This window comes from Pan paniscus, chromosome 13, assembly GCF_029289425.2.
Source record: "Pan paniscus chromosome 13, NHGRI_mPanPan1-v2.0_pri, whole genome shotgun sequence".
In the NCBI taxonomy this organism is placed as follows: domain Eukaryota; kingdom Metazoa; phylum Chordata; class Mammalia; order Primates; family Hominidae; genus Pan; species Pan paniscus.
The window spans coordinates 25,372,190-25,656,421 of record NC_073262.2 but is presented as its reverse complement, the minus strand read 5'-3'; the positions used below and the strand labels follow the sequence as shown (position 1 = coordinate 25,656,421).

The following is a 284,232-nucleotide window of genomic DNA, read 5'->3' as shown; positions in this document are numbered from 1 at the left end:
GCTAAAAATCTTGGCGTCATTATGGATACTCTTTCTTGCATCCCACACCAATTCCATCAGCAAGTCTACTTTCAAAATACATCGAGAACGTAATCACTTCCCTGGCCACACCATCTCCCACCCAGATGACTATACTGATCTCTGTCCCCACCCTTTACCCCAGAGTCTGTTTTCAGCAGCTGGAGTTTCAAGACCTTTTGAAAACTTAAGTCAAATTATTCCTCCGCTCAAAACACTGGAGGGACTTTCCCTTGGTTCAGAGGAAAGGTCAAGGTCCTGAAAATAACCTTCATATCCTACAAACCTTTTCTGACCTCATTTCCTACCACTCCCTTCTGTCTTATTCATCACAATCCCCTTCCCTGCTGCTGTTCCTTGATGGCAGGTGAGGTTCTACCTACCTCAGGGCCTTTATGGTGCTGTTTCCTCTGCCTGGAATGGGCTTTCTCCATTATTCTATATTCCTTCTCCTGCATTCCTTCATATCTTTGATTGCTGTGATCTTTTCTAACTGGGTCTTGAGATCTCTCTCTTGAGAGTAGCCATAAGCCCAGATAGTCACTCTCCAGGACAGACTGTTGGGGAGGGGACTAGGTTCCCGTGTGTGTGTGTTGGGTGAAATGCAATGAGGTGGTGAAACAAAAGGCATGAAACAGAATAAATTTATTATGCACATCACTCAGAGAGGTTAGGGGTGCTGATGTGAGGAATCCAATGGTGGTAGGGAGTGCAGCTGGGGTGAGAGAGAGAGAGAACCTGTGGAACTATGCCTTTCTCAAGGTCCATGGTATTATCCCTTAGGCTTTCCTTCATGTGTTGTGGATTGGTTAGTTTAAGGAAAACATGCGCAAGGCGGGAACTTATTTACATGACTCTGGCGTTGGCCATTAGGTTTTTATCACGATCAGCAGCTTTGGGTAGTGTTGAGTTTTGGGTCAGTGAAATGATGAATAAGTGGGCTATCCAAAAACAACCACACGGGGAGGGGAAGTTTTAACCAGAGCAAGGGTGACAGGGTACACCTGGAATTCAACAACTTACATCAGGCCTAAAATTGGATACCCAGGCAACAACTATATTAAACAAATGTATGACATTAATCAAACATCACTTTACCAGCGAGGGTTTGCCTGACTACTTACTGAAAAGTATACCCCCCACCAAGCCACCCAGTACTTGTTACCTTTTACTATCTTACATAAAGCATTTTGTTTGTTTGTTTATCTGAATGTAAGCCTCTACTACAATATAAGCTTTATGAGAACAGGGATGTTTTCCCTGTTTTATGTCCTGCTATTTACTCAGCATCTAGAACAATTCCTGGCACAAAGTAGGCACCCATAGATATTTGTTAAATAAACAGGCTAATTCCTTCCCTTCAGGGCTTGAGAGGTGTTTTGGGAGGATGAAAATAAAGACTAAGATGGAAACAAATTTGTTATTAGTCTTGAAATTCTTAGCCCTTGTCAGCATCACTTTGGGGTCTAATTTTTTAAAAACATGCAACAACTGAAAATCCAGAAAGTACAATATCCTTCCACAAAGCCCCCTCTGCCCCTTTCCTGGAAGAAACCTTACTTATGTAATTAAGAAGAATACACATGTATGAAACACATTTTAGAAATCCTTTCAACTAAAAAAATTGACATCTTAAAGTTTTAATACAGAATTAGGCTTTAGTTACTTATGAAATACATTGTATTTCCAAACAATGAGCAAAAAAAGGGGCTATTGTATGCATTCAATAAATTTAGATAGCTTCTCATAATAAAACACTTGCCATGTCCCAGAAGATGTGCTCAGGTTTTTACATGCATGATCTCATTCAATTCCCACAACAATATTATTAGACCATAGTACTATAATTCTATGCATTTTATTGTTGAGGAATCTGGGACTTAAAGAGTTTAAGTAATTCGACAGAACTCACCAGCTATGCCTATACATTTCCTCAAGAGCATCACACTGAAAAATAAACCTTTTGCTTTATTCCCAATGCTGACTGCATAATTAAGAGCCTCTTTAAAACTCCTGTCCCAAGTTAGAATACAGCCAGTCCTAGACTGGTTAAGGCTATTGTTAGAGATTTTGTATTTGTTGACAAACTTCTGGACCCCACTTTCCCCTACCAGAGAAGATGTTGTGTAATAACACGAATAGCAACTTTAGGATTATTTTGTTACCATCCAAATACTCCAAAACGAAATTCCCCTTGGCACTCTGAAGCTCTAGAAAGATTAATTTCTACCCACAGATCTCCAGATTCATATACAGTTGAATAAAAAGATTCACGAGTTTCAAGAGGGAAAAAAATTTCAAAGACCTGGTTTTGGCCTAGCTCTGCAGCTTTAAGATTTGTATTAAAGACCATCCCCCTCCAATCACACACTTACATAAGCAAAAACATAAGTTTCACATAAGCCTAGAAACAGTCCTGGTGTTACAGGGAAGCTATTGGGCATTATGAGACTGAGCAAACGTGCCCTCTGTGAAAGCGGGAATTAGCCTCGTGTTGTGGTCCTCTTTAAAGCTGCTGAATCGCCCTTGGGAATTTCAATGCTGTAACCCTCTACTTGGTACCCTGATATTATCATTTTCTGATCTTTGCAGCCTTGAGTCACCTTGCCCACAGGTACGGGTAAGTCTCTCTTGAGAATCTAAACTCTCTGCTTCTACACAAGGAGAATAGAAACTTCTCCAGTTAGTTCATTGACATCTGATGATCTCCCGTTAGTTCCTAAAGTCCAGAAATTACTCATGCTTTACTTCTTCAAGACCCTTGTTCCAGTAAGGGTAACACTGGTTTAACCCCTTTTCCATAAGTTTCCTCCCTTCTTTCCCCTTCCTTCTACTCCTCATCCCTCTTAGGTCCATTACTGACACTCAGTTTCCCGGCAGGACAGCTTCCTCTTCCTTCTCCAGGCTACCTGGTGTCTTTGATCTTTAGGCTCTGACTGTCTATCAGCAGTTCATTCGATCATATGCACATCCAGTTATACAACAGGAGTAGGATGTGGAGAAGGCTTTAAATCAAGGCAGCCACATGGCATTGGCTCAGATCTGGGACTTAGGCTATATAGCAAAGACTCATATGGAACCCAAAGAGAGAACCAACCTAATCAGAGTGAAGGTTTTGTGCTGAGGAACAGTGAGAAAGGAGTGTGATGGGAGCGGGGCATGATTTCTGAGAGCTCAGCAGTTAGAGGAATTTCATATTTGATGAAACAGGTAGAAATTGGAAATGCTTGTTCAAGGGGGTAAAAGGATGAAAGCAAAGCTTTAAAAAGATTACAGTGGTTATTATGGTATGTCGGATGAATTAGACACAGAGAGAGGAAGGTTTTACAGCAATAAAAGAATAAAAATCCGTGGACCAAGTTTGTGGGAATGGACTGAAGGAGGCAAAACCAAAAAAAAAAAAAAAAAAATCTATAAAGGAAGAACAAATAAGAGATAATGACAGGCAGAATTTTTTTTTTTTTTTTTTTTTTTTGAGACGGAGTCTCACTCTGTCGCCCAGCCTGGAGTGCAGTGGTGTGATCTCGGCTCACTGCAAGCTCCGCCTCCCGAGTTCACGCCATTCTCCTGCCTCAGCCTCCCGAGTAGCTGGGACTACAGGCACCTGCCACCACGCCCGGCTAATATATATTTTTTTTTTTTTAGTAGAGATGGGGTTTCACCATGTTAGCCAGGATGGTCTCGATCTCCTGACCTCGTGATCTGCCCGCCTCGGCCTCCCAAAGTGCTGGGATTACAGGCATGAGCCACCACGCCCAGCCGACAGGCAGAATTTATGTGCTTAACAGCTGGGAGAAAATGAAGACATGTAGTCGAAAATCCAGATGCTTTCAAATATATATTCAATTATTTAATGTTAGATGAATCATAGAGATAAATTTTAAAAGTTTTTTTAAATTTTCTAATGGTTGATGCTTATTTTGTAGATACAAATATGCTATATATACTCAGAATCAACAATGTTTAAGAACAAGCTAATAGTTTTTGGCTTGGTTCAAGGAGCTAGGTGTTGGTGATACTAAGTTATAAGAATAGTATGAATAGAGATCTAAATAAACTTTAGGAACTAAAGGTAACAAATGATTTTATAAGAAGTTTTTCTAGCATGAACACTTACAGAATGACTTGCTTGCCCCAGCTCGCCTGGGAATAATATATGGTGAGCCATTACCAAAAAGTGTGAATTGTATTTATTATTCTGGCTTGGGGAGAAGGTTGGTTGGTAGGTCTTGTTCTTTTGTTTCTTGAAAGGTAGAATTGGTTTAGAGACAGAATAATATATTGTAGACAAAGCAGCTATTCTGAAGTCAGGCTGGCGTGGGCACTAATTCCATCTGCTATTTAGCAGCTATGTAATTTGTGCAAAGTCGCTTCACCTGTGAGGTGGTCGATTTCCTATTTGCAAAATAGGAATAATAATACATACTTCATGAGTCTGTTTGCAGTAATTAAATGAGTTAATGTGGTATAATGACAGATGCAGGGAAGGCACTCAGTAAATGCTAGTTCCCTTCACTGGAAAACATCAAGAAAGGTTCATTTGCTCAGCCAAGAACTAGAAAGTTATCTTGATTAAACCTTAGGGAACTCGTGTAGAATTTATTGGGTGTCAGAAAAATGTGTGTGTAACCAGTGCTACCTGACTTTTGTCAAATTACTGTGAGGTGTTGACTCTAGTAGACAAGCAAGGACAAAGAGATGACATGAAATATCCGTTACTCTTAAAGAAAAGTAGGAAACCAATCAAGGAAGTCAACTGAAAGAATAAATTATAATTCCATCCCAAGTTTGGGCAGATTTATTTCCATTTTTGAAGGAAAGTAGTTGTATCAGTGAATAGATGGAAGGGTCAACAATACAAAGATGAAGAAGGGACCAAATCATAGTAATGGGGCAATAAATCCAGAGCATCTGAGAAAGCCAGAAACAAAAATATAAAAATCAACAAAAGTCATATGTCTGACTTTGTTTTTGAAGCAGATGTTATTGTGGATAGATGGCAAATCCTCAGCACAACGTGAATAATTGTGTCTTTTGCTGCATAGGAAATGCTGATTTAGTATTTGGGAGATTTTTTTTAAGAAATTTAATCTAAGTTTGGTAGAAAACAAGGACAAGTGATTAATAATCAAACTGAAGGATGAAAAAAGGGACAAAGCAAGTTTAAATAAAGGAGTAAAAATAAGGCAGAAACTTATTTAAGGAATCCAGGCTAAATTATGACCTTCAAGCCTGCATAAGTAGCTCTAAACAAGAATAGCAATTAGTGAGGTAATGGCCTAATATTTAGAAAACCAATAACTTTTCTTCTGTATGTATTCTGGGGGTATACATACCAGCACAATGATATAAAATAATTAGTTGTTAAAACTGAATGAGTTTTACCTTAAAGTCAGGACAAAAATAAGCCAAACAGCTCATGCATATACGTATAGTTTGTGTCATTTAATTTGTACATGAATCCAGCTTGGAAAAAAAAAGGAGCAACACTAAATGACTACGGGAAGTCTGTAGGAAACTACTGAAGTAGAACATAATAGGAATGGTGAAGACAGTAAAGAAATTTAAGAAGGAACAATTCCTGGAAGACATTTTAAGTCTGAGATGTGATCCCTGATGTTGTATACATCAAGGGAGGAAGTCAATGTTACCCGCTGAGAAAGGCAGATGAGGGCCAAGAAATGGAAGATAATGATTTGTGAAGATTTTATGGAAAATAGTACAATTGAATGTTCTTTGAGAGCAGAGATCATGAACAGTATGTGCTTGGTGTCTCATTTGGTGCTTTTTGAATAATCCTAATTCTAGAAATTAAAACTGAAAGGAGATGGTATGGAGTAGAAAAAAAACTGTAGTTCTCTATTATTTAAATAATTTTTTTTTTTATGATGCCACCTACATGTTTAAACCAAGTCTTGGGAACTCAACTCTCTGATATTTCCAGATTCTTGCTTTATGCTATTTGTATGTTTCTTTTTCTACTTTTTGTCCACATGAGACTGAAAAATTGATTAAGAGAATCACTGTTTAGACAAATACTTGTGGAGTTGTTCACAAATGTGATGCCACGCCTGTGACAAGGTTTGCTTTTAGAATTTAAGCATGCAATTAGTAAGGGAAGAATATGGAAGGTGCTAAGGAGTTAATCATAAATGGGCTTAGTGAACACCAAATGAGTGGCTGTCAATATCTGCCTTCGTCATGCTATGTGAAGGACGTTGAGCTACAGGCACTTACACCAACCTCTGGTACCTTCACTTCTCATCCCCCCACCATCTAATCTTTTAACGTTTCATGCACTGACCCACAGGCAGGGTAGGAAGTCATGGGGAGCCACAGGTAAACCCCTCTCAGGTAAGAGAAAATTGACTTTAACAATCAGAGTCAACTTCTAGCTCACAAAGTTTATGGACATTAACCTAGTTCAAGACCAAACCCTCAAAAGAGTTTAGTTGAAACCACCTCATACAACTTTTAAGAGAAGTTGGGAAGCCAGGTCTGAAGAGATTTCATGATGGATGATAAAACAGTGCCTTACACAGCCCTAAGGAAAGCAAGTGAAATATCTGACATGAGAACCATCACTGTGTGCACTTAAAAGGGAGCAATGAAATCACCCCACAAACTCCAGGAGATGCGGTTGTGGTTTAATGGCTTGTTTATGATGTTACACCGTCAGTCACGTTGACTCTGCCCACAGTTATCGTCATTATACAGAGAAACTCAGCAAATGAATTCTTCTCAGTGGAGAAACAAACTCTTTTGCCAAATGGGGTAGTAGTTTATCTGTCATCGAGTTGCTGAAACCAATCATTATTTTTAGGACTGCTGAAATTATTTAGGAATTCCTTGTTCCTGGGTAGACAGACCTGAAACTTTCAGCTGACCTTCACCACTTCTACCATTAGGACCGTAAATCTCCCCTGAAGGCAGACAGCACTTGGGTAATTTCAGAGAGGGCAAAGGAACAGAATTATACGTTGTCTGGGAAGGGTTGAAAGATTAGACCTCTGGAGAAAAAAATAAAATGAATCACGTTGAAGAGTAACTATTTCTTAGGGTCAAAGTTTAAATGTCTGTAATCAGTGTTTTAGTTTGACTTGCTGCTAAGATAATTAATGCTCTCAGGTCTTGGATTAATTGAAAATAAAGCATTACATTTAGAACAGATAATATTTATTTCAAAAAACAAAGAGAACACTCATTAAAAAAAACCCTGCGTATGAGTCATTAAAAACATGAAGACACAAATGATCTAACTTTACTTTTCTGAAACGAGTAATTCTCCTTTTCTTTAATTAATTATAAAATCACACAATAGATTTCTTTAAAACAAGAATGGTAAACTAATATTAGGGTAGCTCCTCAACTTCTTTTTTTTAAATGCCTCTTTCTGCATGTAGCTTAATTTGTATTCTGTCTAAAGCTTTCATTTAAAGAGCCACAGAAGATTTTGGAAGAAATTATAGGCTTCTGATCCTACTGTCTAGGAAGGTAGTTGTAGTCCCTGTGCTTAAGGCAACCTTGAAGGAATGTATGTCATGTGTGATCTTGTGTACACATGACTTAATCAACTGAGTGGTGTGTTAAAATTGCTTTTGTACTCAGCAGCAAGTATGCCAGCATTGCATGTTAAACAATTCACTTAAATATTAAATATTTTTGATTTAAAAAAAATTAACACAATGTGCAATAATTGGGGAGAAAGCATATAAAATATTTTGTTATATCAGAAATTCTTGTTATAGACAAATGTTTCTGTAGTCTGCCTACAATATGGGTATTTGAATCCTAGTTTTCTCTATTCATCTGATTCAGTTATACTGGGAAGAAGATAGCGTGAACGTTAGGGCTTGGGAATGGGAAAATTTTTAAATTCAAATCTTCCAGATATCACATCAAGAATTCTGTAAGTACTTGAAAGCAGTTTGATATTGCACATAAAAAAAGTATAAAGTGGAAATGAAGTAGAAATCCATGACAAAGGAAGACACTGGTGAATCAGAGAGAGATGCAAAAACATGATTATTTTCAGGCGCTTGCTGAGAGTCAGTTTCACTGAAGAACAGTGGGCGTCTTCGTGGCTGGCTCATCCCAATCACTTCTATTGACAAGCAAGCTCTATTGCACCTGGGAGAGGTGGCTCTATCTGTTTCTCTGATAGAGAAATAGTTCTTCAACTGGCAAGTAATTCTTTAACTTTGACTCAGTTTCCTCATTATTCAACTTCTCAGAGCAATTGTGCCTTCAAATGTCATGTGGGAAAGTGCAGTGAAAATAAAATCTCTCGTTCTTACTATTGGTCTCTAAAGTGCTGTTAATCACTCCTTCTAAGCCAGGAAAGCTTAGGGAATGGTGGCCTTGATCAGAATCAAGTTAGCTGCTCCTGTAACAACCCTGGTTTTTTGTTGTTGTTGTTGTTGTTTGTTTGTTTGTTTTTTGAGATGGAATCTCACGCTATCATCCAGACAGGAATACAGTGGCATGATCTTGGCTTACTGCAACCTCCGCCTCCCGGGTTCAAGAGATTCTCCTACCTCAGCCTCCAGAATAGCTGGGATTACAGGCACGTGCCACCACGCCTGGCTAATTTTTGATATTTTTAGTAGAGACGGGGTTTCACTATGTTGGCCAGGCTGGTCTTGAACTCCTGACCTCAGGTAATCAGCCCGCCTCGGCCTCCCAAAAGTGCTGGGATTATAGGCGTGAGCCACCGCACGCAGCCCAACCTTGGGTTCTAACGAGATCTTTCAGGACCCTAAGAAGGGCCCTGACATCTAGTGTATCACCACCAAGACCAGGCAGATCAGAAGCAATTATGTGGATAAAGCTAAAACCCAACCCAAAACAACAAACCAAAACAAAAACACACTACATTCCAAACAAAAAACAAAAACAAAAACCTTAATTTCTGCTAATTTTATCAGCTATCTTGAAAGAAACAATCTTTTTTCCATTATTGTTATATCACTTGGGTTCTTTGCCTTGCTTATGTTCACATTTTTCTTAAAAATGAGCTCTCTGGCATCTTAATTTTAAGGACTAGTGGCCAAAGTAGAAGTTTTGGGAGGCCCCAGAGCAGAGCTATTTCCTTGTGTGAAGACCCACCTCCTGGGAAAGACTGCCCACACAGTGACCCAAACCCAGCCATAATGAAATAGCCAGATGTCTGCAATGATCTCAGCCCATCCACAGGTTTAAATTGTTGCTTGAATGTGTTTGGGTTTGGTTGGCTGGGCTCGTCATGTGTTTCTTGTTCTACTCTAACTCTTACTTCATCTTATTATTATAATAATCTTCCAAAGAGCATTGTACTTCCAAGAATCTAGGTTAGATCTCTGGCTCTGAGTGACTTGATCAACACGCAAGTTATGTTTGTTTGAAAATTGCAGAGTTAAGCTCTCTATGCTTGTTAGAGCTAATTGTACGTGGATACTTTTTTTTTTCTTTTTTTTTTTTTTGAGACAGAGTCTTGCTCTGTCGCCCAGGCTGGAGTGCAGTGGCACGATCTCGGCTCACTGCAACCTCTGCCTCCTGGGTTCAAGCTCCCGCCTCAGCCTCCCGATGGCTGGGACTACAGGTGCCGCACCAGCGCGCCCAGCTAATTTTTGCATTTTTTAGTAGAGACAGGGTTTCACCATGTTGGCCAGACTGGTCTCGAACTCCTGACCTCAGGTGATCCGCCCACCTCGGCCTCCAAAGTGCTGGGATTACAGGCATGAGCCGCTGTGCCCGGCCCATGGATACTTTTTGTGTGTGGTGCCTGAAGCCCCATGCTAGGCATGGGATGATATTTAAATCCTTTGATAGCATGATTACTGAAGATTTAAAAGTGATTAGAAAGACTGCCCATGACCATCAGTTCATCGAGAACACTGAAGGAAGCTTGCTTTCTTAAAGGCATAGAACCACGTGGCAAGAACTCACAACTACTGATGTTTAGAGATCTGCTGGAATGGGTAAACTGTCTCCCTTCCCAGAGCGGTGGATAATGTCATTTGTCTGCCTGTGGGTCTTTAATTAGGGAGAGCCTGCTCAGTGCACCCCCATGGCCTTACTGCCTGCTCTTTCCCATTAATTTTGAAGTTATAACCCAAGTCAAGGGCTATTTCAGTGTGACCCTGAGGTTACTTTAGTTTCCCATTTGTATTTAAGTAAATAACTGTGATCAGTAATTTCCCTCTGGAACTGTTAGAGTATGGCAATTACATGAAATTTGCTTGGCTGTTTCATGCATGCCTAGAGTTAGAAGTAAGTGCATAAGGCACTTGGAATGATAATTTTTAAGATACGCATGAGCCCCTCAATAGTTCTGTGTTCTCTCTCTGGCTCATCAACAGTCCCATTGTCACTTTTAACTGCATAGACTCAAGAAGATACTGTACATGGAGTGTATATTATTTTAACCCACAGAGAAGAAATGGTTTCTATTTTCTCCTACTTAGTTGAAACCATGTATTTTCTCTGTGTACAAAAGCTAACAGTTGGGCAATATTTTCTTGCTTGACTTTCTTTTTTTTTTGCTGAAACAATATATTGATATTTCTAAAGTAAACTGTGTTGTAGTTGGCTAGGAGACAGGCTGAATTTTGGAAATGAATTAAATAAAGTGTTATGTCTGAGTAACCATTTAGAAAAGTATTCACATTCTCAACAGCTCTTAAGGAAAGGCAATACATAATCAATAATGATGTACTGTTTGGTTCTTCTGAAAACCAAACCCTCTGTGTAGGGAATGCACTGTTTTCTGAGAAATCAAAGGACATTAATTTTATAGAACCACAAGTCAAATTTATAACAAGTGGAGAGAAATAAAAATCTTGACACATCAACTTCCTAGAAATAGGATAAATATTTGATTATGCAGTCTGTTTTGTTACACCATAGAAATTCTAGAAGGTCCTGTGTTCTAGAATACAAATAGTGCTACAGAGTTTCATGACGACTAAATGATACACTGATGTTATAAGGTCTAACAATTTAAGAAATGATAAAATATGACAAAGTAGATAAAATAGGCAATAAAGTAGAAAGGTTCAAAATTTGCTAATAAAAAAACTGTCAAATTTTCACTATGCAACTTAATCACTATTAGACATTGACCAAGTCCCTTAATATTCCTGAACTTCAGTTTCTTCATTTATAAAATAGAGATCCCAATACTTTACTCCAGTCACAAGGTTACTGGGAGGATGAATAAAATATTCATGATAGTGTATTATAAATCATAATATGCAATGCAAATGCTTATATATTCTAACAACATTTAATATGTGGCAAAGGTTCTTTAAGGATTGTAACCTTTGCTATCACTTTAAAGAGTTTACTGGAGTGCTGGCCTGGAAGCTCACATTTTAAATTTTCTTCGTAGATATTTATGTCTATAATTTGCATCAATGGTCAACAGAAGAATTGTGACAAATGATCTAAATAGCTCAGCTTCTCATAAATGTGGATAACAGATGTGGATAATAGCTTCTCATAGATGTGGAGAACAGCTAGTTCAATAAGCTTTTCTGCACATATATTCTTTTTGAAGAGAAATCAAAATAGAAAGCTATTAAATGAGCAAATGTGCTAGATCTCCGTGGGGCAAATGGAAAGACCAGTGAGCACAGTATAAAGAGGCTGATGGTGTCTTTCATGTCCTGGCATTACCTTGCTGTGTGACTTTTTCCAAATCTCTTCTGATTCCAGTTTCCTGTGGAGCCTGATGAAAACAGGGGACCACAACTATGGAGATGCTATTTGGGAATAATTTACGAGGGAAGGAGTGAAGGGGAAAGAGTCAGCAAGGATATGGCCTAGGAAAAGTGGAGCCTTGGCCTGATTCACTGGCACCTCTGGCATAAAACACTCAAGAGCACTTTCCCCTTGGAAGAGGGGAGGGCAGAGGAGACTGGAGAAGGGGCAGCTGTGAGCTCTTAGGAGGCAATAGCAAGCGATACTCACAGCTGGGGTGGCGTGCACAGGCCCAGTAAAGAGAATGGAGGTGGGGCACCAAATCACATCTATGACAAACAGGCCATACATTTTTTTGTGAAGAGCTTTCTAACAAAAAGTCATGTAAATGTGCATTATGAACAAATGACTCCAGACAGTTGCTTTCTCCATCTTTGTTGAACCCCTGCGGACTTTACTTTGCACAGCAAAAGAAACTACCATCAGAGTGAACAGGCAACCTACAGAATGGGAGAAAATTTTCACAACCTACTCATCTGACAGAGGGCTAATATCCAGAATCTACAATGAACTCAAACAAATTTACAAGAAAAAAACGAACAACCCCATCAAAAAGTGGGTGAAGAATATGAACAGACACTTCTCCAAAGAAGACATTTATGCAGCCAAAAAAAAAAAAACACATGAAAAAATGCTCATCATCACTGGCCATCAGAGAAATGCAAATCAAAACCACAATGAGATACCATCTCACACCAGTTAGAATGGCGATCATTAAAAAGTCAGGAAACAACAGGTGCTGGAGAGGATGTGGAGAAATAGGAACACTTTAACACTGTTGGTGAGACTGTAAACTAGTTCAACCATTGTGGAAGACAGTGTGGCGATTCCTCAAGGATCTAGAACTAGAAATACCATTTGACCCATCCATCCTATTACTGGGTATATACACAAAGGATTATAAATCATCCTGCTATAAAGACACATGCACATGTATGTTTATTGCAGCACTATTCACAATAGCAAAGACTTGGAACCAACCCAAATGTCCAACAATGACAGACTGGATTAAGAAAATGTGGCACATATACACCATGGAATACTATGCAGCCATAAAAAAGGATGATTTCATGTCCTTTGTAGAGACATGGATGAAGCTGGAAACCATCATTCTCAGCAAACTATTGCAAGGACAAAGAACCAAACACTGCATGTTCTCACTCATAGGTGGGAATTGAACAATGAGAATACATGGACACAGGAAGGGGAACATCACGCTCTGGGGACTGTTGTGGGGTGGGGGAAGCGGGGAGGGATAGCTTTAGGAGATATACCTAATGCTGAATGACAAGTTAATGGGTGCAGCACACCAACATGGCACATGTATACATATGTAACAAACCTTCACATTGTGCACATGTACCCTAAAACTTAAAGTATAATAATAAGAAAATTTAAAAAAAGAAAATATGAAACAAAGAAATAAACACTGTAAACCCCACCCCCCCCCAAAAAAAATTGGGTGGTAGGTTTACCTTCTTCATGCACATCCACCCTAATGGTAACTTTAGTAACAATATCACCTTGCCTTACAGGATAGACTCAAGGAAAAGTCTACATTGCAAGAAAAATGCTAAGTTGATTTAAATGGCTTTCACAACTAAGATTCTCCTTTTTTTGTGTTCTCCCTTTTTTGCTTCTCCTTTTTGTGTTACCTTCCCATTCCCCATTTTCCATAAATATCAGGTTTGCTCTTCGACTGTCTAGGGCCAGCAGGATGAAAAGCTGTTATCAAAAACTAAGTATCGAGCATTTAATCATATAAATTCCAGACCAAAATATGTAACCAATAGTTGATAAAAACTTAGAGTGGCCTTTCTCAAAGAGAGTCTTTCACTCTCCAAAAGATTTCCAGAAACAAAGATTTATGAAACTAAATAATGTATGAGATATGCTGCACATTTCATTCCCATTGGGAGCTTCATCAGACGCTTTGTAATTATTTAGTTTTTGGTTTACTGCTTATTGTCTGCCCTCCACTTGTTTGTGAGTACTGCAAGTGTGGGTGTCTGTCCTATTCATCATATCACTAGCCAGGTCCAGAACCTGGCTCATCATGTAACTCTCAATAATTATTTGTTAAAAAAATTATGTACATACTACAGTTTTGAAAATTTCTTGAGTAAAGAGTTCTGTTTGGTGTGTTGATCCAGAGTTTAATATGTTAATCCAGTGTTTCCCAAATGAATGTATGCACAAGAAATTCTCCTCTCCCCAAACCCACCCCCCTGCAACACAGAGCACCCATCTGGAATATATTTGGGGAAATACTATCTTAGAACCAGAAAAGACAGTTCAATAGAGGGCGGCATTTTGTGTTAGTCTAGATGGTGATTGTGTTGGTCATTCACCTTTTGCCCTTCCTCAAATCCATTCTCTACCCTCCTCTATCCTGACCTCCACAGGCTCCATCATCTGGGTTCCATTGCCCTCTCGTTTCCGGTTGGACTTGGCCAATGGGAAGCAATGCAAGAGATGGAAGAGCAGGAAGACAGAGGTCAGAGTATGTCTTCCCTGCTCCCTTTGCTTGGAACTGCAGCCCTAGCGGTGGCTGCATCCCTCCCTGATGATCGTGCCTCCCCAGCAAACCCCCTTACTCTCTTTCAGCTCTCCCAGGATCCAATGACATGCATCTTCCCTCACTCTGTCAGGGCTCAGCTCTCAGGGTGGTAATGACTTGCTCTGGTACTATCCTTGGAATCCTCAGCTTTGCCTGTAGGTTTCCTTGATCACACCCAAGCCTCTGCAAAAATGTCTTTCATTACAGTCTCTTCAGAAACCCCATCAGAGCATGCCTTCTATTTTCTGTGGGTCCCAACTAACACAGGGATAGTTTCTTCAGTCTGAAATGAAATACCAAGAGGAAACTGAACATCTTCCTGGCAGAAACAGAGCTTCACATAGTGGTTTTGTTATTTTGATTAAAGTTTTATGAATTCTCAAACTCTCATCCACACCTCTACAAGTTAGTAAAGAAATAAACCCCAGAATCAGATATAATACTCTTATGAGTTATCCATCTTATTAGTTCACAGTTGGGAGGTAAACTATGTATGAGATAGTTTTAATCTATTCCTCACACAGATTTTGAGCTTCAAAGAAAATAGAAACTTATTCCACAGAGCCATCAATCATCATTTTTAATATAGTTCAGGACACTGTGGGCACTCACTGCACGTTAATTCAATTCTTATATTCATTTAGATGATGGTCACAGCTGCTGAGAGTAGACGAAGTGGAGGCACATCCATTAGCTTCAGACAAAAGGATAACATTTGGCAGCACTGTGAACAAAGGCAAAGAGGGACACATTTGTGAAAAGAAGTGACCAGTTCACAGGTGTAATGTTTAGCATTTTTTATGTGATATGAAGCCTGAAATAATGTACTTACATTTTATTATTGTATACTTGGCAATAATTAAGATCTATCCAGTGGTGGTGGAATAATACCTAATATTACCTAGTAACACCTAAGAGCATATGCCCTATAAATAGCGGTGGTTTTTGTAACTGCATGAAGTGTTGGTTTTCTAATGAGCTTTAGTAGGTTTATTTGCCTTGGAAATCAGTGGAGATGGGACACTGAAAATCAAATGATGTCATAAAACAAAATTCCCTAAGAGGCATGGGGAGAAAACTCCGCATTCTGATGATGGGAGTGTAGAAATCCATTGCCTTGCACAGGCCCCTAATGGATCCTATGAGCAGTAGGAGGGGGTTATGACTAGAGAAGACGCAGACATAGGCCTGTCCCTGCAAATTAGTTCCCTGAGCTGGTCAGTAATAACCTACTATAACCTCAAAGAGCCTCCAGCAGCATCAGTATAAATACTTGACTGTCCATGGAGAGTTGGTCGTTTCCATCAAACATTTTGAGAGGAGTAAAGCCAATATAACCACTGCTTTTTTTCCTGAGTTCTTTTGCTCATTCCTCTATCCTTGACCTTAGTCCATTTCTTCTTGGCATAGTTTCTATCATCTTGGAAATTATTTTGCAGGATGAAACAGTTGCTTTTTAGTTGTGTGGGTCTTTGATAAGGGTTGTGTGTTTCCCTTCTGTGGAACTGGTTCATAGGATTGCAGGCTAAACCTGCTTAGGCAGCTAAACTTGTGATGAAAATAATGATAACTCAGTTCTGTTTTTTTCTTATAATTATTTGTTTTAATAATCACTGCTCATATGCTTATCTTCTTCTCAAAGTATTATGTCCTTGAAAACCTGTCTATAATCTCTGTCTTGTCCTAGGAGCTGACTCTTCCCAGGATGACTGAGAGTGGAAACAACTAGTCCCCCAGGGAAGGCCCAACCCTGACTTTTTATCTCCACCAAAAAATGATATCAGAATACATAAGTGTGGCCAGGTGCTCATGTCTGTAATCCCAGCACTTTGGGAGGCTGAGGCGGGTGGATTGCTTTGAGCCCAGACAACATGCTGAAACCCCATCTCTGCAAAATATACAAAACTTAGCTGGGCGTGGTGGCCTGCACCTGTAGTCCTAGGTACGAGGTTGGGGTGGGGGTGGGAGGGTTGCTAAGGCAACGGGAGAATCATCTGAGCTTGGTGAAGTTGAGGCTGCAGTGAGCCCTGATCTCATAATGCTACTGCACTCCATCCTGGGTGACAAAGTGAGACCCTGTCTAAAAAACAAAAACAAAAACAAAAAAACACAACGGTATTTCTCTAAGTCTGAGTTATTCAGTCTAAATACCATGTGTAATATATACAGTCAAGGTTAAGTTTTATCCAGCCTGGTCCAGAAGTGACCACAGCTACTTCTCATGAATGAGTTTAGGACCTAGGCTTGCACCACCACTCTTGCTTCATACTTTGAAGTTCCAGCCCCTTACCTCACCAGTTTTTGCTGCTTCTCACGTAGGTAACTTTTGAACCACTTAACGTTGTATAGCCAGAACATTTCACAACCCTTATATTTCTAGTAATGGTATCTATCATTTATGTAAATCAGTGGTTGGTTCTTTTAGTTTTCCCAGATCAAACCATCTAAGTGGATCCAAGTCTCCAACTCTTCCGTGGTGAAAGCAGCTGTGTTTTTTCATTCCTAGTATCTCCATTAAGATGTCAAAGATTCTGTAGACAAGCTTCAGAGTATAAACCCAGGGTACTGCATTTAATATGCCAACCTAGCCCTTGAAAAAAATCCAGGTAGATCATGGCAAATTATGGTTGACCACTGTAAGCTTAATCAAGTAGTAGCCTAATCACAGCAGCTGTGCTGAATGCAGTGTCATATCAGTGTTGATATGTTCTAGAACATATCTACATAGCATCTCACACTTGGGAACTTGGTATGTGACTATTTATTTGGCACATATACCCTTCGGGTTGCACCAGGAATTAGGATCAAAAGCAGCTTCCAGTCACCTGGGATGAACAGTTGTACTCAATCAGAGCCTCACCCCAGGGTGATGTTTACTGCTCTTTGACAGAATATAATCCAAAGGATCTTGGTTATCTTGACATTCCACAGAACATCATACTAATCCACTGCTTCCTGGGCATTTTGGTGCCTCCTGCCAGAGGTCTAGCAGGCAGAGAAAGGAGTTCTTAAAGTCACTTGCTGACACTGACATTTTGAGGGGTTAGGGTGTCTGCTACAGCATGGGAGCTGGGAAGAGGCCATCTGACATAGAAGAGGTTCCCTGGGGAAACTCTTAGTACTTCCCTACAATAAGACACCATGGAAGGACGCCCCTCCCATGCTCCTGGGACCTCAATATGCCCTTACATTTCCACAGCTTTCTATTGCAAGACCTGCAAGACTTTCTTCTGACTGAGCATTTTTTTTTTTTTCTTGCCGGGGGTGGGGTGGGGTGGTGGAGGGCTGAAATCATTCTTGGTCAATGCATGGGTCAGGCCAATATGCCAGGGAGCCCATGCTCCCCGAAGCAGCTCTCAACCTGTGCTAGATTGGAGTTAGTGGGCAAATACCCCAACTTCTTCTCCCTTGGACTGGAACCAAATGGTGCTATGGAAAAGCAACTGCTACAGAAGGTTAGAAAGGGAATAATCACAATGACTAGATAGGAATGGCTTCACAGAAGAGGTGAAACTTTATCTTTTTTTAAAAAGACCAGATTTTGACAGGCAGCTAAGAGAAGGGAGTACATTAGATAAAAGGGAAGATACAGGCAAAGGTCTAGGACTATAATAGCTTTATTTTATCCCAAGCAGAATAAACTAATATTTCTTATTCTCCCCTCTATGTACCAAGTACTGTCTAGGTCATTAACCTACTTTTTTAGGGGGAAAGAAGAACAATTTTGAGTAGAGGAGCTTTCAAAATATATTAGAAATATGGCCAGCAAATTTGGATTCCAGCAACAAGAGTTTGAAGACTATTGGTGGGATTTGAATAGTGGAAGTGAAATATACAACCTCTTAGAGGTTAATTTGACAGCATGAGTAGCAAAGACTGTAGTAAAAAGATATTGGAGAGTGGAAAACTAATTGGGAGACCTTTGCAATAAACCAGATAAGGTATAACATGATGAGGGCCTCACTAGGACAAAGGCCATGTGAGATGGATAAGAATGTTCAGACATGAGACTGTCAAAAATATGCAAAGGGAAGAGGGAGAAATTAAGGATATCCTGCTTGGTGGTGGAGGGAGGGGTGGAGGGAGAGACATTAAATGACAGAGAAAGAATCAGTAGTCTGGAAGGTAGAAGAAATTATTAACTTACTTCACCACACCTCTCTTCCTTTTGCTGTAAACCTTTCCAGCTAGGAGCTTGTGAAACCTAATGCCAAAATCAGAGTTTGTGTACTGGATTCACCAGGGGAGAAAATGTTGAATCACATTCTCAGCCTGCCTGAGCCTCCTACCTTTTGTATTCTTCATGTATCATAATATTTAATAAAAGGGAAACTGTAGTCTTTAATTCTCATTCCAATTTGCTGTCCTCGTGGAGAATCTTATTTTCACAACAGCAGGGATTGTAGACATCCTAAATTTGGAATTTCCCGACTCTCATCAGGATAAGTCATATCTTTAATGGTTCTTAAGTATAGTGTTTGGGAATTTAATTATATTATGCAAAATTAGTAAACAGCTATTTCAAGACAGGGCTGATTAAAATGAATCTGCAAGGTATGGTATTTATTAGTATATTTTCAAAACTAAGTGATACAGTTTCCGAGCTCTTGAAGTTGAAAGATGAGTGGCGCCTACAAAACAATAAAGCGGGGATGATGGCTGGTGTTTAAGTTTCAGTGAAACAGTTGTTTTGACAATTTCCTATGGAACCAATTAGCTCCTTGAGGGGCTGGCTGAGATAGACGCCTGCACTCTACCTTTCCCCTGCGTCACTTACATAGCCCTGTGTGTGTTTCTCACCTATTCTGGACTTTTTGTTCCTTTTCACATCGTTAGATGTCTTGTCTGCTGAAAGAGATTCCCAGCACTATGAGGATGGCTATGGTCAAAGGACTGGGGCACTGTGGAAGAAAGATGATAACCACAAATGCTAAAAATAAGACGGATCTTTCATCAGCAGGCTGATGGCTCAACTTTCTGCTGGTCCTCTGGCTAAAGACATGGGGATCACCCCTCTGTGATGAGGTCACTATGTGCTAAAGGAGGCCCTTGGCTACTGTGTGCCTTACAGAATTCCATACATTCCTCTCTTAAGTTTCTTTGTTTGTGAAAATAAGGTGCCAGGTGCAATATATTCTAAAATCCTTTTCTCATTCTCCCTCTGTTTGTATGTTGTCCCTATCTTTATGTTCTTTCCTGTTTTTAAGGGATTCTGAAGCAAAGTCACTTATATGCTTAATACCAGATCATGTATAGCCTATGAAATCTGCCTTGATCTCCAAGATTGATTTTTAACAGGATTCCACAGTCAGGCTGCTGTTCCAGAGACCAACTGGCTGAGATATCAGCTGGACCTGATTACAAACTTTTGGAGTCAGATGATATCTCAAGATCATCCCAACACTACTTTGTTTCTGTCTTTGGCCACCCTGAATATTACACGCAAACACCCATGTCACTTTGATCGTATGTAGATCCCCTGGTATTCTGCTTTAGGGAAAGTAGTCGCTGTTAGCTCAGAACTCATTCATATTTAAAAATATGGATCCTCTGGGTAGAAATTTAATTTAGAAGAAATAATAGAGGACAAACCTAAAATCTGTGATTTTTTTTTTTTATGGACACCTTTTCCCCCTTGCATCTTAAATTCTAGTCTGTGACTAGCCTTTGTTTCTCCCTTGGTACTGAAGGGAATGACATCGTCTCAGGTTGTATCTCTCAGGGCCTCAGCTCTAGGAATTATTTCTGTATCTTCCAGAAACCATGGACACTTCTATTATTTGTGGTATATTTTCAATTGTGTGCCGGCTCCTCGGTTATTTTGGAATCAACACATTTTAACCTTATTTCTGCTTCTTGTCATCCCTTTTCTTCTTTTAATAAGGGACATACACTTCTTTTTTGGCAGTTCAACATGATTTTCCTTCAGGACCTACCTGCCTAGAGGGGCTGTCTAATTGCATTATCTCCCCTCCTCTGGTACCCAGCTCAGGTTGGCCAAAATACCCCATCTCGTTAGCCTGAACCCTGATTGGTTCAAGTGAGGGTATGTGACCTAAATCAAACCACTCCTAAAGCCTCTCTGGGATTTTTCTTGGAGGTTTTAGGAAAGTGGCCCTTTCTTATACTTCATCTGGAATTGCTAGCTGTAAAGAGAGTAAAACTTAGGACTTGCAAGGACCCATCTTTGCCACAACATGGGAGAATCTGCCTAAGAAAAAAGCCAGCACAAAGAATAACAAAGCCAGGAGAGAGGGGTGGGGGAGCTGCATGGAGTGCTTGAGATATTTGAGCCCCAGGCTTCTAGCTTTTCTAGGCCAATGGGCCAAAAAAATTCCCATTCCTGCATAAGCTAGTTAAGTTGGATTTCTGCCACAGCATCTTAAGGGTTTCTGACAAAAATACAAACACAAAATGCCAGTTATAGTAAAAAATAACTTTTTAAACGTGTTTCTTAAACAAGAATAGTTCTCACTAGCCTATAACCAGAAATATAATTCCACAGATATTAAGTAATGAATGAATGAGAGAGGCTAGATTCTTGTTATATCCAGAAGGTGGGGACATGAAACCAAAGTATCTCCAATTTCTAGTTTCTCCAGTCTAAGGCCCACCTCCCCAAACATTACTTCCTTTTCTAGAAGCAGCCTATTTCTGAGACAGTGAACGGTGGAAATGGCTTCTCCTGTGGAAGAAGCCCACCCCATCCACAAGAACAAGGTGTTGCTCACTGGTCCCAGCAGGCTGATGGCTCAGCACATACTGGTTAATAATGCATTCAGCCTTTAACAACATCTTGTGTAGGACAGTGCCCAACCAGTCCAGTCCAGTTGAGTTGCTTTTGTTAGTGTCTCTCTTCCAGCAAGAGATGAAGATCACTCCTTAACCTATGACATTCCTTAACTTATGGCACTTAATGCTGCCTAGTTAACACACCCCTTAACAGTGACTAGAATTCAGCTGAAAGTCTGGCTCTGCTGCTAAGCAGCTATTTGATTGGTGCAAAAGTAGCTATTGGGTTGATGCCATTACTTTTAATTTCAAAAACTGCAGTTACTTTTGTACCAACCTAATAAATCACATTTTAAGAGTAACTCAGCCACCAGAGTGAGACACTGTCTAAAAAAGAAGAAAAAAGAGTAGCTCAGCCACTCTGAGTTTTGTTTTATTCAAATATAAAATGGGGCAAACAGAGTACTTACCTCACAGACATGTCAAAAGATGAACTGAGACACTAACTATCAGATTCTTAGCCTAGTGCCTGACTTGTAGTAAGTTCTCTGCATAATAGAACTAGATAATGGTAGCCTCTGCTATTGACTTTCTACAGTCCTCATTGCCTCAGTGAGCTTCTATTTACAAAAGAATGTACCCAGGCCTTTTGAAGAACAAGAGACAATTGCAGGCAAAGTGCAATATACCACCTACCTGATAAAATACTTGTGCCCTAACCCATAAAAAAGAGTGAGGAAAATTGTTTGTGAAGACATCCCTCTGCTTTAATTATTCTTAATGGTTCAGATTACCTGGAGCACTTAGCATCCTGACTAAAGTATGTATATTTAGCTCAATGAGGACTTCAAAGTTTTCCCAAACAAAACTTGGTAAGAACCTGATTTACTTATGTGAGAGCAAAGGTCCTCTTCTAATAGTTCTCCCAAATTGAGAAAACTGCCTTCCCCAAGATTAAAACAATCTACTACCCTTTGAGAAACAGAACACTTTTTTTGAAATCATTAAGACATTTTCTTTAACTTCTATCCATCCCAGTTTCAAAAGTCTTTGCTAGGGCACTCTGTCCCATGACATTTAAATCATTATCAGTGTAAATCCCAATGATAAGCAATATGTTGTTGTTGTTGTTGTTGTTGGAAGGATGGAGATAGTTGGATGGGTGAGCTTGTTTATTATCCACTGGCACAGTGGGAGGTAACAGATTTACATTTTATTTGGGAATAAAGAAGGTGTCATCTCTGCACTCATGAAGCTTACAGTCTAGTGGGTGGGTAAGTAAGCAAATATGTACATATGAAGTGCTGGGAAGTAAACAGGGTACAGTGATAGAGAGTAAAGGGAATGGGGGACAGTATTTAAACATGGTGGTCAAGACACGGTTCCCTGAGGAGGAGACATTTAAGTTGGTCCCTGAAGCATTAGAAGGAGCGGGGAAGAGAAAACAGCATGTTTCTGGACATAGAAAAGACTCAGCATTTTCAAGGAAGTGAAGGGAAGCAAGGTATAGAGGGAGAAGGGGAGAGTAGCGAGAGGCAGGAGTCAAATATACAGACACTTGCAGATTCTTGAATTCTATTCTAAATACATTTAGAAGACATTGGAGTCTTCTTTTACACTGCCATTTACACAGTTCAGGTACTTTTAATCAGAGTTATGATTTTAGAAGACTATTTAGGATTCCATATGAGAGTAGATTTGAGGAGGCAAAATTATAAAGAAGGGAGAACAGAGGAGAGGCTTTTGTAGTGGTTCAAGTGAAAGATGGTGGTAACTTGGTCGAGTGGTAAAATGTAGAGACCAAGAGATGTAGACCATTTGAGACGTGTCTTGAAGGTAAAATAGCTCTTAGTGGTTGATATGTTGCAGGGTGTGAGGGACAGAGGGATGAAGAATAACTCCTAAGTCTCTGCCTTACGCCACTGGGGGCCTGGCATGCCTTCTATTGAGATAGAGAAGACTGGGGGAGGAAAAGTTTTTGAGAGGAGGGAGTGGGAAATAAAGTGAGTTCAGTTTTAAACTTGACAACTTTCAGATACTAACAAGATATTCACATAGAGGTTGTCATGTAGCAGGTTAATATTCCAGTAAGGAATTGAGGGCTTGGAGACAGACATTTGAGAAACATCATCAGATTGGTATTTAAAGTCCTGTAGCTGGATGAGATCACCTGGGGACAAGGTAGAGAAGGATCAAGGATCAAGCAGACCAAGGATCAAGCCTTGGAAACCCTCATAATTAATGGAGAGGTAAAGGAAGAGAAGTTGGCCAAAGAGACTGCAGAGGAGCCACCAAGGAGGAAGGAAGAAAACCTGGAAAATGCAGGCTTATAAAGGCCAAGGCAAGAATATATACAGAAGAAGAAGTACTCAACTGTGAGAGATCTGGAAGAAAAATCTCAAAGAAGGGATGGTTTGCTATGTGGGGGAGAATAAGTAATATCTTTTCTCCACCCATCACTAGGTTCGTGGTTAAGACCCCTGTAATAAAAGACAGATTAATAAGAGGAAAGCATACACATTTATTTAAGATAAGTGTTACATAATATGGGATCCTTCAGAAATGTAGACTCAACGAAACAGTGAAATTGCGTATTTTTAATGCTTCAGTTTGATGAAGAGTACAGTCACGTAGACATATGATTGAACCAAAAGGGTATGATCTAATGGTACTAAACTGGAAGAACTTGGCAAGGCCTGTTTCCTCAGATTCTTCTGTGTCCTCATGTCTTCCTTCATGGATAAGAATGTTAACAAAGGTCTTAAGACCTACTTTGTGGAGGAAGGGAGAGAGAAGGTCAGAGAGTGACCTTCCTGCTTCTGTGATTTTCTCAATATCCTTCAGCTTCAAATATTCAGTATACCCAGGCACCACAATTTGGGGTAGCATGTTCTGAGCCCTGTTAACTACATGAAGATGAGAAATGACCTGGACAAGATTGTTTTGGTGGAGTAGAAGGGACATATAGCATGCTGGGTTATAAGTGAGTGGGAGATGAGAAAGTGGAGACAGCACACTCAGAAAATATCTCAGGGACTTGGTAAAGGGAATTAGGAAGAGGGAGTAGTCATTGGAAATGAGTGTTTGGTTTTCTTAGATAGAAAGTATCAGACACTATTAGTTTACTGATAGGAATCAATTATTGTATTACTAGGGGAAAAGCAAATGATGACTTAGAAGAATGAGGATGACCAAAGGCATGATGTTCTTAAGAAGGAATAAGTCAAGAGTAGCGCTTTCAAGTGTTTGTGTACATAAACACAGAAAACACCTGGGGAGCTTGTTAAATGGCAGATTGTGAGGCTGTAGGTGTATGATGGGGCCTGAGAGTCTGCATTTCTTGCATTTTTCCCAGGTGATGGTGATGCTGGTGCTGCCAGTCCACAGACCACTTTGAGTAGCAAGGGTAGTGCATAAAGGGTTATGCCTTTAATTGAAGAAATGACATTTCTTCAGTTGCCAGAGGAGGGAAGTCAGAGAAGATGGGTAGCTGTGGAGGTGGCAGGGATGGGGGCAGTTACCTGATAGTTTCTAGTTGCTAAGTAAACTCTGAGAGTGAAGGAGGGGGAAGTTGAATAAGACATTTGAGAAGATAAAGGCATAAAAGCTCTCTTAGAGAATACAAATGTAAGCCCTAAAGAAACATAACTAGATTTGGGGGCAAAGTTCAGGACCCATTTGAGGTTTTCCACTATGACTTAACATGAAACCAATCTACAATATTTAGCAGCTTGGGTGCCTACAAGAAGAGGATGGTTGGATCTCTCACTATTATTGAGGTTTTACCAATTGATTGTGAAAGAGGGAGTGAGGGGTTAAAGAGGGGAAGGGGGTCTTTTCAAAAATTATTATAACAATGACCATGGAATCTAAACTTAACTAGAATGGAAGTGCCCTTATTGTTCTTGCCATATGTGTGTCAGTTGAGATAGGAACATTAATTTCTGTGTAGAGACATGTCAAAGTTATTCTGGAAAAAAATACTGGCTCATTATACAAGACATGCTATTATCTTAAAAACAAAAGCACTAATTCTAATCGAGAAATGAGAGGTATCAAATAGCTTTGGTTTTTCTGTTATTCCTGTGTATTTGTTAAGAATATATTTAGGTATAAGAGCAGATTTCTCAACAAATATTAGCCTCAGAGCATCTAACATAACAAAAAATCTAGAACCATTGCTGTTGTTCTTTTAAATAGTTAATAACACCATGCTGGATCCAATCTCTTTGTGTACTTTTTGTCCTCCTAGTCATTACCTCCTGCTTACAAGATGGCTGCTGCTGCTCCAGACAGCCCTCCTGTGTTCAAGTCAAATTAAAGGAGGAGAGGATGATGCTAACTGTGATTGTCTCTTTTTATCAGAGCTATAAAAGCTTTTCCAGAAACCCCCAGCAGATTTCCACTTACATTTCATTGGCTGGTCATCATTATGCAAGGGAGGTGGGTGAAATGAATATTTAACTTTTCTACTCCCTATGATAGAGGTTGACAGGGGGAAAAAGTGTTGCGAATGGGTGTGAATCAGACCACCTACAATATCTGTTTGATTCAGGGCTGGCTGGAGAGTTTAAGTATCTCTGTTTTAGAGCAATCACTCCACCAATAATATCCTATTATATTAAATATACTGTGCTTAATAATAAATAAAGAATTGCCTTCTCTTCCACTTGGCTTTTCTGCTCTCAGCTAGCAAGAAGGTCTGTGTTTGAGAAGGAATATGGAATATACTGAGAACTTTTATTCTCTGGGCTTGCAATGGCTCTCTCATCTGGCTTACCTTCCCAAGATAATTCAGTGCTTGTTTAGGAGAAAAATAAAAAGTGAAGAACAACTATGTTGAATTCTAGGGAAGCACTCAATTCTGGATCATCTACCAGAACATGATTTGTTTAAGGATTATACATATTGGAAGGGGAAAGGTACTAACTTCAACTAAATCCTGTGTTCTTATTCCTAAGAGTAATTCACAGGGGTTCTTGGCAGAAAATAGAGGAGTTCTATTACTTCTCAACCAGGTTATTTGAAAGCTGTGTTCTATAATTCACAGGCAGAGAAATGCCTTTAATTCAATGCCGTGATAATATAAGACTTTAAGGAATTTTGAGGAATTGTGAGGAAATCACCAGAAAAGCCAAATACATGAACACCAGTTATATTAGCAGAGTCTCTGGGACAAAGCCTCTTACACAAAGCACATGAGGCTCCATGCGACCTGGCCCCTGGCATCCTCTTCAGCTACATCTCTTGTTTGTGCTTCTTGAGCTCTGCCTACAGCCAGTGAACTAATAATAGCTCCCTAACTGAGCTGCGTCATTTCATATCTCCTTTGCATATACTATTATACTTAGAGTGCTGTATCATGCAGGGTCCCAACAGGGAACAGGTGGTGTACCCAGAAAGGTAATGGAAGGTGGTAAAGGGATTCTCTGTAGAGATGTGGGCAGGATTAATGAAGCCAGTAAGGGAAGGTGACTAACCTGGGGCCAGCAACAGCAGGCAGCTGCCAACCTTGGCCCCTTCTAGTAACTGTTTCCTTCTCTTGCTAGAACTTGGGAGGGAGTCCTTGTCAGATGGAAGAACAAAGCTACTATCAAACTGGACAGAGAGGGAGGTGGAGGAAAAAATATCTCTCTTTCCTCTTGCTGGCACCTCCCCTCAGAAATGCAAACCTGAAAGGCAGGGAACAAGAGGGAACGCAGTCCATAGAAGTCAAACTCGCAGGATACTGAGTAGGGAGAAGCCTGGAATTATGCTGGGCATTCTCCATTTTCCCTTACAGATCCAAATGCCCTGCCTCCCGTCTGTTGTCCTAGCAAATTTATTGTCAACTATTATACCCTGTGTGGCTCATCCACTATGCCACCTTCTGTAACTTCTCACCAGCCCCTTTGCTTCTCCCTACACATGGCCATACCTCTCTGTGACATTGACCACCTCACATCCCATCATTGCTTAATAGATTAGTGCCCTGCTAACCTGTGAGATTGTTGAGATCAGAGACTACACCATATGTATTTCTATATTCTCAACCCCTGGCCTACTGTCAGACATATAATAGATATTTGATAAATGTTTGATGAATTAAGAAACATGGAAGCATATGAACTAAAGAGGCCCCCAAAGACGTATCTACTGAAACATAACTCTGTCAGCACTCCTTTACAAACAACGAAGACTGCATTCATTGGGACTAAGATTGAAGTGTTATATATGGGCCAGGCAAGGTGGCTCATGCCTGTAGTCCCAGCACGTTGAGAGGCTGAGGTGGAGGTCAGGAGTTCAAGACTAGCCTAGCCAACATGGAGAAACCCTGTCTCTACTAAAAGTAGAAAAATTAGTCGGGCATGGTGCCAGGCGCCTGTAACCTCAGCTACTCAGTAGACTGAGGCAGGAAAATTGCTTGAACCTGGGAGGCGGAGGTTGCCGTGAGCCGAGATCTCACCACTGCATTCCAGCCTGGGTGTCAGAACAAGACTGCCTCAAACAAAACAAAAACAAACAAAAAACCCCAAATGTTATATATGTAACTTGTTAAGTCCCACACTTCATACAGTGAGAGGTGTCACATTTATAGAAATAGCTGGAATCTCAATGCTCCAAAGCCCCTGCCTGCCTAATTGTCAATAAGTCATCTCCTCTCCCCGAAGACAGTGGAGAATCCCTAAGCGTGCCTACAGGTGTATCCTGAATGATTCTAGCTTCCTCCTTACCCTTCCTCTAGGATTTAGGGGTTCAGCATGGAGTCAGTCCCCCTCCAGGAGTCCCAGGTTGGGGTATCATCTCCCAGTGGATGCAGTTTTGCAGAACTTTCATCTTTCTGCTGCCACTTGGCCACCCACTAGATACTGCCCTTGCTGCTACCCATATTACTGTCAGTTTTCCTCTAGACTGACTGTGTCTGCACCACCACAGGACACTGATCAAGCTTGAGCCTGCTGATTACACCGCTGATCATACCTGGCCTGCCCTAGAAACCACTGGCCTCCATGCTGTCAACAGGTTCCTGTTCCACAGCTCCTGACTTCCTCTAATTCACCAATTACTACTGCTGCTCTTCCCCAACATTTACTAGGGAAATACTTTCTCCTTGCCTGACCAGATTTTTCAGAAGGGCCTCCTATAGCAGAGCTGTAGGGCCTCTAAAGACAAAGTTCTCTATTCCCCATTCCTCTCTTTTGCAGAGCTCCCAGGCATTCTGGGGTTGGGGTTATATCTAGGTGGGTACGTGAGGGCCTTAATCCCCACTCAGAACTAAAGTGTCAATCCTTCTTGCTTAGTTAGCCTCCTTGAGAGGTTTCATCTTTCAAGATGACTTTTCTCCAGGGGTCCACGTTCTGTTTCTTATAGCTTGCTTCTCTTTGAAAATACTTAGTCCATCCAATGGGTCTATAATATCTGAAGCCACATTATACAGAGGATGCAAGTTCTTTGACATGTGTCTTCAAGTTTCCATAAAGTTCAAGTAAAATTAGTGGGGATCTCTTTTAAATATCTTCAAGTACTCTAGGTTAATTTAAAAATTCAGTAAATATCTACAGCAGGTGGCTTTCTGCTTAGAAAACCGAAGAGACTTATAGGAAGTTGTATTGTTTAACCTCACACTCTACACAAACAGTCTCACACCCAGTCCAGACAAGATACCCAATGGTATCTGGGAGGAACAGCACTTTTTGATTCTACACATAAAACATTAGTGATTTTATTTGTCAGTAGGCCATGGCCAGGCCTGCTACAAACCCAGTGATGCAGTAAGTGATAGAACTTAGAAGCAGAGTGGTGCTGCAAGAAATTCCTAATCATTTTTTTTAAAAATTAACCGATCATGATGGCATACACTAGTAGCTATACTCCTAGCTACACGGGAGGCTGATGCAGGAGGATTGCTTGAGCCCAGGAGTTTGAGGCTGCAATAAGATATGATTGTGCCATAATAGGATGGCACTTGTATGGGTATTTGACCCAGCCCAGGGCACTCCTGAATAATAAATCTATAAACCCATAGGTCTTGTCTTCTAACACAGCAGAGTCCTCACTCCAGTGGAACACTGAATTTTACAGAAGGAACTGGAGAATGACAAAATGGTACTCTTTATCTTGTTTTTTGTTTAATTTTTAGTTTGGAAACAGAGTCTTGCTCTGTCATCCAGGCTGGAGTGCAGTGAGCTATGATTATGTCACTTGAACTCCAGGGCTCAAGTGATCCTTCTGCCTCAGTGTCCCAAGTAGCTGGGACTACAGGCACATGCCATCATGGTGGCTAATTTTTAGAAATATTTGCAGAGACGGGGTCTTGCTATGTTGTCCAGGCTGGTCTCGAACTCCTGGCCTCAAGCAATCCTCCCACATTGGCCCCTCTAAACACTAGGATTACAGGCATGAGCCACCACACCCAGCTAATCTTGTATATGTTATGTGCACTGCTTGTTTGCTGGTTTGGTGGGCAAGAGAAGTGAAAGTCAACTTAAACTGAGGCAGATTCATCATTCGTGCCTTGATTTATTCATCTATAAACTGGAAATGACAATCATGTCTTTCCTAGAGTGTCATTTAGATGATTGAATGATTTAACATACATAAGGAACTTGGAACAGTGTTTGTAAGTTAATTAATACTATCTACATATTTGCTATTATTTTTACCATTATTACTATTACTACTACTACTATTATACTTATTTCTAACTTTCATCAAAATAGTGCCTTGGACCTAAAAGAGGGATTCAATAAACATCTGTTGAAATGTTTTATGAAGGAAGGAAGATGAGGGCAGTTAAATGGTAGGTGATAAGACTTCTGGTCTCTATCATAAAATGATACTAATTTTTAGCCCAAGAAACCAGAGTGAATGAGGAAACTGTACGTGAATACATTAGAGAGAAACAGAGACTATCTTCTTGTTCCCTAATTTAGATGACAGCCATTTGTATTCAGAGAAATTAAGTCCTGGTGCTGTCACTTGATGGATCACCAAAAATCCTCTAGAGTGGTGACTTTCGCACCTCCAATCCTGCAATTACTTGAAGGCTCATATGGGCTACTCCTGTGGGCAAGGGAAGCCCTGCTAGTGAGACCCCTAACTCAGCCGGTGTCACTCTGCTTTCAGCTGCTTTATATATAGTGGTTTCACTGCTTTAAAAATGTTCTCCAAAATCACTGTACTAGATGAATCAAGAAAAGAAAACATGCACCTACCTTTAAGGATTTCTAGTTCAGCCAACCCAGACCTGTCACATCATGATATTTTCTGGTAGGTCTGAGTGGGATGATGTGTGAATTGTCCCCTGAGTTGAAAGCCAAGAAAACAACATGCTTTTCTAAAGACCTTTCTTTCTGCCTTCTCCCCACTTTTTATTTCTTGTCATCCTTTCGTGCACCAGTTATGCTATGTATTTTCTTTTTATGCTTTTATGGCTGCTGGGGTTACTTTTGGAGGGATACCATAAGACAGTGAAGAAATTAATGCATCAGGGGACTTCAAGCAGAAAAATCCATCTGACCTGGTGACAGTTGGTAAGCATTAGAGAAAATCTCATTTACTTGAGAACCATAACTTTGGCAATTTCATTTTGGCTTACTTCACTGCCCTTCCCAAAGCTCTGGTTCAATCAAAGAGAGGAGGAAAACGTAACTTTGCTGAACTTGGTCACAGAGAGACTTTGAAGCCGACTGCAAGACGGTCCAGGAGAAAGGAACTGTAAGAAAAATATCTCATGGTTGTTGGTCTAAATCTGACTTCCTGATGCTCTGTTCCATTTTAACGAAAATTTTAAGCCGTGTCCCAGATTTTCCTTTTTAGCTGATGGATGGGGAGTATTGCTCCATAAGAAGGCACAAATTCTTTCCGCCTTTTTCTACTTTCAGTTGCTTTATTGGGTGCTTTATCTCAACCACTTACAATTGTTTTATGTTGAAGGCTATATTCCAGTTCATCTTGAAATGGAATGTGCTATTATAATGGGCTAGGCCGAGGAAGAATGTCTTTCTCAAGAGAGGAAAAGTGGAATTTGTCAGTGATGCAAACCAGACAGGAAGGGAAGGAAGGAAACTCTAGTTATTCACAAAAGGGTACCAGGATGATGAAAACTGAGCCCGACAGATTCCATCAGCGACTGGGGTCATCAGCCCGCAATTCAGTGATCTTGTCAACTAATCACAGGGCAGATACAACCCGGGGTCTGCTCTGGGCTGTGTACTGTTCTGTGCTTTGAAGATAGTGACAGGCAGTAAGGGTTTCATCAGGCAGAGTCATGAAGCCTCTCCCTGGGGAAGACCTTTGACCTGGTTCCTGTTTTTTGTATCCTTAGTTTTCCACCTACTCCAAATTTGACTCTTCCGAACATGCCTGAGGAATGGTTCCATCCTTCTTAATCTGATTAGTCTAATCAAAGACTCAAATTGGAAACTAAAAGAATTCCCTAAGAGAAAGTTCATTTTATCCTCACTCTCCTATGATGTCCCTATCTTTCTGGGGCATTGCATTTTTCTGACTAGTTTACTAAGAGCGACTTAAAAAAAAATGGATTTTATAACCAAAAAATCTAATATTTTGTAGTGCCTCTGAGCTAACATCTAATTTAGGAGGAAAGAAACTAAGAAATAATCCAATTTTGTTTTATTTTTGATGTGTGGTTTAAACCTGAGAGTCAACCAATTATTGATTATTTAATCAGGTATTTATGCCTATGTTAGTCATTATAGCATGCCAAATAGTTTCAATACTCTTTGTTCACAAGAAGTTTAAAATTTAGTTGGGGAGACAAAATAATCTGAAATAGCAATTAGTGAGAAGACAATGTGATAATTAACTATATTTTATATTGACAAAACAGAGTGCTAAAGAGTCAAGTCCAGAGAACAAAGTGGAGTAGAATGAGGTGTTAATTGCATAGTATAGATTAGAAACGAAGAAGCAGTTGCAGAGAGATGATTAGGGCACAGCTTTGTTAGGTAACTATGGAGGAGGCAGCTCTTAGGCAGCATTTTAAAAATCTTGTTCTTGGTTGTATTGCATTGTTCTGGGACTACTTCATGATTGTTGATATCAGATCCTATTAGTTACTCTAGTGTCAGGGAAGAAAAGGCATATACCAATAGAGCTGTGATGTGTTAGGCTGAATTTGAGGGTTATAGGGAAGAGTTACCATGGGGAAGGGAGTGCTAATTTAAGCTTTTACCTGGTAGCTTTTATCCCACTGACTAAATTCATTCTCTCCTAAAAGTGTTTTCTAGCTTTTCCTAAAATGTCTAACAATGTTCATGGAGGCTAATGACGGGGCTTTTAAATAGAGTAGATTCCATTACATGATTTCTTTTACCATCAATCCTGTTACTATTTTATGTGGCACAGTGGTGGGGTCTTCATGTCACGCACTCTAAACCCTGAGGTGTGTTAGCATTTTCTTGTTTGTTATGAAGATCCTGCTACAGCTGCTTTGCACTCTTTTTATTGAGGAAGCTGAAGGAGCTGACAAGATGAGTGACATTGTGTGAGGAGACCTCTCTTGCTCTTCTGCAGAGGTCACATCGGTTAATGCCTAATGCTACCTACAAAACACCAAGGGCTTATCTCTTATACTAGTCCTTTCTTACACTATCTCATCTTATTCCTGTGGGCATCTATTCCAGCAGAGGCTTCCTGGTAAGCTTGGGTTTATTACAAAGAATCCAATGGGTTTTCTGTAAAAGTCATAATTAATCTTACATTTCCAATTTGTGAACTGGTTGGAAACAAAGTTGCTTACATGCTTTTATTTATCTGAAACTGTTAAAACACATGCAGCTTATTTGATGAGCTGCCAGGGACCACCAGTGTTCTTTAGACCACACTATAAAAAACACTGCTTTAGGTCCATTGAGAGAATGGGCTGCATTGTCTGAAAAGAGAACAAGATGGGGACTTGGTGCTGTTTAGGTGGAAGAGGAAAGGGGCCTAAATAGGAAAAGCAAACTGTTTTTGTCACTTTCACAGCACTTCTGATACCAAATGTGGGGACAGGACATTCCCACACCAACCAGTACTCCAACTCTCCAGGCACCAATTTTGCCCTACAATTTAATTATGACACTAAACTACCTGGAGTTAGTGCAGACCTCACAGGTTAAGTGGTCAGTTCCACAAGACTGTCCCCCAGCTTGGATGCAAATTACAAGTAGTGAGTCCCAGGTTACCCACGCTTCTGTCCAACTTGACTACAAACCGGGGGTTTTCATGATGGCCTCTTCAGGTTTGATCATTTGCTGTAATGGCTTCAAATTCAGGGAAATATTTACTTGCATTTACTGATTTATTATAAAGAATATAACCAAGGATCCAAGTGAACAGCCAGATGAAGAGATATACAGAGTGAGATCTGGAAGGGTCCCAAGCCCAGGAGCTTCTGTCCTGTGAAATTGGGATGCATCACCCTTCCTGCACATGGCCGTGTTCACCAACCTGGAAGCTCTCTGAACGCCACACTTTAGGGAATTTTAGGGAGGTATAACTGACCATTACCTCAATCTGTAGCCCCTTTTCCCTTTCTGAAGAATGGGGAGTAGGACTGAAAGTTCCAAGCTCTAACCATGGCCATGGGGGCTACCAGCTCCCATTCTGAAGCTAGCCTAGCCAGAAGCCTATCCAAAGTTGCCTCATTAGAACACAAGATGATTTTATCCCCCTCAGGAAATTCTAAGGGATTTAGGCCATTCTGTGTCAGGAACCAGGATCAAAGACCACATTATATAAAAGATGTTTCTAACACTCCTAGCACTTAGGAAATTACAAGGGTGTTAGGAGCTCTATGGCAGGAACCAGGGGCAGAGACCAAATATATTTTATTTTATTACAGCATCTGACCCTGGAGTATGGTAGTTTTCTTGCAACTGGGCAAAGCGATGAGGTCACTGCACTACAATATTCTAGAGATGGTAGAATCTCAGATAGAAATGACTTTGTGAAACTGGGAACCAAGCAGCATAGCCTTGGAGGTCCCAGCAAAGATTCCCTTAGCTGAGCTTAGTGGGAGTGTGGAAGAGTGCTGGAGGGACTGTATGCAATGCTAGTTGTTTGTATACCCTTAAAGGCCTGAGGCATAAGAGAAAACAGCTCCACTTCAACTGAGTTACTTCCATTTTTCTTGGCAATGTAAGATTGAGGTTCTTGTAAGATCCAAGAGTGTCAACTAAGCCCTGATAGCCAACCTTCCCATCAACCTTGGTAAAGGGGTGTCAGAAGCAGATTTCTTTTATTTAGAAAAATTAAGACATGCAAATGTCATTGTATTCCAGAAGCTATGGGGCAATTCAGATCTGTTTAAAGTCTCCAACAGGGGGACTCCCGGAGGCTGTGGAGGCAGCGCAGTCCCAGAGCCAGGCAGGGACAGGCCCTGAGGAGGCTCCTTGGCCGTCAGCCCACCTCAGGCCCATTGGCTGCCCCTCTGCTCCCTGCTCCAAGTCCCCGGCCGCCGCAGCCCACTGGGAGTCCTGCTAAGGGAAGCTGAGAAAGGGGGTCCTGGGAAAGCGTTCCTAGTGCTCCTGAGGAAAGCTGCGACAAGATGGCAGCTCCCAGTGGGAGATGGAGGCCGAGTCTCTCTGCTCTCAGGAGGCCAGGCTGCTGCCTTTCTAACCCAACCATCTGGCTCTCAGCCTTCACCATCATGGCAGCTCTCACCAGGTCTGCTGCCTACACAGACTATGGTGTTCCAGGGAGTAGGATCCTGGCAGTCGCAGTGGCGGAGGACGGGAGCACCTTCTTAATGCTTCTGTGAGGGGCCAGGATTCTGCAGCAGGTGCTCATCCCAGCAGCTTCAGGCTTTCGGTTGTTGGTTTTACACCTCTGACAAATGACATGGCCAGACACAGGGTAATGTCTGAAAAAACCTCTGTAGAAGAGCAGGATGCATGGGGCATGCTGCAGCTCACATAGCAGCTGCCAAGCACATGGGAGCCTTCATCCACCCAATTTGGCCAAAGAAGCCCACATACTCTCCGTGAAAAAGATTTCCAGAAGCTGTTGTGTCAAAGTCTCAAAATACACACACTCACAGAAAAAGCAAACAAACAAACAAAAAACAAAAACACCACCAACACTAAAGGTCATTCTTGAGTCTGATTTGAAAACTAGGGTCAAATTCTGCAGAAATATTCAAGTGGCAAGCTAACATCCTAATAGCCACATCTGTAGGTCCTATCCATCATGCCAGGGAAAATGCCCCATTCACAAGTCCTCAGCTTCTGGTTCTAGTTTTAGGGTTTGCTCTATAGTTAAAGGTAGAAGGTACGTTACCCACTTACTCTTATTCACAGATCTGAATATGGAGGTCAGCAGGGGAAAGTGACATGTCCTAAGTTAGAGCAGAGTCAACAAGAAAACAAGACAAACAATAACTGAGCCCCTAGTGTATACTGGGCATTGGCGAGCTGCTGGAGAAAACATAGTTCCTTCTTCAAGGAGCTCCATCCTCTTTGCAGGCAGGACAGGCTTCCCTGCGGCTGAAGGAAGCTTGAAATTAGGATAATGAGGTTGAGCAGGGAGGGGCCACCACGCTGCCCTGAGAGGATCGTGTATGGACACAGAGCTGTGGCATGGCCCGGCTTTGACCCTCTAGCTGTGTTGTGGGGCGAGGTAGGGGCTGGAGTGGCCTCCTGCTTAAGATGGAATAACAAGGAGCAGATTTACCTTCCCACCAAAACAACTAAAAACTTGAACAAAATATATGAAGCAAACATTTTCAGGACATTGGACATCAGGCAATGAAGGCCAGTGATATCTGAGAGAGAGGAAACAAATGAGGTGAGCCCTGTAAGTGCCCCCAACTTATTGCCTAGATACAGTTTCCAAGTGTGGTCCAGGAAGGGTAATTTCCAAGTATTTGAAAAATAAGTGACACACCTATACATTATCTATGGATCAAAACAGAATTTGAAATGGGAATTAAAAAGTATTTTGAAGTGAAAGAAAATGAAAATGTAAGATATGAGTATTTGTGGGATTCCAATAAAGCAGTGCATAGGAGGAAGTTTACAGCACTAATCCCCTATATTAGAAGAAAGGTCTCAAATCAATGAGTTCAGTTTCCACCCAAGAAACCAGACAAACAGGAGAGAATTAAACCCAAAACAAGCAGAAAAAAAGGGTTGGGCTTTATTATAACAACAATTAGCTGTGTGACCTGGGCAAGTATTGTTCTCTCTGGTTCTGCCTGATTTTATCACTTGAAAAATGAGGATTGTAAACAATATTAGTGTTTTCCAAATTATGGGCCTGCTGCACAAGAATCATAAGGGAGTTTGTAAGAAATGCTAATTTCTAAGCCCTGCCCCAGATCTAGGGAATCAAAATTTCTGAGTAGGGCCTGAGAACCTTTCTCTCTCTCTCCCCTTCATACACACACACACACACAATTATATATATGTTATATATGGATATGGATATGTATCTGATATATATAACATATATATTGGAGACAGGGTCTCACTCTGAGGCCCAGGCTGGAGTGCAGTGGCACAAACACGGCTCACCACAGCCTCAACCTCCTGGGCTCAAGCAATCCTCCTGCCTCAGTCTCCCCAAGTAGCTGGGACCACAGGTACTGGCCACCTCCCTTGGTTAATTTTTTTTTTTTTTTGTAGAGATGGGATCTCTCCATGTTGCCCAAGTTAGTCTCAAATATCTTGGCTCAAGTAATCTTCCCACGCTGGTCTCACAAAGTGCTGAATTTACAGGCATTAAGCCACCAAGCCCAGCCTGAGAACCTGTATATTTAAACACAATAGTAATAGAATGTTCTAAGAGAGAAAGTGTCCTCCTTCTTGGTGGCATTCTGTTCAGTGACATGACTTCTGAGGAGATGCAAGGTAGGCAGTCTCAGCTCTGAACAGGAGGGGTCTCAGCTTCATATAACCTCTGTCCACCTGTAACTCAAGCAGTTCAGTCATCATGGAAGACTGTAAGAGCCTAGACATAAGGATAGTAACAATGGCCAGGATGGACTAACCATAGGGATCTTTCATTCATCTTATAATATTAGATAAGCCTCATAGTCTTATTATCCCTTCCAAGGTAGGGGAAGGAGTCTGATTATTACATAGGCTGGTTCCCATCTCTTCCAACAATGTAGGAACTGATGATGTGATTTAATTTGCTTCATTTCATTTCTGCCTATTTATGTTCCATAATTTATTTATTTAATGTATAAATGCTTTATTATGTCTTTGAACCACATCAACAAATTTATTCTGACCTATTTTCAGGCTATTCTCTAAAATAATTTTTATTTGGGTGAATTACTGTTTCTGAATTATACCACCAAGTCTTCTGTTCCTTGGCTGTCCTTTGAGAAATTAGACTTCTTCATGTGTTTTTGAACTTTGGTTTGCAGGCTCATTTTGAGCATCCCCTTCAAACTTTTCCCTCCCTAAGAATTTAGTGGTTTTCTTTACCTAGCCCAGTCCTTTTACTCCTAAACCAGAATCAGGTTTACAATCCAGCTTGGGATGTACTGCCCCTAGGGGACATTGTGGAGTATAGCAGATCCATTACCGAGTCTGCATGGTGCTGGCTCAGTTCCTGGGAGTCACACTTCGTCTTCGCCCTTTGTCTCTTCAGGTTTGCAGCTTCACCTGAAGCCATAGTCATAATAGAGCAGCGAGCCTTGTTCGCCTCTGGCATCACATAGGAAGCCTGGCTCTGCTCCAGGTCTCACTCACATTTAAAACTCCTTTTCCCATAGGGACCAAACTCTCAGTCACCAGTGTCTACTTCCAGAGCTCAGACAACCCACGATTTATGGTTTTCTTTTGTTTCTGGTCCACGGAGATGTTTATCTTGTACCAGAGCCTAGTTAGATCTTCCTGCTTTTTTTTTCTTTTTAAAAAATATTTCATCTGTCATTGCTTTTTGTTCACAGAAGGTGAATTCACTGCGTTTTGATCATTATAAAAGTCTGAATTAATTCATTTGAAAATGGTAAATAAATGACATTTCTTTCAAGCACAAGTCTCTGGAGTGAGATCCACATCCTCTACAACAACATAAGAAATCCTTGTGGAAGACAGCTCTGATTAACTCCTATTTATTCCTCCACTTGACAGAGCCTGAGCATCGATATCTTCTATTAATATTTGTGGTATGTTGTACAAGTTGGTACTTGTTGATTTGCTAGAAATGTTATGTGTGTGCATGCACCATTCTCCAAATAATCTGCCAACCGCTTAAAATCAGGGACCATGACTTATCATTAAAGTATTCCCTAAATGACATATTTTCTGGTAGCCACACACAGTAAGCTTCAATATAAATATCAATTATCTGATTGATTTACTCCAGGTATCCCAAATTTTCTTAATCAAGTGCACTATGACACTTAATAAAAATATTTATATATCCAAAGGTAATGTTGAAATAAAAAAATGGACAACTACATACAACATACAAATGTGTACACATATTTGACACTTTCGGGGGGGATTTCCTTGCTACATGCTTTGAGAGTTAGTGCCTATTGACCTTCAACTTGGAAAACATTGTACAGTTATTTACAATCCATTTTGCATTTATATGGAGAGAGAAAAATTCCCCATGAAAGGGGCCTCCAGCCTTGCCTATCAGGAAGTCAGCTACCTGTGACCAGAGAGCCTGAGTACATTTTTTCTGGGAGCAGGTGTTAACCCACCCCCACTAGTTAAGAGCCTGCAGGGCCCCTACCTTTGGGAGATAAAGAGGCAGTCTGTGTGGGGTCCCTTCTCCTCCACAGAGCCATTTGTTACTGGGGTTACACCCCCTGCAGGAATCTTTCAATGCTCTTTAACGCACAATGCACCTGACCTTGTTCAAAGCCAGGGGTTGCACTGCCCCAGGCAAAGACTGAAGAAATCCGACAAAATACATCTTACCAGGCTTTTTCTACTCTGTTGCATGGAAAGGCTCCTGTGTCTGACAACCAAAATACTTGTTAGTTTTCCCTTTTTTTCTTTTCACTCCAATAACTTAATTAATGCACACCATCAGTTGTTCATAATTCAGCAATAAGAATCTTTCCTTTGATAAGATGCAGCCAGTGGGAAAAACACAAAACTTTGTATCCTCTGCATTTTAGATCACTTATTTACTTCTGAGAAGAATTTTTTTTTGGCATGTGCGCCCCTCATGGAATCAGGAATGGACTTCGTGCAAAGAAAGCATGTTTTATCCTGTAGAAAGAATAAAACCCTTTGGAGGGTGGCATTTACTCAAGGGAACAGATGCCTGCAGGGTGTTCTCCTCACGGTGGGGGTGGCTGGTGACAAGGTGTGACATCTGCAGAAGAAATACAGGCAAGCACTTTAGCCCCCAAGTACTTCCCAGTAGAGAGTAGGCTTACTCACAACACAATAGTCGAAATCTGGCTCATGCTTGTTAAGCAATTCACTCAGAACTTTACCCACCCAATGGTATCTGTATTTTAATTACAGGAAAAAGGACTTGAAATTTGTGGGAGGCTACCACTTCTGCCACATACTCATGCACACACGTGCAATTCCTTGATGAGAGTGGCAAAGACAATAAAGGAATTCACTGTAAGAGGTGTGTTCATGTATCTGTATGAGATTATGAGGGATACTTAACAAAAGTGGAATTTGCTAAGTGATTGAAAGATTATCCTAATACTCCAGGTTTCTTTTCCAGTTTCAGCTTAGGCTTACAAAGACAAACTAGATAGTTCCTGCATTCTGAAAACCCTGTGAAATGGACTGGTTGGAACGGGCAGTTTATAACATGATACTTTTAGATTGGAAGGCCCAGTGAGGTGAGGATCTTGAAGTACTCACTCCCTGAGAAGTTATTCTCAAAATGAAAACAGTTTAAATAGGTGGACAGGAGCAGGTATTTATGAAGCAAAGAGTTAGGCTAATTTTTGCTTGGTCTCAATCATATTTAACATAGGGAGAGAAAAGTATGCCTGGTCCCAGAATTGGTTAGCACAAGACATGGGAATTCTATTGGTTTCAATTCTTGGGATTGGGAGGGACCTCAGGAAGATGGCATAATAGCATTCTCCAGGTCCATCTCCCTGCAGGAACATCAATTTGAAAAAGTATCTATGCATGAAAATACACTCACAAGAGCTAAGGAAACCAGGTGAGAAAATACAGTACCTGGGCATAGTGATTCTTGTGACTCATGAGGAAAAAATTATTTTAAAGTATATTCCTGTTTTTTTCTTTTTTTAATCCAACTTAGATAACATGGTCAGTCACTTGAATAATGATCTTACTATCACAAACACTTCCTTGACTACTATCCTGTTGTACTAGCCCACAGAGTGCTAAACATGGAGTAATTCTAAACTGCAGTTACTTTTGCACCAACCTAATACAACTTGTAATGAAGATTGTTTTTCATATCTGGTTCCAACTCTCTGTTGGTGGTGGCTTTGAGCAGCAGTGTACAAAGAAACAAGCTGAGCTCAGAAGAAACAAATGCATGAGTGGCTCACCCTGTCTATTATGGACACAAGTGGAGAGTAGTGAGAGGTTCAACTTTATACTTAAGTCTCAAAATGTCTATCTCTATTGTCTCTATTGGACTTCGGACCTGCACATTCAACTACCCACTGGGTAATCTTATCTGGATGTCCCAACTACCTCAATCTGTACATGCCTAAAATTAAAATAAAAGTGGGTTAACTGATCCATCAAATTGGCATCATGATCCCTATGAACATTGTGTTCCAGGCAGCCATTACCACATTTCAGATTAGTACTCAATTCAAAATAAACCCTCTTTGCCATCTGACTAAGGAAACTTGCTCTGATGGTGGAATTATAGGCATCAGCAATGGGGGTAAGGGAAAAAGTTGATGGGATGGTGGAAACCCAGTGTCTTAAAATCTTACCTATTTCACCTTTCCTGGCCCTGAGTACAGAAATAAGATTACAGGGAAAAATTCAAACTATGCTTGCTCTCAAGTGGAGTGATAGAAACTAGAAAAAATGAAGGTAATAAAACTTTTAGACTTTCTTTACAATATCCTATTTAGCTTATATATATCTGCCCATCTCCCTTAACTTCCTCTCCTTAACCCCCAATATTTTTATTGTCAGATGGTCATTAGGACAAAAGCTTATTTATCTGAAGAATTATAGTGTCAGTCCCATGTAGGATGGTCTATGTGTTTACGCAAAAGTGCTCCATGACACAAACAAGGTATAAAACTGATTGATGTCTCAAAGCAACTAAGGGGTCTCTACTGGTAGCCAGGATTACTGTTTCCTAGTAGAAAAACTGGTAGAGAAAATTGAGTTCTTATAATAAATTCCATAACAGCAGCTTAGCTGTAAATGACTTTTTAAAAGTCACTTGACTGTGCAAACTGGTTAGAGCATAAATATTTTAATGATATTTCAAGAGCTTAATGTCAACCATCAGTGTCCAATAAATGAAAATTACTTTTAGTGATACATCTGGAAATATGATGGTTTTTTGAGCCAAAGTCTCTCAAGCTTTGCACAGAATCTGAATTTTTATTTTTACTCTGTGCCTGTTATATAAACTTCTTATATTTGTTAGAGGAAAAGAAGATAAATTGGACACTACTTGGGATATTGAAAAATGAATAAAATGTTAAGACATGTTAAACTTAGTGTTGGCTCATTGAGGGAAAGAAAGTCAATAATTTATTTAAGAAAAACAATTTTACTTAAAGGGCAATATTTTAATAAGCAGAAATAGGAGAGGGAATATATTTTCAAATGAAAGCAGCATCACTGGAATGAAAAATGTAACGTGCCAAAGTCGCTACTTTGAAGGGGAGCATGCTCATCTGAATGTAAAATCTTGTTATATTCCTGTAAAACCCTAACTTTATTTTCATTCTTATCTGTTTAATCATTTAACTAATATTTATCAAATACCCACTCTGTGTAATGGTGTTGTGGGAGGAAATTGTGGGGCCACAAAGACCCCGGTGAAGGAACGCCAGAGCATGTGAAAGCAGAAGATGCATCATCAAAGGATACCCGAAGATGTCTAAAAGAAGCTCGGTGGGAAAGCTGAGTGCTTGGAAGAACCAGGGTAACAATGTGACAAAGTGAAAGCAGACATTCTGCTTAAGTTCTTTAAAGCATTTGTTATGAAGTGGGGCAGTAAAAGTTAGGACTCAGAGTTTGTTATCACTTTTTAGTACAGTAAGGCAGTTTTGCCCATGGTTCCTGGAACAGGGACTATGGAGTTGGATGAATGGGAGAGAATTGGAAGAGATTTTTTTTTAAAATTATACTTTAAGTTTTAGGGTACATGTGCACAATGTGCAGGTTTGTTACATATGTATACATGTGCCATGTTGGTGTGCTGCACCCATTAACTTGTCATTTAACATTAGGTGTATCTCCTAACGCTATCCCTCCCCCCTCCCCCCACCCCACAACAGGCCCCGGTGTGTGATGTTCCTCTTCCAGTGTCCATGTGTTCTCATTGTTCAATTCCCACTTATGAGTGAGAACATGCGGTGTTTGGTTTTTTGTCCTTGTGATAGTTTGCCGAGAATGATGGTTTCCAGCTTCATCCATGTCCCTACAAAGGACATGAACTCATCCTTTTTTATGGCGGCATAGTATTCCACGGTGTATATGTGCCACATTTTCTTAATCCAGTCTATCATTGTTGGACATTTGGCTTGGTTCCAAGTCTTTGCTATTGTGAATAGTGCTGCAATAAACATACCTGTGCATGTGTCTTTATAGCAGCATGATTTGTAATCCTTTGGGTATATACCCAGTAATGGGATGGCTAGGTCAAATGGTATTTCTAGTTCTAGATCCCTGAGGAATCACCACACTGACTTCCACAATGGTTGAACTAGTTTACAGTCCCATCAACAGTGTAAAAGTGTTCCTATTTCTCCACGTCCTCTCCAGCATCTGTTGTTTCCTGACTTTTTAATGATCGCCATTCTAACTGGTGTGAGATGGTATCTCGTTGTGGTTTTGATTTGCATTTCTCTGATGGCCAGTGATGATGAGCATTTTCTCATGTGTCTTTTGGCTGCATAAATGTCTTCTTTTGAGAAGTGTCTGTTCATATCCTTTCACCCAATTGTTGATGGGGTTTTTTTTTTCTTGTAAATTTGTTTGAGTTCATTGTAGATTGTGGATATTAGCCCTTTGTCAGATGAGTAGATTGCAAAAATTTTCTCCCATTCTGTAGGTTGCCTGTTCACTCTGATGGTAGTTTTTTTGCTGTGCAGAAGCTCTTTAGTTTAATTAGATCCCATTTGTCAATTTTGGCTTTTGTTGCCATTGCTTTTGGTGTTTTAGACATGAAGTCCTTGCCCATGCCTATGTCCTGAATGGTATTGCCTAGGTTTTCTTCTAGGGTTTTGATGGTTTCAGGTCTAACATTTAAGTCTTTAATCCATCTTGAATTAATTTTTGTATAAAGTGTAAGGAAGGGATCCAGTTTCAGCTTTCTACACATGGCTAACCAGTTTTCCCAGCACCATTTATTAAATAGGGAATCCTTTCCCCATTTCTTGTTTTTGTCAGGTTAGTCAAAGATCAGATGGTTGTAGATATGCGGCATTATTTCTGAGGGCTCTGTTCTGTTCCCTTGGTCTATATCTCTGTTTTGGTACCAGTACCATGCTGTTTTGGTTACTGTAGCCTTGTAGTATAGTTTGAAGTCAGGTAGTGTGATGCCTCCAGCTTTGTTCTTTTGGCTTAGGATTGATTTGGCAATGCGGGCTCTTTTTTGGTTCCATATGAACTTTAAAGTAGTTTTTTCCAATTCTGTGAAGAAAGTCATTGGTAGCTTGATGGGGATGGCATTGAATCTATAAATTACCTTGGGCAGTATGGCCATTTTCATGATATTGATTCTTCCTACTCATGAGCATGGAATGTTCTTCCATTTGTTTGTATCCTCTTTCATTTCCTTGAGCAGTGGTTTGTAGTTCTCCTTGAAGAGGTCCTTCACGTCCCTTGTAAGTTGGATTCCTAAGTATTTTATTCTCTTTGAAGCAATTGTGAATTGGAAGAGATTTTTTTAAAAAAAGGTGTATAAAGACAGAGCAGTGACGGGTACCACGGAGGGTGCTGCTGAGGCGATGATGGCAGAGGGGCCCAAGGAAGTCCGAGGCTGTCCTCTGGGGCATGACGAGGGCGGAGGGGACCAGGAGCCCGTCCCTTCCCTGAGGGGCCCTCCTGCCGCCATCCCATGCCCCCGCGCCGGCCCCCAGGGCCACCGCCGCTGTTGGGTCGGAGCCACCCCGTGGGCTCAGGAGGAGCCGGGAGGCGACCTCGGGCTCCCTTGCGGGGCTGCAGGAGCAGGTAGGCTGCTTGAAGTGTCGGAAGCTGCGGCGCCGTGGGAGAGGCCGGCGCGGCTGAGCGCCCTTGGGTGCTCCTGGCGAGTGCACGAGTGACTGTGGCAGTCCTGCTGCGGCTACCTCACCTGGCGCAGTGGCCCGGCTACGCTCCCCGACTGCTGTAGCCCCCAACCGTCCCAGCAGAGCTTCTCTTTGGAGGCACTGCCGTCCCCCAGGCCGCGGCGCCGCCATCCCCGCGGCTGGGCTATTACAACCCCTTCTACTTCCTGAGCCCCAGGGCCGCGGGGGCCTGACCCGGGGGCAGCTGCTGGCATCAGCACCCCTGCTACAGTCACGGGCCTGGGACCCTGGGTTCCTCATGTGCAGGCGTCAATCCGGGCCACTCCAGTGACAAAGGCAGGATCTGCAGCCCCTTCCCGAAGCCCGAGTGAGACCGGGCAACCGGCAGGCAAAGAATATGTTATTCCATCCTTGGGCCACGGGTGGCAAGGATGGTGGATTTCTTTATTATCTTCTTTGTAAAAGCAACCATTGTCTTAAGCATTATGCACCTCAGTGGGATAAAGGATATCTCTAAGTTTGCTATGCATTATATAATGGAAGAAATAGATGAGGACACATCAATGGAAGACTTGCTGAAAATGATGGTTGTGGCTCTTATATACAGATTATTAGTTTGTTTTTATGAGATAATTTTCATTTGGGGAGCAGGTGGAGCTACCCCAGGGAAGCTCCTGGTGGGGCTTCGAGTTGTGACACGTGATACATCAGTGCTTATTGCACTAAGTCGTGTTTTAGTGATTCCTTTTTCAAATGTTAGCATTACAACGTCCACTATACGAGCTTTGATCAAGAATTTTTTGATTGCTTCTTTTTTCCCTGCTTTTATCACACTGCTGTTTTTTCAACATAATCGAACAGCCTATGACATTGTAGCAGGAACCATTGTGGTAAAAAGAAATGGGGTCAGAGATGCCCCCCCAAAGACCTGATTTCCACACGCTATAATGACAAGACTAAATTATGTAACAAGGCCATCAGTATCCCTGGGTTACCCTAACTGATGATTTAGAAATTAAAGCAATCACTCCAGTGTGATGCAGCTGACTACTCTGAAAGTTTTGATTTTACTTGAATGCCAAAAACTTTTCCAGAAGAAAAACCTATTAAATTCAAGTATTAAAATTTTTAGATCAAAAAGGCAAATGATTTTATAAACAATGAACAATATATACTTTCTTAAGATCTAAGGTACTTTCATAAGATCTAAGAATTTGCTGAAAGCATTTTCAGCTTTGAAATCTCCAAATGAAACTTTGAAATTGATTTTGGTTTATCCCAAAACAATGGAAAATGTCCAGTTGTGTTTTGTAAACATGTATGTAACTCATCTTTTAGTTCACACTTCCCGGGGAGCCGCCAAAGAAGGTCCCCATGGGAGTTAGGGGACCCTTACCCTCAGGAACAGTCGGTCTATTACTTGGAAGGTCTAAATTTAAAAGATGTTACTGTACATACAGGAATAATTGACTCTGATTATACTGGAGAGATTCAATTAGTTATTAGTTCCTCGACTCCTTGATCTGCCTCCCCAGGAAAAAGAATTGCTCAGTTGTTGCTGTTACCTTACATAAAACTAGGAAGCAGCACAGTGAAAAGAACAGGAGGCTTTGGTAATACTAATCCAGCATGAAGGGCCGTGTATTGGGTTAATCAAGTGTCTGACAAAAGACCTATTTGCACAGTAACTATTCAGGGAAAAGATTTTGAAGGAGTAGAAGATACTGGAGCTGATGTCTCTATTATTGCTGTAAATCAATGGCCCTGGCACTGGCCTAAGTAAGCAAAAGGCATCCATTGGTATTGTTGGAGTAGGAGCTGCCTTCAGAGTTCTTTGATTTTACCATGTCAAGGGCTGGATGGTCAGGAAGGGACAATTCAGCCTATCATTACACCTATTCCTGTCCATTTATGGGGTAGAGACTCATTGTAACAATGGGATGCTGAAATACCTATTCCTACGGATCAATATAGTAATCATAGTAGACAAATGATGAAAAATATGGGATATCACCTGGGAAAAGGACTAGGAAAAGATAAAAATGGCCAATCAGAACCTTTAGAATTAAAAGGGCAAATAGATCGGACCAGATTGGGGTGTCATTTTTAGAAGCGGCCATCGTTGAGCCTCTGGCTCCCATTTCTCTTGTCTGGCTAACTGCCAAACCAGTTTGGGTGGAGCAATGGCTGCTGAAACAGGAAAAACTGGAGGCTTTAAAAGAACTGGTACAGGAACAATTGCAAAAGGGACATATAGAGCCTACTTTCTCCCCTTGGAATTCTCCTGTATTTGTCATTAAGAAAAAATCAGGGAAATGGAAAACGTTAACAGATTTAAGGGCTGTTAATGCTGTGATTCAACCCATGGGCGCACTACAACCAGGGCTGCCCTCCCCAACAATGATCCCCAAATACTGGCCTCTCATAGTGATAGATCTAAAGGATTGCTTTTTTACCATTCCTTTAGCTGCCCAAGATTATGAGAAATTTGCTTTTACTGTTCCCGCCATAAATAATAAAGAACCAGCAGACAGATACTATTGGAAAGTACTACCACAAGGCATGCTAAATAGTCCGACTATTTGTCAAACTTATGTCGGGAAAGCTATTAAGCCAGTTAGAGAACAGTTTAAAAAATGTTGTATCATCCATTCCATGGATGATATTCTGTGTGCAGCTGAAACTAGGGAAGAACTGATGTTGTGCTACAAACTGTTAGAAAAGGCTGTAAATGCAGCAGGGTTAATTATAGCCCTCGATAAAATCCAAACTTCTACTCCCTTTCAATAAAGCCATGGCTACATTTTTTCAACAATGGAATATTGCCCATACTACGGGTATTCCACATAACTCACAAGGACAAGCAATAGTGGAAAGAGCTAATCGTACTTTAAAAACTCAAATACAAAAAGCAAAAGGGAGGGGACCAGGAATATAAGACACCACATATACAATTGCATTTAACTTTATTAACATTAAATTTTTTTAACTTACAAAAAGATCAACCCATGACTGCAGCTGAACAACATTTGACAGGGCAAAAGGAAAATAAAAAGGCTGGACAAGATATATGGTGGAGGGATGCACATACAAAGAGCTAGGAAAAAGGAAAATAATCTTATGGGGAAGAGGATTTGCTTGTGTCTCTCCAGGTGACAATCAGGTACCTGTGTGGGTGCCCACCAAACATCTAAAGATCTATCATGAGCCACAGCATCTAGTGGACCCACCTGTACAGTGCAAATTGAAGGCTGAAGGATTGCTTTTAAGCCTCGATTTGCTTTCTCTGTGCCTTCTGTTAGAAGGGGCCTGCTTCTTGTTATCAATGGTAAGTTTTACCCCGCGGTAATTAACCAAAGAGGCAGAAGCTGAGTTACAAATGCTTCAGCAATGGCATGCCTCCTGGCTGCAGCCACAAAAGTTTTTGCTTCTGTTTCAGTAGATTTACTAATGTGGCGGTGAGGGTAGGCTTGTGGTTTTGCAGGAGATAAGCAAACCATGTAGGTGCCCTCAAGATGTGTACGACCATGGAACAGGAGACTGGAAGGACCCATGGATCCCAACCATGGACTGGGTTCCCCCAGTATGAGCCATGCTGAGAAACTGCTGGAGTGCCAAGGTTTTACCTATAGTTGCTTAACGGACCAGTGCTTTCTGACTGAACTCCTCTCTACCCTGAATACAAGAGACCCTAATAGGTAGGATCGCCCCTATTCAGCATGAAGAAGTTACAGAAGATGGACCTTCATCCTTCTGCAACCCCTAGGATTAAGGGTCCTCTTGTAAAAGGGAAAGGGGACATATGTGGGAAGCATTCAAACCAGAGCAACTCCATTTTGAATAAGGGCTAAGAAAAATAAAGCTGGATCACCAACCGGCAAATAAGGGCTGTACAGCCTGCAATTGCGTTGCTCAATTAATTTAAAAAAGAGGCCACCTTATGCTAATAATAATGATAGCTGTGGTGGTTGTTACAAAAAAGAGATGGGGGCCATGTTGGGAGAAAAGCTGAGTGTTGGGAGAGAAGCTGAGGCAGGGCTTGCATGTCTGCTAGACGTGTTGGCTCCTTGCTTCTAGCACTCCCATTATCTCAAGCAGCCATGTTTTTCATTCACTTGATACACTGTTTCCTTTCAACCCCCACATCCTCACCACCTGTTTGAGCATCAATAAATAGCGTGGGCTCCCAGAGCTCGAGGGCCTTTGCAGCCTCCACACTCGCGATGGCCCCCTGGTCTTACTTTCTCTCTCATACTTTTTCTCATTCTTTTGACTCTGCTGGACTTCATTGCCCTCAAGACCTGGTGTTAGGTCTTATCACCCCAACAATGACTCCCTGCTCTATGAGCTGCAGAATTGATGTTGTGTTATCAGGCAAGGAAACACATGAATCTCCTTGTACATTTTCATCAGAGCTCTGAGATGACTAGATGAATTGGCAATGAGTAGTAGTATTCTTGAAATAAATCTTTTTTTTTTTTTTCTAAGCAGTAGGTCTCAACAGTGGGCTTACAATATTCAGCAAACTATTCTGTAAACAGATGTGCTGTCATATAGACTTTGTTGTTCTATTTAAAGAGCATATACAGAGTAGATTTAGTATAATTCTGAAGGGCCCTAGGATTTTTGGAATGGTAAGTGGGGTAGCTTCACTAGCTGCGTCAGCCCCTAACAAGAGAGTTGGCCTGTTTTGTGAAGCTTTAAAGTCAGGCATTGACTTCTCTCTAGCTATGAAATTACTAGATGGCATCTTCTTCCCATGGAAGGCTGCTTTGTCTATATTGAAAATCTGTTGTTTAGTGTAGCCACTTTCATCAATGATCTTAGCTAGATATTCTGGATAACTTGCCGCAGCTTCTCCATCAGCACCTGCTGTTTCACCTTATGCTTTCACGTTAGGGGCATGGCTTCTTTCCTTCAACTGCATAAACCAACCTCTATTAGCTTCCAATTTTTTTTTCTCCTGCAGCTTCTTCACCTCTCTCGGCCTTCATAGAAGTGAAGAGAGTTAGGGTCTTGCTCTGGATTAGGCTTCTGCTCGGGGGAATGTTTTAGCTATCTTTAATCTGAACCACTGAAACTTTCTCCATATCAGCAACAAGACTGTTTTGCTTTCTTATCATTCTTGTATTCACTGGAGTAGCATTTTTAATTTCCTTCAAGGACTTTTCCTTTACATTTACACTCTGGCTAACTGGTACAAGAGGCCTAGCTTTGGCCTATTTTAGCTTTTGACACCTTCACCTTCTTCACTAAGCTTAATCATTTTTAGCTTTTGATTTAAAGTGGGAAACATACAACTTTCACTTAGAGGGACTTGTAGGGTTATTAATGGTCTATTTTCAATACTGTTGCACCTCAGGGAATGGGGAGGCTGGAGGAAAGAGAGATGGAGAATGGCTTGTTGGTGTAACAGCCAGAACACACACATTTATCAATTAAGTTTGCTGTCTTATCTGGACACGGTCCATGGCCCCCCAAAACAATTACAATAGTAACAACAAAGATCACTGATCACAGGTCACCATAATGAATATAATAATAATGAAAAAGCTTGAAATATTGTGAGAATTACTAAAATGTGACACAGAGACACAAAGTGAGCACATGTTTTTGGGAAAATGGCACTGATAGATTTGTTCAATGCAGAGTTACTTCAAACCTTCAATTTGTAAAAAAAAAAAAAAAAGCAGTATCTTTGAAATGCAATGAAGTGAAGTGAAATAAAACAATGTATGTCTGTATGTAGGAGTAGGATTATTGGGCTATATGGTTAGGTGTATATTGAACTTTATTAAAGTGGCCAAACTATTTTTAGTGCGGACATACCATTTTGCACCCTCACCAGTGTGGTATGAGAGTTTCAGTTGCTCTGCAGCCTCATCAACACTTGGTATTGTCAGGTTTTTTTTTTTTTTGCCATTCTAATAAGTGTCTAGAAGTTATCATTGCAGTTTTAATTAGCATTTCACTAAAGACTAATGATATGAGTATCATTTCATGTGCTATTTGTCACCCATATATCTTCTTTGGTAAAGTGTTTGTTCAAATCTTTTGGCCATTTAAAAAATTTTGGTTGTTTTCTTATTGCTGAGTTTTGAGAGTTCTTTGTATGTATTAACTACAATTCCTGTGTCAGGTGTATGATTTGCAACTATTTTCTCCCTGTCTATTCTTGTCTTTTCATTCTCATAACCGTGTTGTTTGCAGAGAAAATGTTTTAACTTTTAGAAAGTCCAATTGATTTACTTTTTGTTATGTATTGTGCTTTTGGCTTTGCATTTTCAACCTTCAATTTTTATATATTAAAAGTAAAATTTCTAAAAAAAGATTTCCTCCTAGCAATAGCAGATTATCTACATGTATGTAAATAATAATTACCTATATCTCCTAAATGTGAAATTAAATAAGACATTAGACAATTTGTGCAGAAAAAACAAATTAGAGTTAAGAAAGATGAGACAAGGATCTAATAATTTTTAAAACACGGAACTAATGTCTTTTCGATTTTGGATAATAGTTGCATGTAGACACATGAAATAAAATGCCTCATGGGGTTTCAAATACCCATTCATTTATTTACCCATTCATTTTAGAATATTTACTGAGCACCCACTATAAACCAGGCACTGTGTTCTACGTGGGGGCATATAGATTCATATGATGGGACAAAGAACTTGCAATAAATAGATCAATGGATAACACAATGTGGTAAGAACTGTGATTGACATATATTCAAAATGAACCAGGTTTCTTTTTTTACATGTGGTAGTGTCATCATGCCTATCTCAGTATGAAATTGTTCATGTGACTATTTGATCTAAAGTCTTTCTCTCCTACTCAGGTGATGGGTGCACTACAATCTGACTTCACCACTATACAATTCACCCATGCCAAAAACCACTTGTACTTCCAGAGCTATTGAAATAAAAATATACATTAATTAAAAAAATCAGAAAGGGCTGCTTTTAAAATAATCCATAAACAAGGCTGGGCATGGTGGCTCATGCCTGTAATCCTAGCACTTTGGGAGGCCAGGATGGGCAGATTACCCGAGGTCAGGAGTTCAAGACCAGCCTGGCCAAAATGGTGAAACCCCATCTCTACTAAAAATAAAAAAATTAGCTGGGCATCAACAACTCAGGAGGCTGAGACATGAGAATCACTGGAACCTGGAAGGCAGAGGTTGCAGTGAGCCAAGATTGTGCCACTGCACTCCAGCCTGGGTGACAGAGCGAGACTGTCTCAAAAACAAAAACATGAAACAATAACAACAAAAAATAATCAATAAACAGATCTGTAGTGAGAGCTGGGCAGGTTGGGAAGGTGCAGGGTGAGACCAACTATGGTAAATGTGAGCTGGCAGACTCAGCAGGGGTGAAACAGAGGATGGCACTCAGCCGTGCTGGGCAGGGGTGAGAAGGAGAGGGCTTAAAATAAATCAATAAAGTGCGTCTCTCTCTTCGTGCACTCCAGGAGTGTAAATACAATATATGTTTTCTTCATCGCGTCACTTTGCTCCAGCCTGGGCAGCAGAGTGAGACTCCGTCAAAAAAAAAAAAAAAAAAAAAGCTTGCTGCTGATGTACAGAAAGAAGGCGTTGCTTAATTCTGCCCCTGGCAGTTTCGAAGACTTGATTTTTAAAAAGGTGGTATTCGAAGTGAATCTTGAAGCAAAGATAGGAACTTGCTGTTGGGGCAGGAGAGAGTTGAGAAGGAAGAGAAGCACAGCATTCTAGCACTATGAAATCTTAGACACGGGTGTGTGAAGGTCCACGGACAGGCAGTTGTATGTGGAGCAGAACCATCCTGCCTGCGGAACTGTGAGGACAGAAGATGAGACCAACGTGGAAGGCTGGGAACGGACTGGGAAGGAAATGCCTTGCCAACCAGGCTCCATTTGAACTTCCTCACAGTGGGGTTGGAACGGAAGAATCTTAAGCTTGAAAGTGACATGATTACATTAGTGATTCTGAAATAGAGAGGGCAGCATGTGGTCGACTGGAGAGCAGAGCAGTGAAAGCCTGTTGCTGAAGCGCCGGTAAGGCATGATGAGGTCTGGCAGTGAAATAGAGATGCTGGGAGGGATGGATCTAGAAGTCATCCTAGGAGACAGAAACACAGGACTGGGCGATTGATAAGATGTGAAGGGAAAAGCAGAAGGAAGATTTAACATTTTCGCTCTTCTGATGCCTGAGGAGTGTTGTATGTTGGTAGTCAACATTTTTTTAAAATTTTTAAATTAATATTAATGTTCTTTAGAAAATACCGTAAAGTATAAAGAACAAGAAAACCATCCATTATGCCAACACGCAGAGATAACCACTGCAGACATTTCATATGCATATCTTTCCAGCCTTCTTTGAAAATATATTTCTGAAAAGAGATCCTAAGGGTTCCATCTCTACCAGGAACTCGGCTCTCATAAACTGCATTAATACGTTGAACTTCACTTTGAACCCAAATATGAATATTTTCACTAAACTATGCACCGATTTTTTAAAAAATAAAGTGAATAAGTACATGGACCGGAACTGCCAACTGGAAACTAAATGAGTGTCAGCAGTGACACCCGGGACATGCCCTCATTAGTAGATGCTAACCCGCAGAGGTAACCTGCCTAGAGACGGAGAGACATTTCCAAGTTCAGGTTGATTAATTCATATTCAATTCATTCACCCTGCTGAGCCCTGCAGGAAGACAGCGCGGCAGCGATCTCCACCTTGAGGGGGCGCTAATTATTTTTTGCCTACTTGAACCCTGAGCTTGGGCAAGCCTGTGCACATACACTAAGAGAAAAACTTTCTGAGGTCTAGCAGCTGTCGATCAAAAATAGGTTATCCTAGGCCCTTCCAAATAGAGGGACTGGGGAAGGAAGTTTAATTAAAAAAACAGTAAGAATGTTTTGATGTTGGGATGGATAGATTATTGGGAAGGCAGGGTGATTCAGGAGAGGCCTGAAAAAATGCTCCAGGGGTAGAAAATCCAGGAAGGTGGAGGGGTCTCAAAGATGGACAAATAGCCACAGGGCGGGCGGCCCTTACGAAGGTAGCCTTGCAGGCCAAGTTCGGGGGGAGGTGGGGAGGCTGGTTCCGAGTTTCCGGGCATATCCGTGGAATCCTTCCAGACCTTCCTGGGGACCTTCCCCGGTCACCCCGGCTCCCCGCCGGCCCCCCGCGCTGCTCAGGGGAGAGTAGGACTATGACCCACTTCCACTCTAAGGCTCTAGATCGAACCGTCCAGGGGGGTCAAACACGATTTACAACAAGGAAGAGAAAAACCAATACGTCCCAAGAGGGCTGCAGGGGCTTTACCTGGAGGAAGGGTTGGGCAGAGGGTGGCAGTATTATGCCCTGGACTTTTTTGCACCAAACCCATAACCGGATTCCCACTTCCTAAGACCTGTCTTCCTGGCTCTTCCCACCGCCTCCACGCTCCGCCCCGCAGCTTAGGTCTTTTACTGCAAACGTCAAGTGGTCTCCGCCTTCCCTGGGTTCGGAGCTTCACTTGTTCTTGAGCTCTGCGGTCCGGCGGATTTCGCGTGGCCCAGGGGATGGCGGGGAGTGAGATTTGGCCAGGGTCATTTCACACTGCCGGGCCTGCAGCCACGCACGCAGCTGCTGGCCCGGCTGAGGCTGGCGGCGAGGGAGAGGCGCAGGGGGTCGCGCACAGGAAGGTATCGGTGCACCCTGAGCAAACACTGCTCGCTTCCAACGCTCACTGGGAACAGGCTTCCCGGGAAGGTTCCAAATCTCTCCAGTTCCGCTCACCCTGCGGGCTGGAGCGCGGCGCCCGGGTGCCCCACCTGCGCCGGGCGGTCGGCTCCCGCTGGCCGGAGTTTGCAGACTTGGCGCTCAGGCCGATTCTCCCTGAGTTGGGTCGCGCGCGCCGGGCCAATGAGCGCGCCCCGCGGAGGGCTCCGCTCCCCCCGCGCGCGCTGATTGGTCCCGCGGCCCTCGAGGCCGGGCCGGCCGCGGCTGCAGGCGGCGGCCAGTGCCCGGCGCGAGTGGGAGTGGCGCGAGTGGGAGTGGCGCGCGCGCGCCCCCAGCTGTCCCCCGTCTCTCCCCGCCGCGCTCCCTCGCTCTCTCCCTCTCTCCCTGAGCTCCCGGGCTCCGGCAGCGCGCTGGCGGGGCGCCGCATTGCACAGTCTGGGGGCGCCGCAGTGTTCGTGGGATGGGGCAGCGGGCTGCAGCTGGCGGCCGGAATCCGCTCGCAGCCCGGGTGAGTAGAGGCGGGCTTCCCGGGAGAGCACAAAAGAACAGGGGGTTGGTGCCAGCGGCCCCGGCTTAGGCGGGGCCTGGCCAAGCCAGGGAGTGCGCTGAGTCGCTGGAACTACCCGATGCTAGGGCAGCCCCCTAGGGCCAGAGGAACTGGGGTCCCGGCCTCCGGCGTTTTGCCCCGAGTGGGCAGAGAGCCCCGCGCGCAGCCTGGACGGGTCCAGAGGGGCGTGTGTACTCGTGTGTGTTGGGTTGGCGCGTGGAGGGTGGGATGGAAAGGTCAGGAGCTGCCAAGTTCAAGGCTGGAGGAACCTTTCCCAGGAGTAATTCAGCATCTTCTCACGGCCCAGCATGCGTCCACCAGGAACTCCAGCCGGAGGGAGTTCCTGGGCGGCGGACTGGCAGCACCCCACATGTTGCTGCGGGGCGGGGGGCAGTGGCGGTGGCCCGGCTGCGGCCACCCGGAGCCTCTAAGGGAGGTGCAGTGTGCTGGAGGTACCTCCCCGCCGCTGCAAGACCACGCTAGGCCTTTCAGCCATCCACCCCGACAACCCAGGGAAGGGACCATCCACCCACAGAGTTGGAATTTGGCCTGGGCTTGACTTGGCGACCTGTTTTTCTCTCCGGTAACAGCAGTTCCGTTGATTCACATTTGGCTAAGCGTTCAGTTACAACCTAAAGCTCACTATCTGACGGTCTGACTCGCTCTGACCCCCCCCATATCCTCACTATCTCTACCGCTGCCCTCCTCCAGTCCCCTCTCCCGCCCCAGTATCTGCCCTGCTCCTCACTGCGGGGCTCAAAACTTGGTGTTTGAGCATGATTGCCTTCGGTGTGGTCCTTGGCATTTTCAAGTGTCACAATCACATCCCGTTTCCTAGAGGACTCCAAAGACTTGTTATAATGGGATGGGGGGAGAGAATTGGGTGGGGGGGAATGGAAGAGGGTCTTTGGTAGTCACTTGTTGGAAGAACAGCATTGACCTCCCAGAGCATATGACAAAAAGAATGTTAAGCTTCTTTCTATGGTAACCTCCCCAAGGTGTGACCTACAAAATTCAATTTTCTTTGTGGGAGACAAGGGAGTTTAGATTCTCCAGGGGGAAGCTTATTTCTTGTTAAATTGACTTGCGGTGACATACACACTGTTCTGCTCTGCTCTGGCCAGCCATTGCAGATGCCATGATATTATTAGAGCAATTCCCTTAAAGCCATTACATTTTCTTTCGAGTGAGAGGAACTCGAGCTAGCTGTTTAAAATTTTGGATCTGCACCTTATTTCTCTAGAAGACATTAATGGTTACTGTATATGCGCTCACGTGTACCAAGTTTGCAAAAGGTATTTGTGCAATCGCCCATGAAATGGCTTAATGCACATTTATGTTAAACCCATTTAAATGTAAAACATCTATCTGTTTTCAATTTTAGTTTCCACCTCGACCAAAGGCACCAGACTGAAACAAGACTTAAAAGAGGCTTCCTTGTTTAAATAGAGGTTTATAGAACTCTAGTCCTGAGAGCACACAGTAAGCTTTCTGAGCTTGTAGGCACACAAAGCTTGTTAAAAATTGTGAAATGGTTCCTTGAGTTGGAAATAATGGAAATGCTTCCAGACCAATTAAGACAGACAGTTGATGAAGCTACACTCTGAAGCTGTTGACAATTTTTGTAAGGTGAATGTTTATAGTACATAATGCATAAATGGGGCTGATTCTAGGCAAATAATATCAAGTAAAAAACCATACCATGTGTTGTATCATACTGGATAGTTTATATGGCATATTGAAATCTACTATTAAAGTGTCCGAGGAAATCATATCTTTATCATCCCCATTTCACAGATGAAACAACTGAGGCTTTCAAAGATTGACTTTTCCAAGATCAATAGCAGAGTTCAGTCAAGTGTTTTTCAAATTCTTTCCTCCCTCACCCCTTCCCTTCCTTCCTTCCTTTTTGGTGTTTACCTACTTCTTTGTTGTTTACCTACTTCTGATTTCTGCACCTCTTTTTACTGTTTAACCCATAGCTTGAGGGACCATTGTGAATCATCCCCAAAAGGCTTTGCTGTCTGCTAAATATCATTTAGCTCCCACTAAGGTGAGGGCTGATAAAGATTCAAGGTGAAAACTAGGAATAGTTTTAAAGAGCTACCCTTTTCAAAGAGATACGTTATTTTTGCCAATGAGTTGTTAAAGGTACATATAATCAAACCCCTAAAGGATGATGTCCTAATTGTAATGTTTCAGAAAGACAAGTAACAGTAGGAGAGATGTGTGAGAAATATGTAAGTCTCCTATTTTATAAACACACTCCTTATAAGCTCTGTAGACGATTAACAATAGAAATAATAAATGAATATCTCATTAGTGCTATTCTTATTTTAAAAAGAATTGACAAAATAGATGACTTAAATAAAATCAGAACTACTCTGGAAACACAAAAAGCACCCACTTATCAGAAGTCCTGAAATCCTCAATGACTAGTGTACAAATGTAGCAGAAGACATTGGTTAGAGGGAAATCATATTTTTACTTGCAAAGCTAGCAATAAGAAGCGTACAGATATCTGCCTATCTGATTATTTTTAAGGGCTCTTCATTTGCAAATCTTTTCTTGGAAAATGATTGCTTACAATATTTACTTGTGTCATTGCATACTATTTATTAATGAGATTAATTTCATTTGCAATAACGTGGTTAAGTGTTGAGCTTACTAGTAGTAAGTCTTGGTTAAGTATGTGGGCTTTGGATTCCAGTCTTGTCTTCACATACACTAACTGTGGGACTTCAAAAAATGATAGAACTTCTCTGTGCTTTAGTTTTCTTATGTGTAAAGCATGAATAATGCACCTACCTCATGCAGTTTTTAAAATTTATTCATGCAGCAAATATTTAGCGATTGCCTATTAGGTACCAGCTCTGCTCTAGATGCTAGGGATACATGTGCAAACTCCTTGCCAATGAAGTTTACCGTCTGGTGCCTGAAATCTAATGACACAATGCATTTAAAATGCTTGGGATGGGACCTGACACCTACCAAATGCCCCGTTATTGTTAGCTGTTGGTATCGTACATTCTTTCAGGAACTGTTCAGAGTGCCTACCACAGATTGCAGCATGTAATGATGAATGATATGTGTTTCAATTCAATTAAGTCTTCTAATGGAAGAGGGGACTCCAAAGAAGGACATCAAGAGTATAATCAGTCTCTAAAAGGGAATTCAATGCTGATATGTTAGGGAAGAAATGAAAAGAAATACTTAATTTACCCATAAGAAAGTGGGAAGCATATGAATTACCTTATAGAAACCCAAAAGTGATAAGAAAAACAAGTCTTGTATCCAAGCTCTGTAAAACACTAAACTCATAGTGAAAACACATAGGGAAAGTAAAGAAAAGAAAAAGAAAGCTTACCTGGATACATGTAATGAAAAAGGAAAATTTGAAGGGTCAGTTTATTAAATTGACCTTATGAAGGGCAACAGATCCCAGGCATACTAGAAATGGGGTAACCGAAAGTGAATTTGTTAAAGAAAAATCCTTGCAATGGATTTCCAAAACAATAATGAAAGTCCCTTAAATACTGTGAAATAAGGATTGTGGAACTACTCATCTTTCATCATACCAAACATGTACTGGGAGATAAAAAGAGATAAAACAGAGTGTAAATGAATTCTTTGCTTCTGTTTTTGCTGAGTAATATTCCTACACCCAGGCTTTCTCAAGCAATACACACATTGGAGGTAATAGATCAAGAAGTGGCAAGTGCTGAGGATATTCCAGACCTAATCAGCAGACTAATTACAGATAAATCACCAAGACTAGATGGCCTTCACCTAAGTATATTGAAGAAGCCTGGTGTGTACGTGACAGCAATCTGGGGTATTGCTGGGGGATTGACTGGTGTCCTTGGGGGCTCCAGTCAGGGGAGGGGTTTCCAGAAGGGCTGGGGGCCAAGAAACCAGACCCGTGTCCCTGTGGATGATTGGGAGATGGATATTCAAAGTAAACACAGATTACAGCAAGTAACGATTTTTTTTTTTTTCTGAAGAAGGGGGATTGACATATTAGAGTTAAAGAAGGAAAATACAGTCATGCACCTCATAACAATGTTTGGGTCAAGAATGCACTGCTTATATGATGGTGGTCCCATACGAGTATAGTGGAGCTGAAAAATTCCTATCACCTAGTGACATCTTAGCCGTGGTGATGTCGTGGCACAACACATTACTCACCTGTGGTAATGCTTGTGTAAACACACTTACTGTGTTACCAGTCTTAGAAGAGTATAGCACGTACAATTATGTACAGTACATACTACTTGAGAATGATATTAAACACCTATGTTACTGATTTATGTATTTACTGTTAATGCAATTTATCATTATCTTAGAGAGAACTCCTACTTATTTTTTTTTTTAAAGTGAACTGTAAACAGCCTCAGGCAGGTCCTTCAGGAGGTATTCCAGAAGAAAGCATTGTTATCATAGGAGATGTCAGCTCCATGCGTGTTATTGCCCCTGAAGACCTTCCAGTGGGACAAGATGTGGTGGTGGAAGACAGTGATATTGATGATCCTGATCCTGTATAGGCCCAGGCTAATGTGTGTGTTTATGTCTTAGTTTTTAACAAAAAAGTTTAAAACATGTTTTCATTTAATAGAAAAAAAGCTTACAGAATAAGGATTTGAAGAAAATATGTTTGTACCATGTGTTTGTGTTTTAAGCTAAGTGTTATTACAAAGGAATCAAAAAGTTAAAACATATAAAAGTTTGTAAAATAAAAAAATTACAGTAAACTAAGGTTAATTTATCATTGAAGAAAGAAAAAATGTTAAAATAAATTTAGGGTAGCCTAAGTGTAGTATTTATAAAACCTACAGTAGTCTACAGTAACGTCCTCAGCCTTCACTTCTACTTCCCACTCACTCACTTGCCACTCACTCACTCACCCAGAGCAACTTACAGTCCTGCAAGCTCCATTCATGGTAAGTGCCCTATATAGGTGTATCTTTTTTCTTTTATACCGTATTTTTATGGTACCTTTTCTATGTTTAGATACACACATACTTACTATTGTGTTACAGTTGCCTGTAGTATTTAGTGCAGTAACATACTGCACAGGTTTGTAGCCTAGGAACAAAAGGCTATACCATATAACTTAGGTGTGTAGTAGGCTATACATCTAGGCTTGTGTAAATATACTCTGTGATGTTCACACAGTGACAAAATCACCTAATGATGGCTCTCTCAGAACATATCTCCATTGTTCAGTGATACATGACTATATGTTTGTTGCCAAGTGTTGCAGGAAATATATTTTAATGTTTCAGAAAGCCTAACCAGGTTTCCGATTCCAGTTCCCTCCTCATTCATGACCTTTTCTTATGAATGGGAAATTGGCTAAGGAAACAAAAAACAAAAAATGGAGATCAATAGGTATATCTCTGAGTGGACAAATAGCCTCTTCCAGGAAGTAGTTTGGGGATGGTCTAATTTAACACTTTTGTAAATGCTTATGGGTGATATGCAGTTCTTATGGTAAGTAAAAACCAAGCTGCTAAAGTTGAACTATAGAAATAACTTAAAAGATCATCTAAATAGGAAGAAAAATAATAGAAGATTAAAGTCAAAATGGAAGATTGAAGATAAGTGTACTTGGAAAAAGCAATCCCAAGAACATTTATAGGAGATAGTTTTAAATTCTGTTCCCATCAGCAGACAGCATAGCTGGCTAGTAGTCTCTCAGCTCTCTAAAACACATGTGTCCACCAAGTTAAAGTCAATGTTAGAAAAAGTGTAGGGTATAAAACTCTGTATTAATGTGATGCTATTTTAAAAATATATATGGCTGAATAAGTTTATATAAATAAACCCTCTCTATTTGTTCATCTGTGTGGAAAGAAATACATCAAAATATTAACAGTGACTCTCTCTAAGTAATATGGGATTGGAAGTGATTTTTATTATCCTCTTTTACCTGTGTTCTCCAAATTTTCTACATTAAACACATATTCTTATAAGACAAAACATTATGAAAATAAGATTTAGTATTATAACCTCAGGTTTCATGTAGTGTTAATAGAAAGAAAGCTCATTTGATTATTATTTCTATGTCTTCTGAAAATCTGTAGTTGAAAATTTTTTTGCCTTTTTCTCCCCTCTAAATTCCCCATGTAAAAAGGGCAGCATGTTGAAATAACTTTGTGTGTGTGTGTGTGTGTGTGTGTGTGTGTGTGTGTGTGTTTGGTGTTAGGAAAAAATGTGGTTGATGTGCTTTTTAAAATAGAACTAGGAAATGTAAAAAGATTTCGTTTTTGCCATAACTCAGGATTTGAAGAACAAAGTTATAGAAGCACTGCTGATTTCTTTCTAGACTGTAAGCGCTACGAGGACAGGCACCGAATCTGTTTCTTTCCTTTCTGACTGTGTAGTGCTTGCCTTGGTGTCTAGCACAGAAGACTCTCCCAGTAAATACATTGGAATGTTTTGAATTGAATGATAGGATTAAAAACTCTGATAAGCATGTAGAAATTTGAAATAAGAGTTTCTAGGGCCCATTGTATCCTCTGAGGTCATATGATTCACTCACGTTTTAGTTTGTTTCTCTGTAAGTTATCCTGGCAGTCTTTGTATTATATGACCCCTGGGCCACAAAAGTGGTTTGTGCTGGTCATCTGGGATCCTCTGGCTTATTCTCAAGTTTTGATCCAGCTCCTGCCACTTGCATCCATCTCTCATTTCAGTTTGTTTTGTGGTTTGGAGCTGGTGTTTTGTTTCTTTCCTTGGCTCTGGATTTTGTCTCTCTTTCAGCCTTTGGCTTGGGTTCATCATCTTTTTCTCCCACTGTGGACACCAGTGTATATAATCCCAGTTAGCTCTGGCCCCCTTTAAAAAAAAACTTATATTTTAGGTTCAGGGGTACATACACAGGTTTGTTAGATAGGTAAATTGCATGTCACAGGGATTTGGTGTACAGATTATTTCCTCACCCAGGAAATAAGCATAGTTCTCAATAGGTAATTTTTAATTCCTCACTCTCTTCCCACCCTTTACCCTCAAGCAGACCCCAGTGTTTGTTGTTCTCTTCTTTGTGTCCACGTGTTCTCAATGTTTAGCTCTCACTTATAAGAGCATGTGGTATTAGGTTTTCTGTTCTTGGCTTAGTTCACTTAGGATAATGGCCTCCAGCTTCATCCATGTTGCTGCAAAGTATGTGATCTCATTTTTATGGCTGCATAGTATTCCGTGGTGTATATGTACCACATTTTTTTAATCCAGTTTACTGTTGATGAGCATTCAGGTTGATTCCATGTATTTGCATTTAGGTTGATTCCATGTATTTGCTATTATGGATAGTGTTGCAATGAACATACACATTCATGTGTTTTTATGTAGAACAATTTGTATTCCTTTGGGTATATACCCAATAATGGGATTGCTGGGTCAAGTGGTAATTCTGTTTTAAGTTCTTTGAGAAATGGCCAAACTGCTTTCCACAGTGGCTGATCTAATTTACAACTCCACCAGCAGTGTATAAGAGTTCCCTTTTCTCTGCAACCATGTCAGCATCTTTTATTTTTTGGCTGACCCTTCTTGATAAGCTAGAATCTTTTAAAGAGTGGTTTATACCACAAACTATTAAATATTAACAATTGAATATTACCGTGGTCTAAATAGTGGCATACCTCCAAAATTATGTGTTGGAACATAATCCCCAATGTAATAGTATCAAAAGGTGGGGCCTTTTGGACAGAGCCCTCATGAGTGGGATTAGTGCCTTTATAAAAGAGGTTGAAAGGAGCTCCCTTGTTTCTTCTGCCATGTGAGGACACAGCAACAAGGTGCCATCCATGAGGCAGAGAATGAGCCCTCACCAGACACCAGATCTGCTGGTATTGTCATCTTGGACTTCTCAGCCTTCAGGACTGTGAGCAATAAAATTCTGTTATTTATAAATTACCCCGGCTAAGGCATTTTATTATAGCAGCCTGATGGACTAAGACAAATATTAACACCTGATCCCCAGAAGGGATCTAGGAGTCATTGTAGATTGTTCTCCAATATTAGCTTAATAAGGCACTGTAGTCAGATTATTCAGTAATATCCCTGGTATTGTCAGAAGGAGTCTTGGCAGAAGAACAGAAAATTTTATGTTGTTTTAACGTAAAATCTGGTATATATGTTACAACATGCAACCCTTATTGTCATTTTCAAGAAAGACAGATAGGGAGGAATTGGATAAGAGCAATAACATGGTCAAGCCAGTGCCCAGGACTTTGAGTGAGGACTTAGGGGAAGTAGCTATTTTCTGATGACAGAATGTAAATAGAACTCTGGCTTGGAAGATAAAGGCTGAAGGGATAGGAGCCTAGTGTATACATTATGAAGGCCACTGCCTGCTAGAGAGTCTTCTTTAACTAATCCGACTCCAAGACTAACATAGACCAACCCAAAGACTACGTATAACCAGAAGGCCATAGGGCAGGAACTCCTGCTTGCCATCAGGTGCTTCTCTTTGAGGGAGTTCTTGAAATGGTCCATGGCTCAGGTGTGAAGAGATGAGATCTATATTGGACAGGTTCTGGAGCCATCGTGGCTTAGAAGCCTCATTCCCCTAGGAGTTGATATCTCTTGTAACTCCATAGACAAAGCTTCCAAGGTCTCATAGGGATGTGCCCAGTTTCCAGAATCATGGCCCTCAGGGAAGCCCCAAGCATGGTGTCCTATCAGGTAATTTTAGTTTTCAACCAGCCTACCAATTACAGTCATAGCTGTAACTTGTTACTATGACGTTTTTACTCTTATCAGGTTGCTACAATAAAACAGCTAGACAGATACCCGAAGTCAAATTCTCATGCACAGTTACAAGTAGAGTGAATTTGCATTATTTTTCACAAAAGTTAAAAACTAGAACTAGAATACATCTGTTGATATCTGAAAACAAGGGATTTTAGACAGAAAGCAATGAGGTCAGACTGTGTAATACCCCTACCTCCTGTCCTGCGTTCCCACCTGCTCATCCTTATTCTCTGGACAAGAGGATGCAAAGTAAAATTAAAAATAGGTTCAAAAGTGTTTAGGTGTATGTGTGAGTAATTACCACATAATGGATTGTTAGGCAAAACGAAAGTATTGGGTGTAAAATCTTCATCTTTTGCTAGAATTTTTATTGAATTCTTTTAATTCAGATTCCTGATCCCCTAACCGAATGAATTCACAACAACTTTTGCAGCAGTTATGACTTGTTCTCAGCCATAGATAAAGGAATTCGTAAACCCAGGATTGTCCTACGATTTCTGCCTTTTCTTTTGGAAATCATTATTGCTACTTGAACTACCAAAAAAGTATATTTAAGCATTCCAGGTGATTAAATAACAATGCAGTTAGTGTGTTTTTGTAGTAGGATTTTGGGTAAACATTTTCAAAAAATATTTAATATTTTTATGACCCAAAAAAGCAGGAGAAATAAAGGCTATTTTAAGCACAATTTTTAGTGCCTTGTAGTATAACATATTAGCCCAGATGTACATATTACTTAAATTTCTATCAAGATATCTAGAAATACTAGTTCTTTTATGCTGTTACAGAACTTTAGATAATATAATCATTTACTTGCACTTATAATAACAGCATTTATTACCCTCTACTTTTACTTGCATGGTTTTTCATCCACAGGACTCTACCTGCTTGTGAGAGATTATGTTAATTTTCCATTGGCAGAGAGGCAATGTAGAGGGAAGGTTGGAGGTCTGGGCTCTCCTGTGGTGTAATTCTGCCTCCACCAGTTGCTACCTGTGTGACCTTGGGCAAGTTATTTAGTTTCCTCCAGTTTTACCGGCTACACCATTAACTAGCTGGCTGACCTTTAGCCAGTAGGTCACCCACTGGGTATCATTTGCTTCAACTGTACAAATCAAAAGGCTTCACTAAATTCCCAGATGAGTAGGAACCAACGTATAGTTTTTGATATTTAAAATTACCCATTAATGCTGATCTAATAAAATTGCTTTGATTAACTGAAAGTGTGGCATAGTGTTGGTATATAGACTAAAATAAATAAACATTCAAGAATTCTTGTCTTTTAAGAACATGAGACCTCTAATAAATAATTTAAAAGGTGTAGCACATCCCCCCAGAATATATTTTCTTGCTATGTAGATCTTCACTGTTCTTTGACTCGCCATGTGGAATACATTTAATTTCTTAGAAAATTTTCAATCTTGGAGAAAAAAATTCACTTTTAAGTGTTCTAAAAATATTGCCACTTAAAAATACTGACTTTAATAGAAGTAATATCCTGCGTTTATATAGTGGCTTTTCATGGAAGATCAAAGGAATGGTATTAGAAGTACATGGTTTTTCTTTTATGTATAACTTCATAGGAGAATTTTCTTTTGTTGAGTTCTTTTAATTCAGATTCCCGATCTGAATTAAAAGAACTACCCGAGTGAATTCACAAAAAGTTTGCAGCAGTTGTGCCTTGTTCTCAGTCAGGTGTGTCCTTGGTCGGGGTGTCCTTCCATCCATTATTCCACAATTTACAATGCTTCTCATCCTTCAAAGCCTAGTTCAATGCAGCCTCCCCAAAGACGCCTTTTCTACTGATTCCCTCATCAGTGTAAATTTTGCTCTTTTACGTATACCTGTATTTTGTAGTAACATATTCTTTGTTACATTCTCTACATTCTCTTGTTACCTGTATTTTTAGTCTTATTTCTCATGGATGCCAGCATGAACATGTTTTGCATAGAGTAAGCCCTCAGTCGATATGCTTAATAGAATAATGTCTTTCATAGAGAAAAGCTGTGAAGATCTGGGGGGAATCACAAAGGATTGCATCTTAGACTCGTTGTGCTACTATAACAAAATACCTGAGACTGGGAAATTTATATCAAACAAAAATTTATTTCTCACACATCTGAGGCTGAGAAGTCCAAGATCAAGGCATCGGCTGGTGAGGGCACAGTCTCTCTGCTTCAAAGATGGCACTTTGTTGCTGTGTCCTCACATAGGGAAAGACAGAAGAGCAAGTGAGTTAAGGCCATGTGAAGAGGTCTCTTCTATAAGGCCCTAATCCCATTTGCGAGGGAGGAGCCTTCATGCATAATCACCTCTTGAAAGTTCCATCTCTTAATACTATCACATGACCACACCTGAATTTTGAGGGATCACAGGGAAACCATAGCAGATTGGTTTAGATGGAAGGGATAGGTTTTGCATTATATGACAAACTGTTACCTAATTTTGGTCCCTGGATGTCCAGGAAGAACAAATGTGAATACCACAAGCTATACACATTCTTCTTAGAGACTCTACTCTGCCGCTGTGTCCTTATAATGAATACCTTTTAGGTATTGAGGGTTTTCACAAAACAGACTCTAAGCCCTGAGTTGCCCATGACCTAGGACTTTGGAAAGTTAGGTATGATATTTTTACCCTTACCCTGGGGAAGGCACAAAACTATTAATGAAGGATATGCCCCCATGACCCAAATACTAGGCCCCACCTTCAACACTTGGGATCACATTTCAACATGAGATTTGGATGGGATACAACACCCAAACCATATCAGTGGGTAATTTATATTTTTAAAATATACAAAAGTTTAAGGAAGAAAATAATCATTCCCCATTTTATCACACAGATTTAATTATTCGTGTGTATTTTCTTTATTATTTTAATGGTATTCTTTTTCTCTGTGTCACATGGTGGCTACCTAGTTATGGATACAGCATATGTTGAATGTATTTGATCCTTATCTTCCTAGAGTAAACCAGAGGCCAATATAGCAAATTTACTACGTATAAAGATGTACACTGTTCTTCTATGCTACTGAAAAACTCTTTCATCAGTAGTCTCCCATATGGCCTCCCGTTTGTGGGAGGGAATAATGTGCATAGTTAGGGCTGGTATTTTTTAAACAAAGAAATAGACAAGGCCAGATCTGTTTAATCTCTAACGGCCAGTGTTCTTTCTGTTCATTCCCATAGATTAGAATCACAGCCAACTGGCTTAAAATGTTGTTTTAAGGAGCACCAGGTGAGAGGTGGCCAGATCAGCATCAGCTCCCCACAGTCCTGATAAATGACTCAAGGTTCAACTCCTCCTGTTGCCAATGTTGTTATTCTCTGGTAAGGTGAACCAGGCAAGCAAAAATCAACATGGTACAAAAAAATTTTTCTCACCAAAGCTATTTGGTGGCTCAACTTTCTAAATGAAGGGCACTGCATTTCATAGATAGAATAGCATTTTAAAGACATGTACTGTCCTATAATGGTACTTTCTTCTCAGTTGGGAACTATCTAGGAGAGATCTGTGCTAGAGGAGACAGTTTTCAGCTAGGACATGCAAATTCAAGAAAGGTCCAGTGCCATAGCGTCTACAAGACGTCTTGTAGAGAAGCAAGCAAACTCATTTCCTATAGCTTCTGGGCAGTTCTGGCATTGCACATGGGTTTCAGATCTCTTCCGGAGAAGCAGTGTACTGAATAAGATCGAACATGGAAAATGGAAAGGAAGAGTGGGCAGAGAAGAAGGAGCTAAAGAACTTTTAATAAAGAAAGTATCATCTACTTTATAATAGATTAAAAAAAAACTTTTTGATCCTATCTGATTCCTGTCCTATCAGAGAAATCCCTAAAATGAACAAATTTGAGGAGAATGACAAACATCCATCTGCCTTAAATTATCTTCCAAATTTCTGCCACTCCCAGCTTCAAAGCCACTCCTTTGGCAAGTCATTGATTCAGCCTTAGAAGATCACTGTTAAAAGCCTTCCCTGAAGGGAAAATCATGCTCGTTAATGAATGAGTCTAAGCTGGGTAACATACTCTTCCAGTAGGCAAGTGAAAGCTGGGGGAATATGAGTCCAAGCAAGGGGACTGAGATGGGGAAATAGAGGAGGTAACTTTTTCCTTGTAAGATGTGGGTGGAAAGGAAAGATGTTGAGATCTTTGCTTGTTTCCCACTTTCATCTAAACTCTCATCATGCTGTTTGCTGAATTATCAACCACCAATTAGTGGTAGGTTTTAGGCCAAGCCAGGTAACTTCTTTGAACTTCAGTTTCCTCAAAATGATTGCATAAGATCAGCACTTCCAAAGGAGGACCTGTAAGGAAAAACACTGGTTCTGTGGGATATTACAGGAAAAAAAAACAGTGGATTAAAAATGTTTTTGTTTTTTGAGTTGCAGGACTTTTAGAACATTTAGTAACTGAATGTTCACTCTATATATCTGAAAGAAGGTGCAATATATAATATTCAGTGATTCCCAGACCTATTTGACAGTGATACTCATTTTGAGGGTTCATCTTGAGGGTCAGTGTTTTCTGAACACAAAATATTGGACTATCTGGTGTCTGACGTCCTTCTATGTTTTAAATTCTGTGAATGTACAATTAGTTTGTCTCTCCTCCTATTTCTTTCCTAGCCAGCCCCCTTGCTTCTTATCTAGAACTGTTTTTGTGTTGTGTGTAAACCATTTGATCAACAATGTACTCTGTTAGAAAATCTCTGCATCTACTTTAAGAGAAGTGCATGTTGAGATAGTGCAAATCTGCAAGCTATGCACTTTTCCCTTTTATTTTTATATTTTAGACTACATTAAGTCAAAGGCAGTCAAAAAGCAAACAATAAATTCCCCAAGTGCTGTACACCCTGCCCAATATCCTAATAAAAATATTGAAACATTTATACTAATAGAGGGGATAATATTTCAGAAAAGAATCATTTACAAAAGACCCAGATTTTATTCTGACAGAGGCATTTCTAAGCAAAGCAGGGCAATTAATCATAGAGCTGTAACATAAAGATGAAAAGATGAATACTGAATATGTAGAAAATGTGCGCTATTCTTCCCTTCATCTTTAGAATTACAAAAGATGTTTATCACCCCTTGCCTTACCAACACCGATCTTGGATTTTTTATTTGGCTTCTGCACCAGATTCACCCTTGACTTGATGAGGAGCAGGTAAAAGCTGAAGTGCTTTGTGGGAGTGGGTGCGGGAGTGGAGGAAGGTATAGACATCCAGGATGTAGGATGGCTGTGTCTGAATTAGACCTCCTCCTACAAAAATAGCTCCTCTTCCAGATGTTTTTTAAAGTGAGGGAATACAAGGTGGTCATCTGTAATCTCTTAAGTCAGAAAGAGAAAGAGGCAGACATAGTGTCTCGTGCCTATAGTCCACCTACTTGGCAGGCTGAGGCAGGAGTATGGATTGAGTCCAGGAGTTTGGGGCTGCAGTGTGCTGTGACTGCACCTGTAAATAGTCATTGCATTCTAGCCTGAGCAACACAGTGAGACTCCATCTTTTAAAAAAATAAAAAGAGAGTAAGGATTCTCACTGAGACACCCCCTGACCCCATCTCTGAAAAAAGAATGAATAAAGAGTAAGGATTCACACTGACTATTTTTCATATACTTATTGTTGCATGTTATGAATTCTCTGAAAGTAAAATGATCTGAATATCTACAGGTAACCTACAGGTAATCTATAGCAGACATCTTACTGTAGGCTATGTGTTTGGTTTGATTGTCTATGGTCCACCCTTAATTTAATTTTTTTTTTTTTTTTTTGAGACGGAGTCTTGCTTTGTTGCCCAGGCTGGAGTGCAGTGGCGCGATCTCGGGTCACTGCAAGCTCTGCCTCCTGGGTTCATGCCATTCCCTGGCCTCAGCCTCCCGAGTAGCTGGGACTACAGACACCTGCCACCACTCCTGGCTATTTTTTTTTTTTTGTATTTTTTAGTAGAGACAGGGTTTCACCATGTTAGCCAGGACAGTTTTGATCTCCTGACATTGTGATCCACCCACCTCGGCCTCCCAAAGTGCTGGGATTACAGGTGGGAGCCAACGCACCCGGCCTTAATTTAAATTTTTAAGAATATTTGTCAAATTTTCTGTTATTTGAATTCAAGCTTACCTCTGATGAAACATTAATATTTCTATTTAGTTTTCCTTGTCTTGTTTAAAAAATTGGAATTTGTTGTGTACATTTGATTATGTATATTTTAAAACTCCGAATTGCATTTTGAAATTTGGCAGACAACTGATAACTGTATTTTTCTCAAATATATAAAAGATATATTAATAATATTAGCTTTGCTCTGAGGTCTCGTAGGTCTGTAGCCTCCTTGAGTTGCCTTAGTGAGGCTTCCAAACTGCACCGTGCTCCAGTTTTTGAATTAAACTCTTCCATTTTTAGAGGCCACCTTTACTATTCTCCTAAACATATAAATGATGCCTTAGTTTACTAGTCTCAAGCCCTGGCAGAGAATAGATGCCAAGTAGATATTTGATGAGCAGACTCTCCCTACTTGATCAGTGTTTCTTGAATAAATGAATAAATTGTTAATGAAAAGTGCTTATTATAATTGTCACCACTTTTATTCCAGTAATGTAGCCACTGCCTGGCATCTAATACTATTTTTAAAAACAGTTTAAAAATATTTTTTTTTGTAACTCACAAACTTGATGTTAATTAGTATTTAATGTTTGTTTTTCTATTTAAAAAATGCATAAAGTTAAAATTATTGTACATAAAAGTTTTTATACAGATTTCACAAAGCTGAACACATGTGTCTGTGCAATTGGTTCTGTACTGCAGCAGCTCAATGAACTTGGGAGAGACCTGAGTCCTCTCACGTAGGACTGAGTTGCTCTTTATGGGACTGAACATAAGTGCCATAAAACCACTTGGTAGGGTTTGTTTTGGCATGTTACAGCATTTCCCCTCGGGAATGCTCAAACATTTTATGGATGGAGGATTTCCATAAAGTCTTCTACATAACCTTCAAGTCATCTTGTGTGAAAAAGAACTTAGTTTGCATTTGTTCTGTAGATAATTGTTGATGTTTTATAGGTAACACTCTAGATGTGTAGAAAGATTGAGGCTTTCCAGGCACTTCTCAGACTTACTGACTAGTAAGTCTCTGTTATTAAAAACTAGTTTTGTTTCTTGTTTTTTGAGACGGAGTCTCGCTCTGTCACCCAGGCTGGAGTGCAGTGGTGTGATCTCGGCTCACTGCAACCTCCGCCTCCCGGGTTCTAGCGGTTCTCCTGCCTCAGCCTCCCAAGTAGCTGGGACTACAGGCAAGTGCCACCACGCCCAGCTAATTTTTGTATTTTTAGTAGAGATGGGGTTTCACCATGTTGGCCAGGATGGTCTTGATCTCTTCACCTTATGATCCGCCCGCCTCGGCCTCCCAAAGTTCTGGAATTACAGGCATGAGCCACCGTGCCCTGCCTAAAAACTAGTTGTTTTTCTCACAATTCTGGAAGCTTGGCAGTCAGAGGTCAAGGTGCTGGCAGGTCTGGTGTCTGGTAACTTGCAGATGGCTGCCTTCTTACTGTATTCTTACATGGGGTGGGGTTGGAGGGGAAGGTGAGAGAAAGAAGAGAGGGCGAGAGAGAGAAGAAGAAGAGAAAGAGGAGGAGGAGGTGGAGGAAGAAGAGAGAAGAGAGAGAAGCAAGTTCTTCTATGTCTCATTAAGAGCACTAATGCTATTCAAGAGAGCCCCACCATCATGACCTCCCAAAGGTCCCATCTCCAAATACTGTCGCATCACATTGGGGTTTAGGGTTTCAGTGTATGAATTTTGGGGGACACAAACATTCATTTTATAGTACGTATCATTCTTTTTTAGGATGGGCAGGGAACAGGCTCCTCATGTCTCTGTGGCATTCCCCCTATTTTCCCCAATTCCCTAACAATTTGACCAAAGCCATGACCAACATCATCACTTGACAAAATGGAATTGATTTGTTAAAGCGCTTGTTCATTTTAAGAATCAACCTAAAGGAAGAAGAATTCAAGTTACTTATTTTGGGGTCTGGATTGAAATTTTATTTGCTGTAATTTTATCCCCAAAATGACAGATTCCTTTTTCATATTTTTTGAGTGGGTATTTGTGTCATTTTTTTGGCAGCACTTAAGAGACTCTCTCTTATTGGTGATTTTGAGAATTGTTCATACTTGAACAGAGATTATGAGCTTAAGTTTAAATAGCTTTGAAATCTTTAAAAAATAGTTACATCTTTTAATTGCATCAACACTGTCTATATTTAACATGTCCAACTATTTAAATGACCTAATATTTTATATTTGCCAATGCAAACATAGCAACTGTCAGGCAACAAGTACTTTTTTTCTGGGCCCTACCCAGGGATATAAAAAAATAGAGTGGAGCTGGGCGTGGTGGCTCAAGCCTGTAATCCCAGCATTTTGGGAGGCCGAGGCAGGTGGATCACCTGAGGTCAGGAGTTCAAGACCAGTCTGGCCAACATTGCGAAACCCTGACTCTACTAAAACTACAAAAAAAAAAAAAAAAAAAAAAAGAGTGGAAGACACAGCAACTGTTCTCATGGAACTTGGCTTCTCTCCCTGTCTCTCTCTTTAAATACCCAAGGGCCAACTTGTGCCAATCATAGTTCTGGGTGGAAATACAATAATAAATGAAATGGATAAAAGTCTCTAGGGATAAAGCAGTGAACAAAAACCACAAAAAATTCCTGTCCTGGTAGAGCTTACATTCTACAGGAATAGAGGCAGAAAATAAGGAAATAAATAAGAAATGTGCAGTATGTTAGGCGGTGGTAAGTGCTATGGAGAAACTAAAGCGAGGAAGGGGAGAGGAAGTACAGGGGTGGGTGGGAGGCAGCTGGTACCTTTAACTGTGGTTGTCATGGATGACTCCACTGTGAAGGTATCACATGAGCACCTGGACCAGCTAAGGGAGAGAGCCCTGAGGACCTCTGTGGGAAGAGCCCTCCAGGCAGAAATGCAAAAGTGCTGTGATGGCCTCATGCCTGGCTTGCCCTCCAAGAAGGCGGGTAGAGCAAGCCAGGGGGAGTGTAGTAAAAAGTCAAAGATGTACAGGGCAGGCTGTCCAACATGCAAAGCCTTAGAGGTTATCACACTATGTTGACTCTTCCCCCACTCTCTTCCTTCCTTCTTTGTGAGTTGGGGAGCCATTAGAAAATTCTGCACTGAGGAACGACCTGATTAAATGATTTTAAAGATCACTGGTTACTGTGAGAATAAATATAGGAAGGCAAGGTTGGAAAGAGGGAGACTAAATAAGAGGCTGTTGTAGCAGTCCAGATGTTGGCTTAGATCTGGGTGGTTGCAGTGGAGATGCTGAAAAAGGGCATTCTTTGTCTATTTGGAAAGAGTGGAGGAGAGGATCTCTGAAGGATAGGATGTGGAGTATAAGTGAGAAAGCAGTGTCAAGCATGCTTCTAAGGTTTGGGACCTGATAACTGGAAGGATGGGGCTGTCATTTACTGAGATACAAAGACTGAAGAGGAACAGATTTGGAAGAGGATCATATCAGGTGTGCACACCTTAGATTTGAGACACCTATTAGGCTTCTAAATGGAGAAATGGAGTAGGAGGTTGGGAATATGAATATTAATTCAGGGGAGACATCTGGGCTGAAGATATAATGTTGGGAGCTTCATGATCTCAGTAAAAGCCATAAAAGGGGAGCAAATCCTCGAGAGTGAGGAGATGAGATCAGTCTGTCAGAGACAGAGTGAAGACAATGAAGTTGCAGTTGTGTGCTCCATTATTATTTGCTGTAGGTACAGAGAGAAGTAGGAATTTGTGGGCTAGAAAACTGAAGCAACTTTCATGAAAAGTGTGGGACTTGGACTGGTCCTTGCAAATGGTTAGGATTTGGAGGGGTAGAGAAAATGAGGAGAGGGCATTTTGGTTAAAAGTTACCAGAATTAAACACAGTGCAATATGAGGTAGTAAGGGAAAACACACCAAAGTCATGATGGGATTTTCTCATGTGTGGAAGGGGTAATACTTGAAGATTTTGTTCAGTCTGTTTCCAAGGATCATGATATGCAAATGATAAAGAGACTTGGGTCCCATTAAATTTTTTAACATTTCCCAATACTTTGCTAACAGCTTTTCCTCCTTACCCTTGCAGCTGGTGCTGCCTTATATTTTGTAGTAAGTTGAAACTGACATGTGGGGAATTTTAAGTACATATGTTATCAAAACAGATGTTTCACAGACTTTATAGACTATCAGGAGGTCATCTTGTCTTTCAAAAAGCAGCCTGGAATTTGAATTTAGTTCCTCTTATAATTTCATGCTCCGAAGTAACTATATGAGAAATTTAAAATTTATTAGCAACTTTCTCTTGTTCTTAGATTTTAGAGAGATGGCAATTTCATTAAACCTGAAAAAATATATATATATGCTATGTTACCTAGAGGCAGATTATTGAATAACTTTACTTGCCTGGTGATAAATCTAAGGTGCATGAGTATTTTAACGCTTTCCCAGCAACTTTGGGGTTACATTTTTAAAAAGGAAAAAAATCAACAACCCTGCATTCCTTTTTGATACAAAGTAACAAAGCAAAAATGAACCTCATAAAAGAATACAAAGGATGCCAGCTTCAGAACAAATGGTTAGAGACATTTTGCCTCTTGTCCCCTCTCCCCACTTTTTCCTAGAATCTATGTAAGAATCAAGTATTGTTTTTATTCTGTCAAAGGTTTTCATGGAGTTGCAAAAGCTAAGGACTTTGGCAGAACTCTCTGAAGTAAGAGCAAATTATACATTTCGTTGTTCATTTTCCTTAAAGAATGCCTTTAAAATAATGTGGTGTTAATTGTTTGGCATAACCAGGTGTGACATTCCATATCCCCATTTGTTCTTTGGGTTTCAAGGAGGTTCAGAGTACAACTCCTGCAGGACTTGACAGTTTATCTGTGTCCCTTGAATCCTGCAGGTGTTGGCTGGAGAGTAGTAAGCAGTTAGTGGCAAAGGGGTTTATAAAGAAACCCTGTGGACTCTCTAGTGCTGTCCAGTAGAATTTTCTATCCTATTATTGGTGACAGGAATATTCTATGTATGTACTTTCCAATACATGGGTAGATGCTACCCATACTGGCTACTGAGTACTTGAAGTGTGGTTAGTACAGTTGAGGAACGAATTTTAAGTTGATTTCATTTTAATTAAATGCAAGTAGCCACATGTAGTTAGTGTCTCCTGTGCACTTGTTTTTATTCTGTAAATAAAATAGTGACTGCACAGCCAAAGCTAACAGTTCATCTTGGGCTTTCTGGAGCACAGAGTGGACAGATTTGCCCACACTACCCTTGCCGGGGCCTTTTTGCCATCCTGGTGAGTGTCCACAGGCAGATCTTTCACACAGGGACATGGCACCCCTGCTTATTTCCAGGAACTGGACAGTATACAGGACTTTTTGAAATGCCTCCCTCTTGTCCTTCCCAGAAGTGGGGAGAAGGAATAAGGAAAAGCAGAATGACATTAGGTGAGGTGAGGTCATTTTTATGGTCTTAAAGACCTTTTTCTCACAGAGATATTTTAAAAATAGCCTAGGCTGGGTATGGTGGCTCACGCCTGTAATCCCAGCACTTTGGGAGACCGTACAGGTGGATCACTTGAAGCCAGAAGTTCGAGACCAACTTGGCCAACATGGTGAAACCCTGCGTCTAATAAAAATACAAAAATTAAATGGGTGTGGTGGTGCACACCTGCAATCCCAGCTACTCGGGAGGCTGAGGCATGAGAATCCCTTGAACCTGGGAGGTGGAGGTTGCATTGAGCTGAGATCATGCCACTGCACTCCAGCCTGGGTGACAGAGTGAGACTCCATCTAAAAAAAAAAAAAAAAGAAAGAAAACAAGCCTATTTGAGTATTTTATTACTGACTAAGAATTATCCTGGGCCGTAGATGTTAGAGGCAGCATTAGTACATACTCATCTTGCTGTTGTCTTGAAAGTGAGAATTCTGTGAAGAACCAAATTTCATACCTGGAGGAAGATTGCATGTTCATAAGGAATATTCTCTAGATTATTATTTTAAAAATTTAAAAGTGGATTATTGAAGGTCTACCATGCACCTTCACGTAAATACAAAATGTGTATGTATTGTTCCAGGAAGAGGGTTATTAAAGAAAGGCATAGATAGCACAGGACATAAAAATGATGAAGATTGGGTCACTGTAAGCCAAGGAAGGGCTGAGTGTGTGACAAAGACAGGCTCTGGGCCTCACCCCAGGATTCTCCAGAAGGGCGTTGCTGTTATGGAAGTCCTGGTTAAAATCACACTCCAGGAGCATGGTAGGTGGTGCAGGATAAAGGAGGTCTTTTGTCTCTCGGTGGTCAGTTTTTACACTGAAGAAGTTGGCCTCAGTCTTACTGCTGCTGTGGTGAGCTGCCCCTGCCCTGCCCCAGTATCAGAAGCTGTCCCAGTTGAATTTGCTGAGAAAGGTGTTTAAAAAGATTTGTCGGTTGATATTTCTGTGGACATTCTGCCACTCTCACTCGTAAAACTAAATGGAGCTTATGTGCCAGGGACCATGCTTCACTTGCCATCTAAATGAGGAGGAAAAAAATGTGTACATGGAGGAAGAAAACTAATGATAAAAAATGCTATAAGGTAGATCCCCAATGAGTGGTGCAGACAGTAACTGCCATATCCGATAGTTGTCTTCAAATGCATAAAGGGCTGGCAGCTGGAAGAGGTATTAGACTTACTCTCTGGGGCTCCGGAAGGCAAAACTGGTGGTATTTCTTTTTAATTAAAAAAATGATTTTTGAAGGCCTATTTATGTAGAGTACTCTGGGGAGAGAGGATGATTTAGGAGAGGACAGCATGTGCAGGATATGGAGATGTGACAGTGGCTGCAAGTTACAGGGAAGTTCATTCCAGTGAATAGAAGGGAGAGCTTCAGAAAACACAACAGGCTGCTGTGAGGAGGTTATCCCCCTTCCTCGGAGGTGTTCACAAAGAGACCTTGCCTACTGGCTGGGAAAGGGGATTCATACTGGTAGAGCAGGGGTCAGTCAAATCTGGGTGGCTACCTCCTTTTGTAAATGAAGTTTTGTTAGAACTCAGCCATTGCCCATTTGTGTACGTATCCTGCATGGTTGGTTTTGCACTACAATGGTAAAAGTGTGTAATTGGGACAGAGATCACTTGTCCCTCAAAGCCTAAAATATTTGTTATCTGGCCCTTTATAGAAAAAGTTTGCTGGGCCCTACATAGGATTGGATTTAGAGATATGTAAAATCCTTTTTAATTTTCTGGTTGTAAGGGATTCAGAAAAGAAGACAAAAGCCTTGTGGGAAGTCTGAAGAAGGTTTCTTGCAAGATGTGAACTTTCGGTTGGGCCTTAAAAGAAAACACTTGCTGGTCCTGACAGAGGAGGCCTGTCCACATGGAACACTTGAGCAGATCTCAAGAGGACTGCATCTCTGGTCCTTGAATGCAGTGTACAGACTCATTCCAACATCCATGCATTCATTCATGCATTGTGACTCCAGCATATTGCAGGCCAATGTAGTCATCTACAAACACTTCTTGGCCTGCTCTTGGTAAAGTAAGCACAAATTCTGGCATGAGCTGTTGGCATTTTGTTACTAACTTTGCCAGAGTGAAAATGCTCGTAAAGTTCAATGTTTATCATTGAGTTTTACAGAGTTATTTTATTTTAAGTATAATTGTCTCACCTAGACACAACTTAGAATTTATTTATATATTCTGCTTAATTGTAGGATGTAAGAAATGATGGTTCCAAAACGAAAACCTCACTGTATTTGTAGGAGACGCAACTCGGAGTGTTAAGGATAGGATGATGCACATTACTATTCATGCCTTTTTAATTGATTAGCCTTTAAGGCTTCTGCAAGCCTTTAAAAGTTGTTTTGTCAACATTAGACCAGCTGCTGTGTAATTATGGTAGCTCTTCTTGCAGTTAAATTCCTTTAATAACGTGTTCAATCTGCCGATGCCAAAGTGCTTTGAACCTGTGATATATACTATGGAGAGCTTTTGTTTTTACTTACAGATGGTCGGTGCCATTTTCTGGGCAATTCTAGAATTTTCACAGAAATTTTAAAGATGAATTACTTGAAAATGGGAGGCAAATGAATTTGAACATCAGGTTACTCCTCCCGCTATAAAATTTGTTCATATGTGACTTGAATTTTGAACTTGGCTCATAACAACATAAATGTGCTCATTAAAAAAAAAAATTCCACCTTGAAACCTTTTTAAGGCTCTTTTCTCTGACTCTCCAGCTTGTAAATTAAATCAAATCTTTCTGGCACCAGAGATATGATGGTGGAAACAGTGGGCCTGTAACAAAGATCACTTGTTAATGAGGAGCCACAAAACGGTGGTTCTGCCTTCCATTCAGGGTCTGAAACTTCACTCAGAAAACTGAATGTGAATTTAGCAGTGTGTGAAGTCTGGCATGAGAACATATAACTAGTGATAGGGTCTGGTGTCAGAAAGATACAAACAGAAGATCCTGTGTTTGTCTCCTCCCAGATTCACCTGTCCTTCCTCCCGCATTGGGTTGTACTGGTGGATAAGGCATGAGAGGTGGGAGCAGTGATGATGGTGGCTGTAGAGGCTGCCCCTGTTAGTTCAGGCCATTTTGGTGGCTTCTTTCCTATAGCCATTTTTTTCCCTCCAAGATGGAGTCTTGCTCTGTGACCCAGGCTGGAGTGCAGTGGCACGATCTCAGCTCACTGCAACTTCCGTCTCCTGGGTTCAAGCAATTCTCCTGCCTCAGCCTCCTGAGTAGCTGGGATTACAGGTGCACGCCACCACACCCGGCTAATTTTTGTATTTTTAGTAGAGATGGGGTTTTACCATGTTGGCCAGGCTGGTCTCAAACTCCTGACCTCGTGATCTGCCCACCTCAGCCTCCCAAAGTGCTGGCATTACAGGCATGAACCACTGCACGTGGCCTCCTATAGCATTTTAAAAGGCAAACCATTCAAAACAGAGGCACAGAGCATCAACACATGAAGGAATAAGAGATTAGACCAAGCTACAGCAGCTTTCTATGGCCTCATTATTTAATTTGTATTAAGGAATGCACCTGTGTTGTTGGAAAACCATGAGACGAGTCCATCAACCACCTGCTCACCTTTTCTTTTCACTGTACAGCATAAGGGGGCTTGGAATGCAATTAACCTTATACATTGTGAAAAAGCCGACATGCTTCAAGCTTGAATAGAAGTTCAAGAATATTAATGACCTGCAAAATTTGAAGAAGCAGCTAACCTTGGCGATATTGGCTTACGTAATGGTAGGGCTAGCCAAAAATTGTGCCTCCTGTACTCACTCACAATGTGCAGATTTGTTTGCCTTGAAAGCTCGTCAGCCCTGAGAATTGGGGCATTTAAGAGTTTGAGGAACCATAGACTTATGAGCATAGAGCACTTGTGGTGTTATGAAGTAGCCGCTAGACACTCAAATAGAGAAAACTAGAATTTATTAGAAGTTGTTTAATTAATTATATTTTTTCCTATGGGATAAAACTGTTCCTGGTAAATGGCTTAATCTTTTCAAAGTTACATTAAATGTTAGTCTGGAGTGTTTTTAATATTGCAGGCTCATAGAGTTGTGTATCAAGATGTGCCCAAGAGAACTACCATCAGTCTCAGCATTATATTTCTAAATATCAAAACTTGCTAGTGTCAGTAGAAGAATACATCTTTTTGGTAACATCACCTTTTGCTAAAATGCATAGTTTACGTAGATATGATAGGAATTAAATCAGCCTCAGTTGTCAGTTCTAATCAGCTGCATGAGACATGGTCTTCAATTAATCTTATCTCATAAACATTAGCATTTTAAATACTTTGTCAGAGTCTTGCATACACTTTTCAAAAATTAGAAACTTTCAGAACTTTTTTGAGGACTTCAAAATCGCTTTTGTTACCCTTCCAAAATAATCTTATGTTATCTTGAGATTGCATTGAATCAGAGAGGAGATGTTGGCTTTAAGACCCGATAGTCATAAACCTACATACATATATATGCACATATATCCACATATATGAGTAATCAGTTCCCAAGGAACCTAGTGGTCAGCAAGACAAGGGACTTGTGTATATACTCAGATGGCCAAATGTCATGGAGGTCTTTATTTCTGAAACTAGTCATCCCCTTAACTCTCCTATTATGTTCAAAGGCACCCAGGAATAAAATCTTTTTATTTTTCTTATCAAGTATGTAGAATCTTGTTTGTAAGCAGCAAATACCTGGCTCATATTAACTTAGGAACATTAATCTCATGTGTGGGCCAGAATGTGTCTTTCTCTTTCACTTGACTTACTCTCTGTGGACTCTGTGAGGATTGAGGATTGGCCTTTGCACTCTGGGTCTGTGTGCTTGCCTAACAATAAATTTTTATGGTGATGAACTGTGCCACCCCTCTGTTATGTTATTAAGTGTAAAATAAATTGAAAGAAGAGTTAAATAGTCAAAATGCTGGAAGAACAGGGCAATAGCAGGGACTTGAGAGCATTTAATACTCTTTCCCCACCTTTTTTTTTCCTATTACCTTACTGGTTTCATTCTTTCTTAATGCAAAACAAGTATGCAAACAAGGTGGGAGTGATGTCCTCAGATGCTGCTGAAATGTACACATCTCATAGTTTATGCCAGCGTTTAGGACTGACTCATGCTTTCTCCAGTACCAGACTCAACAATCCTAGGGAAGAAAGCTCATTGGCCTATCTTGGGACAGATATCAACATGGACCAATAAGTTATGGCAGGAGGTAGGACCACATTGTACAAAGTTGTCATTGGTGACCCCTTTTCTATGTATTAGTAAAAGAAAAATCACTGTGGGCTGGAGTAGCTTCAAACACATGAGATGTTTTCCTTCCCTACGTGGACACATCACCTCAGTCTTCCCAAGTATGACTACTGGCCTCTTCTGGATGTCTTCTTTTTCCCCATTACCTCTAGCTTGAGTGCCATTTCTTTTCATGATTTGGTAAAGAACTTGGGGCAAGACATATTGTAGACAGGAGGAGAATTTCTGGGTTGGTGATTTAGAGCAGATCTCTTCTGATCCTTTCCCCTGAGCCCAGTACCCCTCATTTACTTTTTGTCATGCAGGAGGAAGTGGCAACTCAGGAGAAGGCAGATGGAAAGGTTAAATGGTGAAGCTCACAATCCACAATCTGCTTGGCCAAGGAAATAATGCCCTTTTCTTAAAGGCTAAATGTTTTTTCAGGATGAGTGGATCAGTGGAGTCCAAATATTCTTGTCTACTGTAGGAGATACTTGATTCTTTATGTATGTATAACATATGTGTAATAGTTGTAGATAAAGCAATTTTGATTTTTCTTTGTTTACTGATTTGTTTTCATTATCCAAATTCACTTGTATGTACTTTTAGGCTGAGAAAGTTTTCCAAACCATTTTAACATGCAACTCTTCAAAAATTTACTGGGATTCTTTGTATTTGCTTAAATAGGAGCCATTCTGTCTTTTTTCCCCAAGTTAATGGTGCTAACTCACTTAATGTTCTAATTCTGACAGCCATTCGGTAATAATGCATTTCCAAAGGAGTTGCAGTAGAATTTTAAGCCTTGTATTTTTGGCTCCTACTTAGTTATCTACCCTGATTGGCATTTAACCATTGAATTAGATTTTTCTTCTACTGAAGAGAGCTTTATGAGCTTTAACTTCAAGTGTCTGTGTCACAGTGTGATTTGTTTGCATTATGATTGACACTGAGTAAGCACTTTTTGCAGGAAAAGGCATTGTCTTTTAGGATTGAGGGAGGATTTGGACACATAGTCTCCTGACACTTTTTTCCAGGGTTCCATTTAATAGTTGTGCACATCAATAACAATCTCACCTGGCACATGTTAACATGGTTACTTTATTTTTGCAATCAGTAACGATCATATTCCCTGAGAGCTGTTTCTCTGGGCCTGTTGACTTATATGGCCATAAATATATCCCCAAAGGCTAAAACTGTACCTGTTTCAGCACAGATGAAACAAAAATAAATGTCCCACTGTTTTAGTATTACAAATTATAATCTCACTACAGCATGAACTTTAAGGTGGTGATAGTTCAATTTCTGCTCTTTGTTTTTGACATGATGATAGAATAAATACAATTTGAAAACATTTTATTCAATTAATTTTCAGTGACCATTTTGTGTGCCTGGTTCATTCTGTGCTCTCTAAATCATGAAATACATTTCTTTCTTTCTTTTCTTTTCTTTTCTTTTTTTTTTTTTTTTTAAGACGGAGCCTCACTCTGTTGCCCAGGCTGGAGTGCAGTGGCACGATCTCGGCTCATTTCAACCTCCACCTTCCAGGTTCAAGCGATTCTCCTGCCTCAGCCTCCTGAGTATCTGGGATTACAAGCGTGTACCACCATGCCTGGCTAATTCTTGGATTTTTAGTAGAGATAGGGTTTTACCATGTTGTCCAGGCTGGTCTTGAACTCCTGACCTCAGGTGATCCGCCCGCTTCGGCCTCCCAAAGTGCTGGGATTACAGGCATGAGCCACTGCGCCCGGCTGAAATACATTATATTTCAAAAATAGTACTACCTTTAGAAGTTCTTACCTTTAATTGTTAATAGTGAATAAACAAAATAATGTTTTCTGGACCTATAAATGGATTTTGAAGATATCCTTGCCTTAAAGAGACCAAATAATATACTTGCTGTTTCTTCCTATTATATTATCATATTCATTCACTCAGTCAGCAAACATCGATTACTCTACCTCTGGGAACCTAAAACATACTAGGGATATATAGACAAGTAACAAGTCTTTAATAAAGAGTTAGAGAAATCATGACATAAAGTACAATGGGGACACAAAGATAGGGACTGGCTGGTTGCATTCAGGGATTGCTTTAACTAGAAGATAACACTTGAAGTAAGCCACTTATGCTAACTGGGTGTGCCCAGAGAGGGCCAGAAAGAAGGCCAAAAGAATGTGAATCAAGTCCTAGAGCATAAAGCGGCATGGGCAATTGGGGGAAGTTGTTTGTTTAAATTTAGAGTCAAATGTGTAAGGGAGTGAGTATCTAGAAGTGGGACACAAAAAAGGTGGGATAGACCCTAATCAGAGATGAATATGCAAATATATATATTTTCTAAATATATATATATTTGACTAGAATTTGAATTTTATTCTAGATATTAGTAGTTTTCTAACGTTTTTGGTTTACAGTATTAAATTTAAGAGGAGGATGAATATTCCTGTGATTGTCAACTTGGGGAAGTACCAGAATCTTGTTGGGTGGAGGACAGGGGCACATTAATAATTTTAAAAACCCGCAAGGTGATTGTGATAAGTCCTTGCGTCCTCTCTGTTGAGAATTATTGCTATGGGCAGTGGAAACCACTGAGTTTTAAGTGGAGTCCTTAATATCAGTGACCCCATTAAAGTACTATCTCAATTTATTATTCTTTAAATAAAACAATTGAAAAATATACTTACGTCCTCCATCTCTATGCTCCCATGATCCTCTATGTAATTTTTCAGTATCAAATTTTAAAAAAACTCATTTGTTGTGCTGTTGGCACAAACATATTTTAAAGGAGTGTTTGGGAATGGAACATAAAACAGAAATGGAAAAAAATATTAACATTATATATGTCTGTCTTTGATTTCCATGACTGCACATCTTTGATTTCCATGCATGTCTTTGATTTTCATGACTCAGAGCTTTTCTGAGATTCCTATGGGGGTGTCCAGGCTAATGGGAGAAGCAGCTGGAGGAGAGTATGGCAGGCCGAGTGCCTGGCACACAGTAGGCACACAATGATTGCTAGTGTCTTTAGCTTCTCCTTTTAAACTTTAGCTCTTTAGTTGAAAATTTGGAGCCACTGGATTTTCTGTTAGTGGCTAATGTCAAGAGTGGCTGAGAAAAATGTTTGAAACTGAGGAGAAAATAGTGTCTCAGATATTAGACACATATAAACATTAGAAGGGAATTTAATGATTGTCTCGTATCCCAACCTTCTGCTTCACAGTTGGTGAAACCAAGGCCCTGAAAGAGGTTGAGTGACTTGACATCACAAGGCTATTAAATTACAGAAAAGGACCAGAAGCCAGGTCCTTTAACTCCTTCATGTCTCTCAGACATGTAGATACCATTTCTTCCTGTTTTTTCTTTTTCTTAGAGTTAACTCCATGAAAGGTTCTAATCAGCATATCTAAAACATAGCCCTTCATGAACTTCTTCCTCTTTCTCTGCTTTTTGTATCCCTCTATTACTAGAAAGGGATCCCAATCCAGACCCCAAGAGAGGGTTCCTGGACCTCGTGCAGGAAAGAATTTGTGGCAAGTTCATATTGTAAAGTGAAAGTAAGTTTATTAAGAAAGAAAATAAAAGAATCGCTGTTCCATAGGCAGAGCAGCGGCATGGGCTGCTCACCTGAGTATACTTACAGTTACTTCTTCATTATATGCTAAACAAGAGGTGGATTATTCATGAGTTTTCTGGGAAAGAGGTAGGCAATTCCTGGAACTGAGAGTTCTTCCCTGTTTTAGACCATATAAAGTAACTTCCTGACGTTGCTATGGCATTTGTAAACTGTCATGGTGCTGTTGGAAGTGTCTTTTAGCATGCTAATACATTATAATTAGTGTATAATGAGCAGTGAGGACGACTGGAGGTCACTTTTGTCACCATCTTGGCTTTGGTGGGTTTTGGCTAACTTCTTTACCACAACTTGTTTATCAGCAGGGGCTTTGTGACCTGTATTTTGTACCAGCCTCCTATCTCATCCTGTGACTAAGAATGCCTTAATCTCCTGGGAATGCAGCTCAGTAGGTCTCAGCCTTATTTTTCCCAGCCCCTATTCAAGATGGAGTTGCTGTGGTTCAAATGCCTCTGACACCTCAGTGGCATCAACATCTACCATGCACTTGAGCTAGTCATTTCAGCATCAATTTTGTCTCCATCTTATACAGTATTCAGCTAGTCATCGAGTCCTGTTGGTATCACTTTGGAAATGTCTCTCACATCTATCTTTGCTTCTATTTCCTATATTACTTCCTTAATTTAGTCTTTACTTGTTTTTTTTTTTTTTTTCCCTCTGGACTATTGAAGTAGCTTTTAAATTGGGTTCTGCCTTCTGCAGTCCACTGTCTCCACTGCCTCTGGAGTTTTCTTTTTGAAATATAAATCTGAATGATGGGTAGCCTTCAGTGGCCTTTCATTCTATTGAAAAGTCCCTTTCTCTAGCTGTAGCCTTTCACAATATAGCTTTGATGTCCCTTTTCAACATTTTCTTCTGATCATTTTTCTACTCCCTTTATCTGCCAGACTCTGATCACACCAGCCCATTCAATGTTCCTAATTTTTCAGTGTACTTTCCTGGGACACCCTTCATCACCTCAGTTTGAGCACACATCAGTGCTCAATTCTATGCATGCGTAGGAAAAGAAAAGTTGTTTTCCTCTGTTCTTTATAGTTCTTAGTTGGGGTGGACCCCTGTAACAAAAGACAGATTAAGATGAGAAAAACAAGTTTATTAACATGTATATTTCAAATATACATGGGAGATACCCAGATAAATGAGTAAATCTCGAAAGGGTAGATTTGAATTCAGGCTTAAATATCATCTTTAGCTAGAACAAAGAAAGCTGTTGGGGGATACAGTTATGGGAGGTAACCAGGAAAAGCATGAGACACAAGGGTAAGATTCCTTATATAGATTTAAGTCAGTGCCTTCTCCATTAATACGAGTCTCTAGTGATTTAGAGTCATCTTTCCTGATGCAGAGAGGGTGACACAGTTACAAATAGATATTTCCTTTATAGATGTAAATTTTCCTACAAAAGGGTAACTTCTACTCTGCTTTTAGAGCTTCTCCTGTATTTTCAGTGTTCAAAATAATCAGCTTGAAATAATCTTTATGCCAAAGAGGCATTCTTTGGGATGGCATATTCTGGTCTCTTAAACACACATCACTTTCTTTGAGTCCTCCTTTCCTTTCTTGGTCGAGATAAACAGATGGATCCTTTGTTACCCACAGAGCACTTTGTTTCTTCTCTAACCATACTGAGTGCTGTAGTCTGATGTGCATGAGAATTAATTTTCTTTTTGAATATGTCTGTTTTATTCAATAGTTTATGAAGTCCTTGAGCTCAGCAGTTGTATCAAATTCATTTTTATATCCTTGGTACCTGTGGTAAATTGAATAATGGTCCCCTGTAGATTTGCATCTTCTAATCCCTGGAACCTGTCAGTATGTTACCTTACATGGTAAAAGGGATTTCTTAGATGTGGTTAATTAGGGATCCTGAGATGGGGCTATTATCTTATTATCATGGTGGAGAAAGGCAGGAGGGTTGGGGCAGAGAAGATGATGTGATGAGAGAAGCAGGGGTAGAGAGGGGATAGTCAGAAGAAGCAGAGGTTGCAATGATGTGCTTTGAAGATAAAGGAAGGCACCATGAGCCAAGGAGTGCACGTAGCCTCTGGAAGTTAGAAAAGGCAAGGAAGCTCATTCTCCCTTAGAGCCTCCATAAGGAATGAAACTGTGCAGATGCTTGATTTTAGCCCAGTAAGACCCATATTGGACTTCTGACCTTCAGAACTTTGAGATAACACATTTGTGTAAGTTTCGAGCTACTAATTTTGTGGTAATTTGTTACAGCAGCAATAGGAAACTAATACAGTGGAGGAGAGGAAAAATTTTTTTTTCTCTACCCATTGTAGGTTTATGGATGAGGCCTCTATGACAAAAAACAGATTCACAAGAGAAAAGCATACAAGTTTATTTAATAAATTTTTATGTGACATGGGAGCCTTCATAAGGAAATTGAGACCCACAGAAATGGGTAAACCTGAGTATTTTTAGGCTAGGTTTGATAACGAGTGGATAGTTGTGGAGAAATATGATGGGATAAAAAGGGTATAATGTAATAGGAATAAATTGAGGGGAACTTAGAAAGGTCTGTTTGTTCAGATTCTGCCCATGACTGTCTTAATCCATTTTGTGCTGCTACAACAGAATGGCTGAGACTAGGCAACTTATAAACAATATAAGTTTACTTGTTTCATGGTTCCAGAGTCTGAGAAGTTAAATATCAAGGATCTGGCATCTGCTGGGGGCCTTTTTGCTACATCATCCCATGGCGGAAGGTAGAAGGGAAGGAGAGTGCATGTGAGAGAGTGAGAAGTGAAGGGGGCTAGAACTCATTATTTTCTTAGGAACGTACTCTTATGATAAATAACCCACTCCCAAAATAATGACATTAATCCATTCTGAGTCACCTCTTAAAGATCCCATCTCTCAACACTGTTGCATGGGAGATTAAGTTTTCAACACATGCAATTTGGGGGACACATTCAACTCAAAACAGTGGTGCTTCATCTTCAGCGACAAGGATGTTCCTTTTCTCCTGGTATAGGGAAGCACCTCTTAGATGAGGGTCAATGATCTGCTTCAAGGGAAGTTAAAAGTCGTTCTTAGGTTTTTTGACCAGCTTCAGGGGAGAAGTATGGGGGCAGGTCAGAGAGACCGTCCTGCTACTGAAGGAATTTTTCTCACATTCCTTTAGCCTTAAAGTTTCACTGTGCCAAGGTGCCATATTTTGGGTTAGTATGTTCTGAACCCCATCAACAGCACTTACATGTAACATGCAGTTGGGCTTAGTGTATTTGCATCTGACCTTGACTAATCAAGAGAATTGTTCTCGATGCCCATGATGATCAAAGCTAACATTTATTGAACCTTTTGCTGTGTGCCAGTCACTGTGGTCAACATTTATACTTGATCTTCATAATCACTGTATGGCACCATTATTATCCCTATTTGGCAGATGAGAAAACTGATGCACAAAGTGTTTTAATAATTTTCCCCCAATCACACTACCCAATATGTGATGGCACTGGGACTTGGAAGTGAGCAGTCTGGCTCCCAGGTCTGTGGCCACAGCGCTGTATCCTGCTTAGTCATGTTCTCATGTCACATATATGCAATTTATGTGTGCTGTCCTAGTGTGATATGTCGTGAAGAAAATTGGAAGAGCTAGATTTGAATATTGATGCCTTCAGTAATCAGTTGACTCTGCAAATGTGGGCAAGTCAGCTAACCTAGATCTGTGTGCCTGTCTTTGTTAAATCATTCCTTTTCTGCTTACCTTATGGGGTTAATATGAAGACTGAATGATAAATCACATGGGAAAGTGCTTTGAGAAACAGCAGGCACTACACATATGCTATTTATAAGTATATATTTGGTTGATGTAGATCTTTTGCAGATTTCCTCATACCAGGATTACCTGGCTGGTCTGATTCATTTGGTGAGTAGGGGCTTAATAATATTTGGTAAATGCAGTTGATAAAAATGCTCTTTTGCCCTCCTAGTTCTCATTCTTATATTTTGGGTTGTTGACACTAAAAATCTGAAAGCTCAGAATTTAGTCTCCTTCATAGAACTTTATTTTCTTTCCTACTTTTAAAAAAATGAGCCTTTCTTATCTCATTCCTGAGCTAATATTTTTATCCTGTAGCCCATAGGAAGGTACGACTTATAGAAGATTTGCAATGATTTCAGCAGCTTTTCAGAAGGGCTTTGAGTGAACAGTTAATCTCTTGAGAATGCAAAGTCATTTGTGGTGGAGAATCTTAGGCCAGTGTTGAGTTGCAAATCCTGGGGAGTCCTGACTCAAGAAGATAGGGAATTTAAAAAGAAAGCCAGTGAAATACATTTGATTCTCTTTTTCCCTGTCCTGCCTTAGCCTGCAATGCTACTTATTCCTTTAAGATGCTTTAATTGCTAATTGTCTGCTGTTTGATTTTGAGGTTAGTTGAAATCACCAGGATGATGGAAGGCCTGACCTGACCAGACCTGAATTCATTGGCAAATTCTCAACTTTTTGAAAAATTAATGAGTTTTGGCTGAGATGACACCTGACTTTTTACAGCATCTTGTTTTGATTTATTGTTTCTTTTGTTTACTTGTCAGATATTCCCGCCCATGACATGGATTTACAGAGTACAATTTTTTTTTTTTGCATGTTCAAAGTCAAGCTATCCTGATTGGTGCAACATACAGACATAAAATGATACTTTGAGGGGCATCCTTTTGGATACATTTTTGTTCCTCTCTCATTGTTTCCCTGGGATGAATTCTTAGACATAGAATTACTCCAGGAAGGGTACCAACTTAAAACATTAAAATCAAACCAAACGAGAAAAAGATACATATTCATAGATTATATTCCCTAAAGGCTGTACTAATTAACACTCCCACCAGTAGTGTATGAGAATGCATATCTCACGGCAACTTTGTCATTGTTCACTTACTCCGTAGCATCTCTGGAGTACTCACAATCTTCCAGGTTCAGACATTTTTCAGAAGTTTTCAAAATCACCCCAGGTGATTTGAAGCTGAAACCACTGGTTTAGTTAACAGGAGAAAAGCATTCTCTCACTATCTCTTAGTGGTTTGAATCTCTCTCACTATCCCCTTAAAATAGATCAGTCACTTTAGGTCATTGGTGTGTTTTGCTACACAGGACATACTATTCCTAATGAACAGCCCCTTCATCAGTCTAACACTCTTGAACCACTAATTCACAGTAATGTCACTTCTAGGCTTATTAATATAATCTTTTGCCCATGCAAAGCTCTCCAATGTTCAGATAATTCTGCTGGATGATGTTACCTTTCAACTGAACCACATCATCTTGTTGGCAAAGCACCTCATGAATACTATCTCATTTAACTATTGCAGGGACCTTGGAATTAGACATTTTCATTCTATTTTTACAGAGAAAGGAAAAGGAACTCAAATAAGTAGCTTTTCTCTAAGGTTGTGCAACTTATAATCACATGTTAGGAACTGACTCAATGTAGGTCTTCTGATTTCAAGTTCAGAGTTTCCAGTGCTGTGTCAGAACCTGTCTTTGGCTTTCGCTAGTTCTGCTGCTTTTTAAATACACAAATGGATCTGGTTATTGGATTGTTATTAAGGTTTTTTTTTTTCAGTGTCTGCATTTCTTACGCTTATTCTCTGTATGCTCATTTAGAATTCTACATATTTACAGCTGTGTTTCTCAACTTTTATTTTTATTATTGCTCCTCCTTCCCTAGGAAAAAAATTTAATTTAATTCACATTCTTCCTAATGAGAAAAATTAAATATTAAACTGATAAGAACAGCTACTACACTTGATCTTAGCCAAAAGGCTGAGAAGTGAAGAGAAATTAAATATTAAGGAATAAAATTTTGACAGGTAGGGTTGAGCCTTGGAGGACCACAAACTATGATGTCTGATGTTTTTGTTCCTCAACAACCAATTTTAATCTTGGGAGTTCAAAAATGCTGTTAATGGACACACCAATTTAGATGACTAACCCTGGCTGTCAGGGCAGAGAGGAGAGCTGTTGAACATTCTGACGGATCATATAACCGTATGTGTGCAACTAGTGGGACACATGACACCGACGTTACTCTCAGCTCACATCAACTAATGACTTACAAGGAAGCTGTGCTTCAGTGTGGGTGGCTAATTTTTCAAACTTGCATTTTGTATGATTAAACCACATGGAATTTCACATTTGCTTTTGTTTTCCGTATATTTTATGGGTCATATAGATTATATCTCCACCTTTCACCCACTGCCTGCCTTTTTTATTAAATATGAGCTTTGTATAAGGCTTTTGTCTACTTTTGGTCACAGCTCTGGGCTGAACTTTTAGATTCATTAGTCTCTGATTTGTGGCAGTTACCTACATTTTTACTTATAATTTTAGATAAATAAATGCCGGCATGTTCACAGGCAGGAAAACACTGCATTGGTAGATAAGGGCCATTCCATGCTGAGCTTGACTGGTTGCCACCAACTCTGACATCCCTGACCCCTTGGCAGGGAAAGAATGTAAATGAGCGAGAATAAAGAGCCCCAGGTAGCTTCTGTTTGTTTTTACAAGAGAGCCAGAGCTAGGTGATTTGGGAGAATGCCAGATATTATAAACACAGAGCCAGAGAAAAAGAACAAGGATGGCAAGAAGAGTCCAGGGACTGGGGGAGGTGCACTTGCAGGGGGTGGAGGTTGGCCCAGAGGAAGGTTTTCATTCATTTCTATGTGTAGAATTTTTAAGATTAACTTGCTAATTTTTTTGTTGAAGTCAAGCAAGATTTTAAGTCATTTATCAGGGCTCATAGAGTACCTATTTATAGAAGTCAGAATAAAAGTAAATGAACCATGAATGCTAACACACGTCTAGCAAATTTAGTAAGATTTAGAAGTTAAATAAACCAATGGAGCCTGCAGATTTTCTCCAGGGCCCCTTTACAAGTTTTAACTTTGTTTCCATTCCCCCCCACTTCATTTTACACACTGTCATGTGTGATTCTTTTGGCCTTAGCTTTTAGAATACGAAAATGATTTACAAGCCTGTTTTTAGAGGCTATTTCATTTTTAGTTAAACGTTTACATGATGCTGGCTTCCTATGTAACCTGCTGAAAAACAAAAGTTTTATGTTTTCTGTTTTTCAGGTGCTAGACTGTCAATCAGGATAAAGGAGATTGTATGAATTATTTGTTGTTGCGTAACAAATTGCCACAAGTAAAACAACAAACATTTATTATCTCAAATTTTGAATGGCTTAGGTGGGTCCTGTGCTTCAGGGTCTATTACAGGGCTGCAGTCGGTTGTTAGCCAGGACAGGGATCTTATCTGAAAGCTCAACCGGGAAAGATCCACTTCCATGCTTCCATGGTTGCCACATAATCCAGTTTGTTGAGGGCTTTTGGACTGAGGGCCTCAGTTCCTAACTGCTTTGGAGGCCACCTTCAGTTCCTGGTTATATGGGCCTTCTCAACATTGGAACTTGCCTCCTCAAAGCCAGCAAGAGATAGTCTGCTGGAAAGACATCCACCATCTTTGCTATATTCTGTTGGTTAGAGAGTCACTAGACCAGCTGACACTAAAGGGCAGGAGATTACACAAGCGCATTAACACCAGATCGAGGGGCACCTTAGGATCCTAGGCCAAGGAGATATGTGACTCCATCCCAACAAGCCTTCAGGATCTTAGATTCTTTGAGGGAAGAGACCTTTTTTTCGTAGTTAAAATATTTACAAAACCTTTGTGAGGTCATAGCTAGCACTATGTGCTGAACTGGATTGTGGAGCCCTGGGCTAGCACTGTGCAGGGCGTGAAAGACCAACCACTCTGTAAATACACATAAAGAACAACCTCCTTGAGCAATCTCAAGCAAGAGAAAGAAGAGGCCTCTGAGCTCCAGCAAAACAATGGGAGAAAACATACCCTTATCTTTTCCTTCTCATTTTCAAAGCTGTGTTAGAGGGAAAGGAATATATTCTGGTTCTGGAGATTTTCAGTTTTCTTTTTATCTCATTAATTCCTGGCTGGGTGTTCCAGGACAAGATATCCAAAAAGCCTTTTTTGAATCGCAGGTACCGTGAATATAAGTAGAAGAAAGACACCGTCTCTTCGTTTAAGGAACTTACAGTCTTATGGAAGAGACACAGATGGAAGTGCACAATTACCAAATATCAAAAAGCCTGAGAAAAAGTTATGCAAAAGCTACTGTGTGAGCACAGAGGCTGTAAACCTATTCCTAAGTTGCAGGTGGGTGAGTATTAGACATCACTCAAGGAAGGCTTCCTGGAAGAGGTGACACAGAGTTGAATTAGTTGGACTTAACCTTTGAAGAAATGAAGGCAGGCTTTGCTGGGAGGCATTGGAGTATTAGGTATAAAGGTTTAGAAGCAGGAGAGCATTTGGGACCTCACAAAACTGCAAGTTGTTCAGTATGGATGGAGTTTAGGGGCCTTGTTGGAAAGTAGTAAAAATTGAGGCTGGAGCTGGGTGTGGTGATGCCTGAAATCCCAGCTATTCAGGAGGCTGAGGCATGAGGATCACTTGAGCCCAGGAGTCAGAGGCTTCAGTGATCTATGATTGCACCACTGCACTCCAGCCTGGGTGACAGAGTGAGACCCTGTCTCTACAAATAAAAAATAAAAAGATGAGGCTGGCAAGTTAGGCAGGAATAAAATGATCATCAGAGTTCTTGGATGTTGTTCCAGGGATTTTGGACTTTACCTTAAAGGAATCGGGATAATCCAATCAGATTGTGTTTTAGAAGTAGAGAAGGATTGGAGGGGTGTTAGGCGACAAGAAGACCAAATAGTATGTAGGTGAAGGGAGAGGGGGTCTAAAATACAGTGAAGTCAGAGGGAGAGGAGACAGTGAATTTGAGATCCTAAAGATGCAGAATCATCAAGACAGGGTGATGGCACTGGTTGTGGAGGGGGAAACAGAGGAAGAAGGGAAGCTTGACTTAGATTTCTGACTTTAGTGACTGGGTAGATGGTGGGGTGACTCGCCAGTCTACAAAATATTGGGAAAGTAATACGTTTGAGTTTAGTTTTGGAATTATTAATTATAGGAGTTTGTAGGAATCTGAGCAGAGATGAGCAGTGTTTCAGGGTGTCCAGATCTGGAGCTCAGGTGAATGTGGAGGAGACCACCAGGGGAGAGTATGCGGACCCAGAGGAGAAATAGGGTGAAGGGTGAGTGCCTGTGACATCTGCAGTTAGAGGGGAGAGGACACTGTAAGAGAGGAGGAGAAATGAGTGGTATGATAATCAAGGTTCCCGGGGTTACAGGCCACAGGAGCCAACACAAGCTAGCTCAAGCAAAAACACACTTTTTAGAATTTAGGATATCAAAGGCACTCAAGGTTCTGGAACTAGGACCCAAAAAGTCTCCAGGAGCACAGCAGGCACTCTGTCACACTAAGGTCCTCATATTGCAGCAAGGCTGTTCCCTTTTTCTGTCTAAACACCATCTTCCTCCACTGCTCTGTGCGGGCGACATACCCACAGCTCCGGAGTTGAAGCCTCCGCAGATAATGAGATCACCCATCCAATTGACTGCCTTTCGACCTCAACTCCAGTTTTCTGGGAGACTTAGTCTAGTGTTTCATCTTGGAAAGGTGCCCATGGTGTCATGCAATACAAATGTGGCTAATGAGGGCCCACCCTGCCTGGCTGTAGTCAGCCCTTAGAGAAAGAAGGATGTAGTTAGAATCGTATCTACCATGGGCAGCTGAAATGATAGGAAGACAGTGGCAGGAAGAGGGGTCAAAAAAGCCAGACAAAGGGAGAGATTCAAAGAGGAGAGAGGAAGTGGTCCACTGTGCTAGATGCCGCTGACCCAACAGAAGGATTGAATTCAGGAAGAAAAGGACTGTGAGTCCATGACTTTGAGTAGCTAAGTTTGTGAAAAGAAGTGGGAAATTGTTGGTTTTCATTTAGACAGGTAAGGCATAAGTATGCTTCTCTGTGGGGGAAGAGGAGAAACAGGCATTAAAGTGGGAGGGTAGACAATACAGCTGAAGGAGGGCATAACTGATGGATGAGATTCCCGAGAAATCAAGAGGGAACAGAAGTGGAGCGATTAGCAGCAGACGGGAATGGGCCTCGGCTCTCACCAAGGCTGGCAGGAAAGTGGGGTGCAGATGTAGATAATTTGGAGGGTGAGCTGCTAAGAAATTAAGTCCAGATTCTGGTGACAGGAATTATTTACTCTTTACAAAACCCTAAGTTCTTCTTTTGCTCCTTAAATGTACTGAATAAATGCTGAGAAGAGCAATTTAAAGGTCTTTGACAACTGAAGAATCTGGTATTCCATATGCCAGGGGATTGACACAGAGAGCTTATGCCAGGCCAGGACTCCTTATAGGAGCCCCAAGTTGGGCCCAGTGTCCCTGTCTGAAGTAAATGCTCCTGTGTTCCTGCTGTGGTCTGTGTTTCTCCAGAATCCATATGTTGGAACTCAATTTCCAGTGTGATAGTATTAAGAGGTGGAGCCTTTAGGAGGTGATTTAGTCATGAGGGTGGAGCCCTCATGAGTGGGATTAATGACCTTATATAAGAGGCGTGAGGGTGCTGTTCATCCCTGTTTCCCTCCCATCTCTTTTACCTTGTGAGGGTGAGCAACAAGGCACTATTTTGGAAGCAAACCTAAAAATATGAATGTGTCACTCCAGCCTGGGCAACAGTGAGACCCTGTCCCTACAAAAAATAAAAAAATGTTAGCTGGGCATGGTGGTGTGCACCTGTAGTCCTTGCTACTCAGGAGGGTGAAGCAGGATAATTGCTTGAGCCTGGGACTTCGAAGTTATGTAAGTGAGCTATGATTGCTCCACTGTACTCCTGCCTAGACAACAGAGTAAGACCCTGTCTCTTAAAAATAATGAACGTAGCTAATGACAACTGTACAAGAATTAGAAAGCTTTGAGGTTGTCTTTCTCCTGTCTCCTTGCTATGGCTTTCCTCTCCTCACTGAGGCTGACTCTTTTTATAAGTGAGAGGATCCCACTCTGCTGCCCAGGCTGAAGAGCAGGGGGTGAGACCATGGCTCACTGCAGCCTTGACCTCTCAGTCTCAGGTGATTCTTGGTTGCATGAACAGTATAGGGCTGGGATTCTGTGCAAGATGGCCTTGCTCCCAAGTTTGTCAGCTGTCATTGGCAAAGCACGTATCTAAGGATGTCTGGCCCTAAATGGACTCATCCTCTCACCCACCACTCTATTTACCAGAAGACCTGGAAGGCTTTCTTCCATGCATCTTTAGCAAGGCTAAATGAGAATTACTAGCATGGGATTCAAGAGAAACTTAGGTTTAGTAAAAAAAAAAAAAAAGTGGACTTATATATCATTAAATATTCTAAAGCAGTATTTTTTCCTCTAAGAAATCTGCTGGTTTAGTTTACCAAAAAGAGGATGGGATGATGGTGATGTTACCCAAGTTAATTTATGTTTCAAATGGAAGAAGCAAGCAGGTTTTGTGTGTGTGTGTATTTAGGAAGCAGAAACCATGATTCGTGGGAATTCTTTCATGGTAATAGTCACCAGCATTTTTTGAGTGCCTCACACGTGCCTGGAATCGTGTTGTCAGAACCCGTGCCTGGCACTTAGCAGGCGTCAGGAGGCACAGGTCTGCTGATGCACTTAACTAGTGTTTGTGCTACCAGAGGATGCAGAGGGCAGACTTTCTAGTAAGAAATGGGATGAGCTGTGAGAGTAGCTTCGTCAAATCTGCCATACTTTGCTGGAGTGTCCATAGTACTCCTATTTAATCCTGATTTTAGGCCTAGAAATTCTCTGCTTGATCTGAGGGAGGGGTATTGGACCGTCGAGGGAGCAAAAACAAGTCCTTAAGCCCTTCCACCTGCCCCTCCACAGAGGCTTCCGAAATTCCAAACCCAGGGGAGATGGCTCTTTGACCTTCAGGTGGCAGAATAACTTATAGGAGAGCGGAGGCATTCCAGGGATTTGCTTCCCTGGGATATTTATTTGAATAGGTCCTTATTCTGGACAGAAAGACAAAATTAAGGACTATGCCTTGAAAATAGAGATTTGTCAGCCTTCTTCCTGGGTGAATAGAATGTTCAGTGGGTGCAGGTGAGGCTTTATCAGACTTCAAGCTGCCGCACCACAGCCCATCCTCATTAATTCCTAATACCTGCAATACAACTCTATCAGTAAGACCTTACGCCTGATAAAGTCCCGTTCCTCTCTTAAGACTATAACTGTATACTTTGCTTATGCTATTGTACTTTTGTCACTTTGAAGTCCCTGTTTGAATTTAAAGACTGGTCTCTTTGACTAAATTTCCCTAGCAGAATATCCAGATTGGTTCAAAGCCCATGAGTAGAGGCAGTAGTTCCTCTTAAATACTGTTGTCTTAAATACTGAGGGACAATTCACAAGGACACCTTCATCTGGGGCGTTGGGTGCATTTCATTCTCACTTTTAAATTAACAAACTATTTTGGGAATTGAGACATTTGACATTAGATGACTCCAGGATTTCACTGTCCTAAAGCTGGTCTAAACTTGTAGAGCATTCAAAGAATTTGGTTTAGTTTAAAAAATTATTGATTTCTATGAGCCAATGTATATAATGGTCAAGAAAAGACAATATTAATTCATTGTAATAAAGGCTAGGATAGTAGATTCCTGTGAAGAGGGTGGGGATGGGACAGGGGCATAAGCTTTCTAGAATGCTGAAAGTGTTTATAAGTTGTTTCAGGTGTTGAGTTACACAGGAGCATACAAATGTAAAAATTCACAGAGCTTTATTTACAGCAGTGAAAAAGAATACAAAAATTTTCATCTAGGGGTTGATCCCATCATTCCCTAAGATTGCAGGCTTCATTATAGGTCCTCAGTGTAAACCTTTCTGGGGTTTTAAGATCCTTTAGGGAGTTACAGGATCAGATTTGTGCTTTGAGTAGCTCTCTCTGGTTGTTGCTAGAGAAAGGGTTGGAGGGGACTAAGTGAGAGCAGTGGCCATGGCTGGGAGGCTGATGCTGTGGTCAGCAAGAGAGAGCAGGCCCTTGATTAGAGGGCAGGCAAGGGGCTTTGTGGGGTGCAGGAGAAGGTGTTGAGGGTGATTCCCAGGAGTCCTACAGGAGCAGTTGTGTGGAGGGAAGGGCCAGTGCCTGGAGATCAAGAATTCAGCTGCAGGCAAGTTTAGTTTCTAATGCCAGTGAGCCACCGTTGAAGATGACAAGTAGGTAATTAAGTAGATGAGTCTGGAGTCAGAAAATCAGTCTGAGCTGAAGTTATAAATTTGGGAGTTGCTGGCATGGTATTTAAAGCAATGAGAATGCATGAGATCACTTTGGGAGAGAGCATAGAATAGGAAGGAAAGGGGTTCCAGGACTGTGTCCTGAGAAATTGCCACATTTAGAGGTCAGGTAGGGGAGGAGTCAGAATAGGAGGCTGAAAAGGGATGAAAGGGGAGTACAAGGACAGCAAGGAGACCGAGCTGTCCTAGTGTCCAAGGGAAGAATGTTACAAGAAGTGGAGAGTGGTGAACTGTGGTGAGTGGTGTTGAGGAGTCAGGTAAGTGGAGGACTGAAATCCTCACTTGAATTTCATAGCATGGAGGCCATTGGTCATCTCAGCAAGAATGGCTTATTTGGAGGTGTGTTGGTAGAAGCCACACGGTAGTGAAACAAAGCTGTATGTGTTTTTCTTGCAGGTTATTTGTTGCTTTAGTCATGTATTCAAAATATCAATCCTTCATGTAACATTTAATTGTATAAGCTTAATTCTATTATGTAATGTAAAGAGATTAATTGGAATCTAGTTTCTTTAGCTGTTTTAGTGAAAGACATTGAAGATAGAAAGTTGCTGTGGGAAACTATTTTTGTGGCTTTATATTTACTCAGTTGGGTTTTTAAAGAGGTCATTTTATGGTCGATTCCTGCCCCCATGCAGGAATGAACTGCATGATAATTGATTCATATTGCTTTAAAGGGCAAAGTATTGAGGGAACTTCTTGGGAAATTTAGATTTTGTCTAGCTGATCCTGAGGCTAAGTATCCTTGGAGGCTAAATGGCCAGCATCTTTTCTTAAATTTATGGAAATCCCAATAATGGAAAGAAACCAGGGCAGGGAAGGCTCACATCACTTTATTTCGAAGTCAAGCATATGGTTTTGTTGACTAAAATACATAGACTGAGAAAAAAGAAAAACAAAGGAAAAAAGTCTCAATTATGTTCAGGTCTGGAGTTTAGGAAGTGTTTTGTGAATACGATGCATCTTATGGCTTTGTATTTGATGTCAACTCAATGTTTAGTCAAGGTTGAAAAGTAGAGTAGACGTGTGACTTTCCTACTTCCTGTGACACAGTGACATCTAGCCCTGGATCCTGGTGCTCCATGATATTGGGAACGAAGGCAACAATTTGAGTATTATCTAGATAGAGCCCAGCAAGTAGTAGGTGCCCGAGTGATATTGTGTTGAATAAAGTTACACTGAAGGGAAGTCTGTCCCTGACAATCTCCCTTCTCTTGTTTGCTGAGTCTTAGGCTCTTAAGAGAAATGATCTATATTAATTTTCTCCTTATTCTTGCATTTAGGAGGTTCTCCTGAGAATCGGAAAGTCCAGTCTATAGTAAGTTTCCCTATGCTGGTGTCAACAGGGAGGGTTAACATCCTGCTTCACAGGAAGGTGGCACATGTTAGGCTTTTACTATACATGGTTAATATTTTCAGGATGAAATTTGATTTTACAGCATAGTCATATTTATGCAATATGAATATTATAATACAATTATGAGGAAAAATAGTGGTTTTGTTTTGTTTTGCATGCAAGGAAATGTGCTGGGATGACCAGGAAAGAAAGCAGTGAAGGAAACAACTTCACTCCCACTATTTGTGGAGCTTGTTTGGTTCTGGCAGGAAGTCAGGGTTTCAGAGGAGATGGGATGTTCAGTTTGGTCCAGGTGATCTTCAGTCTTCAAGGATCTAGAGAGACTTGGGGGTTGTCCATGATTCATCAGAAGAGCTGTTTCACAGACCTCAGGGTTTGTTAAGGGTTAGAATCACAGTGCCTTCGTAAATTTTTCTTAAATGGAGGTGAAGGTATGAGTAGATTTCTTCTGAAGGTAGACAAACCAGGATTTACCTTGATTTCTTGAGTATTTTTCATCAGCGTAAATGAACCCAATAAGTAAGTGCCCGTGAGTGGCACTGTGATTTTTGATATACAGTTGGTATCAAACTAATTGTAATGGGTCTTGGTGAGATGAAGTCATGGACTGTGGGAGGTAGGTGGGGTGTGAGTGGGGAACACTTGAGTGAGAGGTTTCTTTTCCTCTGAAGGAATGATGATGATGATAATCATGCCTACTGTTTATTGAATGGGCACTGATGTGGTCCTGCCCTCTGTCTTGGCATGATGAAAATAAAGCTCAGCAAGTTCTTATGTGTTCTTTGACCCTGAAATCCCAGTGGTCTAAAAATAGATTTAGAAAATACCTTTCCTAAAGAGAATCAGAAAAATGTTTGGGGTTCTCCCAACATTTTCTCTTTGTATATTCTTGTTTCTCTGTTTATTCTACCATGCTTTTTTGTGGGCCCATTGCTATAACTGTTACCATGACATTTGAAATTCCCAAGTGCTATAAAAAGACAGTGTTGTTATTATTGCTGTTTGTTATTTTTATTATTGCTGTGATTGCAGGGAGGCAAGGAACTGGGTTTGACAGGTGGAAGGGGGAATTCCAACAAGAGTACGTCTGGGATGATGGGAAGCTGAGGACTGGGATACTGAGAGAGTTAGACAGGATGTGACTAACGAGAACAATGCCATCAATATGCAAAGCATACAGAATTGCGAATCTGGTTCCAAAAATGCTACCACTGCAAAATTACAATAGCAGCGTTTTCTTAGTGCATAAGCCAAGTGTTATTTTAGCCTGAGAGGAGGCAGCTGAACTGGAGATAGTGAACGCACCTAAACAAATGTGGCCTGGGATGAAGCTGCAAAAACACAAAAGGGCTGCATGCTGGCATGGAAACCGCCTCAGAGCTGAAACAACAGAAGCTGAAGTTGAGCAGTGTCAGCCCGGGATGTGTGGTTTGCCCTGGGTCTGTTTTGGAGGCCTTGGGAAAACAGCCCTACAGATAAATTCTCCAGATTTGCGGTCTAAAACTGGTACAAAAGAAACAGCTCTGTCTAACTTGGCAAGATTGAAGAGCTTTCTGGTGGTTAAGTTGCACTGTGCATATCTATTTGTATGCCCTGCATTTCATCTGAATACTGTTAAAATAAATGGAATTAGAAGTCCCTCACTCACGCCATTCTGAGCCCAGAACATTTTTTTTTTCCATTGCCTTCTTAACTCTGCTCAGTAGGGGGGTCTTCCTAGTTTGGAAAAACCACTGCTTGGGTGTTCTAGAGGAGGGGATAAAGAACAAAGTCAGATAAACCTAATCTCCTAATCTCCCATCTGTAAAATACTACTAATAATAACTACTTCATAGGGTTGTTGTGAGAATTAAATGCAATTAATAATATTGCAATTTAATATAAAATTCATTATCATTAGATGCCATACATGTGTAGAAGATCTAATAAAAATATATTACTGGGTACTCATCGTGTCTTACCCACTGTTTCACTGTCTTTATATACAATTTCTTATTTGATATAAGCAACTTAATCCAGGGACGCATGTAAAGCTTATAAAGTGTAGAAAGATTTGAAATCCTCAGAACTGCTGGTAAAGCTCACATGTAATCATTGCTACTGTTCCCTAATTTGGAATCTGGCATTTTGTAGGTGCAGTACTGACTAAATTCATTTAATTAAATATGGAGCAATCCAAAGCTCCCATGTTCTTTTCTCCTGGTTTTATATAAACTGTCTACAGTGCAGTCACCAAACCTTTGCATCTCCTTTGTCACTGGGATCAGGAGATAGCATAAAATCAGACTTCTGCTGTATATGGTTATACATATATGAGCCATCTCACTATAGGGCTCCACTGTCTTAACCAGGGTCTGGACTATTGCTGCTAAGAAAACTGATGACCCCTGGTTTAGAACTTTGTCTAACAACAAATGACTTTGAATAGGCAAGTGGTTTTTTGTGGTGAAGTAGATGACTCTTTTCTTTCTTTTTTCCTTTTTTTTTTCTTGGAAACATGCGGAGTGATGTTGTCTCTCAGGTCTGCTGGCAGGTTTTGTTGCAAGGAGACTATGCAGGAATCTGCCTGCTTGGCTTAATCACTGGAAAAAAAACCACAATTGCCGAGCAAGTCCCAGGTTGAAGTGGGCACTGCGCACAGGAGCTGCTTTATCAGACTTAAAGGGATGCTGCGAGAGGCAGGAGCACTTCTCCCAGATGTAGGCTCTAACCTTGAAGGAACAGTGGCTCTCACAGGCCCGGTAATAATGTGAGCATAAAAAAGCAAAGTGGCTGGGTGCGGTGGCTCATATCTGTAATCCCAGCATTTGGGAGGCCAAGGTGGGTGAATCACCTGAGGTCAGGAGTTTGAGACCAGCCTGGGCAACATGGTGAAACCCCGTCTCTACTACAAATACAAAAGTTAGCCCGGTGTGGTGGCACACGCCTATAGTTCCAGCTACTCGGGAGGCTGAGACAGGAGAATTGCTTGATTCTGGGAGGCGGAGGTTGCAGTGAGCTGAGATCACACCACTGCACTCCAGCCTGGACAACAGAGCGAGACTTTGTCCCCACCCCCCCACCCCCCAAAAAAAGCAAGGGAAACTGTTAGGGTGCCTCTGATCCTTCCAGTGTCTGTATCTGTGTTTGCTGGCTTTATCATTACTCTTGCCCTGGAGCCTCCTGCAGGCCTCATGTGTATTCATCGCAAATATACCATCTCCAATGTGCCTGGCATGAGGTCAGGCCCTGGGGATCCAGTAATGAGACATAGTTCCTATCTATATATTGTCTCTTCCTTTTTCTATGTACCCCCTAAAGCTGGAGATGCCATTTTACCTATTCTTTGAAAGACTTTCCTAGCTATGTGTAACTCATAGTAATAATCAAGGGAGTATCTATGATTAATAATATATATATTTTGAGACAGGGTTTCACTGTGTCACCCAGGCTGGAATGTAGTAGCACAATCATAGCTCCTTGCAGCCTCAACCTTCCCTGGCTTAGGTGATCCTCCCACCTCAGCCTCCTGAGTAGCTAGGATTACAGGTGCCTGCCACCACGCCCAGCTAATTTTTGTATTTTTTATAGAGACAGAGTTTTGCCATGTTGCCCAGGCAGGTCTCGAACTCCTTGGCTCAAGCTGTCCACCTGCCCTGGCCTCCCAAAGTGCTAGGATTACAGGCATGAGACACTGGGCTTGGCCCGATTAAACTTTTTAAGAGGACTTGTCCCATCATTTCATGTTAATTCTCCTGTTTTTAAGTAGTCAGTTTAGCAGCAATATTTTAACTTATTCTAATACTCATTAATTTATTAACAAATATTTTTGGATGTCTCTTATCTGTAAGGTGCTATGTGGTTCATGTTTTTGATGAGTGATTATTTTCGTTTGTACAGATCGTTTAAATGAGAGTTTGCAGAAGATGAAAGGGGGGGAGTCTTGCATTCAGCAATTTGCCCTGTATTTAATGGGCCAGCCACCTTGTGTCTTCCCCTCCTATGACATAGCCCTTCAGCTCACCCTGCAATTGCCACATGAAAACTTCTCTCATGAAACCCACAGGGTCAGTATCTCTCAAATACTCTTTTTCCTCCACTTCTGGGGCATGATCTTGCAATGTACTCCTTACTGCCCCATCCTGGAAACTTGTGCCTATATCCTTGTTTTCTATACAGTGTTTAGCCAAGGTCCTTGACCGGAATATAGATCACAAAAAGTACTGGTTGTCAAATGTCAAAGTAACTGACATTTAACAGAGAGATTATATTTGAGGATGCCAAGAATTAGCAAACATTTTTTTCTGATCATCTCAGGCTATTTGAAGAAGTTATGAATTCACCGAATTGACTGAAACCTGCCCTCTGAATAATTCTTCAGCACTATATAAGCCAAAGTTTGTGTTGGTTCAAGCAGGCAGGAGGGCTGTGCATCTGTGGTATGGGAGCCCCCTCAACTAGAGGCTAGAAAAAAACAGCATTTATGCTGCAGCTGGTTTTGGTATCAGATGAGCAGCTTTAAATTGGGAGTTAGGAGAACTGGAAGACTTGAGTCCAAGAGGAAGGTAGTTGAAGCAGAGATGGCTCAGAAACCACTAGGATCCGTGCATCAACACCTGCCTCAGGTCTTTATGGACATAACTGCTAAACCTTTGGAAGCCTGAGGTTTACAAACCACTTACCTTAAATGTTTAACGCTTAAATTTTAAGAAAAAAAATTTAAAAGTTTACCAAAGGATGCTCAATTCCTGGAATAGAATAGACCTTCATTTTACAATTGATATTTGGAAAAAAATCTGGGTTAGTTCCTATTAGATTCAATGAAAATCAGCAGTGGAAGAATTTATTCTCATGATCGTGATTGAACTTACCTTGGGTGGGTGCTTCAGTTCTGTGTCTTTGTGTCAGGAAAGGCTGTGGGCTGGAAAGAGCCCTGAGCTCAGCTGTGTCTCATGTCAGCCATGCTCCTTCAGAACCACAGAATAAGGCAAGGACTAGACATCTGAAATCATTCACAGCTAATAGCTGTAATTCCATCATTTAGTTCATTAATTCAACAAATGTTTATCAAGCATCACCTACTAAGTGCCAGGCATCTTCCTAAGTGCTAGTTTACAGCAGTGAACAAACAGAATCCCTACCCTTGAGAAGCTTCAATCTGCAGCATGGGTGAAACTGACAGTGAGCAAGATAAATCAGTAAACAACAGTAGATATCAGAAGGTGAGAAAGAAGTACTGTAGAGAACTCCCTCGAAACAGAGCAGAGGAACGGGAAGGATTTGCAGTTTTCGATAAGGAAGGCTTCCCTGAGAAGGTGACCTTGAATAAAAACTAGATGGAGGTAAGGAGGCAAATGCCACAGGTCTCTGGGGAATCTTCCTGACAGAGGAAAGAGCACATGCAGATGCCCTGAGGCAGGAGCTAGTTGGCAAGTGTGAGAAATAGCAAGCGGTGGAATGATCCTGAATAGGAGATAAGGTCAGAAACGGGGAGCGGGGGCAGCTCTTGATTATATAGTGTCTTGAAGGACTTTGTTATACCTCTGGATTTTACTGAGTGAGGAAGAAAGCCACAGGGGCGTTCTAAGCAGAGCGAAGATATAACATAACTTATCTTTTAAAAGAATCACTCTACATGACATGCTAAGAAGAGGCTATAGAGGCAAAGCAGGGAGCCCAGGTGGGAGGCTAATGTGATATTCCAGACAACAATTGATGGAGGTGGTAAAGGGGCAATCCATTTGAAAGATTTGCGTATGGTAAGTTGTGAGTGTGGGACAAAGTGTAGAGTCAAGGATAGTCCAAGCATTTTGGCCTGAACAGCTAGAAATATGGGAGTGGCCATTAACTCAGGCAGGGTACTCTGTGACCATAGCAGATGTTTGGAGACTGACCAGTTATTCTGTTTTGGACATTGAAAATTTTATAAGGGCATGAGACCTCCAGGAGGAAATGTTGGGTAGACAGTTGGATACAGAAGTATGCAACTCAATGAAGACATCTGGGATAAAAATATATAGTTGAGAGACATGAGCATACGGATGGTATTTAAAGCCATCAGCCTGGATGAGCACACCAAGGTATGAGTGAGAAAGAAGTTATTGAATGAAGGGTTTAAGGACTGACCTTTGGGGTACTCAATTTTGAGTCTGGGACACAGGGAAATAGCAAAGGAAGGTGAGAAAAAGCAACCATTAAAAGAGGAGGAAAGCCAACCCAGAGAAGAGTCCCAGAAGCCAACTGAAGAAGAGGATATGAAGAAGATGTGATCTGGGTCAAATGCTGTAAATAAGATGACAACTGAGAACTGAGCAGTATATTGAGCACCGTGGACATCATTGGTGGCCTTGAGGAGAATTGTTTGGGCGGTGTGGTGGGGCAGATGCTTTTTGGAGGGAGTTGACAACAAAATGGAAGAAGAGGAACTGGAGACAAGTGTAAAGACTCTTGAAGAGTTTTGCTGCAAAAGGAAGAGAAGAATAGTCTGGTACCTTATAGGGGAACTTCAGTCAGGAGGATTCTGTTTTGTTGTTTGGTTTGGTTTTTGCCTTTAGAGGGGCGAAACAACAGTATGAAGGTTTATTGCTTGTACTGATGTAGTAGAGAGCAAAAAGTTAAGATACAGAGGGGAGAATTGCTATTGGGTTGCTGAGTAGGGAGGAAGAGATGGGGTCTGTTGACGAGGTGGCCCTGTTTTAGCAATATAGTTCATCCTCTGTAACAGGAGGTAGGCAGAGTGTATGGGCAAGATTCTCACAGGTAGATAGAGGTGGTGGTGAGACCACGTGCCAGTTCTTTTCTGATTGCTTCAGATTTTTTAGTGAAGTCAGAAAACAGGTCACCAACAAAGAGTGATGCTTGGGTAGAAAATGATAGAAATTTGAAGATAGAGAAGGAAGATAGAACATTGTCATCAAAGAGAGTGAGAGCACGAGTGGACTAATGTCTAATACTGCAGACTAAATTTTAATGGTAACAGTAGATTTTTATTAACCTACATTTGTCAATGCTTTTCCATTTACCAAGTGCTTTCTCATATGTTGGTTGCCCCAACAACCCTGTGAAGTTGGCAGAGAGTTGGGTGTTCTAAAATCACACAGCTTGAAGTCAAAGTGTGGATCTCAAATCCAGGTCATCTGAATTGCAGTATAGAATTCTTTCCTTCTGTTAATATTCTCTTTTTAAATGACTGTTAATTCGTGATGATTTCCAGGTCTGAATGTACTCATAGGATCTCTTTTTTCCCCTTATGTGTTTTATTGCTCTGAATAGTCCTAGAGAGAAAAGATCAGATTAAGTATTTTTTGTTCATTACTATTAAATGTTGAGTTTCACCATTTTTCAGTTATAGTCCAGTGTATAGCAAGTTTTAATGGGGACAAAGTCCTTGCAGAGCTTAAAAATGAAACCTTCTTAATAGGAAAAACATAACCTTGTTAATGGAAGTTTTGGTTGCTTTCCAGCCCAAAAATACATTTTTAGAAATATATTAATTAACACTAGAAGTTATAATTTCCTTAAGTGCAACGTATTATCATAAATAAGGTTGAGGTATATGGAATTGCTCTTCTTACCTTGCAGTCACATCTCATACAATGCTAATTGTGCCATACGCATAAGTAATATTGGGTTAAAATATCTCTCATGTTCCCTTAGAGATGATTAGAATTTTTAGGTGGAAATATTTTCCTATTGTATTAGAAGTCATTTAATCAGTTTTAATTCATACATCTCCTCAAAATGCCTACTCTTAAAATGAACTCTTTGGCATACTCCGCCATCTGAATATTTGCTCATTTCTTTCCACCTTTTTTCAGACTTGATTCTGTGGCCCTATTTCATGTTTGTGAACCTCATGTTGACGTCAGTAAGCATTTCAGTTCAGTATTACTCTCTATACCATAAATCACTGGAGTTTCTAAGTCTCTCATTAGCTTGATTCAAATCTTACATAAGATTTAGTTAGTGTCAGAACAATTCAACTGTGCACAAATTCTGGTCAAACAAAAACTATAAGAATTGAGATCATTTTAGAACATCTGTAGAAAAGTAGTAGATTTGATAGCCTGTTTGCTATCAAATTGATAGCCTATTATAATTCTGTTAGCTCATTAATGTAACAAATTTATGAAAATATTGTGGACTCTTTTCTAGAATTCTTTAAGATAGATTAAGTTTTCTTATAGTACTTCACATATGGTTTTGCCTGGATAAAAGGCAATATATCTAGAATCTTTGATCTCTTACAATACTCTCCAAGGAAAATGGTCAGAATAAAAATTTCAAATGTCAATATCTGGTCTATAAAAAATTCTAATAAGTGCTTTTTAAATAAAACATTTCAATAGGGTATTTTTATTGTGGTGAAATACATATTGCATAAAATTTACAATTTTAACTAAAGTATGTAATTCAGTGGCATTAATTAATTCAGTGTTTTGCAGCTATCACCACTATTTCCAAAACCTTTTCATTACCTAAACTTAATAAGTGCTTTTGAAATTACAGGAAAATATTAAAACTTTTCTATGCCGGTTGACTAACCCTGAATAATGCCTTGAGTTTTAATAGGTCAGTAAAAATGTTTTGGGTCAAAAACTGAGTGTTCATTTTGTAATATTTTTGTTTCTTACTAGGATAAACTTAACCACATCTTTTGGCTCATTGATTATTGTTAAAATTCAGTTTTTTTGGGGGGTAGGGTGATTGCTTTTGTGAGCCTTCTTTTAATCCTTTTTATCAGAGTATCACAAAATTAAACTCAACATCTGTTTAACATCAAAGAGATTTGATGATCATGTGCGTTGCCACATGTACAGTCCAAAGATGAAACTCAGTTCAGTTTAAAGAGACTCCAAAAACAGATGACTAAAGGAAACAGTACTTGGAAATGGGAGTGAGAGAAACATTCATCTTACTGACTCATTATGGGTCAAAGCCTTCCATGTACTGTGTAAAAACCATAGAAAGAACCAGTTTGGTAAATTCCAATGAAGTGATCATACATTGAGCACATTTATAACTTTTCAATTTAAAGCATTGGTCCATTTGCTTTTGGATAATAGTGGGGATGATTTCCTAGTAACTGATGATATGTACTAGTAAGTAATAAAACTGAGTTTCCCTACATATGGTGTGTTTGTTATAACCTACACGTCTTTCTTCACCTATAAAACACATATTTGTCCCTAAGGATCTAAATTAAATACTTTGTTTTGTGAAGTCTTCCTTAACTCCCATAGACAGTCAATCAATCTTCCTTTGGTGTTAATAATATGCTATAAGAAATACATATTATAGCAAACATCACATTAAATTCCTGTTTTTTCTACACTGTAAGCTGCTCAAGGGTAGAGGCTATCTTTTATTCCTGCTTATATTCTCAGTATAGTTCATGTCCCATAGTAGAATCCCATTAAATATTTGTTGACTCACTATTTGAATGGATGAACTGATCAATGTAAGCATCCATACTGGAGTCTTCATTTTTTAACAGCATCTCAATTATAAGATGTTCATATTTTATTTACTAAGGCAATTAGCAAAATATATATAGGGTTCAGTCGTATGCATTGAGGCAGCAGACATTTCCATTTATGACATAAGCTGAAGGCAAAGTATTCTTATCACAAACTCCTGGGCATTTGTCAGTGCCTGTAGAAAACTCAAATGACATCTGCAATAGAAATACCTGGATGTCTGTGTTTGTTGGTTGTGGGGTTTGAGAAGGCATTACAGGGGGATGTGTCTCCTCCAAGTTGCCTATGCTAGACTGTGATATCTCCATCATCTGCTTTGTTCCTGGGCAAAGGCTCAGCACTGGCCCCAGTCATGAGCACTGGTTGGGGGAACATTCCATTTGACATGGCGCCTACCACAGAGGTGTGCTCGTGTTGGCACTATAGCTGTTAACAGTACCACAGAGGTAATAGCACAGAGGGAATAGCCTGACCCAAGGTGTCACCATGCATCTCTGTGACTAGACAGTGGGACTTCCCTTACTCCTCTCCAGGCTCTGTTTTTTAATTTTTTAATTATTTTATTTTATTATTATTATACTTTTAAGTTTTAGGGTACATGTGCACAGTGTGCAGGTTAGTTACATATGTATACATGTGCCATGCTGGTGTGCTGCACCCATTAACTCGTCATTTAGCATTAGGTATATCTCCTAAAACTATCCCTTCCCCCTCCCCCCACCCCACAACAGTCCCCAGAGTGTGATGTTCCCCTTCCTGTGTCCATGTGTTCTCACTGTTCAATTCCCACCTGTGAGTGAGAACATGTGGTGTCTGGTTTTTTGTCCTTGCGATAGTTTACTGAGAATGATGGTTTCCAATTTCATCTGTTTATGGATGTAGATGGCATTTCTCTACCTTCAGTAGCTTCGTGGGACCATCCTTTCATTTCCTCTCCTTTCATTTTATCTCTCTTCCCTTTGTTTCCCTTCTGATTCCTCCTTTGCCCTGAAGGAAAGTTATGAAGCTCTAGGTGGCAGAGTGCAAATGGGTAAAGATGGGGTGTTCATTAGCGCCTGATGTATTCACTGTGTGTAAACCCAGCCTACCCATCTCAGAGACCACCTTTGCCTGAAATCCTCTATTTAACATGTGGCATTCAGAGCAGAAGCATCTGAAAGGCACATTTCTTCCACTAAACTTCCAAGAGGACAAACCCAGCAAGGACATAGTGGATTTATCTGAGTTTAATGGTATTAGCCTGAGAACAGCCATGATGTGCCAAAGACATTGGCAATTTGGAAAACTACCAACAGAGTCCTAATGTCAGTCATGTCTGTATAGGGCTACCTTGGTGACTTTTTTGCTAAAATTCAGGGACTTAGCTGGTCTCCTCAGCCAGGCAGTTGGAGTGATTTATTTTCGGGGACTGAAATGACCAGTGGATTCAGTGAAAGCAATTAGACTGACTTTGTATAGACACTGGAATTTTCCTTTCCCATGATTAACAAACAGAGTAATTAAGCCTTGTTTGTTTGTGCTCATTCTGGAACAGAACAGCTATGGCAAAGGGGGAGGGGAAAGGGGTTGACTTTTCTCTGGCACTGGAAATCAAAATGCACATTTGTCTTTGTGTATACAGAAAGAGAGGGAAAAAGAGAACAAGAGGGGCAGAGAAGGAGAGAGGCAGAGAAGAAGTGAGGCAGAGAACAGAAATTACCTGCTTTAGAGAGTGGAGTGGGGTTGGGACTCCCTTTCCAGGGGTTGGAAGATTAAAGCAGCACTTGGGTCTGGAACACTGCTACTGTTCCCCAGGTATGGTTAAATAGATACATCTTGGCAAAAGATTCAGAATTCCCCCCCAGACCTGTAATTAACTATTACAATTGCCTATGTTTTCCAAAATGAAAATTTCCTTAAAACTTAATCCACATATTTTAACCTTTTAAATCTTTTGTAAAGAGATAAATAGCATGTGGGGGAAGTTACCCCTTCTTGAAGAATGACGATTAACCTGAACTCAGCTATAATTATAAGGAAAGGAGAATCTTTAGAAAAGCAATGGCAGGGTACTAGGTTTTATATCCTGTTGTACCTAGATTTAGAGTATTTTGGTTTCCATTACAGCTGCCTGAGCATTTCTTCCTCTGTGTAAGATGATTTTTACATTTCTCATTCACCACATGCTTTAAATTTTAATAACGTTATAGACATGGAAGGTCCTGATTTTCTGCCTCTTACCAGTCTCATCCTCTTACCTCAGCTGCTAGAAACTGTTCTCTCCACAGTAAGCCTGTTTGCATCCTAAAGCCTTCAGCAGTGAGGGTGGAAATGGGTTCTTGAATATCAGGCTCAGAGTGGGGACCTGTGACCTGCTTTCCAGATGGAAACCATGAGAGCCGTGCCTGTAGACATATTCCCAATTGCTGAAAACAAAGAGGTGGTGAGCACAGGATGGTGCTGGTGGCGAAGAACCATGTCTTCTCATTTAACAAAGACTATTCAGAAAATAGACATTTTAGAACAAATCTGAATGCTAATAGAATTTCTGAAAAGGGAGAGAATGGATATAAAGTATACTGTAATCAACACTGGGAAGTTCTGGTAGACCAAAATGAATGTACAGTTTCTGTGTGGCATCCTGCAGCTAAGCCAGATGGCTGACAGTGGGCCTTACCTTCACTACCTCTTGAGTATAGACAATGAAAAAAATTGAGAACATGGAAAGAGTTTTATCAAGACTTGGAAGATCTTTAAATCACCCTTGCATGTAGTGCACAATCATGGCTCACACACCAGCTATCTTGCTTCCCAGTTACGAAAACAGAGCACTCTGTCCCCACCCCCAACATGACCCACAGGAATCTGTGTCTCCTGGAAAGGCTGGGGACTGCAGTGGCCATTGAGACCAAGTGGAAAAAAAATCTCAGTGCACCCAGCAGGCCACTTCTCTCTAGCAATATCAAAGTGTGCTGTTTAGGAAAGCCAGCCTCTTCCTTAGTTTGAGATCCTGTATTTTTGTATAATATTAACTCTCATTTCAGTGTGAACATCTGAACAAAAAGTTTTTTCCAAATGAATAGAGCCAAGGGGAGATATTGTATTGAGTGTGGATAGCAGAATGAGAAAGAAAATGTTTTAGTACTTCTAGTTCCATTTAGTCTTCTTGATACTTTTCTCTTAGGCCAAACCACTTTGAGTAACAGAGGTCCTTGGCTAAGTTCCAGGTGGAAAGAAGCAAACTGGCATTCAGTTCCATTCTCTTTCTCATCTTGCCCTTTTTTGAGGTAGCACTGACTGGTATGTTAATTTCACTGGTTCATTTTTCATTTAATAAATATGTACCTAAGATTTACTTCATGGGAAGCGCTGTGTTAGATGCTAGTGATGCAAAGATTAAAAAGACAGGTTGCAGCCTGGAGTGACTCCTTTGGGTGGAATTAAGGAAGCATCAAAGAATTTAGCAACTCAGTGGGAAAGGATTGGGGTGGAGTTTTAGAGGGGGAATCTGCTTGAGCTGAGATAGGGCAGACAATGAGCACGAGGTGCTCCCAGCAAGGGGAATAGGTCAGACAGATGTGGGTGAGTGAGAGAATATAGAGGGAGCCATGAAGTAAATGATGAAATAAATGGAGAAGATGGGAACGTGTACTTTTATCAAGAGTTGGAGCATCTTCTCAATTGTCTTTGCATGTAGTGCATAAAACCAAGGCTCATCCATCAGTCACTCTTGGCCTATGGAAGGTGGGGTCTACATGAAATATGACCTTGGTGTTATACTAAGCAGTTTTGACTTCTAAGTATTTGGTAGGGAGCACTGAAGGATTTGCAATTGGGACTTACATGTCCATATTTTCATTTTGGAAAATGTATTGTGACCCTCAGTTCTAAATGACCGAGCCTTACTTAAATCACCTTATGCCTAAAGGAAATTTTGAGTAAAGTTGAAATATTCTATGTCTTCTAAATAGTAACCTAAATTTCATTTAGATAATTAAATATGTGTAACTACCTTTCTTTCTCTCTCTCTCTCTTTTTTTTTTTTTTTGGTCTAAGTTGGTCTACAGTGTCTGAAAGAGTTGAATGGATTTCTTTAGAAGCAGAGGAAGTGTACTTTGATACTGTTGGTGTGCCATGGATATACAAGGGCACAGGGTTAGCCTGGGATGATTCATTCACATGAATTCAGAAACATTGCTATTAAATGAAAAAAATGTATTTATTATAGAGTAGAATGCAATTGGCATGTTTTAAAAACAAACATGAGGCATGAAGGAAGTTTCTACTTTGGGCTGAATCTCAAGCCCTTTTGGGTGGGTGCCTGCAGTGGGGTTGTCAAGAAGACTGAGAAGCACTGGGCTCTGTTGTTGAGCAAAGCCAAGCACAAGAAGGTCCTTATGCAAAGATGGTGTGTCAGGAGAACATGTCTGGGTGTCAGTTAATGCTTGTGGAACTCTCACAACTCCACTAGGGGGATGAGGAGCTGGGAAGGTGGGGGGTGTGGTGGGAGGGAGAGTCGTAATTCTTGTTTCAAGGCCTGGCTTCTTTTTTACAAGATGATTAGCTACATTTAGAAACCTATTCTTTACACATTCTTGATTTTGCTGGAGTTGGAATATCTTTTCCTCTTCTCTGTGTTGGTATTTTATGAGCAGATCAACTCAATCTGTTTTCAATAACATTCAAGTTAATAGTACTATGACTTAGATGAAAAGAAAATTAAAAGTTACCAACAGCTTGGTATACTTAACCCTTCCTAATGCTGGGCACATTAGCTCTCCTTTCCTGGATGGACTGAGAAAATTCTGGAAAGTAGTTGCCCAACAAAATAGGTTAGTACTGTACTGCACACTTTGTTCAGCTTTACTGTGGGCATTGCCAGATCAGGTTACAGCATAGGATTTAAAGGTCAATTATGCCATGACTTTAGGGGAAAGAAAGAGTGACTAGAGGTTAAAAAAAACTGCTAAGTTTTGGCTTTTAAAGACTTATGAAATTGTATTCCCTTTGTGACATTTGATGAATCACTTTTCTTAATTTCCATTCTGATAACAATCTCCCTAACCTTTTCCTAGGAAGCTCTTTCATGGCAAAAATACTGTCCTGTAGATGCCCGAGAGAGTTGGGGCCAGTTATACAGGGTGGGGGAGAGTTTGGGGAGCTACTCCTGTCTCTCCGAGTTGATTTGATACTGCTTCCTTGAATTTATTGAAATCAAGACACCTGAAGAGATTAAAATTTTGTGGCATAAAAACAGTCACAGCTAGGCATGGAACTGGTTTCAGGGAGAATGACCAAATTAGGCATTTAGAGGATGAGAACCAAATTACAGATATACGAAAATTAGAGAAGCCAAAATGACCCCATGCATTAATGAATGGCCTGAGGGAACATCTGTGGTTGTCTGCGTCTTAGCTTACAAACTGAATCCAGGGACGTTTTCATCACAATGCCTGCATCTGAATAGCATGGAAGGTCACCAGGATTAAGAGTTTTGACCTGTCAGCGCAATGGGGTTTAGGTTTGGTATCTTTATTTTTGGTCTGTAAGCTCTTTTGTTCAAGGCAAAGTTGATCTCTCCCTGAGCCAGGCCTTGAGTGGAGGTGGACTGGCTTCATGTTTCTAATTAGTCAGACACTCCCCCTGCTCCTGACTACTGATGGATGTCATGTTAGTTCAGGACCCCCAAGCCCTCTCTCTCTTTGAGCTGCAGTGCAGGGATCCACTTTAGTACTGAACTGTCATTTGTATGGTTAGCATGGTGGCCGGCTGTCTTGAGATTATGTTAGCAGACCCCCTCCCTATCCCTGGCTCTTGACCTTTTAGCATACAGCCTCTTGGCATTTTCCCAAATGGAATAATATATGTGTAAGCACATTATATGCTGTTTGCTAATCAGATGTGGTTGACTGTAATTATCTTGCATTCAGTTCCTTGTTGGTAGATATTCTGTACAGGTAGTTCATTCGTATTTTGGATCTTGATTAATTTTCACAGTGCCATATATTGACCTTGAAAGAAGTCTTGGTCAGTTTTGAAAATCTTTAACCATGCAATGGTTAGTCCTTCAGCCCCACCATTTAGTTTGGCTTTCTGGCCTCTTACCCGAAGCATCTTATTACTTGATCTCTACTTCGAATGATCTCTTTTGCATCCTTTGGGAAGGACAGTGGCCCTTGTCCCTCAGGGGAGACCCTCCTACATGCTGTAGCTGTGAAGCTAAATGCTCACTGGTTCTTACTGGTTTAGGGGATTTGGGGAGGCCTGGCTTGTCCTGGATCCCTATCTTCTACTCATGCAGTACTTCCTGTGGTTCCATTTAATTGTGCATTTGTATGTTGGTCATTTCAACCTTGCTTAGTGGCCCTTTGTCCTACTTAGAGACAGCTAACTTTTTTGGCTTTCTGGAAAATTCCTTGAGATTTGTTGCAGCATTGCCCACTCCTCAGTCATGTAGGCCCTGCCTGTACTGCTTATCCTAGCTTACATTTTAAATCTCAGTACCTCAATTCTTATGATAGCCAATTCTATCTTAGTATTATGACTTCTTGATGTCCAGCAGAAAATATTGCAATCCATTAACACACAGAGTAGTGTAGACAGTTAATTGAATGGAAATATTACTAGATGTACTTTATAGATGATGAACAGATTATGACATCGTGTAGATATAATTGGGTTCTTCCTTGGAGAGATTCATCAATAATAAAAACAACTTTTATTTATTGAGAACATATGCTGGATTGCATAATGCTCTAAGTATTTCCTCTAACACTTTCAACCTGTATGGTGAGCATTGGTATCCCCATTTTATAGAGGAAGGACATGAGGTGCTTGCCTGAGGTGGAATCAGTGTTATTGTGCCAGTATATCTGACTTCAAAGTCAGTTTTCCATTAGGCTATGTGGCTATATATTCACAAAGAAGAATCCTAGTGGTGATAATTAGTGACCTACTATTGGCAGGAGAAGACACTAGCATTCTCTTGAATGTACACCATATTTGCTTATCAACTGATTGATCCTTTTTTGTTATCTGCCAGACGCTGACATGGTCTTCAGTTTTAAAGGTAAGTAAGACTCGGCTCTTACCTCAAACATTTCATAGTTGAGTGGGGGAACCACTTGTTTAATGTCACTGATTTTTTGGTCTGTTGTAGAAAGGTCATGAAACTACTACCTTTGAGCTTTTTCTTATTCCAACTCTCTTTTTTCCCCCCGATAATGGAGAAAACTTCTTGCCCTAAAGAAACGCACCTTAAGGGGTGGCATAGACTATTGTGGATCTTCATATGCTTGTGGGTTTTTTTTTTTTTCTTTAAACTTATTTTGTTACTGGAGCTGTGTGATCTTTGCTTTGAGGTCAAATTCCACAAAAGGAGCTAAGATTGTATAATTATGTTTCACATCTATAGGGCCCCTCATGATCTATAAAATGCCTTCCATATACATTATTTGATTTGCTCCTAGAAGGGCAAATATTTGATCCCTGTTTCACAGTGGTACACTTAGGGGCCACTCAAGGGTATGTGATGAGCTGGACATGACCCTGAGTTCTCCCTGCCTGTGACATACCTCCCTTTCAATAAGAGGAAGAGGTGTTGCTGGCAGAAGCTTTCTGGAAGAATAGAAGGTATATTAGAAGGAAATGTGGCTATGTGCATCCCTATTGGTGGGGAAATAGAAACTAATTGATGTACCTCACCAGGACAAATGGTTTGGCCAACTGGGGCCCAGAAACAAAGCAGGGGGAAGCCATAGAAGTCGGTGCCTGAATCAGCTAGGGCTGCCATAACGAAATACCACAGACTGGGTGGCTCGTACAACAGACATTTATTTTCCCATAGTTCTGGAGGCCAAGAAGGCCAAGATCAAGGTGCCAGCCAATTTGGGTCTTGGTGAGGACCCACCTCCTGGCTTACAGACTTTTGCCTTCTAGTTGTGTCCTCCCATGGGGATGGGGTGGTTAGGGCAGACCAAGTTCCATGGTGCCCCTTCCTATAGGGCACTAATCTCACCATGAGAGTCCTACTCTCCTGAACTCATCTAACCCTAATCACCTCCCAAAGGCACATCTCCAAATACCGTCACACTGGAGGTTAGGGCTTCACCATGAATTTTGTGGGGATACCATTCAGTACATAGCATAATGGTGGAGAGGTTAAAACATGTGGAGGAAGATCGCACTCCAGGATGGTCAGGGCAAGTGTGTGGGTGTTTAATTGTGGGCATAAAAGGCACAATCAACAAGATTATAGAAAACAATGTCTCAGTGGTCTGTTTGGACTGCAAGTAAGAGGAAAGTGGGACTTGTGAATGCTTGGCATAACTCAGCTCTTCTCTCAACTCTTGGAAACTCACAGGGTAACCAGTCCCCCTGAGGACCAGGGAAGCTGTGACAGCATGGGAGAGAGTGTTGTCCCCATTGCCATAAGCAGAATGCAGACGTGTTATTTATTTATTTTTGAGGCTATACGAATATCTGTTCTTTTGAAATATATTAGGTCCAAATTTGACCCCCTGGGAAAGTTTTCTGTCACTTGAGAGGATACTGCTTTATGTATGACCCCACTAGAAAGACTAATCCTTGGCTGGGCACGGTGGCTAATGCCTGTGATCCCAGCACTTTGGGAGGCTGAGGCGGCCGGATCACAAGGTCAGGAGTTCAAGACCAGCCTGACCAATATGGTGAAACTCTGTCTCTTCTAAAAATACAAAAAAATTTAGCTGGGCCTGATGGTGAGTGCCTATAGTTCAGCTACTTGGGAGGCTGAGGCAGGAGAATCACTTGAACCGGGAAGCAGAGGATGCAGTGAGCCAAGATCGTGCCACTGTGCTCCAGCCTGGGCGACAGAGCGAGACTCCATCTCACAAAGAAAGACCAATCCTTGTACTTTGGCCCAGGTACATGGTGAAGTGTATGGTCTTGTGTTCTTTTGACATACTCACCTGATTGAGCAGAATCTCACTCAAGTCTTCCCTTGCTTCTGAAGTTACAATGACTCAGTGACAGCTATAAAAGCCTTTTTTTATGGTAATTATAATCAGACATCTGAATACATTTATGCATCTATAGCTTCTCAGTTTTACACGTAAATAGATGCCATCAGAAGTATTTTGAGGGCTGATTTAGCTCGAAGAGGGTCCATTTAAAACCTATTCTTGTGTTCCCATCATTTTCGGCAGCCAGGCAACTGAGGTCAGTGTGCTCATAAATGGCTTCGGGTGAGTGTGTGAATTAAAAGCTCCTCTCTGTGTGATGATAACAGGGTATTTTCTACTCACAATTACAGAAGCATACATTTTGAAAGTAAATAGCCTCATAGTTGTTCTTTCAGGTACTAAAGAGCCAATTTATCAAGAATTAAGGCCCACTGAGTTAGGGGGCATAAAAGCAGAGTGGACAGGGCAGCCTCACCAAGATGGAGCTTGAGCCAAGTGTGGTCCTCCTGGCCCCGTGCGGGCAGCCAGCAGGCTACTGACTGTGGTGCACTAAGGAGCTACCTTTTTGGACTGCATTACTTAAACATCAGAGGGTAAGTATTATGCACAAATCTGAGGAAGATTAAGGGATCTGGGTTGCTCTGTACCGTGAGAGATGAGATTAGCTTTCCCCAGCTGGCGAGACTGGAGACATTTTAAAAAGCATTTTAACCAGAGGGTTTTCTAAGTTCTCCTGGAATCCATTACCATCTATTAGCTTTGAAACACTGACTGCCAAAAAGATAGGGCAGTGACAGGGCGATTTCTTCTCCTTTATGGTGAGGTTTGAATCCCAAGGTGCCAGATGAGACTGGAAGGGCTCTCCAGACCTGCCGATAGAGGCAGGGAGATATTACACAAAGCCTGCTTACAAATCGGGCAGCTCGACAGTCTCAAATATAAAATTCGGTCATTAGCTTACACTGTCACGTTTCTAGCTGAATGGCAAGAGGACTTAAGACCTTCTGTTTGGAAAGTCAGAAACTAATGTTTTTGCTTCAACTCTTAACTCACAATGATGTCGTCTCCTGTTGCTGCACAGTCCTGTGGAGAAAATCAGTCAGTATTCTTGTTTTCCTCTGGATGGAGGTGATTTTAGAGCCATTAGTGCTTCTAGAAGCTTCCCTCCCCTCTGGGTCCCTGAGGGGATTCTTTTGGTACAAGTAGACAGAGTTGTCAACAGGTGATCACGGACCTCTGAAAATAGTAGTAAAAGTAGCAATCATTATTCTATGTGTCAGGCACTGTGCCATGGGCTTTTACTCTCCACCGTATTTAACTCCTCAAAATATAATAGGAAAGCCCACCAACTTGGCATCCATTTTGGATATATTTTAAAACTAAATTTACACCCATACATTTATATTTTATAATTTTGGTATTTTTGATAATAAAATTTGTTTTTTTGATCACATAAAGTAAAAACTATTTGACATTTCATCTGTCTGTAATGACCACAAATAGCATTTTGGTGCTCATTCTTTCATATATCTCTCTCTCTTTCTGTCTCTCTCTACACATGCACTGGCGCATGGCATGGGTATAAATAGATTTTCACAAATTATATTATACATTTTGTACTTATTGTACATAGCTTTTAAAAGTTATGTTTTGTTCCTTTCCTTCCCTTGATACTCACTCCCTGCTCACCACCATCAACCAGTGTTGAACAGCCTAGTTTGTAGATGTCCACATTTCTATCCATGTTTATGTATATATTTATGTTTTGTTTTCTACAAAAAGTCACCCTCCAAAGCGGTATTTGTCATGTGCCCAGGGTCCATTATTCACAATTCAAAATGGTGGACAAGATATTCCAAAAAATGAGATTATTGAAACATATATTCTCTGTATGTTACTTTTCTCAGTCAACAATACCTCATGGACTGCCCTTCCTGATGGTTTAGGGCTGACTCACTCTGTAATGGCCTTGGAATAGGATATGAGGTGGGAGAGCAACTATTTTTTTTTTCCATTTGAGTAGTCAGTTATGCATGTGCCATTTATCAATAAGCTGTTCTCTCCACCATGGATCACAAGACTCACCTTGTCACGTAGAAGCTTCTGTTGATACTGGAATTGATTTCTGAGTTCATCAGTCAGTTCTGTTGTTTGTTCCTATGCCATGTTTTCATTTTAGTGAATTTAAGTCTGGTATGATACTCCCCTCATAATTCTTTTTCAAAAGTTTTCTGCCAATTTTTGGATATTTGATATTACCTAAAAATGTATTATATCCACATTAAAAATTTTGGGATTCTAATTAAATGTATATATGAATTTTGAATTTATATGCTTTAATTTTTCTTTTCCTTTTTAATGACAGTATAATGCTATTGTAATTTTTTTCAATTTGCATTACAGGTATTTTAAAAAGCCCTAAACTTTTCCAGCCACCTGATTAAATTCCTTCATAGATTCGAGTACTTTTTTATTTTTAGAGTTGGTGTTCCTAGGAGTATGAATATATTATTAGCAAGAAGGGAAAATTTTGTCTTCTCATTTACTCTGTTTATAGTAACTATTTTTTCCCCTCAATTTGAATTATAATGATAACAGCAGGTATCCCATCTTATTCCTGGCATTTGATTGTTCGGAATGATGTTTGCAATTGATTTTTGATGAATCCATATTCAAGAGGTTTCTTTTATTCCTATTTTACTTGAAGTTTTATTAGAAATGGCTGTTGAATTTCACCAAATGCTTTTTTAGAACCTATTGATGTAACCAACCACTTTTACTCCGTGCATTTGTTGCTCTCATGAATGATGGTAATGGATTTGCTGATGTGAAAACTGCCTTTCTGGAGTTGTCCATGTTTGATCATTGACAATATTCATTTGATATAGTTTTGGGTTTTACTTCATAATGTTTTATTTAGAATTTTAACAAATATTTACAAATGAGATTGCTCTGTAGTTTTCTTTTATTGTACTGCCTTTACCAGTTTTGGTTTTAAGGCCAAACCAGTTTAATGATATGGACTTAGGTGATTTTCCCTATGTTTCTATTGTTTTGAATAATTTAAATAACATTTCTTTCCTTTAAGTTATATAGAACTCTCTGTGAAATCAACTGTTTTTGCTCTCTGCTTTTTTTTTCCTCTTAGAAAATCACTTCTCCTATCTCTCCTGTGGGAACTGGTCTATTCAGTTTTCTACTTGAGTCAGTTTTGTTCCTTTATATTTTGTGGAAAGTCACACCAAGAACTTCAGAATGCTCTTCTCTCTCCCCCTTCTGCCTGCAGCCCTGCTTCTTCCTAATGCCTATGTTTCCTTTTGTTCCTGAGTATTACTATACCCTTGAAGTTTGCCTCTTATTTCAGAAATCTTTAATATTTATTTACATGTTCTCAGTCATGGTATCATTATCCATTTAGATTTCATAGTGTATTTGCAAGATACCCTTCTCACCACTCTTTTCTCCTTTCCCCTCCCCTGTCCCTGGAGATCTCTGCTCTGATTTATTTTTGTTGCATTAGAGTCTTTCTTGATGTTTTCCTCAGATGAAGCATGGGGTTGATTTACTATTGAAACTGCATTATTCCAAAGATTTTCTTTCTAACTGTATAATCTTGAGAATGTTATTTAACTTATCTGGGTCTCAGTCTCCTTAACTGTAAAATGGGAATTCTAAGAACAGAGACCTTACAGGAACTTTATGAAGATGAAATGAGTTAATATATGCATTCTGGTTATCTGTTGCTACATTGTCCTTCAGTAGCTGTGGGGCACTGGTTCCAGGACACCCTCTGCCCTCCCATACCAAAATCCACAAGTGCTCAAGTCCCTTATATAAAATGGCTTATTATTTGCATATAACCTTTGCAGCTCTCATATATACTTTAAATCATTTCTATATTATAATACCTAATACAACGTAAATGCTATGCAAACAGTTGTTATACTGTATTTTTTATGTTTTAAAAAATATATTCTATCCGTGGTTGGTTCACTTCATTGGTGTCGAACCTGTGGATATGGAGGGCCAGCAGTATAAAATGAACTACCTTAAAACAGCAGTGTAACAACAATGTATTATTATCTCTCATGGGTCTATGAGTTGGCTGGGTTTAGCTGGGCAGTTCTTGCTTGGGGGCTGTCATGGTCGGAGTCAGATAGCAGCAGTGGCTGGAGTCATCTGAAGGTTCAGCTGGGCTGGGAGTCCCAGATGGCTTTTTTATTTATTGTCTCAGTGTTCCTCCATGAGGCCTCTGTCTCCATCAGAGTAGCCTGGATTTCTTACCTGCTAACTCAAGGTTCCCAGAGGCAGAAAACTGCTGGTCTTCATAATGTCTTGGCCCAGAACTGGTGTAGCAGTGCTTCAACCACATTCTATGAGGTGGAAGAATACACTCTACCTTGAGTTGGAGGAGTGGCACAAGTAGAGAGGGAGGGAAGGAATTAATGATAGCCGCATTTATAGACAAACTACCACAATAAGTGAAGTGCTTAGACTAGAATCTGGCACTGAATGAGTGCTATAGAATTATTAACTCAGTGATATTATTACAGTTGTTCAATTACCTTCAGAATTTGCTTTTACTCTGAGAGCTGAATGATGTCTTGTATGAGTATAGAAGTCTAGGACTGTGGTTCTTTTCTGTAAGTAATGTGCAGATGAAGTGTGATGCCAGTCTAATGACTTTTCCTTTGTAAGCAAGCTGTTATTTTTATCTAGGAGCTTTCAGGATTTTTCAGTAAAAGCAGAAATAAGATAGTTATCACCACTTATTAACAGACCTTTGGAGGTTCTAGAAAATATAAGACAAGAAAAGGAAGAAGTAGATGTTGAAAAAAATAAAATATCTTCTCTGTGCTGATGATTATTTTTAGCAAGCCCAGGAAACTCCATTAAGAAAAAAACAACTAACTAGAATTAAAGAGGGAACACGGTAAGATGAGACATTACAAGATAAACATGTAAACACAATAGCTTTTCTTTTTTTCTATTCTAGCAAGTACCATAGTTTGGATTGATAGAAGTCTTTTGTAATATATTCTTAACCTGGTACTGGACGAGCTCTTTCAGTTCAGTTGGATGAGACTTCTTATGCCAACTGAAGTCTTTTAAAAAAGCAGGGATTTTTTCTCTTTTATTTCTTCAGTTACTGTCTCTCTTCCATATACTCCTCTTTCTCTATTATTTGCTTGGCTGTGATATGACAATTGCCTTTTCATGGGAAGATTTGTTCTTTTGTTATAAAGTTCTGTTTTTCCTATTGTAGAAGATTATCCTTTATGATATGATGGGAATAGCAAAGATGGCTTTGTGTGTGTGTCTGTGTGTGTGTGTGTGTGTATGTGTACGTGCACACTTGTTTTGTTGTTTTTGTCTCCTGGCTGTCCTGAAAGTGTTTCCAGCAGATTTTCAGAGGGATGCTGCTTTCCTTACTTTCCTGTTACTGAGGAGGCTAGAGTGGGGAAGGGATGGGGGTAGCAGAGAAGCTTTCCTGGAGACCTCCACAAAGGACAGGCAGCTAGACCTGCTCCAGCCCTAGCCCTCTCATGGGGTTGTTGCTGTTCACAGTTCCCAAACAGCTCGACCTGAATTGAACTCTGAGGGTGAATAGAACAATGAGAAGCCTGGAAACCAACATAAGGGGACTCAGCCACCAGAAAATAATAAGCAGAAGGTAAGTGGTGCAGGTCAAACAGAATGGATAGAGGAGAAGGTTTAATCCTAACAAAAAGGTATAAAATAATTCCATTGCAAAAAATAAAGTTTTCTAGAATTTAAACAAGTAGTTTAAAAATGAGACATTCAATATATGGAAAAGATACCCAAGAAATTGCTAAGAGATTACCTCCAGAGAGGAGGCAAAGGGATGGCTGGGGACCAAGGTGAGAAGATGACTTCCTTTATTCATTGACATTTGCCACTATGCCAAAATGATATATCATGTATATATGCAGTTATGTAGTTGAATGGAGAATGAAGAGGAAGGTGTTAAAAAAAAATCAAGCAGTGGTGTTAGGCCAGGGTGGAAATTTCCTGTTTATGAATTATAGTAGAACACAACATTTAATTTGGAATTAAAACAATACATCTTTTTTTCATTTTCTTCTAATGAAACTGCAACAGTGTTATTAGTACCTGTAACTTTGTCAGCAATAGAAATCAAAAATATTTTCATATGATATTACAGTTGTTGCAGACATCTTGAATGTCATTTATGTTCATCAGAGCTTAAAGTTATAATTGTTCATAGTACCACCACTAGAGCTTGGTATTTAACGTCATAATAAAAGCACATGTCATTGAGTTTGTGTATTTTAGTATTTTGATACTTAAATAGGATTGGTTTCCTTAGTAATCCTATGGATTTCACTTTATACATTTAAACATATTATATTTGGGTTAGGTTCTCTAGCTTTCATTAGACTGCCAAAGGGATCATGCCCTCAAAAAGGTCAAGAAACCTATGGGATATAGGGACCATTGGAGTAAACTATTGGCCCAGAAGATCAAGTGGAAGAGCAAAAACATATAAAAATAAAAGTGGAAAAAAACCAAATAAAATATAATAAATTATAAAATAAAATATATAAATTATAAGTAAGTATATGGATAAATAAAAATAAGTACATAATGAAATAAATAAAATCATTAGAGGGACATAAAGAGACTTGGAGGACAGTCTAACACACCCAAAATGGGAAGAACAGAATCATTCATAATAAAAGGATAAATCTTCCCAACAAAGGATGGTGGTTGGGAACATTATGTCTAATAAGGCTTTTGTCCTTTGTTGTTGCTTTATTTGGATGCTCATTTTAAGAAAAACACAGCATTGGCAAAGCTTTGTTGGACCACACTTTTACTGGTCCACAAAACCCTCCAGCTGACAACCCACAGATGCAGGGTGGAAAAGCCTGTGTGACTGTCGGAGGGGAGCAGCTGGGTCCTTCCCAGCACACTGCAGCTGGAGAGAGTGTCCTGGCAGTGGGAAGTCTCAGCACAATGGCCTGGTGCTTTTCCACCTGTGAGAACAGCTAGTGAGTGATGCGTGCGCTGCGCGGGCAGCAGCTGCAGTAGTGTGTCCACTGTCTGAGCACTTCTTGCCACTTACTCTATCCTCCTGGGTTACCCAGCTCTTATCATTCTTATAGGGGGTAATGAAGACATGGATTTGAGAACGCTTGAATCGTTTCCTGCTGATCGATAGGTCGCACATGGCTGTTTACGTAGCAAACGGAAAGCAACATCAGTTCTTGAGACTGGTGACTGTATGTGAGAAAATGATAAAAGGATGGGGGCAGGGTGTGTGTGTGAGTGAATGCCGCATTGGTGTGTTTACAGTTCAGTGTCTTTCCGGAGCATGAGAGAGGAACAAGTATTGTTTAAACGAATGCTGTTTAAACCCTGGGATTATATAGTCATGTGAACTTTTTTGGAGGAAACTGCAAATGTTGCTAGCCGTTGTAATTGTGTTAGTTCTTGACTAAATGTCGTATATAAACTTCCTGGTAACACAATTTTAATAACGTTTGCTACTTAATTATAACAGCATTTTACAAAAGTGTCAGGGCATCCTTAATTTATGTTTTGATAAGAGTGAAAGATTCAGAAAGTTTGCTTTCAGTTATCTAAAACTTGGGGCCTTCTCCAGCATATGCAAACAAATAGTAATGCTTAAATGCACTGTGTGTATGAGATGGGTTTTTGTTTGTGTAAATCTAGATGGATCCTCACTCTGGGGGCTTAACTAAATTGGGATTTACTTTTCTCGGTAATATGAAGACTGGTAGTGGGTAGCTGAAAGCAGGTATGAAAGCTTTGGGATACCATTCTCATTTCATCTTTCCATACCTCGTGCTCCCCCAAATGACAGCCATGCCTTTGGGCTTCTTATCTGTATTTCAGGCAGCTAGAAGGCTGAAGGACAAAGAAGGAAAAGCAAAAGTCCAGTGCAAAGCTTTCTTGGAAGGCCTGCTAGTGGCTTCCACTTACATCTCATTGATCAGGAATGCACCATATGTCCATCAGTATGGATCCATCTAGTGGCTTCCACTTACATCTCATTGATCAGGAATGTACCACATGACCATCAGTATGGTTCCATCTAGTGGCTTCCACTTACATCTCATTGGTCAGGAATGCACCACATGACCACTTGTATGGAATTCTGGGAAGTGTATTTTGGGTCAGGCCGGTTGCCACCCTGAACAAAATTTTTCTATTCATAATGAAGAAGGAGTGATTGGATTTGGGATATGTAAGCAGAAGTGCCAGGCACAGGAGCCTTCACCATTCCCCTCTATCTTTGTTCCAGCTGATTTCTGCTCATCTGGAAGGCCTCTGTCTGTGCCATCTCTTCCAGGAAGCCCTCTGTGAGCCCCAGGTGGGGTTAAGTGTCCATTCTTCGAGCATTGATGGTACTCTGTATCCACACATCTCATATTCCCTGTCTTTTTCCACATACACATTTTCTATATCTGGTGGAAATCTCTACTTTAGGAATATTACCTCATTATGCTTGTAAGTGCCTTGAGAGTAGGATTTGTGTCCAATGTTTATTCCCAGATCTTTTATTTTTAGTATTATTTTAATTTAAAATTTTTAAATCTCAATAGGTTTTTGGGGAACAGGTGGTGTTTGGTTACATGAATAAGTTCTTCAGTGGTGATTTCTGAGATTTTGGTGCACCCAACACCCGAGTAGTGTACACTGTACCCACTGCATAGTCTTTTATCCCTTGCCACCCCCCACCCCTTCCCCCGAATCCCCAAAGTTCAATGTATCATTCTTATGTCTTTGCATCCTCATAACTTAGCTCCAACATATGAGTGAGAACATGTGATGTTTGGTTTTCCACTTCTGAGTTACTTCACTTAGAATAATAGTCTCCGGATACCTAATTCATGAGAGGCTTAAAACCTAGATGACGGGTTGACAGGTGCAGCAAACCACCATGGCACATGTATACCTATGTAACAAACCTGCACGTTCTGCACATGTATCCCAGAACTTAAAAAAAAAAAAAGAATAATAGTCTCCAATTCCATCCAGGTTGCTGCAAATGCCATTATTTCATTCCTTTTTATGGCTGAATAGTATTCCATGGTGTGTGTTTGCGTGTGTGTGTGTGTGTGTGTGTATTACATTTTCTTTATCCACATGTTAACTGATGGGCATTTGGGCTGGTTCCATATTTTTACAATTACAAATTGTGCTCCTGTAAACATGCATGTGCAAATATCTTTTTCATATAATGACTTATTTTCCTCTAGGTAGATACCTAGCAGTGGGATTGCTGGATCAAATGGTAGATCTATTTTTAGTTCTCTTAGGAATCTCCACACTGTTTTCCATAGTGGCTGCATTAGTTTACATTCCCACTAACAGTGTAGACGTTTTCCCTTTTCTCCTTGGCATCCATGCCAACATCTGTTATTTTTGATTATGGCCATTCTTGCAGGAGTGAGTTGGTATTATATTGTGGTTTTGATTTGCATTTCCCTGATGACTAGTGATGCTGAGCATTTTTCCGTATACTTGTTGGCCGTTTGTGTATCTTCTTTTGAAAATTGTCTATTCATGTCCTTAGCCCACTTTTTTAAATTTTTTTATTTTATTATTATTATACTTTAAGTTTTAGGGTACATGTGCACAACGTGCAGGTTTGTTACATATGTATACATGTGCCATGCTGGTGTGCTGCACCCATTAACTCGTCATTTAGCATTAGGTATATCTCCTAATGCTATCCCTCCCCCCTCCCCCGACCGCACAACAGTCCCCAGAGTGTGATGTTCCCCTTCCTGTGTCCATGTGTTCTCATTGTTCAATTCCCACCTATGAGTGAGAACATGCTGTGTTTGGTTTTTTGTCCTTATGATAGTTTACTGAGAATGATGATTTCCAATTTCATCCATGTCCCTACAAAGGACATGAACTCATCCTTTCTGATGGCTGCATAGTATTCCACGGTGTATATGTGCCACATTTTCTTAATCCAGTCTATCATTGTTGGACATTCGGGTTGGTTCCAAGTCTTTGCTATTGTGAATAGTGCCGCAATAAACATATGTGTGCATGTGTCTTTATAGCAGCATGATTTGTAGTCCTTTGTGTATATACCCAGTAATGGGATGGCTGGGTCAAATGGTATTTCTAGTTCTAGATCCCTGAGGAATCGCCACACTGACTTCCACAATGGTTGAACTAGTTTACAGTCCCACCAACAGTGTAAAAGTGTTCCTATTTCTCCACATCCTCTCCAGCACCTGTTGTTTCCTGACTTTTTAATGATTGCCATTCTAACTGGTGTGAAATGGTATCTCATTGTGGTTTTGATTTGCATTTCTCTGATGGCCAGTGATGGTGAGCATTTTTTCATGTGTTTTTTGGCTGCATAAATGTCTTCTTTTGAGAAGTGTCTGTTCATGTCCTTCGCCCACTTTTTGATGGGGTTGTTTGTTTTTTTCTTGTAAATTTGTTTGAGTTCATTGTAGATTCTGGATATTAGCCCTTTGTCAGATGAGTAGGTTGTGAAAATTTTCTCCCATTTTGTAGGTTGCCTGTTCACTCTGATGGTAGTTTCTCTTGCTGTGCAGAAGCTCTTTAGATTAATTAGATCCCATTTGTCAATTTTGGCTTTTGTTGCCATCGCTTTTGGTGTTTTAGACATGAAGTCCTTGCCCATGCCTATGTCCTGAATGGTAATGCCTAGGTTTTCTTCTAGGGTTTTTGTGGTTTTAGGTCTAACATTTAAGTCTCTAATCCATCTTGAATTAATTTTTGTATAAGGTGTAAGGAAGGGATCCAGTTTCAGCTTTCTACTTATGGCTAGCCAGTTTTCCCAGCACCATTTATTAAATAGGGAATCCTTTCCCTATTGCTTATTTTTCCCAGGTTTGTCAAAGATCAGATAGTTGTAGATATGCGGCATTATTTCTGAGGGCTCTGTTCTGTTCCATTGATCTATATCTCTGTTTTGGTACCAGTACCATGCTGTTTTTGTTACTGTAGCCTTGTAGTATAGTTTGAAGTCAGGTGGCGTGATGCCTCCAGCTTTGTTCTTTTGGCTTAGGATTGACTTGGCGATGCAGGCTCTTTTTTGGTTCCATATGAACTTTCAAGTAGTTTTTTCCAATTCTGTGAAGAAAATCGTTGGTAGCTTGATGGGGATGGCATTGAATCTATAAATTACCTTGGGCAGTATGGCCATTTTCACGATATTGATTCTTCCTACCCATGAGCATGGAATGTTCTTCCATTTGTTTGTATCCTCTTTTACTTCATTGAGCGGTGGTTTGTAGTTTTACTTGAAGAGGTCCTTCACATCCCTTGTAAGTTGGATTCCTAGGTATTGTATTCTCTTTGAAGCAATTGTGAATGGGAGTTCACTCATGATTTGGCTCTCTGTTTGTCTGTTATTGGTGTATAAGAATGCTTGTGATTTTTGCACATTGATTTTGTATCCTGAGACTTTGCTGAAGTTGCTTATCAGCTTAAGGAGATTTTGGGCTGAGACAATGGGGTTTTCTAGATATACAATCATGTCATCTGAAAACAGGGACAATTTGACTTCCTCTTTTCGTATTTGAATACCCTTTATTTCCTTCTCCTGCCTAATTGCCCTGGCCAGAACTTCCAACACTATGTTGAATAGGAGTGGTGAGAGAGGGCATCCCTGTCTTGTGCCGGTTTTCAAAGGGAATGCTTCCAGTTTTTGCCCATTCAGTATGATATTGGCTGTGGGTTTGTCATAGATAGCTCTTATTATTTTGAGATACATCCCATCAATACCTAATAGATTGAGAGTTTTTAGCATGAAGGGTTGTTGAATTTTGTCAAAGGCCTTTTCTGCACCTATTGAGATAATCATGTGGTTTCTGTCTTTGGTTCTGTTTATATGCTGGATTACATTTATTGATTTGCGTATATTGAACCAGCCTTGCATCCCAGGGATGAAGCCCACTTGATCATGGTGGATAAGCTTTTTGATGTGCTGCGGGATTCGGTTAGCCAGTATTTTGTTGAGGATTTTTGCATCAATGTTCATCAAGGCTATTGGTCTAAAATTCTCTTTTTTGGTTGTGTCTCTGCCCGGCTTTGGTATCAGGATGATGCTGGCCTCATAAAATGAGTTAGGGAGGATTCCCTCTTTTTCTATTGATTGGAATAGTTTCAGAAGGAATGGTACCAGTTCCTCCTTGTACCTCTGGTAGAATTCGGCTGTGAATCCATCTGGTCCTGGACTCTTTTTGGTTGGTAAGCTATTGATTATTGCCACAATTTCAGAGCCTGTTATTGGTCTATTCAGGGATTCAACTTCTTCCTGGTTTAGTCTTGGGAGGGTGTATGTGTCGAGGAATTTATCCATTTCTTCTAGATTTTCTAGTTTATTTGCATAGAGGTGTTTGTAGTATCCTCTGATGGTAGTTTGTATTTCTGTGGGATTGGTGGTGATATCTGCTTTATCATTTTTTATTGCGTCTATTGGATTCTTCTCTGTTTTCTTCTTTATTAGTCTTGCTAGCAGTCTATCAATTTTGTTGATCCTTTCACAAAACCAGCTCCTGGATTCATGAATTTTATGAAGGGTTTTTTGTGTCTCTATTTCCTTCAGTTCTGCTCTGATTTTAGTTATTTCTTGCCTTCTGCTAGCTTTTGAATGTGTTTGCTCTTGCTTTTCTAGTTCTTTTAATTGTGATGTTAGGGTGTCAATTTTGGATCTTTCCTGCTTTCTCTTGTGGGCATTTAGTGCTGTAAATTTCCCTCTACACACTGCTTTGAATGTGTCCCAGAGATTCTAGTATGTTGTGTCTTTGTTCTCGTTGGTTTCAAAGAACATCTTTATTTCTGCCTTCATTTTGTTATGTACCCAGTAGTCATTCAGGAGCAGGTTGTTCAGTTTCCATGCAGTTGAGCGGTTTTGAGTGAGTTTCTTAATCCTGAGTTCTAGTTTGATTGCACTGTGGTCTGAGAGACAGTTTGTTATAATCTCTATTCTTTTACATTTGCTGAGGAGAGCTTTACTTCCAACTATGTGGTCAATTTTGGAATAGGTGTGGTGTGGTGCTGAAAAAAATGTATATTCTGTTGATTTGGGGTGGAGAGTTCTGTAGATGTCTATTAGGTCTGCTTGGTGCAGAGCTGAGTTCAATTCCTGGGTATCTTGTTAACTTTCTGTCTCGTTGGTATGTCTAATGTTGACAGTGGGGTGTTAAAGTCTCCCATTATTATTGTGTGGGAGTCTAAGTCTCTTTGTAGGTCACTCAGGACTTGCTTTATGAAACTGGGTGCTCCTGTATTGGGTGCATATATATTTAGGATAGTTAGCTCTTCTTGTTGAATTGATCCCTTTACCATTATGTAATGACCTTCTTTGTCTCTTTTGATCTTTGTTGGTTTAAAGTCTGTTTTATCAGAGACTAGGATTGCAACCCCTGCCTTATTTGTTTTCCATTTGCTTGATAGATCTTCCTCCATCCTTTTATTTTGAGCCTATGTGTGTCTCTGCACGTGAGATGGGTTTCCTGAATACAGCACACTGATGTGTCTTGACTCTTTATCCAATTTGCCAGTCTGTGTCTTTTAATTGGAGCATTTAGTCCATTTACATTTAACGTTAATATTGTTATGTGTGAATTTGATCCTGTCATTATGATGTTAGCTGGTTATTTTGCTCGTTAGGTGATGCAGTTTCTTCCTAGCCTCAATGGTCTTTACAATTTGGCATGATTTTGCAGTGGCTGGTATCGGTTGTTGCTTTCCATGTTTAGTGCTTCCTTCAGGAGCTCTTTTAGGGCAGGCCTGGTGGTGACAAAATCTCTCAGCATTTGCTTGTCTGTAAAGTATTTTATTTCTCCTTCACTTATGAAGTTTAGTTTGGCTGGATATGAAATTCTGGGTTGAAAATTCTTTTCTTTAAGAATGTTGAATATTGGCCCCCACTCTCTTCTGGCTTGTAGAGTTTCTGCTGAGAAATCCGCTGTTAGTCTGATGGGCTTCCCTTTGTGGTTAACCCGACCGTTCTCTCTGGCTGCCCTTAACATTTTTTCCTTCATTTCAGCTTTGGTGAATCTGACAATTATGTGTCTTGGAGTTGCTCTTCTGGAGGAGTATCTTTGTGGCGTTCTCTGTATTTCCTGAATCTGAATTTTGGCCTGCCTTGCTAGATTGGGGAAGTTCTCCTGGATAATATCCTGCAGAGTGTTTTCCAACTTGGTTCCATTCTCCCCATCACTTTCAGGTATACCAATCAGACGTAGATTTGGTCTTTTCACATAGTCGTATATTTCTTGGAGGCTTTGTTTGTTTCTTTTTATTCTTTTTTCTCTAAACTTCCCTTCTCGCTTCATTTCATTCATTTGATCTTCCATCACTGATACCCTTTCTTCCAGTTGATCGCATCGGCTCCTGAGGCTTCTGCATTCTTTGCGTAGTTCTGGAGCCTTGGCTTTCAGCTCCATCAGCTCCTTTAAGCACTTCTCTGTATTGGTTATTCTAGTTATACATTCGTCTAAATTTTTTTCAAGTTTTCAACTTCTTTGCCTTTGGTTTGAATTTCCTCCTGTAGCTCGGAGTAGTTTGATCATCTGAAGCCTTCTTCTCTCAACTTGTGAAAATCATTCTCCGTCCAGCTTTGTTGCATTGCTGGTGAGGAACTGCATTCCTTTGGAGGAGGAGAGGCGCTCTGGTTTTTAGAGTTTCCAGTTTTTCTGCTCTGTTTTTTCCCCATCTTTGTGGTTTTATCTACTTTTGGTCTTTGATGATGGTGACGTACAGATGGGTTTTTGGTGTGGATGTCCTTTCTGTTTGTTAGTTTTCCTTCTAACAGACAGGACCCTCAGCTGCAGGTCTGTTGGAGTTTGCTAGAGGTCCACTCCAGACCCTGTTTGCCTGGGTATCAGCAGCGGTGTCTGCAGAACCGCGGATTTTCGTGATCTGCGAATGCTGCTGTCTGATCGTTCCTCTGGAAGTTTTGTCTCAGAGGAGTACCTGGCCGTGTAAGTTGTCAGTCTGCCCCTACTGGGGGGTGCCTCCCAGTTAGGCTGCTCGGGGGTCGGGTCAGGGACCCACTTGAGGAGGCAGTCTGCCCGTTCTCAGATCTCCAGCTACGTTCTGGGAGAACCACTGTTCTCCTCAAAGCTGTCAGACAGGGACATTTTCAATATGTTTTTCTTTATTGGTTACCTGATACTTTTGCCACAGCTCTTAAGATTCGTTCCTTCGTCTTGACTTTAGGTAAGCTGAGGACTATGTGCTTAGGCAATGATCTTTTTGCATTGAATTTCCCAGGTGTTCTTTGAGCTTCTTGTATTTGAATATCTAGATCTCTAGCAAGGCTGGGGAAGTTTTCCTTGATTATTTCGTCAAATATATTTTCCAAACTTTTAGACTTCTCTTCTTCCTTGGGAACGCCTATTACTCTTAGATTTGGACATTTAACAGAGTCCCAAACTTCTTGGAGGCTTTTTTCATTTTTAAAAATTTTTTCTTTGTCTTTGACAGATTGGGTTAATTTGAAAGCGTTGTCTTCAAGCTCTGAAGTTCTTTCTTCTGCTCGTTTGATACTGTTGTGAAGACTTCCCAGTGCATTTTGCTTTTCTCTAAGTGTGTCCTTGATTTACAGAAGGTGTGATTGTTTTTTATTTATGCTCTTCAATTTCACTGAAGAATTTTCCTTTTGTATCCCGTACCATGTTTTTGATTAATTTAAGTGGGACTTTGCCTTTCTCTGATGCCTCCTTGATTAGCTTAATAGTCGACTTTCTGAATTCTTTTTCTGGTAATTCAGAGATTTTGTCTTGTTTTGGATTAATTGCTGGTGAGCTGGTATGGTCTTTTGGGGGTGTTAACCTTGTTTTGTCATATTACCAGAATTGTTTTTCTGGTTCTTTCTCATTTGAGTAGATGATGTCATAAGGAAGATGTGCGATTCAAGGGCTGCTGTTCAGATTCTTTTGGCCCATGGGGTGCTCCCTTGATGTGGTGCTCTCTCCTTTCCCCTAGGAATGGGCCTTCCTGAGAGCTAAACTGTAGTAAATGTTTTTTCTCTTCTTGGTCTAGCCACCTAGCAGAGCTACCAGGCTCCGGGCTGGTACTGTGTAGTGTCTGCAGAGTCCTGTGATGTATCTCATCTTCAGGTCTTGCAGCCATGGATACCAGCACCTGCTCTGGTGGAGGTAGCAGGGGAGTGATGTGGACTCTGAGGGTCCTTGGTTGTGTTTTTGTTTAGAGCACTGATTTTGTGTTGGTTAGCCTCCAGTCAGGAGGTGGAGCTTTCAAGAGCGCATCAGCTGCAGTCCTATAGGCAGGATGCACACTTGCCCTAGGGACACCTGGTTAAGCATTCAGGTTTCTCAGGTGGTGAGCAGGGCCATAGAACTCCCAAGAGATTATGGCCTTTGTCTTTGGTTACCAGGGCAGGTAGGGAAAGACCACCAGGTTGGGGCAGGGATAGGCATGTCTGAGCTCAGCATCTCTTTGGGTGGGGCTTGTTGCAGCTGTTGTGGGGGTTGGGAGTATGGTTCCCAGTCCAGTGGAGTTATATTCCCAGGGGGATTATGGCTGCCTCTTTTGAGTCATATAGGTTGCCAGGGAAGTGGGAGAAAGCTGGCAGTCACTGGCTTCGTCCTGCTTCCACACAGCTGGCAGTCCTAAAGGCTGGTCTCACTCCTACCGTGAGTAGGAGGGCTCACTACCAGGGCTGAGAACTTGCCCCAGACCATGAGCCATCGAGAAAAGAAGCAGCAGAATCACAGTTTTTCAGCATCTTAGGGGGCCTGCAGCAGTGATTCAGTTCCTTCTAAGGGCCTGTGGATTCTCTCAGCTTTCCTGCTGTGTTCCTGCGGTAGTTCTTGGAGCAAAAGGTCATGATGTGCATCTCCACACACTGCTCTGTCCCTCTGAGCAGGAGCTGCAAGCTAGTCCTGCCTTCTGTCTGCCATCTTAATCCCCAGTTCCCAGCTCTTAACTCAACACTTGGCATATAGTAGGTGCTCAGTTGAAGTTTGTTGACTTGAACTGTCAAAAACTAGTAAAATTTACTGAAATTTAGGGGTCTCAGAGTACTTCTAGTTTTTATAAAAATTCCTTTTTTATTTTTCTCTTTTTTGAGTATAATGCATACGTTTGTAAGTGCATCTGTTGGATACATTTTTAGTTGTTTTTAATCTTGTAAAACATGCTGGTGGTTTGTGCCAGTATACGTGAATATTTGTATGTGTTTGTGATTTGTATCTAGGTGCAGTTGTTAAATACATGAGCCATTTCCTATGGCATCAAGTACTTTTGACAAGTGTGAACCAAGTCGGAGTTAGAAATGGTGGTCTCAGACATAGGATTCTAGTGCTGTGACTAAGGTGCAGTTTACCCCTCAGGGATGTTGGAAAACAAATGAGGTTGTTTACCTGAAAAGTAACTCTTGCTTCTCCAGTGAAAAGTCCTATGCTAATTTCTGGTACAGTTAATCCTCTATTCCCCATGTCAATAGAAAAAAAAAAAGAGTGCAGATTGTCTAAAGTCGTTGATTCCTGATTTTGAATTGAATTATAATGTATTTTGGATGCTGGCAGGAAACCAGCCTTCTGTGTGGATAAAACAAGGCTATTGTTCATGCGAGTCAGTATTCAATAAATCTGTATTAGGAGCTCTTGTCTAAGCCCTATCAGGGGCAGGTGATGTGTAATACATTTGCATTATGAAGGGCCCAGGCAAGTACAATACATCTGAATGTATGGGTGTACTCAAGTTCCATCTGTGTTTTCTATTTAGATCATAGGAAAGTTATGTGGCCTCATTAGGTTTGTAAATGCTTTCACCATGTTACATTTCATTGTTTTACTGAAATGCTTATGTGAAGAGTATCTCCAGATCTTCAGCAGAACTACTGATGAAGTCATCGACCATTAGGATTAGTACAGTGGAATGGTTGGTCTAAGGTCCCAAAGTGTGGTGCCAGATCAGCAACATCAGCATCATCTAGGAAACTGTAAGAAATGTAGTCTCAAGCTCCATTCCACAGACCTAATGACTCAAATGAGAGTGGGGTCCAGCAATCTGTTTTAACAAGCCCTCTGATGCAGCGTCAAGTTTGGGAACCACTGGCTAAGCCATAAAATCAAGATGTTTTCAGTGTCTTGCATAACATCTCAGAATTCATCGTCTGGTAAAAATGTGTGTGTATTTTTTTTTTTTTATAAACAGGTATGAAGTCTTTCTCCAGACAACAAGAGTAACATCACTCATCATGTTTCCATTTCTGCCTTTTCCTTCAGGAAACTTGGAGTTGTGCTTATTGCTTAATCATAGGCATTCCATTTACTCCATTTGCCTGGGCTTTTTATTTCCTCTTCCTTTCCATGAATTTTATTTGCTTGTTTTATTTAACAGCCTTTCTATGAATCTTTTATTATAGGCCTTCTCAAATCCATTTTGCTAGTTAGTGGGTTGGCAGTGTGGGGTGCGATATAATTTGAAACAAATTGACTCACTCACATGATATGATTGACAGTGGAAGTATTTGACAAAGAAATGATAGTAGGGGAAGCTAGCATGGAATTAAGCATATTTTGCAGAATACCATATATGCCCTTGAATACTTACACATGGTAAGACAATGCAAACAGTATAGAGAAATATTAAATGAAAAGTTTAAAACCTCCCTCACTCCCTTAGTGATGGCTCTTTCCCCAAAGATAATCATTAACACAGTTTAGAACATAAAGGTTAGACATAGAGCACACATATATATGTATATGTATTTATGCGTTTGCCTTTTAAAAATCACAAAAAGGACCTAGTGTACATTCTTGTTTGCATCTTTTTTTCTCATAATATAGCATATGGTCTTCTTATTAAAGTCTATATGATATTCTTTTGTATGATTGTACTTTATAAACCTACCTCCTATTATCAGGTATTTAGATTATGTGCATTATCTTGACACACTTTTGAAATTTATCAGCTAGGAAAATTGTTGGAAATGGAATTTTGGGATTAAAGAGTATATACATTTAAAAAATGAATAGGTACTGCCTAGTAACTCTCCAGAAGATACAAATTAATTTGCTTTTCAAATGAGACTCTCTTTTCCCATAGGATATTATCAAATGAAAACCTTTTTACCAATTTTATGGGTGTACAAATCGAATCTAATTGTTTTGATTCACATTTCTTTGACTCTGATAAGGTTGAACATTTAAAAAAGATTTATTAGCTAATTTTATTTCTTTTCTTTTTTGTGGACTGGTGTTTAGAGATGACACTTATCTATGTTTTTCATGATCTAGTCTTCAAGTTCCCATACCTGGAAATCCTTAGAATCCATCAGAGAAGCTATTTTTGTTAATTTTTTTTAATACAGATTTTCTGATTCTACTCTAGAGTTCTCGAGTCTGTTTCTCAACTCTTAATAGCCTGCTTTTACAGATTCTGTTGCCAGTCAGTCAGGAGTAGGCTGTGGTCCAAGAGCAGCATAAACATAGCATCTAAGGGAGCTTTCTCACACCAGCAGTGTCTCTGCTGTCTATATCCAATTGACTAGAAATCAGTTTTCAACATTGCATTGTGAGCAATATTATCATTGGAAGCCAAAATAGTGTGTCAACTTTTTTTAAGCCAAAAAAGTATATGTAAAAAGTAATATCATATTAGGATCCAAACTGCCTTTTGTGGCAGAAATGAAAATGGAATATAGAGAATAATTTTTTCTAGGAGAATTCCCATTTGTGAATGATGTGCTAGTTCAGTGTTTTCCTTTCATAATCATTAACTCATCATGCTCTCCATACTACCTTTTGAGCCTAGAAGCCCAGAGCTGAATTTTAAGACCAATCATAGCAACTGTATTTTGCTAGGTTTCTGATATTTATATTTTTTTCCGGATTTCTATTGTTTTTGAGAATGTTACACTCATCTCCAAAACTCTCCCAGGGCTTGTGTTTTCCCTTCTTCTTGACTTTATAAAGGATTAACACATCTTTAAGTACCATCTGCAGTTGGCCTTTTCCTCACCCAAGGGAAACTGAGGATATTTGGGAGTCCCCAACTGGGTCCTCCAGACACCCTCTGTTACTCAGTAATTATGGCGCCAACATCCTGCCAGGCAGCCGTTCCTTGCCCAGGAGAGACTAAGATGGGGGAAAGAGGAGGTTGAGTTTGTGAGTTACTGGGTACATTTTCTACCTTCTGATTTACTGCAACATGATACAGAAACATGGATAAATAAACCAGCCCAAATTTTCTCATGTGTAAAGAAAAGTGAAATGACGAGATAGAGAGAGAGAGAGATTAGAAAAAAGAAGAATTTCATCTTTCTACTATGTTACAGACTTACCACACTACAGTTTATCTGGCCCAAAATTCTTTTAGTTGTTCATCTCCCACTTATTTTATTTTCCTTTCCACCTCATTTCTGTGAGATTTGCACTTTCCACTTACTCTTGAAATCAGTTAACAGTTAATCTATTCCCTGGCATTAGCACTTCCCCTGGGGACTTACCTATTGATTGGCCTTTTAATCTAGTTGTTAAAATTCTCCCAATACTCACTGACATGGAGCAGTTTCAATTTGTGTGTTTTAAAGTGTTGGCCTGGGTCATTAGAAAAGCGAAGTTCACATATCTACTTTGTGGCACAAGGGCAGTACCTGGCAATTGATTTGCTATGTGACTGTGGGTTTTGGGGAAGAAGAAGGGAAGAGGTATAGAGAACAATTACCAAGTCTACTCTAATTCTGGGGTCCATCAGCATTCTGCACCATACAGCGTGATCAATAAGAACATATCTTATAACCTTTACAGGTTATTGAAAATGTGCATAAGTTAGGGATACTGGCCAAAGGGTGGCCGCTTGCATCTTTAAAATGTGTAGGTGGTTCTTTAGCAATCCCAGAATCTATGGCCACTTTTCCCTAGAACTAGTTGGTGTTGTGTTTGTATATTTTTACAAATTTATGTAATTAGAAATAGGACTTGATAAGCAATAGAACTTTGATAGATGTTCAGTTAAAGAACTTGTACCTTTTTTCTTCCCTCAGATTAATTTGTGTTTTATGCCACTATTCAGAAAAAGAAATTTCAGAGTATTAGAATAAGATATAATTTTAAAGTGATTTTATTAAAGCATTTGTTAAAACATTTACTAAATGGTCCCTAATATATTTTTAATACTCACTGTTAATGTTTCTTAAATTCTCACATTCTACAGTTTTGTAATGACAAACTTTCTTATCCATAAAAATCTTTCTTTGGAAATAGCTTATGGTTTAAAGGTGTTTCTAAAAAAATAGTATTTTAAAATTTGCATTATATTTTTGTTTGAAAGATGGTACTATTCTTTGAAAAATCAAAACATTGGCCTTTAGTAGAGAATATATATATTAAAATTGCCTCAAATAATATAAAATTATACTTTTAACATTTCTGTCTTTCCTATTAAATTATGATTTTCTGGAGGATAAGGATCAACTCTTATACAAATCTGAACCTTCATAACTAGCACAGGGCTTGGCCCGTATTGAATTCTCAGAAAATACTTCTTGAATAAGACAATAAATTAATTGCCTCTTTGGTGAAGTTAATATATTCTGTAGTACCCTGGGGTTATGAAATACCCCATGAACTGAAAGGACAAAATCCAAAATATAATGACTTAGTTTCTTAAAATGGCGACAGTTTAGCTTCTTAAGAGGCATTCTGTGGAGGTCATGTTGAGGCTGTTGGAGCATTTAGAATGGTGGACACCAGCTGGCAGGCAGGAACCAAAACAGTCATGGGGTGCGTTTGTCCTCCTGTTACGTTTTGTTCATTTTGAACCAGTTTACAACATTAAAAATGCAGTGATCTTACAATAAAAGTACAGACTTCTGAGGTTTCTTAAAAACTCAGCAGAGCTAACCTCACTAGCCCTTGTGGCAACATTCAGCCAGAGCTGGTAGTGGGTGTTCCTTATAGATGGACACACCCTCTAGATTTTATCACTGTCCAATGGGAAAGAGACATTCTGTGGGATGCATGCTGTGTAGTATAAATATATGGAACCCTACAACTTGGTGTAGGGTGCGGAGGAATCTGTGCTCCACAGTCAGGCAGATCCTTTTGAACTGGCCATGCAAAAACAAATAGGGAAAGCAGGGCCAGAATCAACTCTCGTCCTTAGACTGGCTGCCAAACCTCAGTTCCTGGAGAGAGAGCAGAGGGAGTAGTATAGATCTCCCTCTGCCTGGCTGAAAAAGGAGGATGGCTCTTTAGTGTGGAGTATGTGAAGCGCATGGCAGAAGGCAGGGGGCTTGCTAGGGGCAAAGAAGGGGGCTAAGCCTAGAGATGGTACAGGCAGATTAGGAAGAACTGAAGCAGATGCTGAGAACAACTGACCGGGAGAAATATCTCTAAGGGAAATGGTGCTGGAGCTGGGGAAGGCTTGGAGAGCTATCAGACTGCAATGCAGGTCTCACCCTTAACGAAGGAGAAAGGGAAGGGAGGAAGGAAGGAAGGAAAGAAAGAAAGAAAGAAGGAAGGGCTGGGTAGGCCTTACACTAAACTGTAATTCTTTTTTTCTTGGAGACAGGGTTTCACATTGTCCCCCAGGCTGGGGTGCAGTGGCATGATCACGGCTCACTGCAGCGTCAACCTCCTGGGCTCAAGTGATCCTCCCACCCCAGCCTCCTGAGAAGCTGGGACTACAGGCGCACACCACTGTGCCAGGCTAATTTTTGTAATTTTTTTTTGTATTTTTTGTAGAGATGGGGTTTCTCTTCATGTTGCCCAGGCTGGTCTTGAACTCCTGGGCTCAAGCCATCTGCCCACCTTGGTCTCTCAAAGTGCTAGGATTATAGGCAGGAGTCACCATGCCCAGCCTAACCTGTAATTCTAAGAAAGTTTGACAAAGCTAACAATCCCGAGTCAAAGTTGCCACAGTTGTGCCTTACAGACCTCTTTTTCTACTCAAGTTTGAAGAGCAGTGCCTCCGTGACTTCCATGGGCTGCTTTTCCTGAGAGAGAACTCAGAAGAGGAAGGTTAGCATGACAAACTATATGCCTTCCTCACCACAGTTAATTTGGGGTCTGCAGTGGGTACTCATCTTCTCCTTCCTGAGCTACCCACTCTGAGTTCTCCATATCCCTAATTACCACCTTGGTGGGTCTTGCTGGCTTACTTAATGATGTGACCCAAATCCTCTTTCCTGGGGGAATGAAACCTTTGTAGTCATGCCCTTCAGAGGCTGGGATTGCTGCATGTGTCTGTTCAATTACAGTGGGGTAAGGGAGTATCAGGAGGCACCCACATGGGTTGCCTCGGTTTCATATGTATTCCTCTCTGCCTTACCTGGGTAAAAACAGCCCTGCCTCTTCCTGCCAATTAGGGTCAGTTATCTCTGCCATTTGGTCCCTGGACACAAAGAATCCAGGGTGCCCTCCTGGCAGCTATAACTGTAGTTCAGTGGGACCATTGCTAAGTTCTTTGGCAAGAGGGTAAGGAGCCCAGGACCTCCCTTACAAAGCCCAGAGTTTTGTGAAGGAGAAGCATAGAATCCCCTGGTGAGTTATCAGGAGTGCTAATAAGCGGGGCTACTCCTATTCTTGGTTTTGGGGCCCATGCCATCTTCCTACTGGAGACAGCACCCCGTGGAGGACTCTGATGCAGTGCGTATGCTGCATCCTGAAGGACAGCACCACATCCTTTCAGAAGATCGCCTCCTAGCTGGTGCTTCAGCTGCACATTTAGAAGACAGTTCTAGTGTTCTGTGAGGCCTGCTGCTTATGAGTGGCGCGGTACACTTAATATTGGGATTCCCAATAGAATCCCAAGGCCTATTTTATGATTCTCCCACTGGGGCTCGCCATAAGCTCTATACTGCCTTGTATATACTGATAAAGCATTTAGACTTTATCCTGTGAGCAGTGGGGAACCATTGACAGTTTCTAACTGTGGACCTATATTATTAGATCTTTTAGAAAACTGTAATACAGAATGTTTGGAAAGAAAAGAAACAGTCAGACCAGCAAAAATTAAGCGTCTGAACTAAAATTTAGGCCATAGGCATGATGAAGAAAGGGGAAGTGATTTGAAGAGTATTTAGAAAGTAGGATCAGTAAAATGGGGAAATTGCATGTTGGGAGGGAAAAACTGTCTAGAACAATTCTGGGGTTTGGGGGTCTGCAAAGTAACCAGAAAGGATTTCATGTGTTAAATTTTTGATGCTGCATTTTAGAGTAAAGAGTTCCCAAGGACTATACCACTAAAAGAAACTTGACCTGTGTTGAGCTATATTTAATCAGCTGGATTTTTAAGTGAATCCCAATATTAATTCATATTGAATTAATTTTTTTCTTCCAAAAAATACTGAGCTGGGATAAACTAGAAATGTAATGAACCAGAATATCAATATTGTTTTCATCTGTTTTGTTTTCTTTGTAACACCAGAACCTAGAGTAGTACCTAATACACATTAGACACAGTAAATATTTATTAAATGAATGAATTTTCCCAACTAAATCAATAATCCGAAATTTGTGATTCATTTTTGCCATGAGCATTGAGTTACTACTGGGAGATGTTGAACTTGCAGTGTAATAAATATTGGAGGAGAAATGCTTTGTTCACTCGTCTTGTGGTAAGCAGGACTGATTGTATTAAATTACAGACAATTCGGATGTTTTCTGATTTTGCATGGGCTCGATCTCTATGGCCTCATCAAATCTTCACAGCAGGAAGGGACCAAGAGAGATCCTCTTTTTTCTCCTGTTGATTATAAGCCAAAGGGAACAAATATTTCCAGGCAATATGGAAATTCCTTTGTGACACAATTGTAGGGGAAGGGAAACCCCCACATTCTTACTGGTCCAACCAGTGCAAGCTGCGATTCGATCATTTCCTTTTTTTCCCTCATGTCTAGGAGTTTATTCTAAGAAAATAATGGGGCATAGACCATATAATGTAGTAGCAAGGATGTTGCTCACGCATTATCTAGAACATAAAAATTTGGAACTCTCTGAAATGAGTAATAATAAGAAGTTGAAATGGGGGACATGGCCCTTTAAAATAACTTACATTTTGATCTGTATTGATAAGATTTTATAGTTAAAGCAAACTGGGTTAAAGAGAAACCAACTTCTAACATATAGAAACACTTCTTTCCTCTAATTCTCTCAAGACCTTGCACTATTTCTCAGATACCTGTCCACAATTTTCCCATTGACTTTAATAGCTTGAGGAGAAGCTAGCAGATTCAGAGAAGGCCTAGAGCATTTGGCCAGTTGGCAAAGTGCGAGTACCCCAGAGCCCCAGGTTTCAATGTTTGCTTCCTTCTCTTCACCCTTCTTCAGCACCCAGCTTTCACATGCTTGCTTTATACTTCTTAAAACCTAAATGACCACTTTCCCCTACAGTGACACATTCTTAGCATGTCCAGGATACATTGAGCAAGCCAGCCTCTCTCAAAGGCAGTTCTTTTGTTCACCTTATCTTCTAACTGGCTGAAGACTTTTAAAACCTGGCATATGAAACCAGGCTGCTTCAATTCAAATTTTGAGTCTGCCACTTTCTATAATACAATTATAGGTGACAATTGATCTTCCTTAGCTTACTCATCTGTAAAAACTGGGATTAAGATAATAACCTACCTCAGAGGGTAATTGACGGAGTCAAATGTAAAGCGTGGAATGATTCTTTTCAAATAATCTATCATTTTCAGCCATCAACTACAAAAGAAAGGTGAGGGTGGAGTGTTTCTTTGTAGTACTTCTGCAGGTATGATGCCTGGTCTATTTCATTTCCTTTTGATCCCCTTTTACTGGACTCTAATGATCAGGGCCAGAGTATCTCCCATAGAAGCAGCTGTGTTATATTTTCTTATTTAATTAACGTTGATGTGTTGGTATTTCACTGGGTAATACTCATTCTTCTTCACCCTAGTCCTAATTGGTTCTGAGGTCACAGCTTTAAGTGATTGGATTTTATTCATTTATCATTAATTAAGAACTCTACTGTCCAGTACTGTAGCCACTGGCCACATGTGACTATTTAACTTAAATTTCAATGAAATACAATTAAATTCAGTGCCTCAGTCACACATTTCAGTTGTGGCTAGTGGCTCCCAAATTGGACAGCATTGACATAGAACATTTCCGTCATTACAGAAAGTCTTATTGGACAGCTGACTTAGACCCTTTCTTTTGCTGCCCTTGTTATAGAGAATCACTGTAGCATTTATCCTCACTACCTGCGTGCTCTCATGCACAGACAAGCTGGCAGAAAGCTTCAGATCCCTATAAGCATAAAAACAGGAATTAGAACAACCAGTTATCTCATATCAAATGCCGATCCTTCAAAGACTTTTGATCAAATTCATTTGCCTCTTGTAGGATAATTCTCTACAATATGTGCTCAGGGTGTGTGTGTGTGTGTGTCTGTGTTTCTTTGTGCTTATAAGGAAAAAGACCTTGCAGGATACAGTGTAACTACAGAAATTGTATGGTTTTGATATTGGAACTATGTTATTCTACGTTACAGAGTGAAATCAGAATGAATGTATCATTACCTTTCCTGTTGATTCCTGACTACATTACTTGTATTTATTCCCTTTTGCCTTAATCCCAGGCCTGCCTGCTTTTCCGCTATGAATAACATCAGAATAAGTGACTAGAAAGAGAGGCCAGAAAGTATGCCACCTTTAGAGAGGGGTCATGTAATCAAGGCTTAGTTCTCAGAAGCATAGTTACTCACAGTCCAGATGTCAGGGCGGGGGTCCCAGTGAGCTGAAGGCATCTCAGTGTGCCACTGCAAACGAGGACATTGAACTGCAGGGAAGTTTTATTGCTCAAGTTCACCCTGCTCTTTGTAGCAGAGCAGGAGTCAAAGTTCAAGTTTGCAGTCTGCAAAAGCTGTTCTTTTCTGGTTGCTCCATGCTGCCTCTGAAAATGTTGGTGTCTGTGTGTGTTTCATTTCTCAAAATGTGACCGTCCCGCTGGCTACCTTTAGAGTAATAGGTGTGAGTGTATGTTCGTCCCTGGAGAGGCCTCAAGACATTTTCTCTTTTGTTGTCATAAAAATCGAGTGTGCTTGGCTGGAAAGGTAGAGTGTACTTCACCTGGAGTATTTCAAGGGTAACACCAGACAACCACTTCCATCAAGAGGGTGAAAAACACTTTAGGGAAGTTACTGCCAAAGAAGTGAAGAGAATCCCATCAGGTTTAGGGCTGAGCATTGTAGAAACCAGGAAAGATGCCGTGGTAGTTTCATAGGTCAGGGCCTGCCTACTTCCTTTCGCCAAAGACTCGGAAGACCCACAGGCAGGATAGAGAGAGGAGACCTGGTGGAATACATCATAGTCTGATTATGCGGGACTGCTAAGAGCCCCTTAACTGAGCCGTGTGGAGAACTTCTCAGTGCTGTTTGCTGCAGCCTGTGGAAGAACAGAACACATTTCGGGCTGTTTCTTCCCGCTGGCAACTTTACAGAAGCATTATAAGGTTTCCCAAACTGTGTTGCAAATTAGAATCACCTGGAGAATTCTTAAAATCCCAGTGTCAAGGTCGCATCCCATAGCAGTGAAATGGTAATGGGTGAGAGCCATCATGAGGAGTTTTTCAGGATCCCCAGGGGATTCCGATGTGTAGCAAATTTGGAAACCTTGGCCCTTTTTGATACCCTCTTTCTTTAATCCCAGCACTTTTCTTTAATCCTACCTCTTTCTTTAATCCCACCTCTTTCTTTAATCCCAGCACTTTGGGAGGCCAAGGCGGGCAGATCACTTGAAGTCAGGAGTTTGAGACCAGCCTGGCCAACAACCCTGTCTCTATTAAAAATACAAAACATTAGCCCGGCCTGGTGGCGCATGCCTGTAATCCCAGCTACTTGGGAGGCTGAGGCAAGAGAATTACTTGAACTTGGGAGACAGAAGTTGCAGTGAGCTGAGATCATACCACTGCACTCCAGCCTGGGTGACAGAGCAAGACTCCATCTCAAAAAAAAAAAAAAAAGTGCGTTTTTATTTCTTGATGTCCCAGTTTCTGTATCTGTAAAATGGAGTAATAATAATTACCCCTACTACACTGAGTGTTGTGGGGATTACAGAAAGCACATATGGAAGCACCTTGCACATACTAGGTTGAGCCATATGAAGTTGCTCTTTTTGTAGGTCGAAAATGATGGGATAGTGGCAGTCTAATACTATTCAGTCCTATAGTAAGTGCTCAATAAACGTTAATTGTTGCTGTTATTTTCCATGTAACCAATGTATTTTATTTGAATATAATATTTATATTTGGCAATTTTTATTTAGTTTTAAAGCCATATATGGGCTTTAAAGCTTAATATCAGTTTTCTGTCTGTATTCATAAGTAGTATCATAATTAACATTCATTAGTTAACGGAATGGGAGAGGTTCTGTCTGTGAAACTGTTTTCTCCTTTTATAGGAGAAAACACTTTTCAAATTTGAGAAGGTCTGCCCCAGACCTTCCCTAACTAATTTGCTTCACTTCTGCCTGTGTTTTTATCCTCACCACAAGATGCTGATCTTAGCTTGGGATCAGCTAGAAAGTCTGACAGGTGGTGACCCAGGCTTTTGACTTCTTATAATAGAGCTTGGCATGCCATGGCGCCTTTTGGAAGACCTTTCAAAGGTCTTTCTGAATGGAAAGCAAACGTTCCTGGGCAGTGTCTTGACCCAGATGAGTAACCAGGTGCCTTCTTCGCCTACTGTGAGCTGATTTTAAGGACTATATTAGCTAGCAAGCATGTGCTAGCATTGTTCAAAGTGTACTATCTCCTTTAAACCTCCTAAGAGCCCTGTAAACTAGAGGTTTTAATTTCCCTATTTTGCAATTGAGGAAACTAAGGCACAGAGAGGTTAAGCAACCTTCCCAGTAGCAGTCAGCATGCTAGGCTGAGCTGGCCCACTCCAGAGCCTGTGCTCCTGGACTGTACCACACTGCTTTCGATGCATTACGTATTCTCCTTCACAGTAAGCCTAGCAAGTGGGTAATGGGGCCTGGGGTCTCTCTGCTCTGGAGCCCAGCACTTCATGTCGTTGCTGTAGTGGTTCCTGGTCAGCCTGCTTGTGGCTGTTGGTTGTGGCTGCCACACCCATTTGAAATATGTGTACATTGTGAAATGATTAAATCAGGCTAATTAACTTATCAATCACTTCACATACTTAAGATTTTTTAGTGATGAGAGCATTTAAGAACTATTCTCTTAGCAAGTTTCAAGTATATGATACACTGTTATTAACTCTAGTCACCATGCTATACAACAGATCCCCAGAACTTATTCCTCTTATCTCACTAACATTTTATACCCTTTGACCAACGTCTCCCATCTACCTGTCTTCCCCCATCAGCTCCTGACAAGCATCATTCTACTCTTCCTCTGTGAGTTCAACTTTTTTAGGTCCTACATATAGTGAGATCATAGAATACAATGTTTGTCTTTCTGTGCCTGGCTTATTTCACTTAGCATAGTGTCCTCTAGGTTCATCCATGTTGCTGCAATTGAATTTCAACAGCTTTTTCTCTAAGCCCTTTTATTTCCAGTGCCCAATAATCAAAGAAGTATATCCCTTGTGTACTTATTTGATTATCGGAATGAACATAGAGGTTTATCTGATCTTTATAAAATGTAATGGATCCTGAGCTGGGTTGGCAGTTGGAGGCAACACCAAGACAGATAACCACCTGCCCCCACAGGGCAAGGAGGTACAGGGTGACCTCATATGTAGCTGGAGGATCAGCTGGACTGCCCTGCCCACCTCCCAGCCTCTGCCTTCCTCTTTCATCAGCACTGTGGGGGCAGCTGTATCTCAGGTGGGATGTGGAGGTCAAGGAATTAGATTGGCCTGAAGCATTCAATAAAGGAAGGTTCTCTTAAAGTAAGCTTCTGGGTTATTTGAATTTTAAAAGAAAACATTTGTGAACCTTAAATACATTTCCAGTTCGTGATGATATCAGGCTGCGTGATGAAGGGGGGAACTTTTGATAGGTGGGATGCAGATTTGGGGTAGATTTTAACCACCCTGTACATTGCAAAATGAGACGATTGCCTACTTTCTCTGTTGAAGTTAAGCAAGGTTTAGAGTTGCCATGTTTCTGCTGACTGTGACATGGCATGCTGGGCTGAAAAGTGTCCTAGCCAGGGTGGCAGGAAAACGAGGCTGCCCTTGAAGCTCTAATTGTTTGCCAGCTTTTTTCTGTGGATAGATACCTGAAATACTCTGTGCCTCAATTCCTTCATGTATAAAATAACACACTTTGAATAGGACATTGGTTCCCCAAACTACTCCTCAGAAAACTAGACTAGTTAATAGATGTTCATTAAAAAATAAGCTCTCTGCTGGGGCGGGGGGTGGGGGGTGTCGCTGTTCAAATAAGTGTGGGGAAAATGCTGACTTAAGCAAAACCAAAGAGATTTCTTCACTGCAGCACATTTCAGAGCCTTTAATATGCTCATGTGTATTCTGACTCTTAATGCACAGTATTTCCCATGGATGCCTCTGAGTAAGCTTGATTTGGGAGATGTGGGACAGAACCCTTTGCTGGTCGAATCCAGCCCTGATAAAGTATTACTCAAAGATTTGAAGATTTCCCCGAAAGATGCCATCATCTCAAGATGGCTTTGTCTTCTCACCCTCCTCAGCAGAAACACCCCAAATTCTTTTCTTCTTCCAAGTTCCTGTAGCATGCGTACACATGTCAATATGCACACAACACACACACACATCCCTCTGTTATAAAAGCAGTTATTATGATTACTTCTATATCAAATCAACAAATCAACAAATTGCTATCAGAGACCTCCTATGTCATAGGGGTTGGGGACCTAAGGATAAATCAGATGATGTCCATAAAATTTATGCCCTTAAGGAGCTCAAAATTTAGTAAAAAATATGTCATCTTAACAGTTCTACTACATGTTGGCAATCATAATAACTAATGAAAGCTATACGTGGTATATTAATTCGTATCTTGTCCCTACAGCATAGAAGCTATCGGTCTCATTTTAGAGATGAGGAAAATAAAGTAACCTGTCCAAGGTCATAGTCCTAATAAGTGGCAAAGCTGGGACTTGAGCCAAAATCTGTCAAAATACAAAGCCCATTGTCCTTACGAAATAAGGCCTGTAGCCACCTTAGATAGGTAGAGGCCAAAACAGGAGCAGAGAAGGTGGTTTCTAATTGATCTGGTGTGAGGAGAGGGGATGGGAGGCTTTCTAAAGGAAGTGAACTGAGACTTCAGTAGTGAATTGAAGGAAACCAAGGATGACAGCAGGAGCCAAGGCACTGAATGAGAAGCAGCGTGGTGCACTAGACACCTATTCATAGTGGCGCTGTCAGTTGAGCTGAAATGTCAAGGGGCAAGTGGTAGGCAGGCACCAGATCATGGGAAGGCTTGTAGACTTCCCCTTCTACCCAGAACTGATGCTTCTCATTGCTGCTGGAGCTCCCACTTTACTTCCTCCCCAAAGGTTCGTCTTAGGGTTGTTTTGAAGACAGAATTGGGCCCTAGTTGCCAGTCTGGTTGGAGACTGGAAAGCTTCAATGGGATCACCTTGGATCAGGGAGTCCAGGGCATTCCACAGCTCGCACCTGCCCCTCAGGTTGTGTGTCATCCCTGTCTCTCTCCATTTTTTCCTTCCTTTTTTCTTCCAGATAAGCTGCCCTAGTTGGAAGGAAGGATTATGGATGTCTTATTGGTTTTCATGGATAATGCCTGTGTAGGGTTGATGCAGTCATGTCACCTGGATCCTCTTCCTGCGTCTCACATGTGTGTGGCCTTGGTTCTAAGGATGGCACATCAACATCACACCATGCTCACTATTCACCAAGTGACTGAAGCCAGCATTTCTTCGCATGCTCTTAGCAGTCTTTGTGGAGACTTTTATTTTAAGAATAACATTAATGATTTTACTAAGAGAGCTCAAGAATTTGAGTATTATGCTAGAACTATTAACAATAATGTATATAACAGATACTGTTATCTATGCCTGCCTTGTAGAGCATGATGAGTGGGTGAATGAGTGAACAGGTAAAATAGAAAACAAGGAGGACAATTTTCTTATCCATAGGAGGCTACTCAGTACTTTTTTCTCTAAGAAAGAAATTAACTTAGATGCAAAAACAAAAATGTTCTATTATCAAGGACAACGCTCTTTTATTAATAACCCCTGTATCCTTTTCTGCCTGAGTGAATGCTATGTAAAATCTTATTATATTCTGCTTTGCTACAATAATACACTTCTTCAATTATCATTATTTATAGAGACTTATAAATGAAGATGGTGCATTAAAAGGAAGAATTCCTGCCTCAGTGATACAGAGTTGGGAGCTTATTTGATACATTTTTTTGCCTTCAAATGCAGGATGAGGAAATCCTTCTTTCCTCTAAATAAGTGTGCTAATTAGTTAAATGTGTTTGAAAAGTCAAATTATAGTTTAGGTTGATTTAGCCAATCTTATACCCTTTCACAGAAATAAAACTGCGATGGTCTTTGAGCTGTCAGGAGACATACTGTGTGTAGCTGAAGGTATTGATCACAGATTTGGAGGATATGTACACACATAGATTTGTTTTTAAAACATTCATTGTCAAGTGAGAAATATTGGTTAAGATTTAGAAGTTGGCTGCTAATGAACCCAGTGGTTTGCAAATAGTGGTTTAGCCATAGGGTTTTTACCTAAGCCATTGTTTTGTTGTTGGCTGTTTGAATTTTTTTTCTTTTTCCTACAAGAAAAGAGAGCACAGGCTGGCTCTTCTCTGCTGTAAGAAATTCTGGAAGGACTCTCCACACCTACCAAATTAGTAATTACAGCTCTTTCTTGAACTTAAATTATTTCAAAGGCCAAATGGAAACAACTCTCAGGGTTTTTTGACAAATATTTGGTCAGGATTCTTGGAACCATTGGAAAAACCCTACTCCATGCCAGGTAGGACACAAGATTCAGCATGAGTTGGTTCTTCCCAATCTTGAGTGGGAATCAAGATGAGGCTAAGTGCTTGTTAATGGTTGAAGGTGAGCCGTATTCTTCACGTTCTCTAACCCTTTCTTGACAGCTAGCTACAAGGGCAGATGTTTTAGGCTTTGTGGTAAGGAGGAGAATTTGTGTAGAAAGAAAGGGCATGATTTGTAAATTATGGTGGGAGGGAGAATTCTGGCTTCCTCCTGTCCCCAGAATCCATGGGACTGGGAAGAGTGAGTACTCTGTACTGGACATAGCTCAAAAGGAAGTAGCAGTTTTTTTGCTGTGAGCTGGGCTTCTGTCAACACAAAGCAATGGAAGAAACATTTCATGAAGAGGTTAAAGATTTCAGAGTGGTTTGTTTACATTTGGCTTTCAGACAATGTGGTGAGGGGTGTCAGGAAGGGCAGAAAACCCTTAATAATGTGGGTGAGCAGGGCAGTGCCAAAAACATTGGGTGGGGTGGGAGAATGAACTGGTCTCAAAGCCTCAAACAGAATCTTCATGCCAGCCCTCTAAAATGATGACAGAGTGGCCCAAAACACCTTCCAGTGGGCACTGCCAATAAAACTCAGTTCAAATAGTGCAGAATATCTCCACGGGTGCATAGCAGACAGCATCTGCTTTATAACTGATTACTAGTACTTCTTGTTTCTGAAGATTTGGAAACATGAATAAAAGAAAGGTAAATGCATCACTCCAAATACAGAAATGACTACCTCTATATAGTGCCAAGATAACTCTTTTTTTGATTAAAGGATATAAAGTATATGCCTCATAATCTAATGTTAGATTTGGAACCAGGTTATTTTGAATGTAAGAACAGACCTGGCTGCAATTTAGTTCACTTAGAACTATTATATTGTTTCTGAGTACATTTTACACTTCTGCATTTTTGGAATATCTCTAGGGTAAAAATTCCTGGAAAAAATAAAATGAAAAATGGCATTCTGAAACATAAGAAGAGTTTAATAAAAGACACTAAAGGCAAAAATTTCTTCAGACCACCACCCCCTCCCAATAAATAAAAAATGACAAGCTGTAACTGAAATGTACCTAGTGTTCCATTCCTGCCTGGGAGTTCCTTGACTCCTTTCCCTTCTGGCTGTTTGCACTTGAAAATGCCTTCTTGTCAGTTCTCAAGAACCTTCAGATTGATGGAGAAAGCAAACAAGCACACAGCCAACAAGCTGAATAGCTCCTAGAGTAAATACATCCTTTAGAATTGTGAATACAGTCATGCATATGCATAATGACTGCATAATGACATTTTGGTCAACAATGGACTGCGTATCCAACAGTAATCCCATACGATTATAATGGCTATACTCAATAGACTAGGTGTATAGTAGGCTATACCATCTAGGCTTGTATAAGTACACTCTATGATGTTCACACAACACCAAAATCACCTAACAATGCATTTCTCAGAGCGTATCCTCGTTGTTAAATGATGTATGATTGTATATTACTAGACATACACAACAAGACATCATTTGCCCTTCAGGAATTGAAGTATTTTGATGCAATTGAACTTTAAATCAAATTGGGGCAAGACAGCTTTTCCCTATAACTCTAGCCTTGCCAAGGGGCTCCAGAAAGAGAAATGAACTTTTTTAAAAAACATTGATTTTTATGCAAATAGATTCGCAGTTAAGATTGGGTATGCGTGAATAACTTTCTCCGTCTAGGTGTAGAATAAAGTATCAGTGTCTATGAAGTCCAAGAGAGATCATCTCTGGCTAGTTCTCTATTATTGACATTTTTAAAACCACCTTTAACCTTTAGTTGATAAGGCTTAAAGAAATATTAATGTAAAAAGCATATTTGTTTACAAAACAAAATTTAAGCTAGTGGCTGGATCCTTTTGGAGGACTCTTTTGGAGCCAGAGTTCCTGGCTGCAAGGGACAGAATGCCAGCTCAAACTAGCTTGGGCAAAGGGAGATTTATTGGATGGATATTAAGGCTTCTATAATAATTAAGGGAAGAGTTAAAAACTGGCCAAAAATGCAAGAGTTGAACACAGTTGGGGCTTTTTTGACTCTCTCTCATCACCGTTTCTCTTAGCCAGCAAGTTTCATTCTCTTCTTCCTCCTCCATTATGGGAGGAACATGGCATACACATGTTTCTGCGTGTCACACCTTGGGGGCTCCTGTACCAGAGAAGACTGGTTTATTTTTCCATTCTCACTTGAAAAATATTCAGGAAGACTTCTAATTGGCCAGACTTGGTGAAAATGTCCAACACTGACCCAAATAACAGTAGCCAGTAGGCTGAGCCATGTAAGAACGTGAAACTCTTCAATAGTAACACATGACTGGTTTTAGCAGAAGACCCGTTCCCGTAAGAAGGGGGAGGTATAGAGCAGAATGCATTGCGAATGCCCCCTAGAACTTTGGTTTTATTGTTTCAACCTTATATTTTGATTTGAAAAGTTGTAATGGAATGGTATTCAATTTTTAGAGAAGAAAATAGGTAACGTTCCTACTTGTCAATAGGTAACATGTCAATGAGGAACACTGCTGTCTTCTGGTATTTGCAGAAATATTCACCAGAGCAACCTTTAGCTTCATTTTGCATGCCTAGGCTAATGAGGTTATTCAAACTCTGTGTTGTTGTTGTAGTGGTCATCTGTGGTTTTGCTCTCCCAGCATCTAGTCAGTCCTTCTGCTTCAGCTTGAAACACCTAGGTTTTCCTGTGGGAAACCAATACCTCCCGCACTCTCATACCTTGTGATTTCAATAAAAATGACACTTTTGCTCTGGTTTCAGCTACATGCTAGTGACGCAGCCCTGGGCAAGTGGAATGGCACATTCCTCTGGCCAATTCTTGGTCCAAAGATGGACCTCCCTCCTTTCTTAGAGCTTTTCTTGAAATATTTTGAAAAGAGACTTCTGGAGAATGCCTTTGGAACTGCTGGTGGCTGTAGTTTGGGAGGACCTGATGAGAATAAAAGTAAAAGAGGGGGCAGAGCAAAGTTGAGGGATGAAAATTCCTGAAAACAAGGTTAAAAGTCCAGCCATGTCTAAACTGGATGGTTAGGTGAGACAGTAAAATGCTTCCCCTTCCTTCCCAGTTGCAGTTTTAGTTACAGCCTATTTGATTGGGATTTCTGTACCTTACAACCAATGTGTTCTTGAAAATGCAACTATCTTCGTGAGCTGAACTGTAATTTCTAGTTAGCTCTTTAGCTCCACTTCCTTGTGTTTAGGTATCTGTAGCTGCTTTGCAAGTCACCACAGACCTTAGTGGCTGGAAGGCAGTAACAATCATTTTATTTTCTCTCATGATTTCTATGGGTCGGGAATGTAAGAAGGGCTAAGCTAGGCTTTTCTGGAAGTTTCTATGCTGTTGCAAGGTAACTGTGGCTATGGAATAGAAGGGAGGAGCTGGGATTGGAGCCCCTGGGGGTTGGCTGGGCAGCTCTCTTTTTTATGAAGTCTCAGTAGCTCCTTGTGGACTACTTGGGCTTCCTTATAGCATGGCAGCCTCAAGGCACTTAGGCTGCTAACATGGTGTCTCAGAGCTTCAGCACAATTATTCCAGAGTACCAGGTGTAAGTTGCATCATGCTCTGTGACCTAGCTTTGGAAATCACAAAGCATCATTTATACCACACTCTGGTCAACTAGTTAGTAAAGTTGGCCCAGAGTCAAAATGACAAGATGTAGACCTCACATCTCAATGGAGACATGTGAAAGAATTCGCAGTTTTATTTATTTATTTATTTATTTGAGATGAAGTCTCACTCTGTCACCCAAGCTGGAGTGCGTTGGCATGATCTCGGCTCACTGCAACCTCCGCCTCCCAGGTTCAAGCAGTTCTCCTGCCTCAGCCTCTGGAGTAGCTGGGATTACAGGTGCCCGCCGCCATGCCCAGCTAATTTTTGTTTTTTTTAGTAGAGATGGGGTTTTACCATGTTGGCCAGACTGGTCTCAAACTCCTGACCTCAGTTGATCCTCCTGCCTCAGCCTCCCAAAGTGCTGGGATTACAGGCATGAGCTGCCGCACCTAGCCCCCAGACAAGTTTTTAAAGCAGGGCATATCTTGAGCAATTCCCAAATTGCATGAAAGGTGCCTGTGGTCAGCGTGATATATTTAAGGAGACTTAGCTTTCGAAAGACCTACCTTTAGTTTATACTTTTGGAAACTGTATTAACTTTTTCAGGCAACTAAGGTACCACCATATTAAAAATTAAATCAAGATTGATTGTGATCTTTGAGGCTTCAGAATTCCATTCTGCTCTTGTATTAGGCATTTTTAAATTTCCGTTTGAATAGCATTGAAATATTTAGATTTGTATTTGTTTGCCACTTTATAACTGCGTATATACTGACTTAGTCCTGAGATTTTGTAATTTAGTACTTTGTTCTTAAGATAGCTTCCAAAGTGCTTAATTTTCATCTAGTGACCAGTTTAAGTGGAAGTATCTCATTTTATAGACTGTACATGAAATAGTAATTAGGATGTAGACTTGTAAAACTTGACCTGGCTTATGGTCCTAGCACTTTGCCTCTGACTGATGTAGAAATCCTCCTTTATATTGTCTAGTACCATCCACACAGTGAAGGTTCAGAATGCAACTCTTCTCAACTTTCTCCCAAGTGGAGGAAGTCCAATAGATCTTGAACTAATTTTTTTTTTTTCTGTTTTGGAATGTAGCAAGTAATCCATTGGAATAAAACCAGCAGTTGAGTAACTCATGCAAAGGTAATTTAGAGCACAAATTAAATCTGTCAGAGCGGTATTAGATTTGCAAAAGCTCATAAATAACAAATGAAAGGTCACAGAGCTGTGAAAATGAGAGTGTACTTCTTCATATAGAGAACCGTATTCAGGGACAGGATCCGCAGTGCATATTCAAATAGCAGCATCATAAAATGGAAACACAATGTCTTTTCTAAATGTCTAATACAGTACAAAGGCACTGCAGATTCTGTGGAAAAGCATCAAAGTCCCAGGAAAGACTTCATATCATCTGAACATGTCCAGCGTCACATTTGTGAGGTTTGTGGATTAAAGCTCCATCAACTACTGAGAATCTATGAGGAAAAGATACATCCCCTTAGCAGTGTTTGTATTTCAGTAGCTGTTAGGTTAATTGTGAATGCATGCCACTCATCTTTCATTTTTCAGTTCCTAGAAAATACTAATAGAGTGAGTGGTGCTTCATGATTTACTGCAAGAATGTAAACAGTCGGTGATATGAATAAACAGTCCTGCCCATCCTGTTTTTCTCATGGAAAAGAGAGGTGGAAAATACAGCCTTGTCTACTATAAAGTAGACAAGTTATTTTACTGTGCATTGTATGCATTTTTTTTAGTCCTGTGTTGGTTGTGACTTTTATAAGGGAACAAAATCTATGTTTATAAAAAATAATGTGTGGGCTCTATCAAAATTAAAAACTTTTGTAGATCAAAGGACTCCATCAAGAAAGTAAAAGACAACAAAGAATGGGAGAGGATATTTGCAAACATTTATCTGAAAAGGATCTAGAATCCAGAATATAGAACTCTTACAACTCAAAAATAATTAGATAATATTCAGGCAAAATATTGGGCAAAGGATTTGAATAGACATCACTCCAAAGAAGATATACAAATGGCTAATAAGCACATGAAAAGATGTTCAACATCACTGGTTGCTTGGGAAATACAAGTCAAAACCAGCGTGAGATATACTTCACAGCCACTAGGATGGCTATAATTTTTTTAAAAAAGAAAGAAAAGAAAAGTGTTGATGAGGATGTGGGGAAATTGGAACACATATATTGCTGATGAGAATGTAAAATGGTGCAGCTTCAGTGCAAAACTGGCAGTTCCTCCAAAAGTAAAACGTAAGACCACAAGACCCAGCAGTTCCACTCCTGCATATATACCCAAGAAAAACAGAATGCATATGTCCACACACAAACATGTACATGAATGTTAGCAGCAGTATTCACAATAGCCAAAAAGTGAAAATCACCCAATGTCTATCATCTGATAATGGATAAACATAGTATGTTCATACAATAAAAGAAACCTCAGATTTCTGTGCCGGGTGCTTTCTTTCTGTTTCCTGATCAGAGGTCCATCCACACTGGGTTATGGCCCTCCATTCTGGCTGCTGAAGTGTAGGGGAGGGAGGGAGTTCCTTGTGGAGTGAAGCTTGATCAATGATGATCAAGCAGGAAGGAACCAGGTAGATGACTTGTCTCTTTCTCCTTCCATGGGCTACACCAATGTGCAGGCCTTCCTCTTAATCTTCTACCGTTGTGGTGTCATTTGAGGTGGTGAGCAGCATAGTACAACGTGGTGAGCACGTTGCCTTCTGTTTTCTAGATTTATTTCCATCTCTCTTTTCCCCCTTTCCCTCATTGTCTTAGGCTTGCATCTTCCAAATAGTGTTAGGACACCAGGGGAGGGCATGGTAAGAGATGAGAAGAGAGAACATTCTGTTTCATATTGAATCTGTTATTTTAGAAGACATGACTATTTTGAGGTTATGTTCATTGGTTTCAGGTGAAAAGCTGACTGACTTGTGCATAAAAAGTAAGTCTGTCAAACTCATTCTTTGAAAAATGTTATTAAAAGTTTTTTCTCTATAAAATAATACATGCTCATTAAGATGTTTTGAATATGTAAATGACTATTAAAACACTCCCTAAATCCTACATTATTTTGGTGTCTATCCTTTCAGTCCTTTTTCTAATTACACATAAACCTAGAAAAGACATACTGTTTTTTTTCCAAAGAAGAAATGATTTCACAAGTAAAATGTATTGGGAGAATTAAAATTCAACTACTTTAAGAATTTGGAAATTCAGCATTAAACACATGAAATTCATGGTTAAAAAATTATTTGAATCCCCCAAATTTGAAAACTTGTGCTAAAGAAATCAGGCCTAATGAATTCAGCTTGCTCTTTCCTGTGATGAGTAGAGGTGGATCTCTTGTAATGAATGAAATAGTTGCTTAATTTCATCCACGCTGATCCACCATCCTGTGCACACACAGGACATGGCCTTGGAAGGTAATACAAGGCAATGTGCTCCTGACCTCCATCAGCATCTTTTATACAAGTAAAAAATTTTTTTCTTTGGTATGGAGATATTGCCATACAGTCAGGAAAGCTGTGGGGAACTTGGTTTAGTTCCTGGCTGCAAAGCAGGAACTTTGATTGTTTTCTCATGAGGCACCCTGCTTGTTATGAGGCATAGCTTCAAGCAGCAATTGTAGCCATTTGGGGTTTTTGGCCATTTGGGTTTTTTAGCTTCTATGAGCAGAGTGCTGTACTCCAGTCCCTAGTTTTATGCTGTGAGCCTGGTTTTAGTTCCCTATCTCACATGAAGACATGTAAGACTATTCTCCACAGAGGCCAAGTTCCTGCTGCCACATCCCTGCTACTGGGTCCATTTCCCAGCAGCCCTATGGCATTTTCCCCACATTGTATATGTACTCTGTGTCTGGTCTGTAAAAATATCCATCTCCTTTTTGACCTGAGCCTTGGCTTTTTGGTATTGTCCTTTAATATATCATTAGCATTAGTGTATAATTTTATCAGAAAGGATGTGGAGTCATGATATATTGTGAAGACATCTCCCACCATTTCTTTTTATTATTATTATTATACTTTAAATTCTGGGATACATGGGTAGAACGTGCAGATTTGTTACATAGGTATTCATGTGCCATGGTGGTTTGCTGCACCTATCAGCCCGTCATCTACATTAGGCACCATGGAGGTACCATGATCACTCTTAGTTCTGCACATAGACATTTGCAAACCAATTAGATGATAAATAAGTGGTATGGTGGAGGGAGGGGGGAAGCATGTTTGACAATTTAAACACCCTATTAAAGGCAACAAAACAAAAATGGAAAATGCTGCATAAGATTACATGGAAGAGTAAGTTAAAAATTGAAGTGATGCCACATAGTTTTGTAAGTCGTTACTTTTTTCCAAAAAGTAACCAGAACAAAAGTTCTGCTATACTTAATCCTCATCAATTTAAACTTTGCCATGAGTTTGCTTTACTATGTACTTTACTATGAATATAATTTTTCATATTCTTGATATTGTGAATTTTTAACTATCCCTTCAAGACATTTCTCACTCCCATCTGCTCATATTTTTGGTCATAAAAGATAGAGTATACATGACTTCAAATTAAGTCTTTTTCTATAGCATGGATCTGGATTTTTATTTTTAGCAGATGTGATGATGTCTTTATCACTCATCTCTTATGGCAAAACAAAGGATGAGTTGACGAAGAAAGGGAGTGGAGGGCAAGAGGCCAACCCTGAGGTATTAGAATAGTCTGACATAAATGTTCCCATCCACTCCCACAGAGGCTCTCAGAACCCTCTCTGTGGCCAGGGTCTGAGGCAGGGAAAGTAAGGATAATCACGGCAAGTTCCTGTCCTGAGGAGCTCATGGTCCTATAGCCTGGGAAGGAGTTTACAGTATTCTTGTGTCACCTCAGATCAATTATACTCTTTTAAAATTATGAAACATCATCATCACTGGGACATGTCTTGTGGGAGGAAATGTTACCTAAAAAAGCAAAACAACAACAACAGAAAACATGCAGTGGGCTGAAAAGTGTGCCCCCAAAATTCATATGTTGAAGCCTAACCCCTGGTATCTTGGAATGTGACTATATTTGGAGATTGAGCCTTTAAGGAGGTAATTAAGGCTAACTGAGGCCATAAAGCTGAGACCCTAATGCAATCTGACTGGGTTCTTATGAGTAGAGGAAGTGACACCAGGACTGTGCATGTAGGGCAAAGCCATCAGCAAGCCAAGAAGAGAGGCCTCAGGAGACAGCAGCCTTGCCGACACCTTGATCTTGGACTTCCTAGCTTCCAGAACTGTGAGAAATCTCTGTTGTATAAGCCCCTCAGTCTATGGTATTTTGTTACGGCAGCCTGGGCTAACTCATACACCATGGCTTTACTATCTTAATTTTGTATTTTCCTCTCCAGTCTTTTGTCTGTGCATTTGTTCACATTTATGTTTACAGTTACACACATAATGTTCATGCCATTTTGATCTCTGACTCTCAAACTGAGCCCTCCTATATACAGATTGGGAGGAGATGGGGGTGTTGGCCATGGTGCTGCCAGGTGTCCATGGGATGCTGTGCAGACCTGTCCCAGAGGTGCAGCCTCACCTTACCAACCTCACCATGCTGGCAGAGAAAAGCCAGATGGATGTGGAAAGAAGCACTGTTGCATTCATTCAAGATGAAGTGATGTTTGTCTCTGTCACTTGGCTGCTGACTTGCAAGGGAAAGATACTGGTGGATACTTGTTTTTTCTTCATATTGTTCAACCAAGTGCCCAGCACAGTGCCTGGCAGTCACATTTATTAAGTGATTGAGTGGCCCATTCTCTTCCTGAATGCCAGGTTTGCTTGGGGAATTAAATTGTAAACAGAAGATGGCGTAGTGAGCATGAAATTAGCAAGGTTGGCATTATCAAGCTATTACAAGTGATAAGAGAGCTCTACTCTGTTGTCTAACAATTTGCCAATTAAAAAAGAATAATCAGCACATCTGGAAGTAATTTGGCATGTTATGCATTTTATGGTTTCAGCTATTTAAAAAAATATTTTAAAAAGTTATAATACTATTCACTTAATGTGGTCCCATTCTGTAATTTTGAACAATTGCTTGCACCCTATAAACAATTGGGTCTGTTGGGCTCCTTAGAGTGTTCTACTTTGTAAGTTCATTTTTATACCTTCTATCATTGTGTTTTGATTACTTTTGCTTTGTAGTATATTCTAGATCTGATTGGGTCGTATTGATTTTCTGTACTGAGTTTCTGTTTCATAATATATTTCCTTGCCTATGTATTTTTACAAAGTAATTATGCTATTTAAAAAATCTTATTGAACATTTATATTAAACAAAATATCAAAACTGTTGGTTTTCAGCTAGGTTAAAATAAAATGAGTAACCTTGACTCCTTGCAGAGCAATAGAGATAATGGTACTTGGAAAAGTAGTAGAACATGAGGAATAAGCTTTATAGGAAACCAAGAAGATAGCAAGAGAATAGCACCTATATAAAAATTAAGACAGATCTCTGCATTCCCAGTAAGCAGAGCAATTCAGGCTTATTACAGATTTGTCTTTTCCTTAATTTTGAGTGAAAAGGACAATCAGAATAAAGGACACAGTAGATAGTAATCACTTAGTGCTATAGCGACAACACGATCTTATCAGTTTGGTTTTTTTTTCTGAGATGGAGTTTCACTCTTGTTGCCCAGGCTGGAGTGCAACGGCACAAAGTCAGCTCACTGCAACCTCTGCCTCCCAGGTTTAAGCGATTCTCCTGCCTCACCCTCCCGAGAGTAGCTGAGATTACAGGTGCCTGCCACCACACCCAACTAATTTTTTGTGTTTTTAGTAGAGACAGGGTTTCACTGTATTGGCCAGGCTGGTCTCGAACTCCCAACCTCAGGCGATCCAGGCCTTGGCCTCCCAAAGTGCTGGGATTACAGGCATGAGCCACCGCGCCCATCCAATCCGTTTTTTAAATACACCTTAAGTCAGTCTTAAGAACAAAGAATTGCCTAGTGTTTAAATGTGCAGACTCCAAAGCCACATTGCCTGGGTTAGAGTCAGATCTGCTACTTATTTGCTGAACCCCAGTTTACCCAAAATGGGTTAATAATTATGCCTACCTCATACGGTTGCTGGGAGAATAAATGGATATACATAAAGGACTTCAGTAGTACCTGGCCAACAAATATTAGTTACATTAAGGAGATTTTGTGTTACGGAGGCACTTTTTAATTTTGGAGAGGTCAGCTTTCCTGTATTTGTTTGTTTTCCTAAATCTGAAAGTCTGCCCTGTACAGGTTTGCATGGACACCATGGCCCAGTATGGCTGAACTCCCTATCTGACCTGCACCATTCTCAGGGAAGTGCTTCTGAGCTTTTGCTCCTGACTTCTTTATCGTACTCTGGCAGCCATCCCCTGGCCTCCTGGCAAAAAATAGCTGGATTTTGTTAAAATTCAGTCTCTCTTGATACCATCTCTGCTGGATATGAGAGGGGATGGCTACCAGTGGAGCCTTAGCAACCTGATTAAGACTAGATCTGGGCTGGAATGTTCTCAGTGCTCTAAAATTACTGTTGATAAAGTTTCTCTCCATGTCTACCCACTTCCTTGTGCCCTGTTGCTCTCCATCCCATCTTACCAGCATGGGAGCTCAGCCAAGCCTCCTGTGGCTTTCTCCAGTCGATCACTGAGATGATTCTTTCTTCATTTTTCAGGTGCAAGTTCTCTCCTGTTGCCCTGAGTGCCCACTCCCAGGCCCTCTGTATGAGTGACACTTCGGTCTGCCATGGAACCTGGCCCTGCTCTGGCCTGGCTCCTGCTCCTGAGCCTGCTGGCGGATTGCCTGAAAGCTGCTCAGTCCCGAGACTTCACAGTGAAAGACATTATCTACCTCCACCCTTCAAGTAAGACTGTTCTCTTTGCTGCAGAAATATCACTTTATTTCAAATAAGAGGTGGTTCAAAAACTGGCCAGGAAAAGGCATCCTTCAGTATAGTGAAAACCTCCCGTGATTTAACTGGGGTGGTGCGGTAATTTACAAAAGATGTTTTATGCTTTACCCTCACCTTTTCACAAGAAGATTTTTGGTGGTGTTAAGGCAAATTATTGGGCTTTTCTCTGTTCCCTACACAATCACTCTGATTCTGAACACTCTTCCCCTTGTACTCATGCCAGTCCTAAGTCAGCTATTAAAGTGAACCACCATATCCCAGAAGGAGGATTGTTTGTAAAAGATCAATCCTTTATACGTAAGATAATAGCTGGTCTTCCTCTCTGTGCATCTAATTCTCAATTTCAGCGTAATTTCCTCCCACAACTTCCAATGTCCTGTGCCTCCTTTTGGTTTCCTATATTTAAGAATTATCTAGGGAATGCTTAATAACATAGATGCCCAGATCCCTGCCCTAGAGTTTCTGATTTGCATGTATCTCAGGCTGTACCTGTGGATTTTTGCATTCAGCAAGAACTTCAAGTACTTCTGCTGCAGATATTCTAAGGATCACGCTTTAGGAAACACAGCAGTTTGACTTCCTCTTTTGGTCTCTATCTTTGTATTTATTGTCTCTTTGTATGAATCCTCTTCTGTATTGCCCCTGTTGAGGTGAGAGCTGGTTGTATGGTGTATATTCTGACCTTCGGCTTTTGCCCCAAGGTGCATTACTCTTTTGAAATGCTCTGCTTAACAAATATAGTTTGAGTGTCCACTGTGTGTCAAGGATTGTGATAGGCTTGAAAGCATAAAGGCAAATCAAACACAGTCCTTGCTTTTGAGGATCACATAGTCTACAAAGTGAAGGCAGCCATGTGGACTCCTTCAATCCACGTGGTTGGAATATTTAATGTCTGCTTGTTCTGGGTTAGCTGAGAGGTGGTATGCAGAATGCCCTGGGGCTTGGAGTCCACCTGACCTAGGGTCAGCAACTAGCTCAGCTGCTTTGTGGCCTTTTGACTTAAAATAAATTCCCTATCATTGTGAAGATTAAATTAAAAATGTGTATGAAGCACTTAGCACTGAGTGTGAGACATAGGAAATGCTCAATCAATGTTAGGAGAGTTCTTTGTGTTAATTTTGTCTTTTCTAAAGTGGTAAAGTAATATAATACATACTCGATAGCATTATTTTATGGAGCAGAAATAATATCTGTAAAACACTAGGCCTATACCACACCAGGTTGTTTACATTATTGTTTTTATTATCGTTGGCTTAGTAAACTGGGGGTGCTGAGAATACACTGCTCCAGTGTTGTATAACTCCAATATACTTTTAATAGACAGCAAATAATTTCTTTAGATTTCTATTGTCTCTGTACCCTCTCATCAGTATAGTCTGGTGCCCACTGGTTAATCGTATGGAAGACTTATCTGGCTGCTTGTTTTGTGGGGCTTTTTATTTTAATAATATGCATGAAGAGAAGGTGCTTTAATATTTGTTCTGTTTTCTAGATTGCATTTTGCTGTTTTCTCCAAGCAGGCATGCTACTTTATTAGACTTGGTGAATCAAAAACCTAGGTTTCTGTCTCTTAGGGTTGATTGCCAGAGTTTTCAGCTTCTGTATGATTCCTTCTCAACTTCAGTGACAGACTCAGTAGTAACTGGGCTGCAGAAAAGGTCCACACTGGACCTACACGGAGGCTGTGATTGTACACACAGAGTGGGAAGGAGAATTAAGGTGACTGGATTTAACAACATACACACCACTTCTGCCTCAGTAGTGTGGTGGGTCAGTGCCCTGTGTGTTGGGTCTCTATTGGGAAATTCAATTTCAGAAGGAGGTCTTGAAGGCTGAGCCTTGCAAACAGAGGGAAATCACTTCTGCTCTTGAAAAGTTGATGAAAAAGTTCTGCTCATATGACCAATGTTAATTAAGTAAAGCCATGGCCTGATTAGAAGAAACTCGCCATATGTAAAGAATTAGTAGGGCTTCCTCTTCCCCTCACTGGCCTGAGGTGATCTGTAAAAATGGTTCACTATTCATTTGACCTGGAAAACCAAATGATGCAAATCAGGGTTCAAATCTTCATGTTCTCTTTAAGAACACCTGTGAAACTGCCCAGACCGTCAAGCGTATGCATGTACAAAAAGCCACTGAGTTGTCTGAAAGATGTCACTTTACAAAAATAATGTCTACCATTCTAACATTACAGTGGTGGAGTTGGTAGGTGTGCCCAGGCCAAACAGTGAGGCTGAACACAGGATCAGTGGCCTGAAAAGAGTGCTGATTTTTTGCTGCACATGCTTTAAAATGCAGAGTCATGCTGTACTTAAGGGTTTAGATGTAGATTCCCTGGTCATTGAGCCTCTATCCAGGTGAACAAGTAATCCAAGATGCACGGCTGAACTTACTTAAAGAGCCATACATGAGCTCCCCCTGTTACATTGAGGTGACCCTTACTGAAAAGAATCAAATTGTTCCTAAACCAGAAGAGGGGGTTGCAGAGAAGAAAAAGATATCCCGGAAGAAGCTGAAGAAACAAAAACGTATGACATGGAAATAAATGCAGCATAAAACAAATGCAAATAAAAGTAAAAGAAAAAAGAATTGGTGAGGTTTTCTGATATGATTTTGAGATATGGAGAAGGATGGAAGTTGTTCCTAAGTGAGATTATAAGTAGATTGATTCACCAGCAGATCAGGGTCCAAGTTCTCTTTCGAGTCTCCCTCCGTAACTTATGATGGGAATACTGTGTAAATTCTTGTTAGAGTGAAGTTACTATGAATGGCTCCTGCTTGGCCAGAACTTCGTTTATTCTGTCCACTTTTTTTTTTTTTTTTTTTTTTGAGACAGAGTCTCACTCTGTCGCCCAGGCTGGAGTGCAGTGGTGCGATCTTGGCTCACTGCAAGCTCCGCCTCCTGGGTTCACGCCATTCTCCTGCCTCAGCCTCCCGAGAAGCTGGGACTACAGGTGCCCACCACCAGGCCTAATTTTTTTTTTTTTTTGTATTTTTAGTAGAGACGGGTTTCACCATGTTAGCCAGGATGGTCTCCATCTCCTGACCTCGTGATCTGCCCGCCTCGGCCTCCCAAAGTGTTGGGATTACAGGCGTGAGCCACCACGCCTGGCCTGTTCTGTCCACTTTTAAATCAGTATTAACTTCTGATTTCTTTGAACTATTTTAGAAGTTTGTGGTGTGTGTTTTCACACTTTGATTTTTTAAATGGCATGGTTCTATGTCCTTGAGCACTAGACCATATTAAGCTGTAGTCTCTACAAATAAGCAGGTATCTGTTGAACATAGACCGTAAAAAATATATGAGAGAAGTATGGGATTAGTTTGATTTTGAATTATTTATATAGTCACCTCACTTTGTAGATGAAGGCACAAACAGCATTCTTTTGTGAATGAGCCACATTTCATTAATGTTACAATGTGTAACATGAAGCTCGGAACCTGCTGAAGGAGAAATATGGTGATGCTGGAGATGTGAGAAGACACACACATTTTCTGTACCAGACAAACAGAAGCTATTTTCTCTTCATTCCGGTGCCCAGAACAGCCATCACTGATAATAACTGGGGAGAGATTGGAACCCAGGCTGGGAAAATTCAGGCTCCCATGACTCATCTTTTTTGCTCCCTGGTTTCCTAATCTTTGAAGTTTCTGAACATTTAAAAGAAAGAAACTTCATGGCTTTCAAATCTGAAGCACTGTCGTCAATAATGTTCTTTTCTATAATCCTTGTGTCATTTGTTGTTGAGCTTTTCTTTGCTTTTTTTAATGTGAAAAATGAATTTCTTCCCAGCCTATGATTCAAGTACCAAATCAAATAAAAACTTTCAAAACAAGAGTTACTATTAAGAGAAATAGAGCTGCTTATTTGGTAGTCAGACATAGTAAGAGATAGCAGAGTTTAATATACTAAGTGGCTGCGACCTATTCTTAGCCTCCATTTCTTTCCTTAGAATAGAAAGAAACTTTTCCTAAGAATATCCAATTTCCCTCTGGTTGCATGTTTTGAATCTTTCCTTAATCATGTGCACCAAAGAGCTGTATTCCTGTGGGGGCTTGTTTGTGCCCACGTAGAGAGCCAAATAAGTTTGTTCAGACTATACTACGTAAGCCTTAGAGAGTAAGGGGACTTTCTAGGAAGGTACCAGATGATGTATTTATTTCTGTCAGAAATATGTTCATATTAAAATTGTACTTACAATATTTTGTTGCCAAGTGGACTGAGAAAAAAGATACATTTATTAGATTTCTAGAATTTTTATATTTGCATCCAGTTTTCAGAAACAATGGAAGTTAATTTGGTAAGGATAGAAAAATGTTTGGATGCATTACACATCAGCGTACCTTTCATGAAAACAAAAGTCTGTTCTCACCACGGTTCTGGTAACTGAAGGCCTTTGTCTAGGCAAAAGTTCCAAGAGATGGAAACAAAGACTAAATCTTTTCTGATACCGTACAAATAAATTATGGTCGGTTGAACTATGGCTGACCATGAGAGTTAATGGACAGATTATTTTACAGGAAGTAACTGGGCACTTTGGCGTTTCTTTTTTTCTTTACAATCACCTTCTCTTAAGGGACCAAGGACTTATGCCCTGAAATACAGAGTACTGAGCTTATTAACTCTGTGATCAAGAGCCAAATTAGATTCATTCACAGCTGGGGCCACAACAATTTGAAACTCCGCTTGCTCTACAATGCTTTGAAGTAACAAAGAAGCAAATAGCACATCTCTTAGGAACCTCTTTCCGTCCTTTAAAAAAAAAAAAAAAACCTCTTTATCAGATGCAGTATCAATTAGCAAGTTACTGGAGATAGTTGTTCATCTGTAGACCTCATTTCTGGCAAAATATCTCAAGAGGGAAGAATTTAACCATTTACTTGGTATTATACCTTAATTATCCACTGAAAGCAGTATGTTTGCAGAGATTTGTCATTAATCAGGGTGTGATTATTCACTAATCGGTATTACCTGCCAAGATGTCAGTAAAAGTTCCTACAAGCAAATATTAAACTCTAGCCATTGAGAATGTGCACAGATATGGAGCTGTAGATTCTAAAAGAAAACTCACCAAAAATGAGATAATTTGGTTGTCAACGATACGTGCTGATAAACTCAGAGATAAAAGAATTTAAGCAAAGCTTCATTTTGCTGCCATAGTATTTTAGTTCCCACTCCTGTTTAAATTTCAATATACTTTGGGTTCATTTTCAGAATCCAGGCCTCTTATGTAAGAAATAAGTGTTTATAGTATGTCACTTGTCTCACAAAAGATCATTTTGAAAAGTCTATTAAGTAATTCAAGTTTGTGAACACTACAACTTACTAGTGTTAGGGTCTCAATAAGTTTGTTCTTGGAGTAGCTGGATCGTCAATCTTCATTCAGAATTCTTAATTTATCTCTTTGATGGGAAAGTTTCCAGGAATAACTAATTCAGTATTCCATCCAAAAATTTTACTGGCTGCAGTGACAGACAGATAAAATTGGATGCCCCAGTGAATTAATCATGCAAACTGAAGTGGTACGAGTAGCTTGCAGCCATAAACCTTGGTGAATATGATGATCATTTTTTTGAGAAATGCAGTTCTCTGACAAATGCTTTATATCTTTTTTTTTCCAAAATGTCTACTTTGATCATTCCATTTACAAGCTATTTTAAAGTCCAATCTTTGAAAGTTGTTTATATATTAAGTATTTTAAACTTGATAGGGAAACTATTTTTTAATGTATCCAATCAGGACAATTTCCTAAAATATTTTATATGATTAATTAAAATATCTGCAAGAGTATTGCATGGCTTTGGCGTTTGAGAACCTGTTTTGTTTTTGTTTTTTTAATTCTTCAGCCATGTACAGGAATACCTTAGAGATTATTGCAGGATCAGTTCCAGACCACCACAACAAAGCAATTATCACAATAAAGCAAGCTATGCAAATTTTTTGGTCTCCTTGTGCATATAAAAGTTATGTTTGTATTATACGATAGTCTATTAAGTGTGGAATAGCATTATGTCTAAAAAACAATGTGCATATCTTTTTTTTTTTTTTTTTTTTTTTTTTGAGGCAGGGCTTGGCTCTGTGGCCCAGGCTGGAGTGCAGTGGTGCAATCTCAGTTTACTGCAGCCACCGCCACCTGGGCTCAAGCAATCCTCCCACCTCAGCCTCCTGAGTAGCTGGGACCACAGGTGTGTGCCACCACGCCTGGCTAATTTTTGTATTTTTAGTAGAGACAGGATTTCTTCATGTTGCTAAGGCTGGTCTCGAACTTGTGAGCTCTAGCTATCCACCTGACTCGGCCTCCCAAAGTGCTGAGATTACATCGCTGGCCACCATGTTCCACCAACAATGTACGTATCTTAATTTAAAAAGACTTCATTGCTAAAAATGCTAAGATCATCTGAGCTTTTAGTGAGTTATAATCTTTTTGCTGGTGGAGGGTCTTGCCTTGATATTGATGGCTGTTGAATGATCAGGGTGATGGTTGCTGAAGGCTGGGGTAGCTGTGGCAATTTTTAAAAATAAGACAACAATGAAGTTTACCATATGAGCTGATTCTGCCCTTCACAAAAGATTTCTCAGTAGCATGTGATGCTGTTTGACAGCATTCTACTCACAGCAGAACTTCTTTCAAAATTGGAATTAGTCTTCTCAAAACCCTGCCACTGCTTTATCAACAGTTCTGTGATGTTCTAAATCCTTTTTTGTCATTTCAACAATGTTCACAGCATCTGCAGCAGGAGTAGATTCCATCTCAAGAAATGGCTTTTTTTTTTTTGCTCGTTCATAAGAAGCCAACTCCTCATTCATTTAACTTCTATTATGAGATTACAGCAGTTCAGTCACCTTTTCAGGCTCCGCTTCTAATTCTAGTTCTCTTGCTCTGTCCACCACATCTGCAGTTACTTTCTCTACTGAAATCAAAGTCATCTGTGATGGTTGGAATCGCGTATTTCCAAACTGCTGTTAATGTTGACATTTTGACCACCTGTGAATCACAAATGTTCTTAATGGCACCTAGATGATTAATCCTTTCTAGAAGAGTTTTTAATTTACTTTGCTCATATTCATCAGCGGAATCATGATCTATGGCAGCTATAGGCTTGCAAATATATTTCTTAAATAATAAAACTTGAAACTCAAAATGACTTCTTGATCCCTCAACTACAGGAGGGATGTTGGGTTCACAGGCATGAAAACGACATTAATTTCCTTGTAGATCTCCATCAGAGCTCTTGAGTGACCAGCTGTATTGCCAATGAGCCATAGTATTTTGAAAGAGATATTTTTTTTCTGAGCAGTAGATCCCAACAGGGGCTTACAATATTCAGTAGACAATTCTGTAAATAAATATGCTGTCATCCAGGCTTTGTTGTTCCCTTTATAGAGCACAGAGTAGATTTAACATAATTTTTAAAGTCTCAAGGATTTTAAGAATGATAAATTAGCATTGGCTTCAATTTAAAAGTCACCAGCTGTATTAGCACCTAACAAAAGAATCAGCCTGTCCTTTGAAGCCAGGCATTGACTTTTCTCTCTAGCTATGAAAGTCCTAGATGTCATCTTCTTCCAATATAAGGCTGTTTTGTCTACACTGAAAATCTGTTTAGTGTCATCATCTTCAGTGATCTTAACTAGATTTTCTGGATAACTTGCTGCAACTTCTTCATTAGCACTTTCCATTTTACCTTATGATTTTATGTTATGGAAATGGATTTTTTCCTTAAACCTTGTGAACCATTCTCTGCTAGCTGCAGACTTTTCTTCTGCAGCTTCATGTCTCTCAGCCTTTATAGAACTAATAAGAGTTAGGACCTTGACTTGGATTAGGCTTTGGTTTAAGGGAATGCTGTGGCTGGTTTGATCTTCTATCCAGACCACTCAAACTTTCTCTGTATCAGCAAAAAGGCTGTTCTACATTCTTAACATTCGTGTATTCATTAAAGTAGCACTTTTAACTTCCTTCAAGAACCTTTCCTTTATATTTACAACTTGGCTAACTGGCACAAGAGGCCTAGCTCTCAGCCTATCTCAGCTTTCAACCTGCCTTCCTCACCAGTCTTAATCATTTCTAGGTTTTGATTTAAAGTGAAAATTGTGTTACTCTTCCTTTCACCTGAACACTTAGAGGCATTTGTAGGGATACTAGTTGGCCTAATTTCAGTATTGTTGTATCTCAGGAAATATGGAGGTCTGGGGCAGGGAAAGGGAGAGAGAGAGAGATGGAAGAATAGCAGGTCAATGGAGCAGTCAAAACATACACATTTATTCAGTTCACCATTTTATGTGGGTGCAGTTTGTGGTGCCCCCAAACAATTATAATAGTATTTCAGAGATTACTGACCACAAGTCACCATACAGATACAAAAGTAGTGGAAAAGTTTGACATACTGCAAGCATTCCCAAAATGTGACACAGACATGAAGTGAGCACGTGCAACTGGAAAATGACACCGATAGACTTGCTCAATGCAGGGTTGCCACGAAACTTCAATTTGTAAAAATACAGTATCTGCAAAGTGTGCTAAAATGAATTGTGATACAACAAGGTATACCTGCCCTTACCTAAATAGAACCTTTCAATTCAAATGTAACCCATTTTTCTATAGGTGGGTAATGTGAAGGTATAAAAAGTATTTGTTTATAGTTTACAAAATACTTCTCTTTGTCACAATTATATGACATTTTCCCCCTATTAAAATTTCCTCATGAAAATGGAGTGGTTGGATGGCTGTGTCTAAGCTGCTTTCCATCATTTTGTAAAATGATCTATGCACTTTTTCTATCATTCTGTTTATGAATTTGAGTTACTATGTGAGAGACTTAGAGCACGCAAATGGGCCCATAAAAAGTTCCGATTACTTGTCTTTTTTAGACTGTTTATGACTTTTGATCATGATACATTATTTGATATTGTCATAGTCAGGTCTGTGAAGTAATGCAAGCATGTACATGGATGGGCAGCTATTCTCGGCAAGGTGAAAATCAAAGTGATATCTGGTCCATCATTCTGGCCTTAAGCTACTGCCTTCTCCTTCATTTATTTTTGATAACATATCTAATTGGTTCCATGTGGGCAGAGCAATTTACCCTGAGATGATTATTTCCGCCAGTGGGATATGCAGGCTCAGCCATCTGCGAGAGAGAACAGTTGGCTCCTGCAGATGAAGTGTTTGAGTGTTTGCAGCTTTCAAATAGGCCAGGTAATTTTACAAATTAAACAACACAAGTTTTGTTTATGAAAGGCAAAACTCTAAGTAGTGAAGCAAGCAAATGATTAGAGCTAAGAAGCAATTAAATGCACATCAGTGGTAAGGACAAAGAACAGCTGGGCCTGACATTCCTCGGTGATCCTCATCTTTTTGTGGAGAGAAGGCCTTGGGTGCCCGCGACAGTCTCCAGAGCTCAAATCTCATGTGACCCCTCCTCACCTGAGCGTATAGGTGAAGAATCGAAGCACTTGGAGGATAGTTCCTTCTGAAGGCAGGAAGAGGCAACTCACCAGTGGGAGCAGTAGGAAGAGATAAGTGGGGCTTCCTGGAATGGCCTAGTCCTCAGGCTAGAACTGGTAGCCTCTGGTGCCTCATCCCCACGTCCCCTCAGCATCTAGCTTCTATGGACATGGGTCCGAAAGGCACCTGAAGAGGGTCACCTCTGCATGGGCAGCATATATTTTAGCAATGAAGACTCTTCTCTTAGCTAAGGCTTACCATCTCCAGGGATTCATAATGACATCAGGTCTGAACAGATAAAAATTTTACAGTGTACCAGAGAAATTGCCACTTTTGTAGATTGAAATGGTCAAACATCAGGAAATTTTATGATTCAACCCAATATTTTTATTTGCATGTTGACATCTGTGTATAAGTTGACATGAGTAAGTTATTAGAAATCCAGAGAATGCCTTTTTAATTAAAATTTTTATTGAGATAATTTTAAAGTCATATGCAATTTTAGGACATAGTACATGATGCTGAGTGTGGTAGTTCATGCCTATAATCCCAGCAGTTTGGGAGGCGGAGGCTGGAAAATCCCTTGAGGCCAGGAGTTCGAGAAATAATACAGTGAGATCCCATGTACCCATTATCCAGTTTGTCCCAGTGGTGACATTTTGAAAAACTATAGCATAGGCCGGGTATGGTGGCTCATACCTGTAATCCCAGCACTTTGGGAGGCCAAGGTGGGTGATCACCTGAGGTCAGGAGTTCAAGACCAGCCTGGCCAACATGGTAAAACTCCATCTCTACTAAAAATACAAAATTAGCCAGGTATAGTGGCACATGCCTGTAATCCCAGCTACTTGGGAGGCTGAGGCAGGAGAATCGCTTGAACCCAGGAGATAGAGGTTGCCGTGAGCTGAGATTGTGCCACTGCACTCCAGTCTGGGCAACGAGAGTGAAACTCAGAAAAAAAGAAAAGAAAGAAGGAAAAGAAAAACTATAGCATAATACCACAACCAGTATATTAATTCAATACAATCAGTCTACCAATGTCATTCTGATTTCCCTAATTTTACTCTGTGTGTGTACATTTAGTTCTACCTAATTTTATCATGTGTAGGTTTGTATCCTCCACCACAGTTGAGACACTGAAGAATTTCAGTAACACAAGGGTTCCTCCTACTGGCCTCAAACCCACCTCTCTCCCCACCTCTCCACCCCTACCCCCACCTCGGCCATCCCTAACCCCTGACAACCACTAATCATTTCAAAAATGTCATATAAATGGAACCATGCAATATATGACCTTTTGGGATGGACTTTATTCACTCCAAATAATTTCCTGGAAACTCACCCAAGTTGTTGAAAGTAGTAATAGTTCATTCCTTTTTATTGCTGACTAATGTTCCATAGTATGGATATCCAACAGTTTGTTTAACCATTCACCCACTGAAGGACATCGAGGATATTTCCAGTTTTGGGGCTATTACAAATAAAGTTGCTGTTGACATTTGTGTACAGATTTTTGCGTGAATACAAATGTTAATTTCTCATGGACAGATGCCCAAGAGTAAAGTTGCTGGGTCATATGGCAGTTGGAGGTTTAAGAAACTGCTAAGTTGTCTTGAGAATCCTTTCTTTAAAATAATGAAAATGTCTTAACTTCACAGGATTCTGTGCCTTGTCTAAAAATTAATCTTTTCTCTTAATCCTTTTTTTAGCCACACCATATCCTGGTGGATTTAAATGTTTCACCTGTGAAAAGGCAGCAGACAATTATGAGTGCAACCGATGGGCTCCAGACATCTACTGCCCTCGAGGTAAACTCTCAGTAGACTGATTGGGGTCCCCTGGGCTGTCCGTGAGTGAACAGCCCTTTTGACTTTGGTGATGTATAAAGAGAGGCATGCTTGCAATCTCAGCTGCTCCTTTTGTCTAAGGCTATTAGATCTTTTGTACCACACCAGTAACTTATCAGAGATTCTCAGAGACATAAACTGAGCCATAGGATTGTTTCCTTTCTCATGAAGTATTTTTGGCACTCCACAGGAGGTGGTACCTTCGCCTGTACCCCCAGGCCCAGTCAAATGTAGGAAAAGAGAACAGCCAGTCTGTCTGCCACTCTTTGAGGCATTAGTCAGTGCATAGTAACCTCTTTTATGTAATGTATGAATTGATGTTCATATAAAGATTCCATTGATTACATATCTTGCCATAGACTTTCATGCAGTCTCTAGAATTTAGAATTCTGAATGTCATCATTGCACAAATAAAATCCCTGAGATTTTTAAACTATTAAGTTTTTTTTGAAGGATGAGATGAACACGGAACTGAAGCATGGAATTTTGACCCAAAGGCCCATTTCAAAATAAATACCCATTATATTCATGTCTCTTTTATCCTATCAAAAAAAAAATAGATGGTTATATTTGGCTACAGAGTCACTGTTAACTGGCTATTTTACTTTGGAGGAAAGTCTATTTATTTGGTGGGGGTAGAGATAATGAGCACAGGGAATTTTATTGACAAATGTTCAAGTGAATAGTTAGATGGGTTTCACTGCTGATCTAATTCAGTTGTTAAAATGGCTTTGACACAACCACACCAAATCCATTATTTTTCAGTATAACACGAGTATTATATAAGAGTTCTCATACTTAACCCAGTGAATGGTATTCTGCCCTTGTGGAGGATTGGAAATTGGGAGAGCATGGAAACCAAAATTAAAGGAAACAAGTCAACTATCCAAGCTAGTACTCTAACCCAGGAGCCTCCACTCCACCTAGTGTGTGCAGTAGAAACACCTGTGGAATTTTTCAAAGAAATCACTGAAAGCCTTGCCCTGCCTAGACCAGTGGTTTTCAAGCTTCAGCAGCAGCATCATTCTCCAGAGGGCTTATTAAAACATAGATTTCTGCTCCCACCCACTTCTTCACCCACATTTCTGATTCAGTGGGTCTGAGATAGGGCCTGAGAATTTGCATTTCTAAAGGGTTGTCAGGTGATGAGTTAAGAATCACAGCTCTACACAAATTGAGCCAGCATTTCTGAGATTAGGGCCCTGCATTGGTACTTTAAATATTGCAGATGATTCTAATGAAAAGTCAGGGGCAAGAACCACAGGGAGCTCCTCTGCATAAGAAACAGAAATGTAGTGTTGTCATTTCTAGGCTCTTCTTGTTGACTTTTAGGTAGAGATGATAATAGGGTCTATAGGGCAGAGAAAAACATGGAAGCACTAAAGATTGGCTTAACTGAAAACTAGATATCCAGCCGTCTGAGTAATGAAAATAAGTTTTATTGCCGTCTGTAGTCACTGCTCATTTCCAAATGGGCCAGTATTTTCTAACATTACCACTGTGGAATGAACATTGCTAATGGATCTGATTAAACCACTGCTTCTCAGACTTGGCTGTCTATTGAAATTACCTGGTAAACTTTCGAAAACACTAACACCTAGATTTGTTCCCAGCGATTCATATTAAATGGTCCAGCTAGGCATAAGGATTTTTAAAAGCCCTCCAGATGGTTCTAATATGCAACCAAATTTGAGAACCATCATGAACAGTGACTTCAGGCAAAACCAAGATGATTTGCTTTGTATATCTAGTCATCTTTGGGCTAGTTCCTGTGGTGATAAAGCCGGCTGATTTGCTTTTGAAGCTGTTGCCCTGTTGGTCAGAGCTAGTATATAGGAAGCGTGTTTTAGTCCACTTGTGATGCTGTCATAAAATACCTCACACTGGGTAATATATAAACAATAGAAGTTATTTCTCGCAGTTCTTGAGGCTGGGAAGTCCCAGATCAAGATGCCGGCAGGTTCTAGAAGGGCATAGACTCTCTGCTTTCAAGGTGACACCTTGCTGCTGCATCCTCTGGAGGGGAGGAGCACTGTGGCCTCACGTGGCAGAAGACAAAAGGGGGGAAGGGAACAGACCCACTCCCTCAAACCCTTTTATAAGGGTCCTAATCCCATTCTTGAGGGCTCCAGACTCATGACTTAATCACCCCTTAAATGCCCCACCTCTTAATATCCTCACATTGGTGATTAAGTTGCATATGAACTTTGGGGGACACATTCAGACCATAGCAAAATGTGACTGCTTCTCCTGGTACTGACTGAGCTTTGAGGTAACCTTAGTGGAGATAATGCAGAGGAAAAAGGAATGTGAACTGGTATTCTGTGTAGGCTCTGGGCCACGTTTGATGGTATACAAGTATATCCCTGTCAAAAAGAAAAAGCAAGGGACCAGAAACACTGCTGGAATGCCTCTCAGAGAAAAGAGGAAGTTCCATCTTGATACTTTCTTTTGAGGTCATAATCTATCATTTCAAAGTCCAGATACCTAAAGGTATTGCAGAGTGGTCTCTACACAATTTATCCTTTTCTCTTTTTTCCCCTCTACTTTTATCTTTCTGTCCTTCAATTTAAAGGGATAAATAGAAAGTCATGCACTGAGGTTCAGAACACAAAACAACCATGCTAGGCCCCTTGGGGAATTACAAAGTGAAAGATAGGAATCTGGTTTCTTCTTTCAGGGAGCAGGCGGTTTAGTTGGGCTGATAGGATCTGAACATATCAGATGTCAAAATTAGCAGGACAAAGGTAAGTGCCAAGCGGAACCTGGCATTAAGCACTGTGGGAGTTTACAGGAAGAAGAGCTACTGGGGACTGAGGTAGCCAGCAAAAGCATCATGTGCTGAGAAGATTGCAGTAGCTCTACAACTTGGAACTGGAGGTCCAGCATTGAAGAGAACATGTCTTCCAGGAACTCACTCAGAGCAAAGGCATAGAGACAAGACTCCCCAGGTGTGCTCAGTGGATGGGGAGAGAGCTGACCTGGGAGTAGCAACTAGTTTGTATGAGAGAATTAGGGACCCAAAATAGTGGAGCCAGGTGATTTTTGTGGGGCCTTGAGCATCAGGTAAGGAGTGGGAACTTAAAGCTGTAACCTGAGAAGGGGTGAGGCCACACTCAGCTTCCTGCTTGGCCAGCCCTATTTCCCATGAGTCTTCTGCTCTTTCCTCCAGGTTTTCTTCAGATTTTTCTAACAATGAAAATAATGCCATTTTATTAATAAATTAAAATAGAAAATGTATTTCACTAGTAGCTAACTCTAGATTTTTCTGTTAGTAGTCTGAAGCAGCTCTAGGACTACCAATGGGCTTAGGAAGGGCAACTGAGACACTGCTATGGAAATTCTAAGACATTCCTGGGTTTTTTTGGTTTGCTTTGTGACACAGTTAACTAGGTTTAAATTATCACCTGATGTGAAAATAATTTGTTGAAAGTGAAAAAAATCACCTCATCTAAGTATTCAATCTTATAAACGCAGAATAAGTGCACACCCCAAATTGCTTAGGGGATTCACGGAATGTCAAGAATTTTCTAAAGCTAACCTCAGTCACATGCATGTGCATAGAGACATAGTGTATCTTAGCGACTGACATTCAGGGATTCAGACTTGTTTTGAGTTATTGTTTGGCCAAGTAAGTGTCAGGAAAGCTTTCTCCTGACTGGAATCACTCTTTTGGCAGTGGCGGCATCAGCTGGACACACCTCTAGCTAACTCAGGTTCCCTGTCTCTCTTCTTTTCAGAAGGTGTGTGATATAAGGGCGTTCTCCTCCATTACATTATTTGTGCTTCTGGTGCTTCCAGATTCATAGTACTATACTCCCTTCCTAGAAATGGGAGCTTAAGATGCTCTCCATAACTGACTCTGGTTGCTTTACTTGCTTGGCTTCCATTTCATCTTTGATCTCTGAGCACTTCCTTTGCAACAACTTTAATTTCATTAGCTACTCATTATAAATCTGTTCAATTTTCTTGATTTTGTGAACCAGAATGGAAAAGGATCTTGAAATCACATTACGTGAGGAGCCAGTTGAAGGAACTGATGATCTAAAACAAGAGTTGAATGTCGTGTGCTTGGATCTACATTTGCCCATGACTTTTCTCTGTGCTGCAAGATGAAAAGATCCTAGAGAGAGGGACTGTAAAAATGGTTATTAAAAGTCTATGGAATTAAATGTGAAGTCAAAGACATTCCAGTTTTTAAAAAGGCTTGTTTTGTGGAGGATAGCTAAGCCGAAGACATTATGTTCCTTCTTAATTATGAAGTACAGATGCCTCCCTCTAAGGCAAAATCTCCATTTGAAAATACTGCTGATATATAATCAGAAAAAGAAAATTCTTGAGTTAGAGGACACATATTCTTTTGGCTCCAGCTTCTATGCTCTTCACTGTTTTTCTGTAAAAGTAAAGAAAAAGCTGGACATATCCCTTGATGGCTTTTTCCAGATTGGTTGCCTGATGGTTCTTGCTACAAGCAGGAAATGTAAATGTGATCCTCAGCTCAACTGAAGACAAGACCATAGTTACAAATTTTCAGGAACGATTTCTTTATTGTTGACTTTTTTCAGACATAGCCCAGGCAGAAACAGACAACCTTTGTGTTTGACTTAACCTAAGGGTGGAATTTTCTTCCTTTTAGGCAATTTTACAGTTAGAATATAGCCCTCCAATTTTTTTTCATTTATACAGGAGTCTCTGTTGTCTCTCTGAATCCCATGGGGACCCAACGCCTTGCAATTTATTATGGCTTATCTTTTAACATTGTTCTTTCCCTAGGATAGAGAAATCAGTACCTTATCCAGTGTTGGCCCTTGACACTTTCCTTTCTGGAGAATTCATTTGTAATTTACAAAAAGTGCTGGTTACATTTTATCCAACACTTCTGGCTGCTATGTAATAAGATGTTTTTCAGATGATCTCTCATCATATTATTGTCATATTGCTAAGTGAAAGTCTTAGACATCCTCCTTTTTAAAAGTAATTTTAAAGTAAAGTTGAATATACATACCACAAAGTGAAGAGATCATAAGTGCACAATTTGTGAATGTTTACAAAGTGAACATGCTGTGTTTCTACCCATATGAAGCAATAGAACCCCAGAGGCTGCTAGGGTGCCCCAGTCATTATACTCCATCCCCAAAGGTAACAATGTTGAGACTGTTATCATTGAGCGTCATATATGTGGAGTTGTATAGAATGTACTCCTTGCTTTCAAACATTATGTATGTGACATTCCTCCATGTCTTTTTGAGCAACAAAGTCATGTTTTCTCAGGGATGTATAGTAGATCATTATATGAATATACCAAAATTCATCTATTCCACTATTGAAGGACATTTGGATTGTTTCCAGTTTCTTAATACTATGAACATTCTTCTCTATGTCTTGTGGTACGTGTTCATATGCGTTTCTGCTAGGTCTTTCCCAGAAGTGGGATTGCTAGGCATGGGACATGTAAGCGTTGGCTTTACTAGATACTGCCTGACTGTTTGCAAAATGACAGTACCACTTATAATCTCACCAGCAGTGCATGCAAGTGCTAGTTGCTGCACAATCTTGCCAACACCTAGTATTGACAGAAACAATAGAAGGTAGAAGTTAACCAGATGACATTTTTAAAGTGCTGAAAGTAAATAACTGGCATCCTGGAATTCTATGTGGAGACCATCAGTCTCGCTTCTCTGAACCTCATTTCTCCTGCGGCTGCCCTGCTAGCTCTGATCTCCTGTTTGTGCTCCCAGTCCCCTTGAGACCGATGAAGGTGCTGCCCTACTTCTCTGCCCCTTAGCAGAGCTTTCTGCTTGGTTTTTCAGCCTCTCCACCTGTGCAATTTTTGAATCAGCAAATGCCTCGAGGGGAGAACAGGTATAGAATGTCAGGCACCACTCAGGGGGCTTGTCTTTTCTCTGGTACCTTGCTCTTTAAATCTAGTCTACAGCGGCAGGCCTGTGCTTTCACACAGATTTTTTGTTGTTTACATTTTAATTGGCTATTTTAATTTTATTCTGTTTCTTGGTAAGACAATGTAAGCCATCCCATTTCAGCTGGCATTATAATTCTCGGAATTAGTCTTAGAACTTTTCTAGCAAGTTTTTTTTTTTTTTTTTTGAGACAGAGTCTTGCTGTATTGCCCAGGCTAGAGTGCAGTGGCACGATCTCAGCTCACTGCAAGCTCCGCCTCCCGGGTTCACGCCATTCTTCTGCCTCAGCCTCCCGAGTAGCTGGGACTACAGGCGCCCACCACCACACCCAACTAATTTTGTGTATTTTTAGTAGAGATGGGGTTTCACCATGTTAGCCAGGATGGTCTCGATCTCCTGACCTCGTGATCCACCCACCTCGGCCTCCCAAAGTGCTGGGATTATAGGTGTGAGCCACCACGCCTGGCCTCCAGCAAGTTTTTAACCTTAAGTTCTATCAGCCTATACAAGACTTTTTTTCGTACACTGAGAGCATCTAACCTTCTCCAATTCACAATATTTTGTCCAAATATATTTTACAAATCCATTGCCTCAGCTGGGATGCTTCCATTTGATGGTCTGCCTTATCACTTTTATCCTGATCACTGTTCACCATAAAGTCCTGTCTATCCTCACCACCTTTGCATACCTTCCCAGCTGCCTTTTTGGAGTTGGCCTTGGTAATAAATACATTGCCTCCTGAATTTCAGTGATTAGTTTTAAAAGAAGTTCCTCCAGTGAGAGGTTCATTAAGAAATGTGGATGAATATTTTTTAAAAGAAAATAGGGAACTCTTCATTTGGCAGCTTCCTCAAAAGGTGCTGACTTCAGGGTAGAGGAGACTAACCAGTCATGATTCAGTCAGTTTGATGAGCATTTATTTGTTTTTAATTTCTGCCTTGAGGAATTTTTTACTTGGAACAAGAGGAGAAAACACATCTTTTTAAAAGATCTATGGAGAATAATTGTTAAGAGCAGAAAAGCCAAAACAATAATCTGGTGCCTGAAAGCAGAGACTGTAGTAATTACTAATTAGGGTAAGTTTAAAATAATTCAGTTTATCTGCAACTCAATTTGTAGTTCATCCTTTTCTTGAGTCTATTTTCTTTCATCTTGGGCTCTTTTTTTCTTTCGCTTTCAATTTTACTGAACTTTGAAGTATAATGTACATACCAAATAGTAAATAGCATGATGGACTTTCACAAATTGAATACTCCATGTAAGCAGCACCCTGATTAAGAAATGACCAGCATCTTAGAAGCTCCTCGCATGCCTGTTTTCAGTCACTTTTCCTACCACCAAGGGTTGCTGTTATAGACTGACTTGTGTCCTTCCCATTTTCCCCCCTACCTGCTCTCAAATTCTTATGTTGAAGTCTTAACCTTTAGTACCTCAGAATGAGACCATATTTGGAAATAGTCTTTAGAGAGGTAATTAAGTGAGGTCATTCAGGTGGGCCCTGATCCAGTCTGACAAGCATCCTTATAAGAAGAGATTGGAACACAGACAGGAACCAAGGGAAGCTGTTGTGAAGACACAAGGAAAAGACTGCCCAAAAAGAGAGGCCTCAGAAGAAACCAGCCTTGGCCAACACCTTGATTTTCAATTTCTAGCCTCCAGGACTGTGAGAAAACCTTTGTTTAAGCATTCATTCGGTGGTTTTTTTATGGCAACCCTGGAAACTAATATAGTTACCCTCCTAATTTCCAGTAGTGTAGGTTAATTTTGTCTTACTGGGTTCTTTGTAGAAGTGGAATCATACAGTATAACTCTTTTGTGTCTGACTTCTTTCACTCAATATTATGTGAGATTCATCCATTTCGTTAGATTTAGTTGTAATCCATTCATTCTCATTGTTATGGGAACAGATACTATAATTTATTCATTCTGTCGCTAATTAACATTTTTACAGAGTGTTTGTACAAATAGTTCTTCTATGTGCGTTCTAGGACTTATCATTCCTGTTGGATGTATATTGAGGAATAGAATTTTAGCTTCATAGAATATGCATAGGTTTACTTTTAGTAGTCCTGGCAAACAATTTTGAGAAGTCATGATAGTATATGAAAATTGCACTACTGGTAGAAGTGTAGTATTATTTCTCTTTTAAATTTGATGAGACTATTCAAATTCAATGGAAGATATGTTATAGACGTCGTAGAACTAAATTAAAATGTTTTAATTTGGTTCAACTTTGAATGGAAGAGCTTAGCTAGATATATTCTTCCTACCCATCCATCTCTGCTGGTAATACAGAGTTTATTAGAGATCAAATGCCTGCTATTGTGTGCAATGCCCTGTGTTATATGTTGGAGGGAATGCAGACACCAACAAGAATGGGCCTGATTCTCAAGATTATAATGTATAATACAACAGTAGATCTCAACCAGGAGCAATTCCCTCTTCCCTGCCCAAAGTATATTTGTCAATGACTGGAGACATTCTTAGTTGTTACTGTTGGCAGTGACATTGGCATCTAGTGAGAAGAGGCTGTTGGATGCTTTAAATGTCCTACAATTCACAGAGCAGTCTGCCCAAAACAAAATTATCTAGCCCAAAAATGTCAGAAGCTGAAAACTCCCGTTTCTGGAAAGATGGAGTGGATGTACTTTTCTATTCCTCCTGCTAAGTATGACAAAAAATTCTGAACATTATTTATTAAAAAGCAAACCAAAGACATGAAAAGACTCTGAAAGGTGTAAAGAAAATGACAGACTAGGGACTTCAAGACTCAAGGAACAACACAGTGCTGAGTTCACTAGGTTTTCTTTCAGTCTCATATATTCTAGACTTGAAGCTAAAGAAGTCAACATCCTGCAAATGCCATAGGCACTGGCAAAATAACCCCCCAACAGAAGTTTGCTCTCTAGCAAAAGGACCAGGAAGGGGGAAGCCTAGAAAGATAACTTTTAGACAATAGCTGTTCTACTGCAGCAAAACACTATGGAAAAAACTGTAGCCCCAATCCCATACCAGTAGAGGCTGAATGGAAAGCCTTGACTTCATCCTCAATAGGCTGTAATGAGATGTCCCAACCTTTCTGCTTGGGATTGTGTCAGAGAAGGACAAGTAAAGGTGACATTTGTCCCTCCCCACCAGGCAGTAACAAGGTCTCTTCCACAGTGTCAGTGGAGACCGTGTTAGGGAGCCTAGACTTTCACCTCCACCAGCAACAATGAGATGCCTCTACTTTCCCCTGACCAAGGTTGTGTCAAAGGAGGCTTAATGGAGAGTCAAGACTTCACCCTTCACCGCCACCCATTGGTATTGAGGCTACAACACATCTCCCATCCCATGGCATCAGTAGAGGCTACATGGGAAGCATTAATGAGGCACTCTTACCACTCTCAAACGGAGTATAAGATCAAGAGTGTCCTAACATAATAACAATATGTCCAGGCTTCAATAAAAAAAACCCACTTGTCATACCAGGAAGATCTCAAACTGAATGAAAAATAGCAATCAATAGACACCAACACCAAGATAAATAGAGATGTTAGAATTATCTGGCAGGGATTTTAAAGCAGCCATAATAAAAATGTTTCAGTAAGTAATAACAAACACACTTGAAACAAATTTTTAAAATCTCATCAAAGATACAGAAAATATAAAGGAGAACCAAATGGAAATTGTAGAATTGTAACATAATGTAGCTGAAATAAAAATCTCAATAGATGGGCTCAACAGCAGAATGGAAGGAACAAAGGGAAGAATTAGTGATGAATTTGGAAAATAGAGCAATAAAAATTATCCAATCTGAACAACAGATAGAAAATAGGCTGAGGGGAAAGAAACCTCTACAGAGCCTCAGAGATCTATGGAGCTGTAACAAATGTTTTAACACTACATCATCAGAGTTTCAAGAGAACAATAGAAAGAGGGTGAAGCTGAAAAAAGTACTCAAAGAATTAGCAGCTAAAAGTTTTTCTAAGAAGCTGAGCAAACCCCAAAGAGGACAAAACTAAAGCAATCCACACAAAACACATAATAATAAAACTTCTAAAAACAAAGTGTCTTGAAATAGCAAGAGAAAAAGAACATCTGATATGAGAAACATTAGTTGAATGAAACGTTTTCATCAGAAACTATGGAGGCCAGAAGTCAATGGTACAATATTTTCCAACTGTTAAAAAAAGCTATCAATGCTGAATCTTATATTCAGAGAAAATATCCTTCAGGAATGTGAAGAAATTAAGACATTTTCAGGGGAAGGAAAACTGAGAGAATTTGTCACTAGCAGACCTACCTTAAAAGAATGGCTGAAGGAAGCTCTATATGCAGAAAGGAAATGATAAAAGAAGGAAACTTGAAACATCAGAAAGGAAGAAAAAACTTAGTAAACGTACTTGATACTACAATGCAGTACAACAGAATGTCCTTCTTCTCTTGAGTTTTCTGAATTATGTTTGACAGTTGAAGCAAAAATTATAATGCTGTCTGATGTGGTTCTAAATATATTGTAGAGGATTATTTAATACAATTATATTACGGCCAGGCACAGTGGCTTATGCCTGTAATCCCAGCACTTTGGGAGACCAAGGCAGGTAGATCACCTGAGGTCAGGAGTTCAAGACCAGCCTGATCAGGTTGATGAAACCCCATCTCTACTAAAAATACAAAAATTAGCCAGGCTTGGTGGCAGGCACCTGTAGTCCCAGCTACTCGGGAGGCTGAGGCAGGAGAATCACTTGAATCTGGGAGGTGGAGGTTACACTGAGCCAAGATCACACCACTGCACTCTAGCCTGGGTGACAGAGCAAGACTTCGTCTCAAAAAAAAAAAAAAAAAAAAAATTATTACAAACAAGTGAAGGTATTAGGGCATAAAAAGAGGTAAGTTTTGTACACTTCACTTTAATTGGTAAAATTATGATGCCAGCAGGATGTGATAAGTTTTGCATATAATTTAATACCTAGCGCAACAATTTTAAAAAGAGATATACTCAAAAGCACTGTAGATAAATCACAATGGAATTCTAAAAAACATTGATGTAACCCATAGGAATGTAAGAAAAAACAAAAACAATACAGAAAACAACAAAATTTGTCTTACCATATCAATAACTACCTTAAATGTAAATGGCATAAATATACAAAATAAATGAAATGTATTGACAGAATATGTTAAACCATGACCCAAATATATGTCATCTGTAATAAATTTACTTCAAAATAATTATATAAGCAAATTAAGAGAATGGAAAAAGATAGTAGGGAAACATTAATCAAAAGACTTCAGTGCAAATAAAATTACCAGAGGCAGAGAGGAACATTATAGCATGATTAAAAAGAAGCCCATCCACTAAGAAGATATAGCAATCTTAAGTATATAAGCATCACATAACAGAGCTGAAAAATATGTGCAACAGAATAATATAAAGGAAAGGAGGAATAGATAAATCTACAATTATAGTTGGAGACTTCAACACCACTCTTTCAAAAACTGATAGAACTACAGAAAGAAAATCAGCAAAGATATAGAAGAATTCAACAGCACCATTAACCAACAGAATCTAATTGACATTTACAGAACACTCCATCCAGCAACACCAGAATATACATGGTTTTCAAGTGACCATGGAACACATACCAAAATAAACTATATCCTGAGCCATAAAGCAAACTTCAACAAACTTTTAAAAATTGAAATCATACAGAGTGTTTTCTGACACAATAGAATTAAACTAGAGATCAATGACAGAAAGATAAAAGGAAGATCACCAAACACTTGGAAACTAAACAGTGCACATCTAAATAATCCACAGATCAAAGATAAAGTCTTAAGGGAAATTTAAAAGACAGTGAACTGAATGAAATTAAAACGTATGAAAATTTGTAGGACACAGCAAAAACAATGCTGAGACCGAAATTTATAGCACTATATGCACATATTTAAAAACAGGAAAATCAATTCTCTAAGCTCACACATCAGGAGGATGAAAAAGGAAGAGAAAAACAAACCAAAAGTCAAACAAAACAAGACTAAGCAAAAATCAGGAAATATAATAATGATAAGAATAAAACTCAATGAGAATACATATACTAAAACATTTCATTGTACACCATAAACATACAATTTTTTTCAATTAAAATCAATGGAGAAAAACATTAAGGTACTAAGAAAAGGAAAATAAGGGAATAGTATGAACAACTCAAAAACATAAGTTTGACAAGTTAAATGAAATGGACCATAACTTAAAAAACAAAGTACCACAATTCACTAAAAATGAGATAAATAGTCCTATAACTCCTAAGAATTTTTTTTTATAACTTAAAAACACTCATAAAAGAACTCTTCAGGCCCAAATAATTTCACTGGAGAATTTTACCAAGTTTTAGTAGAGGAATTAACACCAATTCTACATAAAATCTTCCAGAAAATGAAAGAGAAGGGGGAATACTCAATTCATTTTATCAAGCTGGAGTTACCCTGATACCAAAACCAGACCAACACAGCACCAAACAAACAAACAAGCAAACAAATACAAAATTCCAATCTATTATTTTTTTTATGAATATAGACACTAAAGTTCTTAACAAAATATTGGCAAATAGAATGTAGCAATATATGAAAAGAATTATGCACCATGACAAAGTGGGGCTTAGTCCACAGATACACGGCTGGTTTAATCTCTGAAAATCAACCAATATAATCCACAGTGTTAATAGGCTAAAGATGAAAAATCACATGTTCATATCAACCAATGTAAAAAAATTGGCAAAATTAAACACCATTTATGATTAAAACCTCTCAGAAAAATAGGAATAGTGAGAAACTTCTTCAACTTGATAACATCGATTAAAAACCTACCACTAACATTATGCTTAATGGTAAAAGACTGCATGCATTCCTGCTAAGACAGAGAACTAGGCAATTATGTCTGCTTTCCCTACTTTTATTTAGTGCAATCCTGTAGATTCTAGCATGTGCAATAAGACAAGAAAAGTAAATAAAAGACATACAGATTGGAAAGGAAAATATGACTGTCGTTTTTCACAGACAACATGATTTCTATGTAGAAAATTCCAACAAATCTAAAGAGAATTCCTGGAACTAATAAATGAGTTCAGCAAGGTCATAGGATATAAGATAAATTGAGAACTCAATTGTGTTTATGCTATCAATTAACATGTGGACACTGAAATTTAAAATATCCCATTTATATATACCATTTAAAAATATACCATTTAAAATATAGCATTATATTGCTCAGAAGAATTAAATACTTCCAGGTAAATCTAAGCAAAACATGTATAGGACTTGTAAGCTGAAAATTACAAAACATCAATGAAAAAAATAAAATTTAAATAAATGGAAAGACCATGTTCATAGATTGAAAGACAGCATAGTAAAATGTCAGTTCTCTACAGATTGTTATATAGGTTTAACACAATTCCTGTCAAAATCCCAGGAAGATTTTTTTTTTTTTTAGATATAGACAAAAGTGTTCTACAGTTTATATGGAAAGATAAGAAACTGGTATAGCTAAAACGATTTTGAAAAAGAAGACTAAAGTGGAAGGAATCAAACTACCCTATTTCAGGATTTAATATACAGCTGTAGTAATCAAGACTGCGGTACTGACAGAGAAATAGACATAGATCAATTAAACAGAATAAATAGACCTTAAAAATATGCCCATCTAATTTTTAACAAAGGTGTAAAAGCAATTCAGTGGAGGAAAGACAGCCTTTTTAACAAATGGTACTGGAGGAACTGGACATTCACAGGCAAAAAATGAATCTCAGCCTAAGTCTCACACTTTTTACAAAAGTTAAAGTGAATCACAGACTTAAATGTGAAATATAAAAACATACAGCATTTAGGAAAAAATAGAAGAAAATCTTCATAAATCTAGGGCTAGGTGAGGTTCTTAGACTTAATACCAAAAGCATGACTCATAAAAGAAAAAATAATAAATTAGACTTCATCAAAATTTAAAACTTTTTTACCCTGCACAAGACGCTGTTAAGAGAATGAAAATGCAAGCTATGAAATGGGAAAAATATTTGCAAATCACATATCTGACAAAGAACTGCTATCTAGAATATATAAATAATTTTCAGAACACACCAGTAAACAAAATACATAATTAGAAAATAGGAAAAATATGAACAGACATTTCACCAAAGAAGATAACCAGATGGCAAATAAACACATGAAAACATTTAACATCATTAGCCATAAGGGAAATGCAAATTTCAAACATGAGGTATTATGATACTTCTATCAGAATACCTAAAATAAAGAATAGGAAAAATGCCACATGCTAGTAAAAAGGAGGAGAAACTAGATCACTCAATACATTGTTGGTAGGAATATAAAATGTTACAGCCACTCTGGAAAGCAGCTTGACAGTTTCTTAAACAACTAAACATGCAACTACCATATAACCCAGCAGTTTCACTTCTGGTCACTCATACAGAGAAGTAAAAAGTTATATTCACACAGCAACCTCTACACAAATGTTCATGGTAGCTTTATTAATAATATCTCTAAACTGGAAACAAACCTGGATGTCCTTTCAATGGCTGAATGGTTAAACCAACTTTAGTACATCTATGCCGTGGAATACTACTCAGCAATAAAAGTTAACAAACTCTTAAAAATTAACAAACCCAGTGAATAAGACTGAGTGAAAATGCCCAGTTCCAAAATATTACATGTTGTGTGACTCATTTATATAACATTCTCAAAATGACAAAATTATAGAAATGCAGTACCGTTTAGTGGTTGCCAAGGGTTAGGGAAGGGGTGGGGGCAGAAGGGAAGAGGGTGTGACTATAAAAGGTCAACATGAGGGATCCTTATGGCTGTGGAAAAGTTCTGTATCTTGATTGGGTTAATGTCAATATCACAGTTGTGATATTATACCATAGTTTTGCAGTTGTTACCATTTGGGGAAACTAGGTAAAAGGTGTAGAGGATCTCCTATTATTAATATTCCTTACAAATGCATGGGAATCTACAGTTATCTCAAAATAATAGGTTAAATTAAAAAAAAACAGTTTAAACACAAAAAGTCAATTGTTTTGATCAGGAACCGTGATCTAGAAGAAAAGCCAGATATCCCAAATGAGAAAGTTAAGAAGGACTGAGACAACATGGAGAAGAGAGAAGATTAGCATTGACCTGGTTGTGAGGAAGATCAGGAAGATTTCTCAGAATTTATCACATTTGGATTGAGCCTTGAAGAATATCAGGTGTCCAGGAGTAGAAGATAGGAAAAAATATGCAGACCATGCTAAGGATGCACATTTTTCATCGTGCATGGTCAAAAGTTGTGGTACTATGTCTCAAGGTATATACGAGGCAATGAGGAGATAGTTTGGAGCCTCCATCAAGGAGAACCGTGAGTAATGAGGGCTGAGTTTCAAATGCCAAGCTCTGAGTTAGAAATTAAATTAACTGATGATTCTATCAGGGAAGCACAGTTACTCCAATGCACTTGACACACAGCTTCAGGAGCAGAGAGAGCAATGGCCTATTCCCAAGCCACTCAGGCAGGCCAAATAAGCCTAGTAATTCAGCAATCAGGATTCCTTGACAATTAGGTGGCATTCATGCTTTTGCGCGTGGTGGGTTGCGTGTCAGAGACAAAACAAGAAACAATGAGGTCCAGAATTGAGGAAATGGAAAATGGAATAGAAAAGACCAGATGGATAATGGAGACATTTCAGAAGACTTGGAGACTCCCAGATTAGGGAGAAAAGTCTGAGCTGATTCCAGATTTCTAGTTCAAGTTACTGGAGAAGATGGAGGTACAATATCCCAGGAGGTCCCTTCCTGAGATAGACACATGTGAAGATAAAAAGATGCAAGGGGGAGGGAGATAATGCATTGGGTTGAGACACATCAGGTGTGAGGTAATGCTGGAAGTGTCCAGAAAATAGTTGGTAATTTGGTTCTACAGTTCAGGAAAAAGAGTCAGACTGAACACATGGCATGAGCAGTTTGATGAGGCCACTTGAGTGAGAAGAGGTTCAAGGACAGAACATGGGAGAATATCGACATTCATATTAGGGAAAGTGTTGAAAGTGGAGAGAACAGAGATTAGGAGAACATCTGGAAGACAGAACTCTGAAGTCTAGGATGGAGAGTCCCACAGATGAGATTATCCATAGTAGAGTCCCAGAGTCACAAAGAGATCCTACAGGGTCAGACATGGGAAAAGGGCATGGAATTTGATGCGTAGGGAACAGTCGTTGCAGGGGAGTAGTGTGGCAGAAGTGAAGAGCTGTGTGAACAGTAAGGAATGGGGGCAGGGAGAGAGCAGGCAGCTGCGACTGGCCTTTCATTTTTCAGTATAATTCGTAATATTACTATTAAAGTATTTTCCTCCCATTAATTTTCTTGCACCTGGAAAATTATTCTCTAGCATCATTTTTATCAACCTGTATGTTTGTGAAGAAACTAAAACAAGCAGAACCATGAAGAATAATTGAGTGGCAAGAAAGCCTTTTATAAGAAAGTTGGACATTTGTAATGTCTCAATTCAAATCATCTTATGTATGTTTTGTTTAAATATAGTTTATGTTATTAAAAACAATGTTGGTGGGTAAATGAAAGTTTGCAATTTAGCTTTGGATTACTTTTAACTTTCAGAACTAGATTATGAACTCTGTGTGCATGCGTGCACATGGGTGTGAATTTCATAAAAATTATATTTTCCAATTGTTGATGAAGTTCTCTTTCCCATTTCTGATTTTAGTTGAATGCCTGTTAATCTAATAGTAAAAGACTTTTGTTTCACAACCTCTGGGAATACCATGTAGTTGCAGAATATGAGATTTTAGAGACTGAAACTAACCTGGTGGAAATTCAAATTCATCTTTTATCTTTTAGATAAAAGCCTTTGAAATCCTTTTAGTGTGAAGTGATCAGCAGGCTTGATTCTCATATTACCTCATTACTAACCCAAGGAGTTTTCAAAATGCATAGAGAACAATGCTCTGTGGCTGAAACTAGGTTTTTATCACTACTCCAGTCCAGTGATAAGCCAAATGTGGCCCACCTAGTTCTACTTGGGAAATTCTGCCTGCTCACCCCGATATACCTTTGGAGATCATGAGATCACAACACATATAGAAGGTTCTCATAAGTTGTGCACTGAAGAAACCTGTTCAAGTTTATTTGAGCATTTTCAAAACTTCTTAAACCACAGAACCTTTTTCCACATTAACATTTCATAACTCACCTAGGGTTTTTGTAAGATAAGAAGTGGAATAAATGCTTTTGAAGGATTGATGCTTCAGCACTGAGGTCTGTACTGCTGGAAGTGATGGCAGTGTTCTTCATATATTTTTGTTTCATGGATTGGACTGGGTGAAGTACAAGAAAAACTTCTTACTGCACTGATCTCCCTTCTACCCCCAGAATGGCAAAAAATCAGCTTATTAGGTACTAAGGTTTTGCATGTGTTCCTGAAAAATTATTTTTATCAGTTGTTGCATCTACTGTCATTCAATGGAATACGCTCTCCATTATGTATAAGATATTTTGTTAAAGATAGAAAAGTATGAACAAAGAAGTAGTCATATCAAGTTCACCAATTGTTATTTTAAGGCTTACTTAAAACAGGATAATTCACTACTTGGGGGAAAAGGCTAATTTCCAAAACTGCAGCTATGTAGTGATTTACTTATTCCATAAGCCTATGATCTTATCTGCTCGGATTTACATTTGGAGCAGTAAAACCTCTGGCAGCTGCTCTTAGCTGTCTGCATGAAGAGGAGACAGGAGATAAGAACATTCCTGATTTTATTGCTTTCTAGAACATTTGAAGTTGGGGTGGGGGTGGGAAAGATGAACCTATTGTGACCATAAATGTCCATTGAGTCTGATACCAAAGAAGTAAACCAGTCCTCTTAGAAGATGTGGTAAATCTCCCAGGCCACTGGCCTCCATTTGTCATAAACCTGTTAAGGCTTAAAAAAGAGGAGAGCTGTGGCCTCTTCTTCAACAGAAAAGCAATCACTCCAATGTTAAGGTAGTTTAGGGCTTTGGGAGAATTATTGCCAGGTAGAAAACTTTCAACTATTCTTATTGTGAGCTCCCCAGATGACCTTACCCTACTCCCAAAGAGCTCCGTAGGACCCTGGGCAACCTTGGAGCAAGCTTCAGCTCAATCCAACTAACAATTCCAGCTGGGATGCAGTGTGGGACAGCATTTAGGGGAAGGTGTTGCCACAGACTCTGCCCAGGCACACCCGCCAATAGCATCACCACTGGGAAAGTGGCAGCTCTTAGTACGACTTAATTGGAGACCATTTGGGATTCCTGTCAGGTGAGGGTCTCTAGCAAGACTGTTAAAACCCCTGAGTTTTGATGGCTTCCAGAATGTGTTGAAGGGTCTGTATTAGCTCATTCTCAAGACCTAAAATTTTCTTATGCTTTCTTCTTTGGACATTAGTTCTTCAGTTAAAAGCTGCCAAAATCATGACAGAATCTGGTGGGGGAGGGGGGAGGAATTTTTATTGCCTAATAAATAATCTCATAGGAGGTCATAATTCCATATTAGCCACTAAATATCTGAAATGTATAAAGCATGCAAAGTTGGATCCAAGATGTGGATGAAAAACAGCTCGGTGACATTTCTTAAGAATTATTCATTTTCTTTTTTAATGTGAAAGTAGAGCAAGAACATTCTCCTAAATCCCAGACTTAGAGAGCTGAACATTGCCTGGAGGCCTTAAAGAATTACATTGACAAAGCCATTTTTCTTTAGTTTTTAAATTACACATTAAAAGTTCCCCAAAGAATTTTGGAAGAGATCTCAAGCTTTCAGATTCATTAGACATAGAGGGACCTCTGGAAACTCCCATCATGGTCTTCATCTGTTGTCCTAGGAAGACACTGAAATCATGCTAGGGAGAAACGAAGCTCCTCAATTTTGGAAAAATGTTCATTATTGTTTCAGTCTTCATCTGTAATATACCCTGGACCCAGCTATGCTCATTGGCACAAAGTTTTAAATTGTTCTGCTCTTGTGAATAGCTGCTTCCCCCCAACACACACACACACACACACACACACACACACACACACACACACACACACACACACACCAGCCACTGCCGTAGTGTTTTATCTCCTTGAGGACTACTGTTACATGCCTAACTCATTTTAACCCTGAGTTCTTTGAATCTCTTTGTCCTTTCATCTTCCTTAAAATTGCTATGACTTATACCTCTTAAATCATCCCCCAAAACCACTCATCCCCTAAAAATAAAAATCAGTCCAGTGGCAAAATTTGTTGAAAGGCAAGGAGAAACCATTGTGTCTTGGTTTATGGGAATAATGCTGGGCAGAGAAATCAATATTCTTTGAAGGTTGTCCTCCTACCATGGCAAAGTGGAGCTCTCCAAAGAGGTCTTTGGGGTTGGACATAAACTCAAAGCAGTGCACATCTTATGTGCTATTAGGTCTTTTCTGGAATGATAATGCTGACACTCCTGTTATTTTCCTTTTAGGCAGGTTGGGTCAACATTTCCCATCTCAAATATATTTTCTCTGTTGACAGAGACCAGATACTGCTACACTCAGCACACAATGGAAGTCACAGGAAACAGTATCTCAGTCACCAAACGCTGTGTCCCACTGGAAGAGTGCTTATCCACTGGCTGCAGAGACTCCGAGCATGAAGGCCACAAGGTCTGGGCAACAGAGCAAGTGACCAGTACTACATAGCCAGCTGCCTTCTCTTCAGACATCTGCCAGTACTCATGAGCAGATTCTTACTTCCCCATGAAGGCTGTCTTTTGATTGTCTTTATGCTCTATGAAAAGACGCTTCCTTTCCTGTTTACTCTAAAAGAATACACATCTATACCAGAGCATAGGACAACTGATATAAATTGTGTAAACACACATCAAGAGGGTGTTCAGTGTTATTGTAATAACTTTCTTCACTCAGAGGAAAGTAATAAAGCTACCAGAAAAAAGAGGAGCAAGAGACCAGTTATGTCCATCACAGTGAAGCTTTGCAGATGTACCCAGTTCATTCATCACAGGAGGACCGAGGCAATTCAGCTTTGATAACTTTCTGTAAAGTAGGGCTCATGTTGTGACTGGGATGTCAGTTTGGGGAGGGTCTCCATTGGCTCTTGAGTCATTTGATAGGTGATGAGAGACCCATCTTGTGTGTTCGCTTAAGCTTCACCTGGTACCTGTAGAAGCCTGTATATGGAAACACATGGTGCCTATATACAGAAGCACTCAGTGTAAAATGAGCTTGGGAGGCAGCCTTGAAGGGGCATATAAAGAATCACAGAAAGGCAGCCTTGCCCTCTATACATGTGTCTATACATGTCTATATGCTGTCTATACGTGTGACCTTAACATATCATGCTTTGGCCTTTATTTAGCAGCTGAACACTTCTCCTGCAGGTGGCCTTCCTGGTGGTTTGGGCAATGTCCATTCTCAATACCTGGGAACAGCACTGTCAGTAGGGCTTATTTTTCTTAAGAAGGCAGACACCTAATTTTCAAGCAACCTCTTGAATACACTAATAATTAAAATTTTAAATATAATCTGCCTATTCTGCTCCTGGTTCAAAATGAGTAAAACCAAAGGCTTTCCCTGACCTCTCCAGCAAATTGGACTTGATTCTGAGGAGTTACTATGGCCTCTTTACTAAGGAGAAAGTTAAGGATTAGAGAAGTTGGGTCATATGCTCGGTCACACAGCTGGTAAGTGACAGGCACAGAATTCCAATTCACCTCTGGTTTGGAGTCTACCTCCGCAACATTATACTGTCTTCCTGGCACATGTCACTGTGACTAAAGACTCAAATCCCTGCAGGAAAATGACTGTATAGAATATTATTAATAACCATCCTATGACTAGGAATCACCTGGGAATCTTGTTAAAATGTATTCCTAATTCTTTGTCTGGGGCAAGGTTTGAGATTCTGCACTTGTAACAAACTCCTAGCTGATGTTGGAGCTGCTGGTCTGTACTTTGTGTAGCCATGCCCCAAGAAAGTTTTTGTCACTAACTCTGTGGGTTTATTTCTTTCTAATGATCCACGAGTAAGGTGGTGTAAAGCAGGAGTAACTGCATGAATGAAGACCCTTCAAACATTAACTCACCCAATGAGAATGGAGACACTTACACAAACAGTTCTATGAAAGTCAGTACTCAAGTTTAAATTACCCGGGTTGTTGCCACTTGACTCTCACTTGAAAACTTGGCAAATGAAGGCTTACCCTCTCTTCCTCAAGTAGTCAGAAAGAGCCTCATGGAAAAAGAAGGACGAGTTTCTTTATTCCCATTTTAAGGGCGAAAGAACTGAGGCCCAGGAAGGCTATACTATACACCTTTGTAAGAATAGTATGGGTGGAGGGTGTCAAAAACAAAACCTAGATCTCTTGAAGTTTGGCCTGGGGAGTTTTCATGTTGACCAGATTGCTTCTAGAAGAAATATTATCCCCAGCCTTCCTGAACGTAGAGTTGGCATCTCCTTTATAGATTAGGTAATTTTTACTTGCATCTTGCCATGTGGGCGACAGTGCCTTCAAAAACCCTGCCTCCTTCCAAGACATGCTGGCTTCTCATTATCTTTTTTTCTTCCTTTCTTTCAGGTCTGCACTTCTTGTTGTGAAGGAAATATCTGTAACTTGCCACTGCCCCGAAATGAAACTGATGCCACATTTGCCACAACGTCACCTATAAATCAGACAAATGGGCACCCACGCTGTATGTCAGTGATAGTGTCCTGCTTGTGGTTGTGGTTAGGGCTCATGTTATAGCGGCTCAGTGGCTCCATGTGTTAATAGCGATCCATGGGGATCTCGATGGTCCACAGACCTGCATGAGTCATTGGCCTGACAGTAATTACACATGTGAGACACAACACTCTTGGAGGTCATCACAGCCAAGCATTGCCACTTACCATGAGGAATAAATGTTGCTTCACTGTAGCCATTTTGAGTCTAACCAAGACTCATCAAAGCCTTCTGTCAGTACAGCCCAAGTTCCATACCATAAACCTTTGTTTTCATTCCAAGAAGTAGTTCTGCATTTATCGAGATCTGGGGTTCTTAATTTGGAAGAATACATGCATGAGATGCAGTAGGTCCTGAGACTGTAAGATATTAGGAGTATGTTATAGGGGCATGTATAGATGTGGGCTTTTCAGGAGAAAAGTAACCATTGGTTTAAATATAATCGTGAGTTCATTTGTAGCTTTAGAATTTTAAAACATTGACTCCAAACTGAATGGACTATTTCCTTGGAAATTCTGACTGAGTCCCTGGAAGAGTAGTAATTCCAACAATTCCAGCCATTTGTTCAATTAATTTTCCCAACATTCTTCTCCCAGTGCTGGGAATCACATTCCCTCTGTTCTGTGCAGAAGACAAAAAGGCAATCATAAAAGTTTGTTATATTTGTGGGGGTGCCTGGAGGAGGATTTTCCTCAACTTAATGGAGCCACTGTCCGTAAAGTGGCTGTGTTATCCCTTCATATAATTGGTGAGATCGGCCTTCTCCTTGACTTGGCACCTAATTATGCTTCATGAGATCCTAGATTCCACCTGAGTCAATTGTGTCCAGAGCCCCAAACCAGAATGGAGTTGTTTTCCCCAGATATGGGGTTCTATTCAGCCATAGTTAATCTAGACAGAGGATTTTAGAATAAAAGGAAAAATGTGTGGAGATTAGTCCTAGTTCATTCTGAGGGCCGACTAAGTGGCTCGGCCAGCTTCTTACTCCATCTGCAGTTCATACTGCCAAAGAGCTCCCACTTCCAAATCCCCAGCGACTTTATGGAGAAGATTCTGCATTAAATTGTCTTTCGAATGATAGGGAAGCAAGGCATAATATGCGATGATGAGGAGAAAGTAGACCAGTGAGGTGACTGCAAGACTAACAAGGAGACTCAATGGGAAGTTTTTCTTTCTTTTAGATATTGCTTTTGAAGTAGATGGTAAAATTTTTGTCATCCTTCCTGTATTTTTTGTACCCCAAGTTACAATTTTTCTTCTTCCTTGTAAATAATTTAAACAGTATTTATTTTTGTAAGGCATAACTAGAAACTAAAATATATTCTAAAAAATTCATTATTCTGAACAAAGTGATCAAATTAGAATACATATTTTTCAACAGTGGTAGAGCTTTTAATATATGTTTATTGAAAGTTATCTATAATACTTGCACCAGTGTTGAAAAAAGTTAACATGTAGGCAAGAGCAATATGTTTGTCTCAAGGATTTTTCTCATGGTTTCCTCAGTGATGGTGTCCTGGAATTATTCAGGTGGTGACCATCACTGGTCTAAGTTTCTGTGCAGGGTTTTCGGATGTGTTTTTGTGAAACTTGTTAGAACCATGGCTAATAAAGAGGACAGTGTTGTCAGGGTCCATCTGCCCTCCATAGAAAAATGTCTCTGGCTCATAAAATGAGACTCCCTCAGGGACTAAATATGAACTGACAGCAGTAACTCTGACACGGAATAATCTAAATTGCATCAAATGGCCTTAATTCAGAGTTTGTTAGGCTTATCAATATGTTGCTTTTAATTGGGGTGGGAAAGTAGAGGGAGAGAAAGCAAGACATTTATTAAGCACCTCGTATGTGCCAGGCACTATGCTAAGCACTTTACATAAGTTAGGATTAATCCCTGCAAGAATCCTATAAGGAATGTTACTAGCATTTACACTTCCCAAATGAAGATACCAAAGCTCAAATGCAATGTTGTGAAGCTGTTTCCTTCAGATTTAGGTTATGTGGGATGATGTGGGATTGAAGAGGAAAGAAAGGTGGAATTATCCCCCTAGGAAGACTTTCAGGCCTGACTTCATAGGAATTCATCCATCTTATCATGTGGAGTTTATCTCACCCTGCTGTTGCAGGATGCCATTTGCATGTGTCCCCAGATGATGTTTTTTCTTTGGGGAGTAGGGGTTTGGCTTCCTCATTCATCCCTCTTGCTAAAAGAGGAGATAGTTGATGTTGCATCTAAAGATGCTATAAGACAATGAAAGTTTGATGTTGTACATACCTACAAGTACCATTTTTGTGCATGATTACACTCCACTGACGTCTTCCAAGTACTGCATGTGATTGAATAAGAAACAAGAAAGTCACCACACCAAAGCCTCCCTGGCTGGTGTACAGGGATCAGGTCCACAGTGGTGCAGATTCAACCACCACCCAGGGAGTGCTTTCAGACTCTGCATAGATGTTGCTGCATGCATCCCATGTGCCTGTCAGAATGGCTGTGTTTAATTCTCTTGAAAGAAAGTTATTTGCTCACTATCCCCAGCCTCAAGGAGCCAAGGAAGAGTCATTCACATGGAAGGACCAGGACTGGTCAGCCATCTGACTTTTCTACCACATTAAATTCTCCATTACATCTCACCATTGGTAATGGCTTAAGTGTAAAGAGCCATGATGTGTATATTAAGCTATGTGCCACATATTTATTTTTAGACTCTCCACAGCATTCATGTCAATATGGGATTAATGCCTAAACTTTGTAAATATTGTACAGTTTGTAAATCAATGAATAAAGGTTTTGAGTGTATCTTACCAGGCTACTCCCTGCAAATGCACATGTCAGTCAATGATTAATGCACCCAGGTTATGTACAAGGCACTGGGCTTAGCACCACAGGGAACTTCCTTCCAGAGGCTCGCTTTCTAGTTGTGTAGACAAGAATATATGCATGAGAAGATACAAGACAATTCACCCATGCCAAATGATTCATACAGGCTGTTTAAGTACTGCAGAAAATAAAAGAAGGAAAGACTACCAGACTTTTCAATAAGGTCTACAGCTTCCCAAGAGCATGTCTTTGTTAAATCAGGAAATATAAAAATTATGTGTGTATGTGTATGTGTATATATATATATACCACCCTATTAACTATTTTTAAATTGTATTCTATTTTGGGGGTTGTGTTAATGATGATGAACCAGAAAAGATTTTCTCTTGATGGTTTCTTCAACAGGAAACAAATATTGGAATAGTGTACATGTCATTTTTATCTATACAATGAATTTATTATATTTTTCTTAGTAAAGTGATAGACATTGAAAGCAAGCTTGAAAAATGTCAGCTTGTTTGTGATTCCTGATTATTCTCCTCCTCTTTTTTTTGTTTTTTGTTTTTTTTTTTTTTGAGACAGCAGGGTCTTGCTCTGTTGCCCAGGCTGGAATGCAGTGTCACCATCATGGCTCACTGGAGCCTCAAACTCCTGGGCTCAAGTGATATCCTTCTGCCTCAGCCTTCCAAGTAGCTGGGACTACAGTATAGGCATGTGCCACCACACCTGGCTAGGTTTTAATGAAATGTCTTGCAGAGACAGGATCCAACTATGTTGCGCAGCCTGGCCTCAAACTCTGAGGCTCAAGCAATCCTCCTACCTCAGCCTCCCAAGGTTCTGGGATTATAGGTGTGAGCCACTGCACCCAATCTCTGGTTATTTAATTACCTATGTTTTGAAATTTCCAGGGAAATCTTTTCCACAAAGTTATATGTTTTCTCTTGGTCTGAATCAGTGACACAGTTGGTCACTGATGCTCCTTAAAGTGTGGTACTTACATGAAGATAGCTCTTATTGCTGATCTCCGTGGATAGTTCTGTCTTTAATGTAAGTGGTACTGCAGGTGGACTGTGCTTTTAGAAAATTTGATTTTGAAGATATAGACTTACATGTTTACTTAATGTGGGTTTTTTGTTTGTTTGTTTGAGACAGAGTCTCACTCTTGTCGCCAGGCTGGAGTGCAATGGCACGATCTCACACTTACTGCAACTTCTGCCTCCTGGGTGCAAGCGATTCTCCTGCCTCAGCCTCCCGGGTAGCTGGGATTACAGGTGTCCGCCACCACGCCCAGCTAATTTTTGTGTTTTTAGTAGAGACGGGGTTTCACCATGTTGGCCAGGATGGTCTCAATCTCCTGACCTCACGATCCACCCGCCTCCGCCTCCCAAAGGGGTTTTAAAAGAAATTCTTCACTTTATAAATGTATTTCATATCCCTTTCCTAACACATTTTTAAGATTTTATTTACAAACAAAATTTAGGGCATGCGAGCTCTATAAAAGTTAGAAGTGGTGCCTTGGCAGTGTTACAGTATCTTTTATCTGAAATACTTAGAGCACTTACAAATGTTTTAATAACTTTCCTTTAACTTACCTACTAGGAGTGAAGTACATGAAAACACTGAGAATCTGTTATGAATCTCATTGTAACTGGGGGCACTTGAACTTAAAGATTCAGATATTTTTCTAAGATTGCACAGGAACTTGGGGCAGGACTAAGGCATGGACATGAAGCATCATGACTTCACCTTGGGGCACTCTTCACTGGAGTCTACTGAAAATGGGCCTATGATTTTTTTAAAAAAATATAAACATTTCTGACATAATTTGGTGTTACAAAACCAACGCAAATTTCCAAAATGTCTTTCAAATGAAGCCTTCACTTTCAGCAGTTCCTCTCTCTAGCTATTGTAAAAAATTATGGCCTTTCTCATTAGCAATTACTATTGTCTTGCTGTTTATTATCTTTGACAAATTTTAACTCCATTGCAATTGCTGGAATTGGATTGGGGGACCTCTACATAGCTGTATTTGAAACTGGGTAGAGACCTAAAATCTAGAGCCTAAGAAATTTATCTGGGGTCCTCTTTTTTATTACCCCAGTAGAATGATTTTTGTATATGACTTTATTTGCAAAGCAGTTTTATATACCTTGCTTCGGTTGATCAGCATGACCCCATTTATAGCTTTCATAGCTAAAGCTTTGGAGTGGTTTTGGGAGGCCCCACTGGTAGTTTATACTACAAGGATTTTGATCCCTGATCCAGGACTCTTTGTTCCACACACATGTCACAAGGGTGACATGCATAATGGCTTCATCCTTCTCTGGCACTTTTACTAGAAAGCCGTTTCTCAGTTCGCAAAGTTAGAGTGAGTAGAACCTTAGAAAACATCTAGTCTACCTGCTTAGATTTATACAGGAGAGAAAAGAACCCTGGAGAACTCAGATCATTTGTCTCTGAGCATGCCACATTGCTTTTGTTACAACTCATCAAAATGTCCCTTCTTTGATGCTCAGAGTAATTAAGACATGGCTGATAGAAAACAATTTAGAGGCCTCCTCTCCCTTTACTGTGGGATTGGCAGTCTTACGAGGACCATCATGGTAGTGAAGGGTAGAGAATAAAAGGGCAAGCTTTTGCAGGACAGCAAGCTAGCCTAATAGAAACATTTTTCATTCTAATATGAGAAGAAAAATATTCTGGGAAAATAATCATTTTGAGAATCATGGCCTAAAAAGGTAGAATGATGTCTCTAAATTAGACCTTATCAGTTATTCAGAAATAGTTTTCTCGGGGTTTATGGCATGTCCCATGTCAGAAACTGGCCTCCCAAAACCGTGTGTTGTCTCTATGCTCAGAGTTCAGGCCTCCATTGATGTCCTCCTGGGGAGGTGACAGGGCTTGTGTTGTCAAAGTGGGGAAAGTGTATCTGAAAAGCAACTCTGTTGGATTTAGGAAAAATGAACAAAATGCCACCAGGATGTAGCCATGATGCAAAAGAGAAGGGCCAAAAATTAGCCATGCTCTCAATAAATCCATTCATCTTTGAGAAGAATTCAGAATAGACTTAGTGTCTTGCTCCTCTTCCATCTACAGAGGAGCGTGACTGTTTGGGTCCCATGGAGTTTGCCCCCGGAGTCTGAGCACATGCCATCCGCCTCCCCACTGGTGTGCACCTGGCGATGGCTACTGGTCCAACTTCACAGCTACCTGCTGGCTAAGCTTTCCCCTGACCCTAGCTTCTCCCAGCCATAAAGAAGGTCTGTGAACAATGAGCAACCCACATCACACAGTGGCATGTGAAGACCAGTTGTTTGGGGAGAGGGATCACGCTTGAGAAGCTTGGCACTGAGGTGCTTTGGGTGGAAAGGGGCTGAGTAGATGTCAGTGGTGGGAGAGAACACTTCTGGACTCACTCATGACTCAGCCTGGCTCAGTCCTGGCACATGTCAGCACTGGGTTTATCCCTACCTTTAAAGGCTTTAAACACTCAAAGCGTTGGGCCCATCCTTGACTTTAATATGTTTAATTACTTAATAACCTTGTGTATGTTTTGCCACCGCCCTAAATACCAAGTGTGCTGTGTAGAGACACATTCTTTTTGATGCAAGACAGCCTGAGACCACGTGAGATGTGCCATCAGACCTCCCATGAATGCCCTTTCTTTAAAGTCAGATCATCTTGAAAAAACTGAAAGGTCAGCTGGGTGTGCTGGCTCATGCCTACAATCCCAGCACTTTGGGAGGCCAAGGAGGGCAGATCACCTGAGGTCAGGAGTTCGAGACCAGCCTGGCCAACATGGTGAAACACTGTCTCTACTAAAAAAACAAAAATTAGCCAGACATGGTGGCACACACCTGTAATCCCAGCTACTTGGGAGGCTGAGGCAGGAGAATCGCTTGAACCTGGGAGGCAGAGGTTGCAGTGAGCCGAGATTGTGCCACTGCACTCCAGCCTGGGCGACAGAGCAAGACTGTGTCTCAAAAAAAAAAAAAAAAAAAAAAAAAAAGGAAAGAAAGAAACAACAACCCTGAAAGGCCTATTTGGAGTATTTAGGAAAAAAGCATAGTGGTATGTTTCAGCCAGGCTATATCTGAGGATCTTGAAAACAGCCAGAGTATAAGTCTGGCTTCTGATTAGAGGTGAGAGAAGACTTCCCAGGAAAAATAATATTTAATCCAATACTTGGAAAATGAGAAGGTGTCAGGCTAGTGAAAAGAGTCCCCTGCTCAGACAGGCATCAAAAGGTCACGGATGTGGAATTTTAGGAAAGCTGTGAGATCAGTCTTGAGAGAAATTGGTAATTAGCTGTAGGTAATATAACTTGCCAATAGACCTGTCCATGATTAATTTTTATAGATTGGTCTTCACTAAGGCTGCTTCTGTGATTATTATTGTTCATCTTTGACGGTTGTAGCCCTTCCAGTCTGTTAGCTAGTATCTGCCTGTTAGAATCACCTGGGGTAGGGGAGCTTCCAAAAACTACCTGATGTTTTAGAGCACTCCAGACCAACTTGATTAGCTGGGCTCATAACCACCTTAATTTTAAAGACAGTGGGACAACAAGGGCTTCTCTTCATACTCACCTCAAGAATTCTGGAGTACCAAGGCAGCCTACTAGGAATATGATTTTCACTAGGGTCCTCAGAGCCCCTGTTCAGTGGTTCTGTCAACTGAACAAAAAGGGCAGACAAATACTGCCCCAAATTCTCAGAAGACAGGGAATTCACCCTTTGGTATATAGAGGTGTGTGTGTGTGTGTGTGCGTGCGCGCGCGCATGTGGTTTTTTTTTATTTTTTATTTTTTTAGAGACAGGGTCTCACTCTGTTGCCCAGGTTAGAGTACAGTGGCACAGTCTTGGCTCACTGCAGCCTCCGATTCCTGGGCTCAAATGATCCACCTGCCTCAGCCTCCTAAGTAGCTAGGACTACAGGTGTGTGCCACCACACCTGGCTAACTTTTTACTTTTTTGTAGAGATGGGGTCTTGCTATATTGCCCAGACTGGTCGAAAACTCCTGGCCTCAAGTGATCTGCCAGCCTCAGCCTCCCAGTGTGCTGGGATTACGGGAATGAGGCACTGCACTTGGCTCTGGAAATGAACATTTGGTTCAGTCTAGGAAACGCCTCTTTTGAGCACAACTCTGTATACTTTTACTTTATTTTTCCACCTGCTACCTGGGGCACTTCACCCCTGGTACTTACATGAAGGGAATGATAAAGTTGAAAGAACTGGATCTGTCCCACCCACATTCACACATCATAAAAGCAAAACAAAGGAAAATTGACCTAAACCCTAATTCTCCATCCAGCTACCCCCTCTCTTTAGTACCCTCTACAGCCAAACCTCTTGAAAGACTTTTGTGTTCACTGACCCCATTTCCTCACAATCCACTCACTCTTTATACCAGTCCAGTCTGTCCTCAGGCCTCACAGTGAATTCACTGAATTCACTAATGAAGGACAAGCTGCTCAGCACAACAGTCACTTCTCAGTCCTCTCCTCACCTAACTTCTCAGCTTCGTTCAACACTTCGTCTAGTCCCTCCTACTTGAAATACTTCCATTGGCTTCCATGAACCATCCACCCCAGGAGCTTTCCTACTTACAAAACCTGCCTTCTATACAAATTTAAATGTCAGAGTTCCTCGAAATTTGGTGCTAAAGTTCCTCCCCATTCTATAATCTTTCCTAGGTGATTCTTCCATGCCTGTTATTTAAGTTTCCAGCCATTTGTCAGTGGCTGACAAATAATCTCTCCCCCTCAGACTCCTTCTATGAATTGTAGAATGCTCTCCCCAAATTATCTACTCAACATTTCATTTGTAGGACTCCTCAAACTCAAGCACCTCCGATGTAAGAGTGACCAAAACCAAATGTATCATCCACTCCCAGGCTCACCTCGTCTAGTGTCCCCATCTCAGTGAACAGCATTGACATCATCTGGTTGTGTGGACCAGAAACCTGGGTTTCTCCTTCACACTTCCCTCTACTTCACCTCCCAGGTCTAATCTACTGTCAAATCCTGTCAATTTTTTCTCTTTCAAGTCTATCCACTCCTTTCCATGTCCAATTCCACCCCTCTGGTCCCAGCTATGATCACATCTTTCCCAGCATCCTTATTGATCTCACCCATCCTTTCTTGCCCTATTTCAATCCATTTTTCATAGCCAGAAGTAGATTTTAAAATGCAAACCTGATTAAGTCACCCATCTGCTTAATACCATTCAAGAATTTCACATTGTTCATGGGGTGGAAAACAATGCCCTCTCTATGGGCCAGCAAGTCCCCCTGCACTGGCCACACAGCCTTCCTCCATGGCCTCACACCCGTTACATGCCCTTTGACTTGAAAGGTACCTGCCACTCTGCTTTTCTTTTTTCTTTTTTTCTTTTCTTTTTTTTTTTTTTTGAGATGGAGTTTAGCTCTTGTCGCCCAGGCTGCAGTGTAATGGCTCACTTCAACCTCCGCCTCCCAGGTTCAAGCGATTCTTCTGCTTCAGCCTCCCAAGTAGCTGGCATTACAGGCATGCACCACCACATCTGGCTAACTTTTGTCTTTTTAGTAGAGACAGGGTTTCACCATGTTAGTCAGGCTGGTCTCAAACTCCTGACCTCAGGTGATCAGCCTGCCTCGGCCTCCCAAAGTGCTGTGATTACAGGCATGAGCCACCACGCCTGGCCTCTGCTTTTCTTTTCTTTGAACACTGTGCTCCCTCCAGCCTCAGCTCTTTGCACAGTGTTCTTTCCTCTGCCAGGTGTACTCTTCACCCTCTCTCCATTGACCTGGTAACCCCCTTTATACCCTCCATATCTCAGCTCATTATCACTTCCTCAAGAACATCTTCCCTGACACCCCCAAATTAGATCAAGTCCCCTTGTTGCCCACTCTCATGGGACCCTGAACTTTCCTTTCACAGTGCTTTTCAGTTTGTCTTCCTATGTGGGGGGGTGTTTGTGTCTGTAATATCAGTGCCTGGCTCTCCTTCTGTCTCTAAGTTCCATGGGGCCAGGACCATTGTCTGCTTTGCTCATCACTTGCAGTGGTATTGCCGTGCACCACCCAGATTTCCCTTCAGGAATGATTGTTTCCTCGTTGTTGGGGGAGCGTTGCCCCAGCAGCCCTCTGATAGTAGTCCTCCTCGTGAAGTGATGGGGCTGAAGAGAGTTGCCTCACCCAAGGCCATGCCCCCTTCCCTAGGCAGCCCCTACATGCAGTCATGGAGCAAAGTAAGAATATAAAGGCCCAGCCCCCATCACCTACCTCAGACACCTTTGAAGGCATATCCCATCTTCAGAGCTCACGTGGGGTTGGCTGTGGCTTCACTGAGACTTCATTGCAGCCCAGCTCCCCTCTCTGTTCAAGCCTGCATCTGTCACCTCCCTTCCACAAGTGTCGATGCCAAGAACAGTCCCTAATCAGTCTCTTCCACACTAATTTCCATCTCAGAGCCTCCTTCTCAAGAGTCCTGACCTATAGCAATACATATTCCCAGCATGGAGAATAGTGCCTGGAACATAATAGGTGCTTGGTAAATGTGTAGAGTAGACCCATAAAATGAGGAAGAAAGAGTAAGGGGCAATCTCAAAGCATCACAGCTAGTAAGTGACACAACAAGAGTTAAAATTGAGGTTGTGCTTCTGCTAGTCCTGGCCTACTTCTGACACATCTTCATATATTTAATCTTGCACTAAAAAATGTATAATGTCAAAGCCGCAAAACTAGCATCTCTTGCTGGTTGCAACAAATTGTTAAAGCTCTTTCACAAAGCAATTTGGCAGTATGTGTTGAGTGCTATGAGAATGGACATATTCTGACCCCATAATCCTACTTCTGTAAAGTGGCCTGAAATATTAGAAACACTGTTATGAACAAATTTGTTCCTTGAAGCATTATTTGTAATTACAAAAACAAAATAAAACAAAACAAAAAACAAATCGTGTCAATGTAAATACACGAAAGTAAGGGAATAGTTAAGTCAGTAACAGCACATCCACTTGATATACTATCAACAAAAATGATTGCTCTAAAGACATTTTCAAGTCAAATGAAAATAGTGCTAAAGCCATATGTTCAATGTGTCATACTATGTAGGAAGCAAATATGTACATTAAAAAATGCTTGGAGAAAATAAGCCAAAATTCTCTCATTGTTTATGTTACGGTAATAACTTTTTTCTTTTAAAAAAATTTTCCAATTTTATGCAATGTGGTTATATTACTTTTATAATGAAAAACATAAATATAATAAATGGTTAAGACTATATATGTTAAGTTTGTGGTTGTTATTACTTTAGGGGTTCCTCAGAAGTGTTGCTTTTAGCCCAGATCAGGGCTCAGACCCTGGGAGCCTGGTTCCCAGCTGTGGCTGCCCAGTGCAGTCCCTGGGTAGCTTTAAAATCTACCAATGTTGGAATCCTACCCCCAGAGATGCAAATTGTACTGATCTTGGATGAGATAATCTGGAGAAAATGACTTTAAAAAAGTATTTCTTTTAAAACTACTTACTTTAAAAAAATTCCAAACATATAGAAAAATTTCAAGACACATTAATTTTTAAATTTTGCCACATTTGACTTATCATTCTCATCATTCTCTTTGTCTCTAATAATATAATATTATAGTTTGTCTTCTGAACCGTTTTAAGGAAGGTTACAAACACCATGCCTCCTTACCCCTTAATACTTCAGCATTTCCTAAGAACAAAGATATTCTCTATCATAACCAGAATGCAGTTATAAAAATCAAGAAATTTAACATAGACACAACAGCTTATTATCCATATTCTAATTCTAAGACAAGCATTTGACGAAGAAGGTAGTTATTATGGAGGAACTGGCTATCTTCTCGTTGTTACTCTGGTTATACAGACCATCAGCTACAAAGCAGCAGGAATCAGCCCTTATACCAGGAGTCAGACCTGTCCTTTCTCATGTTTCTTCAGACCCCTTCCATTCTCTGAGCTCCCATATATCATTCTAGCCAGTCCCCTTTTATTCCAATAAAGTTTTATGTTAGCTAGGGTCAGTTTCTGTTGCTTGCCACCAAAGAACCCTGCTGGTTTAGGGTAGTTGAGCTGGGACTGTTCCTAGAATACTTGAGTTCTTCATGTCTTTAAGCTTACTGGGCTGTTCTAGGACATTCCCCCTCTCCTTTTTAGGACACAAAATGCTTCAGGATACAGAAACTGGTGGAAGACAAGTATCATTCCTGTCCACAGGAGATCTGACCACACCTGACCAGGGCTCCAAGGATCAAATCCTGACTTAAGAAAAATCCTGGAAGGCTGAGGCTCTGAGTGAGCAGAAAGCATTGCTAAAAGCTGCTGATCCCAAGACCAGAGGAAGCCATGGCCAGGGACCTCCTGCAGACACGGGACTCCAAAGGTGACTACTTCAGTTCCCTGTGTCTGGAGAGTCCCCTGGATGAGAGCCCGGTGGAGGTTTGTCAAGATTGCGTCTGTCATGGACACCCCTTCAGGTCTTAGTGGAGGGAAACCAGTTGTCTGTGGGCCCCAGGGGACCCACTGGCCTCCAGGCAGGATGTCAGGAGCCTGCCTTTGTCTGGCACTCCAGCATTCTGGCATTCAAGTGCAGGGCTTTTGCCTGCTCCATGATAAGAAAACCTTTGACCAGGGAACTTCTGTCTGGGCAAGTCTGCTCAACTCCAGGAGTTGTGGGCTGCATATTTCCCTGGAGGAAAAAAAGATGCTGAAAAATGCATTTTCTGCCTCTCTGCTTCTCACTCTCTGATCTATGTTGATTGTGTATGTGGGACTGTGCTAAGAAGGAAGGGAGGTTTTAATGCTCCCATTGAATACTAAAGCATGAGAAGGTCTCTCCTTCTGTTCTCTTTCTCTTGACCTCTTCCTTCTTTCAGAAGTTTCTGACTCACTGGTCAAGAATTATTTAGAAGACTCTAAATGGGAAGAAGGCTTAGACTCAAATTCTGACTATAAATAAATGCAATTGAGGAGGTGAATATATGCTATTTGCAGTTGGTTAAAAAAATAGATTTTAAATGTTCTCACTGCAAAAAATTGATAAGTCTGTTAAGTGATGGATATGGTAAGCAGCTCGATTTAATCATTCACAATGTAAGCATATGTCAAAGCATTACATTGCAGCCCATAAATTATACAATTATTATTTGTCAATTAAAAATAGAATTAAATTTAGAAATTTTTGAAGTATACTTTTTTTCTGAAATGCTATTGAACCTAATGGCACATTTTACAATCAGTGCCAGAATAAATAAATCCAGAAAATGTGGTGTATATCATAGTGACAAGAGAGAACTGTAAAATGGAATAAGCATTAGCTTGGGATCAGCAGGCTAGGTCTCAAGTCATGGTTCAGCCACCAAAAAGCTAAGTGACCTCAGTTAAATTTCTTCACATTGTGTTGAGGCTCAAAAGAGATCATGGAAAGCTCTTAACTCTGGGCACACAATGAGCTTACAACAAATGTTAATAGATTTGTGTATGGGTTGCTCTCTTTCAACTGCTTATTAAGTTTCCACTGACTTGAATTGGATAAACCTATAGTACTGTCAACTGATTTAGGTTGAAGTTTACCAAACTGTTTGACATTTCAGATTGTAGAGAAATGGATTAGAATAGCAAGGGACCCAACGTGACTCTTTTGGTGTGGACTGATTATCCCTCTCCTGTACCTTATTGAAAAATAAGTGATCTAGTATCAATGCCAGAGGACTCCAGCTTGCAGTTATGGCTGGGGTATGTTTAATTTTACACAGGAATTGTCATGATGCCACGGCTTCTGTCCAATGGAAAATCCATTTTCAGACTAAACACTAAGCATAGATTTAAAATGCCTTCCATGGGAATAGAGAGGAGAAAGCTTGGATCCTATGGAAAGACCATAAATGGCAGAGAAAATTCAGATACAAACACAGACCTTCATAGCTCCATAGCTACCCCCATAGTCCATGCACAGCAATCCTTCAGAACCTGGTGGATGCAGGCAAAGCTTTCCTTAGAAATTAATGTGTCAAGGTGTTTGGGCTGTTCTTTGAGCAAATGAATAAGCAAAGATTAGAAATGGAATTCCAAATCAAGAAACGAACATTCCAGCTCAGGCCAATCCTAGTGGGACCAAAACAAGGTAAGATAAAAAGAAGCACACCTAAATCAAACCAGTTGTAATGAGCAAATGAGTAATTTAGGTTAAAAAAGGGATCAACAACTGCAAAAAGGTACTGCGTTTTTGGTGTTATTTTTTCCCTGTATCCCTCTAAGGATGTCTTTAGTACTGCCCATGCCCAGACCACACCAAACCAAAGGTGGCAAAACCCAACAAAAGTTGGAAACTTAGCAATCTCACAATATCTACTTCTTAGCCTTGTTCTGTTTCTTGTCTTGGGATATCTGATATCCAGCCACAGTGTTTTGACTATGCATGTGGAGTGCCTGATATTAAACCTTCCATAAAGAGCCCTGTTAATTGGGTCATCACGGGCCCCTCAGCACAAGCCAAAAGGATTCATAGCACAAGTGATCATAGTTAAGGGCCAGAGAGGAATGAAGTGTTTACATCTTGAGATGGAGAAGGGGAGGACATTCCTTATGCTCCTGAGGGGAGAAAATTTTGTACTTCTGTAATAAAATGGTACATTGGTAGACTAAAGAAAAGCAAGTTTTTACTCAGCATGAAACTGAGTAGAGTAAGGCACTGGAAAAAGCATTAAGGTGAATCACGATTGCAACTTTCTTATCAATTTAGTACACCTGTTGAGGCTAAAGGGTTGCAGGTAGAGCAAGGATTGCAGTTGAATGGGAATTGCTTTCAGGCGTTTGGAGGACAGTGATGTGGAATGCTCTGTAAGTACTCATTGCCATGTTGCATTGCTGGTCCTGTGCCACATGCTTTCCTCTCTACCTGTGAGCCATTTAGGGATTGGAAACATTTTTTCTAAGCTGTCAGCATATGTGGACCTGGAATTCTCACTCTCCAGGTCATGAAACCTGCTCTGTTTGTCTGACGCTGAGCCAGTGACTTTGGATCCTGCCAGAGCCCAGCAGCTCATCCTGTATTAATAGCATGGCAAGTCTTAGGGGGTAGAGTTTCCGTATTTATAGGTTTTATCTTTTCAAAGCACTTTAAGATAATTTCATTCCCCTAATGGCCCTGTCAGAAAGGTGAGCTCAAAATTAGCCCCATTTGAAAGATGGGAACATTAAAACACAAAATGTACATGGGAAGCACAATATGGAGCCAGGTTCTGTAGGCAAAGACACTATGGCCTAAAGGAGCCACCTAATCCCTCCAGACCTCAGGGTCACCAACTGGTGAAGGAGTAGACATTGAATCAGGGGTTTTAAAACATTTCTGGCTGCCATTCATCCTAATAGTTTGTAGTGTGACTCAATGCACATATTTCTAATGTATATAAAAATGCAACTGAAATACATTTCACAAAAAGGTATAGACCTTCACAGTATTCATTATTATATTACACTTGAATATTGTCTCTATTCCATTCTGTTCCAGTTTACTATTTTTTAAAAGTCTTAATTTTCAACACACCAATATTGATTTCATGACTCCACTAATGGGTTAAAACTTATAGTTTGAAAAACAGTGAACTATATGATTATTAATGATCCTTTCAATATTTATTTCCAGTTATATACCTGAAGTCAAGAAATCAGGAACTCAATACCTGGTCTAAAGACCATGCCCCCTCACTGCTCAGGTGTTTCGATAAGGTAATGATCTCTTCCTGAATTATGAGTTCCACATTCACTCTTGTACTAACTCAAGTGTAGTCCTATAATCTTTCTTCAGTTCATTTGAATGTTTTTTGATGTGTTGATTAATTGTCTCACAAATCTTCTTGTTTGAAAAGACAAATCTAGGTTTGGATTCAAGCTTTGCTAGTTAAAACACTCTCCCTAATCTTCTTCAATCTTCTGCTTGTAAAATGGGATAAATGAGCTTGTTGTGAGGGTCAGCCATCAGCAATGTAAGCCCATAGCATGTGCAGGTGCAGACATGTGCGAGCATCAAATAAGCAGTCCTTTCTTGACAGGTGTGCTGGGCACTGTGCTGGCACTGGTGTGACAAAGACCATGACTTGGAATGTACCCCTAAGGGGCTCCGGTGCTTATCAGGCTCACCCGCTTTCTCTTTTTGTTTTGTAAACTGCCTTGAAAATTTACCAATACATCACAAACATTTTTCTGTCAGCAAGTAGAACTGTAGGAAATAATTTTTAATGGTTGGTTAGTATTACATTTTATGATTGCACCATAATTTATTTCATCATTTCCTCTTTCATATTTTTTAGGTGTTTCTAGTTTTTTACTTTGAAAATCTTTTTATATAAAAGTAATGCATTAGCATTGAAATTTGAAATTGTTCTGTAGAAAAGTAAAACCATTCTCCCTTTCCACTCCATCTCTTCCCATTCTTCAGCAATAACTGCTATTAATAATTTCTTGAGTATACTTTTTAAATATTTTCTAATGCATATACAATTTTGCATATATTTATATAATTATGTGAATGAATTCATGTATACATGTAGAAAACAAGATCTGCAATATGCCTTTTAAAATTAGTACATATGGAATATCTTTTGCTGCTAGCACATGTAGATTCATTTTGTTTTCTAAGTGGCTGTATGTATTCCATTGTATAGATGGGCCATAATTTATTTAACTCATCCCCTACTTACTCAAATTCAGTGTGTTCTAAAAGTTGTGTCTAGATTTTGCTATTATAAACAATTATGCCATAAACATCTGTGCACCCTCTAGAGGTAACTGTGGGATAACTAATAGAAATGGAATTATTTTATGCGTTTATAGCTGTGTTCTATGTTACCAAGTTACCCTCTTGAAAGAGGTGCCAGTTTAGGCCTGTACCAACAGTGTATGAGAATGTCTGTATCTGCAAAGCCTCTCTAAACTTGGTATCCCATCAATATTTTATCTTTGAGATCTCTTTTTTTCTCATTTGGAAATATTAACAAGAATGTTTATGTTAACTCAGTAGAGAAAAGTAGGAGACATTTGGATAAGATGGGTTAATGCCCTTGCCCATTCTGGAATTATTTGGGAGGAAAGCTGCTCATGGGACAAGTCATTTTACCTTCCAGGAGAGATTCGACACTGGCCATTGACTATATGTGCAGCACACACTTTTTCTGAAGGCTTGAGGCATCTACCGTGTGACAGATCATGAATCAAATGACCTACAAGCCTAGAGAACCTTTCTCAGCCCTGCCACATGCAGCTATGTTGATGCTGATGTGACTGATTTTACTTCCTTCCCTTTATTCACCAACAGAGAGGTCGCTATCACACCACCATCTTCTGTTGCTTAGGTCCTGGCTTATGAAGAATAGACTCTGGGAACACATTGGAAATCAACACTCTTGCCTTATGATGCAGGACAGATGCTGAAATTCTCTTAAGAGTAGCTTTATGATTATTTTCTTTGGAAACATGGATTAACTCACTTGCCATCTTCAGGCAGAAGAAAATGCTCATCCCCTCCCCACCCCACCCCTATCCCTTTTAGATTCTGCAACTCTGTATTCTGAATTTTTGTTAAGAAAATCTACAAATTAGAAATATCATTTTAGGGACAATCAATATCAGGTTTCAATTTAACAGCAACTGTTAAATAAGAGAAAATACCTACTTTCAAAGCCCACATATCAATAAATAGTAATAATAAAGAAGTAGTAAAACTGGCCCAAGGAAACTAGCAGATTCAAATGAAAACTAGCAGATGATTCAAAACTAGCAGATTCAAATGACCAAATGTACACAGAAGCAGCAAGATTTCTATTGTTAAAAGTGACAATGGACCTCAGAAATGATTAAACCAAACATCCTCAGTTCATTTGATAGAGGAGAACATGGATACACAAAGAGGAGATATGACTTATCCCAGGTCACATAGTAAGTTAGAGGCACTGTCGTGACCTATGATAATAGCAAATAAGAATGGCATGTTGAATTCTCAACAGCGTGTACATTTGGTATTGAAAAGGAATTATTTTTATGTACAGAATGCTCTTATGTGAGCTGAATAACGTCATGTATTGAATGCGCTAAAACCAAATGGATGCAATATCCAGTTTATTCTACATTTCCAGTGTTAATAGAGCATTTTAATCACCTTCTCTAGTCGAATTTCTTTCCTTCAGAGCAACACCTGTGCTGAGCACCATGTTTCCATGAAACGCTGTTGTTTTTTTCTCGGCAACTATGAAACTCTTGTCTTGCTCCTCTGAAATAAGATAACCACAGGCAGGCTCTAGGCTACACCCACATTCTGGAAATATTTTATGAAAGGTTTTCCAGCTTCCTAGAGAAGCTGCTGTTGTCGCTAATGGCAAAATCAATAGGGGGAAAAACACTTTAATTTGGGAAATTCTAGCACTTCCAACCAATGATACTGGAAAGATAGGAAACAATCTGCTCTGCCCAAACAGCAAAGTTCTCCCTGGGAAGCTCAGTGGAACACGGCAGCTTGTCTTAGACTCAGAAAATTCTGGGTCTTTGGGATGAAAAAAAAAAAAAAAATCAAAAGGCTTTTTGTCGGCTTGTGTACCAGAAACAGAACATTCACTACACGTGGGCTTGCAGAAGAAAAGAGGCCAACTCCGGGCACAGTTCCCTCCCACCTTCCACAGAAGCCGCTGAGCCGCACCCTGGTGCTTTCTGTGTGGGGCACAGTTTAGTTTATTATTATTATTAAACTCACTATCTGTCATCTTTCAGTAGGTTATGCCACGGTAGCCAACAACACTAAAAGCTTAGTGGCTTCAAAAAGAAAGGGTTTTTGTTGTTGTTGTTTTCCCTCCTTGCTCACACTATCAGCTGCAAGTTGACACCATTGGTCTCCTTCATTCTGGAATTCAGGCTACAAGCGCAGCCTCTGTCTGGAGCATGCCATTCTCTTGATAGAGGGCAAAGAGAGCAAGATCGCTGTGGGGAAGCCACAATGCCTCTTAACACCTTCTGCTAGGAGCACACACTTTCGCTTCCAGTCTCATTTCATTGGCCAAAGCAGGTCCCTTAGCCAAGCTGCTGTCAATACGGCAGCGCAGAGCAGCACACTCTCCCTCTCCTCCGACTGGGAACTCTGCAAGTCACGTGGCAGGGGCAAACCGAGTGAGGGAAGGGGCAGTGAACACTCGGGAACAACTGTGCTACCCACCATTCAGGTTAAGTCCCAGAAACGTTGCGCTCCTCAAAAATCAGAGGGGATGGGGCTCCTGCCTTTGACGTGTTCTGACCAACAGCTCTGAAGCCAAGGGGCATCAATATTAAGTCATGATTCTAAAAGTAGGGATGGGCTAAGGTCAAAGTTCATGGGAGGTGTGGTTTCACTCTATGCAACCCGCATTACCCACCCGTCCCACCCTCGTCTTTTCCTCCTTACTGAAATAGGTAGGTTTGATGTGGTTTCTACGTTTTCCAAAATTGGACAAGATGGCAACAACAGAAAAATGTCTATTAGGATGTTTTCCATACGGCTGAGCCTTGGATTTTTTTTTATGAGGAAAAATGGTTTAAGTGGGTGATTTTGAGTGGTGGCTGTGAAAGAAAAATCCAATTTTGAATCATTTCTGAACCAATTTTCCCTACTTGTGTGTTTAGATAAAACAAGGAAAAAAAGCAAGACTGAAGATCAGCTGCTTTTTAAAAATGAAATGAGTCTACTTTTTTTTTTCTCATGAAAATCAGTTTTAGATGTTGATTCTGAAATGCAAGTCCAGCTCCAGCAAAAGGTTTTCAGTGGATGGTTTGTCTTGCCTTTTTTCCCGCTGGGATCTTCAGGCATTCAGTACCCTCATGCTGCCCTCTGCAGTACTCTGGGCCAGGAAGCTACAAAATTCAGCAAAAATGTAGGACACGTGTACTCAGGGCTAGGAACTATGCCAGCTGGAGCTGAAACGCTGGATCCCACACAGCCCCTCCCCTCAGAAGCCAGCAATCTCAGAGGGGAGACAAACAAGTAAACAAGAAATTATACTAGAGTGATGAATGCTGCAAGGTTGAGGTACAAAGAGAACTTTTCAAGTACAAAGGAGGGAAGTATAACTCACTTTTACAAAATAGGAAAGGCTTCCTAGAGAGGATGATTTATAAACTGAGAGATGAAGGATGAGGCGGAGCCAGCTAGGTGATAGGGAGGAGAGGAAATCCATTCTGGGACTCAGGCTGCACGCCCCTAAGTAGGAAGCAAAGGGTGAAGGGCTTTGTACTTTACTCGCGGCAGCATCCCTGACCACTGAGATAATGGGATGATGATGATGATGGTGATTGTTATTATTATTATTTTGAGACAGGGTCTTACACTGTCACCCAGGCTGGAGTGCAGAGGTGTGATCTCGGCTCACTGCAGCCTTGACATCCTGGGCTCAAGCAATCCTCCCACCTCAGCCTCCCGAGTAGATGCACCTGGGATTACAGGTGCATGCCACCATGGCTGGTTGGGTGTGTGTGTGTGTGTGTGTGTGTGTGTGTGTGTGTGTGTGTGTGTGTGTACTTTTTCATAAAGACTGAGTTTCGCTGTGTTGTCCAGGCTGGTGAGCTTTTTATAATGGTGATTCTCATCCTGTTAACCTATCTCAGCTCCTGTTTTTGTGTTTTTTCAAAATTTTATAAACTGTTATAATTTATTTTTTATTTTGAATAACTAAAGATAAAAAAGTTTTTAAAAAGGATAAGATAAATACCCATGTACTTCCCATCCAGAATTAGCAAATATTAATATGTCGTATTTCATTTGATTTTTAAAGAAATAAACTATTACCAATAAATTGAGTTCTCTATCAGCCTTTCCCTGGTTTTTTCTTTTTATTCTTCTCTCCTCAGAGTGAAATGCTTTCATGAATTTTGTGAGTCAGGTTTTATATGTTTACTAAATATATATTAATAAACAACATTGTTTTGTGTAAGTAAATTTTACATAAATGATTTACTGTACATAATATTTTGCAAATTGAATGTTTCTCAACATGATGTTTTCAAGATCTACATATATACTGAGCTCCATTATATAAATATACCAGGATTAATTTGGCTGTACCACTGCTATGAAAATATGGGTTGTTATCAAGTTTGTTTTCTTTCTAGGAGGACTGCAGTAAAAGTGTTTGAATTAGGCTATTTATCTATTTACTTATGTTTACACATTTAAGGAGTATTATCTGAAAATGTGATTACTCAGTCATTGAGAACACACATTTTAAGTTTTGCTAGATGTTAATATCTCAAATTATTAGTTTCCATTTGTTTTCTTCTGGAAATCTTGGTGAGAATATTTCTTTCCTCTTGATCTTTAGTGATTGTGTGAGGTCCCATGTTAATTTATTTTAATTTGCAATTTCTCCAGTGAAGGAAGATCTATGCAGATATATACTCTTTGTTGCATGATTGGATATGATGTTTCTTCTCATCACCTTCCCTTGCCTTGGTGCTATTAAATGCATTTCTCATATTTTCAGATCCAACACTCTCTTCCCTCCACACTCTCAATAAATGACTTCACTTCTTATTTAATGGAAAAAATATAAATAATGTGAAGAAAACAACCTGAAGAAGCACCTCCAGATTCACTAATATGTGATTTGTATACCATACCTGCCTTCTCCAGTTACAGAGGGGAGGTGTCCTTGCTTGTAGTTAAGGCCAGTGCTTCCACTTGTACCCTGAATCTCATCTCTCTTAATCTCTTCAAGTCCACCGTTCCTCTAATTTTCCCTGACCTCCTATATCGGGGGTCAGCATGCTTTTTCTGTAAAAGACTAGATAATACGTATTTTAGGAATTGCAAGTCTCATGATATCTGTCACTATGTTTCAATAAAATTTTACATTTAAAAGTAGGCAGAAGTCCAGATTTGTCCTGCAACAATTGTTTGTCAATTCCTGTCCTATGTCATCCATAATTTCTCCAGCTCTACTAGGGTTTTTTTTCCCATCAGTGTATAAGTGTGCTGCAATACCACCCATTTTAACAAATACTCTTCCAACTGTGAAGTTCATCATAATTTCTCATCTCAGTTCAAATGAAGTGAGAATCCATGTGGTCAGATGGAAAGTGCATTGTGATAGGAGTGAGGAGAACTGATCCTCCCTCTACTTCTGTTGCAAAAAGAAAGGAAAAGAAAAAATACTGACTTAGACCGACACCTCCCTCTACCACTGCCCCACTTCTCTACTTCCCTCTATAATAAACTCCCTAAAATGTTGGTCTGTCCTTGATATCCCCACTTCCTCTTCTCCCTTTCTCTCTTGAACCCGCTCCTATCCGTGTTTGGTCGACCCTTACATGAAATATTTTTCCTAAAGTCAGCAGCCCCCATCTTGCCAACTCCCAAGGCCAATTCCCAGTCCTCATCTTCATCTCTTGGCAGTGTCTGAACTCTGTCTTCCATTGTCTTCCTTTTCTGAGTTCCTTTCATACCTTCTTGCCTTCTCTCTCTGACTAAATGCAGGAGTGCCCCAGGCTCAGATCCTGGCTGTTTCCTCTTCTGGATCTACCCTCATTCCGCAGATCCTGTGTAGTGTCATAGCTTTAAATTACAGTTCTTTACAGATGACCCTCAAATTCATGTCTTCTGTCCAAATCGCTACCCTGAGCTACACACACATCTTAGCTTGGATGCCTAAAAATTAGCTCTATTAAACATATGCAAGGCTGGGCACGGTGGCTCATGCCTGTAATCCCAGCACTTTGGGAGGCCGAGGAGGGTAGATCACCTGAGGTCAGGAATTCAAGACCAGCGTGACCAATATGGTGAAGCCCTATCTCTACTAAAAATACAAAAAAAAAATGTAGCAAGCCTTGGTGGTGTGCACCTGTAGTCCCAGCAATTCAGGAGGCTGAGGCAGGAGAATTGCTTGAACCCGGGAGGTGGAGGTTTCAATGAGCTGAGATCATGCCACTGCCTCCAGCCTGGGTGACAGAGTGGGACTCTGTCTCAGAAAAAAAAAAAAAAAAAAACAAGGCAAAACGGAACCTCAATTTCTACCTTCTCAACTGTATTCTTCCACAGATTTTTCCATCACAATGGCACCATCACTCATCCAGTAGTGCTGATGCAGGACCAAGGAGTCATCTTTAATACTCTTTCTCTCACATACTACATCTAATTCATCAGAAGACTTTATTGTCTCTGCCTTCAAATTATATCCTGAATATGACCACTTCTAATCATGTGCATAGCTATTACCCTAATCCATGTTACATCCACCTCCAGGCTGGACTGGTGCAGCAGCCTCCTAACTCGTGTGCCTCTTCCACCTTTGTTCACATTCCATAAATTCTCAACACAGTAACTGCAATTATCTTTAAATGATATAAACCCGATCATGTCATTCCCCTTTGGAATAAAACGCAAACCCTCCATTACCTGCCCCCTAGTCACCTGTGTTCTCTTTTCTCCCACAACCTCTCTGTTGATTGTGCTGCTTCCCCAACCCAGGCTCTGCATTCATTTCTGCCTCTACTTCCTTAATTTTCTTTGTCTCTATAATGCTCATCATGACCTTCACACTGGCCTCATTATTTCTTCCTGGTCTTTCTTCAGATGTCACCTCCTCAGGCCTTTTTAGACCCCCATCTCCATTTCCTTATTTAGATTAATTTTCTTTTTTTAAATTATACTCTAAGTTCTGGGATACATGTGCAGAATGTGCAGGTTTGTTATGTAGATATACATGTGCCATGGTGGTTTGCTGCACTCATCAACCCATTATCTAGGTTTTAAGCCCCACATGCATTAGGTATTTGTCCCAATGCTATCCCTCTCCTTGCCCTGCACCGCCTGACAGGCACCAGTGTGTGATGTTCCCCTCCCTGTGTCCATGTGTTCTCATTGTTCAACTCCCATTTATGAGTGAGAAAATGTGGTGTTTGGTTTTCTGTTCCTGTTAGTTTGCTGAGAATGATGGTTTCCAGCTTCATCCATGTCCCTGCAAAGGACATGAACTCATCCATTTTTATGGCTGCATAGTATTCCATGATGTATATGTGCCACACTTTCTTTATCCAGTCTATCATTGATGGGCATTTGGGCTGGTTCCAAGTCTTTGCTATTGTGAACAGTGCTGCAATAAACATACATGTGCATGTGTCTTTATAGTAGAATGATTTATAATCCTTTGAGTATATACCCAGTAGTGGGATTGTTGGATGAAATGGCATTTCTAGTTCTAGATCCTTGAGGAATTGACAGACTGTCTTCACAATGGTTGAACAAATTTACACTCCCACTAACAGTGTAAAAGTATTTCTTTTTTTCCACATCCTCTCCAGCATCTGTTTTTTCCTGACTTTTTAACGATGGCCGTTCTAACTGCCATAAGATGGTATCTCATTGTGGTTTTGATTTGCATTTCTCTAATGACCAATGATGATGAGCTTTTTTTCGTATGTTTCTTGGCCACATAAACATCTTCTTTTGAGACATGTCTGTTCATATCCTTTGCCCACTTTTAGATGGTTTTTTTTTTCTTGTAAATTTGTTCAAGTTCCTTGTAGATTCTGGATATTAGATCTTTGTCAGATGAATAGATTGCACAAATTTTCTCTCATTCTGTAGGTTGCCTGTTCACTCTGATGGTAGTTTCTTTTGCTGTGCAGAAGCTCTTTAATTTAATTAGATACCATTTGTCAATTTTAACTTTTGTTGCCACTGCTTTTGGTGTTTTAGTTGTGAAGTCTTTGACCATGCCTGTGTCCTGAATGGTATTACCTAGGTTTTCTTCTAGAGTTTTTATGGTTTTAGGTTTTATGTTTAAGTCTTAATCCATCTTGAGTTAATTTTTGTAGAAGGTGTAACGAAGGGGTGCAATTTCAGTTTTCTGCATATGGCTAGCCAGTTTTCCCAACACCGTTTATTTAATATGGAATCCTTTCCCTATTGCTTGTCTTTGTCAGGTTTGTCACAGATCAGATGGTTATAGATGTATGGCATTATTTCTGAGGCCTCTGTTCTGTTTCATTGGTCTATATATCTGTTTTGGTATCAGTACCATTCTGTTTTGGTTACGGTAGACTTGTAGTATAGTTTGAAGTCAGGTAGCATGATGCCTCCAGCTTTGTTGTTTTTGCTTAGGATTGTCTTGGCTATGTGGGCTCTTTTTTGGTTCCATATGAAATTTAAAGTAGTTTTTTTCTAATTCTCTGAAGAAAGTCAGTGGTAGCTTGATGGGAATAGCATTGAATCTATAAATTACTCTGGGCAGTATAGCCATCTGCACATTATTGATTCTTCCTATCAATGAACATGGAATGTTTTGTCATTTGTTTGTGTCCTCTTTTATTTCCTTGAGCAATGGTTTGTAGTTCTCCTTGAAGAGGTCCTTCACGTCCCTTGTAAGTTGTATTCCTAGGTATTATATTCTTTTTGTAGCAATTGTAAATGGGTGTTCACTCATGATTGGGCTCTCTGTTTGTCTATTTTTGGGTATAAGAAAGCTTGTGATTTTTGCACATTTATTTTGTATCCTGAGACTGCAGAAGTCGCTTATCAGCTTAAGGAGTTTTGGGGCTGAGATGATGGGGTTTGCTAAATATACAATCATGTCATCTGCAAACAGAGACAATTTGACTTCCTCTCTTCCTATTTGAATACGCTTTATTTCTTTCTCTTGCCTGATTGTCCTGGCCTAAACTTCCAATACTATGTTGAATAGGAGTGGTGAGAGAGGGCATCTTTGTCTTGTGCCAGTTTTCAAAGGGAATGCTTCCAGTTTTACCCATTCAGTATGATATTGGCTATGGGTTTGTCATAAATAGCTCTTATTATTGTGAGATATTTTCCATCAATACCTAGTTTATTGAATGTTTTTAGCATGAAGCGGTGTTGAATTTTACCGAAGGCCTTTTCTGCATCTATAGAGATAATCATGTGGTTTTTGTCATTGGTTCTGTTTATGTGATGGATTACATTTATTGATTTGCATATGTTGAACAGCCTTACATCCCAGGGATGAAGCTGACTTGATCGTGGTGGATAAGCTTTTTAATATGCTGCTGGTTTCGGTTTGCCAGTATTTTATTGAGGATTTTCGCATCAATGTTCATCAGGGATATTAGCCTAAAATTTCCTTTTTTTGTTGTGTTTCTGCCAGATTTTGGTATCAGGATGATGTTGGCCTCATAAAATGAATTAGGGAGGAGTTCTTCTTTTTCTTTTGTTTGGAATAGTTTCAGAAGGAATGGTACCAGCTCCTCTTATTACCTCTTGTAGAATTCAGCTGTGAATTCATCTGGTCCTGGGCTTTTTTTGTTGGTAGGCTATTAATTACTGCCTCAATTTCAGAACTTGTTATTGGTCTATTCAGGGATTTGGCTTCTTCCTGGTTTAGACTGGGGAGGCTGTATGTGTCCAGGAATTTATCAATTTCTTCTAGATTTTCTAGTTTATTTGCATAGAGGTGTTTATAGTATTCTTTGATGGTAATTTGTATTTCTGTGGGATTCGTGGTGGTATCCACTTTATCATTTTTTATTGTGGCTATCTGATTCTTCTCTCTTTTCTTCTTTATTAGCCTGGCTAGTGGTCTACCTATTTTGTTAATCTTTTCAAAAAGCTGGCTCCTGGATTCATTGATATTTTGAAGGGTTTTTCGTGTCTCTATCTCCTTCACTTCTGCTCTAATCTTAGTTATTTCTTGCCTTCTGCTAGCTTTTGAATTTGTTTGCTCTTGCTTCTCTAGTTCCTTTAATTTGATGTTAGGGTGTCAATTTTAGATCTTTCTTGCTTTCTGATGTGGGCATTTAGTGCTATACGTTTCCTTCTAAACACTGCTTTAGCTGTGTCCCAGAGATTCTGGTATGTTGTGTCTTTGTTCTCATTGGTTTCAAAGAACTTATTTATTTCTGCCTTAACTTTGTTATTTACCCAGTAGTCATTCAGGAGCAGGTTGTTCAGTTTCCTTGTAGTTGTGTGGTTTTCAGTGAGTTTCTTAATCCTGAGTTGTAATTTGATTGTACTGTGGTCTGAGAGACTGTTACGATTTCTGTTCTTTTGCATTTGCTGAGGAGTGTTTTACTTCCAATTATGTGGTCAATTTTAGAATAAATGCTAAGTGGTGCTGCGAAGAATGTATATTCTGCAGATGTGGGGTGGAGACTTCTGTCTATTAGGTCCACTTGTTCCAGAGCTGAGTTCAAGTCCTGAATAATCTTGTTAATTTTCTGTCTCATTGATCTAATGTTGACAGTGGGGTGTTAAAGGCTCCCACTATTATTGTGTGGGAGTCTGAGTCTCTTTGTAGGTCTCTAAGAACTTGCTTTATGAATCTGGGTGATCCAGTATTGGGTGCATATATATTTAGGGCAGTTAGCTCTTCTTGTTGCATTGATCCTATTACCACTATGTAATGCCCTTCTTTGTCTTTTTTGATCTTTGTTGGTTTAAAGTCTGTTTTATTAGAGACTAGGATTGCAACCCCTGCTTTTTTTTTTATGTCCCTTTATTTTGAGCCTATGTATGTCTTTGCATGTGAGATGGGTCTCCTGAATACAGCACACCAATGAGTCTTGACTCTTCATCCAATTTGCCAGTCTGTGTCTTTTAATTGAGGCATTTAGCCCATTTACATTTAAGGTTAATACTGGTATGTATGAATTTGATCCTGTCACCATTATGTTAGCTGGTTATTTTGCACATTAATTGATGCAGTTTATTCATAATGTCATTGGTCTTTATATTTTGGTATGTTTTTGCAGTGGCTGGTACCAGTTTTTCCTTTCCATATTTAGTGCTTCCTTAAGGAGTTCTTGTAAGGCAGGACTGATGGCGGCAAAATTCTTCAGCATTTGCTTGCCTGTTAAGGGTTTTATTTCTCCTTCACTTGTGAAGCTTAGTTTGGCTGGATATGAAATTCTGGGTTGAAAATTCTTTTCTTTAAGAATGTTGAATATTGGTCCCACTCTCTTCCAGCTTGTGGGACTTCTGCAGAGCGATCTGCTTTTAGTCTGATAGGCTTCCCTTTGTAGGTAACCTGATGTTTCTTTCTGGCTGCTGTTAACATTTTTTCCTTCATTTCAACCTTGGTGAATCTGGTGATTATGTGTCTTGGGGTTGCTCTTCTTGAGGAGTATCTTTGTGGTGTTCTCTGCAGTTCCTGAATTTGAATGTTGGTCTGTATTTCTAGGTTGGGGAAATTCTCCTAAAGTGTGTTTTCCAACTTGGTTCCATTTTCCTGCTCACTTTCAGGTACACCTATCAAATGTAGGTTTGGTCTTTTCACATAGTCCCATATTTCTTGGAGGCTTTGTTCGTTTCTTTTCATTCTTTTTTCTCTTATCTTGTCTTCACACTTTATTTCATTAAATTGATCTTTGATCTCTGATATCCTTTCTTCTGCTTGATCAATTCAGCTATCGATACTTGTGTATGCTTCACAAAGTTCTCATGCTGTGTTTTTCAGCTCCATTAGGTCATTTATGTTCTTCTCTAAACTGGTTATTCTAGTTAGCAATTCCTCTAACCTTTATCAAGGTTCTTAGCTTCCTTGCATTGAGTTAGAACATGCTCCTTTAGCTCAGAGGAGTTTGTTATTACCCACCTTCTGAAGCCAACTTCTGTCAATTCATCAAACTTATTCTCTGTCTAGTTTTGTTCCCTTACTGGTGATGAGTTGTGATCCTTTGGAGGAAAAGAGGCATTCTGGTTTTTGAAATTTTCAGCATTTTTGTGCTGGTTTTTTGTCATCTTTGTGGATTTATCTACCTTTGATCTTTGATGCTGATGACCTTTGGATGGGGTTTTTGCATGGTCATCCTTTTTGTTGATGTTGATGTCGTTGCTTTCTGTTTGTCAGTTTTCCTTCTAACAGGCCCCTCTTCTGCAGGTCTGCTGGAGTTTGCTGGAGATCTACTCCAGGCCCTATTTGCCTGGATTTCACCAGCAGAGGCTGCAGAACAGCAAAAATTGCTGCCTGCTCCTTCTTCTGGAAGCTTCATCCCAGAGGATCACCCACTGGATGCCAGCCAGAGCTCTCCTGTGTGAGGTATCTGTTGGCTCCTGCTGTGAGGTGTCGCCCAGTCAGGAAGCACAGGGGTCAGGAACCCACTTGAGGAGGCAGTCTGTCCCTTAGCAGAGCTCAAGTGCTGTGCTGGGAGATCTGCTACTCTCTTCAGAGCTGGCAGGCAGGAATGTTTGTCTGCTGAAGCTGCACTCACAGCTGCCCCTTCCCCCAGCTGTTCTGTCCCAGAGAGATGGGAGTTTTATCTGTAAGCCCCTGATTGGGGCTAGGGTCTTTCTTTCAGAGATGCCCTGCTCAGTGAGGAGGAATCTAGAGAGGCAGTCTGGCTACAGTGGCTTTGCTGCACTGTGGTGGGTTCCACCCAGTCTGAACTTCCTGGTATCTTTGTTTATACTGTGAGGTGAAAACTGCTTACTCAAGCCTCAGTAATGGTGGATCCCCCTGCCCCCACCAAGCTCAAGTGTCCCAGATTGACTTCAGACTTCTGTGCTAGCAGTGAGAATTTCAAGCCAGTGGATCTTAGCTTGCTGGACTCTGTGGGGGTGGGACCCGCTGGGCAAGACCACTTGGCTCCATGGCTTCAGCCCCCTTTCCAGGGGACTGAATGGTTTTGTCTCACTGGGGTTCCGGGCGCCACTAGGGTATGAAAAAAAAACCGCAGATAGCTCGGTGTCTGCCCAAACAGCCACTCAGTTTTGTGCTTGAAACTCAGGGCCCAGGTGGTGTAGGCACCCGAGGGAATCTACTGGTCTGAGGGTTGCAAAAACCATGGGAAAAGCATAGTATCTGGGCCAGATAGCACCATCCCTCATGGCACAGTCCCTCACAGCTTCCCTTGGCTTGGGGTGGGAGTTCCCCGGCCCCTTGTACTTCCCAGGTGAGGCAACGCCCCACCCTGCTTCTGCTCTCCCTCCCTGGGCTGCACCCACTATCTAATCAGTCTCAGTGAGATGAATTGGGTACCTCAGTTGGAAATGCAGAAATCGCACACCTTCTTCATTGGTCTCCCTGGGAGCTGCAGACTGGAGCTGTTCCTATTTGGCCATCTTGCCAGATCACTAGATTAATTTTCTTCACAGCACTTCATGTTAAAAGGCAACATTTGTTCTTTATTTCCTATGTGAAGGTAAGCTGCTCGAAGGCAAGTAGTTTACCCCATTGCCAGGAAGGGTGTCTAGCATATAGTAACCACTAAATAAATACTTGCTGAGTGAATGAATAACTTTACCTCAGAAGGAAGGAAGGATTTTAAACACAATACCAAGGCCAGTTCCTCTCACCCCACATGTTTCCATGCCGTGACTCTGCTGGGCTGTGGCAAGGTGCTCTGACACTCAGAACCTCTGGAATACATGTGACATTGCCACTGTCAGATTTTCCCACTGTCATTCATTCCTACCCTGTCCTTCTTCATCATTAGTCAATAGCAGTGCCAGTTACCCTCTCCACCTTTGTAGTACAGACAATTCCTCGTTTCTCTGGCTGGTTCAGACCTTATTTGCTGGTCTCGTGACAACCAGCAGGGACAGGAAAAAGGCTGTCAGATTGCTCCCCTTCTGGAGGTAAAAAATTAGAAGGTCACAAATGTGTTTTTCTTTTTTTATTTTATTTTATTATTATTATACTTTAAGTTTTAGGGTACATGTGCACAATGTGCAGGTTTGTTACATATGTATACATGTGCCATGTTGGTGTGCTGCACCCATTAACTCGTCAATTAGCATTAGGTATATCTCCAAATGGTATCCCTCCCCTCTCCCCCCACCCCACAACAGTCCCTGGAGTGTGATGTTCCCCTTCCTGTGTCCATGTGTTCTCATTGTTCAATTCCCACCTATGAGTGAGAACATGCGGTGTTTGGTTTTTTGTCCTTGCGATAGTTTGCTGAGAATGATGGTTTCCAGCTTCATCCATGTCTCTACAAAGGACATGAACTCATCATTTTTTATGGCTGTGTAGTATTCCATGGTGTATATGTGCCACATTTTCTTAATCCAGTCTATCATTGTTGGACATTTGGGTTGGTTCCAAGTCTTTCCTATTGTGAATAGTGCCACAATAAACATATCTGTGCATGTGTCTTTATAGCTGCATGATTTATAATCCTTTGGGTATATACCCAGTAATGGGATGGCTGAGTCAAATGGTATTTCTAGTTCTAGATCCCTGAGGAATCGCCACACTGACATCCACAATGGTTGAACTAGTTTACAGTCCCACCAACAGTGTAAAAGTGTTCCTATTTCTCCACATCCTCTCCAGCACCTGTTGTTTCCTGACTTTTTAATGATCGCCATTCTAACTGGTGTGAGATGGTATCTCATTGTGGTTTTGATTTGCATTTCTCTGATGGCCAGTGATGATGAGCATTTTTTCATGTGTTTTTTTGGCTGCATAAATGTCCTATTTTGAGAAATGTCTGTTCATATCCTTCACCCACTTTTTGATGGGGTTGTTTGTTTTTTTCTTGTAAATTTGTTTGAGTTCATTGTAGATTCTGGATATTAGCCCTCTGTCAGATTAGTAGGTTGTGAAAATTTTCTCCCATTTTGTAGGTTGCCTGTTCACTCTGATGGTAGTTTCTTTTGCTGTGCAAAAGCTCTTTAGTTTAATTAGATCCCATTTGTCAATTTTGGCTTTTGTTGCCATTGCTTTTGGTGTTTTAGACATGAAGTCCTTGCCCATGCCTATGTCCTGAATGGTATTGCCTAGGTTTTCTTCTAGGGTTTTTATGGTTTTAAGTCTAACATGTAAGTCTTTAATCCATCTTGAGTTAATTTTTGTATAAGGTGTAAGGAAGGGATCCAGTTTCAGCTTTCTACATATGGCTAGCCAGTTTTCCCAGCACCATTTATTAAATAGGGAATCCTTTCCCCATTTCTTGTTTTTGTCAGGTTTGTCAAATATCAGATAGTTACAGATATGCGGCGTTATTTCTGAGGGCTCTGTTCTGTTCCATTGATCTATATCTCTGTTTTGGTACCAGTACCATGCTGTTTTGGTTACTGTAGCCTTGTAGTATAGTTTGAAGTCAGGTGGCGTCATGCCTCTGGCTTTGTTCTTTTGTCTTAGGATTGACTTGGTGATGTGGGCTGTTTTTTGGTTCCATATGAACTTTCAAGTAGTTTTTTCCAATTCTGTGAAGAAAGTCATTGGTAGCTTGATGGGGATGGCATTGAATCTATAAATTACCTTGGGAAGTATGGCCATTTTCACGATATTGATTCTTCCTACCCATGAGCATGGAATGTTCTTCCATTTGTTTGTATCCTCCTTTATTTCATTGAGCAGTGGTTTCTAGTTCTCCTTGAAGAGGTCCTTCACATCCCTTGTAAGTTGGATTCCTAGGTATTGTATTCTCTTTGAAGCAATTGTAAATGGGAGTTCACTCATGATTTGGCTCTCTGTTTGTCTGTTATTGGTGTATAAGAATGCTTGTGATTTTTGCACATTGATTTTGTATCCTGAGACTTTGCTGAAGTTGCTTATCAGCTTAAGGAGATTTTGGGCTGAGACAATGGGGTTTTCGAGATATACAATCATGTCATCTGAAAACAGGGACAATTTGACTTCCTCTTTTCGTATATGAATACCTTTTATTTCCTTCTCCTGGCTGATTGCCCTGGCCAGAACTTCCAACACTATGTTGAACAGGAGTGGTGAGAGAGGGCATCCCTGTCTTGTGCCAATTTTCAAAGGGAATGCTACCAGTTTTTGCCCATTCAGTATGATATTGGCTGTGGGTTTGTCATAGATAGCTCTTATTATTTTGAGATACGTCCCATCAATACCTAATTGATTGAGAGTTTTTAGCATGAAGGGTTGTTGAATTTTGTCAAAGGCCTTTTCTGCATCTATTGAGATAATCATGTGGTTTTTGTCTTTGGTTCTGTTTATATGCTGGATTACATTTATTGATTTGCGTATATTGAACCAGCCTTGCATCCCAGAGATGAAGCCCACTTGATTGTGGTGGATAAGGTTTTTGATGTGCTGCTGGATTCAGTTTGCCAGTATTTTATTGAGGATTTTTGCATCAATGTTCATCAAGGCTATTGGTCTAAAATTCTCTTTTTTGGTTGTGTCTCTGCCCGGTTTTGGTATCAGGATGACGCTGGCCTCATAAAATGAGTCAGGGAGGATTCCCTCTTTTCCTATTGATTGGAATAGTTTCAGAAGGAATGGTACCAGCTCCTCCTTGTATCTCTGGTAGAATTTGGCTGTGAATCCATCTGGTCCTGGACTTTTTTTGGTTGGTAAGCTATTGATTATTGCCACAATTTCAGAGCCTGTCTTGCCACAATTGCCACAATTACAGAGCCTGTATTGGTCTATGCAGGATTCAACTTCTTCCTGGTTTAGTCTTGGGAGGGTGTATATGTCGAGGAATTTATCCGTTTCTTCTAGATTTTCTAGTTTATTTTCTAGTTATTTTCTAGTGTAGAGTTTTTGTAGTATTCTCTGATGGTAGTTTGTATTTCTGTGGGATCGGTGGTGATATCCACTTTATCATTTTTTATTGCATCTATTTGATTCTTCTCTCTTTTCTTCTTTATTAGTCTTGCTAGCGGTCTATCAATTTTGTTGATCTTTTCAAAAAACCAGCTGCTGGATTCATTAATTGTTTGAAGGGTTTTTTGTGTCTCTATTTCCTTCAGTTCTGCTCTGATCTTAGTTATTTCTTGCCTTCTGCTAGCTTTTGAATGTGTTTGCTCTTGCTTTTCTGGTTCTTTTAATTGTGATGTTAGGGTGTCAATTTTGGATCTTTCCTGCTTTCTCTTGTGGACATTTAGTGCTATAAATTTCCCTGTACACACTGCTTTGAATGTGTCCCAGAGATTCTGGAATGTTGTGTCTTTGTTCTCATTGGTTTCAAAGAACATCTTTATTTCTGCCTTCATTTTGTTATGTACCCAGTAGTCATTCAGGAGCAGGTTGTTCAGTTTCCATGTAGTCGAGCAGTTTTGAGTGAGTTTCTTAATCCCGAGTTCTAGTTTGATTGCACTGTGGTCTGAGAGACAGTTATAGTTTCTGTTCTTTTACATTTGCTGAGGAGTGCTTTACTTCCAACTATGTGGTCAATTTTGGAATAGGTGTGGTGTGGTGCTGAAAAAAATGTATATTCTGTTGATTTGGGGTGGAGAGTTCTGTAGATGTCTAGTAGGTCTGCTTGGTACAGAGCTGAGTTCAATTCCTGGGTATCCTTGTTAACTTTCTGTCTCATTGATCTGTCTAATGTTGACAGTGGGGTGTTAAAGTCTCCCATTATTATTGTGTGGGAGTCTAAGTCTCTTTGTAGGTCACTCAGGACTTGCTTTATGAATCTGGGTGCTCCTGTATTGGGTGCCTATATATTTAGGATAGTTAGCTCTTCTTGTTGAATTGATTCCTTTACCATTATGTAGTGGCCTTCTTTGTCTCTTTTGATCTTTGTTGGTTTAAAGTCTGTTTTATCAGAGACTAGGATTGCAACCCCTGCCTTTTTTTTTTTTGTTTTCCATTTGCTTGGTAGATCTTCCTCCATCCCTTTATTTTGAGCTTATGTGTGCCTCTGCACGTGAGATGGGTTTCCTGAATACAGCACACTCATGTGTCTTGACTCTTTATCCAATTTGCCAGTCTGTGTCTTTTAACTGGAGCATTTAGCCCATTTACATTTAAAGTTAATATTATTATGTGTGAATTTGGTCCTGTCATTATGATGTTAGGTGGTTATTTTGCTCGTTAGTTGATGCAGTTTCTTCCTAGCCTCGATGATCTTTACATTTTGGCATGTTTTTTGCAGTGGCTGGTACCAGTTGTTCTTTTCCATGTTCAGTGCTTCCTTCAGGAGCTCTTTTAGGGCAGGCCTGATGGTGACAAAATCTCTCAGCATTTGCTTGTCTGTAAAGTATTTTATTTCTCCTTCTTTTATGAAGCTTAGTTTGGCTGGATATGAAATTCTGGGTTGAAAATTCTTTTCTTTAAGAATGTTGAATATTGGCCCCCACTCTCTTCTGGCTTGTAGAGTGTCTGCCAAGAGATCCACTGTTAGTCTGATGGGCTTCCCTTTGTGGTTAACCCGACCTTTCTCTCTGGCTGCCCTTAACATTTTTTCCTTCATTTCCACTTTGGTGAATCTGACAATTATGTGTCTTGGAGTCACTCTTCTCGAGGAGTATCTTTGTGGCATTCTCTGTATTTCCTGAATCTGAATTTTGGCCTGCCTTGCTAGATTGGGGAAGTTCTTCTGGATAATATCCTGCAGAGTGTTTTCCAACTTGGTTCCATTCTCCCCGTCACTTTCAGGTACACCAATCAGACGTAGATTTGGTCTTTTCATATAGTCCCATATTTCTTGGAGGCTTTGTTTGTTTCTTTTTATTCTTTTTTCTCTAAACTTCCCTTCTCGCTTCATTTCATTCATTTCGTCTTCCATCACTGATACCCTTTCTTCCAGTTGATCGCATTGGCTCCTGAGGCTTCTGCATTCTTCATGTAGTTCTCGAGCCTTGGTTTTCAGCTCCATCAGCTCCTTTAAGGACTTCTCTGCATTGGTTATTCTAGGTATCCATTCGTCTAATTTTTTTTTCAAAGTTTTTAACTTCTTTGCCATTGGTTTGAATTTCCTCCTGTAGCTTGGAGTAGTTTGATCGTCTGAAGCCTTCTTCTCTCAACTCGTCAAAGTCATTCTCCATCCACCTTTGTTCTGTTGCTAGTGAGGAGCTGCGTTCCTTTGGAGTAGGAGAGGCGCTCTTGTTTTTAGAGTTTCCAGTTTTTCTGCTCTGTTTTTTCCCCATCTTTGTGGTTTTGTCTACTTTTGGTCTTTGATCATGGTGACGTACAGATGGGTTTTTGGTGTGGATGTCGTTTCTGTTTGTTAATTTTCCTTCTAACAGACAGGACCCTCAGCTGCAGGTCTGTTGGAGTTTGCTAGAGGTCCACTGCAGACCCTGTCTGCCTGGGTATCAGCAGCAGTGGCTGCAGAACAGTGGTGGCTGTAGAACAGCAGATGTTGGTGAACCGCAAATGCTGCTGCCTGATTGTTCCTCTGGAAGTTTTGTCTCAGGAGTACCCGGCCATGTGCGGTGTCAGTCTGCCCCTACTGGGGGGGTGCCTCCCAGTTAGGCTGCCCGGGAGTCAGGGACCCACTTGAGGAGGCAGTCTGCCCGTTCTCAGATCTCCAGCTGCGTGCTGGGAGAACCACTACTCTCTTCAAAGCTGTCAGACAGGGACATTTAAGTCTGCAGAGGTTACTGCTGTCTTTTTGTTTGTCTGTGACCTGCCCCCAGAGGTGGAGCCTACAGAGGCAGGCAGGCCTCCTTGAGCTGTGGTGGGCTCCACCCAGTTCTAGCTTCCTGGCTGCTTTGTTTACCTAATCAAGCCTGGGCAATGGCGGGTGCCCCTCCCCCAGCCTCGCTGCCACCTTGCAGTTTGATCTCAGACTGCTGTGCTAGCAATCAGTGAGACTCCGTGGGCGTAGGACCCCCTGAGCCAGGTGCACGATATAACCTCTTGGCGTGCCGTTTTTTAAGCCCATTGGAAAAGCGCAGTATTTGGATGGGAGTGACCCGATTTTCCAGGTGCCGTCTGTCACCCCTTTCTTTGTCTAGGAAAGGGAACTCCCTGACCCCTTGTGCTTCCCGAGTGAGGCAATGCCTCGCCCTGCTTCTGCTCGCACACAGTGCGCTGCACCCACTGTCCTGCTCCCACTGTCTGGCACTCCCTAGTGAGATGAACCCAGTACCTCAGATGGAAATGCAGAAATCACCCGTCTTCTGCGTCACTCATGCTGGGAGCTGTAGACCAGAGCTGTTCCTATTCGGCCATCTTGGCTCTACCCCCCACAAATATGTTTTTCAATCTACCCAGTCTTGTAGTTTATAAAAATTCCTCCTAGAGTTGGGCAATAGCTTGACTGTCAGTACTAGCTCTGGCCAGTGTAAATACCTACATTTCATTCTGGATTTTCTTGGATGTTAATAAAAAATTGGGACACTAGGCATCAGTCTTCCCACTACAGTCTCCTGTCAAATAGAACTACCTTTCTCCCTTTATTTTACAATATACAGCCCCAGTCAACAAATAAACACATTTGTCTTCTTCCCCAACCCCCTCATACCCAGAAACTGGAAGCCAAAGGTAATGAGGAATTAGGCAGAATGTATAATTTTCATTAAAAGATTTGTTTACCCATTTCTTGAAAGCTACTTTCAGAAGTGTGAGGTTCCCACTAAAAGAAGTGAACTCTGATGCTGACTTTAATGATTCTAGGTTTGAACTGAACACACCTCCCATGATGAGAATGTGGAGTGGCAGGTGGCACTTCTGGAAGACGGGCCATGTTCCTGCCTGTTTGTCCCTCCTCACCCCTACTCCCAACTATGACTATAGCAGTTCTGGCCTGTAAATATGTATGACAAGCAGAGACGTGGCATCTTTCAGGGCTCTACAGTGAGGATTTCCACAGCTGGGGACCCAGCAGAGGGAGAGGCAGCTCATTCAAGGGGAACAACAAGTTATCTTGACATAATGGGCCTGGAATGTAGATGTGGGATCTGTCAAAGGAGCTTCTCTGTTCTCCATATTGACAGCTGGCGCTTGCTCCATGACATGCTTGCTGCAGAAACATGACCTGGAACTGATGTGTTCTGACAGAAACAAGCTTGGGGATTTTGGGCATGCTCTGTCTGTCTTTCTGTCTCTCTCTCTGCCTTTTTCTCTCCTCACTGATGGTGCTGAACTGTTGAAGAGGAATGGGGTCATGTAGCTGTCAGAGGAGGGTCCCCAGCCCCACTGTCATTGCCTTCTTGAAAGCCATGCTCCTTGGCCTATTAAATCCACACGGAGGCTGTTCCTGGAACTCTTGGAAGAATGTGCTGTTATCTGAATGTGGGATTTTACTGTACGTAGAATACAACTCTGTTGTGATATCTGCAAAACAGGGATTGAAAGAATGAAAAAAAAAAAAAGAAAAAGAAACCCACTTGTAGAGACAGGTAAGTGTGGTAACCAAGATAACCAGAATGTAATATAGAAAAAGGACACTCTTAATTTTGATGTTGAAAGATAAATAATCTATTATGATGAGTCTTGATCGGTATGATCAGCCTATATTGGTACAATTGAACTCTTTATATAGCCTTAAAATTTCTTTTCAGGAGTGAGTATTAATCAAATTTTACTTTGAAAAATTCTACGCAGATGATCAACATTATATTAATCAATTCATTCAACAAGTATTTAAAGAGTATTTACTATTTGTTAGGTACTGGGAATATAATGGTGTAGAAGAGGAGGATGTCTCCCATGGGGTTTGTCTTTATCAAAGGCTGAGACTGATCAAAACAAGTACACAAATAGGAGAATTACAACCTCTGATAAAGTATATGAAAGAAATGAATGAGGGGCTGAACAAGAGAATATGAAGGAGGGGTAAGGGACTTAAGCTAATATTTATAGTGAGATTCCAAAGATAAGATTAGAATATTCACATGAGGAATTGGGAAAGAGCATCCCAGGAAGGGGTAGCAGTGGATTCAATGGCCCTATGATAGGAGAGGGCAGGATCTGTCCAAGGAACTGACAGAAAACCAGTGTGGCAGAAGTTAGGAGGGGTAAGGGGGAAAAGGAGCTGAAGAAATGGGCAAGGGCAATATGGAGGACATGGCAAGGAGTTTGGATTTTGTTCTACATGTGATGGGAAGCCAGTAAAGACATTTAAGTTGGAAAGTGATATAATCCATTATGCACACACAGGCACACACTTTATAAAACAAAAAACAATATCAGACTTCAAGTACAGCCTTTTCCTCAGAACCATTTGAGAGTAAGTTGCAATATGATGCCCTATATTAGTTATCTATTGTTGTCTAACAAATTACCCTAAAGCTTAGCAGCTTTAGGAATGAGATTATGTATTTAGAATGTATTTAATTCTAAAATAAAGGGAGAAAGGAAGTTCTATTTGCCCGCAGACAGCAGAATGTAGTTTGAAGACTGATGCCTTGTGTCCCAACTTTTCATTAAAATCCAAGAAAATCCAGACAGAAATGTAAATACTAAACAACATTTATTATCTCAGAGTTTCTGTGGGTCAAAATCCAGGTGTGGTTTGGCTGGGTCATCTGCCTCAGAGACTCTCAGAAGTCTTTGAACAAGGTGTTGGCTAGGGCTGCAATCTCACTCAAATACTCAACTGTAGGAAGATTCACTTCCAAGCTCTTTCAAGTGGTCATTGGCAGGATTTAGCCCCTTTTAGGCTTCTCAACTAAGGCCTTCAGTTGCTTTCTGAGGATTCAGTTCCTCACTGGCATGTGGCTGGAGGCCTCCCTCAGTTCCTTGCCATGTACTTCCCATTATGGGGAAGCTCACAGCATGGAAGCTGACTTCTCAGTGTGAGTGAGCAAGAAAAGGAGAAAGAGTATCCAAGATGGCAGCCACAATCTTTTTGTAACCAAAAAGGCTAATCTCATAAGTGATATGCCATCATTTTTGCTGTGTTCTATTATTTGGAAGTGAGTCACTGGGCATAGATGTAACTCAGTGGGTGGGGATTATATGAGTGCATGAATATCAAGAGGAAAGGATCATGGAGACATTTTAAAGGCTGCCTACCATGTGACCCATCAACCCAACCACTTTATAACAAGGATATTCTCCTACTACTCAAAATACGATCCCACAAATCAGGAAATTAAATCAATACATTACTTTTTTTTTTTTTTTTTTTTAAGACAGTCTTGCTCTGTCACCTAGGCTCTCGGCTCACTAAAACCTCCGCCTCCTGGCTTCAAGCCATCCTCCTGCCTCCTGAGTAGCTGAGATTACAGGTGCACACCAACACACCCAGCTACTTTTTGTATTTTTAGTAAAGATGGGGTTTCACCACGTTGGCCAGGCTGGGCTTGAACTCCTGACCTCAAGTGGTCCACCCACCTGGCTCTCCCAAAGTGCTGAGATTACAGTCAATACATTACTATTAACTAATCCTTGGACCCTATTCAAGTTTTGCCAATAGTCACAATAATGTCCTTTATAGCAAAAGGATTCCATTCAAAATCATGCTTTGCTTTTAGGTAGCATATCTCTAGTTTTCCTCAATCTGCTATAGTGCCCTACCTTTCTTCGATGGCCATGATCTTGACACTTTGCAAGATTGGAGGCTACTTTGTAGACATCTCTTAATTGTGATGTTTCTGATGTCACTTTATGATTAAATTCAGGTTATGTATAATTGGCAGGAATATCATCAGAATGATGCATTACATCCTATAAAGTGGTGCATGGTTTTGAGCAACCTATTTAAGCCAGTGATTTTAACTTTGATCACCTGATTATGGTCAGGTAAGAGCCAGGCCTCTCCACTGAAAAGTTACCTTTAAAATTTGTTATTTTATTTAATGAATAATTATTTAGTATGATCACTATTTTTTTGGTGCTAAAATAGTTCCAGATGTGACCAGTGGCAACCCCTTCAAGGTGGTTTCTGTGTTCTTTTGATATGTTTCCATCATTTTATGAACACTTTCTCGATTTCTCACACAAAACATTTTCCACAGTCATCTAGTACTTCCCTTTCCCCAGGCTTGGGATGATCCATTTCAATTAGGAGCCCTGGTTCTTTTTAGTAGAAAATGGTATTTAGACACTAAGATTTGTGCTTATTGTTACTTGGGTGTCACTGCTTCCAGGCTTTCTCAGTTGACAGAGTTAGGGAGCTATATGTGTATGTATGTGTGTATGTTTACACATATTTACCTCTGTTGATTTTTATGTCCATTGGTATATATTGGAGATCATGAATTCATACTGCTGCCTCCAATTCCAGTGCAACACCACAGGGTAAATCCTATTTTTATACCTTTCCATATTTGTAGCCCTTTTCTCCCACAGTGAGAAATATGGCTTTCATTACCCTTAATCTATTTAACTTATTTGATCAGCATCCCTGCATATAATCAATCTCCCATTTCTGCCGCCAACCCTCTGCGCTCCCCAGCATTGACAATCTCACCCACTCAGGCTCTATCAGCCATGCCGGGCTATTGCCATCTCCTTGCCCTCCTATGTGGATATCCTTCTCACTCATCCAGGCTTAGGCAATACCCATCAAGCTCTCTCCCCACATGGATGCCCTCCTGAGCTTTCCCTGGGTTCTGACCCCCGTTTCTGGTCATTGTGGCCAATCCCCCACAATATGAATGCCTATGTTGTGTAACACCAATGAATGGCTTAGGGGCTGAATTGTTGAGGAAGGGTAAAGAAACAAAGGAAAAAGAAAGAGGAGGAGAAGGAAGAAGAGCTATGGTATATTTTAAACCAACATCCCTTACATTTATATGGAGCGTGAATTGGAGAAGACAGGAACTGAAGCAGGGAAACTAGTTAAGGGGCTAATGTGCAAGGTCTGGTGAGAGGTGATTGTGGCATAATTGTGGTATGATGTAAGGGGCAGGCAGAGGAGAGAAAAATACATATTTGGAGAGTTGAAAGCACTTTTTCTTGGATTACATGCAGAAGGTAAGGGAAAGGTAGAAATTAAGGAAAATTCCTAGATTTATAGCTTGAACAACTGTTAGAAAATGATGCTCTTGGGCCAGGCACAGTAGCTCATGCCTGCAATCCTAGCATTTTGGGAGGCCAAGGTGGGTGCATCACCTGAGATCAGGAGTTCGAGACCAGCCTGGCCAACATGGTGAAACCTCATCTGTACTAAAAATACAAAAAAAATAGCCAGGTGTGGTGGCGGGCACCTGTAATCCCAGCTACTTGGTGGGCTGAGGCAGGAGAACTGCTTGAACCAGGGAGGCAGAGGTTGCAGTGAGCCAAGATCGCGCCATTGCACTCCACCCTGGGCAACAAGAGCAAAACTCTATCCCCTCCCCTACCTCCCCGCACCTGCTCCCCCCACCGCACCCCGCCAAAAAAAAAGAAAAAGAAAATGATGCTATTTAATAAGATAGGAAGAAATTGGCGTTGGGGTGCAGTGTGTTAAGAAAAATCAATAGTTATTTTTCAAATCTGTCAAGCTGAAGATACATGCGTGAAACATTCAAAAGATGTTAAGTAGGCACATGGCTATATGGTAGCGAACTCAAACCAGAAGTCTGGATTGGCAATATAAATTTGAGAGTCATGAACATAAAGAAAGGGCAGAGAGAGAGAGAGCATTCAGGACTGACCCTCAGCAGCCCCCAGAATCAAATGCCAGACCTAGCAAGCAAGCTTGAGAAGGACAGGCTAGTGGCAGAGGAAAAAGCACAGAAAAACAAAAGTGGTAACAGAGAACTAAGAAACGTGTTTCAAGAAGGCAGTCATAATTTCTTATTTCAAATATTATTAAGAAGACAAGCATGAGAATCCAAATCTTCATTGGCTTTAGCAATAAGCAAGTTGCTATGGACAAAACTGTGTTCTCCTCCACACCACCCCAACCCTACAAAATTCATCTATTGAAGCCCCTGCTTCCAATGTGATTGTATCTGGAGACAGGGCTTTTAGAAGCTAATTAAGGTTGAATGAGGTCATAATGGTGTAATCCTAATACATAGAATTGGTGGCTTTATAAAAAGAGGAAGATCTCTTCTCTCTCTGTCTCTCTCCCCGCTACCCCTCAACCACACATACGTACAAATAAACCAAGAAAAGGTCATGTGAAGACACAGTTTGAAGGTGGCCATCTGCAAGCCGGAAGGAGCACCCTCACAAGAAACCAAATCCTGCTGGCACCTTGATCTTGGATTTTCCAGCCTCTAGAACTGTGAAAAATTAAATTTTTGTTGTTTAACCGACTCAATCTATGATATTTTGTTATGGTAGCTGGAGCTGACTAATACAAAAGTCATTGGTGATCTTGACAATATTAAATTCAGTGGGATGGTTCAGGAAGATATCAGAATATAGTGGATTAAATAGAGAGATACAAGAAAATGGAAATGTGGTATGAGACAACTGTTTTGAGAGGTTTGCTCTGAATAACAGGAGAAATGGTGCTGTCCTGGAGGAGCATTTAGAATCAAGAATGAGTCAAATGGGTGATTTTGGAACCTGTTCATATGTGGAGGGTGATGATCTCAGAGGAGGAGACTGATGAGGCAGACTGAGGCGAGATAACCTAAAAGGGAAATCCTGGAGGGTACTTGTGGTTGTTGACAAAGTGGAGGATTAACCTTTTATATGAATAGTCTCCGTGGTGATGGAAAAAGATAAAGACACTATGGATTAACAAATACATTTGTCATGTAGGAGAATGGACATCTAAAAACCATAACCTGACTTTTTTTTTTCTTTGTTTTCTGGGTTTCTCTCTCTTGCTGACCTTCTACTATAAGGTTAAATTACACATATTATTGCCCCAAGGAAGAAGTGGAGGGTACTGTCTTGAGTAAAGCACAAAGAATAGAAGAGGAGGAGAAAACGATATGAGGGGACTTCCTGCCAGGCAGGCAAGGGAAGGACAAAGGGAGGAGAGGCCAGAGAGAAGTGTAAATGAAAGAAGCAGCCACACGAATGCTCTTGAGGTCTAACTTGAGAGTATGTTATATTGGAAAGTTCTAGATAGATTTGTAGAAAACAAAATTTATATGGCCAGTACTTACTTTCCTGAGACACAGCCTGGGGTGGTTGAAATCCTCTCAAATGAGCCCTACATTTGAGGAGGCATCATCTCCAAGAAGGCAAAGGAATGGGAGAGAAATCAAGGCTGAAAGAGATGCTTGAGAGATGCTTCAACAAACATTTCCATCAACACAAAGCCTCTCCCACAGGTTTGAGAAAGCAGCTGGTTCCAGCCCCCAGTGGTGGCGGAAGTGCTGAGAGGAGCCAAGGCTCAGAATAAGACTGAGGTTGAGATGGGAGTCTGTGATGTGGTGAGAGACCAGGGTATCATCTGTGGAGGCTGCTGGATGGCCAGAAGCCCACTAGAATGACTTATCCCCTAGTGGGATTGGGGGCTCAAAGGAGAGGAGGTGGACCAGAGGCCTCTCTCCCACTGCTGTGAACTCACAGAGGGTTCCACTATGTCCAGATGCTACCTAAGGAGAAGAGAAAGACAACAGGAAATGGAAAACACTTTGAAAAATTGAGTATTTACCTTCACAGAGACTATTTAACCAACAGCTTCTTTTAAATGGAAAGAAACCAAGTTACTCTTAGTAAACTTGTTATCATTTTTTTTTTTTTGTGGAAATGAGAACTCCAGAGAAAGATGGGGTCAATTAGACATAAAGAAAAAAAGTCACCCTTTCCCTAAACATGGGCTGTGATATAAATTTTGACAGCAATACAGTAGGTTTATTGGTGAGACAATGAGTGAAATTGCATTGAATGGCTTCTGTGTTGCTTGTGAAATGTGAGGTGTGAGTGACAGTTGAGAGGAAGGGTTAAGGGAGAGGTGTGGGAGTTTGAGGAAAGAGGAAAAGGTATAATATTACTATCTCAGGGGGATTCAAAATGCACATCAGTATATATATACTGAGACCGAGTATATATATTTTGAGACCGAGTCTCGCTCTGTTGCCCAGGCTGGCATGATCTCGGCTCACCACAACCTCCATCTCCTGGGCAACAGAGCGATTCTCCTGCCTCAGCCTCCTGAGTAGCTGGGACGACAGGCACATGCCCGGCTAATGTTTGTATTTTTAGTAGAGACAGGGTTTCACTATGTTGGCCAGGCTGGTCTCGAACTCCTGACCTTGTGATCTGCCTGCCTTGGCCTCCCAAAGTGCTGGGATTACAGGCGTGAGCCACCGCTCCCGGCTGGCACATCAGTAGCTTAAAGTCTCTGAGAAGCCCTATTTTGTGAAAAAGCCACCTACTTAAATTTATATACAAGCTGGGGAAGATTCAGCTTTGATGGGTATCGAAGTTTATACAATCTGAAGGTCCTTTTTAAGAAAAAGAACACAGAATTATGAACACAAAATTCAGAACAGAGCCTTGGAAGGGACTTATGAAAACAAGAAGATTTAGCTTCCTTAGCTTTACCATAAACCCACTTCTATCTACATGTTACAATGCCTGTATTTGCTCACCCAAAGACTTTCCCCTCCTCATGCCTACTAATAACTCCCAGAACAGGCTTGATTCACAGCAATTTGGGATGTGCTGGCACAGACTGTTGCAGCTTTCCCTAACTTGTTTCCTTTCTTCCATTCCTCATCTAAAATGTAAATACATCATCCCACAGCGTTATTTTTCTAGACATGATTTTTCTAGGACACCAGCCTCATCCCCACACTCCATCTCTCTTCATGACTTAGGTTCCAACCTCTCTAGATGAGTGCCTTCCCCACTTATTAGACCACAACCCGCAATAAGAAGTATGTTTTACATTATGACCCAATACTCGTACGTATCATTGAAAAAAATTTCACAAAACCCACCTTAACTTTTCTATGTGTGATGCACTCTAATTGTCTTGCTGATATACTCCATATACAAAAATAATTCTGGTAGGGCCACAGTAAAATAATTCTTACAGCCAGCAGGTTGAGAAACACTCCTTGGTCAGCATTGCACCCCTAATGCTTTTTTATGCTGCCATGCTTTGCTTTTGTGGCTCCCTCACTTTTGTGGATTGTCCTTTACCTCTGTTATGACTCTGCAAATCCTTTTCACCCCTCCAGTTTCAACTCATATTCTACCTTTTATATAAAGCCATCATCCGTTGAATCCTCTGTGCTCTCCAACATTTTGCATTCACATTGCTATGGGAAATATTTCATTCTGCTTTTGATTATAATTAATTATTTAAAATTCAGTCCTTTTTACTTCATTGTAAAGTCCTTGAGGGCAGGATCAGGTCATTTATAGACGTGGTCATTTCTGTAAATCCTACAGCATCCAGCACCCAGTACCTTGCAAATTATTAAAGTAGGAAGAAATAAAAGTGGCTCACAAGGTTGTTGTGAGGATTCAATGAGATAATATATTTTAACAATAGTGGTATAACTAATATTTATGATAACTTGTTTTAAAATGAAGTAGCTGGTTTATGGTTGCACAAATAATAACTGGTGTTGCCAGGACTCAAGGCAAGCCCGATATTGGTAGCCACCACATTACTGTCTTATTCAACTGCTTAGCCCATAGGAAGGATTCAGTAACTGGTAACTATTACTGTCACTTAACAAAAGGGTGTTGAATCAAAGCTGAATGAATGAATTAGACAGAGACTGTACATTACGTATAATAGCCTTTGGGCCTAGGAATAATTCCATTCATCATTCTGCTATTAGTTTGCTATTTAGTCTGCTGTTTTATTTTTCTGTGTGAGTGGTTGTGACTATATGATTAAAAATCACCAGATCAGGAAAATGAATTTACTGTCTTCAGTAGTCTTAACGGCCACATCAGATTAATTGCAAGACTGATTCAACTATGAACAAATTAGACATTAAGATAGATGAAAAAAATCCAATTTGACCAAAAATAATTTTGAGACTGCATAGATAAAACTAATTTTCTTCCTTTGTGCACTTTAGTTCAATTCAGTCTTTCAAATATATGGTGTAAGGCACTGCAAAAAAAAAAAAAAAGCAATGTCTTTTGTTACCAAGGAATGTATAATCAAGTGTGAATATCTTGGGGGTGGGGGTAGAAGGAATATGATGTCTATCTAAATAAACAACCCTAACAGAAGGCAGAGCAACAGCTGTTTCACGAGGTTTCGATGAGCTTTGCAGCTCCAAGGAGGAATGAATTGTTTCTCCAATGAGGGAATTGTAGAGGGGAAAGGTATTAAAAAGTGGAATGGACAAATGTGATTCTGGTTCTCAAAATGAAGAAACAGCATTTTTTCACTAAAGATCATTGGGAATTGTATAGATTCCAAGTAAGATTCTAGTATTAATTATTAACAGGATGGCAGTGAGACAGGAATCTGGTGATCACAAATATTGAAAAAGTGTGCTGTGAAGAATTGTTACCAATCCTATTGACAATATTCGACAAGATAGAGAAAGAGGGAACCCTCCCTAAGTCATTCTATAAAGCCGTTATCACCCTAATACCAAAACCAGGAAAGGACATAACCAAAAAAGGAAACTACAGAGAGATATTGCTGGTGAACATAGATGCTAAAATCCTTAACAAAATACTAACTAACCGAATCCAACAATATGTCAAAAAGATAATCTACCATGATCAACTGGGGTTCATACAAGGGTTGCAGGGATGGTTTAACATATGCAAGTCAACAAATGTGATACACCACATAAACATAATTAAAAACAAAAATCGCATGATCATCTGAATAGATGCAGAAAAAGCATTCAACAAAATCCAGCATCCCTTTATGATAAAAATTCTAAGCAAAATCAGCATACAAGGGACATACCTCAATGTAATAAAAGCCACCTATGACAAACCCACAGCCAACATAATACTGAATGGGAAAAAGTTGAAAGCATTCCCTCTGAGAACTGGAACAAGACAAGGATGCCCAATCTTACCACTCCTCTTCAACATAGTACTGGAAGTCCTAGCCAGAGCAATCAGACAAGAGAAAAAAATAAAGGACATCCAAATCTGTAAAAAGTAAGTCAAACTGTCACTGCTTGCAGATAATATTATTGTTTAACTCAAAAACCTTAAATACTCCTCCAGAAAGTTCCTAGAACTGATAAAAGAATTCAGCAAAGTTTCCAGATACAATATTGATGTAAACAAATCAGTAGCTCTTCTATACACCAACAGCGACCAAGTGGAGAATCAAATCAAGAACTCATCACCTTTCACAATAGCTGAAAAAGAAAATACTTAGGAATATACTTAACCAAGGAGGTGAAAGACCTCTACAAGTAACCCTACAAAACACTGCTGAAAGAAATCATAGACAACACAAAAAAATGGAAACACATCCCATGCTCATGAATAGGTAGAATCAGTAGTGTGAAAATGACCATACTGCCAAAAAACAATCTACAAATTCAATGCAATCCCCATCAAAATACAACCATCATTCTTCACAGAATTAGAAAAAACAATTCTAAAATTCATATGAAACTTAAAAAGAGCCTGCATAGCCAAAGCAAGACTAAGCAAAAAGAACAAATTTGGAGGCATAACATTACCTGATTTAAAACTATACTATAAGGCCATAGTCACCAAAACAGCATGGTACTGGTATAAAAATAGGCACACAGACCAATGGAACATTATAGAGAACCCAGAAATAAACCCAAATACTTACAGCCAACTGATCTTTGACAAAGCAAACAAAAACATAAAGTGGGGAAAGGACACCCTATTCAACACATGGTGCTGGGATAATTGGCTAGCCACATGTAGGAGAATGAAACTGGATCCTCATCTCTCACCTTATACAAAAATCAACTCAAGATGGATTAAGGACTTAAATCTAAGACCTGAAACTATAAAATTTCTAGAAGATAACATTGGAAAAACCCTTCTAGACAATGGCTTAGGTAAGGATTTCATGACCAAGAACCCAAAAGCAAATGCAATAAAAACAAAGATAAATAGCTGGGACTTAATTAAACTGAAGAGCTTTTGCACGACAAAAGTAACAGTCAGCAGAGTAAACAGACAACCCACAGAGTGGGAGAAAATCTTCACAATCTATACATCTGACAAAGGACTAATATCCAGAATCTACAACAAACTCAAACAAATCAGTAAGAAAAAAAAAACAAAAATAAATAATCCCATCAAAAAGTGGGCTAAGGACATGAATAGACAATTCTCAAAAGAAGATACAAAAATGGCCAACAAACATATGGAAAAAAAATGCTCAACATCACTAATGATCAGGGAAATGTAAATCAAAACCACAATGTGATACCACCTTACCCCTGCAAGAATGGCCATAATAAAAAGTCAAAAAACAGTAGATGTTGGTGTGGATGTGGTGATCAGGGAACACTCTACTCTGCTAGTGGGAATGTTAATAGTACAGTCACTATGGAAAGTAGTGTGGAGACTCCTTAAAGAACTAAAAGTAGGACTACCATTTGATACAGCAATCCCAGTACTGGGTATCTACTCGGAGGAAAAGAAGTCATTACACGAAAAAGATACGTGCACACATATGTTTATAGCAGCACAATTTGCAATTGCAAAATCATGGAACCAATTCAAATGCCCATTAATTAACGAGTGGATAAAGAAACTGTGAGATATATCACACACACACACATACATATATATACACACATATATACATATATACATATATATCAGTTTCTTTACTCGTATATATATGTATACATACATATATACACATACATATATAGGTATACATACATATATATACACATACATATATAGGTATACATACATATATATACATACATATATAGGTATACATACATATATATACATACATATATATATATAAAATGATGGAATACTACTCAGACATAAAAAAGAATGAATTAACAACATTCGCAGCAACCTGGATGAGATTGGAGACTATTATTCTAAGTGAAGTGACTCAGGAATAGAAAACCAAACATCGTATGTTCCCACTGATATGTGGGAGCTAAGCTATGAGGATGCAAAGGCATAAGAATGGTAAAATGGACTTTGGGAACTTGGGGGGAAGGGTTGGAGGGGAGTGAGGGATAAAAGACTACAAATAGGGTGCAGTGTATACTGCTCAGGTGATGAGTGCACCAAAATCTCACAAATCACCTCTAAAGAACTTACTCATGTAACCAAACACCACCTGTGCCCCCAATAACCTATGGAAAAAGAAAAAGAAGTCTGTTGTAGATGGAATGTTTCAGTCATCTCCAAATTTATGTTGAAACATAATTCCCAATGAAACATTATTGGGAGATATGGGCTTTGGGAGGTGATTGAGTCATGTGGGCTCCACCCTCAAAAATGAGACTAGGAAGTCTCCTTGTAGAAGGGCTTGATGGAGGGAGTGTGCCATTTTTTGCCCTTCTGCCTTCTGCCATGTGAAGACATAATGTTCCTCTTCTTCAGAGGACTCAGCATTCAAGATACCTTGTTGGAAGTAGAGAGCAATACTTACCAGATGCTGGCATCTTGATCTTGAACTTCCTAACCTCCAGAAATGTGAGAAATTAAATTTCTGTCCTTTATAAATTACCCAGTCTGTGGTATTCTCTTATAGCAACACAAAAAAGTCATATCAAACTAATTTTTTTTCAAGGGGGGGCCTTGATTATTAAATTGGTACAAAGAAGAAATGCAACATATAGAGAGAGCATCCAAATTTCATGATAGCCTTGGGAATGGAACAGAAGAAAAATGAGGTACATTAAAATTGATGAATTGAACAATTTTATCCAAAGGATGCTGATTAATAGATAGATGTTACCCTGAAGGACACTCTTTAGTGTCTTTTCATAGGCCTCTAACTTTAACACTGCTTGATTCATATTTAATCAGAAACTTGGATAAAGATATAGAAGACATGATCATTAATCTGCAGATGAACCAAAGCTGGGAAGAATGGTGAACAAACAGTGACAAAATCAGGATCTAAATTGACCTTTGTTAGGTTGAAATGATGGCTCAAATCTACCAACATACGGTCAGTAGTCTTGATCTTGGTCCAAAAGACAACAGTAGATTGAAAAGATGATGGAGATGTGACTTAGTAACAGCAAAACAAGCTTTTAGTTTTACTTAATTTCACTAAGTCAAGAGTATTACGTGATTACTGAGACTACCACCGAAGATGGTGATACCACACCAAAGATGAAGATACCACACCACTATCAACACCACCACCACACCACCAACTCCACTACTACCATCACCCTCCTCACCATCCCAACCACCACCATAACTACCACCACCACAACCATCATCACCACCACCGTTACCACCATAATCACCATCACCACCACCACAATGACTTGATGTGTTCTTAGGTTGTGTTCATGGAAAAACTGTTTCTGGAGTGGAAGGGATAGCACCACTGATCACATCACACTGAAAACTATATATACAGTCTTACCACATGCAAAGCCTGGAGAATATTCAGGGGGAGAGCAATTATATGAGTGAAGAAACCTTATAATATGTTATATTCACAAAACTAAAAGGCCCTGGAGTTGGTTAGCCTGCAGTAGAGAAGTCTTAGCAGGAATATGATAAAAATTCCCAAATGGTCCAAGGGCTGTGATATAAGAAAAGCAATTTAATTTCTTTTATAGAACTTCAAAAAGCAGGACTAGACAATTAACACTGATGATAGGAACACAGGCTTCAGCTTATTAAAACATTTCTCATTGATAGAGGTGTTTGCAAATGGAAGGTGTGGCTCCTGCTGTAGTGAATTTCCTTTCCTTTCTTTTCTTCTTCAACTTTTAAGTTCAGGAGTCCATGTGTAGGATGTGTAGGTTTGTTACATAGGTAAATGTGTGCCATGGTGATTTGCCGCACAGATTATCCCATCACCTAGGTATTAAGCCCAGCATCCATGAACTATTCTTCCTGATACTCTTCCTCCCCAGACAGGCTCCAGTGTGTATTGTTTCCCCCATGTGTCCATGTATTCTCATCATTCAGCTCCCAGTTATAAGTGAGAACATGCAGTATTTGGCTTTCTGTTCCTGCATTAGTTTGCTGAGGATAATGGCCTCCAGCTTCATCCATGTCCCTGCAAAGGACATGATCTCGTTCCTTTGTATGGCTGCATAGTATTCCATGGTGTATATGTACCACACTTTTTTTTAATCCAGTCTATCACTGATGGGCATTTAGATAGATTCCATGTCTTTGCTATTTTGAATAGTGCTGCAATGAACATACACGTGTAGATATCTTTATAATAGGATGATTTCCATTCCTTTGAGATTATACCTAGTAATGTGATTGCTGGGTCAAATGGTATCCATGCCTCTAGGTCTTTGAGGAATCACCACACTCTCTTCCACAATGGTTGAACTAATTTACACTCCCCCCAACAGTGTAAAAGCATTCCTTTTTCTCTGCAACCTCATCAGCATCTGTTATTTTTGACTTTTTAATAATAGACATTCTGACTTGAATGAGATGGTATCTTATTGTAGTTTCAATTTGCATGTCTTTAATGATCAGTGATGTTGAGCTTTTTCTCATGTGTGTTGGCTGCATGTATGTCTTCTTTTGAGAAGTGTCTCTTCACGTTCTTTGCCTACTTTTTAATGGGGTTGTTTCTTGTAAAATTGTTTTAAAAGTTCCTTGTAGAGTCTGGATATTAGACCTTTGTCAGATGGATAGATTGCAAAACTTTTCCCCTGTTCTGTAGGTTGAATGTTCACTCTGATGATAGTTTCTTTTGCTGTGCAGAAGCTCCTTAGTTTAATTAGATCCCATTTGTCAATTTTGGCTTTTGTTGCAATTGCTTTTGGCATTTTCATCATGAAATCTTTACCCATGCCTATGTCCTGAAGGGTATTGCCTAAATTTTCTTCTAGAGTTTTTATAGTTTTTGTGTTTACAATTAAGTCTTTAATTCATCCCTAGTTAATTTTTGTTTATAGTGTAAGGAAGGAGTCCAGTTTCAATTTTCTGCATATGGCTAGCCAGTTCTCCCAGCACCATTTAATAAATAAGGAATCATTTCCCCATTGCTTGTTTTTGGCAGGTTTGTGGAAGATCAGATGGTTGTAGGTGTGCAGTCTTATGTCTGAGTTCTCTGTTCTGTTTCATTGGTCTATGTGTCTGTTTTTGTAGTAGTACCATGCTGTTTTGGTTACTGTAGCCTTGTAGTATAGTTTGAAGTCAGGTAGCATGACACCTCTAGCTTTGTTCTTTTTCTTAGGATTGTCTTGGCTATTTGGACTCTTTTTTGGTTCCATATGAATTTTAAAATAGTTTTTTTTCTAATTCTGTGAAGAATGTCAATAGTAGTTTAATGGTAATAGCATTGAATCTATAAATTACTTTGGGCAATATGGCCATTTTCACGATATTGATTTTTATCATACATGAGCATGGAACGTTTTTCCGTTTGTTTGTGTCCTCCCTGATTTCTTTGAGCAGTGGTTTGTAATTCTCCTTGAAGAGGCCCTTCAATTCCCTTGTTAGCTGTATTCCTAGGTATTTTATTATTTTTATAGCAATTGTGAATGGAATTTCGTTCATGGTTTGGCTCTCTGCTTAACTGTTGTTGGTGTATAGGAATGCTAGTGATTTTTGCACATCAATTTTATATCCTAAGACTTTGCTGAAGTTCCTTATCAGCTTAAGAAGATTTTGGGCTGAGATGATGGGATATTCTAGATATAGAATCATGTCATCTGCAAACAAAGATAATTTGACTTCCTCTCTTTTTATTTGATACACTTTATTTCTTTCTCTTGCCTGATTGTCCTGGCCAGAACTTCCAATACTATGTTGAATGGGAATGGTGATAGAGGGCATCCTTGTCTTGTGCTGGTTTTCAAGGGGAATGATTCCAGCTTTTGCCCATTCAGTATGATGTTGGCTATGAGTTTGTCATGTATGGCTCTTATTCATTTGAGGTATGTTCCTTCAACACCTAGTTGATTGAGAGTTTTTAACATGAAGGGATGTTGAGTTTTATCGAAAGCCTTTTCTGTATCTATTGAGATAATCATGTATTTTTTATCTTTAGGACTGTTTATGTGATGAATTACTTTTATTGATTTGTGTATGTTGAACCAAGCCTGCATCCTGGGGATGAAGCCAACTTGATTGTGGTGGATAAGCTTCTTGATGTGCTGTTGGATTTGGTTTGCCAGTATTTTATTGAGGATTTTTGCATTGATGTTCATCAAGGATATTGGCCTGAAGCTTTCTTCTTTTGTTGTATCTCTGCCGGGTTTTGGTATCAGGATGATACTGGCCTCATAGAATGAGTTAGGGAGGAGTCCCTCCTTTTAAATTATTTGGAATAGCTTCAGTAGAAATGGTACCAGCTCTTCTTTGTACCCCTGGTATAACTCAGCTGTGACTCCATCTGGTCCTGGGATTTTTTTGGTTGGTAGGCTGTTTATTACACCTCAATTTCAGACTTGTTTTTGGTCTATTCGGATTCAATTTCTTACTGGTTCAGTCTTGGGAGGATGTATGTGTCCAGGAATTTATCCATTTCTTCTAGATTTTGTGGTTTATGTGCATTGAGGTGTTTATAGTATTCTCGGCTGGTTGTTTATATTTCTGTAAGGCCAGTGGTGATATTCCTCTTATCATTTCTAATAGTATTTATTTGATTCTTCTCTCTTTTCTTCTTTATCAGTCTAGCTAGCAATCTATTTTATTAATTTTTTTTAAATCCATCTCCTGGATTTGTTGATTTTTTTGAAGGGCTTTTCATGTCTCTATCTCCTTCAGTTCCTCTCTGAACTTGGTTATTTCTTGTCTTCTGCTAGCTTTGGGTTTTTTTCTTTTTCCCCTTGGTTCTCTAGTTCTTTTAGTTGTGATGTTAGGTTGTTAACCTGAGATCTTTCTAGCTTTTTGATATGGGCATTTAGTGCTGTAAATTTCCCTCTTAACACAGCTTTAGCCGTGTCCCTAAGATTCTGTTTTGTTGTCTGTTTATTCTTATTAGTTTCAAAGAACTTCTTGATTTCTGCCTTAATTTCATTATTTACCCAGGAGTCATTCAGGAGCAGGTTGTTCAATTTCCATGTAGTTGTGTGGTTTGCCCCTCTTAAAGAAACATTCTGGCTGCTTTTTAGTAGAGCAGGTGTGCTGTGTTGAGGGGGACCCTTCCTCATCCGGACTGTTTAGATTCTCCAAAGCTGGCAGGCTGGAATGGCTGAGTCCACCAAACCACAGAGATGGTGGCCACCCGTCTCCTAGGGACCTCCATCCCAGGGAGAGATCAGAGCTGTGTGCATATAACCCTGGCTGGAGTGGCTGAAGCCCCTGCAGGGAGATTCTGCCCAGTGAAGAAGAGTGGATCGGTGTCCCTCTTAAAGAAGCAGTCTGGCCACAATCTGGCAATGCAGCTGTGCTGTGCTGTGCTGTGCTGTGCTGTGCTGTGCTGTGCTGTGGGGACCCTTCCTTGTCAGGACCGTTTGGATTCTCCAAGCCAGCGGGCTAGAATGGCTGAGTCAACCAAACCCCAGAGATGGCAGCCACCCCTCCCTGGGGGAACTCAGTCCCCTCCCAGGTAGACTCCAGCCTGTTGCTGTTGGCTGGCTGGAATTCAAAGCCAGTGGGTCTTAACTTGTGAGGTGCCATGGAATTAGGGCCCACAGAATGACACTGCTTGGCTCCCGGTATTCAGCCCCATTCCTGGAGGTATGTATGGACGGATCTGCCGCCTCGTCAGGGATCCTAGGGCTGAGGTATGTAAGACTCCTTGGTTTCTAGGTGTGCCTGAACAGTCTCAGCTCTGCTGAGACTCCACCAGCTCTGTGTATCGGACCCAAGGCCCTGGTGGTATGGGCTCACGAGGGGATCTCCTGATCTGCAGGTTGCAAAGATCTGTGGGAGAAGCATGGTTTCCCGGAGGGGTTGCACAATCACTCACCACTTCCCCTGGCTGGGGATGGAGGTTCCTTTGGCTTCGTGCGCTCCCAGGTGTGCCATCCCACCACCCTGCTTTTCTTTGTTCTCCATGGGTCGAGTTGTTTGCCTCGTCAGTTCCAGTGCGAGAACCTGGATGTTTCAGTTGAAGGTGCTGAATTCACTTGTCTCTTTCATTTCTCTCCTTGAGTGCTACAGACCCAGCTGCTTCTAATCAGCCATTTTGGCCCCACTGTAGTGAATTTTCTATTGCTCTGTCGGGGCTTGAACTAGGAGTTCAAGTATTTGATAAGTAGCTTGAGTCAGGCATTGCTAATTCCTAGAGAAACATCACTGAGTGTAATGGAAACCTGGGGGCTCAGAGAAGAGGCTAGTGAGAGGATGCCATAGTTAAACAGTAGGATCAACAAAGAAGGGAAATTCCTCCAGTTGTGGAGGGAGGGCATGGGACAATGATCTGCAGGTGGCTGTAAGGGATTTGCTGACCTGTGCCTAGGGCTTGATGATGGGGTACAGGATGAGAGAAATGGAGAGAATGGTACCACTAGAGAGATTCTGCATTGTCATGGAGGATAAAAATAAAAACAAATGTTAGTGGACGATATACACAAAGAAAAGTCTGATAACCAGGTAGGCTGTTTGTAATCAAATGGAGGTACAGGAAGAAGCTAGAAGGGTGGTGGAGGGATCTGAAGAGGAGTGGGTTTGATTTGGAAAGCCTGAGAGTCCTGGAGCAGGTGGCAGAAGTGTTAGGAATTGTGGCAGCAAACACAGATATTGACAATTAAGAAAGGAGGAGTTGGAAGGCCAATCTGACTTTCATGCAGGTAAGAAAAGAAGGACTAAGAGGCAGGATTTAATTAATGAAGATGCCTCTAGGACTAGTTCCCCATCCCCACCCCCCTCAGTTTCCCTGCAACAGAGAGGTGAGGTATCATTCTGTACCAGCCTGCAGAGTGCACTGAGCTCTTGGCCTGTGTAAATACTGGAACAGATCGTGAGTGCACAGGCCTCCCCTTCCCTCCATTACAGGGTTCATATTTGCTTTGCCAATCTCTTTTTGGGGGAAGAAAATCTAGAATATATCCTGAGAGTGTTTGGCCTTCTGGCAACCCCTTAAAGAAGATTCCAGACACTGTGGAGCAAAGAGGAGGAGCTGGCAAGGGCCCTCATTACAGGAGTAGAGGATGTGAAGCATAGACTCTCAGAGCCATGCAACCTTTTCTAGAAAGAACATTTGAACCGTTCAAGGGTGGTTTTTCTGTTTTTGTGGCTCCAGGGTCTAGCCCAATCCCTGTCACATAGTAACTGGACATTGACATATGTTATCTCGTTGACAGAGAGCTGGATCAGTGCATGAACTTGCCATTCCTGGAAGGTTGTCTCCCAAAGCAGGTCAGCTTCTGGCCCTGTTCACCCTTCTCTTTCCCCCTCTATTTTAAACACGCACGGACTCCACAGTCTTAAGGGCTAGACATGAGGCAATCCCTATTTCTGAGGCATAGGTTCTGAAACAAGAAGAACTCACAGGTAAACAGGATTTTTTCCTCTTTGCAAATAATGAGAAGTTCTGTCTTAGTAATAGCTGGATTTAGTAGCAAGTAAAGGATATTTATAAGGATATCTTTCTTAGAAGTGTCTCTAAATACTTACATACATGGTCTTCAAAAAGTCCTTGTTCAGTGGATGACATTGTAAAATAGCTGAAGGCATGCTAGAAACCATCTGTAGATGGCATTTAAAGAGAAGTTGAATTTCCTTTTCACATTCCATTTAGATTTCCGTTCTTAGCCGTAGGGTAGAATTTGCCTCCTCTGTTAAATAGCCATATTTTGCTTGTCATGGAATCTGAAATAAGATAGCCCTGTGTGCAACGTGTAATACAATTGTCCTAGACTTGAATACATTTTATTTAAAATGCTATTTTTACAGATTGTTCCATTATTCCTATGGCTCCAAATAGCCAAGTTTAAAGGTACAGAAAGGCTGTGTGAAGACCTTGTGTCACTTTACTTTGTTTTCAAAAGTAGTTTACATCAATACTTCACTGAAGTATTCTGTTCTATGTACTGGGCGAGCAGGAACCACCACTGGCTGTCAAGAAAAAAAAATTCCTAATGTCACTTTGCCTTTGGCAGAGCAAGAACAATACAAAAGATTACTTCCTGTCTCTCTACTGCCTGTGCACTTTTCCAAGAAAGAAAAGCATTTTCTTCTCTGTGGCCAAGACCATGAATGCTAATAGGTGCAGCCTGTATGCATTCTGTCCATCATTCCATCTATTATGCTATGCCCACTGGCTGGCCCCGCACTTGGCACATAAGCAGTCTGAGTAATATTTATTTATGTTGAAGGAATGTTACTAGATCAGGTTCTACCCAGGGGAGCTTTTTTGATTAATCAAGAAACTATTTTTATAATTAAATTTGCATGAAAACTAGACTTCTCCTGAGACTTAAGTTCAAGAGAAAGAAAATCTATCCTTTCATTTATTCAAAGTCAAAGAGGCCCTGACTTGGAATAAACCTAATAAATACTGTCCTACGAAAGTGGCTTTGTTGGTTGTTACTTTGAATCATCTTGTGACTGCTAGGAAACACTAAGCCGCACATATAGAAAGAGCCTAATAAGATGGATAGCAGAGAGCAGAAAATCTGATTAGAACGACCCAGCACAATCAGAAAATAACCACATGGGCTGAACACAGGCCTGCTGTTCTCAGCTGATTGCCGCTGGGCCCTTCCCCATGGGCTTTTTCCTTTCCTCACTTAAGCTCCATTCATTCATTTTCTCTCTCTGCCTCTCTCCCCTTTTTTTTTCTCTCTCTCAATATCCTGGTCTTACATTTCTAACAGGGTTGGTCTGTGATAATTGTGATTTTGTTACAAGATGTAAATGCAATCCTGGCTTTGTGGCAGGGCTGAAAAAAAAAGACATCTGTGTAAATGTTTGGATTTGTAATCTTATCCCACTCCCAGACTACAAGTTTTGATAGGATTAACTGAAAATCTAGTGCCCAGGTAAATTCACACTGACTCAAACCTGTCTGAGCCCCTAGTGGGTTAATTAGACCATTGTCATCAGGTTCCCAAGCACGAGAGGTGTGTCCTTTGGAAGGCACTGTGGGGTGAGCATTCTCTTTATGCACAGGGGGTAGCAATAATCATGGGAGAACTTCATGTCTTTCATCACTGGATCGTTTTCTGAAATGAACCACGCGCAAAGTGATCCAGCAAAGCTGGGAAACAAGCTGACCTGTGGTTAGGACTGGCCAGGGATGAGGAAGTATTTAGCATTCTGGCAAATGCAGGAAGCCTCTAGCTAAAGCAAGTCTGTTGCCCAGGCTTCACTCAGAGGTGGTGGAAACAGGCTCGTCTGCACAAAAAGGCCTTTCCCCACATATCCCTACACCTCAGTGCGTCTTCTGCTGCAATGCACAAACAGGTGGGCACTGGATTTCCTGGCAATTGAAAGAATGTGGGTCCCAAATATATGTTACTGACTTATTGAGCCTCTGTCAACACCCTTCAAGTGAAGATGAGAACTGATGCCATGATTCAGATATATCAAGACCCCAAAGGTCTGTTAATTCAATATCCAATTAACTGAGAGTTAACCAGTCAGGGTAAAGGTCCTGGGCAACTATCCCTTCTCTTAGGATGTGCAGATGAGCTGACTGCAGGGCACAGGTTCTAAACACCCAGCCCTGGCCTGCCGTGTTTGTGGGAGAGCTTGTTGCAACTGCCAGCAGGATACTGCCCTCCAAGAAAAAGAAGACTGATGACATTTACCATTGCCACGTGTACTCTGATTTAACTCACTGGAAGGGGATTTGTCTGTGTCTTTGGCCTCATGATGTGTGGGGAGACTATTCAGCTTTACAAGACCTTAAGCTTACACATTTTTAGGGGTCCTCTTTAAGAAAAAGCATACAAAATTGGGTGTAGGAGTTTCTAATAAAGTTAACCATACACCTACTCTGTGACCCAGCAATTCGACTCTGACTTATATCCCCAAGAGAATTCTTGCAGATGTCCACAAAAAGACTAATACAAGAACACTCACAGCAGCTTTATTCATAATGGCCCCAAACTGCAGAAATTTTAGCTATTTGAGATTGCAGGCTATCAATTTTCCACTTTAGAGAGTGGTTCTAAGGCAATTCCTCTGTTTAATCAGAAAATTTGATTTTTCTTTCTTTTAGCTGGAAAAATGACCATCCGCCAACTTAATACAGTCTTTACTTGTTTTTGATCCAGAGAATATAGCACATTCATTGTGCAAGGTGTTGATTCAGCAAGGCTAACAACAACAAAAAGACAAGAAACTACGGAGGAGCTTGTAACTGCCTGTTTCTGTACAATCCAAATGTCCATCAAGAGATGAATGCATAAAGGAAGAGATATATATTTATACAATGGCATACTACTCAGCAGTAAAAAAAAATGAATTACTGGTATGTGTAATAACATGGACTAACTCTGTATACATTATGCTAAGCAAAAGAAGCCATGTAAATGACTCCATTTGACATTCTGGAACAGGCAAAATTAATCTTAGGCACTATTTATTAGAATGAGCAAATGATTAAAAAAATCTGGAACTCTGGTGGGAATGCAAAATGGAACAGTCACTTTGGAAAGCACTTCAGCAGTTTCTTATAATGTTCATATACATTTAGCCTGCAATCCCATTCCTTGCTATTTACCCAAGTGGAACAAAACCTGTGTTCATACAAAAACCCATACATAAATGATTAGCATGTTTTTATTCATAATAACCCCCAAACTAAAAAGAACCCAAATGTCCCTCAACTGTGGAATGAGTAACCACATCGTAATATATCAATATAATGAAATACAACCCAGCAATAAAAATAGATCATTGATATATACAACAACACAGGTGGAGCTTAAATGCTCCATGTTAGTGGGAGAAACCACACCCAAAGGATACATACAAACTGTGATTTCATTTCTATGCCATGCCGCAGAAAACAAGATCAATGATTTCAAGTGGTTGGCTACAAAAGGTGTGGGGGAAATTTTGGCGGTTATGAAATGTTCTATGTCTTTATTGTGGTGGTAGTTACATGACTGTTTATTTGTGAAAACTCACAGAACTGTGGCCTTAACTCCATGGAGGTTTCTCCTTCAGCAGAAGCTATATATGTTATGAAAACCATGAGAGAAACAGCCTGGGAAGAAAAATCAATGAATTAAACTCAGGGAAATATCCACCAGGAGACTTAGCCACGAGCATCCACATAAAACTCTTTCCCATCTCTTGAAATCACAAACTCTATGGCTGGTAACATAGGTAACAGTGTCCTTTTCTCTCTTGGAATCCTACCTCTCACCTTGGCAGCCTGCACAACTGCTTATTTTCTTGACTGAGAAAGACCTGACTCTAAGAGAGAGAATTCTTTGTATTAGATAAGTTAGACCAAACTGAGGTAAGAAATAGACTCAAACATTTAATGGCTCAAACAATAGAAGTTAGCTGGAATTCAGTCACATCACCTCACCAAACTAGAAGAGAGGCTGTAATATCAAGTCCAGGTGCATGCCAGGAAGATGGGGAAAATGGAACTGGGGGGACAACCAGCAGTAGATTTTATGCTCTGAAACCATTTAAAATAGCAAGTGGTACTTTCAACTGCTTTGCTTATCAAGGGTTTGGCTTAAACATAGGCAACTATTCACATATCTTTGTTTTGTTTTGTTTTGTTTTGTTTTGTTTTGAGACAGGGTCTCACTCTGTTGCCCAGGCTGGAGTGCAGTGGTGCAATCATAGTTTACTGAAGCCTGAACCTCCTAGGCTGATGTGATCCTCCCACCTCAGCCTCCTGAGTAACTGGGACTACAGATGCATGCCACCATTCTGGGCTAATTTTTTTATTTTTCATAGAAACGGGATGTCTATATTGCCCAGGCTGGTCTCGAACTGCTGAGCTTAAGTGATCCACCCACCTTGGCTTCCCAAAGTGCTGGGATTACAGGCATGAGCCAAAGAGCCCGGCTACTATTTTTATCAGGGCTTTTGACCATTCATAACTCTTTTGATAGAAAGATAAAGAACAATGGCAAAGAAGATAAAAAATCATATTAACAGAAGTTTCAATAGTGAAAGATCTTATAATTATGGTTTCAGTTGAAGCTGACGAATTACTTGTAGGTTTAATGATGACACCACTCTGATCTTAGGTAATTGATAGGGGTCAAAATTATTAATATAATTAAATTTGTATTTGACATAATACATAATAGGCAAATCAATAACTACTAGGTGTAGCTGCTTTTGAGTTGACCTGAACTTAGAAGGCAGGATAGGCTGGAATCTTTCAGACAGTAAGAAACTAATCGGTGAGATTTTTCTAGGCTTTGCAAATTTTTTTTTTTTAATGTCAAATGCAATTCAGTAGGAGCAAGGGGGAAAGTGATGGCGCTGGGGAAAATACAGTTATGTAATGCCTAATGACAAAGACATGTTCTGAGAAATGCATCATTAGGTGAATTCGTCATTGTGGAAACATTATAGCATGTATTTACACAAACCTAGATTGTATGGCTTACTACACACTTAGGCTGTATGGTACAGCGTATGGCTCCTAGGCTACAAACCAGATAGCATGTTACTATATTGACTACTATAAGCAGTTATAACACAGTGGTAAGTATTTCTGTATCTAAACATAGAAAATGTACAGTAAAAATATGGAATTATAATCTTATGGGACCACCATCCTATATGTGGTCCAATGTTGACCAATATTGACAACATGGTCCAGTGCTGTCATGGGGCACATGACTGTACTCCAAAGGATGACATAGCCCTAAACACTCAAGTATTACTCATGGAACAATTCTAATAATGACTACTGACAATGTGTACCAAATAGGTATATTTTACAACAAAAAGACAAACAAGATGTTGGCCATGATTAGAAGGAATACTGGGAACCAAACAGAATGTTTTCCTATCTTTGTTTCAGAAATGCTGGGTTCTGTGGGAAGTGCTAGCTGTGAATTATTAAGTAAGACAGAAAGCTACCTGAAATATCACAGGTAAGGACAAGTAGCTAAGCAAGGAGAGTAATATCTAGCTCTGGGAAGGTAAACTACAATATAAAAAGGACTTTTGCATAAAGTAAATGCTCTTTAAATCTTTGTTAAATAAATACATAAATTAATCAAAGTCTTATAGGGTATAGAACGTAGACATATTCACCAGATGCTGGAAGTGAGGATTAAGAAGATGAATCTAGCACACTCATAAAAAGAAAGAATCACTTTGCACAAGAACAGTAAACCTAAGGAACATGTTTTCTTAAGAGGCAGAATGTGAAAAAATTAGTAGGACTGAGAGTGGATACATAAATTCATGAACAATATATCATTAATGGGTTGCTAAGGGAAGCAAGGGATGTTTGAGGGTTATCTTTTGAGATTGTTGCTAAACTATAGGGTAACTTGGGGGAAGTTCTCCAAACAATGCTTCTCCATAAATCATCCCTGGATGTCACTCTCAGAAAGAGGATAGTGGGATGAGCAGTCTCTGTGTCCAGTATGGTTCTTCTTTTATAAAAACAAGCTTTTAAAGTAAAACCAGGACAACAACAACAACAACAGCAACAACCACCCAGGCATTTGCTTCTGTCCACAGGATTTTCAGATGGAGCCTGCCAGCTTGGAGATGCTGAGGAGTGCTCTGTGACTGACAGCCATTATCTAAAAAGACATCCATGAGACGAGAAAGGAGTGGCCACTCAGGAAAGGGCTCTGTGCCCATTTGTGTCACAAGACACAGTCCAAGGAATCATAGTGATGGAGTTTCTGCAGCCTGAAAGAGTGAGAGTAACAATTAATTAATGTTCAAAAAAGTGGAAAGTGTGCTAGCTATTTTTGGCTGCTATGTCTTCTAGAGTAGAGGCTGAATGGACAAGGAAGCAGGAGGTAGACAGAAAAGAGCAACAAGGAGCACCTGGAGCCACTCCCAGAACACAGAGCTTTTGTACCAGACAGCTAGCTTCTCAGGGAAAAGTGTTGTCATTTCCTACAAGCAGAAAAAAGCATGTACATCTATAGGAGTGCACATGCCCTTATGTCAGAGGACCACAGCCAGAGGAAGTCTGGGTGGCATCCTGGAAAGGCCAGGATGGGACTGTAGGACAAAGGAATCACCCAGGCCCATGTGCACAGCTTTGGTGACATCCTTTGAAACCTGGTTTCTGTTCTGAGATTTCCTCTTTGATCTCTTCATTGAAAAGTCTGGTCTGAGGGAAACACAAATCCCTTGAGCTGGGTTATCATACCATCTATCCAGTTCCTCTTCCAGGCAACTTGTTTCAGGACAAAAGTGCCAGAGATGACTGCCAGCACGATGACTTCTGGGGCTTCCTGGCATGAGTGATGCTGTATCACTTGGGTATAAGCATGGCTTGGATGCTATGTCATAAGGACAAAATGTACTTTTCCTCTCCCTGCTCTGGGCTCATTGTTGTTTGCTCTCTGCCTTTCTCTCTATACACCTGTCTCTTTCTCCCTCCTTCTCCCCTGCCCTTCCTCTCTCTATTGCTCTCCCACCCAAGACATTTTTCATTCTAAAAAATGTAGCAACACATTTATTATCCCTGAGTAACTCCACAGACATCAAGAAAATGCATTACAGCATGATGAAGTGTCACGCACAATGAACATATAGCAAAATAAATTACCCTATAAACGAAGAAAAACATTTCACCAATGCACAGTGCAGAAATATCTGAAGGTAACAATTTACTTCAATTAACAACTATTTGGAAAAAAAACAACAACCCTAAGTCAGAACCTGATATTTAGAACGGGTTTCAGACTTGTGCAGGGCAATTATTTAGCCAGTGAGTTTGTTAAGGTGGAAGGCAGGCTGCCAGCACCGAAGCCTACTCATCCTTCATGTCACGTGATCTTATGAGACGCCCCCCCACCCCACGTCTGAGTTGATGCCCTCTGACCTCTCATTACCCACGCGTATAACTTTATTTTGCATCTAATGCATTGTTTTGGGATTGCCATTTCATGCACCTGCACCTGTGGCTAGGTCGCAAGCTTCTTGAGGAACAGGTAGGACCTCAGCTGATTGAACTCTGCTAGCACAAGGCTCCCAGCATGATGGACAATTAGTACATGATTGACAAATGCACAAATGGATAATTGATACCAACTCCAAGATCTTGATTGATTTCTGCAAGATGGCAGGGTGCAAAAACTAGTGTGTGGCTTCATGTTCTCTTGAGATCCAAGAAATATGAGTCAGGCCAAGTGGTCTGCAAGAGCAATTACCATCATGGATTGTCTTTAGATGGCCTCCAGGCCAACCTCACATAGGGTGGGACTCAGCAGCAACCTTTTACAGTGAGTCCATCCACCATTATTGTAGCATTGGCTCACCTTCAAGTCTTTGCTTGTATCACTGTCTCAGTGAGGCCTCCCCTGAGCACCCATTTACAGTTGCACCTGCCCCACCCCACACCAGCACTCCTGACTCCTCTGGCTCTGTCCTCCATTTTCCTCTCTAGCTCTTATCTCCTTAATGTATTACATGATTTACTTATTCATCCTGTTTATTGTTTACTGGTTCTCTTTCCCACTAGAATGTAAACTCCTCTATGTGCTTGGCACATAGTAGGTGCTCAATAAATATGTGCTGAATGAATGTATGCTACCTTATGACACTGGCCAAGATATATAAACTGTGGCCTAAAGCAATGGGATTTTATCTATATCCTTTGGAAAACAGAGTTCTGCTGAGATACTTCTGGCTGCAGGACACTGAGAAGGAGGCCAAATAGGCAGAGTTTAAGGGCTCCTCCTTCTATGTCGCCACTTTTGCCTGTTTTTTACTTTACAGTTTTATAAAATATTTATTTTGAGAAAGGCATTCTGCTGCTCTTAATAAAACATGTCTGAAACCCGCTGATGTATAGCAAAATATATATCGCTCTGTATTTGAATAAAAATGTACCAGGGAGGATCTTTATTTGATTACCTATATTCTGAACCTTATGTAAAAGTAGAATGAGCTCTTATCTATTGCTTATCAAGGAATACCACAATTTGCCTAAGCCTTTTCTACTCAAAATGTTTGGATCCATAGACCAAAGATGATAGCATCATGTGAGAACTTGTTAGAAATGCAAAATCGGGCCGGGCGCAGTGGGTTACGCCTGTAATCCCAGCACTTTGGGAGGCCGAGGTGGGCGGAACACGAGGTCAGGAGATGGAGACCATCCTGGCTAACACGGCGAAACCCCGTCTCTACTAAAAATACAAAAAATTAGCCAGGTGTGGTGGCGGGTGCCTGTAGTCCCAGCTACTTGGGAGGCTGAGGCAGGAGAATTGCGTGAACCCGGGAGGCAGAGCTTGCAGTGAGCCGAGATCACGCCACTGCGCTCCAGTCTGGGCGACAGAGCGAGACTCTGTCTCAAAAAAAAAAAAAAAAAAAAAAAAAAAAAAGAAATGCAAAATCATAGGCCCCACTCCAGACTCACTGAGTTAGAATTTGCATTTTAACAAGATCCCCAGTTGAATCAGAGCCACCTCTAAGGACTGTGTCCTTAATGCTATAATTTCTTGCTTTTTCTAGAATGCTGTGAACCCATTGGGAAGCTAGACTTCACTGTGCTGTCTTTCTTTAGGCTGTATTTAAAGCACAGGACTGCTGAAGAAGTTGGGTAGATAGAATGGGGGAAGATGGGGGAAGCAGTGTATGTGGACACACCACACTTGAGATAATTAAACTTGAACAGCTGACTGCATGCCTGGGACTGGATTATTTGACTAAAGAACAGAGTGAGAGCTCAAGTAATTGAAATATACTATATTCCCTGTACTTCATTTCAGCCAATACTTTCAACATCTTCCTGTAATAAATCTTCTACCATTGCTGCTAGCAAGAGGTAAAATGAATGGAGTTAAGTTTCAGCTCCTTTCTCTGCTCCTTTGCCAAGTGGAAGCACTAACAAGGGATGACATATCTGGAAAGTAGGCAGCAGAAAAAACAGAGGAGAAAAAGAGGAAGGGAAGTGGAGGCTCTATACAATCCCAAGACATTGTTACCAAGCTATGGCCTCTGAAAAAGTAAGGGCTCACTGCACATTAATTTGAAAGTATGCACACATTCTGTAAGCCAAACTTTATTAATTACATTTGGAAAGAGAAGTTTGGTAAGGTAGCCAAGCTTTTACCCACAGTATACTTTTAAGTTACCTGCAATCAAATTGAAAGATACTTTAATATTTCTTGAGCAATTGCAAGAGATCCTATAAATACCTTTCAGTTTCATTTTATCTTCCCTGTAACTTGGGGTTGTGGTTCTTGATGAATGATTTGGCATCTTCCTATATGACTTTGATCATATCAGTTAGCAGCACTGTAGCAGGATACTTATGTGCCTTTGCCCTGAAACTACCCATTAAGAGATGAATAAAAAATCAACAACATTACCCACATCATTAGTTTATGTAATAAAAAGTGATTAAATACAGCTAGCTTTCAAATGCATGTAAAATAGATCTAGCTGAAAGTATAAATTTTAATAATGTGTATGTTCTGCTTGGATTGAATTACCTTAAATAACAGAAAATCACCATCCTACCTCACTGATAACAGTCAACACTGAAGTCATTACTGGATTATGACAATTTTACAAAAATGGTTGATGATGCTATAATTTACATTGCTAGTATTGTTACACTTCTAATTGGTTAAATCCTCCAAAACTGACCAATTGTACCTTCAGCAAAAATAAATGAGAGCATGAACTTTTAGGTGTTGGAAGTAGAAGTGGGATATGTGAAAGAGGGTAAGATGAACTTATTAATTAAGAAATATGCATGGTTAGCCGGCATGCCTATAATCCCAGCACTTTGGGAGGCCGAGGCGGATGGATCACCAGAGGTCAGGAGTTTGAGATCAGCCTGGCCAACATGGTGAAACCCCATCTCTACTAAAATACAAAATTAGCCATGCATGGTGGTGTGCACCTATAATCCCAGCTGCTCGGGAGGCTGAGTATTGCTCAGCCTCAGGAGAATTGCTTGAACCTGGGAGGCGGAGGTTGCAGTGAGCCAAGTTCGTGTCACTGCACTCCAGCCTGGGCGACAGAGTAAGACTCCGACTCAAAGAAAAAAGAAAAAAAAAAAAAACCAACATGGTTTTGCACTACCAAAAGATTTGACGAGTCAAATGTGTGTGTTTACCCTCTCTGTTTTTAGAGATTAGCAGGATAATGGGCATTCCCAGCTCATGTCCGCATTCCTGGACTTCTTTGGGTGGAAGTTCTAGGAGCCAGGGTACTATGGGTTTGGAAACTTCATCTCTAGAACACCCTTCAGGTGGGTGAGTCATGGCTTATTACTAAAGCTACTTGGAAGGCCACCAAGTCTCAGGTTCCCTAATCAGCATCAGACCCTTCTTTTAACATTCATGAACAGTGTTTAACAGCGTTCAACACTGGTCACGCCTCCTCATTAAAAGGTTGTGTCTGGTTCTGAGGTTTGTAATTTAATCTCTTTATGAAACACTTTTGCCATGGAATGATATGAAATTTTCACAACGAACATTTTTCAGTCTTTATCCTTACTGAGTTCTCAGCAGCACCCAAACCACTCTTCCTTGCTGGTTGTTCCTTTCTCTTTGAAACACCCTCTTGCCTTGGTTTCCATGACACTGCATTATGCTGACGTTCTTCTACTTCTATGACAAACACTTCTCTCTCTCATTTAGTGGCTCATTCTCCTCAATATGGCCATTAAGTACAGATGTTCTATAAGTTCACTGTGGCCCTCAGTCTTATCGTCCTAAACTGGTCTTCTTTGCTTCTTGCTGTATTCTCTGTCCCTAATCAATCTCATTCACTCCGAGGCTTCACTGACCATCCAGATGATGATGACCCCTAAATTATTCAGCTCAGAACTACTCTACCACCAACCTTGTCCAACTTATTAATAGTGTCTCCCACCAGGATTATTTTGATTGAACCCTCTCCAAATTCTTCTCCACACCATGGCCAGAGTGATTGTTGGAAATTCAAATCTAACTACGATGCTCCCTGCTGAATAGCTTCATATTGTTCTTACGTGAACCCTGCCTTAACCTTAGCCTTGCCTACAAAGGTTGTAGGAACTCACCTCTGAGGACTCATCATGTCTCACCTTGTCCCCTGACGTGCCTCTGGGCTCTACCACATTGGCCTTATATTTTAGGTCTCCATGTGTTCTAGGCTCCTTCTTTCCAGAGACCTTTTTCAAATAGTTCTTCTTCCTGGAATTTCGTTTTCTCCCTTGTTGCCTTCCTATAGCAATTTTCGAGATTTTTTTCTTGGCTTAGTCTCTTCTCTCTGCACTTTCTCACTCAGAGGTTTAGTTTTATCAACTTCTGTGGTTCCAATAATCATTTCTGTGTGGACAATACACGTATCTACCTCTTTTTAATTTTTATATTTTTTCCCATTTAGAACCACCTGCATTTGAAGAGCTACCTCTTTTAAAGCTGCAGATAAACATCCTCAGTATGAATATTTCTATCTAAAAGTCTTATAAATGCCTTAATTTAATATTTAATATGTCTCAAAATCACCTTTTTCCTAAATCTGCTCCTCCTTGTTCTCACTGTATCGTGGTAATAGTATCAGCAGTCTTAAAGTCACTCCCTTTTTAAAATAACATCTGCATTGAGATACAATTCACATACCATGAAATATGTTACATTTATATTTACATGAATATAAAAACCCTTCAAAGTGTACAATTCAGTGGGTTTTGATGGATTCAAAGAATCGTGCAATCATTACTAATGTCTAATTTTAGAACGTTATCATCATCTCACAAAGGAACCTCAAATCCATTAGCAGTCATTTCTCACCCCTCTCTCCCCCTAGTACTTGGGAGCCACTAATCTACTCTCTCTCTCTATGGATTGGCCTATGACAGACACTTCATATAAATAGAATCAAAGAATATGTAGCTTTTTGTGTCAGGCTTCTTTCACTTAGCACAATGTTTTCAAGGTTTGTCCATGTTGTAGCATGAATTGGTACTTTATTCCTTTTTAAAGCTGATTAATATTCCATTCTGTGGATATACCACATTTTCTTTACCTACTCATCAGTTGATGGATATTTGAGTTGCTGCCACTTAGGGCTGTCAGGAATGATGCTGCTGTAAATATTCCCGTGCAGGTTTTTGTGTGGACGCATGTTTCCCATTCTCTTGTATATCCCTGAGAGTGGAATTGCTGGGTCTTACACTAGCTCTATGTCTGACTTTTTGACGAACTGCCAAGCAGCTTTCCACAGTGGCTGTACCATTTTACATTCTCATCGGCGGTATAGGAGGGTTTCAGTTTCTATACATCTTTACCAATAAGGCCACTCACTTTTGAAGCCATAGTCATGCTTAGATGTAGAAACAAAGAAGGGGTAACGAGTTAGCTGCCTCATCTCACTTACTCAATCTCTGCAATGTCTCCTGAATCTGCCTCCTGCTTTCCGTGAGCATTGGTACTGCCTTACACCATAGCTTCATTACTTTTCCTCTGGGAGACTGAAAGGTGTGCAAAACTCCTCTTGCCTCCCGTTTCTCCTTATTTTAGCTCTGCCTTTATCAAATTAATAAGAGCCAAATTAAAGCTCTGATTCTGTCACTCAAGTGGTAAAAAATTCTCAATGACTTCCCAGTGCCAATTGAATTAAGCCAGACTCCTGGATGGGCATTAGGGGCCCTCCATGGTATGGCTCTTGCCTGATGTTTTGGTCTTAACTCCATCTACTCTAGCATAAAAGTTGAGCTATTTGTAAAGCCTTATCACAATCACATCCCTAGTGGAAACCAGGTGAACTTTGTTAGTCCTTTCCTAATACTTCTATAAGCACATCCATTTGTATTACTGTAAAAGTCTTCTTAGAACAATGTGGAAGTTCTAGAGCAATACATCTAGTAGGTGCACAATAATGCATCCAACAATTTTTTGAATGAATTTTAAAAATGTATGAGTAAGCTATTCGTTTTCTTATCTCTCTCCCATATATTCATTGAATTCATTCAACACCACTCTAGGGCAGTAAAGTTCCTGAGGGACAGGACTGTGTCTCAGACATCTTTGAATCTTCATCAGGTAACACATGACCTGGCATATACTAAGTTTTCAATAAATATTTGCTGAATGAATGAATGGATGAATCAACTAATGAAAACCACACTGCACTCTGTCCTGGTCTTTGGACATGCTCTGAACTTCCCCACCACTTTGCCTTTGATAACAGTGTTCCCTCTTCCTGAAATGCCATCTCTCTCCAATAAGACCCATTTCAAAAAGCTTCCTCCATTGTGCCTTTCTTCTCACTTAGTCCAGTGAGAAACAGTCTCACTCACTACTCTTGTAGCACTTTATTAGTACCTCTCTCATGGCAAATCCTAGCCTGTCTTCCCTCACAGTCGTTTTTGAGCTCCTCTTATTCAATACTACCCAGGCCTAGCCCCTCCCTCAGTTATGATCCCCACAAGAAGAAGAAATGGATATTATTATTCCAGGCAGAATGTTTTACACATAAGTAAATAGTTAAGGACTGAATCACGGAGTAGAACACTGAGGGGAAAACTCAGAAGATACAGTAGAAGTCCTCCTTTTCCCTCCTTGAGTTTTCTCATTTCAGTATATGGCACCATTAAGCCAAAATCTGGGGATAATATTTGATTTCTCTGTTTTTCGTATCCATACATCGCATCTATTAGCAAATTTTATTGATTTACTCCAAGGTAGATCCTGAAACTGTTTGGTTTTTTTTTGTTTTTTTTTTAGTCACCTTGGCTACTACCCTCATCCAGGCTGCCATAGCTTCTCTCCCTAACTGCTGCAACAACCTTGCAGTTGGTCTCTTTACTTTCATCCGTGCATCTATACAAAATTAAATTTATGTTAAAATGTATACATTTAAAAATACACAGCAGATTTTGGCTGTCTGTTGTACTTAGGTTAAATCCAAACTCCTGTGTGTGGCTGCCCCTCTCTTCTTGAGGTGCTTGTTCCCTCGCATTTTCCCCCTTCTCACCTCTGCAGCAACACTGGCCTGGAATACCAGACAGGAGTTATATTTCACTTCCCATTCTGCTGCTAGGAATGATAACTTTGGACAAGTCTCTTTACCTCTGGGGCTCAATCTCTTATCTCTAAGATGAAGGGTATGGACTAAAGGCTCATAAATGCTTCTTTTAATTTAATTATCTTCTGAGTTCCTGAAGTTATTTGTCTCTATAGCCAGCATGGATTATTAGTAGGAATCATTTTTAAAACTGCTAAGCAATAAGAAAAATTGGTTGTGCTATGCCATAGTAATTTATTATGCTCAAATTTTTTGACATAATATTTTAAGACATGTTTTGAACTCCTCTTATCCAATACCACCCATGCTTAGCCCTTTCTTCAGTTATAATATATGTAAGAAGAGGGAATACATATTATTATTCCTAACAGAATGCTTTACACATAAGTAGTTACTTAAGAACTGAATCAAGAAATAGTATATACAGCAAATACATCTTCTGAGCCCAGGAAGATGAAAATAAATGCTTCATAAAGTATTTAAGTGGCTGGATTATTCTTTCTTTTTAGTAAATGAAGGTTTCAGACAGTCCCTAAAGTGACTGCTGCTAGTTCATACATGCCATGTTGATTTATTTTGTTCACATATTACTTTACTAGAAAGTGTATAGGTTTTTTTCTCTAATTAAAAATCTTTTTTGTTGGGTAGGATGTGTATTAATTTTCTGTTACTGCTTTAACAAATTGCCACACATCTGGTGGTTTAAAACTACACAAATTATGTAACTTAGTATTCTGGAAGTCAGACTATTGATATTAGTGTTCTTGGGCTAATATCAAGGTGTCCCTGGTCTGGTTCCTCCTGGAGGCTTTGGAAAACCATTTGTTCCCTTTCCCTTTCCAGTGTCTAGAGGTTGACGGCAATCCTAGGTTCATGACCCCTTCCCTATTCAGAGCCAGCAATGGAAGGTTGAGTTTTGTTGACGATACATCATCTGACAGAATCTCTGCTGCCTCCTTCTTCTACATTTAAAGGCCTCTTATGATTTAATTGAACCACCTAGATACCATCTCCTTTTTCAAATTTTTACTTTTTTTGAGATGGAGTCTCTATCTGTTGCCCAGGCTGGAGTGCGGTGGCGCAATCTCTGCTCACTACATCCTCCACCTCCTGGGTTCAAGCGATTCTCCTGCCTCAGCCTCCCGAGTAGCTGGGACTAAAGGCATGCACCTCCATGCACAGTTAATTTTTATATTTTTAGTAGAGATGGGGTTTCACTATATTGGCCAGGCTAGTCTCGAACTCCTGACCTCAGGTGATCCGTCTGCCTTGGCCTCCCAAAGTGCTGGGATTACAGGCGAGAGCCACTGCACCAGGCTGATAGTCTCCTTATTTTAAGTCAGTTGGTTAGTTACTTGCCCAAAGGCAAATGAGATAAATTTTATTTTTGGCTGGAATGGATCACAAAATCATCATAAAAATGATGAAGCTCAACACTCTTCTTTTAGATAGGTATAATCTGAAACCCAAGAGAGGTCACACAATTTACCCAAAGGTACCTGTGAGGTATCCAGGACTGAAACCTATACTTCCCAACATTCAACCCAGTGTTCTTGCCAATGCAGTGAAGACTTGCATGAAGATTGCTACTATGCCTCCATTCAGTTCTTAGCCATTACCATTCTATTTTTATGCTTGACATTCAAATCTTGGTTTCATTTACATTGTAGCCCATTATTTAAAGCAGTGTTAATTTATTCATGCAAAGAGATTACGAATCTTTTTAAAATTTATTCAGTGAACTTATTCACTGAATCAATCACTCAAAACAAAACTCAAAAATTCCCTAGTTCTTGGACATGCTCTGAAATGTAGGACCTTTTAATAAGTGTAGAGCCCCTGTTATGTATATACTAATGGGCTAGTTTAGGAAGATGATGTGAATAAATGTACAATACCATATCTTTGACAATTCAGGACAAGACAACAATAAGGAGCCATATAATAATGCAAGTCAAAGTGGGATTAGTTGACAAATGAAATGATGCAATACAAATGTTAATAATAAAGTTCAGAGCAGAAGAGAACAGTATGGACTGTTTAGACATGGCGAACTGGATCTTTCTTGCTGGAAAGGATGGAGATTAAAAAAAATGCAGAAGGAGATGACAGAATGCTCTAAGAAAAGAAATAGTATGAGGAAAGAATTGGAAGTAAAATCTAACATGTTGTTCATAAATATAGTAAGAAAACTGTCCAGCCTGGAGGAAGAGATTAGCATCAGGAAACGATGGATGACAAAGTTGAGTGGAGAGCATAGGATAGTTAGTGGACAATTCTGAATGCTGTAGTTTGCTTTTGCAAATACGAGAGTCAAGAAATGCTTGTCTTTGTCAATTTTTGCAATGATTTTCAATTTTTATCCAGCAAAAGCAAAATATCTCATTTTCATTGATAAATTTCAGAGCAGCTCTTTGTTTTGGCAAAATTATACACAGAGACACAAAATGATCCGCTATTAAAAGAACGCCAAAAATAAAACTATGCACTATATATATTTTGTCTAAGTGCCAATAGAATTCAGAAATGAAGAGTGGGGATAATGTATACTGTATCTTTAGGATGCTCTTCTGAGATAGCTCAACTCATGTTTCCTCAATTCATGCCATCAACAAGTCTGGAATCCTACTCTGTACCAAGTGTTCTGCTAAAAGGAGGGATTGTTAGGGCTGGGAACAATTACCTGCAGAAATTGAGGAATAAGAGTGGACCTGATGGATAAGGTGGCAGGGAGGGGGGCATTCCAAGTAAAGGGGAGCAGATATGCCAAGGAAAAGCTTTGAGGTTAGAATAATTAAATGGGCAATGCCAGTATGCAGGGTGCTTGGAGACTATTGGAAAATGAAACTGAAAGTAGGAGGGAGCGAGATGATGAAGGGCCTTATATACCGTGCTAATTACTTTGAATGTCAAAGCAGTGATCTTTTTTTCTCTTTAAAAATGTTTTAATTGACAAACTTCTATATACTTATGGCTTGTAACATGATATTTTAATAGATGTTTTCTTTTTTTATTTTTATTTTTATTTTTTTATTTTATTATTATTATACTTTAAGTTTTAGGGTACATGTGCACAGTGTGCAGGTTAGTTACATGTGTATACATGTGCCATGCTGGTGTGCTGCACCCATTAACTTGTCATTCAGCATTAGGTATATCTCCTAATGCTATCCCTCCCCCCTCCCCCCACCCCACAACAGTCCCCTGTGTGTGATATTCCCCTTCCTGTGTCCATGTGTTCTCATTGTTCAATTCCCACCTATGAGTGAGAACATGCGGTGTTTGGTTTTTTGTCCTTATGATAGTTTGCTGAGAATGATGGTTTCCAGCTTCATCCATGTCTCTACAAAGGACATGAACTCATCATTTTTTATGGCTGCATAGTATTCCATGGTGTATATGTGCCACATTTTCTTAATCAAGGCTATCATTGTTGGACATTTGGATTGGTTCCAAGTCTATGCTATTGTGAATAGTGCCGCAATAAACATATGTGTGCATATGTCTTTATAGCAGCATGATTTACAGTCCTTTGGGTATATACCCAGTAATGGGATGGCTGGGTCAAATGGTATTTCTAGTTCTACATCCCTGAGGAATCGCCACACTGACTTCCACAATGGTTGAACTAGTTTACAGTCCCATCAACAGTGTGAAAATGTTCCTATTCCTACACATCCTCTCCAGCACCTGTTGTTTCCTGACTTTTTAATGATTGCCATTCTAACTGGTGTGAGATGGTATCTCATTGTGGTTTTGATTTGCATTTCTCTGATGGCCAGTGATGATGAGCATTTTTTAATGTGTTTTTTGGCTGCATAAATGTCTTCTTTTGAGAAGTGTCTGTTCATATCCTTCACCCACTTTTTGATGGGGTTGTTCGTTTTTTTCTTGTAAATTTGTTTGAGTTCATTGTAGATTCTGGTTATTAGCCCTTTGTCAGATGAGTAGGTTGCGAAAATTTTCTCCCATTTTGTAGGTTGCCTGTTCACTCTGATGGTAGTTTCTTTTGCTGTGCAGAAGCTCTTTAGTTTAATTAGATCCCATTTGTCAATTTTGGCTTTTGTTGCCATTGCTTTTGGTGTTTTAGACATGAAGTCCTTGCCCACGCCTATGTCCTGAATGGTAATGCCTAGGTTTTCTTCTAGGGTTTTGATGGTTTTAGGTCTAACATGTAAGTCTTTAATCCATCTTGAGTTAATTTTTGTATAAGGTGTAAGGAAGGGATCCAGTTTCAGCTTTCTACATATGGCTAGCCAGTTTTCACAGCACCATTTATTAAATAGGGAATCCTTTCCCCATTGCTTGTTTTTCTCAGGTTTGTCAAAGATCAGATAGTTGTAGATATGCGGTGTTATTTCTGAGGGCTCTGTTCTGTTCCATTGATCTATATCTCTGTTTTGGTACCAGTACCATGCTGTTTTTGTTACTGTAGCCTTGTAGTATAGTTTGAAGTCAGGTAGCCTGATGCCTCCAGCTTTGTTCTTTTGGCTTAGGATTGACTTGGTGATGTGGGCTGTTTTTTGGTTCCATATGAACTTTCAAGTAGTTTTTTCCAATTCTGTGAAGAAAGTCATTGGTAGCTTGATGGGGATGGCATTGAATCTATAAATTACCTTGGGCAGTATGGCCATTTTCACGATATTGATTCTTCCTACCCATGAGCATGGAATGTTCCTGCATTTGTTTGTATCCTCTTTTATTTCATTGAGCAGTGGTTTGTAGTTCTCCTTGAAGAGGTCCTTCACATCCCTTGTAAGTTGGATTCCTAGGTATTGTATTCTCTTTGAAGCAATTGTGAATGGGAGTTCACTCATGATTTGGCTCTCTGTTTGTCTGTTATTGGTGTATAAGAATGCTTGTGATTTTTGTACATTGATTTTGTATCCTGAGACGTTGCTGAAGTTGCTTATCAGCTTAAGGAGATTTTGGGCTGAGACAATGGGGTTTTCTAGATATACAATCATGTCGTCTGCAAACAGGGACAATTTGACTTCCTCTTTTCCTAATTGAATACCCTTTATTTCCTTCTCCTGCCTAATTGCCCTGGCCAGAACTTCCCACACTATGTTGAACAGGAGTGGTGAGAGAGGGCATCCCTGTCTTGTGCCGGTTTTCAAAGGGAATGCTTCCAGTTTTTGCCCATTCAGTATGATATTGGCTGTGGGTTTGTCATAGATAGCTCTTATTATTTTGAGATACATCCCATCAATACCTAATTGATTGAGAGTTTTTAGCATGAAGGGTTGTTGAATTTTGTCAAAGTCCTTTTCTGCATGTATTGAGATAATCTTGTCGTTTTTGTCTTTGGTTCTGTTTATATGCTGGATTACATTTATTGATTTGCGTATATTGAACCAGCCTTGCATCGCAGGGATGAAGCCCACTTGATCATGGTGGATAAGCTTTTTGATGTGCTGTTGGATTCAGTTTGCCGTTATTTTATTGAGGATTTTTGCATCAATGTTCATCAAGGATATTGGTCTAAAATTCTCTTTTTTGGTTGTGTCTCTGCCAGGCTTTGGTATCAGGATGATGCTGGCCTCATAAAATGAGTTAGGGAGGATTCCCTCTTTTTCTGTTAATTGGAATAGTTTCAGAAGGAATGGTACCAGTTCCTCCTTGTACCTCTGGAAGAATTCAGCTGTGAATCCATCTGGCCCTGGACTCTTTTGGTTGGTAAGCTATTGATTATCGCCACAATTTCAGATCCTGTTATTGGTCTATTCAGAGAATCAACTTCTTCCTGGTTTAGTCTTGGGAGAGTGTATGTGTCGAGGAATTTATCCATTTCTTCTAGATTTTCTAGTTTATCTGCATAGAGGTGTTTGTAGTATTCTCTGATGGTAGTTTGTATTTCTGTGGGATCGGTGGTGATATCCCCTTTATCATTTTTTATTGCGTCTATTTGATTCTTCTCTCTTTTTTTCTTTATTAGTCTTGCTAGTGGTCTATCAATTTTGTTGATCCTTTCAAAAAACCAGCTCCTGGATTCATTAATTGTTTGAAGGGTTTTTTGTGTCTCTATTTCCTTCAGATCTGCTCTGATTTTAGTTATTTCTTGCCTTCTGCTAGCTTTTGAATGTGTTTGCTCTTGCTTTTCTAGTTCTTTTAATTGTGTTGTTAGGGTATCAATTTTGGATCTTTCTTGCTTTCTCTTGTGGGCATTTAGTGCTATAAATTTCCCTGTACACACTGCTTTGAATGTGTCCCAGAGATTCTGGTATGTTGTGTCTTTGTTCTCGTTGGTTTCAAAGAACATCTTTATTTCTGCCTTCATTTCGTTATATACCCAGTAGTCATTCAGGAGCAGGTTGTTCAGTTTCCATGTAGTTGAGTGGTTTTGAGTGAGTTTCTTAATCCTGAGTTCTAGTTTGATTGCACTATGGTCTGAGAGACAGTTTGCTATAATTTCTGTTCTTTTACATTTGCTGAGGAGTGCTTTACTTCCAACTATGTGGTCAATTTTGGAATAGGTGTGGTGTGGTGCTGAAAAAAATGTATATTCTGTTGTTTTGGGGTGGAGAGTTCTGTAGATGTCTATTAGGTCTGCTTGGTGCAGAGCTGAGTTCAATTCCTGGGTATCCTTGTTAACTTTCTGTCTCATTGATCTGTCTAATGTTGACAGTCGAGTGTTAAAGTCTCCCATTATTATTGTGTAGGAGTCTAAGTCTCTTTGTAGGTCACTCAGGACTTGCTTTATGAATCTGGGTCCTCCTGTATTGGGTGCATATATATTTAGGATAGTTAGCTCTTCTTGTTGAATTGATCCCTTTACCATTATGTAATGGCCTTGTTTGTCTCTTTTGATCTTTGTTGGTTTAAAGTCTGTTTTATCAGAGACTAGGATTGCAACCCCTGCCTTTTTTTGTTTTCCATTTGCTTGATAGATCTTCCTCCATCCTTTTATTTTGAGCCTATGTGTGTCTCTGCATGTGAGATGGGTTTCCTGAATACAGCACACTGGTGGGTCTTGACTCTTTATCCAATTTGCCAGTCTGTGTCTTTTAATTGGAGCATTTAGTCCATTTACATTTAAAGTTAATATTGTTATGTGTGAATTTGGTCCTGTCATTGTGATGTTAGCTGATTATTTTGCTCGTTGGTTGATGCAGTTTCTTCCTAGCCTTGATGGTCTTTACAATTTGGTATGATTTTGTAGTGGCTGGTACCGGTTGTTCCTTTCCATGTTTAGTGCTTCCTTCAGGAGCTCTTTTAGGGCAGGCCTGATGGTGACAAAATCTCTCAGCATTTGCTTTTCTGTAAAGTATTTTATTTCTCCTTCACTTATGAAGCTTAGTTTGGCTGGATATGAAATTCTGGGTTGACAATTCTCTTCTTTAAGAATGTTGAATATTGGCCCCCACTCTCTTCTGGCTTGTAGAGTTTCTGCTGAGAGATCCGCTGTTAGTCTGATGGGCTTCCCTTTGTGGGTAACCCGACCTTTCTCTCTGGCTTCCCTTAACATTTTTTCCTTCATTTCAACTTTGGTGAATCTGACAATTATGTGTCTTGGAGTTGCTCTTCTCGAGGAGTATCTTTGTGGCGTTCTCTGTATTTCCTGAATCTGAATGTTGGCCTGCCTTGCTAGATTGGGGAAGTTCTCCTGGATAATATCCTGCAGAGTGTTTTCCAACTTGGTTCCATTCTCCCCGTCACTTTCAGGTAAACCAATCAGACGTAGATTTGGTCTTTTCATATAGTCCCATATTTCTTGGAGGCTTTGTTCATTTCTTTTTATTCTTTTTTCTCTAAACTTCCCTTCTCACTTCATTTCATTCATTTGATCTTCCATCACTGATACCCTTTCTTCCATTTGATTGCATCGGCTCCTGAGGCTTCTGCATTCTTCACGTAGTTCTGGAGCCTTGGCTTTCAGCTCCATCAGCTCCTTTAAGCACTTCTCTGTATTGGTTATTCTAGTTATACATTCGTCTAAATTTTTTTCAAACTTTTCAACTTCTTTGCCTTTGGTTTGAATTTCCTCCTATAGCTCGGAGTAGTTTGATCGTCTGAAGCCTTCTTCTCTCAACTCATCAAAGTCATTCTCCATCCAGCTTTGTTCCATTGCTGGTGAGGAACTACGTTCCTTTGGAGGAGGAGAGGTGCTCTACTTTTTAGAGTTTCCAGTTTTTCTGCTCTGTTTTTTCCCCATCTTTGTGGTTTTATCTACTTTTGGTCTTTGATGATGGTGATATACAGACGGGTTTTTGGTGATGATGTCCTTTCTGCTTGTTAGTTTTCCTTCTAACAGACAGGACCCTCAGCTGCAGGTCTGTTGGAATTTGCTAGAGGTCCACTCCAGACCCTGTTTGCCTGGGTATCAGCAGCAGCGGCTGCAGAGCAGTGGATTTTCATGAACCGCGAATGCTGCTGTCTGATCGTTCCTCTGGAAGTTTTGTCTCAGAGGAGTACCCGGCCGTTTGAGGTGTCAGTCTGCCCCTACTGAGGGGTGCCTCCCAGTTAGGCTGCTCAGGGGTCAGTGACCCACTTGAGGAGGCAGTCTGCCCGTTCTCAGATCTCCAGCTGCGTGCTGGGAGAACCACTGCTCTCTTCAAAGCTGTCAGACAGCGTCATTTAAGTCTGCAGAGGTTACTGCTGTCTTTTTGTTTGTCTGTGCCCTGCCCCCAGAGGTGGAGCCTACAGAGGCAGGCAGGCCTCCTTGAGCTGTGGTGGGCTCCACCCAGTTCGAGCTTCCCGGCTGCTTTGTTTACCTAAGCAAGCCTGGGCAATGGTGGGTGCCCCTCCCCCAGCCTCGCTGCCACCTTGCAGTTTGATCTCAGACTGCTGTGCTAGCAATCAGCGAGACTCCGTGGGCATAGGACCCTTTGGGCCAAGTGCGGGATATAATCTCCTGGTGCGCCATTGTTTAAGCCCGTTGGAAAAGCGCAGTATTAGGGTGGGAGTGACCCGATTTTCCAGGTGCCATCTGTCACCCCTTTCTTTGACTAGGAAAGGGAACTCCCTGACCCCTTTTGCTTCCTGAGTGAGGTAATGCCTCGCCCTGCTTTGGCTTGCGCATGGTGCGCTGCACTCACTGTCCTGTGCCCACTGTCTGGCACTCCCTAGTGAGATGAACCCAGTACCTCAGATGGAAATGCAGAAATCACCCGTCTTCTGCGTCACTCACACTGGGATCTGTAGACCAGAGCTCTTCCTATTCAGCCATCTTGGCTGCCCTTTAATAGATGTTTTCATTGTGGAATGGATAAAGTGAATTATCATATGTATTACCTCACATAGTTTTATTTGTAATGAGAACATTTAAAGTTTACTCTTTTAGCAATTTTCAAGAATATAATATATTTTATTAATTATACCTACCCTAATATACAATTGATATCTTAAACTTATTCCTACTGTCTAACTGAAATTTTGTATTCCTTGACCAACATCTCCTCAACCATTCCCTTTCCATAGCCTCTGGGAATCACCATTCTACTGTACGTTATAAGTTTGACCTTTTTTAGACTCCACTTATAAATGAGATTACGTAGTATTTATCTTTCTGTGTCAGACTTATTTTACTTAAAATAATGTTCCCCAGGTTTATCCATGTTTTTGCAAATGACAGAATTTCCTTATTTTTAAGGCTGAATAGTATTCCTTTGCATATATATATATATATATATATGCAAAAAACAAATATATGTATGTATTCATTTATTTGTTGGTGGACACTTACGTTAATTCTCTATCTCGTACATTGTAAATAATGCTGAAATGAACATAGAGGTACAGATATCTCTTTAACATATTGATTCCAATTCTTTTGACTACATACCGAGAAGTGGAATTGCTGGGTCCTATGGTAGTTCTGCTTTTAATTTTTAGAGAAAATTCCATATTGTTTTCTGCTATGGCTGTAGTAATTCACATTTCCATCAACAGTGTGTAACGGCTCCCTTTTGTCCACATTCTTGCCAACACTTATTATCTTTCTTTTTTTTTTTTTTTTAACAAATGCCATTCTAACAGGTGAGAAGTGATATCCCATTGCGGTTTTCATTTGCATTTACCCAGTGACTAGTGATATTGAGCATTTTTTTTTTCATGTAACTGTTGGCTATTCATTTGCATGCTTTCTTTTTTTTTTTTTTTTTTTCAGCTCTTATTGTAGGTCCGGGAGTTACAAGTGCAGGTTTGTTACATGAATAAATAGTGTCGCTGAGGCTTAACCCTGTCACCAAGGTAGTGAGCATAGTGCCCGGTAGGCAGGCAGACTTCCAAGCCATCCCCCTTTCTCCCCTCCCACCTCTATTGTTCCCATCTTTGTGTCCATGTGTATTTAATATTCAGCTCCTACTTATAAGTGAGAACATGTGGTATTTAGTTTTCTTTTCCTGCATTAGTTCACTTAGGATAATGGCCTCCAGCTGCATCCATGTTGCTGCAAAGGACATGATTTCATTCTTTTTTATGGCTGTGTAGGATTCTATGGTGTATGTGTACCACATTTTCTTTATCGAGTCCATCGGTGGGCATTGATGGGCATCTTGGTTGATTTCATATTTTTACTATTATGAATAGCACTGAAGTGAACATAGGAGTACATGTGTCTTTTGGGTAGCATGATCTATTTTCCTCTGAGTATATATCCAATAGAGGGATTGCTGGGTTGAATGGTAGTTCTGTGTTCCATTCTTTGGGAAATCTCCATACTGCTTTCCACAGTGGCCAAGCTAATTTATATTCCTACCAGCAATATATAAATGTTCCCTTTTCTCTGCAACCTTGCCAGCGTCTGTTATTTTTCAACTTTTTAATAATAGCCATTCTGATTGGTGTGACATAGTATCTCATGGTGCTTTTGATTTGCATTTCTTTAATGATTAGTGATGATTAGCATTTTTTCATCTTTTTATTGGTTGTGTGAATGTCTCCTTTTGAGAAGTGCCTGTTCATGACCATTGTAGGGCGGTGATTTCTAGACACATTCCATGGTGTTCTGGAAGTTCCCTTATTAAGGGAGCAGTGTGTAGTGTTATGGGGAACAGTGCAGGTTGTGGGGAAATAGAAGAGGCTTCAGACACTCTCCCATTGCTCAACCAATGCTTAATATAAGAATTTTTATTTGCTTATGCTCTTACGTAAGTATGTAAACAAAAGTTTTCAGGGCCAAAATGATTATAAACCACTGGAAGAAAAAGGAAGCTGTAAGATTTTGAAAAAGACAAAATCAGGTGCAATTTGAGGAAACTACTCTGAATTCCAGAATAGAGTATTAGTCTCCAATCTGAAGTGGCTGTTCCCCAAAGTATATTGGATTGAATGGGTTGTTGTCAACTGGCACCATCAGCTCCAGTATCTTCTGAGGCTGGGAAATACATTTCTTGGAATTGCCTTCTTAGTAGAGTAATGTTTTAGAGTTTTCTGAGGAGAGGAACTTGGGGAAATTTAGAAGGTAGAGGTGAAGCAAAAAGCATCATATGCAGAAGGTCCTGGGGTGCCCAGGGATGGTCCCGCACAGCAGTTTTCTGAGAATTCTGTAGGAGCTCCCACTTCACTGTCCTTATTTGTGGTCAGTTCTACTGCTTCTGAGACTTACCTGCAAACTCCAATTCAGCATTTCTACTTCAAGCTGAAGCTGTGTTTCTCTAGTCCTGACTCTCCCCTTCCATACCCACCTGTGCTTCCTAGCTTCTCAGGTAAGCTGTAATTCTTCAATGACTCCTCCAATGCTTGTAGCATCCTTTATCTTGACAGTACACAGGATGATACATGTATGTGTCAAATAATTCATTGAATGGGGAAGATCATCTTAGAACTTCTATTTACGTTTATCTTTTAATCTATCCATTTAAACATTTTTAATGTGTATAAACATCTTATTATATACATATAATAGCAAAAAAATGTGCATACTTATAAAGAAATCAATGTGCAGGTATGGAGGTGTGTGCTCAATGTTTTCACTCACAGGGGTGTGAAGTTTTAAAAGTTTGGAGAATAGTGGTAGAAAAATGACCTTGGGATGGAGGACAAAACTGAAGACAAAACATTCCATCCATAGGCTATTACAGAAGTAGTACTGGAGAGAATTTATGAGCATCTGAAGTAAGGCAGTGGCAGGGGCAGTCCTGATTAAAGTGGTATTTAGGATGTTAAATAATAGGAAGCAGCAACTGATAGATCACCTTTTGAGGAGTCAAAGAGAAGGACACTTTACACAGCTTCTATGCTTGCAGTTTAGCTGCTCCCATTCACAGTGCAAAGGCTGCTGAGTTTTTTATTTGTTCTTCCCAGCTCAACAATTTAGAAAAGCAGCCAGTCCACCAAAACCAAGTAAGGTTTATCTCAGGAACGTGAGGGATGATATGAGAAAAACACTCTCTCAAATCTATCTTATAAGAACCTTAAAAGAAAATGATTCTAGGAGCAAAAGCTAATTTTCTACCCAAATTTTGTCTTGGTTTTTAAGTTGGCTTGGCCCAGAAATGGCTCACATCACCACCACCACTTTTTTTTCCTCACTCTTTCTGCTCCTATCAGTCGAATGTAGACAACAATAAGGACTTAGGAGTTAATACGGATACAAGGTGGAAGGAGTCTGGGTCCCCGAATTACCTTCTGGAGGAGAGCCACCTGCCTTTCTGTAATATGACTAAGAAGTAAGACTTCCATTGTGTTGGACGCCAAAATATATATCAGTGCAAGCCAATATAGCAGTGTAGTCTACCTTAAATATGACAGGGATTATTATAATAGGAGCCCCAAAGTATGCAATAATAGTAAATAATCATTGCTGATACAAACTTGTGGAAAACAGTTACTTTCTTAACAAGAGGTCCATGGACTTCCAGGGGGTCCATGAACGGAATAAAATTTGGTTGGAAAGAAAATTACATTTTTATTTTGGCATTCCTTTCCATTATGAACACAGGCAACAAATCAAGTGTTATTGGCAGTTCTTGTGACTTGTCACCAATAGAAAACACAGATTTTTCCCCATCATATTACAGCTGTTGCAGATATCTCATAAGGTCATTTCTCCTTATCACTAATTCAAAATTATAGCAGCATTAGACTGCTGTTCAATTTTGTAATTTAATGCATTAATAAAAAGTATATATGTCACAAACTTTAAAAATGTTTTGACAAATGTGTTTCAAAATAATTGAGTTTTTAGTAACTATATATATTTTATGCATTTAAAAACATAATTCTGAAAAGGGGCCTATGGCAGAAAAAAGGCTAAGAGCCCCTGAAAGATATTTTTTCAATGTAGCAAAGAATAGCTAATGTAAACAAGAGTTGCTGCTTCCAAATTTTATATTTCTAGTTTGAATAATAACTAAGATGTAATAAAGAAACAGAATTATAACAGTTAAAAAACTCATAGTATTTCTTAAGTACCAGAATAATATTAAATAATTTGTAATAATATAATATGATAAAATAACAAAAATTAAAAAAAACCTGTGCATATCTGTGTATGTTTGGACATATGCACATACATGTTTGTAACCTTTTTTATTGAGGGCAACCATAGCCATTATACCCATTAAGACTTCTTTTGGGATGTTTCTTTCTAATTCATTCATACAATCACTTTATAAATAGTAGAATTCAAGTTAAAGTATTTACAATATTCTTGAGCTTCACCAAACCATATAAGCAGGTGTTAATAGCCACTTTATTCAGGAATCATGCTGGGGATTGCAATACTAAAATTTTTAATTTTGTCTAAATTTTATTAGCCTAAAAATATACTAGTGCACTTTTTCTAAATCCAGAATTCAAAGGCTTCTTGAACTTTAAGTTTTCAAACGCAGGAGAACATACTCTGAGCCACCTGCCATATAAAGACTTGTATTATCAAGCCTTTTCATTTATGACTGTGGGATACCTAAAAAAATCATTTATCAAAATCACTTTAAATCATGTTCCAATCACTTCCTTATAATCAACAGGCCCGCCCTTCAATAAAATATCCAAAAGCCATTTCCAAAAGTGAGAAGCTTGACCAGTGATTTTCATGAAGCAGTAGGGCATGAAAGATTGGAACTTTCATATGAAAAAGACTTGAGTTTGGATTCCTAGTCCATTACTTAGAAATGTTGTGAGCTTAAATAATTTACTTATTTTTTTCAGAGTTTCGATTTCCTCCTCAGGAACTGGAGATACTATCACTTATCCCATACTGTTTTTATGACTATTAAATGAGATACAGTACTTCTGTAAATTTTAACAGTAAATGCATGTGAAAAAATGGTTAATTTCCAATCTCCTACTGACCGTAAATGGAATCATGACAATAGATGTGAACAGTTTGACTTTTGCGAAGACCTAGCAAAATCTCTATGGAGGGAACTATTTTGCACTAATGTAGGACTTTTAAAAACTTGGCTTTTTAAACACACAGTATCTGTCACTACAAATACTGATATTTTGAAGACCTGTGTTCTCTCACAGTGTATGTATATAAGTTTTTAAACTATTGAGGTGGAATTCTGTTGGATACAGTGTTTGCATGTTGAGTTTTGAGGTACTGCACACTTCGCCAACAGGAAACCATTTCAAATGCCAATAAAAACTTTCCAAAAAAAAAAAACATCTCTGGGCATGTAATGGCTGATTAAGTCTAAAGCAGTGAATTCTGTGATTACTTAACACACTATCTGTGTATGTACAGCTAGTAGGAGTGCTCCATTTATTTGTTTTGGATGTGATGAATTGTTTGTGATGGTATTACTTTTCCAAAGTTGTGGTGAGATTAAATACTAAAGTGTTCTGCCAAATACATGTCCTCTTGAAGATGTTTGTATTATAATTTTAGGAAAATATATTTGGGGGTAATTTTTACTGTTTAGATGTCCACAAAATTTGTACACATTCAGAGGTCAGATAATAAGAACAGCTAAAATTTACTGACCTCTTCCACAGGAATAGTAAGAAATGTCTTGCATATGTCATCCCTCCTAAACCTTAAATCTTCTCATGAGATGGGTATTAACGGAAGTGGAACTTGCCCAAGGTCAGAAAACTTGTAAATAGCACAACTGAGATCCAGACTCAGGAGTTTTTTTCCAAACCCCAGTCTCTTACCCACGATGCTGTACAGTCCTTTGATTTTGGATGGGTATCTGGATAACTGAACTAGTCATGATATTTCATGCATGTTGTAATGTTGAGAAATTTCAGAATCCTAAAACGGTTGTTAAAGTTTGGAACATAAGAATGAGCATGAAAATATTATAAGCGACTTGATTTCCTAGAACCAAATGGAAATTAAAATAGTACATGATCACGTAGCAAATTATTAGCATACATCAGAGAACAAAAGATAAGCAGAGCATAACTACTGAGAGGTATGATGACAAAGCCTGTCAAAACTCTTTCCAATGGGTCTGAAAATCTTTATTGTTTTGATCCCACCCCTACCACACCCTCTCTCCTGAGCTGTGGAAGATCGGTGGGTTAAATTCTATCATCAAATGCAATAATGGAGTTTCAAATATTCAAGTTGAGTGAGGTATGCTTGTCATTCAACTTTACATCCTCTATCCTGACTACTCTCTGAATTCTAGGTTCCCAACTCTAAGTATATGCAGATATTCACCACCATTTTAACTTTACCACATAAATTTAAGAGGGCTATATGCTGCAAACTAGTACTTGGTAGTGAGACCACCACGCTAGGCATTAGGGTCCAAGGCCCAATTGCTTGTGTTCCAGTCCTGGCTCTGCCATTCAATATCCATGCGACTTTAAACTCATCACCTGGCCTCTCTCTGCTTCAGGTTTCTGATCCATGAAATGGGAATAATAATACTTATTTCATGGGGTTGTTATGAAGATTATATGCATTATGTATAAAGCACTTAGCTAAGTGCTGGGCACAGTAAGCACGATGAAAATGTTGGCTTGTTACTATTATTACCAGTGCTATTATTATTATTCTTTTAGTCATCCATGTTGAAAACTGCAGTCTTTTGTTTAGATTGCTGGAAGTGGGATTGGACAGCAAGACCTAGGGAGCAGTTAGTTCCGCTTTAATTTCTACTTTGGAATATTTATTTCATTCTTACGGCCACCACCCTAATTTAGGCCTCTATTACCTTTGAGTTACCCCACTACAACAGTAGTCTTTTTGTTGCCAGTTACTTTTTGCCTACAATTTATATCCTATACCACCAGGAGATCTATCTTTCCAAAAGTTGATTTAATCGAATTATTCTTCTGCTTGAAAACCTTCAATGTTTAATGCTATAGCATATCGGTGAATTCCTTATTCTGGAACTAAAAATTCCTTCAATCTAGCCCCAAGGTGTCTTTCTAGCCTCATTTCCCAAGTCTTTGCAGTCAAGGAAACTCTAGGTAAACCAGTCCACTCTCTTGTGTTAGTCTCATGTTTTAGCTCCTGTAATATCCTCTGCTCACTATTCAAATCCCACCTGCCTTTCAAGGGCCAGCTGAGATTTCCTCTCCTCCAGGAGTCTCTAGACATGCCATAAGCTCTACGACTTGGAGCAGACATAAAGTACGTCAGCATCAAACGTCAAACTTTACTAATTCAGAGTGGACGTATATTGGATATGATTAAGTAAAAAGCAAAGGAAAGGTGTAGAGTTTGAGAAAACCTCTGTGAATCATAAAATTTTAAATGATTTAATTATTTTTATACCGTGTTAGTCCGTTTGGGCTGGTTTGACAGAATACCACAAACTGGGTAATTTATAGTTAGAGGTAAACTTGAACAATTTGGGTTTGAACTGCCCGGGTCCACTCATACTCAGATTTCCTTCTGCCTCTGCCACCCCTGAGACAGCAAGAACAATCCCTCCTCTACCTCCTCCTCCTCAGCCTTCTCAACATGAAGACAATGAGGATGAAGACCTTCATGAGGAGCCCCTTCCACTTAATAAAGAGTAAATATATTTTCTCTTCTTCATGATTTTTTTTTTTTTAACATTTTCTTTTCTCTAGTTTATTTCCCAGCACTTTGGGAGGCCTAGGCGGCGGATCACGAGGTCAGGAGATCGAGACCATCCTGGCTAACATGGTGAAACCCTGTCTGTACTAAAAATACAAAAAGTAGCCGGGCGTGGTGGCAAGTGCCTGTAGTCCGAGCTTCTCAGGAGGCTGAGGCAGGAGAATGGCGTGAACTCGGGAGGCGGAGCTTGCAGTGAGCTGAGATCGCGCCACTGCACTCCAGCCCAAGGAAAAAAAAATACAGAATGTAATACATTTAACATACAAAATATGTTAACTACTCATGTTGCCAACAAGGCTTCCAGTCAACAGTAGGCTGTCAGTAGTTCAGTTTCTGGGGAGTCAAAAGTTATATGTGGATTTTTGACTCAGCCTGGGGTTGGGGTGGTCGGCACCCCTAATGCCCCTCTTGTTCAAGGGTCAACTGTAACAGAAATTTCTCACTGTTCAGGGTGCCGGCAGATGGGGTGTGTGGTAAGGGCTCTTTCTCTGCTTCCAAGATGGTGCTTTGTTGCTGCACCCTCTGCAGGGATGAACAGTGTCCTCACATGGCAAAGGGAGGGAAGGGTAGAAGGGTCAAGGCGCTCTCTGAAAAGGGCATTAATCCCATTCACAAGGCAGAGTCCTCATAACTTAATCACTCTCCCAAAGGCTCCACCTCTTAATATTACCAACTTGGTGTTTAAGTTCCCACCTATGAATTTTGGAGGGACAGGTACATTAAAACCATATAGCCATGGCAGGCAATGATAGAAGTAGCAAAGGGCTTGCTGTAATCTATTTTAATAAGTAGATGGCATTGTGTACAACAGAATGCTTGACATAATTGTTCAAGATCAAATTAATAGCCCCATCATCTCAAGTATCTATGCTGCTATGTGACAGATGCATTCCTAGGAAATCTTGCATGATAAAAAAAAATTAATAGACCAAACAGGAATTTTAAATGCATACCATTATTGTTTCTGAAGAAATTTCAATAATAAAGGTGCTTTCTTATACCTGTAAGTGTATAACTATGAAACCTAAATATTAATGAGCAAATATAGTATTTTATCATATCAAAAGACCTTTCTTTATTAGTTCTGGCACTACCACTAGCCAGAACTTCTTGCCATTTATATAATCACCCATACAATAAATGGAGCAGAGCTGCTCAAATAAAGAGTACAATGAGTTTCCCTTTTCAGAGTGGAGAAGCTTCCTAATTAAGACTGCATTACAAATACATTACCATGTAATGCAAATTGATGGAATTATAAAAGTCTATACTGTAATTAAAAATTTTTCATAAAAAATAAAACGTTAAAGTCACTTACCTGAATTATCAGAAATTGCCAATTAGACAAGAAGTAGTTCATGGACTAAGACCCAGAAAAGCTGTATTCTAGATTTGCCAATTCTAACCTTGGGCAAATCATTAAACTTTTCAAGGCTTGAGTTTTCTCATCCAAGAAATAAAGGGCAGGACTAGACAATTTCTAAGACCTCCCAAATCAATATTTTTATACTCTTTTATTTTTCTTGTCTACAAGGCTCTTATTTGTGTGAAGTTATGTTACTTACTTAATTTGACCTTGAAGTTCAATGTGTCTATTCCCACATAACTTATTTTTCAAATAATTAGAATATAATTTCTTAATATTAAAATAATTATAAATCTTGAGTTTTCTTTTACTATTCACAAGACACTTTGGATTTTGCCATGTTCTGTTCTAAATAC

At 40.2% G+C, this 284,232-nt stretch overlaps 1 protein-coding gene and 3 pseudogenes across 2 annotated transcripts; 3 read left to right on the top strand and 1 right to left on the bottom strand.

The window, feature by feature from the left end:
- The first annotated feature begins 44,117 nt into the window (after window positions 1–44,117).
- Window positions 44,118–45,325, top strand: LOC100979935 (protein FAM8A1-like; annotated as a pseudogene).
- Window positions 45,326–53,851: 8,526 nt separating this feature from the next.
- Window positions 53,852–205,299, top strand: LYPD6 (LY6/PLAUR domain containing 6). Of its 2 annotated transcripts, none has more exons than XM_063595135.1 (5): window positions 53,852–54,068; window positions 160,998–161,186; window positions 172,393–172,491; window positions 192,010–192,140; window positions 194,072–205,299. In XM_063595135.1, the coding sequence occupies exons 2-5, from the start codon at window positions 161,069–161,071 to the stop codon at window positions 194,237–194,239; spliced, it is 516 nt and encodes a 171-aa protein (XP_063451205.1). In that variant the 5' UTR covers window positions 53,852–54,068; window positions 160,998–161,068; the 3' UTR covers window positions 194,240–205,299. The 2 variants fall into 2 exon arrangements, with proteins under 2 accessions (XP_063451205.1, XP_003816731.1); XM_003816683.4 differs by lacking the exon at window positions 53,852–54,068 and adding an exon at window positions 54,375–54,613.
- On the bottom strand, window positions 89,479–89,605 carry LOC112439219 (U2 spliceosomal RNA; annotated as a pseudogene).
- On the top strand, window positions 163,336–164,724 carry LOC117979343 (large ribosomal subunit protein uL22-like; annotated as a pseudogene).
- Window positions 205,300–284,232: the final 78,933 nt, after the last annotated feature.

What these genes read in the sequence shown, in the direction of transcription:
- LYPD6 (XM_063595135.1), top strand. Translation starts at nt 161,069, where the DNA reads ATGGAACCTGGCCCTGCTCTGGCCTGGCTCCTGCTCCTGAGCCTGCTG. An exon ending in AGACATCTACTGCCCTCGAG is followed by an intron (nt 172,492 to 192,009) that starts GTAAACTCTCAG and finishes CTCTGTTGACAG; the next exon opens with AGACCAGATACTGCTACACT. An exon ending in CCGAGCATGAAGGCCACAAG is followed by an intron (nt 192,141 to 194,071) that starts GTCTGGGCAACA and finishes CCTTTCTTTCAG; the next exon opens with GTCTGCACTTCTTGTTGTGA.